The sequence below is a fragment of the Papio anubis genome, chromosome 7 (assembly GCF_008728515.1).
Source record: "Papio anubis isolate 15944 chromosome 7, Panubis1.0, whole genome shotgun sequence".
In the NCBI taxonomy this organism is placed as follows: Eukaryota; Metazoa; Chordata; class Mammalia; order Primates; family Cercopithecidae; genus Papio; species Papio anubis.
In genome coordinates this window covers 36,603,086-36,891,443 of record NC_044982.1, presented here as the reverse complement: position 1 = coordinate 36,891,443, position 288,358 = coordinate 36,603,086, and the positions used below count along the sequence as shown (strand labels likewise).

The window sequence follows — 288,358 nt, the reverse complement described above, 5'->3', positions numbered from 1 at the left end:
ATGGCCCAGTGTGGTGGCTCACCCCTATAATCCCAGCACTTTGGGAGGCTGAGGTGAACAGATCACTTGAAGTCAGGAGTTTGAGACCAGCCTGGCCAACATGGTGAAACCCTATCTCTACAAAAAAATACAAAAATTAGCCGGGCATGGTGGTCCACATCTGTAATCCCACTACTCAGGAGACTGATGCATGAGAATTGCTTGAACCTGGAAGGCGGAGTTTGCAGTGAGCCGAGATTGCGCTATTGCACTCCAGCCTGGGCGACAGAGTAAGACTTGTCTCAAAACAAACAAACAAACAAACAAACAAACAAAACAAAAAACAACCAGATGCCATTTACTGAGTCTTTTCTATGTACAAGGCACATGTTTAAAGGTTTTATGTTTGAGACATGTAGCAGGGCCAGAGTCAGGACCCTGATACTCCTTTGTTGAGGCCAGTACTCCCAGAGAAGCAGTACATTGAGCTCCTGCATCTGTCACTGCTTCCCAAGTATGAAAGAATTTGACCAACAGGTTTCTTTTCTTTTCTTTTTTTTGAGATGGAGTCTTGCTCTGTTGCCCAGCCTAGAGTGCAGTGGCGCCATCTCGGCTCACTACAACCTCGGCCTCCTGGGTTCAAGCGATTCTCCTGCCTCAGCCTCCCGAGTAGCTGGGATTACAGGCACCACCATCATGCCTGGCTAATTTTTTTTTTTTTTTTGAGACAGAGTCTCAATCTGTTGCCCAGGCTAGAGTGCGCGATCTTGGCTCACTACAACCTCCGCCTCCCAGGTTCAAGCAATTCTCCTGCCTCAGCCTCCCGAGTAGCTGGGACTACAAGCATGTGCCACCACGCCCGGCTAATTTTTGTATTTTTAGTAGAGACAGAGTTTCACTACGTTGGCCAGGTTGGTCTCGAACTCCTGACCTTGTGATCCATCCGCCTTAGCCTCCCAAAGTGCTGGGATTACAGGCGTGAGCCACCATGCCCAGCCTTTCATGCCTGGCTAATTTTTATATTTTTTTGTACAGATAGGGTTTCACCACATTGGCCTGGCTGGTCTTGAACTCCTGACCTCAGGTGATCCACCCGCCTCGGCCTCCTGAAGTGCTGGGATTACAGGTGTGAGCCACCGTGCCCGGCCCAAACAGGTTTCTATAGAGACATCTGGGGAAGAATTGGCCACCAGGTTTTTATTTTTTTATTTTTTTATTTTTTTTTTTGAGACGGAGTCTCGCTGTGTCTCCCAGGCTGGAGTGCAGTGACGTGATCTCCTCACTGCAAGCTCTGCCTCCCGGGTTCACGCCATTCTCCCGCCTCAGCCTCCCAAGTAGCTGAGACTACAGGCGCCCGCCACCTCGCCCGGCTAGTTTTTTGTATTTTTAGTAGAGACGGGGTTTCACCATGTTAGCCAGGATAGTCTCGATCTCCTGACCTCGTGATCCACCCGCCTCGGCCTCCCAAAGTGCTGGGATTACAGGCTTGAGCCACCGCGCCCGGCCAGCTTTTTATTTTATTTTATTTTTTGAAACAGAATCTTGCTTTGTCGCCCAGGGTGGAGTGCAGTGGCACTATCATGGCTCAGTGCAACCTCTCTCTCCCAAGCTCAGGCAATCCAATTATCACAGCCTCCCAAGAAGCTGGGACTACAGGCATACGCCACTCCACTTGCCTAAATAATTTTTTTTTTTTTTTTTTTTTTTTTAGAAATGGGGTCTCCCCATGTTTCCCAGCTGGTCTTGAACTCCTAGGCTCAAATGATCCACCGACCTTGGCCTCCCAAAGTACTGGGATTACAGGTGTGAGCTACCATGCACAGCTGGCCACCAACTTGGATGTAAATGTGACATGGACTAGTTAGAAGAGTGATCCAAAAATTGAAATGTGCACAAGAATCACCTGGGGCAGCTGTTAAAAGTCAGATTTCTAAGGACCCACCCCTCTCCCAGCCAGCCCCGCAACTTTTCAGACACACTGATTACAAATACATGTCAAAGCTTTGTTTCAAACTTGCTGCAAGGCAGGAGGCTTTCTAAAAGGAGAAGAAACGAACTCAAAGATTTCTCTCTTGGCAGAGACTTTTTTTTTTGAGAGAGAGAGTCTATTTCTGTCACCCAGGCTGGAGTACAAGGGTACAATCAAGGCTCACTGCAGCCTCGACCTCCTGGGTTCAAGTGGTCCTCCCACCTCAGCCTCCCAAGTCGCTGGGACTATAGGCCTGTACCACCATGCCCAGCTGATTTTTTATTTATTGAGGAGATGAGGTCTCGCTATGTTGCCCAGGCTGGTCTCAAACTCGTGGGTTCAAGTAATTCTCCCCACTCGACCTCTCAAACTGCTGGGATTACAGGTATGAGCCACCTTGCCTGGTGTGGGCAGAGACATTTTAAAAGGAAAAAATAAGAATGTTTAAATATTTGCTGGCCAATATGGAACCACAAGCCAGATGTGGCTCTTGAGCACTTGAAGTGTGGCTAGTCTGAATTGAGATGTGCTAGAAGTGTAAAATACACACCAGATTTCAAATACTTAATTGGTAAAAATGTAAAGTATCACATTCGTTACTTCGATATTTATTGTATGTTGAAATAATAATATTTTAGATATATCAAATTCAGTAAAATATATTATTCAAAATTAATTTCACTAGTTTTATTTTACCTTTTAAAAGATATGGCTGGCTGGGTGCAGTGGCTCACGCCTGTAATCCCAGCACTATGGCAGGCCAAGGCAGGCAGATTGCTCGAGCCCAGGAGTTTGAGATCAGCCTTGGCAATGTAGCAAAACCTCATCTCTACAAAAAATACAAAAATTAGCCGGGCATGGTGGCAGATGCCTGTAGTCCCAGCTACTTGGGAGGCTGAAGGGGGAGGATCTCTTGAGCCTGGGAGGCAGAGGCTGCAGTGAGTCCAGATTGTGCCACTGCACTCCAGCCTGGGTAATAGAGTGAGACCTTGTCTCCAAAAAAAAAAACAAACAAACAAACAAAAAAAGATACGGCCATTAAAAAATTTAAAATTATATATGTGGCTTGCCTCTGTGGTTTGCATTATGTTGCCATTGGACAGTTGTAGTTTAGACAATCATTGCTAGACTAGAGACCAGGGAGAAAAAAAAAAGAATGTCTGGTTAAAGATTATCAGAGGCCTTCTAGAATTGGTGAAAGGTCCTTAGGCCCCTCCCAAGGCCACAAGGAGCTGGGTGAGGCTCCTAGAAAGGGATCTTAAACTCATTAAAGTCTGTTAGAAATTTGCTCAGTTTTGTTGGGAATGCAAAGTTCTTCCAGGAAGCAACAGCTATTTACACCAACCACAGCGCTCTACTCCAGCTTCTGTTTGGGACAGTTTCTTTCAAAGACTTCAGAGAATCTGATTCCATGGGTTTAAGGAAGACCTGGAAATCGCATTGTTAAGCAGACCTTCCAATGGGTCCTGTCATGTGCGTCCGTGCGAAGAGACCACCAAATAGGCTTTGCGTGAGCAATAAAGCTTTTTAATCACCTGGGTGCAGGTGGGCTGAGTCTGAAAAGAGAGTCAGCGAAGGGAGATAAGGATGGGGCCGTTTTATAGGATCTGGGTAGGTAAAGGAAAATTACAGTCAAAGGGGGGTTGTTCTCTGGCAGGCAGGAGTGGGGGTCACAAGGTGCTCAGTAGGGGAGCTGTTTGAGCCAGGATGAGCCAGGAAAAGGAATTTCACAAAGTAATGTCATCGCTTAAGGCAAGGACCGGCCATTTTCACTTCTTTTGTGGTGGAATGTCATCAGTTAAGGCGGGGCAGGGCATTTGCACTTCTTTTGTGATTCTTCAGTTACTTCAGGCCACCTGGGCGTATACGTGCAAGTCACAGGGGATGCGATGGCTTGGCTTGGGCTCAGAGGCCTGACAGGTCCAACTCTGGTGGTTCTCTGAGTTTGAGAATCAGTGACTTTGAAAGTGCTTCTCCGGCCGGGCGCGGTGGCTCAAGCCTGTAATCCCAGCACTTTGGGAGGCCGAGACGGGCGGATCACGAGGTCAGGAGATCAAGACCATCCTGGCTAACACGGTGAAACCCCCTCTCTACTAAAAAAATACAAAAAACTAGCTGGGCGAGGTGGCGGGTGCCTGTAGTCCCAGCTACTCGGGAGGCTGAGGCAGGAGAATGGCGTAAACCCGGGAGGCGGAGCTTGCAGTGAGTGGAGATTCGACCACTGCACTCCAGCCTGGGCGACACAGCGAGACTCCATCTCAAAAAAAAAAAAAAAAAAAAAGAAAGTGCTTCTATAGGCTTAGTGACCCACTGCAAAGAAGGAGAGAGGTGCCCAAGAGAGGGCATGAAATGGCCCTTTAAGAAAAGCCATATGCTTCACAGAATGTCATCTGATGAGGGAAGTCAGGGACAGGATTTAATGTGAGGCCAAGTGTCTACACTCTCCCTGGGCCAGGGTAACTCCCATAACACTCACCCTTTTAAGCCCACTTCCCTGTGTTAATGTGTTGAGTTCCTTAGCTCAGGCCTGTGCTCTTCCAATCTTACTGTTCACCTACCTTTTAAGTGTCCGAGAGATAATATAGTCACGGGTTCTTAGTTTCTGTTTCTGGTTGGGCCAGTAAAGCCCCTTCCTCATCCCTCTTTTCTGCTTATCACTAGAGACAGAAACTAAAAACCTGGGCTTCAGGCTACTAAAAGGCTAAAACAAAACAAAACAGTATTGACATTTCAGAATAAGGCCATTATATCACTCTTTTAGATAAATCCCTTAAAACCTGCATACCATCACCATTTTTTCCTTTTTCTTAAGAGATGGTCTTGCTATGTTGCCCAGACTAGGCTCCAACTCCCGGCCTCAAATGATCCTCCTGCCTTAGCCTCCCCAAATGCTGGGATTATAGGCATAAGCCACCATGCCTGGCCTCTATCACAATTTGATACTGATGATGATCCATTTTATTATTTTTTCAGAGACGAGTCTCGTACTATCACCTGGGCTAGAGTGCAATGGTGTGATCTTGGCTCACTGCAACCTCTGCCTTCCAGATTCAAGTAATCCTCCTGCTTCAGCCTCCCGAGTAGCTGGGATTACAGGTGCCTGCTACCATGCCCGGCTAATTTTTTGTATTTTTAGTAGAGACCGGTTTTCACTATGTTAGCCAGGCTGGTCTCAAACTCCTGACATCGTGATCCGTCCACCTCAGCCTCCCAAAGTGCTGGGATTACAGGTGGAGCCACTATGCCCGGCAGATTCATTTTAACACATAGAAACCAGCCTCTCTAATATGACAGAAATTATATCATTCCTTTTCCATTTGAACTCACTGTCATTCTACTTCACTCGCAGACTTTTATCACAATATAATGTTTTTATCTCTGAAAGTGTTTTAAAACACCCTTTCATATTCTATGCATTAAAATTATATATGTAAATGTATATAGTGAATTTTAATTGCCTATGAGCAAAACAACATAAACATAATAAAAATTTTGAGAATTATTTCATTTCCAAAGTACTTTTACTAGAAATACATGTCTTGATGAGGTAGATAGAGCTTTTAAAATATAACTGTGGATAAATAATATTCATCGGGAGAAAGATATTTATACATGTAAGTGCTAAGGAACATTTATATTAATATAAACAAGGATGTGGGGATGGATGGAGTTTTGTTAAAGCAAAGTCACTCGATTTTTAAAATTCCTTGAATGATACAAAATTATACTTGATACAGTAGCCAGCAACTTGGTTATGTATGTTTGTCTTTTTTTTTTTGAGCTGGGCATGGTGGCATGCACCTGTAGTCCCAGCTACTCAGGCGGCTGAAGGGGGAGGATCGCTTGAGCCCTGGAGGTTGAGGCTGCAGTGAGCCATGATTGTGCCATTGCACTCCAGCCTGGCTTTTTTTGTCTCCAAAAAAAGAAAAAAGATTGAAAAAAGATTGAAAAAAAGATTTTTTGTCTCCAAAAAAAGAAAAAAGATTGAAAACCATTTGATTTCTGAAAGGATTTGTTATCTCATCATGAGACTCATTGGCTTTCTCAATGCCACCCAATGTGTCCCTTTGTTTGGGGCCTCCGAGGTGCTGCTTTCTCACCTGACAAAAAGAAAGGTAACCTCTCAGTCATCTTGAATCTTTGTCTAGAGGGGAAAGGGCTGTTAAAAAGGAGATACCTGGGTCAGGCGCAGTGGCTCACGCCTGTAATCCCAGCACTTTGGGAGGCCAAGACAGGCAGATCACCTGGGACTAGGAGTTCGAGATCACCCTGGCCTTGAATATGATGAAACCCCATCTCTACTAAAAATACAAAAGTTAACTGGGCATGGTAGTGTGCGCCTGTAATCCCAGCTACTCAGGAAGCTGAGGCAAGAGAATCACTTGAACCTGGGAGGCGGAGATTGCACCACTGCACTTCAGCCTGGGTGACAGAGTGAGACTCTGTCTCAAAAAAAAAGACACCTGGACCACGGGAGAGTTCACCATCAAATCAAATTAGGAAAGCATTCTTTCGAAGTGGAGGATCTAGAATGGTAGGTGGGTCTCTTAAAATGGAATTCCAAGTACCCCTTGGAAAGTCGTGCTGTGTTCCCCAGGGGTTCACATCCCCCCCGCATTCACACAGAGGCACGCTGAGCAGAGCAGGTGCCATGGTTAAGAGCTTGATGTAAAGATAACCTTGACCTCCTGGAGGAGGTGGAAGCTGCTCTTCATAACCCAGAGCTGCCTTGCCATTCTGCTGGTTCCCTTTAGAGAGAATGTCTCCTTGGCCTTATTTCCTCTTGTGTAACAAATTCCTTTCTTAAACTTCTCTGGATATGTTCTTAAGTTTTTCTTCAGCGTACCTCTATTGTTTTTTGTTGTTGTTGTTGTTGTTGTTTGTTTGTTTTGAGACGGGGTCTCACTCCGTTACCCAGGCTGGAATGTAGTGGCATGATCACAGCTCACTGCAGCCTCGACCTCGTGAGCTCAAGTGATCCTCCCATCTCAGCCTCCTGAGTAGCTGAGACCACAGGTGCAGACCACCACGTCTGGTTAATTTTTGAATTTTTTGTAGAGATGAGGTCTCATTATGTTGCCTGGGCTGGTCTTAAACTCCTGGGTTCAAGTGATCCTCCCACCTTGGCCTCCCAAAGTGCTGGGATTACAGGCATGAGCCGCTGTGCTCAGCCCTACATCCAATATTTATTTGTTTGAAATACGGTAAAAGTTTGAGGCTCTTTGGGATAAACTGCTTGGGTTCAAATGCATACTTGCTGTTGAAATTTGGAAAGTTCCTCCCTCCCACCCCCCCCCCCCCTCCCTCTCTCTTTCTTTCTTTCTCTTTTTTTTGACGGAATCTCACTTTGTCACCCAGGCTGGAGTGCAGTGGTGCAGTCTCAGCTTACTGCAGCCTCAACCTCCTGGGTCGAAGCAATCCTCCTATCCCAGCTCCCCTGTAGCTGGGACTACAGGCACGTGCCACCACGCCCGACTAATTTTTTGTAGAGACGGGGTTTCACCATGTTGCCCAGGCTGGTCTCAAACTCCTGAGCTCAAGCAATCTGCCTGCCTCGGCCTCCCAAAGTGCTGGGATTACAGATGTGAGCCACCACACCCTGCCTGGAAGTTATTTTCTAAGCCTCAGTCTCCTCTTATGAAAGCTTGTTGTGTTTTGGGGAAGTAGGTGGTTTAATGCACACAAAGTTCTGAGCATGTGTCAGGAACAGTAAGCACGTGATAAATGTGAGTTATTATTATTGGTATGTCGTCTAAATTTGGTCTATCTTTTAAATCTCCCCAGGACAGGCAATGCTTATAAAATGCTTTGAGACTCAAAAGATAAGTCACTGTATCATCATGCTACTCTGCTCCTTATTAGCCCTATTTTACTGGGGAAGGTTGAGTAAGAGAGGCATATGCTGAGTTAGGGCTGTGGGGAGTGTCAGAGCCTCAGAAACTAAGCAGGGCATCCACAGTGTCCGAGCCCCTCAGCCTAAACTCGGTATCCATTTTAGCCTCTGCTTCCCTGGCCAAGGCACTCAACTCCACTCTGTTCACTCCTCTGTTCCATCCCAGAGTTGACCTTGGCCCACTGGAAGAGCTCTTGGGCTTGAATCCTACACTGTCACTAATAGTTATTGAGCTTGGGAAACCAACTTCTCAGAATGTATTTCCTCTACCATTAAATAGGATTAGCAGTACCTCTCTTAGGGCTGTTGAGGGGGTCAAATGAAAGAAGCCTATGGAACTCCTTGAACAGTACCTGGGCATATAGCAGGCCTCCGATTATTCCTGAATGTTACAATTACAGTAGGTAACCATTAGGATATCTTCTTGCGCCTAGTTATGCGAGGAAGACAGGCATGACCCAGGCAGATAAGATGGCTTCACATGTCTTTGCCAAAGCAGAGCCTAGTGCTGGAAGATAAGCTGGTTTGGCCTGCTTTGGGGAAAGGTTGGTGGGTGCTTGGGAATTTAATCTAGGGCAGTCAGGGCCATTTTGAAGTGGAGCTGCTTGTTTATTCAACATTTGAGGTTTCACCTTTGTTGACAATAATCCTCAGAAACATCATCCTTATCTATGAGGTGAGCTCTTTGGCAGCCATGTTTGTACCATGTGACCTCATCTTTGATTGGACCAGAATAGACACCTCACCCAAACGTAGCCAATCAGATTTTCCTTTCCAGGGAACTTGGAATTGAGACTCACAGGTTCCATGCTCATTCTGGGATCTACTTTTTTGTTTTGTTTTGTTTTGTTTTGTTTTGAGACAGAGTCTCGCTCTTTCACCCAGGCTGGAGTGCAGTGGTGTGATCTCAGCTCACTGCAACCTTTGCCCCCGAGGTTCAAGTAATTCTCCCGCCTCAGCCTCTCGAGTAGCTGGGATTACAGGCGCCCGCCACCATGCCTAGCTAATTTTTGTATTTTTAGTAGAGACGGGGTTTCATCATGCTGGCCAGGCTGGTCTTGAACTCCTGACCTCAGGTGATCCGCCTGCCTTGACCTCCCAAAGTGCTGGGATTACAGGCATGAGCCACTGCACCCAGCCGGGATCTACTTTTGAATGGAAGTGATATGAAAACTGGGTGATAGGGTGTGGTCACCTTCTCCCATATAGATTGAGAGGCGAGGAAAGCCAAACTGCAGGAGGTGAGCAAATGACATAAAAAAACAGAAGAGGGAGATGGAAATTGTACATATCTGAGTTCTTGACAGTTCCCACTTCCTGTTTCAGACTCCTCCTCAGGCCTGAGCACATTCTGACCTTTGGATTTCATGAGACACTTCTGAATCCTTAATGATAAATCCATTTTTGATTGCTTACACTGGATCATGTTGTATGTTAAGCTGTTTTGCTCTCAAGTTACAGAAGCCAACATGAGCCATCTTATGCAGAGAGAGGAAATTAGTGGAAGGTGCTGGGGGCATCTCGTGAGATCTGGGAGGCTTAAACAACCCAGTTTTAGGAGGTGCTGGTACAAGGGCAGCCCTGGGTACTTCAGCCACAGATGGGAAAGTCACCTTCCTTCTGACCTGCTGTCATTAAGATGCTTCACCTTTGGGCTTCTCAGTTAAAAACTGCAAATTATTAGGGTAGAGAGAATCTCATTGTTCCATGATGAGACAATTAGTAATGGGTAGGGGTAGCTTCAGACAGCAGAGATATAGCTGCTTAAGAGAGTTTAACCATGAGAACAGGATATGCCATTACCCAAGGACAGCGAGTGGCACTGGTCAGCCAGTCCAAGTGACATCCTGTACAATCTTGTTTGTGCACTTGTTTACAACTTATGAGCAGGAAACTGTGCTTCTTACTGAGAGGGGTGCAAAGATCTGTGAAACAGGGTCTCTAACACCAAAGAATTTATAATCTGTCTACAAATAATCACATTCCAAGAAAGTCTGTGATAACTGCTAGAGGAAATGTACAAGCATAAAGTGCTACAGGAATTTAGAGAAAGGGGAGATACGTTTGAGCAGTGGTGACTATGGCCCAGATGTCAGACCAGGTCATGGTTGGCAAATGGCTTCCGGAATAAAACACTAAATATGCACTTACCATACCTTGTAATAACAACCAAAAGGAGCATTTATTTAAAATTAAATGTAAAATGCAATAAAGCAGGAATGTGTTTTTGATGGACTAATCCATAGCATGTGAGCCACACTGACATATACGAATGTACCAGGTCAAGAGTGGACACAAACCAATTGTGCCAAGGTTCTGTCTGAATTCTAAGGCAAGTTAATCATATTCCTTTGATCCTTAGTCCCAGCCCTAATTATAAGCCTTTGGTCAGCTTGTCTTCCTTGAATTCTCACCCCCCATAGTATTTATGCTTGTGCTCTTCTGGGCTCATGGCCCTTTGTGCACTGGTCATTGGAAAGCTCCTTCCAAGGCAAACACATTCTTAATCTGTGCACAGAATACTCCCTCCACATCTTGAATTTTTAAAAAAATTTATTTTTAATTTTTTTAATTTTAAAATGTTTTTAGAGACTGGGTCTCACCATGTTGCCCAGGCTAGTCTTGAAGTCCTGGACTCAAGTGATCCTCCTGCCTCAGCCCCCCAAGTAGCTAGGATTATAGGTATGAGCCATTGTGCCCAGCTCTCCCTTCAAATCTTTGCCTCAACGAAAACCTGGGTGACTATCTGTTTTCATGGTATCAACTGTCACATATATGGGGATTTTTCTCAATTTTTAAAAAAATGGCTCATATTTGTCTCCTATGCTTCAAACGTATGCATCCTACTGCCTGATGGAATCTCCTCCTAGTATGGCCCAGGAACTTCCAAATCGGTAAGCCTGAGGGAACTCATGGGCATTACCCATTCATTCTCTATTCTCTGACCCCTCTATTGCACCCATGCTACATACCCATACTCCAGCCTGGAAGTGAAATTTTATTCTTTTTTTAAATACAAACAAATTTTTTGAGATGGGGTCTCACTCTTTTACCCAGGCTGGAGTGCAGTGGCGCAATCTTGGTTCACTGCAACCTCCACATCCTGGGCTCAAGTGATCCTCCCACCTCAACCTCCCCAGTAGCTAGGACTACAGGTGTGCCACCATGCCAGGCTAATTTTTCTGTAGTTTTTATAAAGATGGGGTTTCACCATGTTGCCCAGGCTGGTCTTGAACTCCTGGGCTCAAGCAGTCTGCCGGCCTTGGCCTCCCAAAGTGCTGGGATTACAGGCATGAGCTACTGTGCCTAGCTTGAAATTTTATTCTTATCTCTTCTTTATCTATTATGTCAAGTTGATCACCAAGTTGTTGTAATTGGTCTTCTCAATATTTCTCCAATTTGTCTCCACCCTTTGCTGCTGCCCCATCAATCCCATGATTGACTTAATGCGCAACTATTTTTGCCTCACCGTCTGTGTTAGTTACTTACTGCTATGTGACAAATTACCCCCCAGTTTAACCAGCAATCATATTATCTCACATGGTTTCTGGGGGTTAGGAATCTGGGAGCAGCTTAGTGGGATGGTTCTGCATCAGGGTTGCTTGTGAGGTTACAGTCAAGCTGTCAGCCGGGGCCACCGTCATCTCAAGGCTCAACTGGGGTTGGAGACTGCTTCCAAGCTCACTCCCATGGTGTGGGCAGGACCTCTTCCTTGCTGGCTGTTGGCTGGAGGCTTCAGTCAGCCTCTGTGTAGGTTGCCTGAGTGTTATGACATGGCAGTTGGCTTCTCCCCACGTGAGTAATGTATATATTTGTGTGTGTGTGTGCGCGCGCGAGAGAGAGACAGGAAAGCCATAGTTTTTTAAAACCTAATTGCCAGCGTTTTCACTTCAGTCATATTCTATTGGCTACATAGAGTAAACTTAGTGCATGTGGGAGGGTGTGTGTGAAGACCAGCATGTGAGGATCCTTAGGGTCACTTTGGGGTTTGGCTACCACAATGTCAATTCACTTTTTTGGTAAAACAATCACTGATTTTCCTTTGGGAAACAACCCCTCCCACATTGCCACTTGAGCTCTCTCTCAAGCCAAGCCCACAGTGTGCCTGTGTATAAAATGTTTAGTTATACTAACCAATAAATACAACTTTTTTTTTTTCTTTTGAGATGGAGTCTTACTCTGTCACCCAGGCTGGAGTGCAATGGTGCAATCTCAGCTCACTATAACCTCCGCCTCCCGGGTTCAAGCGATTCTCCCGCTTCAGCCTCCCAAGTAGCTGGGATTACAGGCACCCGCCATCATGCCCGGTTAGCTTTTATATTTTTGTAGAGACAGAGTTTCACCATGTTGGCCAGGCTGGTATTGAACGCCTGACCTCAGGTGATCTGCCTGCCTTGGTCTCCCAAAGTGCTGGGATTACAGGCATGAGGCACCATGTCCAGCCAACACTTTTCTTAAGGTGGTTATACTGGGATTCTGTTCCTTGTTATATAAAGAGTCCTAACTGGTTTTGGCCACTGTCCCCGGCACAGCCTTTCCTGCCTACAACGTAAATCTGATCATGTTATCTCTTGTGAAAAATCTTGTGGCATCTACTCGGTGCCCACTGGGTAGAGTCCAAGCTCATTACTATGGTAGTCGAGATCTACTACCATCCTCCTAACGTCCACCTTCGGCCTCTTTTTTCCTTGCTTCTATTTTGAGCAACATTCAGCTATTTATACCATATACCCTGATATTAGAAACAGAGCCTTTGGCTGGGAGCTCATGAGGCTTAATCAGGAATTAGCACAGTAGAAGCCGTAAGAGTGGACTACACCCAGCCTGATCAAGGTAGCTATATGCCCCAGACCTAGACCCAGAAGCTGTCTTAGTTTTATGTGCTAATGATGGAGACGCTGGGCCTTTCCGGGTCACTGGTACCTATGGTCTGAAGTATCTCCCAAAATTAATGTGTTAGAAACGCAATTCCCAATTCAACAATGTTGAGAGGTGGGGCCTTTTGGGAGGGTTTAGGTCATAAGAGCTCCACCTTCATGAATGAATTAATGATGTTATAAAGGAGGTTGTTGGAGGGAACTTACTCCTCTTGCCTTTTTGTCTTCTGCCATGTGGGGTCACAGCTTTCCTCTCCTCTAGAAGGTGCAGCATTCAAGGTGCCATCTTGGAAACAGAGAGTAGCCCTCATCAGATGCTGGCACCTTGGTTTTGGACTCCCTGCCTCCAGAACTGTGAGAAATACGTCTCTGCTCTTTATAAATTATTCAGTCTGTGGTATTCTGTGATGGCAGGACTAAGATACTGGCTTTTAGTCAGGCTCCAAGTTTCTGTAGCCCTGTATTCCTAAGGGTATTTTGCTGTGAATTCAACCAATTCTCTACAGAGCTCAATAGGATAGTCTACTTGCTTCAGCAGTGGGATATCTTAGTTCAGTTCTCCTTAACCCAAGCCATGGCCCATTTGGATGAGTACTCAATGTCCAAGCTCTTTTTTTTTTTTTTTTTTTTGAGATGGAGTCTCGCTCTGTCGCCCAGGCTGGGGTGCAGTGGCTGGATCTCAGCTCACTGCAAGCTCCGCCTCCCGGGTTCACGCCATTCTCCTGCCTCAGCCTCCCGAGTAGCTGGGACTACAGGCGCCCGCCACCTCGCCCGGCTAGTTTTTTGTATTTTTTAGTAGAGACGGGGTTTCACCGTGTTAGCCAGGATGGTCTCGATCTGCTGACCTCGTGATCCGCCCGTCTCGGCCTCCCAAAGTGCTGGGATTACAGGCCTTGAGCCACTGTGCCCAGCCCTAATATCCAAGCTCTTAAAAGAGGAGACTGTTTGTTTTAGGTACAGTAGCCAGGAAGAAAAATATGGTACAGCTTCCCATTCCCTTCCACACTTTTTGTGCAAGAGTAAGCCATTTTTTTCTGGACTAAACATGGCCCACTTGTGGGTGGTCTGATTTATAGAACAGATAAGATATCAAATGTTCTTCACTGGATTAATTCTGTGTACCTTGCCCCTAATAATTATATCAGGGAAGGAATAATTTCCAGGATTGGGGCTGATTTGGCAGGGTCACTACAATGGCACTGTTACGAATTGCTTTAGGGAATTCATGCTTTTGAGGCCTCCTTCTTGATATCAAAAAAGGAAATAGCCCAGTAATTAGTCAGTTTCCAGGTCCTGAGAGTTTGTGGGGGTGGAGGGGGTTTAGAGGGTAGGCATTAGGGGGTAGTTCTTGGGTGGATATGGCCCTTGTCCGGTTATTTCCCTTTTTCATAAATGCCTTGAATGCTACAGTTTGAATGTGTTCCCTAAAGTTTGTGTATTGGAAACTTAATCCCCAACGGAACAGTGTTGAGAGGTAGGACCTTTACCAGGGGATTAGGTCATGAAGGCTCTGCCCTCATGAATGAATTAATGCCATTATAATGGGAATGGGTTTGTTATTGAGAGAGTGGGTTTCTCAGGAAAGTGAGTTCAGCCTTCTCCTGCCCTGTTACACACTCTCTTGCTGTGGGATGCCTTCTGATCTAGGCACTCAAATTAGTAAGTTCAGAGGTATTTTAAATATTGTACACTAAGTTAAACAGCAGCAAAAATCAGAATGTAACAACCTAAGGAAGTCAGATAGGTATATAAAGGTGAACCTGAGTAAAAAACTGGACATTAAAAAACCTCATATATTTCTAAGAGAAATTACTTAAGTATAGTTAATTCTTTAGAAAAATCTTTAGAATTATAAGGTGGAGGCAAGGAAGTAACACTTTTTCTTCGTGTTGGAATTTTTTTGGATAGCAATTTTTTTTTTTTTTTTTTTTTTTGAGGCGGAGTCTCGCTCTGTCGCCCAGGCTGGAGTGCAGTGGCCAGATCTCAGCTCACTGCAAGCTCCGCCTCCTGGGTTTACGCCATTCTCCTGCCTGAGCCTCCCGAGTAGCTGGGACTACAGGCGCCCGCCACCTCGCCCGGCTAGTTTTTTGTATTTTTAGTAGAGACGGGGTTTCACCGTGTTAGCCAGGATGGTCTTGATCTCCTGACCTCGTGATCCACCCGTCTCGGCCTCCCAAAGTGCTGGGATTACAGGCTTGAGCCACCGCGCCCGGCCCTGGATAGCAATTTTTAAGCATCTGGTGATATTTAGGACATTTTCGAAAAACAGAAAAGTTGGTCAGAATGAATATTTTCCCCAAGCACGTAGTTGTGTAATGTTAAGTGAAAATAATGGTAAAAATTTGAATATACACTCATGATCATAAAATATTAAGACAAAGAAACATGGAAAATGTACATGATTAAGTTTTAGGAATTAAGAAGCCCTCATAAAATCAAGTATATATGATGATGATTCATATTTTGAAAATACAATTGTTCTTATAGAAAAACACGAAAGGGAAAGTTCAATAATGCTAAGTAGTTTTCCCTTAAGGGCTGGGAATAGGGATGACTTTTAAAAATCTCATATCTGTGTTTTAAAAAATGAGGAGGCACTACTTTTGTATTGAAAAACATTAAACAGAAAAAAAAAAAAAAGGCCCACTAGAAGGAAATACAGTAAACTACAATCAGAGGTTGAGTTGCTGAGACGGGGTTGTGTTTTCCTCTTTCAGTATTTTTGACCGGGCATGGTGGCTCACGCCCATAATCACAGACCTTTGGGAGGCCGAGGTGGGTGGATCACGAGGTCAGGAGTTCGAGACCAGCCTGGCCAATACGGGAAAACCCCATCTCTACTGAAAAATACAAAAAATTAGCTGGGCGTGGTAGTGGGCGCCTGTAGTCCCAGCTACTGGGGAGACTGAGGCAGGAGAATTGCTTGAACCGGGGATGTGGAGGTTGCAGTGAGCCAAGATCGTGCCACTGCACTCCAGCTGGGTGACAGAGCGACAATCTGTCTTTAAAAAAAAAAAAAAAGATGAGGTACTACTTTTGTACTGAAAAACATTAAACAGAAAAAAAAAAAAAAAGCCCACAGGAGGGAAATACAGCAAACTACAATCAGAGGTTGAGTTGGTGAGACAGGATTGTGTTTTCCTCTTTCAATATCTTCCTGTTGAACATTTTTCCTATAGTAAGCATATATGTGTACTTCTTTTTCATAACAGGAATCAAACTTTAAAAATAAAGATCAAATCATGTTTGTTTTCAGTTTTTCTTTGTTTACAGTTTTATTATCTGACAAAGGGGGTTGGGTGGAGCATTCATAGAGCAGTTGAAAATCTAGGAATCAGTTCAAGGGTCAGAAAATGATTTTTAAAAATAATTTAAAATTTTTCTATTGATACATATTATTTATACATAGGGGGCATATGAAATATTTTATTACATGCATAGGATGTGTAATGATCAAATCAGAGTAGGATATTCATTACTTTGTGTATTTATTACTTCTATGTGTTGGGAACATTTTAAGTCCTCTCTTCTAGCTGTTCTAAAATATAAAATACATTGTTGTTAACTATATAGTCACCCTACTCTGTGATTGAACATTAGATCTTACTCCTCCTATCTAACTGTATGCTTGTACCTATTAATCTCTTATTTCCCCCACCCCATCAGCAAATGTTTTCTGTAAAGGACCAGACAGTAAATATTTTAGGCTTTCAGGCCATATGGACTCTACCATAGCTACTCAGCCCTGCCTCTGTAGCACAACAGATATAGGCAATAAGTAAATGAACAGGAATGGCTATGTTCCAAAAATGTATTTATTTATGGATACTGACCTTTAAATTACATATAATTTTCATGTGCTCAGATATTCTTCTTCTTCTGTTCCCCCACAACCATTTAAAAATGTAAAACTGGCCGGGCGCGGTGGCTCAAGCCTGTAATCCCAGCACTTTGGGAGGCCGAGATGGGCGGATCACGAGGTCAGGAGATCGAGACCATCCTGGCTAACACAGTGAAACCTCGTCTCTACTAAAAATACAAAAACTTAGCCGGGCGAGGTCGCAGGCGCCTGTAGTCCCAGCTACTCGGGAGGCTGAGGCAGGAGAATGGCGTGAACCCGGGAGGCGGAGCTTGCAGTGAGCTGAGATCCGGCCACTGCACTCCAGCCTGGGTGACAGAGCGAGACTCCGTCTCAAAAAAAAAAAAAAAAAAAAAAAAAAAAAATGTAAAATTACTCATTGGCTATATAAAAACAGATAAGAGGCTGGATTAGGCCCATAGGCCATAATTTGCTCATTTCCGAATTAGATGAAATCAGGATGGCAGTGAATGAAACATACCACAGCTACACTGAAAGTCTCCAAGAGAGATGCCAGTAAATTTTGTGTTTATTTCAATCTGTGATTTCTTTGCATCTTTTTTCCTTTAAAGATTTGCTTCTAGGCTGGGCGCAGTGGCTCACGCCTGTAATCCTAGCACTTCGGGAGGCTGAGGCGGGTGGATCATGAGGTCAGGAGATCAAGACAGCAGCCTGGACAACACGGTGAAACCCTGTCTCCACTAACATACAAAAAATTAGCCAGGCATGGTGGCATGTGCCTGTAGTCCCAGCTACTCGGGGGGCTGAGACGGGAGGCGGAGGTTGCAGAGAGCCAAGATCACACCACTGCACTCCAGCCTGGGCGACAGAGAGAGACTCCATCTCAAAAAAAAAAAAAAAAAAAAAAGATTGCTTCTAATTTGGATGTCTTAGGAAAAGGATGCCAAGCCATTTTGTTGAAACATTCATATAGGAATAGGACGACCTGAAAAAAATGCTCATGCAAATCCAGGTCTATAAATATTGAGTCTTTTTGGTGCTATGCATTTCTAGAAAACATGAATAACATACATGAATCAGTGATGACTGTATAACAGGGGTATAAACAGAGTATTGTAGGCTGGGCATGGTGGCTTACGTCTGTAATCCCAGCACTCTGGGAGGCTGAGGCAGGCGGATCACAAGGTCAGGAGATTGAGACCATCCTGGCTAACATCGTGAAACCCCATCTCTACTAAAAACACAAAAATTAGTCGGGTGTGGCGGCCTGCGCCTGTAGTCCCAGCTGCTGGGGAGGTTGAGGCAGGAGAATGGCAAGAACCCAGGAGGCGGAGCTTGCAGTGAGCAGAGATCGTGCGACTACACTCTAGCCTGGGTGACAGAGCGAGACTCTGTCTCAAAAAACAAAAAAAACAAAACAAAAAAATCCAGAATATTGTAAGATCACATAGGGGAAGAGTAATTCTGATCATGGAAGATGACTTTGTATTTATTAGAGAAATTGGTAAGAAACAGTCCAATAGTGATATGGTTTGGCTCTGTGTCTCCACCCAAATCTCATGTTGAGTTGTAATACCCAGTGTTCGGGGAGGAACTTGGTGGGAAGGGATTGGCTCATGGGGCAGATTTCCCCCATTCGGTTCTTGTGATAGTGAGTTCTCACAAGATCTGATGGTTTTTGAAAGTGTGAGGCACGGCTGGGTGCAGTGACTCACGCCTGTAATCCCAGCACTTTGGGAAGCTGAGACGGGCGGATCATGAGGTCAGGAGATCGAGACCATCTTGGCTAACATGGTGAAACCCCGTCTCCACTAAAAATACAAAAAATTAGCCAGGCGTGGTGGTGGGCGCCTGTGGTCCCAGCTACTGGGGAGGCTGAGGCAGGAGAATGATGTGAACCCGGGAGGCGGAGCTTGCAGTGAGCCAAGATCGCGCCATGCACTCCGGCCTGGACAACAGAGCAAGACTTCGTCTCAAAAAAAAAAAAAAAAAAAAGTGTGTGAGTGAGGCCCTCTTCACCCCCTTGCTTTCTCTCTCTCTCCTGCCATCACGTGCATGAAGAGGGTGCTTGCTTCCCATTTGCCTTCTGCCATGATTGTTCAGTTTCCTCAGGCCTCCCAGTGATGCTTACTGTATAGCCTATGGAACTGTGAGTCAATTAAACCTCCTTTCTTCATAAATTACCGAGTTTCAGATAGTTTTTTTATAGCAGTGTGGGAACGGACTAATACAAATAGGGAGACTTGAGATTAGATGGTTGTCATGGCAAAAGCCAACACTGCAGAAGACAAATGTTTTAAAATATTGTCTCTAGGCACTACTAAAGAAAAATTACTTTTGTGGAACTCATAAACTTTTAAATAATAAATAAATCAGAGAAAAGTGTTCATTAAAAAATTGGTCCTGAAGAAAATCAACATGAGCTGAAAGTAGCAACTTCTTCATGGTGTACAGCACCATCTTTTTTACTTTTCACCCCCAGAAAACCTTTTCCAGATTACTTTTTCTTATTGCAGCCAAAATAAAATGTAGTTGTTAGTTCCTTCTCCAGTCCCACTGCTTTACTAGCCTTAAAAACAAAACAAAAAAAGTGGTAGTGAGTGAAATAAAAAGAGTTGCTTTCATAGTAAACATAAAATGTAGAAAGTAATCGGGAAGACTTGTTTATTATGCAGAAACCAAACAAATGTAATTAAATACAAACTGGTCTGGGACAATTTGTGCATTATAAAATGCCAATGTTCATCAGGCCAACAACTAGATAACATTTTTTTCTTTTAATTGAACAAATACATTAAATACATATTGTGTTATAAACCTATCCTTAACTCCCACATCATAGGTAACTAACTTTACAATTTTGTCATGTACCCACTGAGACTCTTTTTATTTGCACATATAACTATGAATGGACAAACTTACCGATACAAACTATCCAAGTTTCAGTTCTGAGTGCCTAAGGGCCCCTGAGGTCAGAGTTAAGTGTCAGTTGTCTCCTTCTTCCTGAACTACTTTTTCTGTTTAACTCTAGTTGCAAGCATGCAACTCCACATTCCAGGCACTTCTCAAAAATGGGGTGCACTGGGTTCTACATAAAAGCATTAAAGCAAAGTTAACCAATCTCTTTATGCCTAAGTTTCTAGGTCTACCAACCTTATCGGGACCTCGGGGGAGTTAATATGGAGGGCTGTGTTTCACACTCACTTTGAAAGCAGGGCATTCTCTGTTTCTAAAGAATTGCAAACTTTCGGCCGGGCGCCGTGGCTCAAGCCTGTAATCCCAGCACTTTGGGAGGCCGAGACAGGCGGATCACGAGGTCAGGAGATCGAGACCATCCTGGCTAACAGGGTGAAACCCCGTCTCCACTAAAAAATACAAAAAACTAGCTGGGCGAGGTGGCGGGCGCCTGTAGTCCCAGCTACTCGGGAGGCTGAGGCAGGAGAATGGCGGGAACCCGGGAGGCGGAGCTTGCAGTGAGCTGAGATCCGGCCACCGCACTCCAGCCTGGGCGACAGAGCGAGACTCCATCTCAAAAAAACAAAACAAAAATAAAGTGAAAGAATTGCAAACTTTCATGTGTTACATTACAGAAATCTCAACGGGGAGGATTAACCACATACCATTTCGACTTAAAAGCAGCTTGAGGCCGGGCGCGGTGGCTCACGCCTGTAATCCCAGCACTTTGGGAGGCCGAGGCGGGCGGATCGCGAGGTCAGGAGATCGAGACCATCCTGGCTAACACGGTGAAACCTCATCTCTACTAAAAATACAAAAAAAATTAGCCGGCGTAGTCCCAGCTACTCGGGAAGCTGAGGTAGAAGAATGGTGTGAACCTGGAGTCGGAGCTTGCAGTGAGCCGAGATGGCACCACTGCACTCCAGCCTGGGCGACTGAGCGAGACTCTGTCTCAAAAAAAAAAAAAAAAGCAGCTTGAAACCTCTTCCAACCACTCTCCCAGAGTGATGGAAATGCAGAAATCTGTATTCCAGCCTCAATTCAAGACAGCCTTCTAGTTGCAGTACCATTTTCAACATTTCATCAGTCAAAACCCTTTCATTTAAAAAAATACTTCAGTTCCTTAGTCTTCTCACTACAACAAAACCATACAGCTGTGGCATGGCTGAAAAAAGAACTCGAACATCTAGGAGCTCTCTGCTTTGAGGGCGAGAGATAAGGAAAGGCCAGGTATTTCTGCAAAGCTAAGTTTCTTCTAATTAGTAATCTTGTGTGTGTCTAAGAAAAACTTTAGATACAAGAAGGGTTGATACTTGTCTCAGGAGACTCTTCTGGGAGAGATGATGATTAACCGAACGCCAAAGACTTAGAAGGGGCGAACAACTTCAACCGATGTCCCTCCAGACTCCGGCACCTGCCGGCAATGCCCAAGCGAGTTCCCGCCCCCGGCCCCACCCACCGCGGGCGGAGGGTCGGTCACTCACAGTGTCAAGGTAAGGAGACCCACGTTCCCCGAAATTTCCGGCCCTCCCAAAACTTCCGTCTTCCCTGGGTCCAACAGGGTGGACCCAAGGCCCAGGGGCGTCCCCGGAAGTGACGCAGAGATGCGGCCTCCATTTTGTGGAGTGCCAGAGCTGCTAAGTGCGTCAGTTGTGGAGAGGCGTAGACGAGTTAAGTCCTGGTCTGCGTGGAGGCCGACGACTCCGTCGCAGACTACGGACCTGTCTGGGTCTCAGCCGCTAAAGACCCCGTCCGGTAGGTGAGTGGCTCACTTTGAGGGCAAGCCTTCTCGGATCGAGGCTTCTTCATGGCCGCTCAATTCGTGAGCGGCTGGGGCTGCTCTCTTTGCGGAGGACGGCGTCTAATGAGCGCAGTTGATTCGAGGTGGGCGCTGGGGCACGTCTCCCTTTTGGCATACTGTTTGAGGGGGACTGAGGTGGAAGGGCGGTCACTGTTAGGGTCGTTTTTACACAGCGGTTGTGCGCCCCTCCCTGCCGGTCTTAACGTCTTCATCTCCCGCACCCGTAGAGTAGTGGGCCGGGATCTCCCTGACTTTGCTGGCGATGCGGCTGGGCCTTTTGGAGGGCGGCCGCAGTGACCCCAAGAACGGTGGAGTTGGGAGGAGGAGGGAAAAGGGAATTTGGCACGCGTGGCTCTGCTGCTGTTGATTCCACCGCCGCCATTTTGTGGCCGCAGAGCGCCCGCCCCGTTGGCGCAGGCGCGGTCGTGGCGTCGCGAGAATCCGGCTTCCACCCGCTGTGACGCGCCCGCGAGGCCGCCATTGGGCTGGCTTTGCGGAGGGCGGGGGCGGCTCCGCCCGCACTTCTCGGCCTTTCCTAACTGCGGCAGATGGGAGGGGGCCGGAGAGCCGTGGAGAGTGTGCGGCTGCGCAGTTGGAGAGGTGGCAGTGGGCGTTGCGGTTGCTGCGGTCTGGGCCCAGTAACGGACCGTGTTGGGAGGGAGCTGGGTTTTAATTTTGTCTGCAAGTTAACCTGGCTTCATTAGAGGCACTCTTGGCAATCCCGTTTATAACATCACTGGGTAAACATTTTACGCTGTTTATGTTTTTGATTCTTTGATCAGGTGTTTCTCTGTGACAGTCATTGCTGTTATCTCGATTGAATTACTTTCTAATAGGAAGTACTAGCCGGACATCATGAGTGGCTGTCGAGTATTCATCGGGAGACTAAATCCAGCGGCCAGGGAGAAGGACGTGGAAAGATTCTTCAAGGGATATGGACGGATAAGAGATATTGATCTGAAAAGAGGCTTTGGTTTTGTGGTAAGTATTTAGAACTGGGTGAATTATCTGCTAAGTAGGTAGAGTTTTGATAAGCAGTTTTCGATCTTGAGTCCAGGTAGAATATTTGCGTTCAGAAAATGTTACCCAGCCTTGTGTGTGAGTTTTATTGAGGCTGAAAACAACTTTAACTTGCCGGCTCACTGGAACCCACTCCTAGTGGCTCCTTGATTAGGTTTGACTATGTGGCAGTGTTGTCAAGATACCTCTTTTCCTATTCTGTCTCCTGATTTCAATGCTCATTATGTTGTAGAATACTCTTCTAAAGCCCATGTTTATACTTACATTTTAGGAATTTGAGGATCCGAGGGATGCAGATGATGCTGTGTATGAGCTTGATGGAAAAGAACTCTGTAGTGAAAGGTGAGACTCCTGTGTAACTAGTTAGCCTTGGGACATAGAGCAGACTGGGTCTGCTGGCATATTTTTCTAAGTAGATCTATATAACTTAAGTGTGTAACGGACATTTTTCTTCCTTTTTGTAGGGTTACTATTGAACATGCTAGGGCTCGGTCACGAGGTGGAAGAGGTAGAGGACGATACTCTGACCGTTTTAGTAGTCGCAGACCTCGAAATGATAGACGGTATGTGAAGGGGGGACGGCTGCATTGAACAATTATTGTAGGGGTAGCATTTAAGGTTCAGGAGACATTAGCAGTGATGATTCGGGGTCCTGCCATATAATGTGTTTTTCTATTCCCACGTAAGCCCATTGTTCTTGATGAATCTATACGAGTCGTAGAACACAGAATCTGTTGACGGAAGTCATTAGGATGGTTTGTCACATCTGATGGCTTGAACTTGCCCACAGTTGAACACAAGTGCTGTCATTGCATTTCTTCCATTGTGAATACGAATTTTCTTCCTCAGAAATGCTCCACCTGTAAGAACAGAAAATCGGCTTATAGTTGAGAATTTATCCTCAAGAGTCAGCTGGCAGGTTTGTTGAAATACAGTTTTGAGCTATTTTAATGTGGTTTTTTAAAAAAGGTTAATGGGTAGCTAATGTTTTATTTTATTAAAAGTAGTTTTATCTTAAATTAATGGATTTAATGGAATTGTAATTTTAAACATTTAATTAAATGTAATTTGGGGGATATTTTGAACTTTAATATTAGTGATCAAATGTAAATGTTTTGAGGATATTTTTCTTGTTTTTTAAAATCAATTTTTAACCAAATATTAAACCCTTTATTTGCCAGCCTGTCTGTGTCGTTGGCCTTATGACGAGGAGTGCCTGTGGGTTATCCTAATCGTTGTCTTGGTCACTCTTGGTTGGGCCTGGTTGACTTTGCCAGTCAGCTCCTACAGTGATCAGTTGGCCACCTCTAGATCTGTGTTTGCCGGTCTAGACGTTATCGGTGCACTTCCTTGAAGTGCCAGGTTGCAGCGATCCCAGAGCGTTGATAACGTGATCTGATCCCTAAGTTGAGACCTGTCTTCCTGTAACGCTTCCGAATAAGAGGTCCGGTCGAAAAGAGTTGAAAGATACGAAATTAGGTGGTCGTTGGAATCCTGATCGCAGTAAAGTGGTCCTTGGTAACTGCTCGAGTAGAACATGTCTGCATCCGCCAATAGTCTGCTAATAGGGAGGGCTGTGCGATTAAAGGCTTCCATCGATTGGGTAGTGTCCTTCAAGTGGGTGGCGAAGAGCCAGTCGGGCATATGTCATGAAGGTTTCTCCGACCGATTAATGGTTTGCTGCTTGACTAGCCTAGGGAAATAATAATAAAGGTAAAGTAAACTTTTTTAATGACATATGGGGCACAAAATAACTGGTGTCTTGTAAATGTTCTGTTTTTTTTTTTTTTTTTTTTTTTTAAATAAAACTTCTCTACTTTAGTCTTTAAAAATATGTACTGTTTCCTTTTTTGGTTTTTTTTGTTTGTTTTTTTTTCTTTTGTACTGAGCTCAGCATAGACTAATACTACCTTAATGTTAAAATCTGAATTTCCTGTAGCATTTTGCTTAAAAGCAATATGCTATTTCCTTATTCCGTGCCCTGACATAGATAATTTTTGAATTCTGATAGAATACAAGTGTGGTAAATGCCATGTTTGTACTTTATCTAACATCTTCTCTTTCAGTAGTCTTGTTTTTTTTATATCATGTGATTGTTTGTGTGTCCCCTTTCCTCTTCTTTGCTTAACACAATTATCTTGTGTTAAGGATCTCAAAGATTTCATGAGACAAGCTGGGGAAGTAACGTTTGCGGATGCACACCGACCTAAATTAAATGAAGGGTATGTACTGGAAATTGTGAAAGTCTTTAAAAATATCCTGAAAATTTTACTGTGAACTTAGCGTTGAGGACTTAAAATTTGAATATGTTATAATGTAGAGATTCTCCAGGGACAATTTTGCCGCCTCCCCTCTCCCCCCCGACACCTTTGGCAGTGTCTGGAGACATGTTTGATTGTCACAACTGGTTGAGGGAGGATGCTGTTGGCATCTAGTCGCTAGGGGCTAGGCATCCCGCTAAGCATCCCACAATGCATAGGGAACCCTCCCCAACAATTAATTGGCTCAAAGTATAACAGTGCCAAAACTTTGCTCTTTTAATACTGCATTATGCAGAAGTGAGACTCAGTAGTGATAGCAAAAGTGAACATAGAAGCGACTTAACCTAGACTGCTATGTGCAATGTGTGCAACTACAGGATGTGTATACTTTAAAAGTGGCTTTTTTCCATTTTAGGGTGGTTGAGTTTGCCTCTTATGGTGACTTAAAGAATGCTATTGAAAAACTTTCTGGAAAGGAAATAAATGGGAGAAAAATAAAATTAATTGAAGGCAGCAAAAGGCACAGGTATTTCTAATTTTTAAGTCAAAAGTTGTATTTAATGGGTTTGCTGTAGAGTCTTACCTAGGCTGATGTCTTCTCATTTTTCATAGTAGGTCAAGAAGCAGGTCTCGATCCCGGACCAGAAGTTCCTCTAGGTCTCGTAGCCGATCCCGTTCCCGTAGTCGCAAATCTTACAGCCGGTCAAGAAGCAGGAGCAGGAGCCGGAGCCGGAGCAAGTCCCGTTCTGTTAGTAGGTCTCCCATGCCTGAGAAGAGCCAGAAACGTGGTTCTTCAAGTAGATCTAAGTCTCCAGCATCTGTGGATCGTCAGAGGTCCCGGTCCCGATCAAGGTCCAGATCAGTTGACAGTGGCAATTAAACTGTAAATAACTTGCCCTGGGGGCCTTTTTTTAAAAAACAAAAACTACAAAAATTCCCAAACCATACTTGCTAAAAATTCTGGTAAGTATGTGCTTTTCTGTGGGGGTGGGATTTGGAAGGGGGGTTGGGTTGGGCTGGATATCTTTGTAGATGTGGACCACCAAGGGGTTGTTGAAAACTAATTGTATTAAATGTCTTTTGATAAGCCTTCTGCTCACATTTTTGTGAATGTCTGAAGTATATAGTTTGTGTATATTGACAGAGCTCTTTTATAACTAAAGCAAATTTAATTTTTTTGTACTAGAAAAAAATTTGAACATTTTAGTTCCTGGTTATTAAAATATGTTAATTCAGAATTAGTTTAATGCCTCAATTAAACTAATTAATAGCTTTGGACACTTAAAAGAGCTCTAAATTTGCTTGTACATAAAGGCTTAATTTGTTTTCCTTGTTAGGGTCAAGGGTGTCCTTCACTCTTTAACAGCTGCGGGACAGACACATTAAAGCAGCTGTTTGTTATTGATAATAAAATACTATAAAACTCCTTTTGTCTGTTTGTCTGAAGACGTCCTATGCTGTTTACTTCTCATCCTTATCATCATACAGTACATTTAAAACACCAAACACATCCAGAATCCTGGAGTCCTTATGGTCTCTTTTTAAAAAGTGTTTTTGATGTCTCCAGGCTATTCAAAATACAAAGATGTAAGCGAATGCTAAAATCACAATTGAGTTTTCTTTGTGTCCATGGCCCCCCCCAACCCCCCCATATGTTTCCTTTATCTCCTGACTTTATTGGCATCAGGTTACTTAGAGTCAAGAGGAGGATAGTGTGGGAAGCAGTGCTGCTTGACTACCTTAAAGGTTATGACGGGTTTTTTTGTTTTTGAGATGGAGTTTTGCTCTTGCTGCCCAGCTTGGAGTGCAATGGCGCGATCTCAGCTCACTGCAACCTCTGCCTCCCAGGTTCAAGTGATTCTCCTGCTTCAGGCTCCCAGGTAGCAGAAATTACAGACATGTGCCACAATGCGCAGCTAATTTTGTGTTTTTAGTAGAGATGGGGGTTTCACCCTGTTGACCAGGCTGGTTTTGAACTCCTTACCTCAGGTGATCCACCTGCCTGGCCTCCCAAAGTGCTGGAATTACAGCCATGATCCACTGTGCCCAGCCTTGTTTTTGTTTTTTTGAGGCAGGATCTTGTTCTGTTGTCTAGGCAGGAAGGTAGGGATGTGATCAGTGGTGACTGCAGCCTTGACGTCCTGGGCTCAGGCAATTGTCCTGCCTTTGCATCCTGAGTAAGGGCTACAGGTGTGCACCACTGCATGTGGCTAATGTCTAGAGACAGGGTCTTGCTATGTTGCTCTGGCTGGTCTTGAACTGGACTCAAGTGATCTTATAACTTGGCCTCCCAAAGTGCTGGGATTATAGGTGTGAACTGCTGTGTCCAGTTGTGATGCAGTTTTGGTGGTCGGGTAACATGAATGCTTAAGGGACTTTGACATGGTACTTTTTGTCTTGAGATATGTATGGGATAGTACATATTTAAGGGAAAACAATAGTGTAAAATGCCTAAGGTCCTATATCCGTATTAACCTTAGACTTCTGTATTTGAGCTTTCAAGCCCTGCCTTAGATGTATAGAAAAGGAGCTATATTAATACAGGAGTCTCAAGACACTTAGATATATTCTTAGTTCTGTGGAGGCTAGACTACATAAATACTGGGAAACAGTGAATAACACCTATGTAGCTTGGTAATAGCCAGGCACTGTTTTAAGTGCCGTATCTCTGTATGGACTGAATCTAATACCGTTTTACTGGTGGGAATTCAGGAATTCTTCAAAGAAGGGATGGATTGGTATTAAAATCCAGGAAGTCTGATTCCAAGACCCCCACACTACACTCAATGTTGACAAAGATTTTTGCCTCTAGCCTTCCAGGGATTTGGAAAACGGCAGAATTAGAAGCACTAGAAAAACGTAGCTTTTAGCTTCCCGAAAGCGTGGGGATTGGGAAGTGGGAATCTCCATTTGGGAGAATTGAAAGGTTTTTGATATCCTTAATTTTTAAAAGGTCACTGCCTGGCTGTTTCTAAGACTAGAACAGGCTATGGACGTTTAAAGCTGCTAATTGTAATAAGAGGCTGAGTTTAGGAGTTGGTATATACCTGTTGAATTAGTTGAGGGAACCAGGTTTATTTTAATAAACGGTGGATTCTAGATTTTCTCAGTGTCTCTGAAGGCAGTACTTGGTCAGCCTGAAGTTGCTATCAAAAGCAACTTTTCCCCCTTGGGCTTTTAGAACGTGCTTCTCAGGGCAGTGTGGTATGTTGATGTTTTTCCTGTCTACCTCTAAATAATCAGACAAACTTTTTTTTTTTTTGAGATGGAGTCTTACTCTGTTGCCCAGTTTGGGCGGTCTTGGCTCACTGTAGCCTCTGCCTCCTGGGTTCAAGCGATTCCCTTGCCTCAGCCTCCCGGGTAGCTGGGATTACAGGCACCCACCCCCATGCCCAGCTATTTTTTTTTTTTGTATTTTTAGTAGAGACTGGGTTTTATCCTGTTGGCCAGGCTGATCTCAAACTCCTGACCTCAAGTGATAAACCCATCTCAGCCTCCCAAAGTGCTAGGTTTACAGGCATGAGCCACTCTGCCAGTCTTTATTTTTTTAATTTTTTTTTTCTTGAGACGGGGTCTTGCTTGGTCACCCAGGCTAGAGTGCAGTGGTGACTCACTGCAACCTGCACTTCCCAGTCTCAAGTGATTCTCATGTCTCAGCCTCCCAGTAGCTGGAATTACAGGCGCCCACCACCACGTCTGGCTGATTTTTGTATTTTTAGTAGAGACGAGGTTTGACCATGTTGGCCAAGCTGGTCTCGAACTCCTGACTTCAAATGATCTATCTGCCTACCTTGGCCTCCCAAGTGTTGGGATTACAGGAGTGAGCCACTATGCCCAGCCAAGACTTAAGCTACTTTTAATCTTGTGTTAGGGAATACAATAAATTCCTTCTTTTGAAAAAATGGCAGGGAGATAACGATTAAGTCTCAAAAAGGGACTCGCAAAACCAGGCTTGAGATATGAGGAGTGTGGATGTAATCCTAAGGAAAGGTTTAGGACCTGCGTTTGTAGGGCACGGTTTAACCTTTGTTTTCTATGTTTCTTTCATCTTTATTCCTTACTTTTTTTTTTTTTTTTTTTTTTTTTTTTTGAGACGGAGTCTCGCGCTGTGTCACCCAGGCTGGAGTGCAGTGGCGCGATCTCGGCTCACTGCAAGCTCCGCCTCCCAGGTTCAGGCCATTCTCCTGCCTCAGCCTCCGAGTAGCTGGGACTACAGGCGCCCGCCACCACGCCCGGCTAGTTTTTTGTATTTTTAGTAGAGACGGGATTTCACCATGTTAGCCAGGATGGTCTCGATCTCCTGACCTCGTGATCCGCCCGCCTCGGCCTCCCAAAGTGCTGGGATTACAGGCTTGAGCCACCGCGCCCGGCCTTTTTTTTTTTTTTGAGACGGGATCTTGCTCTGTTGCTAGGCTGGATGGAGCGCAGTGGCGCTCTGTCGGCTCACTGCAACCTCTGTCTCTGGGGTTCAAGCGATTCTTCTGCCTCAGCCTCCTGAGTAGCTGGGATTACAGGCGTGTGTCACCATGCCTGGCTAATTTTTGTGTTTTTAGTAGAGATGGGGTTTCACCGTGTTGGCCAGGATGGTCTCCATCTCTTGACCTCAGGATCTGCCCACCTCGGCCTCCCAGAATGCTGGGATTACAGGTGTGAACTACTGTGTCTGGCCATGTGTATTCCTTTCTAAGGGCAGTTTGAGGCCAACCCTATCTTCAGAAGCTAAACAAATGTGTTCTTATAAAACTTGTATGTAACCAAGTCTCCTAGCAGATGATGTTGGTTAGATAATAGAGAAAACAATTTGAACAGTTAGGTATATATGGATATAATTAGTAAAAATGATAGCAGCCTTTTCAAAAACTGCTTTTTTAAGAGGATGTTAGTGACCCAAATCTGTGATTCTCGTTTTGGTGTTGGGAGTATTTGTTAGTCCTGCACATTTGCCAAACTGACACCTGAAAACTATATTGTCTTGGTTTCATTTGTACCTGACCATACAAAATGATAAAAATCCCAAGTAACTAAGCATGATTGACTTTTTGTAAGTGTTAATATTCGTTGTTAATCATTTACTTGATCTTTATTTGCATATGATAGCAAAATGTTTAAATTTTATTAGAGACAATTTGAAATTTGTGAATTCTAGGTATTTGAACATTTTTCTTTGAATTGGGAAACCACTCCTTTAGTTTGCTGTACCCAGTTTTGGGGGTGCTTTGTGTTAAAACCCAATATCTACTGAACTTAAAAAAGAGATTCTTAGGTGACATTGTGTTACTGTATGTATTTGTTTCCTGGTTTTTCCTTGTCAAAGGTTTTTCTCCTCTACTAACGTGATGCATTTGCCCAGTTTTTTCATTTCATTAGCTATTTTTGAGTTGTTTTGCCTAATTGCATCTTACTGTGTTCACTTTTGCATACTTGATGTCAAATTTGACTTTTCGGGAGCGTCATCCCAATCATGTCAAAAGGGAAGGAATGGGATCTGAATTTTTTAGATTAGAACTTCTGAAGTCTAATTCTACAGCATTCTTGAGCATTTATTTCTCTTTTGGGTCACAAAACTTGGAATGGGATTTGGGTATTTGAGTAATGGGTTAAACATATATATTGATTAGTTCAGGAATTGAGTGACTTAAGATGATTATCAGGCACTGTTTCAGAGATCCTGGCAAGAGGCAGATTTGGTTTCTGGTTTCATAGAATTTCCAGTCACTGAACAAGTCTTTGAAATAAGTAGCAAATTCTAAGTTGGGGATAGTTGAGGCTTCTTGGGCAGACACCCTGTCTGTGTTCCCGGCCAAGGCTTGATGAGTCTGATAGATGTACTGGAAATGCTGGAGAGAGACTCAGGCAAGACTGGTGTTTTTGCTGCTCTCTGTAGTTGACCAGACTGGCTTTCAGAATTGCTTTGGGACCAGAATCCAGGCCACCAGGGGAAGGGCTAGGCTGTGCAAGGGGAGCAGTCCTCCCCTTTGTAGGTGCCATTTCCCAGAGCTCCTGGAATTGTTTCTTCAGTTGTGGCAGCAGTGTAGATCATTTTTGTTTTATCTGTAAAGTTAAGGGTCATAGATGTAGAGACAGAACAAGAGGAGTGAACAATGAACCTTGTTTAATCTGGAAAGTACAAGCATACCAACTCAGTCCTAGGGTGTGCTATGTATATATTTTCCATCTCTGTCATCTCTCTGGTGGTTTACTCTTTAAACTCACTTTCCCCTCAATATCCCTAATGGTAGTAGTAGTAATAAAAGTCTTAATGAATTAGACTGTTGAGTCTTCATCATCACTTCACCTCTAACTTCTCTGTACATAACAGTAAAACAACAGGGGAGATGAGTTTATGTATGCAAGGACTGTGTCGCATTCAGGGAATGACGAGGCAGGGAGGAAAGATCTTTGAGAAAGTCTAACCAAGAGAGTTTCCAGTTCTTCCCGCCAACACCCAATTGTTCTGCCTCTTTTCTTGCCCATTGTGTAGGTGGTGATGCAAATTTGAAAATAGCTTTGATTCCTGCACCTTTCTATACAGATGAGAGAGTTCTCTATACAGAGTGCTTCCATCTGTATAGAAAGGTACAGGAATCAAAAGTATAAACACTTGACAGATTCTTTCTCCTGAGAATAGCTTCTTGGGGCCATTAGGTCCAAAGAAATAAGTTGCTTTGATTTAGTGTTTCAACTGGGGTCTTCTGAGATATATTGTGAGGAAAGTTCTTTATAAGTCTTGAGAGCTAAAGATCCATAGAGTATTGTCCTTTGAGGTCACTCCAGGCCTTTCTGGCACTAAAACCTCAAATCTGGGAACTTGGTTGGTCTAGAAACTTCTGTGCACTTTTTGTAAGAGGGCAGCAAATCTCTTGCATTCCTTTCAGGTAAGCATGAGACTAGATTCTTTCTCACAACTCCACTGTAGCTTTGAACCAAAGCTTCAAAAATGGTTCTAGAGTATGGTCAGCCTGTACTTGTTTCCTGTTGGCTGCTTGGCAACCTAATTACATCTTAGCTAACTGCAAAGGGAAAGAGAATTGGTGTTTGCTAGTATAATGTAACAAATTCCAACAGGGAAAGTTGTGTATTTCTCCTAGGGTGTAAATCACAGTCCCTAGGGTCTAGACAAGGTTTTGAAGGGGACTTCAATTCATGGATTTGAAGGGACAGTTGAAGGATTTGGAAAGTACTTAGGAAGAATATACTCATGTTTAGAGTTAGTTATAATGAAGTGTGTTATAAAGTAGGTTTGGATGTTTGAATGTCCTGCATTTTTTTTTTTTTTTAAATTGGTGTTAAAGTACACTTTGAGGAAGACACTCTGGTCTCTGGTCTGTCTTGAGGTTCAATTTTATTTTGAAAGGTAATGCTCTGAGCATTTTAGAGAAGAGATGCTATGTTAACCCCATAGTGATCAGAGTAAAGTATAAATCATATTAATCAAGTTTATTATGGAGGTAGTCACTGTTTTAACAATCTTATGCTTAAGTTTCCTTTACTGTGTAACTGGAGTTGAGGAATCTTTTTTTTTTTTTTTTTCTTTATTCTGGGTTATATTAGGCTGCAATGCTTTCATATGTTTTACCTCATATAGGGGTGCCAGTGGTGCTGTGGCTCTGACCTGGTTCCAGGAAATGAGAACCTAGTCCTGAGAAATGGAAACTTCCCCAACTCTTGTGAGTAGAGGTCTTTCACACAACTAATAATCTCAGTTGTTCAAGGCAGTTCTGTCCTATGATGTCTCCCTACTGAGACAAAGCAGCCCAAATTCCTTCAGTTTTATGAGGTAAACTGCATCCACAATTTCATTCTCCCAGCTAGAAGGAAGAAATGGAGTGCAGTTGATGGAAGTAGCCTTGGATCTTTAAAGCTTCTTGGATGCTTCTTGGGGCTACCTGGTTCTTAGTGGCTTGATAAAAGCTAAAGCCCTATCCAAAAAGTCCCTACTAGAAACTTGCTTGTTGGCAGGCTCAGGTCCAATACTGGAGCAGAACTTGAAGTGGGGATCATTCAGTACTCACCCTTGGGAGTCTTGAATTTCTCATAGCACCGAAACATGACAATGAGGAGAAGCCCTTCTCCAAGCTGGAAAATCATGTAGAGGAGGGGAAAGAAGAAAAGTGGTCCAATGACTTCAGGGGGAAAGGCCACATTGAGGATGGTGGAACACAGTTGGACATTTTGGCATCCGGTCTCCATGCTGACAGTGCGTCGGCACCTGTGTTGGTGAAGAAAACGCCACATACACTCAGAAGGAACTGGAGGGAGCAACTTTGTCCCAGTGCCGCTACCAAGGAGTTTGTCAGCAGTTGGAATCTAGACCCTGGACAGGGGTACTTTGCTATTGCTATTGGTGTTTGGATACCTTTGGTGTCTGGCTTTTTAATCTGTTCAATACCTTTCCTCAATTTTTTTGAAGTCTCTTGTCCAGTTAGTCAAGTCTCTTGTCCAGTTAGTGCATCTGAACATATTGCCAGGAAAATGCCTTGCCCAGATTTCAGGTTCCTAGCTTGTTATTCTTTTCCTGAAAGACTAGGACAAGAATGAAGCCCATGGGACAGTGGGACCTAAAATAATACTATCTCCAGGTGTGTGGAAGCTCACGCCTGTAATCCTAGCACTTTGGAAGGCTGAGGCAGTTGGATTACTTGAGCTCATTAGTTCAAAACTAGCCTGGGCAACATGGTAAAACCCCATCGCTAGAAAAGATAAATCAGCTGGGCATGGTGGCTTGTGCCTGTAGTCCCAGTTACTTGGGGGACTGAGGCAGGAGGATCACTTAAGCCCAGGAGGTTGAGGCTACAGCGAACCGAGAATGTGCTACTGCCCTCCAGCCTGGGAAACAGTGAGACCCTTTCTTAAAAAAAAATAATACCTACCGTCCATTGAGGCAGAAGAGAGCAGAGAGAACATAACCGAGCAGAAAGCCAATAAAAGGCATCAGGGAGGAGGTGGCAATCAAGAGTGGTGTCATGGCAAACATGATGCTCTTGCCCACATTGATGGCAGAGAGAACTGTGACGGCCACACTGCACAAGAGAATGATGATCATCCCTCCCTGGGAATGAAGACAAGAAGAAAAGGCAATTAGAAGAGTTGGGGATAGAAAGGAACAGAGAGGAGGGAAGCACAGGTAGAAATTGGAGGTGGGAAACATTGCAATAAAACACGAAGTGGAAGGGAATATGAAAGACCTTTATCTTCTTTTTGGATTTCTTTTCTTTTTTTAAATTATTAATATTAGAGACAGGGTCTCACTGTGTTGCCCAGGCTCGTATTAAACTCCCGGACTCTGGTGGTCCTCCTGCCTTGGCCTCCGAAAGTGCCGGGATTACAGGTGTGAGCCACTGCACCCAACCCATCTTTTTAGTTTTCTTATCAGTAGCTAGGAAACCTGGGGACAGCTGATTAACACTTTGATTATTACAAACTCAACCAAGCACAGTTTCTGCTTTTGACACATCTATAGATAGCAAACTGAGTGAAGTGTTATATGAGGCTATTCAGGCCTCCTGCAAAATGCATATATGAAAAGTTTCGAAGTATTTTTGGAACTTATATACACAGTCCTACAATACTGTCATTGCTCCACATACTTTGAAACTCATTAGAACTTGTCATACATATTTGTCTCAAATACCTTTATTACAGATAGGGATTTTATCCATTTTAGGATCAATTTGACTTCTGGAAATTGCCAAGAGTCATTTGAAACAAAGCTGGTCAAGGTAGATGATCAAGCCCGTAAATACAGTTTTAAACCCAAAATGATGTCTAATAATAAGGGGATAAACCTACTTTCTTGAGTGATCTGCAAATTGAATATGAAGGAAGTTCCCAAAATAACTTTCAGAAATGTCTTGGGTGATAACAACAACATTTATGAAGGAAGTTCCCAAAATAACTTTCAGAAATGTCTTGGGTGATAACATCATTGGAAACTACGTGGGTCTACTCTGAATGAAATTATAGGATTTTTCATTGTGCAACATAGGATGCAACCTTTCAAAGTGCACCTCCGTGCACTTTGTACTTTCCAGTGTGCATTTTAGAGAATTGCATGCTCCAAAATGATAAACAGGTATGTGTAAATTTAAGACTGTCCCTTTTATCTCCTTTGCAAATGTTTCTCAAACATACCATGTTATTTTGTAATAGTTATATGTGTTGGTTCACTTTTTGGTTCATTCACATGTGTTGCATTTTATATTTCCTAGTAACATTTAAAAAAATGTGGTAAAATATGCATAGCAAAGTTTGCTGTTTTAATCACTTTTGAGTGCACGGTTCAGTGGCATTAAGTACATTCATAATGTCCTAATGACATTTTAACATTTGCGTTGCTCACATTTCAGCTGCACAGCTTTGTGTTTCTGTTTTTAATGCTTGTTGCAACTGATACGATCATATAAAACATCACCTATACCAATTAGTGGTCCTATCCCAGCACAGGAAGGACTTTCACACATCTCTTCAATAACCATGTGCTTCAAGTTTTATTAAAAGTCTTATTAGCTAATGAGCTTCTCAGTTTACCTTTGCATTTTTAGTTGATTTCCCCTTTTGGATTTCTGTCTTTTGAATTTGCCCTCCACCCAACAGTCAAATAGTTCTTATCTCCATCAAGAGTGTAGTGGATAATTTAGGAGGCACTGGGCTACAGGAATTGTCCATGAATCCTGAAGCCCTATTCCTCTGTATAGGCATTCACTCTTACTCTCTCACTCATGTTCTCTGACTCTTGGGGGCTGCACAGTTGTGGTTATGAGCACAGACTTTGATATGATCCAGGTGGGAAAGCTGGCTCTGCTAGTCTTCAGGTGTGTAAGCTTTGGGGAGTCAGTCAACCTGAGTGAGGTTGACAGCATAGGACCTGGCATATAAGAAGGATTCACTAAACTGTAACTCCTATTATTACTCAAAGGGGAGGAATGTAACATTCTAGAGTTTCATCACTCTTACCGCTGCCATCTCTGGAAATTTATCCTGTCTACAACCCCTGCTGAGACAAGTGGCCCTCGGTAGTTGCCTCTCCATAGGCCACCATGTTTGGTACCACCTGACTTCATTGCCCTGCTCACAACTGGGATGAGTGTCCATTAATAAGCAGCCAATCCATTGGCTTACCAGTGACACATGAGATGACATGTCCACATGCTACCCACAAAGGTGGCCTGCACAGGGTGGTGAGTAGTAGAAATAATCAGTTTCTCTCACTTAGGAAGTTTGCAGGATTACAGAGAGGGAAGCAATAGCAGGGACAAGTGTCAAAACACAGAGGCCTGGGAGCAACAGAAGCCACAAGTTGGCAGAAACTATAAGACAAAGGAGAGTTAGGGGTCAGTTCATCAGTAGCAGCAGGTGTGGGAAATGCATGAGTAGAGTGTTGAGCCAATGAAATGGTGGGATCCTTATTAAAGAATAGTGGATGGCTTATGGTGAAAGTGGCTCCTGGACTGTCATTCTCAGATTCATCAGCCTTCTAACCACATAGCCTTAAGTTAATTTCTTGAATTGCCTTTCAAAATGAGCATCCCTGAAATTGTATCTTGGTATATCTAAATGTGACCTTCCACCAGCGAATGCAACTGGTTGAACCCAGTGTGAGCAGATACCTGCTGCCAGAGCTAGTTATTGAAAGTTGGGTTATTTTGATTTGCAAGGTCCTAGGAGGGTTAAGTGTGCAAAGAGGCCAGGACAATCATTTGTTCATTTTCCAGTGTGGCACTCACTCTATTATTTATGGGACAGGGTGACAAAGGATGAACATAGTCCTCAAAGAGCCATAGAAACAAGGGAACCCACATGTTCGTCTCTGCATCCTCACAGGAGTGATTCCAGTTTTGGAAAATAGGAAAATCAGTGTAGCTGTTGACTTTGTGGTTGTTTAACCCTGGAGGTTTAGCCAGGGACAAAATGGGTCCAGGGCATGCCTGGGTTTTTTAGATCACCTTTTATGTAGTCCCTTATTACTAGTCTCTGTCTTTCTAGCCAAGGTATTTCTTAGCCCTTTTAATGTTCTCTGGCTTCATTTTGACTTCATTTCCTCTTTGGCATTGAGTAGTGGATGTGCAACACAACAGGAACAGAGACTGGTTGAGATAATCCTGGCTCTGCCAAGTACCTTTTCCGGGCCTCAGTTACTCTATCTGCAAATTGAGAATAAGGCAGGAGACTGAACTTCATCTTAAAGGCTTCTCCAGTTTTAAAATCTGAGATTCCACTTTTTGCAACCTCAGAGAAACACTTCTAAAGCTACTCTGAGGTAGAAAGGAGACATGCTCTTGCATCAGTTGTCATTAGCACTGTGATTTGGTATTCTGGTCCCCAGTTTCCCACCTATAAAACGGGAGGGTAGAGTAGCATTAAATGATAGTAGTGGTCACTTCACATTTTAATATTTTTTATATTTTATATGCATTTCTTTAAGATCGTTTGTGGGTGTATAGGATTTTTAAAAAAGCAATCTTATGCACCCTACAAACTACCTTAAAGAAATGAAATGATGCACACAAACATGTTTCTCTGTGTATGTTGTTTTTCTGCTGGTGTGTGGAAGAGCAGCAGACAGGACTTGCCCTTCATTCCTTTATTTATTCTCAGGCATTGGCTATGGGGGCACTGTGATAGGTGCTGTGGATTCAGTGTTAATTAAGACATAGCCTTATGGTCTTGCTTCTTGAGAAATAAGTGGGGAATAAACATGAACAGGTATTTTTAATGCAGTATAATAATTTCTACAGGGGTTGGCTGGAGTGTTGGGTGCTGTGGGAATGAATAGGACAAGCATCCTACTCAGGCTTAAGAGGTTTAAGGAAGGCTTCCTGGAGGAGGCGCTATTTGTGTTGAGACTTAAAGGATGAGTGGGAGTGACCCAGTGAAAGATGGTGAGTGGGGTGAGAGTTGGGAAGAAGAGTGTTTCAGGTGAAGGGAAGGGCATGTGCAAAGAGAAAAGAGCTGAGGCTGGTAAGGTCAATTGAGACCAAATCTCAATTTGATTTGGTGCCACATTAAGAAGTTTAAACTCTATCCTAGGGGGAAGGAGCCAATGAGAGGCTTTAAGCAGTGGAGAGACATGATAGAGTTTGTACTTTACATCTTCACCCTCAGGTTAAAACTGGGTGAGGAGGTTGGATGAGAAGGCCATTTGAGTTGTCTAGTGAGAGGTAAGGATGGAGAGGAATGAATGGATTCCAGCAACAGAAGGTGGAATCGACGGTCATTAATTAGATAGATGTGAGTGGTGAGGGAGAAGGGAACGTTGAGAATGACTTCCAGTTTCCGGTTGAGGCAATTGGGCACACACACAGTGCCACTGACTGAGATAACCACACGGGGAGGAGATGACTTATTTAACATATATTGAGTTTTAAATGCCCGAGGTATATTCAGATAGAAAGATCGGTAGATAATAAATGGATTCTGGAGTCAGGAGAGAGTTGAGGTCGGATGATGCTGTTCTGAAAGTCTCAGCTTGCAGATGGTAATTGCAGACCTGAGAGGGATCAGATCCTGGGCTAGGAGAGGTCTGGTGAGAAAGGCAGAAAGCTTGGTCTGAATGCAGAGAAGTGCCTTTGACCAGAGGAACTCATAAGGGAGTCCAAAGGAGGTCACAAGAGGCAGGAGGAAAGCAGCAGAGCTTAGAGTCACTAAAGCGGACAGAGAAGGCTTTTGAGGAGGCAGTGGTCAATTATGTCCAATGCTGCTAGAAGGTCAAGAAAGGATTGAGAAATGTCCATTGGATTTGGCAGAGAAAGTAGAGCAGGTGGTCATCAAGATGCTGGGTGGATGGGAGACCAAGGAGGAGAGAAGAGAGGGATTCAAATAATGGAAACGAATGGCTGAGGGCCTGGTCCCTCGTGAGAAAGCTCTGGCGGTGGCATGGGGGAAATGGAAGATGTCTGAGAGGCAGCGATTGACAGAGAGAGAGAGAGAGAGAGAGAGAGAGAGAGAGGAGTGAGGGTGATTTTTCATGAAGCCTGGCTAGGAAGGGGAGCAAAGGGGGAGGTATTAGGTGGAATGGGAGGTGGATTCCACAAGAAATTCCAGTGAGAGAGAGTTTTTGTTCTGTTTTTTTGAAGATAGGAGATATGTGAGTCTGTGTCCAAGCTGACTGTGAAGAACCAATACAGAGATGTTTTAGAAATGAGAGTGAGAGGCCGGGCGCGGTGGCTCAAGCCTGTAATCCCAGCACTTTGGGAGGCCGAGACGGGCGGATCACGAGGTCAGGAGATCGAGACCATCCTGGCGAACACCGTGAAACCCCGTCTCTACTAAAAAATACAAAAAACTAGCCGGGCGAGGTGGCGGGTGCCTGTAGTCCCAGCTACTCGGGAGGCTGAGGCAGGAGAATGGCGTAAACCTGGGAGGCGGAGCTTGCAGTGAGCTGAGATCCGGCCACTGCACTCCAGCCCGGGCTACAGAGCGAGACTCCGTCTCAAAAAAAAAAAAAAAAAAAAAAAAGAAATGAGAGTGAGAGAGGGGAGGCTGCTGGATCAGGGGCATAATCAGTAAAAGGAGGTCTCTGAGTACAAGGGTGGAGAGAATGATGCTGAGGTGGGGTGACCGGCCAGGGAAAGGAGGAGGGATGATTCCTCCATGTCCTCCAGCAGGCGGGAAGCGGCCATGGCACTGGGACAGGGAAAGGGCAAAACTACTCGAGACAATAGTAGTGTGAAAATAAACCCCCCCTGAAAACTGGACTCTTGGCTTCTTTGTTCCAGGCCCAAAGCTGCTGCCAAACTTTGGGGTTCTCAGCAGCACGCCTTACAGACCAGGCCAGAGGCATTGATGCAAGGGCAGAGACAGTACAGGATGTCAGGAGATCAAGTCCTTCCTGAGGACCAGGATGACCCCCTGGCTCTGTGGGATGAACAGTGAGCCAAGCGGGAGGCTGGCAGAGACTGAACTCCAAGGTTGAAAATGTTGGTGGAGAGACCATAGCTGCACTCTAAGAGTCCGGGATTTTTCTGCACACCAGGCAGTGGCATGATGCCCTGTCTGTGACCACAGTGCTCCTCAAAACCTTTGTGGCCTTAATTCACTCTGCTTCCCACCCCATCCCTCTCCTGAAATGCTGGGAATGGGTATACTACCTCTCTCCTCTAGCTTCTTGCCACATCAGCCAAATTTGCCCTTGGTGCCCTCTCAACTCCTCTATTCAGCCTTCTCCCCAGGTTTACCTAAATGCCTCAAGCCCTTCCTTTTTTTTTTTTTTTTGAGACGGAGTCTCGCTCTGTCACCCAGGCTGGAGTGCAGTGGCCGGACCTCAGCTCACTGCAAGCTCCGCCTCCCGGGTTTACGCCATTCTCCTGCCTCAGCCTCCCGAGTAGCTGGGACTACAGGCGCCCGCCACCTCGCCCGGCTAGTTTTTTGTATTTTTTAGTAGAGACGGGGTTTCACCGTGTTAGCCAGGATGGTCTCGATCTCCTGACCTCGTAATCCACCCGTCTCGGCCTCCCAAAGTGCTGGGATTACAGGCTTGAGCCACCGCGCCCGGCAAGCCCTTCCTTTTTAAGAAGCCTCCTTTACCACTCCAGCGCTCACTGTTCCCATCTCCTTGCCTTCTGCAAATACTTGTGTGTACACTGGAATTGGATCTTCTCTCTCTCTTTTTTTTTTTTTCTTTTTAGAAATGGAGTCTTGCTTTGTGGCCCAGGCTGGAGTGCAGTGGCGCGATCTCAGCTCACTGCAGCCCCCGCCTCCCTGGTTCGAGTGATTCTGCTGCCTCAGCCTCCTGAGTAGCTGGGATTACAGGCACTTGCTACTATGCCTGGCTAATTTTTAAATTTTTTTTTTTTTTTTTGTATTTTTAATAGAGATGGGGTTTTGTCATGTTGGTCGGGCTGGTCTCAAACTTCTGACCTCAAGTGATCCACCCGCCTCAGCTTCCCAAAGTGTTGGGATTACAGGCGTGATCCACTGCACCGGCCTCATGTGTTACTTCACTTTGTGCAAACATCAGACTTTGGTGACAATGAATCCTCAGAGTGCATGGCATAAAACTTAGCATCTAGGAGGAGCATATATGTGTTTATTATTAATATAGTGATTATACCGTGTAGTTGTATATGGTGTTTTTATTCTTTTGCCATAATTTGTCAAGCCCCCAGGTTCTTACCTTGATGACATAGCGCATGTATTGTGGCCGTTTGGATTTGAGGATGATCCCTATGGTGCAAGGAATGAGAACCGGGACCAGTGATAATATGATGCGTCCATAGGGCACCTTGTCCTTCAGGTCCCCATCATAGATCCCCCTGGTGTAGAGGTACAGGAGGAGAGGCATCATGCCAAGGGCACAGAAGGTGGAGCAGGTGGTCATCACAATGCTGGTGGGAGACATGGGAAGAGGGGAGAAAGAGAGCCCATAAATACAGACTATTTTGTTGAGTGCCTGCTAAGTGCCAGTCACTGTGCTAAGTGCTTGACATATGTGACTTCAGTTCCTTTCCCCCATATCATTAGGCAGTAAGCATACTATCTTCTTTTTGCTGACAAGGAAGCTGGGGACTAGAAGAGTTGTGTCCTGCTCGAAATCACACAAGGTAGTACGTGGCCAAGGCAGGATTTGAACTTAGGCTGGTTCAACTGCTTCAATCCCTGTGTGCTTCATTGTGGAAGGAGCCATTCTGATCTCCTTCTCTGTAATAGAACGCTTTTTGCATTGAGCACCTTCCCCATGCCAAGCCCATTTTGTAGAAAGCTAACTGTGTGATCCCATTACTCTGATCATTAGCCCACTGGACCAGGGAATAGCACCTGACCCACAGTTACTAAATGTCTGGTTTAGAGCCTAGGGAATGGCTGGTTGTAGTGGCTTTGTCCAACGGAGACAATAACGATTAGCTATATCAGCACATTTTACCTTGTGGGGAGTCTGAGTGTGAGACACAGTGACAGGGCACTTGGTCTTTGGAGATGGGTGGCATGGGAGTGATGGTCAGGCAGAAGCCAAAAACCCTACTAAGAAAAATCAGTAAACAGATACCATGATTAAAAGGACTGTAAAAGAAATAGTGAAGCAGTAAGAAACAGAATAATTGAAGGGCCATAATGGTGGGGTAGTAGAGAAGGCAGTAATAGATACCCATGTTGAGTAAGTGACAAGATAACTTGGTCAGACTTGCTTTGCATCTTGGATAGTATTCCAGTCCCCAACTCTGGTGTTCTCATGCTCTTTACTTTCTGGTTCCTCCTGATATTATTTAAAATAAATTGAGTGTGATACTCAGAGCCTGAATAATATATCCTTCCAGCTCTAATATGTATCCTACTTGTCCAATTTCCTTTTCCATTTGGAATCTTATATATGTTAGTCCCAGGACCCTGTCTAGGGAGAGGCCCTCCGGAAAGGTCAACTGAGAAGGAAGCTGATAGGGTATCTCCTTGGATTTATGGACATTCACATTAAAAATATATGACTCTGACTTTTATTCCAGTGGGAAGGTGGTTGGGAGGTGAGGGCTTGGCAAGACCCTAGGAAAACCACACTCAGTGTGTCCCTCCTCCTCCCCACAGCCCCACCCTCTATCTACACTTCTTTCATTATTTCCATAAAGATGGAATATGGCTTAAATATGCATCAAGAGCAGCCTATATCAAAGGTTCCAGAGCGTAGCTATCAAGAACAATAGGTAGACATGTCATAAGGATAAGAGCTGTTAGAGGTGAGGAGAGTCTCTCAAAGAAAATTGTGAACTAGATAATAGGAACTCCCCAACCCCCATGAACAAATACACACTTGAGCTTGTAAGAAATTAACATTTATTTTAAGTGTGGCATAGTGGCTTATGCTTATAATCCCAGCATTTTGGGGGGCCGAGGAGGGAGGATTGTTTGAAGCCAGGAGTTTGAGACCAGCCTGGGCAACAAAGTAAGACTCCTGTCTCTACATACGAACAAACGAACAAACAGTTTCACTGTATAGAGGGGTTATCGAGGGGAGTGGAGTGTTAGTCTTGGCACTCTTTCATGCCCGAGGGAGGGACCAGAATTGAGGTCTTAGACCTGGGATGGGAGGAGCATTGAAACTGAGCAACCAGGCCGGGCACGGTGGCTCAAGCCTGTAATCCCAGCACTTTGGGAGGCCGAGACGGGCGGATCACGAGGTCAGCAGATCGAGACCATCCTGGCTAACACGGTGAAACCCCGTCTCTACTAAAAAATACAAAAAAAAAAAATAGCCGGGCGAGGTGGCGGGCGCCTGTAGTCCCAGCTACACGGGAGGCTGAGGCAGGAGAATGGCGTAAACCCGGGAGGCGGAGCTTGCAGTGAGCTGAGATCAGGCCACTGCACTCCAGCCTGGGCGACAGAGCAAGACTCTGTCTCAAAAAAAAAAAAAAAAAAAAAAAAAAAAAGAAACTGAGCAACCAATAATAAAAGGATCATGGGGTGGGGGGAAGGGAACTTTCTAATTATATCATCAATCAAATATGAAATCATGGTGGAAAAAGTATTTAGAACATAAAAATAGTAAAATACATATTTAAAAAACATGGTGAGGGGACTTGGGATTAGGCAATGGTTTCTTATATATGACGTCTAAAGCACAAACAGCCAAAGAAAAAACAGATGAATCAGACTTTATTAATATTAAAAACTTGTGATTCAAAGGACACCATCAAGAAAGTGAAAAGCCAACCAGAGAATGGGAGAAAATATTTGCAAGTCATATATCTGATAAGGGTCTAGTATTCAGAATATATGAAGAACTCTGATAATGCAATAATAAAAAAGTAAAAAATGGGATTTGAATGAGATGTTTTCCCAAAGAAGATATACAAATGGCCAATGAGCACATGAAAAGACGCTCAACATCATTACTTATTAGGAAAATGCAAATCAAAACCACTATGAGATACCACTTAATATCTACTAGCATGGCTATAATTAAAAAGATGGACAATAACAAGTGTTGCAGGGTATGTGGAAAATTTGGAATCCTCATACACTGCTGGTGGGAATGTAAAATGGTGCTTTGGAAAATAGTTTGGCAGTTTCTCAAAAATATAAACAGAGTCACCGTATAACCCAGCAATTCTACTCTTAGGTATATATTCCAAGGGAACAGAAAGCATGTTCACACAAAAACTTGCCTATGAGCTTCCATAGACATTATTCATACTAGGCAACAAGTAGAAACAACCCATATGTCCATCAGCTGAATGAATGGATGAGCAAAATGTATTATATCCATACAATGGGATATTATTCAATTACAAAAACGAAGTATTGTGACATGCTGTCACATGAATGAACCTTGAAAATATTATGCTAAGTGAAAGAAGTATAGATACAAAAGGTCACATACTGAATGCTTCCATTTATGTGAAATCCATAGAGACAGAAAGTAGATTAGTGGTTGTCAAGAGTTAGAAGGGGAGAGAGAAATGGGGACTCCTGCTAAATGGGATGGAGTTCCTTTTTGGGGTATTGAAAATGTTCTGAAATTAGATAATGGTGATAGTTTCACAGCCTTGGAAATATGCTAAAAACCAAGGCATTGTACTTTTTAAAGAATGGATTTTATGGTATGTGAATTATATCTCAATAAAAAGTAATTTAAAAACCATGCCAGGAGTAAATAAAGCAATTATTAAAGGGCAATTTATAGCCTTACATATTTATATCGAAAAAGAAGAAAGACTGAAAATGAATGAGTTGAGCACCTTACTCAAGAGGTTAGAAAGAGAAAAACCCAATACAAAGAAAAGGAAGAAATTTTTTAAGTTTTGTAAATTGTTAGAGAGGATCAGTAAAACCAAAAGTAGGGTTTTTTTGTTTGTTTTTCTTTTTTTTCTTAAAGGCCAGTTAAATAGACACCTCTGGCAAGACAGACCAGGGCAAAGAGAGATGGCACAAATTGATGATGTTAGTGTGAAAAAGGGAACGTAATTACAGAGACAATGAAGATTTTAAAAAGTAATAAAATAAACTACAGACATTTTCATACTTTCATTTTTAACTTAAATGGACAATTTCATGGGAAATATAACCTACAAAACCAAGTCAATATGAAGCCAAAAACCTGATTCAACTTAGAATTATTTAAGACATTTAATAAGCAGTTCAAAACCTATCTTCTAGAACCCCACATGATTTATACTGTCTTACGGTAGTGTTCTACTAAACATGCAAAGTGCAGATTGCTGCAATATTATGCAAATCTATCCAGATAATATAAAAAGTGGAAACATGCCCCCATTTATTGTATAAGGTTGATATGATCTTGGAACTAACGCTGGAGAATGATATGAGAAAAGAAAATTGGGGGCCACTCTTATTTATGAACATAGAAGCAAAAATAATAAAATATTAGCAAATAAATCAAGCAGTGCTTTAAAAAAGTAATACAATTGAACAAGATGAGTAAGAATGACTTAACATTAGATAATCTATTAATACATACTACTGTATTATTAGATTAAAGAAATGGTATAATTTTGTAGATACAGAAAAGTCATTCAACAAAATTTAATGTTCTTACATAATAAAAATTTAGCATGATTTTGAATGAACGGAATGAAAATTCCTAGCAACGGAATGAAAATTCCTTAACTTGAAAGGAAATCTATTAGAAAAGTAAAACACTAAACTTAATGGTAAAAAGTTAGAGGGACTGGCTTGAGACTGAGGTTTCGCTAAAAGCAAGAGCTTCTGCTAGTGAGTTTTCTTTAGCTTCAGCACAGGCTGCTGGAGCTGGAGCGGGTCTGAAGTAGCTCCTCTGGCAGATGTTCAAGACTAGAGTCCCCCCGTTTGCAAGGATGAGCATCAACCAGCCCCTGCATGCTGTGCCTGCAGGAGCGAGCCCTTGCTGATTTCTGCTTATAATGCTTTGGGCAGGGCGTTAGGGGGTGCTGCTGTCTTCCCCTTACCAGGGTGGCTGAGATGGGGCTGGCATATCCTGAGTGGGTGCTGGGAAACGCTGGGATCTCCCTGGTTGTGCCTTTGCATGGAAATGTCACTGCATCTGATGGGGAATGAGGGACTTTAAAGAGAAAACATCTCAGATAACCAGGTAATTGGGAGGACCTTTTGGAAATTCTTGCCTGCTTTGCAGGAATTTGAGGTGCTCATTTGTTTCCAAGTCACCTTGATCTTCCTGGTGATGTTTGGAACGAATCACACCGCCTTTTAAATCTCTGGGCTCAAAGCAGGCAACCTGTCCACTGTTGTAGGTGGATGCAGTTCTCCAGAGGTTCCTTTCGCATAAATCAATGCTCCTTTAAGACAATCCTTGAGACACCTCTGGAAGCAAGGAGATCACCACGAGCTTCCTGGACCAGTATGGTCCCTTTGGTTTGGTGCTTAAACCAGACATACCCCAACTCCTGCCCCCATCCCAGCATAAGCTCTTGGCAATAAATGCCAGCCTCCCCCTGACCTAGCCTCCACCCAGCCTGCATTCACTCCTTCCTGGCTTTAGCCCAGCTCTTCCCCTCAATTGTGACATCTCTAATGTAGCTCCTGTCCCAGGCTGTTCCCTCCTCACCCCCAGGCCTACCTGAGATTCATGTCCCCCTTCATGGCCAGACTGAAGACATTGGACAGGTTCCCTCCAGGTGAGCAGCCACAGACCAGGATGGCCAGCGCCTCAATGTTGTTCAACTGGAAGACCTTGCCCAGCACAAAGGCCGTAAGGGGCATGATGCCATACTGTGCCACCAGGGCGATGGCCAGTCCTTTAGGCTTCCATAAGTGAGCCTTGATCTTGCTGAACTCCATGGTGCAGCCCAGCGAGAGCATAACGAAGAACAACATGAACACCAGGATGATGCTCAGTGCCAGGTCTGTGGGGCGCTTGCCAAAGTTGGGTGGCAGGGTGAAGTTGAAAGGGGCAGATGCGTTGTGGGCCTCCATCCTCCTGTGAGGCAGTGGAAGACCACTCCTTGTTCTCCGGCTGACTCCGTTTCTTGTGCAGTTCTTGCTGGATGCCTTCTTTAATCACCTCTCAGGACAGAGAGTTTCTGGACAAAAGCTCTGGGCAAATAGAAGGGTTATGCAACTAGCTGAGCTATTTCTCTGACTGTTGCCCCAAAGAGGAACAGCCCAGAACCTTATCTGCCTGCCCTAGCTCTCCCAAGCTCGCTGACCTCTGCTGAATTCCTGGATGCTACTCGTAGTCCTCTCTTGTCACTTTGCTGCTTCTGGGCTTATTTCTCCCCTTTGCCCTCCACTGAGTGTGCCTCATAGGCATTCGGTTCCTGGGGACCTGCCCAGGGCCCACCTGAATCCAGGTCCAGTCCATCTCCTTCCCTGCAGCTCCTGTTCCCAGCTCAGCCCTTGATTCCTTAATTTCTTGGTTGGGGAAAGGCGTCCTCCCTGTGTTCAGTGGGTTATCATTTGTCCCCAGAACCCATGAGAGTGAAAGGAGCTGGGTGTTGCCTTTGGTTCCTGGATATAGGTAGCATAGCCCAAGGGGGTGTGGGACAGGCAAATGTCACTGGCCTCCAGGAGGGGATGTGTCCATGACCCTTTTCCTGGGAGCTGAGAGGATGCCAGTGTCCTCCCTGGCATCCTCCCAGGGAAACTTTTGTCTTATCCCCAAACTGGGACTGTATGAGTCCCAGGGAGGAATACTGGTGGTGGCTGCTCCACACTCCCTGGAATGCTTACCGTCAGAGGGAATAACCAGCTGGGATGGTGGGTGGGCTCTCAGGAAGCTTGGAGGCTCTTTCCCCAAAGAGCATCCTGAGGGAACCCTGGCCGTGGAGATTGCTTTGTGCCCGAGGAGGCCCACTGCTTGGGAAACTTGCTGAGAAGGAAGCAGGAATGCAGTCTTTTCTCCCTGACTTCCTGACTGCTTTACTTTTGCACTGGGCCTGTGTGTTTCAGGCTGGGAGACAGGCTTGGGGTGTGCTGCAGCAGCAGCAGAGAGAGGTGGGCATGCCAGGGGCAGGGCCACCTAGTGTGTGAGGTTATCCTAAGCCTTGCTCTTTCCATCTATCCCCACTGCAGAGGTGGGACAAGGGAGGGGTCTCCTTCAGAAACACAATTGCCTCTTGGCTTGGTTGGAACCCAGGAGGCCTGGGTAGGGTCTGAAACAGGTGATTAGGCTTTGTATGTAGGACTCCAGAGGGCAGAATAGGGACTAGGGTGTGAACCACTGTTGGGTGGATGTGGGGACAGATTTTGGCTTGGTGCAAGGAACTACCTGAAAATGAGAGCTCTCCAAGGATGGCCTTGAGGTCTCTGGAATCCTGCTTGGATGGGTTGGATGGCAGGATCCATACATATTGCATCGTATCCAAGAAAAGGCTGCTCCCTGGGCTTGCGCGGTGGACAGCTTGCAGGGCCGTATACTGTGGCCCTGGGTGACATGAACTTGAAGCCCCTTTTCCTTTGAGAGTCTCTGCTAATGATTTTCAGGTGCTTGAGTTGGGCTGGTATCAAAGGGAGGGCAGGCAGAGGACTGGGCACTGGATGTGATGCCTGGACTGAGTGTTCCCACAGGGTAGGGTTGAGTCTCAAAGGAGTCTGCTTCCTCTCTCTGGGGCCAATCAGAAGGGAACAGAGTTGCTAGGGGAGAAATATTGGTCACTAACTGAGTACCAGTCACCATGGGAGGCAAAAAAACAAAAAAAACCCAAAAACCAAAAATGATATAATTCATGTTCCTGTTCTCAGGGACCTGATGGTCTGTATAAGACCACAGGTGGCCAGATGGTACACAATGCAATATGGAAGCTCGTGAGGGTGGAGGCCATGCAGGGCTGCCAAGTACACCTGTTCAGGTTGGGCACTGCACAATGCCAGGGACGCCACTCTACAGATGTCTTGTGCAACCGTACATGAGGCCTTGAAGTCAAAGGAAGAAGTTAGCTTTTTACACATTTGCCTGGTGCCAAAGGGTGACGAGGAATTGACCAATATCTGTTAAAGAGTAGGGTCTGGGCATGTGTCTATTGATCCGATTATGCACATCCAAAGGGAAGAGTTCCCATGAACACATTCATAACCTGGATTCTAAATCATGTAGTCTCTATCAACTCTCCCTCCTCACCTCTTCTCAGAAACCCCAAATCCTTCCACCTCCTACTGTGAGTTTTTCTCTTTGAGAAAACACAGTTTCTTGCCCTGGCTACCCCTCCTCCCACTCCTCCCCATTCGCTCTGTTCCTAGCAATGTGCCTTTGCAGAGAATGGAAAAATCTTTTCTAGGAACCTGACACCCTCCATTCTTTTCCCCATCTCCCCTCTGAATCTACTCTAATTTCATACAATTTTGGGGACAGGAAGATCTTTTGGTATTATGTTAATGATACCTGGGAGTTGCTGGGCACATGCTGTGTGATGGATGCTGTGATTTAAATCACATTTCTTTTTAACTTTTATTTTAGATTTAGGGGTACATGTACAAGTTTGTTGTTACAGGCCAACTTGTGTTATGGGGGTTTGGTGCACGAACCACTTTGTCACCCAGGTACTAAGCATAGTACCTGATAGTTCTGATAGTTATTTTTCCTGATTCTCTCCCTTTTTTCACCCTCCTCCCTCAAGTAGGCCCCAGTGTCTGTTGTTCCCTCTTCGTGCCCATTAGTTCTCATTATTTAGCTCCCACTTATCAGTGGGAACATGCAGTATTTGGTTTTCTGTTCCTGCATTAGCTTGCTAAGAATATTGGCCTCCAGCTCCATCTATGTTCCTGCAGAGAACATGATCTCATTCTTTTTTATGGCTGCATAGATTCCATGGTGTATATGTACCACATTTTCTGTATCCAGCCTACTGTTGATGGGCATTTAGGTTGATTCTATGTCTTTGCTATTGTGAATAGTGCTGCAGTGAACACACGTGTGTATGTGTCTTTATGGCAGAATGACTTACATTCCTTTGGGTATATACCCAGTAATGAGATTGCTGAGTTGAATGGTAGTTCTGTTTTTAGTTCTTTGAGAAATTACCACACTATTTTCCACAATGGTTTAACTAATTTATACTTCCACCAGCAGTGTATAAGTGTCCCCTTTACCTTGAATGTAAATGGGCTAAATGCCCCAAGTAAAAGGCACAGAGTGGCAAGCTGGATAAAGAAGCAAGGCCGAACAGCATGCTGTCTTCAAGAGACCATTTAACATGCAATGGCACCCATAGGCTTAAAATAAAGGGATGGAGAAAAATCTACCAAGCAAATGGAAATCAGAAAAAAGCAGGGGTTGCAGTCCTAATTTTAGACAAAGCAGACTGTAAGCCAACAAAGATGAAAACAGACAAAGAACGGCATGACATCATGGCAAAGAGTTCAGATCAACAAAAAGGCCTAACTATGCTAAATATAGATGCACCAAACACAGGAGTACCCAGATTCATAAAGCAAGTTCTTTTTAAAATTAAATCTTAGAAATTTATTTTTTATAATTCTGGAGGCTGGAAAGTCTAAGATCAAGGTGCTGGCACATTCAGTGACTGATGAGGGCTGCTCTCTGCAAATAATGCCTTGTTGCTGCATCCTCCAGAGGGGATGAATGCATAAAGCAAGTTCTGAGAGACCCATGAAAAGACTTAAGACTCCCACACAATAACAGAGGGAGACTTCAACACCCCACTGACAGTATTAGACAGATCGCCAAAGCAAGACGAATCAAAAGCAAAGATACTCAGGACCTGAACTCAACACTTGACTGAATGGACCTAGTAGACATCTATAGAACTCTCCACCCACCAAAAAAAAAAAATTATGCCAATCACACTCTTAGAGAACAATGCAACAAAAATAGAATTGAATACAAAGAAAATTGCTCAAAACCATACATTTACATGGAAATTGAACAACCTCCTCCTGAATGACTTTTGGGCAAATAATTAAATTAAGGGAGAAATCAAGAAGTTATTTGAAACTAATGAGAACAAAGATACAACGTACCAGAATCTCTGGGACACAGCGAAGGCAGTGTTAAGAGGGAAATTTATAGCACTAAATGCCCACATTTCTTATTTAGTCTTCATAATAGCCTTATGAGATATGATGCTATTTCTATCCTTATTTTATAGGTTAGGAAAAGGCTTAGAGTGGTTAAATAATCTGCCCAATTCACGTGGCTAGTGAGTGGTACGATTGGTATTCACACCCAGCCTGATTCCGCGCCCCAGCTGCTCTTCTGACCTGCTCCTTCTTTTGCCTCATCCTGTCTCCCGAGTTAACCTGCTTTTGGAGACCTGAAAGCTTTGACTGGAAAAGCTCCTGTGATTGCATATTTTTTCCAAACTGGCCTAGGCTCGTTCTTTCACAGGCTGTACCAAGCAACACAACAAACATAACATCCAAACAATCATGGGGGTAGTGGTGGCTGAGTAAATTTACTTAAGGGACATTTTTATGTCACTTCTGGCAAAAGTGAGCTGTTTTCCCAGATTCTGAAGTGGCATAAAAAGCCTTCAATCAGCCATTGCTCTTGACACCAGAATTCTACTTGTAGAAAATTATCCTATAGAAATAATTGCTTGAGGATCTATGTAAAGAGATTTTCACTGCAGCATTGCTTTGTAATAGTGAACTATTGGAAATAACCTAAGTATCTATTAATAGGTGATTGGTTATGGCCCATTTAAAAGAATGTAGCCATTAAAAAAATATGGTCATGACTTATGGTATAAATGCGGCTGTAGAGGCTGGACATGGTGGCTCATGCCTGTAATCCCAGCACTTTGGGAGGCTGAGGCAGGAGGATTGCTTGAGTCCAGGAGTTCCAGACCAGCCTGGGCAACATAATAAGGCCTAGTCTCTACACAGAATAAAAAATTAGCCAGGTGTGGTGGCATGCACCTATATCCCCAGCTACTTAAAAGGCTGAGGCAAGAGGATCGCTTGAGCCCAGGAGTTTGAGAGGTCAGGGCTGCAGTGAGCTATGATTGCGCCACTGCACTCTAGGCTGGGTGACAGAGTGAAACTTGATGCTAAAAAGAAAAAAAGGACTGGATGGCTGGGCTCAGGCGCTCATGCCTGTAATTCCAGCACTTTGAGAGGCTGAGGTGGGAGGATCACGCAAGCTCAGGAATTTGAAACCAGCCTGGTCAACATAGTGAGGGCTTGTCCCTACAAAAAATAATTTTAAAAATTAGCTGTGTGTGGTGGTGCATGCTTGTAGTCCTAGCTACTTGGCAGGCTGAGGTGGGAGGATTGCTTGAGCCCAGGAGGTGGAGGCTGCAGTGAACTGTGATTGTACCACTGCATCCAGCCTGGGTAACGGAGTAAGACCCTGTCTAAAACAAACAAATCAGAAAGAAAGAAAGAGGCTATTTCTCCCTTCCTTTTCTGGAAACCATTCAAACGCAACAAGGAAAATGGGGAAAACTTCACAGACAATAATTTTTTGGTGAAACTAGGGGACGCATATCATTTGTAGACTCCAGAATATGTGAGAAGGCTGCCAGTGTCACCATTAACCAGCACTCACTAGGGAGAAAGAGAGGATGCAGAGGGGGTGGATGTCGGGAAGCTCTAGGAATATGCACACCTCCTGCAGGTGGAGGATGCAACCTCAAATCCAAAAGAGATCTCCTTCCTTTGTAACAACAGCTATGGGAACTGGGTGAGCAAGGCTGACAGCAGAAGCCAGCTCACACCCCGCTCAGGTTCACACGGCCCGTAGAAGTGGATGTTTTAGCTATCCATTGCTGTATAACAAACCACCTCCAAACTCGGTGATTTTAAACATCTATTTGTTATTCTCTTTCACAGTTCTGGGATATGACAGGTTCAGCGGATGGCTTTTGCTTGGGGTCCTCATATGGTTGCTGAGGATTAGTCATCTGCATCGTGATCTCAGAGTAGTCAGACTTCTTATCTGGTAGCTGATGACCCCAGAGCAATTGTTCCACGAGGCTTGAGTCAAAGCTGCAAGGCATCTTATGACCTAGTATGGAAGCCCTACAATGTCACTTTCAGCACATTATATTTTGTCAAGCAATTTACTAAGAGTGTCCCAGATTTGAGGGATGGGAGAAATAGACTCCACCTCTAAATGGGAAGAGTAGCAAATAATTTACGACCATCATTAACTGTCCACATGGGGCTACACAAAAAGTCAAATGGATGAGCAGTAGTTGTATGAAGCAGTCTGTGTCTATGGCTGATGGTGGTGGAAGGAAGCCAGCTATCCTAAAAGGATACCTTGCCCTGCCCCCCAATGGAGCTTCATGCAAATCACTTGTCCACTCAATAATGAGTGACACATGGCATCAAATTAAATCCACTATAAGGTGAAGGAGGAAAAGAGTGGCAAACATTTCCAACAACTGAAGAATACTTACCAGAAAAACATTGACATACAGCAGCTAAAACTGTTCGAACATTAGGCAATTCAATTTTAAAAAGTGAATGCAGTAATTGCTTTTATGAAGAAAGACCACAAAACAGAAATACATTAACAGATTTTTTTAAATTACCATTTTGCAATCCCTAATATAGCAATTGGTTTAGGTAGGGATCATCAATAGATGTGAAAACCCTTGAGTAAAAGGCAATTAGGGAATAGCATATTCATGGTGATAAAGTATCACCACATGGAGTAATTATAGAGGGAAGATATGTACCTTTACATTGGAGAAACCTGGCAGTTACCCATTTTAACCAAGTGGTCAAACTTGGAATTACTGATATCAAGACAGCCTAAACTCATATGCCTCCTGATGGAATGCAATATGAAATTCACAACGTCATTATAGGCAATGTTTAATCTGAATCTTATCAAGTCTTTGGACCTAGCTGGCAATTTATCAGAAATACAAGTGCTAGATAAACAAATGAAATATAAAGAAACAACCTGACAAATCTAGTCTATGGGATATTGTATAAAACAACTGGCATGCATTCTCTGTCTCTTTTTTTTTTTTTCCACATGTAGGGAGGACACAAGTTTTGTGCCCCTTGTCACAATGACCCCAGATTCCTGTTTGATGTATTGTAAACAGAGGAGCCACTCTTCAACCGCCCTGCTCTAAGCAAACCCTGGCATGTACTCTTAAAGAAGTAAATGTCATAACAAAAGTTGGAGATCTAGTTTAGATTAAAAGAGAATAAAGGCTGGGCGTGGTGGCTCATGCCTGTAATCCCAGCACTTTGGGAGGCCGAGGCTGATGGATCATGAGGTCAAGAAATCGAGACCATCCTGGCCAACATAGTGAAACTCCGTCTCTACTAAAAATACAAAAATTAGCTGGGTGTTATGGTGTGCGTCTGTAGTCCCAGCTACTTGGGAGGCTGAGGCAGGAGAATTGCTTGAACCTGGGAAGTGGAGGTAGAAGTAAGCTGAGATCTCACCACTGCACTCCAGCCTGGCGACATAGCAAGACTGCATCTCAAAAAGAAAAAAAAAGAGAGAATAAAGAGACATAACAAGCAAATGCAATGTATAATTGGATACTGGGTTGGAATAGTATTTAAAAACATTTTTGGAGGTAATTGGGGAAATTTGAGTATAGATTATATATTAGATGATACTATAAAATTATTGTTAAATTAGTGTTATGGTTGCTTTGGTCTGACTGCTTGTGTCCCCCTGAGATTCATATGTTGAAACCTAATCACCAATGTGATGGGAGGTGGGGGTGTTGGGAGGTGATGAGGTCATGGGGGCAGAACTCTCATGAATGGGTTTTGTGGCCTTATAAAAAAGGACCCATAGAGCTGCCTTGCCCCTCCACCATCTAAGGGCACAGCAAGAAGGTACCATCTGTGAACCAGAAAGTAGGCCTTCACCAGACACTGAATCTGTGGGTGTCTTGATTTTGGAATTCTCAGCCTCTGGAACTGTGAGAAATAATTTTCTGTTGTTTACAAGCTACACTGTCTATGGCAATTTATTCTAGCAAACCAAATGGTCTAAGATAGGGGTTATATAGTGGAGTGTTTTTATTTTAGGAGATGCAGACTAAAGTTTTTTTTTTGTTTTTTTTTTGAGACGGAGTCTCGCTCTGTCTCCCAGGCTGGACTGCAGTGGCCGGATCGCAGCTCACTGCAAGCTCCGCCTTCCGGGTTTTTACGCCATTCTCCTGCCTCAGCCTCCCGTGTAGCTGGTACTACAGGCGCCCGCCACCTCACCCGGCTAGTTTTTTTTTGTATTTTTTTTTTTTTTTTTTTAGTTGAGACGGGGTTTCACCGTGTTAGCCAGGATGGTCTCGATCTGCTGACCTCGTGATCCGCCCGTCTCGGCCTCCCAAAGTGCTGGGATTACAGGCTTGAGCCACCGCGCCCAGCCCAGACTAAAGTTTTTATAGTTGAAATGTTCTGATGTCTACAATCTATTTAAAAATGATTTGGAAAAATGCATATATGTATTGTGAGTATAGAGACAGTGAAAGCACATATAGCAAAATAATAATAATTGGTGAATCTATGTGAAGTATATGGTATATGACTACTCATTGCATTATTCTTTCAACATGTCTGTAGCTCTGCAATTTTTCAAAATGAAAGATTGAAGGGAAAAAGAACACAGGGATGAGATTGTGAGATAACAGAATGAGATGAAACATGAGCGGGCAGAACTCAGATCAAAGTATCAGAGAAATAAAGATGAAATGGAAAGGGTACAAAGAATAGGCAATTAACAAAACCACAGCAAGGGACAAAAACATAATTTTTGAAATAGAGACATTAATTTATATCATGTATCAGAGAAAATTAATGCAGGAGAGCCAACCTGGAGATGTGTCCTAGTAAAGTTATTAAACTTCAAAGATAACTAAGCAAAATGATCAAGTCACTGAGGGGCGGGGGAAGCAGGATTATTTCAGAGTTCTGTGCAGCAATATTCAATGTCAGAAGATGGTCATGCAATACTTAAAAAATATGTCCAAGGGAACAAAAAGTGTTACACATGGAATTCAAATCCAGCCAAATTATCCTTCATCCATAAAGACTACAGATTGCCTTGATCACAAAGTAATTCAGGGGATGTTGATTCTTTGAATCTTTCTTGAAGAAACAATCAGAGGATAGATGCCAGCCAACTAAGAGATAACTGAGGACATTATAGAAAAAAGACTGGAAGCAAACTTTGAATATATGTAATGTAGACTAAAGCAAAAATAATTCCACACTTTAGAGTGATTGAAAAGAATATAAAAATGACATGTCCTGACAGTATATAAATAAATGCACTGAACAAATACTGGTGGAGGAAGGGGGAAAGTAGGCGAGAGGAAGATTAAGGTTACTGATTGCTACATCTGTAGTGAGTGGGAGTCAAAAAATATTACTCAAGACTGAAAAACCAAGTAATAGAAGCATACGCATTTTTAATAATACAAAATTAAACTCAGAAAAAGATGTTCTCTTTGGTAGGAGAGAGGAGGAAGAGAGGAAGAGGAAGTGTGCTTATTTTTTCATTGTTCCTAGGCACTAATCGACATTTATTGAATAATAGAAAACTAGAGGTATTTTAAAACGTTTTATTATAAAAGTAACAGAGCAAAAATGAAAACCTATTGACATTTGAAAAGAATTATTCACAGCAACAAAGACAACAGACTACATAGTGACTGTTTTTAAAAAACTATAAAAACAAAAATAGAACATAATGTTACTATGTTAGAACTAATGCTAATCTATTTGACATATGAATAGATGTTGAAATAGGCTTAACTCACCTATTAAAAGAAATAATATTTCAGAGTATTCTTAGGCAACATTCACCTTCATGCTGAGCTCAAGCAAGTGACCACCCACAATAAATGTTTTCAGAAAGGTTGAAAATAGGCCAGGTGTGGTGGCTCACACCTGTAATCCCAGCACTTTGGGAGGCCGAGGTGAGTGGATCACTTGAGGTCAGGAGTTTGAGACCAGCCTGGCCAATATGGTGAAACCCCATCTCTACTAAAAATATAAAAATTATCCAGGCATGATGACACATGCTTGTAATCCCAGCTACTCAGGAGGCTGAAGCAGAATAATCACTTGAATCCGGGAGGCAGAGGTTGCAGTGAGCTGGGATTGCCATTGCACTTCAGCCTGGGTGACAGAGCAAGACTTCATCTTAAAAAAAAAAAAAAAAGAAACGTTGAAAATAAAAGTACATACAAAGATAGGTGAGGCAAATGCAAGACAAAAGACAAAGAAAAAAAATGAAAGCCCAGGTCATAATTTTAACGTGACACTAGATGGAGATGAAGAAAGTCACTTGAAGGTGGGGTGCTGTGGCTCATGCTTGTAATCCCAGTGCTTTGGAAGGCTGATGTGGGAGGATCACTCCAGCCCAGAGTTCGAGACCAGCCTAGGCAACATAGAGAGACCCTGTTTCTACAAAACATTAAAAAAAAAAAAAAAAAAGCCAGGTGTGGTGTTACTTGACTGTAGTTCTAGCCATTCGGGAGGCTGAGCTGGGAGGATCACCTGCACCTGGGAGACTGAGGCTGCAGTGAGCCGTGATAGAGCTACTACACTCTAGCCTAGGTGATAGAGTCAGACTCTGTCTCAAAAAAAAAAAAAAAAAAGTCACTTTATGATACTTAAGGATGGACTCCACAATGAATAGAACAGTTCTGAATATCTATGTACCAAATAACAAAGCACAATATTCATAAAGCTAAAATTATAAGAGATACAGGGGGTAAGAACAGACAAACAGATGGTAGGAGACTTTAATTCACCCATCACAGGCAATGATAGATCAACTGAAAAAAAAAATTAGGATATAGAAAACCTAAATATCATATTTAGAAAAGCAGATACAGGTTTACAATATCTTTTCCAAAACTCTATAGTTTTTCAAAATTTGGAAAGCTGATGTAGTACATATACTGAATATTATGTCATATCTTAATTGGGGTTCATAATGAAACACATTGATATTTCTGCAGTGAACCATATGATGTGGGAAGCAAAAACCATAACTAGTCTCACATCAGTTTAGAACAGAATTTGCTGTTAAAGGAGTTACAAAAAAAAGTTTAGAAATCAGAACATTTTGGATTTAGGATATTTCAGAGTTGGGAAGGTGACTTTTTGTTGGGCTCCACATAAGGAAAAATTTCAACCTAGAACTGTCTAAAAAGGGAATGAAGCCCCTTGGAAGTACCTGCTACTGGGGCTCAGGTGGGTGGGAGACGTTCAAGAAGAGATGACCATTTTTTCAGGCGATTCAAGTACCAAGAAGAGAGCCGGACAAGGAGACTACCAAGTTATTTTCTAACCTGGGATTCCAGGATTAGACTAGCTGGGGGGTGGTGGGTTAGAGAAGGGGGATGAAGAGAATGGGTTCATACAATCCTATGCATTGTCTCTTAGGTATCTGTCGAAATTAAAGCAAAATGGTACTGATCCAAGGTTCTAACAAGTGGTTGGGAAATGTGTATACAAGCTACTAACTCAGTGAAGATAGCATACAAGTTGCTTTTTACAAGCTCTTAGAGGACAAATCCCATTCCAAAGTAGGCATAAAACATGCTGAAAAGTGGTTGGGTGAGGTGGCTCATGCCTGTAATCTCAGCACTTTGGGAGGCTGAGGTGGGTGGATCACCTGAGGTCAGGAGTTCGAGATGAGCCTGGCCAACATGGTGAAACCCTGTCTCTACTAAAAATACAAAAATTAGCTGGGTGTGGTGGTGCATGCCTGTAATCCCAACTACTTGGGAGGCTGAGGCAGGAGAATCGCTTGAACCTGGGAGGTGGAGGTTGCAGTGAGCTGAGATTATGCTATTGCACTTCAGCCTGGGCAACAAGAGCAAAATCCATCTCAAAAAAAAAAAAAAAAAAAAATGCTGAAAGGTGGGGTAGCAAGTGGGGCTTTGAAGGGACAGCTAGTTTGTCCCCTTGCTTTCTATGGCTGGAGCAGCAACACCACTCAGAGAGTACTTCTGAACTCTTTCTATGCCACCAACCACATTTGTAAATTTCGGAATTTGGTGCTGCACAGGTGGGGGCCACAGCAGGTTCAGGTGCTCAGTGAGTACTGACAATAGAGAGCTTGGCCCATTTCTGAGAGCTGATAGATCAGGTGGATGCTGGTGAGAAAAGGCAGTGGCAAGTGGAGGGCATTAGGCCTTTGTTGGGCCATAATTGGCTGATTTGATGATGATGAGCAAGGACTGGGGAATGGGGAAGGGCGCTCATTGCTACTGGTTGCTGCTACCTGCTAGTGAAGTTTTCTGGGTGCTTGGGTTTCCTGACCCCTGTTGGGTTGCTTTACTGCTTTTTAAAACTTCCAAAGGACTCACTCTGCCTTGTTGGGAACAACTATCAGTGTTTGATTACTTTTGCTGAGGGAGTTCTTTCAATTATCTTCCTAGAATCACTCCAGTTGTGATTACTGCCACACTCTCTATGGTTCCACCACTCAGCCTGGAAAATGGTGAGGCTGGTGGAGCGGAGGTCAGCTACCCTCTGAAGCACTTCTTTCCCCCTTGTAACTTTAAGCAAACATTCCATGGCCAGAAGGGAGCAAAGTCTGTGGGAGGGCAGAGAGCAGCAGGACTCACCAGGTCAGAAGTCCTTTAAAACATTGATTTCTCTTCAGCTTGAACAAAACCACATGAGTTGCATTATGGAGGAGGCAGAAAACGAAGATAAGCACAAAAAAGAAAACAAAAATCTCACCACCCAGAGATAAGTGCTATTCATGGTTTAGTCTGATGGTTTCCAACTGGGTTCCTAGATGTCCCAGGGTTCTATGGAGGTGCTTCTAAGACGCCTTAAATGCTTAGAATTTAACCAAAGAATGGCCGGGTACAGTGGCTCATGCCTGTAATCAGCACTTTGGGAGGCCGAGGCTGGTGGATCACCTGAGGCCAGAAGTTCGAGATCAGCCTAGCCAACATGGTGAAACCATGTCTTTACTATAAATACAAAAAAAAAAAAAAAAAAAAAAAGTGCAAGGCACGGTGGCTCATGCCTGTAATCCCAGCACTTTGGGATGCTGAGGTGGGCAGATCACGAGATCAGGAGATCGAGACCATCCTGGCTAATGTGGTGAAACCCCGTCTCTACCAAAAAAAAAAAAAATTAGCCGCGTGTGGTGGTGGGCGCCTATAGTCCCAGCCACTCAGGAGGCTGAGACAGGAGAATGGCATGAACCCAGGAGGTGGAGGTTGCAGTGAGCCGAGATCGCGCCACTGCACTCCAGCCTGGGTGATAGAGCGAGACTCTATTAAAAAAAAAAATTTCATCAAAGAAGTAGAAAATATTTTGACCACATAAAAATGACAATAAACAAAAAAATAATGGCAAGCTTGGGGCAAACAGCAGTCTCGTGGAGACCATCAGCAGGCGATCGTGTGTGTCTCTGCAAGCCTCAGCCCAGCTCCTCCTGCTGTCCCTGGGTGGTTATTTGCACTTGTCACGAATGTGCCTTGGTTGGAAGGCTGGAGCCCTGCAGACCCACAGGCCTATCAGAGGGCTCAGGGCCTTAACTTCTGTATGTTCAACTCATGAGGAAATTGTGGGGTGTGTAAGAAGTGAATTTGTAACACATTGTGGTGTGATTCCATTGTATTATGGATCACTGTAGCACCTATCTTTTATTTTTATTATTGAGGTATGGCAAGTACCTCTTAATAGAAATACCTTTCAATAAGTGGCAGGATATAGAATGCTGAATACTAACCTTCCCCACTCCAAGCCCACAATATCCTGTAACCTGTGGCCTCTCAGCTACCTGGTTGGGAAGTTCCCTCATTTCTTTAGGGGAGGATTTTAGAAAAGCATGAGGATACTCAGCTTTTTCATTGAAACTGAAAACAGAGGGAAGTACTGATAACTTTCAAGACCAGAATCTAGGCCGGGTGTGGTGGCTCATGCCTGCAATCCCAGCACTTTGGGAGGCTGAGGTGGGAGGACTGCTTGAGCTCAGGAGTTTGAGATCAGCCTGGGCAACATAAGGAGACCCCGTCTTTACAAAACAATGAAAAATTAGCTAGGCTTGGTGGCATGTGCCTATTGTTCCAGCTACTTGGGAGGCTGAGGCAGGAGAATCCCTTGAGCCCAAGAGGTAGGGGCTGCAGTGAGCCACGATGGCACCACTACACTCCATCCTTGGCAACAGAGTGAAAGTCTGTCTCAAAACAGCAACAACAACAAAATAACAAAGACCAGAATCTAAACAGTTGTCTAAATAGCAAAAGAAGATCTGGGTGGGGGAAGGGAAGAGAATCAGAGGGAAAGCCAGAGAGAAACAAAGTTCCTGCATCCTGACCCGCTATCCCAGCCGGGTCACAATCCCAGGTTGGAGAGAGTCACCAGAATAAATGCGGGGACGCTGAGGCCAGGGAGGACCTGCACTCCTTCCCAAGCACGGCCTGGGGAAATTGACTGAGATCCTAGAGTGCTCTGTCTGGTCAGCTGCCATTGTGTCTGACGACCGCTGGATGGCGCATTGGGGCAGAGAGGCTGCGAGTCGGCAAAGTCCTCCTCCTTGAGTCTCCCGTGGCTCAACGGGTGCAGGGAGCCGAAGGCCCGTGGGACGTGACCAACTCAACATTCCACTGAGGCTGTATGATCAAAAGCAAACTGTTTATTATGAATACAGAATATGGGCAAACTCATGACTGTGCCTTCCCCAGGAGGTTTGCTGAGGGCAGTCGCTTCCTGATGCCAAGCTCCTTGAGGTTATCTACTGGGACATCTAGAGAATGCAGTCTTGCAAGCCTGCTCTGGACCGAGCAGCTGACTCCTTCTTCCACTCACCTTCTCACTATCTCTTTTACCTAATAAATACGGAGGGCTGTGTAAAGGTCAGCACCCTTGTCCACTAGAGGCAAGGTGCCCCCTGACTCCTTCTTCCAAATATATGCTATTGTTTTTGTCTTTTATTCACTGTTTGTGGGGCCTGAGTTCAGGCCCCCATCTCATTTCCCAACGGGGGGTGCCATTCTGATGAAATTTTGAGTGGCACTGATTAGCCCAATGATTTCCTTTGTTACAGCGAGGACAAAGTCCTGGCATTTCTTTGTTCAATTCTCCTAGGTCCATGCGGGTTACATAGTGGCGCCCCAGAACAGGGACTTCGAGGAGGTGAAGGAAGAAGGTCTGCTGGAGCAGAGGAACTGAAATTGACAGGGCGAACGGGGACCCCGGGACTAGTCTGCCGGCAGCGGATATAAGGTCAGAGCCCTAAAAAGGTACTGGGAGCAGTGCTTTAAAGAAGTACTGAGAATGGAAAGTTTTCTGAATCAGGGTAACACGGGGCAGAATTTGTCTGTTGGAGAAAAACATCATGTGCAGTTGCTTAAAGTTTTGTTGAAGCAAACTGGTGCTCAGGTTAGTTCTCAGACATTAGGATGCTGCAGGAGGATATTACGCATAACCCAGAGTTTCCACAGCAGGCACTCTTGATGTGGAAAATTGGGATAGAGCAGGAGAAGGGTTAAAACAGGCTCATCCAAAAGGCTTTAAAGTTGATTCTTCAGTTTTTTCACTTGGAGTTCAGTTTGTACTGTACTTCTGCCATTATCTCCTTGTTTTTCTGCAGGGCAGCAGGCTGAATCTAAAAATCTGAAAGAATCTGTTGTCCCACCCACAGATCCAATTGAAAATAAAAAACAAGAGAGGGAGGATAAAAATTGGCCTATACCACGTCGTCCAGTTGCAGAAACGTGTACCGCCTCCTTTGGTGGCAAAAATGGAGACCCCAATACAGAGAATTTTATGCTGTGCTGTCATAGCTGGAGAGCCCTTAGGATCTTGCGCTTTTCCTATTTCCGTAAGGTCTGATCCAAAGAATCCGTGGCAGGTTATTCATGAACACATTCCACTAGAGTTTAAGTTGTTAAAGGAATTAAAAGTAAATAATGGGGTACAGAGCCCATTCACTTTAGGATTGCTACAGTCTGTGTTTGGTGCCATGCATCTTTTACCCTTTGATGTGTAAGCTAACTTGCTTGTCTGCGAGTGCATATCCGACATGGAATTTAAATTGGCAAGAAATGTGTGCAGACCAGGCTAGACAGAACTGTGTGCTGGACACAGAGACATTACAGAAGATATGCTTTTGGGTAATGGCCCTCATTTAGACCTGGAACGTCAAATGGCACTCCCAGACGCTGCTTATCAGCAGTGTGCACAGGCCACTAAATGTGCCTGGGCCACAATTCCTGAAGAGCGAGTCCCAGTACAATCCTCTTTACATATCATGCAAGGGTCATAGGAACCCCATGCACAATTTCTTGTGAGATTACAAGAGGAAATGAAGCGTCAGATTCCTCATACCACAGCTGCTGAAATGCTAACCTTAACTCTAGCTTTTGAGAATGCAAATATGGATTGTAAAAGTGCACTGGCTCCTGTGAGATGTACAAAAATCTTGGGAAATTTTCTCATCTTTGTCAAGATGCAGGAACTGAGCTTCATCGCTCTTCAATGTTAGCTGAAGCAATGGCTAATTTAGTGGATGACAAATCTAAAAGGAGCCAAGGGTCAAACCCTAAAATGGGAAAATGTTATAATTGTGGAAAAACTGGGCATTTTAAAAAGGAATGCTGCTAGATCTCAGGACAGAAAGTTCCCCCACCAGCAGGAAAAATGCCAGGACTTTGTCCTCGCTGTAACAAAGGAAATCATTGGGCTAATCAGTGCCACTCAAAATTTCATCAGAATGGCACCCCCCGTTGGGAAATAAGATGGGGGCCTGAACTCAGGCCCCACAAACAGTGAGGGCATTCCCAGTCCAGACCTCACTCAGTTTCAGGCATAGGTTCCCAGAGGCATATTGATTCCCTCCCCCCAGGAACACCAGGAAGTATAGGATTAGATCTACCTGCCAGAGAAAGAATTACATTAGCCGGGGGAGACAAACCCATCAAAGTTCCCACTGGTATTTGGGAACTTTTACCAGCAGGATATATGGGACTAATTTTAGGCAAAAGTCACCTTAACTTGCAAGGCATCACTGTAGCCCCAGGAGTTGTTGACTGATTATGAAGGAGAAATTCAAGTAGTTTTAATGTCACAAGATCTTTGGGTTTTTGAACCGGGAGAATATATTGCTCAATTATTGCTTATTCCCTGCAAATTACACCCTTCTCCACGAAAGGAGAAACAAGGAAATAAAGGGTTTGGGAGCACAACTACACGGGAAATCTATCTGTCCCAAACCATAGCTGCTAATAGAGCCACCTGTGTAGTACAAATAAAAGGAAAGAAATTCTATGGGCTTATGGATATGGGAGCTGAGGTATCAGTAATATCTAAAGACCATTAGCCCCCATCCTGGCCCTTGCAATTAACTTCTATGTCCCTAGTGGAAGTAGGAACAGCTCAAAGTGTTCAATGGAGTGCTGAGATTTTACCTTGTCTTGGTCTGGATGGACAGTCAGGTACTTTTCAGCCTTATGTTGCAAATATAGCTATCAGTTCATGGGGTTGAGACTCACAGCAAGGAATATGAGACTTACAAATGAAAGCTTTGATAACCCAGGATTTAAAATGTTGAAGGACATGGGATATCAGAGTGAAAAAAAAGGTTTAGGGAAATTCCTACAAGAAAATCCTAACCCGATATCAGTAACTGGAAAAACAGACAGAAAAAGGCTAGGACACCAGGATTTCTGACAGGGGTCATTGATATTTCTCCTCCGCCCACTGCCTTACCACTAGAATGGCTTAGTGACAAACCTGTGTGGGTGGATCAATGGCCCCTAACACAGGAGAGGCTAGATACCTCTGGTGCTTCAGCTCAATGCTCAGAGCTAATTGCAGTCATTCAGGTTTTACAGCTCACAGCTTCAGATCCTATCAACATTCTCTGTGATTCAGCTTATGTTGTGAATGTAGCCAGTCACATGGAAACTGTTACAGTTAAAAGTACACTAGACCCAGAACTGCTTAATTTGTTTTACTTATTCTCATATGCTGCATGCTACGTGCCAAACAGGTGAGACAACTGGTCATGTACGGTGACATTGTCTGTCATCATTTGCTCATATGGGGATACTTAAACAATTGAAAACTGACAACGGACCCACTTATACTAGTCATGCTTTTCAAAATTTCTTACAGCTTTGGGCTATAACCCATGAAACAGGAATTCCTTATAATCCTAAAGGACAAGGCATTATAGAGCAGGCACATCAAACATTACAACGCATGTTGAAAAGACAAAAAGGGGATATAGGAGGCCAACTACCACCTCCATCAAAACTACATTTAGCCTTATTTACTTTAAATTTTTTGACTCCTGGTACAGATGGTAAGACTCCAGCAGAAAGACATTGGCAAGTGTTAGAGGAAAAGAGGAAAGTCTATCTGAAAGTATTATGGAAATCCCTGGAAGAAGGACAATGGAAAGGTCTGATGAATTTACTGACATGGGGAAGAGGGTGTGCTTGTATTTTTACAGGAGATGGACAAGCCATGTCACTGCCCTCAAGGTGCGTGTGGCCATGGAATGGGAGACTGGAGGAACACAGGGTGGCCAACCATGGGCCCGGTCCCTCTGGTGTGAGCCATAAGCCAGCTGAGCCTGAGTGCAAAGACGGAGAGAAGGCCGACCATAGTCATGACATTAACCTGGGGACAACTCAAGAAAACCATGCAGGAAGCTGAGAAACTACTGGAGTGCCAGGGACAGTCTGTAAAATTGAATGGACCGCCAATTGGAAAATGAGAGCTGCCCAGCCTGGCCTTACACTCCTTCAATTAATACATGAACAGAAAGGAGGATATGCAGGGAGTCAAAGGCCCGTGGGACGTGACCAACTCAACATTCCACTGAGGCTATATGATCAAACAACAAACTGTTTATCATGAATACAGAATATGGGCAAACTCATGACTGTGGCTGCCCCAGAAGGTTTGCTGAGGGCAATCACTTCCTGACCAAGCTCCTTGAGGTTATCTACTGGGACATCTAGAGAATGCAGTCTTTTTTTTTTTTTTTTTTTTTGAGACGGAGTCTCGCGCTGTGTCACCCAGGCTGGAGTGCAGTGGCGCGATCTCGGCTCACTGCAAGCTCCGCCTCCCAGGTTCAGGCCATTCTCCTGCCTCAGCCTCCGAGTAGCTGGGACTACAGGCGCCCGCCACCACGCCCGGCTAGTTTTTTGTATTTTTAGTAGAGACGGGGTTTCACTATGTTAGCCAGGATGGTCTCGATCTCCTGACCTCGTGATCCACCCGCCTCGGCCTCCCAAAGTGCTGGGATTACAGGCTTGAGCCACCGCGCCCGGCCGAGAATGCAGTCTTGCAAGCCTACTCGGGACCAAGCAGCTGACCCCCTCTTCCACTTCCCTTCACAGGATCTCTTTTGCCTAATAAATACGGAGGATTGTGTAAAGGTCAGGGCCCTTGTCCACTAGAGGCAAGGTGCTTCCTGACCCCTTCTTCCAAATATACTCTTTTGTCTTTGTCTTTTATTCCCACGTTTGCCTCCTTTGTTCAGTCCTCCTAGGTCCATGCGGGTTACAAATGGGCATGCAACTGGCTGGTTTGGAAGGGACTTCAGGACTGGGATAAGAAGAAGCATAGTGCAGGACTCAGGACTGGGATTAGGGAAGGAGTGTTCTAGGCGGAGGGAACAAGTGGAGTGGGTCTGGTTTGGGGCTCTTTTGGCTGAAGGGGCAGAGGAAAAGGCAAGGAGAAAGGGGCATGCTGGTCGATGTAGGGTGTGGAGGGGGCTGCTAATTGTGATTGTATTCTCAGAGTGGTGGGGTCCATTGAACATTTTAAAGAGGGCACCAACGTGATCCGATGGCTTCATTCTGGCTGCTTTGTGGGAAATGCCTTCCAGGGATTAAGAGTGGAAGCAGGAAGACAACAATAATCCAGACCAGAGATGGAGGTGGCTTGAAGGTGGCTTGGCCTCGGCTGTGCTATCTCACGTGGAGGCCACTGGCCACATTAGCTATGAGCACTTGGAATGTGGCTGGTCTGAATGGAGATGTGCTGTAAGTGTAAAATACTGAATTTTAAAGGCTTAGTACAGAAATAAGAACATCAAATATCACACAGATAATTTTTTAAGCTATTGATTACACATGGAAATCACACTGTATTTTGACCACACTGTATGGGGTTAAAATATTTTATTAAAATTCATCTTGCTTGCTTCATTTTACTTTAAAATCTGTCATCTAGAAAATCTAAAGTTAGATATGTGGCTTGCGTTTGTGGCTTGTGTGATATTTCCAGTGGACAGCACTGGACTAGCGCACTAGCAGTGCGTGGCAAGAGACGCTTGGATCTGTGTTGATCCTGAAACAGAGCTGAGGAGAGTATGAGGGGTAAAGGAGGGAGAGCTGAGCCATGGGTTTATCGGTTTTCCAGGAATGAGGGATCCTGGGAAAGAAACACGTCTGGGGAGAGGTCATTCAGTAATAAAATGTGGAAATGTTAAGTGGTGCCTTCATCATCCAGCTGGATATGTGGAGTATGGGGCTGGACTTTAGAGGCCGTCAGGATGCACACTGGAAGTCATCAGAATTTGGGTGGCATTTGTAGTGCTGGGACTATAGGAGATGACCCGGAAGTGAACATGAAGACAGACAAGAAGGGGACTGAAGTTAGAACCCTGAGGCGCTTCCGCATTTAGAGCTGGGGAAAAGGAAGAAGATGCAAAGAAGACTGGTAAAGAATGACTAGTGAGGCCACAGAAACCCAGAAGGGTGTGGTGTCAAAACGCCCTGAAAAACCACCTGGAGGACTGGACCTAAGTGACTGCTGCCCCCTGGAAGCAGGTACCCCGCGGGTAGGGGGCAGGGAAGGGCTGCACTGCAATGCTCAGTTCCTTATTCCGAGCTCATCCTTCCCATCAGTCACTGCGCAGCAGCGGAGAGGAGGGGCCTGGGCCTGGAGAGTTCCACCGAAGCCAGGAGCACAGAGATGGCCCCCACATACCTGCCTTCGCCTTTCTTTTCCGAGAATCAAAAGAGTGGCTGAATAGGTTCAACCCTCATAACCGATAATTCTCCTGCACTTGAGTCTTACTCTCTCCGGTCTGTTCTACTACACAGAATGGTGCATGGAATCTCTCAAAGTCCAGCTCTGCCCTTCTCTGTCTCTCTGCCTCCTTGTCTCTCTCTCTCTTACACACACACACACACACACACACACACACGCGCGCGCGCACACACACACACCACACCCCATTTAGCAGCCATCAATGTGAAATGGGATTAAAATCCAAATTCTTTTTTTTTTTGAGACGGAATCTCCCTCTGTCCCCCAGGCTGGAGTGCAGTGGCGTGATCTTGGCTCACTGCAACCTCCACCTCCCGGGTTCACGCCATTCTCCTGCCTCAGCCTCCTGAGTAGCTGGGATTACAGACTCCCGCCAACGCCATATGTGTTAGCAAGGATGGTCTCGATCTCCTAACCTCGTGATGCTCCCGTCTCTGCCTCCCAAAGTGCTGGGATTACAGGCATGAGCCAGTGCGCCCGGCCTAAAATCCAACTTCTTTAGCAAGATGTCCAAGGGTTTCCCTGATCTGACCCCGATCAGAATCCTTCCTGTCCTGGGGAACCCACCTCTCCTTGGAGGGGAGTGTTCTCTTCCTTCTTGAAGGTTTGCCACATTTGTGTGTGCTCCGTGAAGGCGCTTGATAAACATCTGGAAACCTCTCAGGACACGTTCCATAGGCTCTTATGTTCCTTGTTTCCCTGCCATGGCTTTCCCACCAGAGGATAAGCTTCTGGAAGACAGGAGCAGAGATGTGGGTGGGTGGATTGGTCGAGCAGCTCTCTGGGCACCCAGTTGCAGTGACAACTTTCAGGTTTTGGACTAGTTTGGGCAGTGTTATCAATAAGGGCCGATTTATTATCCACATTCAAAATTCTTAAATTTGCCTCTCAAAAAATCGCCCAATTTAAAAGATTGCAAAAGAAAACAGAAGAGAGAAGAAAAAATACAAGAAAGTTAGAAACATTTTGCTGACAAAGAAAAAAATTTGAGAACTTTTGGACATGGCTTTATATCTACATGCTTGTAAATGAGCTTTTTTGGTTAAGTGTGAATGATTAAAACTTTGCATGGGTACATGTCGGAAATTCCTTATTTAAGCATAAGGGATTACATGATTTTTGTTTTGTTAGAGAATCCCTTCTCCAGCCAAACAAATGTTAAACAGATTTGAAGGGGTCCCAAGTTATCATCCGCTGCCCAGAAGCCCTCATGTCTCCATCTGATTCTATAAAGGAGTGTGGGTTGGTCAGTCTTGACATTTCCTGTAACTCCTAGAACGCTGTTAAATAAGTGATGCTTTACACGTGGTAAGGCACTTTCTGTGTTCACCTGAATCAAACTAACTGACAAAGTCTCAGCTGCACTTAGCAAATCTACCACCAGGAGGCAGTAAGTCACCACTGATGAGATTGCCCTGCAGTTCCCTCAGGTGCAGGGCAATCCCATCAGCGGTACTTGGGGGCTGGCGGGCGCGGGGTGCGGAGTGCAGATGCAGGAGAAGGAAGGCATAGGGAAGATGTTTTCATATGGATAATCCTTTGTGGAAGAGGGAAAAACCTGCCAGAGGGATAACGCAGCTTGACATGATCCACAGCTTCTTAAAGCACTGTGTATAAACACAACTTTCGTATTGATTTATCTATACATCCACATTTCTCCTTGATCTTTCAAACCCAGTAGTTCTGAAATAATAGACACTTCTCTTGCTTATGTGGCTCAAATCTTCTCTTTCCATCTCCAAGACTTCTAATTGGTTCCTAAAGCAACATTTAAGAGTACAAAGTCCACTTCCTTCCCCATTTAATAAAGGAACACCTATAAAACTTACTGAAGCCCTGCTATGTGCCAGGCACTTTACATATCAAGTCCTTTTTATTCATCAAAACAACCCTGTGAAACAGTTAACCATTAACCCCATTTTACAAATGGGAAAACAGAGGCACAGAGAGATAAAATCACTGGTCCCAGAACAAGCCAGTGGCAGAGTGAGGATGTGAACCCAAATCCACTGGCCTGCCCACTCATGCATGTATCCCAGTTTTTCTCGACCTCAGCCCTATTGCCTCTTTGGGCTGGATAGTTCTTTTTTGGGGGCAAGGACTGTGGGCAGTGTATTGCAGGACGTTTAGCAGCATTATCAGCTTCTACCCACTCGACACCAGTAGTGCTCTTTCCCCTAGTTGCAACAACCAAAAATGTCTCTAGACATTGCCACATGACCCCTGGGTAGCAAACCATCATCAGGGAGAACTGCTGATGTAGAAAAGCCTTGGCTGGGCTTCCAGATGCCGCAGACCAGTGTTGCCTTACAGCAGGAAGCCAGGGCTCTGTCCAGGGACTGGCCTTCCAAGTGTCCTGCTCTGGCCATCTTCCAGCTGCTGCCCTCTTAGAGTGAGGCATCCACAGTACCTACCTGCTGCACTTCCACTTTTCTGCACCATATTCTATCTTTCAGAGCCTCCCTGGGCTTTTTGCTGGTTCTCCTGGCTACTGGAGTGTGCACTTCTACCGTTGGAGGGTGCCCAGGGTGTCTAGTCAGCGGGGAGGGCGGTGGACAGAGCTGGACGTGGGAGCTAGGTGATTTGGATACAGAAGTACGTGCAAGGCCCTTCTGCTGGAGGATGCTGTCAGAGGTGGGAAGAGAAGGGTGATGGGCTGTGGGCCAGGGCCTCTATCTGTATCTTGACCAGTTCAGGGTGGGCCTGCTCCAGACCTCTGCAGCTGGAGTAGTTGGGGGAGATGTGCTTGTAGGTGATATATTTGTGACACCCCAGTTTGAAGACCTCAGAATCACTGTGTTTGCCAATACAGAAAGGCTGTTAGGGCTGCAGGCTGTCTCCTGAATTACGTTTCTTTAGGGAAGTTTTCACCATGTTTACTGTTCACTTGGTGGTCATTTCCTACCTACAAAAGTTACTCTTTTTCTCTTGGAAAAGCAGACAAGAGTCAAAGCAACAAAGGCAAACCCTCCCGCTGGGGGACCCTCACTCATGACAGCCTTCCAGTGGAGAAGCAGTCGAAATCATGGCTTGTAGTCCCCCAAATGGAAATAGTTTTACTATTTTTATTAGAGGAAATCATTGAAATGACTTACAGGCATACTTGATTACAAGTAATAGAGGTGTGGAAATGTTTTAACTCATTTACAATTACTTGAAATACAAAATCTACCCATAATTCTCATTAATGGGTATTTATAATGTTGCTTTCAATATTTTAAACACAATAAATAATACATATCTTTCAACAGAGGACTGGTTATAAATTTATAGCCCATCCGCATGCTGGAACCCAAGGCAACCATTACAAACAGTAGCAAACTTAAAAAGATGAGGCAAGCCGGATGTGGTGATGCACACCTCTGTCTCAGGTACTAGAGAGGCTGAGATGGAGGATCCGTGAGCCCAGGAGTTCAAGTCCAGTCTGGGCAATATAGCAAGACCCTGACTCAAAAAAAAAAAGATGAGCCAACAGTAATTTATTCATATGACAAATATATTCTGAACATACGGTATGTGTTGGTGCCAGGTAAAGCCCTGGATAATAAAAACATGCTTTGACTTGCAAAGATGTCCATCATAGAATATTAACTTTAAAAAACAAGATCACAGCATACACAATACAATCACATATATGCTATCATATATTTATACAGAGGTAATAGTAATCACTTTCTGAATGCTAAGATTCACTGTGCACCAAATATTAGGCTAAGCATGCATGCATGATAATTTTATTTAATCTTCACATGTACGAGGTAGGTTTTTTTTTTTTTTTTTCTCTGAGATGGAGTCTTGCTCTGTTGCCCAGGCTGGAGTGCAGGGGCCCCATCTTGGCTCACTGCAACCTCTGCCTCCTGGGTTCAATTAATTCTCCTGCCTCAGCCTCCCTAGTTGCTGGGATTACAGGCACGCACCACCAAACCTGGCTGATTTTTGTATTTGTAGTAGAGGTAGGGTTTCACCATGTCGGGCAGGCTGGTCTTGAACTCTTGACCTCAAGTGATCTGCCCATCTCGACCTCCCAAAGTGCTGGGATTACAGGTGTAAGCCACTGTGCCCAGCACAGTTTTAAATACTTTTAAGTGCATATATCTCACTTATGTCTTGCTAAATTTAATTTTTGGTGTTTCATAGCTTTAGCTTTGTTTGCTGCTTCAAAGTGGAACCTCTCCCCCAGTTTTCTTTTCTAACTGAATTTTCCTTTCTATGTCACAGTATTTGTATTAGTCAGGGTTTTCTAGAGGGATGGAACTAATAGAATATATATATGTGTGTGTGTGTGTGTGTGTGTATATATATATATGAGTTTATTAAGTATTAACTTACATGATCACAAGGTTCCACAATAGACTGTCTGCAAGTTGAGGGGCAAGGAGAGCCAGTCTGAGTCTCAAAACTGAAGAACCTGGAGTCCGATGTTCAAAGGCAGGAAGCATCCAGCATAGGAGAAAGTTGTAGGCTGGGAGGCTAGGCCAGTCTCACTTTTTCACGTGTTTCTGCCTGCTTTACATTCACAGGCAGCTGATTAGATAGTGCCCACCAGATTAAGGGTGGGCCTGCCTTCCCCAGCCCACTGACTCAAATGTTAATCTCCTCTGGCAACACCTTCACAGATACACCCAGGATTACTACTTTGCATCCTTCAATCCAATCAAGTTGACTCTCAGTATTAACATCACAAGTTCACTGCTTGTCAACATGAACACATACACATCTCCTGAGATCATGCATAATCTTCAAATAAAGACAATATTAAGGTCATAATTATGCCTAACATAATACAACTATCCTTCATACAACTGAAAACGCACCGATCCCCAACCCAAATACTGTTACATAAACTTAACAATACTGGCCAGGCACGGTGGCTTAAGCCTGTAATCCCAGCACTTTGGGAGGCCGAGACGGGCGGATCACGAGGTCAGGAGATCAAGACCATCCTGGCTAACATGGTGAAACCCCGTCTCTACTAAAAAATACAAAAAACTAGCCGGGCGAGGTGGTGGGCGCCTGTAGTCCCAGCTACTTGGGAGGCTGAGGCAGGAGAATGGCGTAAACCTGGGAGGCGGAGCTTGCAGTGATCTGAGATCCGGCCACTGCACTCCGGCCTGGGCCACAGAGCGAGACTCCGTCTCAAAAAAAAAAAAAGTTGACAATACTTAAACACTGATATGAAGTCAATAAATCTTATGTCACATGATAAAGGAAAAAAGAAACAAAATGAAGATATTTTCTTAGTACAAGTGTATACATGCCCAAACATGTTTTTAACAAAAGAAAGAGGAAATACTCATGACAATTACAGTCCTCATTCCTATAGCTGATCACATGGTCATAACTGGTATTGATGACTACCTTCTTCTACTACCCATTCTGTATTCCCTTTGCCTTCAGCAAGCACCTCAGCAGATCATGGTTTTTTCCCTGGTGGAGTGACCCAAACCTTCATTCCTGAAGGGTCTGGACCATTTGTAGTCCTGCCTGGATTGGGCTGTTGTAGTTTCCCATTGACCTTAATCACAGGGCATGGTAATACTAACAGACTCGCTAATGGATCGTCTGTATTCCATGCGTACCCTTCCTTGCCTCCATTATGGAGCAGTAGACTAATTTCATCTTGATATTCCAGGTCAATATACCCAGCCATCCGGTGAGGACAAACCTCTGCCCTATCCATGATGGAAGAGGTCCAATATAATTAACCTGCCACCAGGTAGCTGGCTGATCACCCCGAGGAATGGTGCCATATTGAGGGCTCAGTGTTGGTCTCTGCTGCTGGCAAATTGGGCACTCAGCAGTGGCCATAGCCAGGACAGCCTTGGTGAGTGGAAGTCCATGTTGTTGAGCCCATGTGTAATATCCATCCCTGCCACCATGGCCATTTTGTGCATGGGACCACTGGGCGATGACAGGGTTGGCTGGGGAAAGAGGCTGAGTTGTGTCCACAGAACAGGTCATCCTATTCACTTGATTATTAAAATTCTCTCTCTGTTGAGTTTACCCATTGGTGAGCACTCACATGGGATACAAATATCTTCAGTTTTTGACCACACAGAGAGGTCCATCCACATATCTCTTTCCCACATTTCTTTGTCACTAATTTTCCAATCATGCTTCTTCCAAGTCCCTGACCATCAAGCAAAACCATTGGCTAAAGCCCATGAATCAGTATATAATTATACATCTGGCCATTTCTCCTTCCATGCAAAGTGCACAACCAGGTGTACTGCTCGAAGTTCTGCCCACTGGGACGATTCTCCTTCACTGCTGTCCTTCAGGGATGTCCTAGAAAGGGGCTGTAGTGCTGCAGCTGTACATTTTTGGGTGGTGCCTGTATATTGTACTGAACCATCTGCGAACCAGGCCCTCCTAGTCTTCTGTTTCTCTGTCAACTGATCATAGGGAACTCTCTAGGGTGGCAGGAGTGGAGACCATGAACTTTTGAGCCACTTTCTCATGTGACTTACTTGTGCCTTCAGGACCTGTTTGAGCCTGATCAAGTGTATGCCACTTCCATTTGATGACAGGATGCTGCTGTGCATAACCCACTTTATGTCTAGATGGGACAGAAAGCACCCAGTTCATGATAGGCAGTTCAGGTTGTGTGGTGACTTGACCCATAGTCAAATGTTCAGTTTCCACCAAAGCCCAGTAACAGACCAAGAGCTCTATCTCAAAAGGAGAGTAGTTATTTGCAGAAGATGGCAGGGCCTTGCTCCAAAACCCTAGAGGGCTCCACTGTGATTCACCTATGGGGGCCTGCTAAAGGCTCCAAACAGCATCCACCTCAAGCACTATTGGATCTGCTGGGTCATATAGTCCAAGTGGCAGAGCAGCTTGCACGGCAGCCTGGACCAGTTGCAGAGCCTTCTCCTGTTCCGGACCCCAATCAAAACTGGCAGCCTTTTGGGTCACTTGATAAATGGGCCAGAGTAACACACGCAAATGAGAATGACTTGCTTCCAAAATCCAAATAGTCCCACAAGAGGCATTGTGCCTCTTCTTGGTTGTAGGAGGAGCCAAATGCAGCAACTTATCCTTCACCTTAGAAGGAATATCTTGACAGGCTCCACACCACTGGACCCCTAGAAATTTTACTGAGGTAGAAGGTCTCTGAATTTTAGTCAGATTTATTTCCCATCCTCTGGCACATAAATGTCTCACCAATAAGCCCAGTGTGTTTGCTACTTCTTGTTCACTGGATCCAGTCAGCATAATGTCATTAATATAATGGACCACTGTGATATCTTGCAGAAGCAAAAAGTAATCAAGGTCTCTCCGAATAAGATTATGACACAAAGCCAGAGAGTTGATATACCCCCGAGGTAGGACAGTAAAGGTATATTGCTGGCCTTGCCAACTGAAGACAAATTGCTTCTGGTGGGCCTTATGGACAGGAATGGAGAAAAAGGCATTTGCCAAGTCCATGGCTGCACACCAGGTACCAGGAGATGGGTTAATTTGCTCAAGCAATGAAACCACATCTGGTTCAGCAGCTGCAATTGGAGTCACCACTTGGCTTAGCTTATGACAATCCACTGTCATTCTCCAAGATCCATCTGTCTTCTGCGTAGGCCAAATGGGAGAGTTGAATGGGGATGTGGTGGGAATCACCACCCCTGCATCTTTCAAGTCCTTGATGGTGGCACTAATCTCTGCAGTCCCTCCAGGCATGTGATATTATTTTTGATTTACTATTTTTCTAGGTAGACGCAGCTCTAATGGCTTCCATTTGGCCCTTCCCACCATAATAGCTCTCACCCTACCAGTTAGGGAGCCAATGTGGGGGTTCTACCAGCTCCTAAGTATGTCTATGCCAATTATGCATCCTGGCACTGGGGAAATGACCATAGGATGAGTCTGGGGACCCACTGGACCCACTGTAAGTTGGACCTGAGCTAAAACTCCATTAATTATCTGACCTCCATAAGCCCCTAGCTTAATTGGAGGACCACAATGATGCTTTGGGTCTCCTGGAATCAATGTCAGCACAGAGCCAGTGTCCAGTACTCCCTGAAATGTCTGATCATTTCCCTTTCTCCAATGCACAGTTACCCTGGTAAAAGGCTGGATTCAGAGGCCTCCTTGGGGAAGGATGGGAGAAAGATTCACTGCATAAATTGTTGGTAATAGTGGGGGTCCTTCCTCAAGGGGACCCTTCATTCAAGGGGTTCTGGGTCTGTAAACTGGCTCAGGTCTGGAAATTGATTTAGGGGCTGTGATTCTGTGTTTCTAAAACTCGAATTGGTCTTTTGTCCATTCAACCTAGAAGTTTTCTCCTTATATAAATTAGGTAGGAATTCAGTAGGCTTCCTATCAATTTCACTTCTAGGAACACTGTGATTAATTAGCCAATGCCAGAGCTCTACGCAAGTCAGACTATTCTGATTGCTGCTTTGTCTCTGCTTTGTCTCTGTAATCTTTGTCCATTACAGTAGCTATGCCCACCTTGCCTTTGATGGTTGAGTGCTGCCACTTGGCCCCTGCCACCTCGGGATCCAATTATGTCCATTGTATTTAAATTTCATAGTTGAGTGACTGCAGTTCCCACTGTTACATCTGACATACAGAGAAGAGCAATTACAGGGCTCTTCCAAGATGCAGGTGCTGCCCTCACAAATCTATTTCACAATGCATTGGTCTAGGGTATATCTTCTGGACCTTCCCAGCTGGGATGAGTGGGTCTAAAGGGACTAATCCACTCCATCATCCCAATCTCCCTAAGCCTTTGGATCCCTTCCTCTACATCAAACGAAGAGAGATTAGGTATTTCCAGCTCATTCACAGTGGGCCATCTTTTAATCCATGTTTCAGCTAACCAAGCAAATAAACCATTAGAACCTTTTTTTTTTTTTTTTTTTAACTCCCTGAGCTGCAACATTAAAAGTGAGTCCCTACTTAGTGGGCCCAAATCAATAAATTCAGCCTGATCCAACTCTATGTTCCTTCCACCATTATCCTATGCCCTTAATATCCATTCCCATGCCTGTTCTCCAGATTTCTGTTTATATAAATTAGAAAACTCAACTTTTCAAGTGTAGCGCACCCTCTCATGGGTCACACTCTCAACCTCACCTCTAGGGGCCCACCAGGACTTTAGTTATAGGTCTAGAAGCAAACAGGGGTGTTGGGGGTGGCTCCTGAGGAGAATCAACGTTATTTTTCCTGGCAACTGCCTCAGGGGAGGCCACAACTGTTGCCTCCGGCAGCGCAGGGTTTATCTCCTCAGACAAAGGTGGAAAGGCTGATGGCAGCATGGGTCCCGGGTGAGGATGTTGCCACTACTGGGGATGGGGAAGCTGTTGCTTCTGGCAAAAAAGTTTCCTCAGAGTTCACAAACTCAGTGTCCCCAGCTTCATCAGGGTCCTCCCACACGTCCCTATTCTGAGTTGCAGGGTCCCATTCTTTTCTAATCAATGCCCTCACTTTAACAGTAGACACCTGGCGAGGCTGTGTATGCACCTTTCATTGCAGGTCAGCCATTTGCATAAGAGCTTGTCTCTGTTTTTCCACAATTTCAGTTCTACAGCAAATAAGACTCTCATTCTGGGCAATCTTAGCAGATTTGAGACTTGGTATCTGCTTGTGAAGCCAGGAGACAGAATCCCTGAGTTCATCATTTTCTTTAATCACTTTGTCCACTGAACTTAGGAGCAACCAACTAGCTTCATTATGTTCCTTTGTTCTCCATATATGGTCAAAGGTATTATGTATAGAGTCACTAAACTCCTTACCTCTCATGAGCGGTGAATCAGGAGAGTCAAATGCATTTATTTGGCAAAACTCTTTAAATGGTTTACACCAAGGACTATCAGTGTTCTCTATACTATTAGAAATAGAGTCCTTAGCATTGTTGGGTCTAATCATATTAAGCAGCCAACTCCAGAAACCACAAAACCAGTGAAAGAACTCCATCCTTAATATTCTGTTCCTCTAGAACCACTCCTGGTACCAAAATCTGTATTAGTCAATGTTCTCTAGAGGGACAGACCTAATAGAATATATATATGTGTGTGTGTGTATATATATATATGTATATATATGTGTGTGTGTATACATATGTGTGTGTGTATATATATATGTGTGTGTGTATATGTATGTATATAGGAGTTTATTACATGATCACAAGGTTCCATAATAGGCTGTCTGCAAGCTGAGGGGCAAGGAGAGCCTGTCCGAGTCCAAAAACTGAAGAACTTGGAGTCTGATGTTTGAGGGCAGGAAGTATCCAGCATGGGAGAAAGATGTAGGCTGGGAGGCTAGACCAGTCTCACCTTTTCACATTCTTCTGCCTGCTGTATATTCGATGGAAGCTGATTAGATAGTGCCCACCAGATGAAGGGTGGGTCTGCCTTCCCCAGCCCATGACTCTAATGTTAATCTCCTTTGGCAACACCCTCACAGACACACCCAGGATTAATACTTTGCATCCTTCAGTTCAATCAAGTTGACACTCAGTATTAACCATCACATATGGGGTTTCACCATGTGGACCTGGCTGATCTTGAACTCACCTCATCCTCACAAAATGTTGGGATTACAGGTGTGAGCCACCATGCCCAGCCCAGTTTTAAATACTTTTAAGTGCATACATCTCACCTATTTCTTGTTAAATGTAATCTTTGGTATTTCATAGCTTTAGCTTTGTTTACTGCTTCCAAGTGGAACCCCTCCCCTCAGTTTTCTTTTCTAACTGGATTTTCCTTTTTATGTCATGATATTTGATTCTCGGGTGCAAATTTTCTACTCAGCCACTGTATCGAACCACCTTATTATTTTATTTTGGTGAAATTCATATGACAGGAATTTAACCTTTTTAAAGTGAAAAATTCAGTATGAATTTAGTACATTCACAGTGTTGTGCACCCACCATCTCTGTGTAGTTCCAAAATATTTAATCACCCCAAAATAGAATCCTGTGCCCATTAAGCTGTTCTGCCCCATGAACCATCTTACTTCTCTGAACTGATTTTTTGGAAACAAGGTCTGTGGACTCCATGGGTACCATTGAGCCATGTAGCATTGCCAGGTAGGGAAATGAAACAGTTGTATGTTTTCCCCAAATCTTAGACATATCTCTACCCCCATACTCAGTCTGCTAGGAAATAAATAGTTCAAGAAATTCACAGTGAAATGACCCTAGACCTCCTCTGGCTGGTCACAAGCCTGGGCCTTGCTGCCAAGGATAACTGGTGCTTCTGCATGGCTGGAGCCGAGCTATGTGCTGCCAGGGCTGGCCAATAAGTCCTGGGTGCTTGGAATTGGTGGAGGAGTGGGAGTGTGGGCAAACAAGCCTGGAAAGCCAGTCTGGTTTGTCATGGTCAACACCCAGGGACCTACATTTGCATAAGATCTGCATATTATTTGTATAAACTGAAACTTATCCTTAAATTTCTGACATTCTTTAAAAAATTTTATGTTTAAAATAGTACATGACCCCACCCACCTTTTTTTGTTTTTTTACCGTTATCAGAACTCTGCCTTTTAATCTCATTTTCTGTTTGTCTATTGCTAGGGTTGCTGTGTGTGTGTGTATGTGTGTGTGTGTATGTGTGTGTGTGTGTGTATGTATATGTGTGTGTGTATGTGTGTGTAGGTATGTGTATGTATGTGTGTATGTGTATGTATGTGTGTGTATGTGTGTGTATGTATGTGTGTGTGTGTGTGTGTGTATGTACATGTGTGTATATTTAGATCTGGGCGCCATGTCCTGTGCTAGGCACTGAAGACATAAATACAGTAATAATCTAGGCCTGGCCTTCAGTGAGCTCCAATCAACTTTCTTGACTCTAAGCCATGGCTCTCCACCTCTACACCATGTGGCTTCTTGCTTCTCTTTCTTCACATGCAGGCAGAGCTGAGGTTGTGGATTAGTTGTATCTAGCAGAGACCAGGTATGGAGTGAAGTAGGCTCACAGAGTCAGCTCTCAGTGGGTCACTGTGCCAGGACACTTGTGACTCCTGGTGGGTGGTAACCCTGAACCCTCTGAGCCCCTGCCTTGGGCTTTTGTACTCAGGTCCCCTGAGTATCTAATGTTGGTGTCCCAAGTGTACCATGCATTTGGATCTGGGCCCCGCTCGGGTAGGGTGGGAGGCTGATCCTGGACGACACTGGAGATGATGCCTGCACCAGTTGATTTGGGTTTCCCCTTTGTTGCACTCCCAGAGCAACCGCATAATCCACATTAAGGACTCCTCCAGCCTGCTGGCCTCACAGTTCCTACCTTACTTCTCCGGTCCTCTTACCTACTCTCCTTTTCAATTGTTTATTTTCTTTATTGACATTTACATAGACATTTCTGAAAGCATTAATGTGTTAATTAAACTAAGATTCAACAGTTTGACATAGTTTGTGCTGTATTGTGGAAGTAAACATGAACAGCAAAACGTCTGGTTATAGAAAATAGAGTCAAATCAAAATTTAAAGCTGAATCAAGCAACAGTAAGCTGCCATACAGGCAAAATGATCCACAGAAGTGAAGAATGGAACCCAGGGCCCAGGTGATGAGATCTCAGTTACCCCCCTATGCCTCATTTCCCTATGTTCTATCTGGAGCTTTACCTATGTGTAAGCCAACAGAGAAATTCTGGGAGCACCTTTGACTGATTTTAACTGGAATAGATGAATAATTACCTCATTTCATAGAAGTGTGATTGTCAGAGATCTCAGCAGATCACAATCTCCCCCTATCCCACTCTTTCTTTCGTTTTACATTTTTTGCTTTAAACACACACAAAAGTAAAACAATTTTTCATTAAACTTGCTGTATTAGTCTGCTCTCCAGCTGCTAATAAAGACATACACAAGACTGGGTAATTTATAAAGGAAAGAGGTTTAATTGACTCACAGTTCCCCATGGCTGGGGAGGCCTCACAATCATGGCAGAACGCGAATGAGGAGCAAAGTCACATCTTGTACGGTGGCAGGGAAGATAGTGTGTGCAGCGGAACTCCCCTTCATAAAACCGTCAGATCTCGTGAGACCTATTCACTACCACGAGAATAGTATGGGGGAAACCGCCCCCATGATTCAATTATTTCCACCTGGCCCCACCCTTGATACATGGGGATTATTACAATTCAAGGTGAGATTTGGATGGGGACACAGCCAACCCATATCACTTGCTGTACCCATTTTGCAACTTCCACAAACATTTTTTCATGTCTACCTCATTCACTCTCCCTTACCACCTTATTTTCAAGCAAATCCAAGTTCTCTAATATATATATAAAATATATAATATATATTTATTATATATAATATATATAAAATATATAATATATATTTATTATATATAAAATATATAATATATATTTATTATATATAATATATATAAAGATATAATTTATATATATATAAATTTTATATATATATATTTTTAGTAGAGATGTGGTTTTGCCATGTTGGCTAGGCTGGTCTGGAACTCCTAACCTCAGATGATACACCCACCTTTGCCTCCCAAAGTGCTGAGATTATAGCAAATACAAGTTCTTGTATTATATTATCCGTAAACATTTGGTTATGTATCACTAAAATTTAAAGACTCTTAAAAAAAACATAATCCAATACCATTTTTATATCTAAAGAAATTAACAACCCTTTAATTATCCTCAATTATTGTGGGGAAAAGAAAGAGAGATCAGACTGTTACTGTGTCTATATAGAAAGAAGTAGACATAAGAGACTCCATCTTGTTCTGTATTTGAGGTGCTGTTAATCTGTAACCCTACCCTCAACCTTGTCCTTGCAAGAGACATGTGCTGTGGTGACTCAAGTTTTAAAGGATTTTGGGCTGTGCAGGGTGTGCTTTGTTAAACAAGTGCCTGAAGGCAGTATGCTTGTGAAAAGTCATCACCATTTTCTTAATCTCAAGTACCCAGGGACACGTACACTGCCAAAGTTCGCAGGGACCTCTGCCTAGGAAAGCTAGGTATTGTCCAAGGTTTCTCCCCATGTGATAGTCTGAAATATGGCCTCGTGGGACGAGAAAGACCTAATCGTCCCCCAGCCTGACACCCGTGAAGGGTCTGTGCTGAAGAGGACTAGTATTAGAGGAAAGAAGGCCTCTTGGCAGTTGAGATAGAGAAAAGCATCTGTCTCCTGCCGGTGCCTGGGCAATGGAACATCTCGGTGTAAAACCCGATTGTATGTTCTGTTTACTGAGAAAGGAGAAAACCGCCTTAGGGCGAAAAGTGGGACATGCTAAAGGCAATGCTGCTCTTTATGCACTAAAAAGGTTTATGGAGATGTTTGCATATGCATATCAAGGCACAGCATTTTTCCTTAAACTTATGTCACAGAGATCTTTATTCATATGTCTTACTGCTGACCTTCTCCCCACGATGATCCTATTATCCTGCCACTTCCCTTTTTCTAAGATGGTGAAGATAATGAGGGAACTCAGAGACAGTGCTGGCGTGGGTCCTCTGTATGCTGAGCGCCGGTACCCTGGGCCCACTTTTTCTTTCTCTGTACTTTGCCTTTGTGTCTCATTTCTTTTCTCAAGTCTCTCATTCCACCTAACGAGAAACGCCCACAGGTGTGGAGGGGCAGGCCACCCCTTCAAATTATCAGTGTACATAGTTCCCTAACTGTCTTACAGTTTTTCCAAGTTTGTTCAGGTCAGGATTCAGAAAGGCCCATACATTGCAGTTGGTTGGTATGGCTCTTATGTCTCTTTTAATCTGCAGATGCCTCTGCCGTTATTTTTCTAGTAATTTTGTTGTTGTTGTTGGAGAAACTAGTTCTTTGCCCTGTAAGTTTCCTACTTTTTGCCGATTTTTAACTGTGGTGTTGTTTAACACGTTCCTCTGTCACCTATGTTTCTCCTATGTTGGATCTTGGAAATTAGATTTGAAGTTAGGTCCATTTCAAAGATGTTTTGTTTCTCTTTTGTTTTTTGGTTTTGTAAGACTATCTCATAGGTGGTGTTGTGTACCTCCATTGGGAGGTAATGTCTCTGCTTGTTTTTGTTTTGAAAATCATATTGCTGGCCGGGCATGGTGGCTCACGCCTATAATCCCAGCACTTTGGGAGGCGGAGGCTGGTGGATCACCTGAGGTAGGGAGTTTGAGACCAGACTGACCAACATGGAGAAACCCCTTCTCTACTAAAAAAAAATACAAAATTAGCCGGGCATGGTGGCCCATGCCTGTAATCCCAGCTACTTGGGGAGGCTGAGGCAGGAGAATCACTTGAATCTGGGAGTCAGAGGTTGTGGTGAGCTGAGATCATGCCATTGCACTCCAGCCTGAACAACAAGAGTGAAACTTTGTCTCAAACATAAATAAATAAATAAATGAATAAGTAAAATCATATTGCCAGTCATTGATGATCATTGCTTAATAGATTGACTCATTATGGGTTGGAAAAATCATTATATTCTGCCAACATTTCTTTGTTGTTTAGCTAGAGTAATCTTATAAAGAGAATTGGTCTTAATCAACTAACACTAACTAGTTTATTAATTATAACAAATATTGTAGAAAAAGTAGGATGAAACCTTTATTCTTTTTTTTTACTTATTTACCAGTTTTGAAGGTAGTAAGTTGGTTCTCTAGCATCTTCCAAAGGTCACCAATGATTTCTTTTAGTATTGATATGAGCTAATGAATTAGATATACTTGATGTGTTTCAATCCTACAATTATTATCTTTATCAATGGTAAAATTGTCCCATTTTCAGCCAGTGAGGATTTACTTGGTTTGACTCCTGAGTCTTTTTGACACAATCTTAGTAGTCTTTGGCAGTTTCCTTGCTATCTGATACCATAAGATATTTCAGATTTATCTTGTACGTTTCCTGCCTCAGAGTTATCCATTTGTCAAGACTTCCAACTCCTTTTAATGGGAATGATATTTAGAGACCATAATCTATGTGCTTGAGTGCTCATTACTATTTAGTTCGTTAGTATAGCTGGGCCTTTTGTATGGACAGAACTAGAAAAGATGAGTGTACACATGTAGATATTTAGGATAAAATTAATCATGAGTTCATATTTCTAGTTCAAATTCAAGATTGTAGTTTTCTTTCAAAAGATGGAGTCTCATCTGTCACCCAGGCTGGAGCACAGTGGCACAATCTTGGCTCACTGCAACCTCTGCCTCCTGGGTTCAAGTTATTCTGCTGCCCCAGCCTCCCAAGTAGCTGGGACTACAGCCACCTGCCACCACACCTGGCTAACTTTTGTATTTTTAGTAGTGATGGGGTTTCACTATGTTGGCCAGGCTGGTCTCAAACTCCTGACCTCAGGTGATCCACCCACCTCAGCTGCCCAAAGTGCTAGAATTACAGGCATGAACCACTGTGCCTGGCCAAGATTGTATATTAAAAAAGAAAAACACAACCTCATTAATTTTACATTAATAGCACCTTTGACCACACCTCATATTTTGGTTTTCAGTGTCACTGTCAAATTGATTATTTGATTTATTTCACACGTCACACACAGCAATTTTAGAATATGAATGCCAATTCACATACCAGCATTAGGAATACTGAAAACCACTCGAGAGGTTGTGGTTTTTGTAGGGTTTTTGGTCCTAGGGTACATCTCATTAGGGATGTACACATTTTTGTACTGTTATTTGGGATGGTTAATGCTACAAATTGAACATATAGTTGGAGTCACCTGTTACATTTTACTTTTGATTTCTAGGTATTACTCTGTAAGTATATTTTTGTTGTATAATTTATAAATAAATTGTATAATTCCACAGTCAAATATTTTAAATGAAGTTGTATTCAAAGGAGTTTGTCTTAAATCCCTGTATTCTCAACCCCATTTCCCTCAGAGGTAATTATTTTAAAAAGTGTTATGGGTGATCCTTCCATAAAAATACCAATATATATATTCATAGTCTACTCTTCTTTGAAAACATGGTAGCATACTCTGTGTGTGTGTGTCTATGTGTGTATATAATTTTGTTATTATTTTTAAGAGAGAGGATCTCACTATGTTGTTTAGTCTGAAGTACAGGTGCAATCACAGTGCACTAAAGTCTCAAATTCTTGGACTCAAGCTGTCTTCCTGCCTCAGCCCTCTAAGTAGCTGAGGCTACGGGAATGAGCCACCATGCCTGTCCTCTAGCTCATTTTTCTATAGAGCTTTTGGCATTTTCTTCTCTATTTTTAGAAGATTTTTACATTTTAGGCATTTTAACCCTTTTGTGGTATAAATTTCAAATCTTTTTTTCAGTTTATTATTTGTCATTTTATTTTGTGTATAGTTCTTTTTACCATGCAGTACATTTTATGTTTTATGTAATCATGTTAAATTTCCTCTTGTTCTGATTTTGAGTCATAGGAAAGTTTTTCCTACTCCAAGATCTCAGAAGAATTTATCCATATTTTCTTCTAGTATTTTGTAGTGTCTTCTTTTAAACATTGAAATCTCTGATATTTTTGGAATTCTTCCTGATTTATGATGTAAGCATTAGTTCCATTTTTTCTCCCTTATGACTATGCAGTATATCTCTTTCTCTGTATAATTACATCAAGAAAGTATCCATTGGCTTCTATTCTACTGAGTGTTTTTAAAATGAATGGACATTGACTATTAGAAAAAAATTTATATTTTTTGTAAATATGGAGGTGATCATAAGATTTTTCCTTTAGCTTTATTAACAGAATGGATTTTACTAGTGGATGTCACTCAAGCTGGAGAGCAGTGGCACCATCTTGGCTCACTGCATCCTCCACCTCCTGGGTTCAAGTGATTCTCCTGCCTCAGCCTCCTGAGTAGCTGGGATTACAGGCATCCACCACCATGCCTGGCTAATTTTTGTATTTTTAGTGAAGGCAGGGTTTCACCATGTTGGCTGGGCTGATCTTGAACTCCTCACCTCAGGTAATCCACCTGCCTTGGCCTCCCAAAGTGCTGGGATTACAGACATGAGCCACTGTCCAGTGCTGGGATTACAGACATGAGCCAATTGTCCAGCCTATTAGTGGATTTCTTAATATTGTGTTACCTTTGTATTTATGGGCCAAACTCCATTTGGTCATAATGTATTATTTTATGTGTTCTGATGGATTCTGTTTTTTATTTATTTATTTATTTATTTATTTTTAGGTGGAGTCTTACTTTGTTGCCCAGGCTGGAATGCAGTGGCATAATCTCTGCTCACTGCAACCTCTTCCTCCTGGGTTCAAGCAATTCTCCTGCCTCAGCCTCCCGAGTAGTGGGATTACAGGCACCCACCACCACGCCTGGTTAATCTGTGTATTTTTAGTAGAGACAGGGTTTCACCATGTTGGTCAGGCTGGTCTCAAACTCCTGACCTCAAGTGATCCACCTGCCTCAGCCTCCCAAAGTGCTGGGATTACAAGCATGGGCCACTGCGCCCAGCCTATTAATGGATTTCCTAATATTAAGTTGCCCTTGTATTTATGGACCAATCTCCATTTGGTCATAATGTATTATTTTATGTGAGTTCTGTTGGATTCTGTTTGTTATTTTGTTAAAGATTTTTGTAACAGTATAATTATAACAATATAATTTTGTTATTATTTTTAAGAGAGAGGATATCTTAAGCATTCATAAGCAAGACTGATTTTTTGTGTGTAATCTTTGCCAAATTTGGTATCAGTATTACACTCACTTCATAAAACAAAATTAGAAGTTTTCCTTCTTTTTCTATACTCTGTAATAGTTTAAATTGCATAAGGATTATCTGATCTTTAAAAGTTTGGTAAGATTCCTCTGTAAAACCATGTGGGCCTGGTCCTTTTTTTGGTTTATGGAGGAGGTCTCTAAGTATTTTCTCTATTTCTTCTATGACAATTGATCTGCTTAAATTTTCTTGGAAAAACTTCTATTACTGTCTATTTTGGCAAATTATATTTTTCTTAAAAATATCCATTTATATAGGTTTGAAAGTTATTTGCCTATTGTCATGCAAGGTAATCTCATTTTTGGGAAACATTTTTTGTTTTCTTAGCTATTTTTCTTCATTTCTAATTTTGAACATTTGTATTTCCTCCCATTCTCATTTTTTTTTTATTACATTACCTAGATTTTGTGTTTATTTTGTTTTTGATTTTTTTAAAAAAAGAACCAACTTTTAAAATGTATTTATTGTTTTTTGTTTTCTAACTCATTAATTTGTTTTAATCTTTATTTGTTTATTTTCTGATTATTTTTTGTTTACCTTGTTGATTTTTTTTTCTAGCTTTTTGAGTTGGTGCTTATTCCTTTATTTTGATTCACATAGATATAGATATTTAATACAATAAATTTCCCACTAACTGCTTTTGTTGTATTTGTTGTATACCACAGATTATGATATGTCATGTTTTCCTCATGACTACTTTCACGAAATTCTGTAACTTCTTCTGGTATTTCTTCATTTGATTCAAGGATTGTTTAATAATGTGATTTTTAGTTCCTAGGTAGAAAAACCTTTAGGTTTTAAAATCTTACTATTAATTTCTAGTTTTGTAGAATTATATAGAGAGAATGTTTTTGTTTTTATTTGTGTTCTTTGGGACTTAAGTGAGTTTTTTTTTTGTGTGCGACCAAAGATATGGTCAATCTGGTGACTGTTTCAAGTGCACTTAAAAAGAAGCTGTAGTTTCAATTAGGAGGAATACATTTTTGAGATTTGTTGCACAGAATGGTGACTATAGTTAATAATGATATAATGTACACTTCAAAATTTAAATGTCTGCATGACATACACACACAAAGGTAAGCGAAAGATGAGGGGTACGTTAATTAGCTTGATTTAATCATTCAGTAATGTACAGTACACATATATCAAAACATCACATTGTACCCCATAAATATATGTAATTATTATTTGTTAATTTAAAGTAAAGTTTTAAAGGAAGATGAAAAAAAAAAGCTGTATTCTGTTATTAGGGATCAGAATTGGATACATACTAATAAGACCTACCTCACTTTGTAAGGTCTTAATGTTTTGTCTTGTATTTATGGACCAAATTCCATTTGGTCATAATGTATTATTTTATATGTGTTCTGTTGGATCTCTGCCTCCCGGGTTCAAGAGAAATATGTTAAAGTCTCCTATTATTTTTATTTTTCCTTGCAAATACTGTCGTTTCTCCTTTATGAAAGTGATTGCTATATGTTAATAACTTTATGTCTTCATGGTGAATGATAGGTTTTATCATTACAAAACGCCTTTGTCTCTTTTACTATTTTGTTTTTTTGAATGTAAGTTCTGTCTTATCAGATAGCAAAATTGTGACTCCTATTGTTGGTGTTTTTTTAGATTTACATATAGTTGGTATATCTTTGTCCATGTAAACATTGTTAACTACCTTAATCTCTTTGTTTTAGGTATGTCTCTTGTGTATAGCATAGATTTTCATTTTGCTTTGTTGGCAACCTAAAAATCTTTTCCTTTTAATGAGCGAGTTAACCATATTTACACTATTGATATGATCAATGTGTTTGGCTCAGTTCTGTCGTATTATGATATACATCATACGTCTCTTTTATCATACAGTATCTTATATGTCTTTCACTTTGTAGATTTTTTTCATTCTCTCTCTCTCTTGATATATCTTTTGGTATTCAGGAAGGTTTTAATTTTTTCTAATGGTTATCTTTCTTTTTTTTTGTTTGAGATGGAGTCTCGCTCTGTCACCAGGCTGGAGTGCATTGGTGTGATCTCGGCTCACTGCAACCTCTGCCTTCCGGGTTCAAGTGATTCTCCTGCTTCAGCCTCCTGAGTACAGGTGTGCACCACCACGCCCAGCTAATTTTTGTATTTTTAGTGAAGATGGGGGTTTCACCATGTTGGCCAGGATGGTCTCGATCTCATGACCTTGTGATCTGCCCACCTCAGCCTCCCAAAGTGCTGGCATTTTATAATTTCACTAGTGTTTTGTCTCATTTTTATGGAGGTGGACTATTGTCTTTGGTGCCATAATATGAACAATATCAAATTGTCATAGTAACCTCTTCTCCCTGGCCCTTGCTTTCCCACCAATATTTGAAGTAATATTTTCTTTCTCCTAGATGTTACACAGAAGGCAATCGGTAAGCTCCTTCTGGTTTTCATACACACTCTCCATTCTTCCCCATTTTGTGAGAGTTGTGTTTACACTATTAGAGGACATAATCATCACATGGTATCCTGTCTCACTTTTAATCCCTGTTTGGTCTTATTTGTATAGGCAAGTGCATTCTTAATGTCTACCATCAGTACTTACATAGGTATCCTTGCAGTCATTTTTTGTTTCCTGAAACTAATTTTCTAGTAGATTACTCAGGAAGGGATTATGGCAAGCATATTCCTGAGTTCTTGCATGTTATTGAAAGTTTGCCTGTGGGCCAGGTGTGGTGGTTCGTGACTGTAATCCCAGCACTTTGGGAGACTGAGCCTGGGCAACAGGCGAAACCCCCTACCCCCAACCCCCGTCTCTACTAAAAAATAAAAAGTTTGCCTGTGGCCTTTGTGCTTAAAGATCACTTTGGCTTAATATAAAATCCACAGCTCATTTTTTTTTTCCTTGAATATCTTTAATATGTTATTCCATGTGTTTTGGCATAAAGCATTGCTGTAGAAAAGTCTGATGAGAATCTCGTTTTTTCCTCTTATAAGTGATTTGGTCTTTGATCTTGGATATTCAAGTGATCCTTTTCTGTTACTAATTTTTTAAAGTGAATTGAGTATTTTTGGAGAAGAGGGTTGAGTCAGGAGAGCTTTTCTAGCTTCTTGGTTCTAAAGCCTCCTCTTCTGTTTTTGCAAGGTGATAAAAACATGGTTTGGTGTTTTCTGAGATCTGTTTCATCTGTTCCACTCTTTTATTTCACATTTCCTTTTTTTGAGATGGAGTCTCACTCACTCTGTCGCCCAGACTGGAGTGCAGTGCTGCAATCTCGGCTCACCGAAACCTCTGCCTCCCAGGTTCAAGCAATTCTCCCGCCTCAGCCTCCCGAGTAGCTGGGACTATAGGTACACACTAGCACCACCACACCTACCTAATTTTTGTATTTTTAGTAGAGACAGCGTTTTGGCATGTTGGCCAGGCTGGTCTCGAACTCCTGACCTCAGGTGATCTGCCTGCCTTGGCCTCCCAAAGTGTTGGGATTACAGGCACGAGCACCTGGCCTTATTTTACATTTTTTATCCTTTACTCCTATTGCCTAATCCAGCTCCATGTGGGTACTATTTGCAGTACTTTCTCTTCAATGTGGGGCTGTTTTTTTTTTTTTTTAAATGAGCTTATGCTTGTCAGTTCTGAGAGTTTATAGGGCTCAGGCTATGCCAGCACCATGAGTTGTTACTGCATGGTGGTCCTCTTGCCCTGACCCACAGATTGGATCTCACAGAAGCGCCATTCTACTTCAGCTATTCTTCTTAGGTTGACTCACCATATTTTCTGGTGAATTTGGGGTTTTTCTGTTCTCAGAATCTTTCTTCTGCTCCTGCTCAAACAGCAGATTCCAATACCATGTAAGTCTCATGCTTTTGAAGGCTTGTTCCCATGTACATGAACTTAGTGGTTTGTAGGGAGACTTTGCCACTTAATAATGTTGTCGATGTTGTCTGTGGGTCTTTATTTTGCTATCTTGGTTGCTCTCTCTGTATTTGGGGGATATTAAAAAACTATGCTGTTGCCATCATCTTTACAGAATCCACTTGCTTACCTCCACTTTTTAATAAACTTTATCATTTATTTATTTACTTATTTGTATTTATTTTTTGAGACAGGGTCTCACTCTGTCACCCAGGCTGGAGAGCAGTGGTGCAATCACGGCTCACTGTAGCCTCAACCTCCTGGGCCCAAGTGATCCTCCCACCTTTTCCTCCTGAGTAGCTGGGACTACAGGCACGCACCACCACTCCTGGCCAATTTTTAAAATTTTTTGTAGAGACGAGGTCTCACTGTGTTGCCCAAGATGGTCTCAAACTCCTGGGCTCAAGTGATCCTCTTGTCTTGGTCTCCCAAATTGCTGGAATTACAGGCCTGAGCCACTGTACCTGGCCAACCAATTTTATTTTTAAAGACAGTTTTAAACTTACAGAAAAATTGCAAGGATAGTATAGAGTTCCTATACACTCTGCACCTAGGTTTCTCTATTATTAAAATTTTACATTAGCATGCTACATTCAGTATAATTAACAAATGATATTGATACACTATTACGAACTAAAGTTCATATTTTCTTAGTTTCATATTTCCTTAGTTTCTACCTAATGTCCTTTTTCTGTTCTAAGATCTCATTGAGGATACTATATTTATTTATTTATTTCTGAGACAGAGTCTCACTCTGTCACTGAGACTGGAGTGCAGTCACGTGATCTCAGCTCACTGCAGCCTCAACCTCCTGGGCTCAAGTGATCCTCCCCCCTCAGCCTCCTGAGTAGATGGGACTACAGGCACATGCCACCAGTGCCCAGCTAATTTTTGTATTTTTTGTAGAGATGGGGTTTCACCATGTTGCCCAGGCTAGTCTCAAACTCCTAGGCTCAAGCGATCCACCCACTTTGGCCTCCCAAAGTTATAGGATTACAGGTGTGAGGCACCGGGCCTGACCTACGTTATATTTAGTCATTATGTTTCCTTAGCTTCCTCTTGGCTGCGACAGTGTCTCAGACTTTCCTTGTTTCTGGTGACTTTGACAGTTTGATTAGTACTGGTCAGGTATTTCACTTAAGATCCCTTAATTGAAATTTGATGTTTTTCTCATGATGAGACTGGAACTGTGGGAGTTGGGGAGGAAGACCACAGAGGTAAAGTGCCACTCTCATCTCCCTATATCAAGGGTGCATCGTGTCAGCATGACTTATCCCAGTTGCTGTTGACCTTAATCATCTGGCTGAAGGAGTGCCTGTCAGGTTTCTCCACTGTGAAGTTACTCTTTCTTCCCTTTCCATTCTGTCCACCTAGGAGGGAAGTCACTGTGTATAGCCTGCACTTGGAGAGTGAGGGGTTAGTTATGCTCCACCTCCTGGAGGGTAGAGTGGCTAAGTACATTATGAAAATTCTGCATGGGAGATGTGTCTCCTCTATCCCATTTATTTCATCATTTATTAATGTCAGAATGGAACCTGAATATTTATTATACTTGGGGTTTTAATCCAATACTGCTTTATTTATTTTCTTGCTTAAACTGTTTCAGCTTAGGGCATTGGAGCTCTTTCAGCTGGTTCCTGTGTCCCTTTGATATACCCCATTATTGTGTCTATGTGTGTGTCTATGTGTCTGTGTGTCTCTCTCTGTGTGTATATATGTGTCTGTGTGTGTGTCTATCTGTCTCTGTGTATATGTGTATGTGTCTGTGTGTACATGTGTCTCTGTGTGTACATGTATGTGTATGTGTTTCTCTCTGTATGTGTCTGTGTCTGTGTGTGTGTCTGTGTATGTGTCTCTGTGTGTATGTTCATGTGTTCTGTGTGTGTGCATGTGTCTTTTTGTGTTTATGTCTGTGTGTGTATCTCTGTGTGTGCGCATGCAGGTCTGTGTCCTGTGTGCCCGTGTATGTGCTGGCCCTCCAGGTGTCTGTGTATGTGCCGCCCCTGTGCGGTCTGTGTATGTGTCCGCGTGTGCGGTCTGCAGGTGCAGGTTCCGTGTGTATGTGTATGTGTCTGTATGTGCGTTTGTGTGTCTCTGTGTGTGTATATGTGTCTGTATGTGCGTTTCTGTGTGTATCTGTGTGTGTGTCTCTGTGTGTGTATATGTGTCTGTATGTGCGTTTGTGTGTGTGTGTGTGTGTGAGCACTTCCTTACTTTCTGGCACTACAAGATGCTCCAGGCTCATCATTTCCCAAGTCCTGAACCAACCATTTTTTCCAAGGAGCCCCGGTTCCTTTGACTGGAGAATGGTATTAGAAATTAAAAGCTGGGTGCTAGGGATGCTTTCCCTCTCTTTTTACCCATACTGGTGCCCTCTATTTCTGGGCCTTCCCGTTCCCTCAGGGCCCCGTCTTTCCTGCTTCGCTGCCTGTCTGGATTCTACGGCTGAGCTGCCCTCGATCCTACCATTCCTTGTCCATGTAGTGTACGTGCCCTCCAATTCACAATCTTGGACCTTGACTTTGGTCTTGCCTGAGGTTGTCAGGTGCTGGGAGGTCTGCGGAGCTCTCTGTCGCGGCAAACTTAGCACTCTCTAAGACAGCTGTTCCCCACCCCTGCCCTGTGCTCCGTCCTACCTACTGCATGGGTAGCAAAGGCAACAGCCTCCTACTTCACCACGAAAATGGGGACCACCTAGCCGGGCGCGGTGGCTCAAGCCTGTAATCCCAGCACTGGGGAGGCCAGGCAGGCGGATCCACGAGGTCAGGAGATCGAGACCATCCTAGCCTATTTCACGGTGAAACCCGTCTCTACTAAAAAAATACAAAAAACCTTGAGGCTGAGGTGGCCCGGGCGTCCTGTGTTCAACTACTCGGGGAGGCTGAGGCAGGGGAGAATAGCGTAAACCAGGCAGAGCTTGCAGTGAGCTGAGATGTAGCCCTCGCTCCAGCCAGGCGACAGAGCCAGACTCCTTCTCAAAAAAAAAAAAAAAAAAGAAAATGGGGACCAATGGGGACCAATAAGGGTTTGAGACCCTAAATTTCCCTCCCTACAATTCCAAACTTAGCTGACTCTTATACCCACTTGCTCACATTTTGGTTTTCCCTTCCTTTCTGTCTTCCTTCTGTCATCTCAGAGAATGTGTGTTTTTCCTGCCTTCCTTCCAGGCCAGTCTTTCCATTAGCTCAGAACACCAGGAGGAGGTTTCTCTTTCCTCTAATCTTCTCTAGAATTTGGTTCCATCAGTAATCTAATTTTGTGTGTCTTGAAATGCCCCTTCAACACTGCTTTTTTCTCTCTGCCTATGAACATGTGTAAATGCCCCTCATCCTAAATACAGGCACCCCGCTTTTTACAGACCGCCCCCTTCACTGTTTCACCACTTCTCTTCTCTTTCTCCATTGCTCTTTTGGAGAAAGACAACTCTGATAACTGTATTGGTGGCTGCTCTTCCTCCTTCGTGCCCACAAACTTGTTTCTGCCTTATCTGCCACTTTCCCGCAACTCTTCTCTGAAAGAATCACCATATCCAGTGGTCTCTTCTTCTTCACTGTCCTATTTGACCTGTCTTAGGAGAGCATTTCCCCTTTGGTTCTCTCCTTCCCTCTTGGCCTTTCCTGCTCCTCTGGCTTCAGGGAGGGATGCTCTTCTATCCTGGCTCTCCATCTTCCTCCCTCCCCGCTCCGTCTTGCCTCCTTTCACTGGCTCCTCTTTCTCCCTGCCCTTCACCCTCCACTTCCTACCTGGGGGATACTGTCAACCTTCAAGATATAGCACCTGCCCTTTGTGGTTCTCTTCCACAGCTGTGCATCAGAATCACCTGAGGGGCTTCCAAAAAGTATTGACTTCCAGGCCCCTCCCTTAACTCATTAAATCAGATTCCCTAAATATGCAATCTGGGTGTCTCTGTTGATCAAAGCTCCACAGAGGCTCTGGTGAGCAGTCAGGATGGAGACCTTTAATTTCCGTGTTAATGATTCCCCAGGGAATCTCTCCTCTTGTATCTCGCCACTGAGCTCCACGTGCATATTTCCATCTGTTTACTGGAAGCCACACACGAAACTCTGGATCAACAGGGCCAAAGTAGAACTCAGGTTTCCCCCATCCCTCTGCTTTGCTGCAAGCCTCATCCTTCTCTCTTCCCCTCTCTAAGGCTATTTCCATCTGCCCACTCAGGCTAAATAGAAGGCTCATGTTTGGCTTTTCCCCCACTCATATTCATTGGTGACTGTGCCCTGCTGACGCTGAGATGTTGCTCTTCCTTCCCAATCTCCCTGCCACTGCTTTAGTTCAGGTCCTTGCCATCTGGCATCTGAACTGTAGCATTAGATTCCTAATTGTTCTGTTTGTCTCTGGCTTCTCCCACTCCCTAATTCAACCATCCCTAATTTTCTTTCTAGAAGGCAAATCTAATAATCTTCCACTGTGAAAATCCTAGAATGGCCTTTCACTGGCTACGCTTCTCCACGTGGCTTCTTTAGCCCTGTGCATCAGAATCACCTGTGATGCTTGTTAAACTGCAGATTCCAGGGGTAACCCAAGACCTATGAAATTAGAAAACAGAAAATGGGAGTCTGTATTTTTGAATGTGCTCCTCAGTAGGTCCTGATGTATAGTGATGTTTGCAAACTATGGCTCCAAGCCCTGTAGCTGGCACCTAAATCCTTTCTACCCCTACCTCTACCCTGTCTCCAGATAACATGACCATGGATCTCCATGGTCACCATTTTATCAAACCCAAGTATCACCTGGGAAAGATTAATGTCTAGCCCTTCTGGTCGTCCTTCGTCTAAAAATGCCTCCCTTTGCTGCCTCTGTTTCGTTGCTTGTTCTGATCCCTCTGACCGGCTCAGAGAAACCAAGACTCAGGGTGGTTATTCCTGAGTAAGATCCCACAGTCCGAAAGTGCCAGAGCCAGGAATCAAACGTAGGTCTGGCCTTACCTCAGAGCCTGTACCCTTAACCACTCTGCCATGCTGGTTCTACCAGCTGATTAATGAATTTAGCACAGGCCCCACACCACCCTCTTTGTTCTAGTTCCAGCACTGTCCCCTCCCTCCAGAGCCCCTCTCACCAAGGGGTCACGTATCCTCTTTCATCCTTGTTTTAAATGGAAGACAGCTACTCTTCCTCCGTATCCAGAGGCCAGGCCATTTCCCCCTTGCCCACCTCCCCCCATCAAGCTGCCAAGAGGCCCAGTGATGAATGGGAGGGGAAAGCGGAAGGTGGGGAGAAGGAGGAGGAGAAGGAAGTGGAGGAGGTGGCGGTGGCGGCAGAAGCAAGGCAGAGTGGGATGGAGTGTAAGTGGAGTGCCAGAGCCACAAACCTTAATTTAATCACAGGGCCCCATGCTCAATTTAACAGACACAAGGGCTCAGAATGGGGTCCCTGTGCGGCGGTGGGGCAATCAGCCTGCTGCAGTTCCTGGGAAAGCCTTAATTGCGGATGACAATGTGTAAACAGTGGGGATGAATGGAGTGTGCAGGTGTGAGCGCTGGGGCCAGCTCGGGCTGTTTTCACACGAGCTGTGGCTCCTCCACTGCTGAATGACCTGCTCCCCAGAACAGGATTAGTGGAAACAGTTGGGAAACCGTTGAGGGTGTTGGAGCTTGGCATAGAGCAAGTGGCTGAGAGCAGAGTGGAAGAGGGGAAGGGACTGGAAGGGCAGAAGCCTGGGAGATGAACTGTGGGGTGCGTGTGGGTGTTGTGGACTATCTGCATCCGGCCAAGCCACTGACTCTGTGGAAAGAAAGGCTGGATTTTTAATAACAATGAAGGGGGTCAGACCTGTGCAGCTTGGGACTGCGCTTCAGCTTGACATCCACCTGAGCAAAGCCAGGTCATAGGGAAACTGAGAGACGCTCCAGAGCCCTTGTTTTCTCTCTCCCAACAGAGCCCCAAGATGTGCCTGGGGAAGGCCAGGCATTGTTGAACTAGCCCGGGGGCCCCAGCCTGATCTGAGTGGGAGAGGTGTCAGGGTAGGGTGATGGGGGCGGTGAGGAACTGGAGGGGTGCTGAGACAAGTCCAGAAAAGCCTAGATATCTGAACATCTTTCATATGAGGATCTCAAAGCTGCTTTCCAAAGTTGTTTCCTATATTTCTCGTCTTTTCAGTCCTGTTGTGACTCTCTGAGGATAACGGTAATGCCCTCCTTTTCTCTTCTCTTTCCCAGGATCCCTAAAATGAACTGGGCCCTCAGGAATCCCAGGAGTTCAGACTTTATCCTGCAGGCAATGGGAGCCCACGGACTGTTTTAGGTAGGTGATCATCACAGGGTTTCAGAAGGATAATCCCGGCCACAGGGTGACAGCTGAGGTATGGAGCAAGGCCTGGGAGGTAGAAGGGTTTGAAGGAGTTGCAACAAACCAGGTGAGGAGAGTCTGACCTGTGACCGGCAGTGAAGCTGGGGAAGAGAAGGCACATTTGAGAGCCATCAAGGAGATGAATTTGCAGGACTTCAGGACTGGTTGGCTCTGGGTATGCAGGCACAAGGTTCTGGTCTGAGCAACCTACTTGATGGTGGCAGCAGTGTCTGTGTGTCCCGTGGGGAACACAGATGGAGGAGCAGTTTCACAGTAGAGGATAATGAGTTGGATTTGGAATGACTTTCTTTCTGATGATTACTGTGAACTCAAGACTGTAATGCTGAAGAAGTGAGAGCCAAAAAAAAAAAAAAGTCCTATGGAGATTTTCTGAAAGAGGGTCAGGATGCTGGGTCCCCACATCTACTGTCGGCCAAGAGCCCTGGGCCAGGCTGTGTGCCCCTGCAGGGAGTGCTTCCACCTGGCAGTGTCAAGCTCATCCTGAACACCCGTGGTGGCTCAGCCCTGGTAGCAGGCAGTGTGAACTGGCCATGCAAACAGGTGACAGGCTGAGAAGAGGAAAAAGTCAAGTTGGCACTAAAAAAATCTCATGCATAAGCCAACAAAAAATAACATACAGATGCAAATTGAACCCACTACCTCGAATCTGTGTTTTCTTCAGCTACCAGTTCAGTCTCTCCTGTTGGCTTGTTTTTATTTTCTGTTTAGAGAGAGAGATTATTTCTTTTTTTCCTGCAGAGTTTAGGCACTTGAAGTGAAGTTAAAAGCTTAAATGACTTTCCCATCAAAGGAAGGTTAATGGTAACCTGGATTTAAAAAGTGGGGTGAGACCAGGCCCAGTGGCTCACTCCTGTAATCTCAGCACATTGGGAGGCTGAGGCGGGCAGATTACTTGAGGCCAGGAGTTTTGAGACCAGCCTGGCCAACATGGTGAAACTTTGTCTCTACTAAAAATACAAAAAAATTAGCCAGATTTTTTTTAACAAAACAAAACAACAACAAAAAGCTGGGGTGAGAAACTGGGTATTAAGTACTATCTGTATTTTGGGGTCATTTTCCTATTTTAGTTCTTAATAATGGTTTCTAGTATAGTTCTGGATCCAGAGCCTGGAATCAGATCCCAGCTCAATCATTTGCCAGCTGTGTGACTTCAAGAAAATTTACTTAAGCCCTCTCTGCCTCAGTCTCCACCTGTGAAATGGGGAAAATAATACCTAGAACATGACACTACGGTGGGGATCAGATGGGTTCACGCATGCACTTGCCTTGGAGAGTATCTGGCTCACAGCCAGCATGACCATATATTATTATGACAACAGGGGTTTCCCTAACCCTTCCTGCTTCAGTTGTGGGGCTCTTTAGGGGAGCCCTCTGGATTTTCTGCTCTATTGGTCCTTGTCTAGGCTGTCAGATCAGTTTCTTGGGCGCTCACGATGAAGCCCTAAACAGAGGTCAGGATGGTTTTGCGATTCACTGTTCTGGCTCTTTCACCTGCCATGCTTTAGCTCCAGAGCCAGACTTGAACAGTGTGGTTCCTCTGTCCTGCCATTTCTTGCATTAGATTTAAAAATTGATGAATATAGAGTAGCTAACTATTTTGGCAAGTAAGGATATGAAAGACTCATCATCAGCATTTCATATATGGACATACCAGTACTACAAGCGTTGAAGCGGATATTGGACGTCAATTATTTTTTGCCACCCGACATCCATTCATCTGCTTCAGGTGACAGCCCCCAATTTTTTGGTGCATCCATTGCTTCCTCACAATCAGGCCCCAACTTAGAGCTGAAGCAGGTGGCAGGTGGAAGCCAGTCAGGGCTTCTCATTCCTCTGGCTCCAGTAATTGAGTAGGTGGCTCAGCCAGAAGCAGTGAAGCACACAGAGTCTGGCAGAAGTTCTGGGAAAGACGTGGCGGCTCCTTCCTGCTGAACTCTAACCAGAGAGGATGTAGTGGTAGAGGTGCTCCTGCCGGGCTGCTGTCACATGGAGCCTGAGGCCAGCATGGAAGAAGGCAGAGTCAAACAATGAGGTCATCTGAACTCAAAGTCCAACCACCCTTGAAACCCCTGGCCTTTTTTTTTTTTTTTTTTTTTTTTAAATAAACTCTGCTTTATAATAGTTTTATACTTATAAAAAATTGTGAAAATATTAGAGTTCCCAGACTCCATACCCACTTTCTCCTATTATATATATATATGTGTGTGTGTATATATATATATATATATATATTTTTTTTTTTTTTTTTGAGACAGAGTCTCACTCTGTCACCCAGGATGGAGTACAGTAGTGTGATCTCAGCTCACTGCAACCTCCGCCTCCTGGGTTCAAGCGATCCTCCCACCTCAGCTTCCTGGGTAACTGGGACTAAAGATATGTGCCACCATACCTGGCTAAATTTTATATGTTTTGTAGAGACAGGGTTTCGCTATGTTGCCCAGGCTGGTCTCGAACCCCTGAGCCTGCCTCAGCCTCCCAAAGTGCTGGGATTACACGCATAAGCCACTGTGTCAGCCCTATTATTAATATCTTATATCAGCATGGCACATTCATCACAATTAATGATCTGATATTGGTACATTATTGTGAAATGAAGTCCATATTTCATTCAGGCTTTCTTAGTTTTCCCCTAATGCCCTTTTCTGACTCAGGATCCCATCCAGGACACCACATGACATTTCATCCTCATGTCTCCATAGGCTCCTCTTGGCTGTGATGGTTTCTCAGACTTTTTTTGTTTTTGGTGACCTTGACAGTTTTGAAGCGTCCTGGTCAGGTATTTTGTAGAATGCTCTTCAATTGGAATTTATCTGATGTTTTTCTCACAATTAGACTGGGTTATATGTTTTTGGAGGAAGGTCACAAAGTGCCACTCTCATGACATATTGAAGGTCCCTCTTGTCCGCATGACTTATCACTGTCGATGTTGCCCTTGATCACCTGGCGAAGGCAGGGCGTATCAGGTTTCACCACCATGAACTTGTTCTTTCTATGGCTCTTTTCATCCTTTCCATGCTGTACTTTTTTTTTTTTTTGTATTTTTAGTAGAGAGGGGTTTCATTGTGTTGGCCAGGCTGGTCTCAAACTCCTGACCCCAAGTGATCCGCCTGCCTCAGCATCCCAAAGTGCTGAGATTACAGGCATGAGCCACTACACCCAGCCTCCATGTTGTACTTTCTGGAAGGAAGTCACTATGTGGAGCCCATGCTTAAGGAATGGGAGTTGTGTTCCCTCCCCTTGAGGGCACAGTATCTACATAAATTGTTTGGAATTCTTCTGCATGGAAGACTTGTCTCTTCCTCTCACATTTATTTATTCAATTGTTTATTTGTCTAAGTGTGGACTCCTGGCTATGTATTTTATACTTTGGGTTATTATCCAATACTACCTTATTTTGTTGCTCAATTTGTTCCATCTTTGAGCATTGAGAGATCCTTCAGTTGGCTCCTGTGTCCCTTTGACAAACCCCCATCAATGTGGTCATCTGGATGTTTCGGTTGACACGAGCTATTGATTTCTTTCTAGTCTAAGTTAGTTTAGTTCAAAGGTTTTGTCATGTGTAACCAAAAGATTATCAACAAATCTTGAGAGTCTTTAGGTTGCATTATCTGTTGAAACTTTCAGATGTTGTCCACATTTTTCTTGTGTCAATGCAGTTGAATGAGAATTTTACCCTGGAAAGCACAGATCCTCTCTGGGGCTGCGGTGGTCACTTTGCTGGGCACTTATCAGGAGACTTGGGAGCAGAGCATGGGCCTGGGTGTGATTCAAGGGCCAATCTTGTGATCTTAGACAAGTCTTAACCTCTGAGCTATAAAAGGGGTGCAGAGATGGGAGGGATGACATCACATCATTGTGATGTGACCCAGAGGCCAAGACTGTACCTCTGATCTGTTGAACCAGTTGCTGGGGAGTGTAATGAAGCCTCAAAATTAGGATTGCCAGATAAAATATAGGACACTCAGTTAACTTTGAATTTCAGATAACTAATGAAAAATTTTGTTATAAGTATGTCTCAAATATTACATGGGGATATACTTATACTAAAAAATTGTTGTTTATCTGGAATTCAAAGTTAATTGGGTGTCCTGTATTTTTATTTACTAAACCTGGGAATGTTACCCCAAATGCCCTCTCATTTTTAGGTTTCTCAGGGCGTACACTCCAGGAAAGGTGACTCTGCACCTTCAATTTCAGTGATAAAGGAACCTGAGCCATGTAGTGTCCTGGGAAGCACAGGACGTTGTGGTTAGAGTCTCGGGAGGTCAGATCTCTGCTCCACAGCTTTGGGAAAGTTGTTTGATCATTCTGAGGTCAGTCTCCATCCTCTGTTGTACAATAGGTTGATAATGCACAGACACAATCATAACACTTTGCAGGGTCTGACATCTGGGACTCAGTCAATGATGGCCAAAGCTCTTGATGTTACTCTTATTTGGACAAATGAACAGAAAGTCCTGAGAGAGGAGACTGAAAGCCATGACAAAGCAGCCCCCTCACTCCCACCCCGTCCCCTTCTCTGAGCCAGGGAGACTGCTAATGCCAAAAGCAGAGGCTGGAGGTGTAGAGGGGGTTTGGGGTGCTCTGTGAGGATCTCTTTGGGGCCTGGGCTTTTTGCTTCAGCTCAGTATCTCATCTGGGATCCTGTTTTCTGAGGGCTTAGGATTCCTCAAGTGGAGCTGGGCCTGAGGTTGGAAGGAGAACTGTACTGATAGGGTTTGGAATGGGCTAGTTGTGGGAGATTAAAGAGAAAACTAGTTGGGGTTGGGGAGCTGACCTTACTCTTCACAAGCAGGGCAGGCAGGTGAACAATAATGATAGCTAAATTTACTGAGTTCTTAGTACGTGCCAAGCATAGTTTTTTGTACTTTTAATGTATTACGTCATTTAATCCTCACAACTCCCCACTTTATAGGTGAGGAAATTGAGGCACAGAGGGACTAGGAAACTTGCCCAAGGTCGCACAGTGAGTAAGTGGGACAGCCTGGCAGCTGTGTCCTAGTCACACGCTCAGCACATTGTGTATCTTGTTTCATTTAGTTCTCACAAGAGCCTTCTGAGGTCAGCGTGATTGTATCTTCATTGTGTAGCTGAGGGCACTGAGGGTTATACAATTTGCCCAAGGCCATAATTTACAGGGGCCATGATTCAAAAGTGAATTTCCAACTTGCAGGTGCCTGGAGGTGTCAGGCAGGGGAGGAGGAGGCCAGTGATGACCTTTCCCCTCATGCTAGCCCTCAGAAGAGGTGGAAGTGCATGCTGTATGCCTTTGATTTATACTGGGGCAGGGGTTTAGATCCAGCTGTCAACTTGGGAAGCCACGCGAGGATTCTATTTTTTAAAATGGCCTTGTAATTATAATAGTGGGGTAAAAACCACCACTACCACCCAAGCAAACAGGAAAACAACCTGAATGTCCAACAGCGGGGGAACCAGTTAAATGAATTATGGTACAAGCCCATGATGGCATATTTGGCAGTTGTTTAAGAATCTCACATTTTCAGAGACTCTTAGCATAGGATAATGCCTCCAGATATAACCAAAAGCAGGAGATAGATAAAACTGCATCCCAATTGAACAGTAATTTGTATATGACTTCTTATACAGAGAAAACGACCAGAAGAAAATAGAAAGTCGATGGCGGTTATCTCCAGCAAAATTAAAAGCAATTAAAAATTTCTGAATTATCCTATTACGTACTTGCCACACGCTTTACAAATCAGTTCGTTGACTCACAGACCATTAATCAGGTGGCATGCAATCATAGCGTTTTGAAGATGGGGAAACTGAGGCCCAGGCCAGGGAACGCCGTTCAACCTGGCCATGAAGCCACGTGTGTTTGCCCAGCGGGCCCTGGGCTCAGACGTGTGGCCCTGCCAGGTGTAGGGGGGACACCCATGCCTCCAACACGCGTAAGGGGGTGACTGTGCGAGGGGCGTGGGGCACCCTCCCCCAAGGGGCATAGCTAGAGCAAAGCAGAGAAAGGAGGGGGTGAAGGTGGGGTGGGGGCTGGGTGGAAGAGAAGGGTTGGGGAACCTTTCAAAAATGGAAACCAGATGAGCCGTTCAAAGAGGAGAAAATTCTCCACGGCGCGCTCCTTTGTTGCGAGCGTGTGAGGCGGCGGCAGCTGCCTGCCTCGCCTCCAGCCCACGGCCCGATGAGGCGGACACGGATAACTGCATTAGATGCACTCAGCTCTTTTCAATAAAACGCCCTTGTTGGAGGCACAATAGGGGGAACAGGGCAGCAACCCCAGGCCGGGCCGAGGGCGCCCTGCCCTCCTCCCGGAGAGCGCAGAGCGCACTCATTTTTCAGGGCTCGGCTAATTGACGTTTGGCTGCTGCGTGGTTCAAAAGAAACGGCCGAACTCAAGTCCACTTCCACCGGAAACCAGGCGGCCCCTCCCCTGACGCCCTGCCATGGCTGGGTGTCTGGGGGTGCAGCCAGGGACCACAGTGCAGCCGGCCGCAGGCGGCGCGGAGGCTGCTGTGACTCAGAATAGAAGGTGTCCTGAAGGCTTCTCCCAAAAAGGCTCCGTGCCAGGCTTCTAGTTTCTGTGTGAGAAGGAGACAGGTGACAGCAGCAAGAGCAAAAGACAATTTCAGGGCTGGAAGACTTCATTAGTGATTACCCAAATGCCACATTCTTTTAGTGATTCTAGTAAAGATAGCCCAGAACATTCTTTTAAGTTAAAAAAAAAAAAGGAAAGATTACTATTTCTTGAACCCCTCCAGTGAGCTGCTTTAACTGTGAGCTAGGTGTTTACCATCCCTGGTTTACAGATGTGGAAACCAGGACTTAGAGAGATTCCTGGCCCTCTAAAATCGCACAGCTAGGAAGTGGTAGAGCTGGAATTTGAGCCCAGGTTTGTTTAACTTTAAAGCAGGGGTTTTCAGCCTTGGCCCTATTGAAATTTTAGCCTGGAGAATTCTTTGTTGTGGGGTCTGTCCTGTGCCTTGTGGGATGTTTGCAGCATCCCTGGCACTATGCTCCAGATAGGATCACCAAAAACGTGGCCAGACATTGCCAAATGTCCCCTGGGGAGCAAATTTGCCCCTGTTGGAGCCACTGTTTTAAAGCATCCCTGTCATGCTACATGTGCTGGCATGCCTATCTTTGCTGGGCTCAGGAATTTCATCTTTCGGGAAAACCAATTGACTGGCCATGTGGGATTCTTAAAGTTCGGCCCCACGTGGTTCATGTGGGTGCCGCAGGAGAAGAGCTGGCTGCATCAGGCAAGGTCAGCCTCTCTGTACCAGCACCTGAGGGTCTGTGGAGTGCTTGAGGCATTTTAAACTGGGTGTCTGTTTGTCTACATTTCTTGGGCCTCATTGGGTTGGGAGTGATTCTAGTTCCTTCAACTATGCTTCTCATTTCTCTCTACCAAGACTGTCCCACAGAGGGTGAGCCAACCCCTGTTCCCCCGCCCCGCATTCATTATGCCAGATAGCAAGAGTAGCCTTGGCCACTGGAATTGCTAAAACATCAGGGAAAACAGCTGGTGAAGGAAGGGGATGTCACCTATGCAAAAAAGGAGCAGGAGCCTCATCTTGAAATGAGTAGGGAGAGGACTTTGTTGCAGGCAGCTGGTCCCACCACTGGCCCACAGTGCTGGGGAGGTGGCTTCACCTGATTTTCATTTTTGGCTGCAACTTGTGCGTGATCCTGCCTCTGCCTCTGCAGGGTACTGTGGCCTTTTGCTGCTTTGGCTTATGAAATGGTTCCACTCCCCAGTCCCCAAAGTTCAGAGGCCACCCAAATCCAGCCCCAGGCTCTGGGGCCACACTGAACGGAGGCTTGTTTCAGTTCAACTGCCTCCTTCTCACATAGACAGAGTTGATTTATAACTGGGCTCCATCATATTTGTTTCTTCAATTCTGGCCTTCTTACTCCCCAGATTGACTTTTACTGGAAATGACTTTTACACTTGGAAGAGTGTCAGGTCCATAGGGAAGTTAGAGGCATCAGGGCCTACTGGACTTCAGGCACCATCCTGGGCTGCACTTTACTGAACGTGCTCGTGGATGGGGGGCTCAGAGACTTGCGGATGGGGCTTATCTTTTTTAATTGAGCTCTCTCAAGAGAACATAGAGGATAAGGGCTTGAGGAGCTCAAAGAGAGGAACAGACATCTGGAAAGAAAGGAAATAGGAAACTGGGACAGTAAAAAGCAATGAGCATCTAAGAGGATGAGGGATTAGGACTTTTGTCTCATCTCTCTTTTCCTTTAGTATGCTCATAAGCTTTTGAGGGGTTAGCACAGAAACATACATGTGCATGCACACATCCTCAGTTTAGTTCAGTATAGCATACATATCTTTCCTGCTTTCCATCTTAGCCAATGATACATATTTGGTGGCCACAACTTCCTTCTAAAAGGACCATTTAAGAAAAGGAAGATTGGCCGGGCGCGGTGGCTCACGCCTGTAATCCCAGCACTTTGGGAGGCCGAGGTGGGTGGATCACAAGGTCAGGAGATCGAGACCATGGTGAAACCCCGTCTCTACTAAAAATAGAAAAAATTAGCCGGGCGCAGTGGCGGGCGCCCGTAGTCCCAGCTACTCGGGAGGCTGAGGCAGGAGAATGGCGTGAACCCGGGAGGCGGAGCTTGCAGTGAGCCGAGATTGCGCCACTGCACTCCAGCCTGGGCGACAGAGCAAGACTCCGTCTCAAAAAAAAAAAAAAAAAAAGAAAAGGAAGACATGAAACTAAGCGTGTGTGTGAATGTGTTTGTGCCTCCACCATATGTAACTGCTTTCTTTTCATTTCTTTCCTTTGAGTGTCTCCCCCTCCCCTGGGTGGTTTACATTTGCCCTCCTTTCGCTGAGATAATTTGCACTCTCCAACTTCATTAGTTGCAACCCCCTCCTGCCCTGGGACAAAAAATAGGGCCAAACTGTTCAAAAGAACACATGGAGACCCCATTAATGCTGGCCCTAATTGTGCCAATTCAAACCCCTCAATAACTCTAATTAAAACCTGTCTTGTGCGAGGCGCTGAGTGGCAACACAGCTGTCATCCCAGACAATCACATAACAGCTATGAGAAAAAGGGTCTCTCTGCAATTTTTGGTGGTGGTTGTTATGGAAAGGGTCAATGCAGGAGGATTAAGACAGGTGTGCAGTCAAAGTGGGGAACCTTGAAAAAATCTTCGATGTCAGATCACAGTTTGAAATCGGAAGACCTTTAGCTTTTTTCCTCTAGCTGCCCCCCTTTTTTTTCTCCCTGCCCCAGGCAGGAACACCTGCAAACTGCCTGGAAGGGGCCATGACCATCAGACACATGGATACCACAAGTTGACTGAAACATCTGAAAGAAAAGGCGCCCCTCCCCTCCCCCTCAAGAACCCAACCAGCAAAACCACACACCAAAAGCTGAGACAGAGTTTTTCCCCTGCTTCCAACTTTGTCTTTTAGGATCCAGCTGCACTTTGCTGGGCACCATAAATAACTCTGCAATTACATTAATTGGTTGCATATTTGTTGACACTGAAAGGGAAGCCTTTAAGGTTGGGGGAGGTGGTTTCAGCTGCAATTTTCCACTCATTCCCTTTGCCATCTCTCCATGTCTGACTTCCAACCACCTTGCTTAGTTTCCTGGAATGGAGGAAGTGGTAGGCTGATAGGCTGGTTTCAGAATAAGCTTTGACGGCTTTCAATCAGACTTATGTCTCATCTCTTGGCTGTCCCTGGATCTGTTACTCCACTGGGTTTAGAAGTTATGTCCCACTGTGGGAGAACTTGAGATGGGTTCCTGGCAACACTCGATGAAGTTTGATTTCCTCTGGAGGCAGGGTGTGGGGTGGACTTCTTTTCAGGCTTATTGTTTGGATCAAAGGAGAACTAGCTAGACTTTTGCCTGAATCCCCAAACCCATCTTGGATTCTTCCAAAAGCCTGGCCCACCTTGGAGAGTGTCTTGAATTCCATTCCTTGGGAAGCAACGGGATCTTAGTTACTTCATTCACTCTGCCTCAGTCAGTGGGCAAGACCTGGAGCATTCAGCTTGAAAACCAGCCCATTGAAAACCAGTGGGCAAGACCTGGAGCATTCAGCTTGAAAACCAGCCCATTGGCTGGAGGACTTTGCGGAGTGGAAGGTGACAGGGGGCGGGTAGCAGACTCTGAGCCCCAGCTGACAGCTCGAAGTGGGGTGAAGACCCAGGACTCAGGATTCATTTTCCCTCAGAGCTGAGTCTGGAGGAATTCCTCTGGGTCCTGGCCTAGGGCTGGGGGGGGAATGACAGCGCATGGCACTTGCCTTGGAAGCTGCCCCACCGCTGGCCCTGCTGAGTGGGCAGAGCCATCCTTGGGAGGAGGAGCTATGCCTGCTTTGCTATCACTGTTCCTTCACAGTACCCAACATGAGCCTGGCACATGGGAGGCTCCCAGCTAATGTCTGATGCGGAGGATGGCTGAGGACCTCAGGTTCTGGTGTCCAGGTGCTCTGAACTCTTAAAAAAGGAAGGAATTACCTCAATATGAAATCAGATGGTTCCCTTCCATGTGGTGTGGTGGAAAAAGCATAGACTTTGAGGCCCACAGACCGTAACTTTAACATGCCGACTTTTCAGAGCATCGTAAGGATAAATGCACTCATATAAGTAAACACAAGAAAAGTGACTTCCTTTTCCTTTCTCTGTGAAACCAGTGAGGAGAATAACTTTCAGAATGTAAGTTTCTGATTTCCTCATGGCAAAATAAGGACAGTACAGTTCTGCAAATTAGCAAAGGGAGAAGCGGGCTTGAGAACCTAAAAGCCTGAACAAGACTGGGTTCCAGGCTGGCTCTCACGCTTACCGCCTTGTATTTGCTGTTCCCTCTGTCTGGAACGTTCTTCTCCCACATTGTTGCATGTCCCTCACTCCGTTAGGCCTCTGCTCAGATATCGCCTCATCAAAGTGGGCTTCCTTGAGCACCCTATCCAAAGTAGCAACTTCCTCTCCCCATCTCTATCTCACCTGTTTTATTTTTCCTTATGGCACATGTCACCCCCCCAACATATTATATATGAGTTGATTTGTTGGTTATCTATCTTCCTTATTACATTCTGAGTTTATGAGAACAGGAACTTGTTTTGTTCGTTGTTGTATCCACAGCACTTAGAACAGTGCCTGACACATAGTAGATGCTCAATTAGTATTTCTTGAATGAATGGGTTTGGGGATGGCAACACCTTCTCATCACCTAACAGGTCAAGTTACTCCATAATAAACACGTTGTAAAAGACTGGCCCTTCTCTCATTTCCAACCTGCGGTTCCTAGAGAAGGAGTTAAGGTCATGGCCTTTGGAACCAGGTATCCTTGGCTGTACCCTCCCACAGCAAGGGGAACTGGGGATAATTACTGAGCACCTCTGAACTGCAGTTTCCTCATCTGAAGGTAACAATGATTGTTACCTCATAGGACTCCTGAGTGAATTGAGATAATGTTTGAAAAGTGTTTATGGGGATTTTTGGCACAAAGTATGTGTACATCAAAAAGTGGATGCCATTGCTGTTGTGGTCATCGTCATCCTTGTGATCTTGAGGCTGAGATCACCCCCCACCCTTAACTGAGAGTGGGGCTGGTCTAAGGACTGGCAATGCCATGAGGCAAGCGTAGACTTTTATTTTGAAATAACCTCCCCCAAGTAATCATACTTAGGGAGGGGAGAGCTAAGCGAAGCCCTGTTTTACTGCTTTTATTCCTCTGCTCTCTTGCTTTTGAAACTTGCACTTGGTTGCCCATCACACAGTCTTGTAGATACAGAAGGACCACAAATTCCTCACTGAGTTTATTTTCTCAAGCTTGGACAGCTGGTGCAGAAGGTCCCCAAATGGTATTTGGGTCATTATCACCTTGACAAGGAATCTGATTTCTTTTCAAACCAGAATAGGTTTCTGTCTAAGACCAGAGTAAATATCATCCCTTCAAAGAGACCAAACACATGAGTCACAAGCAGACAAATCCGAGTCTTTTTTTCCGTGTTGCTAGGATGTTGTGAGTGGGCACACCCTCATTCTCTTTCCAGTCACTGAGAATCGGTGTTAGGTGTTGGCAGAGCGACTGCCCGCTCCAGGGGCTCTCAACTTGTCTGCCCGTGTTTGGATCTAGGACTTTTCTGGGGCCGTCAGCCTTACCCTATTGCAGTCGTTTATCTACTCGAGTGCCCTGTATTCAACGATATTGTATGACTGCATATGTGTATGTTTATGTGCACATATGCGAACACATGATACACATACAAACCATACTTATTCCCTGTCTTTGGAAAGTTGGAAACAGTATGAGATTTGGAATCATCTAGACCTCAGCTTTAAATTATGGCTTTGTCCTGTAGTTGCTTTGTGACTAGGTCCAGTGTGGTCCCCGCTATGTGAACACCCCTATGCACACCAATAGAAGCCTTTCTTCTTCTTTCTCCAGGCAGGAGAATAAGGGTTGGCTGGGCAAAGACTGGGTTCCTGGTAGGGAAAAGGAAGGGGACACACGCTTTGGAGAAGGGAGGGACCAATTAAGGATGGAGAGTGGTTGTGCAGTGAGAGAACAGTGGAGAAAGAGATCTCCATGAGCTCTGGCCCACTGTGTGAGGCTGGAGTCTGAGGCCCATCTATGTCCAAGGGCACTAAGTGCTGCTCACCCTAGATGCACAACCCTTCACAGTTCGTAGACCTCAGTGCAAGGCGTTGCTTATGTTGACTTTGCTTAGTTCACGAGTCGGGAGTGCTGACCAGTAGCAGGTGAAATGAAGAGCCTGGAAAGATTCCAGCTATAGAGACACTGGAGAATCAAAGAACGACTGATGGGGGATCCTAGAGCGGTAGTCACTAAAGGGCGGCCCCTGGGGCAATCCTCTGGATGGTGGCAAAAGAATGTTAGAATCCATTTCTATTTGTAATCTACTAAAAACAAGAAACAAAAGTGCTTATTAATGTCTACTCACAGAGTGGCTCTTATTCCCCAACTCAGTCCATTCATCACACAGCATGAACCACAGCGGACGTAGGAGTGGGATCCCTGGATCACGGGTCGGGGGGCGCCCTCATTTTGTCCTGTGCTTTCAGCGTGTTGTGATATATTACAACAGTATTTGCGCCTGTTAGTATATTGTTTAGTTGAATGCCTAGCCTCTCAAAATAGACAGCCTGAAAAGTTCCTTTTAAAAGCAAAAAAATTGTTTTGTAGAGAGTATTAAAACTGCAAAATATTAAAACAACAATGATGGCTGAGTTGCCACCTCCAATTTCTTATATGAACTTTTCCCCACATTGTGAGGAACAACAATGGTCTGGCAAGAAATCAGCGACTAAAGCAAATTGAAGTGATTTTGAAGTCTACTAGACATACGGATTTATTTATTTATTTATTTTTTGAGGTGGAGTCTTACTCTGTTGCCCAGGCTGGAGTGCAGTGGTACGATCTCGACTCACTGCAACCTCCACCTCCTGGATTCAAGTGATTCTCCTGTCTCAGTCTAAGTAGCTGGGACTATAAGGCATGCACCACCATACCTGGCTACTTTTTGTAGTTTTAGTAGAGACGGGGTTTCACCATGTTGGCCAGGCTGGTCTCAAACTCCTGACCTCAAGTGATCTGCCCGCCTTGACCTCCCAAGGTGCTGGGATTACAGGCGTGAGCCACTGCGCCTGGTCCGACATGTGGATTTACAGCAACAATCATTAATTATGTCTTGCTTTATATCAATATTTTGCCTTGAAATATCAGTGAGTGATAAATTCAAACTGCCATGAATAACATAAAATATCATTTATTTCATGTTTATTTTATTTTTATTTATTTTTTATTTTTTGAGATGGGCTCTGGCTCTGTCACCCAGGCTGGAGTGCAGGGGTATGATCACGGCTCACTGCAGCCTCACCTGCCAGGGCTCAAGCAATTTTCTCACCTCAGCCTCCTGAGTGGTTGGGACTACAGGCAAGCACCACTGCATCTGGCTAATTTTAAAAATTATTTGTTGAGATGGGATCTTGCTATGTTGCCCAGGCTGGTCTTGAACCCCTAGGCTCTAATGATCCTTCCACCTTGGCCTCCCAAAGTACTAGGATTACAGGTATGAGCCATTGCACCCAACCAATGTTTATTTTAGCCTTTAAATTTTCTAGACATTGTGTATATTATATGCACCCAGGTAGCACACTATAACTAGTTATACATACAGTAGGGATGAATACTCAAAACCTTTTGCTGTTAGAGGCATACAATAAAAACGTTGGAGCCCACCAATTAAGAGTAACCTTCTAATTGTATAGATGAAGTAAGTGAGGGTAGAGAAATAAGCCATGTGTCCAGGGTCTCAATGTGAATTAGCCTTGGGGCACAGAGCAGGCACCAGGACTCAGGTGACCGCCTGTCCAGAGCTTTTAGTGATATGGGATTTTGTTGTTGTTATTAAGGATACAGCATCTCCCTGCTCCAAAGCATTGACTTTGGATCATGGGAACAGCTCTGAGGGTGTGTATTTTAGCTATATCTGTAAAAAAAATGGAGCTAGAGTGTCAAAGCCTGGATTATGTCTGAGAAATGTTAGTCACCTCAAGAATGAAGGCCTTTAATGGTAACACTTCCACACTAATAACCAATATATAAATTACACTTGATTTCTACCTTTTAAAGACTTTCAATGCTGTTATCCATTACCTCTCTTAGTAGGTAGTATGTATTTCCAGAGCCTAAGAAAATAGAATTGCTTTTTTTTTTTTTTTTTTTTGAGATAGAGTCTCATTCTGTCACCAGGCTGGAATGCAGTGGCATGATCTTGGCTCACTGCAACTTCCGCCTCCCCGGTTCAAGTGATTCTCCTGCCTCAGCCTCCTGAGTAGCTGGGACTACAGGTGTGCGCAACCACACCCAGGTAATTTTTGTATTTTTAATAGAGATGGAGTTTCACTATGTTGGCTAGGTTGGTCACAAACTCCTGATCTCAAGTGATCCGCCTGCCTTGTTCTCCCAAAGTGCTGGAATTATAGTCATGAGCCACCGCACCCAGCCGAAAATAGAATTTCTTTAGAACTATTCCATTCATCAGGATTTTCAGTAATTAGCCTGCTCTTCCTTCAGTTAGGGAAGACAGAGAATTTTACTAGTGCTCAGAAAGTGCCTGGAACAGAGAGGAGGCTGCTGGCAGGAGGGCGAGAGGGGAGAGATGGACTGGAGAATAGCAGGGAGAAAGGAGAGGAAAGGCTGAGTGAGGGAGGTGAAGGGGGCAGGCGGGAGGAGGGGCATCCCAGGAAGAAGGGCTGTGGTGCTCTCCGCTCCCTGCTTCTATTAATCCAATTAAAGTGTTGAAAATCAGATCTCATGTAAAGCTTTGAACATGAACTTTTCATTACAGCATCGGGGTGGAGGTGGGGTTTGGGGTGGAGGAGGAAAAGAGGAGCAAGGAGGCAAGGGGAGTCATGAGGTGGGGGTGGAAAAGCCTCCCATTCTTCCCTAGGACAGAGGTGCAGATGTGACGATGCTGGCCCCAGGCCTGCTCTTCTGGGGCCGAGAAGACTAGAAGCTCGGGCTTCCTCCTCATGCACCTTCTGACTTATTTTTATTATCTTTACCTCCTGACAACCCCATTCTTTGGTGCTTGGCAGGTGAGGTGAGAAAGAGGGTACCTTGAAGGCCCCCTTCTGTGGCCTCAGAAAAGACACCGCCACAGTCCCCAGGCTCCCCTCAGCATGAGGACAGTGGATCCAAAGGCAAAGGAGAAGAGTAAGAAGCCGGGGCCCAGTGCCATGAAATTAACCCCCAAGTTTGCTCCAAATCTGGTGTGAGAAAAAAACTGAGGAACCCCAAGCACTAAAATGTATCCCCTTCGGACCCCGAGAAGATGGGTCACCAGGGATGGAAAAAGTGTGCTGCGGTGGGAAGGACAGCCTCATTCCCGGCAGAGCTTCCTCCCTGCCTCCCTCCTGCTCATCGTCCACGCTCAACTCATTCATCGAAACAGTATTCAGGGCTCCCTGAGCGGATGCCTGGCTCTGTGCTAGCTGCTGGGTATCTGGTGCTAGCTGCTGGGTATCCAGTCTGACATTCTGGCATTCTGGTGTGGGTGAAACAGACAATGAACAAGTCAGCAAATAAACATGCTCCCTGCAGATTGTTCTAAGTAGGACAAGGGAAAGAACCCAATCACACATCGTCTCTGCGTTTTCCCATCTTGGCCTGTGGCCTCTCTGATTGGAAAGCAAGGCAGATGGCCCAGCTGAGGCTCAGCAAAATCAGCTAAGCTCACCGGTTTAGCTGGTAGGCCTGGGAGGAAAACCCAAAATATGCCTCCTTTCTGACACCCCCACTCCCCTTCAGACTTCCCCTGCAAATTAAATTTGTTATGTGGCCAATACGTTTGTTTAGATTTTAAAAAAGTAGAAGGGGAAGGCACATTTCACTGCATTCAAGATTGTGTGCTGCTTCCCCCCTGCAGCCTGGTCTTTGACCTGCTTGCTAGGCTGACTGTAGGATGGACAAGACGCTGGGCTCTGGGTGGATGGGGATCAGGGGCTCAGGGCGGCTCTCTCCTTGAATTCTCCTCTCCGTGCTCAGCTCCTCTTCTGCACCGGGGTTTCCCTGGGCCGCCCATTCCCAAGGAGGGGGCTCTCCCCTGCTGCCTGGGGTTTAATCTCCGCCAGGCCTGTGCACCGCTGGGCTGCTGGTGTGTGGTCCTTCTCACTCATGAGCCTCAGCAGCTGGAAATAGTGAGGCGGGAAGGGGGACCTCGAGCATAAAACCCTGGCACTTCTCAAAACAAAACGAACAACTCCAGCTTTTAATCAGTGTAGGGCAGGGACAGGAGAATTGTGTTTGGTTTGACATAGACAAAGCCCTTTTTAGATCTCTGCTTTCCGAGGAATCTGTGACTGCCCTTTCTGCAAATGGCTGCAGAGCCCCCGGGCTGGAGACGCTGGGCCGTTCAGCAGCGCATGGGGAAGAGACTGGACCCTCTTGGCGCAGGGTGGGGATTTGGTTTTTATTAGCCAGACCCCTCTGAGGTGGAAATGGTATTTATTACCCTCCTCTTCTGCTCTTGGAAGCTGGAAGAACCATAGCTTTTGGGAATGTGATCTCTCCTGCCTTGAGCTTTGAGAGGTGGGCTCCTTCAAAGGTGAGACTGCAAATTTGAGTTTAAAAAATGAATTTCTAAGTTATGATTAGGGGAACTTGCTATGTATAGGACCCCAACTGTGAAAGAATACATTTGCAAAGTGAAGAATCCTATCCTATTCCTGCTCCCAGCCACTGCCCTGACCAGATTTTTAAATGCCAGGCTATTCTAGAGTCTGCGTCATCCTAAAGTGACTTAGTATAAGGTCCTGAAGGATGAGCCACGCCTCTGGCCTAGGATCACCAGATTTAGCAAATAAACATACAGGATGCCTAGCTGAATTTGAGTTTCAGATAAACAATAAATACACTCATGCAATAAAGCAGAGTTATACAATATTTGGAGTGTACTTGCACTAAACATTTTGTTGTTTATCTGACATTCAGATTTAACAAGGCATCCTGTATTTTACCCGGCAGGCCTGCTCTGGACCTTTTTCATGCAGATCGTGTTCTCTCTTCATCTCTGTTAGACCCTCCTCTTTTCTTCCTGGGTGCTTTCTGGACTTAAAATGCCCTGGGGCCCTGTACTCCATCTTTCTGTCTTGTTATAATCCCCTCACTTCTCAGTCTGGGATAGCTCTCCTCATCTGCTCTCCCTTTTCTCCTGGTCCAGTCTTACTTGTCGGCCCTGGGTTGGTCAAGATTCAGCCACTGTGTCTGAGGACTAAGAATAGTGGTGGTGACACCTTGTCCACAGTTTTGTCACTCCCTGGCTTCCCATGTGCCAGGCACTATTAGTTGCTTTACTAGTGTTAATCATTTAACACTTACAACAAAACTATAAGGAAGAATTTTTTTTTGTTTTGTTTTTTTGTTTTTTTTGTTTTTTTTACTGTGGTGAAATATACATAACATACAATTTACCACTTCAACCATTTTTAGGTGTATAGTTCGGGGGCGTTTAGTATATTCACATTGTTGTACTACCATCACCATAATCCATCTCCAGAACTTTTTCTTCTTCCCAAACTGAAACTCTGTACCCATTAAACCCATTCTCCTCTCCCTCCAGGCCCTGGCAACCATTATTCTATTTTCTGTGTCTATGAATTTGACTACCTAGATGCCTCATATAAGTGGAATCATACAATATTTTTCCTTTGAAATCTGGCTTATTTCACCTAGCATGATGTCTTCAAGGTTCATTCACGTAGTAGCATGTGTCAGAGTCTTCTTCCTTTTAAAGGCTGAATCATATTCTTTGTATGTAGACACCATGTTTGGTTTATCCATTCATCCATCAATGAACCCTTGGATTGCTTCCATCTTCTGGCTATTGTGAATAAGGCTGCTATGAAGATTTAGTGTACAAATATCTGCTTGAATCCCTGCTTTCAGTTCCTTTGAGTATATACCCAGAAGTGGAATTGCTGGGTCATATGGTAATTCTATGTTTAATATTTTGAGGAACTACCATACTGTTTTCCATAGCAGCTGTATCATTTTACATTCCAACCAACTACAAACAGGGTTCCAATGTCTCCACATCCTTGCCAGCACTTAAAAAAATGTAATAGCCATCCTAATGGGTGTAAACAAGGAAGGCACGTTTAATTATAATTACTATTTCACAAATGAGAAAACTGAAAACCGAGGCTCAGAGAGGTAGAGAGACTTGTCCATGGTCAGCCAGCAAGTCACAGAGGTGGAATTTGAATCAAGGTCTAACTCCCAATCTAGGACTCTTAACTATTATATTTCCTGCCTCTGATACAAGCATCCAAATGCAAACTTTTCTGTCTTTGGACACATGTCTAATTGTGCAAGACATCTGGTAAAGGCCCAAACGTAAGAACAAAATATGTTGAAGGAGTTTTTACCTGTTCTTACTGAAACTATACCTCTCACATGGGAAAAGAGCAATAACAATTTCCTCTTAATTTGCATTTCATCCTAGTTATTTAAAAATAATGTATTCAATTTGGCCTCCCTGTAATCTTTCACCCTGATATCATCTGGCCATTTTAATGGCCTAGCAAGTGGGATTGGGTATGGCCTTTGACCTTGTTGGAGAGTGGAAGGGTAGAGAAGCTGGATGATAGAAGATAAGGACTTTAATCTCAACATGTTTGAGGTTTAAGTGGCCAGAGAGATGTGGCCATCTAAGAGGCATTATCCAGCCACAGCTGCATGGACCACAGGAAACACTGGGTTGCTAGAAGGATGAGCAGAGGGGCTGAGGCCAAGGGGCAGAGAGCAGCAATTGCAGTGCATTTGTGGCCAGTGGAGCGTTCCCCTGGCTGAGGGCAATGCTGCCTCTTTGGCTGGGTGCAAGGCCTGGCATGACTCCATGAAGTGCAATCTAGAGAAGGAGGCTGCAGATGGTATTGCCCTACCTCTTAGACTCCAGCTTCTTTCTGAGTGCCACTTTGCCCAAGGCCAGAGCCCTCAGATTGAGCCATTGACTTTGAACTATGATCCCATGGAAATGGCCTGGCTCTGGCCTCTGGTGCCAGCTGAGCCTTTACATTGATTCTTAGGATAAGCTCCAAAATCTGGTTGTCCAGTTGTTCTAACACAGGGTGGCAGCAAAGAATGTGGACTTGGTGTCAGACATGTTCAGTTTGGAAAACAACTCTGCCACTGGGGCTTGTGTGACCATAGGAAAATTTCTTAGCCTCTCTGAGCTTCAGTTTCCTCATTTGAAGTGTGGCAATAATATAGGAGATAATATGGTTGTCATGAGGATCGAAGGAGACATTTATAAAGTGCTTAGCATGTAGTAAGTGCTCAATAAGTGGTAGTTACTAAAATCTCATTTTCCTATGAGTTTTTTCAAACTACTACTAAAAAGCCAGTCTCTCTCTTTAGTAGTAGCTTAAAAAAACTCTTAGGAAAACCTACTAGATTTGTATTTATTTCTCCTCTTTGTGGAGCAGTTTGTCAATTTGGCTATATCATCATGCTTAACCTCTGCGAAAGGTCAGTTTCCTTGTTGAGCAGGAGAGAAGACGACCTAGGAAGGATGGATGCTGAATTCTGCGAGGTGTGTGCTTTGCTCAGAGCAGGTGCTCAATCATATTGTTGGATGAATCAATATGTCAGTTGGAATGGGGGATTCCTGATGGGGAGCCATGAGAATGAGGAGTATGGAATTTAAAGGCTCAGTGTGCAGTGGGAAGGCAGAGGAGACTGGATTTGATCATTCCTTCCTATATTTTAAATGACACTTCTCAACTTATCACAAATATAGTGTATGGACGTTGTAGAAAAAATAAAAATTATAGATAATTAGAGATCTTTGAACGGGAAAATGATACAATGGAGAGAATGTTTGATGATTTTTTTTTCCCCCAGGAAACCATTGAACCTTGGGAAAACCACGTGACAGAGCAGGGACCACAAACATGGTAACAGCAAATATGAGAAAAGTGGTAGGATTTGGAAGAGGTGAGGTGGGAGCGCTTCTGAGCCTGGAAGAGCAGGTGTCTGGAGGCACTGTGGGTGGCGGTCCAGACATGGGGGTGAGGTGAGACTCTGAGGGGGTGAAGAAATCCTGCACTCTCTGCATGTGCAAGCTGAAACCAAAGAGGGCCATAAAAAGAATAGGATTGAAGAGTGGGGGAGGTGCATGGGCTTCAGGCATTAGTTTGAGCATCACCAAAGCAAAAGAAGTCACTGAGGCTGTGACAGCAATAGAGCCTCTAGCTAAAGGGACTGCATGTTGGGGGAGATGAGCAAGGCCAGGAGCTAGTGACAGTCCAGTGAAAGGAGAAAGAGCAAGAGGGAGTCAGAAAGGAAGAGGTGTGAGGGAAGGTAGCAGGCTTAATAACACCCCTACTAAAGATGTCCACATCTTAATCTCTGAAATCTGTGAATGTGCTACCTTATATGGCAAAAGGGACTTTTTGTGTGTGATTAGATTAGTAATCTTGTGATGGGAGATTATCCTGGGTTATCTGGTGTGCCATTGTAATCATAAGGGGCCTTGTAAGAGACAGGCAAGAGGATCAGAGTCACAGAGAGATTGGACGATGCTATGTTGCTGGCTTTGAAAATGGAGGATGAGGCTCCAAGCCAAGGAATGCAGGAGATCTCCAGACAAAAGGCAAGAAAATAGACTCTTTCCTAGAACCTATGGAAGTAATGCAGCCCTGCCGATAGCTTGATTTTAGCCTACTTAGACAGATTTAGAACTTCTGACTTCCATAAATCTCATATAATAAATGTGTGTTGTTTTAAGCCACTAGGTTTGGGGTAATTTGTTATAGCAGCAATAGGAAACTAACACATGGATGGAACTGACCAGACATAGTGACCAGGCACAGTGTGGGGGATTCACCAGGTTACTGAGATGTGTTAGTACAGTTTGGGGTATAGAGACTGTATCAGTCAGGGTTCTCCAGAGCTGGAGACCCAGGAGAGCCACTGGTATAGTTTCAGTCATCTTCAGGCCAGCAGGTTTGAGACCCAGGCAAAGCCAATGTTTCATTTCATATCCAAAAGCTGAGGTCCCAGTTCTAAGGCCCTGAGGCAGAAAGGAGTCTCTTTATTCTGAGGAGGGTCAGTTTTTATGTTCTATTCAGGTCTTCAACAGATTGGATGAAACCCACTCACATCAGGGAGGGCAAGCCGCTTTACTCAGTCTACCAATTTAATTGTTAATTGCATCCAAAAACACCTTCATAGAAACACTCAGAACAACCTTTGACCAAATATTGGGGCATGCCATGGCTTAATCCAGTTAACACATAAAATTAACTCTTCCATGCTTGAGGCTGTGATGCACAAGCCCTCGCCTGCTAGACATAGATGTAAGACTCCAGATCAGGCCTCCCTCTTCTTTCCCACTGTGCACCCAGGGATCCCTTGGTGCTTGTGACCTTCCCTTGGGGAGGAGTCACATTTGCCTCTCATGCTCCTCCATGGCTGACAGTGATCAACTGGCCAGGGTGACCAGGACCAACGCTGGTAAGAGGGTAGCCCTAGTGCTCTCATGGGTCAAGTCCCCAAATGCTGCCCTGGGAGCAGGAAGGTCAGGTGCTGTTGGCGATGGATGGCAAGGCACCAGAGTGCTGTTTGTGGGTGAAGTAGGCGGCTGCTGGACAAGGCGGTGGCTTCCTCTCTGTGGCAGCCAGAGGGAAGGGATATACCAGCTAAGCTGGTGAAGGAGGCCTCTAAGGTGGAAGGCAGGGTCTGGGTGCTGGCGAGTCTTATCTGTGTATGGAAACACCTCCATGGAGGGTGCCTACTTCCCCAGCCATGCACAGTGTGGTGGGGCTGACCCTTAGAACAGAGTTCCGGTATTCCAGCTCTCCAAGCTCTGGTTCCATCATGCAGCCAATCCCAGGGTGCAAGCAGCTCCAGGAGGACTGCAAGTCAGAATGTCTGCAGCTTGGCCACTGCGCAGGCTCAGAACCAGGGTCCTTCTTCCTCTCCAGGGATCAAATCCTTCTAAAGGAGGCAGACAGTTTTAAAAAGCTGCTTACTATACAAAAAAGTTGTTATACCCTTCTCCCAGGACACTAAGGCCTGCTTACTGACCCTTCATTTACAAACTGATGGATTCTTCCAAAACAAAGAAGACCTGCTTTGAGCGTTTTTCTTCTGTCTATACCCTAAGGTAGCTGGAAAATTATCTTGCTGAAGATTAAAAACACAAGTTTAAACTTGGATAGGGCATTCTACTGTAACCCATGATTGATTTCATTTAGTACTCTCTGTAACTTTGGGAAGTCTTTATTATCTCCCTTTGGTAGAAGTGGCAATTGACTTCAGAGGCCTGGATTGGAATTCAAGTCTTCCATCTGCAAGCCCAGGGTTATTTCAGTGCCTTGGACTGTTTCTTTAATAAGATAAAACTGTCCGTCTCCCCATCACCAAGTCCATTCCAACTTTTGTTTTCAAATGGGTAAAGGATTTCTGATGGTTTTTGACAGCTCCTCATTCTAATGACCTCTAAAAGCATGAAAAGTATTCTTTTTTCTAAGTTGCCATCTACCCTATTTGCTGTTTGGCTTGCTTGCATCTGCCTACTTTGCTCTGCTCTGAGTTGATGGTGTCTATGGTGAGGTCTCCAGATAAACAATCCTACCAATGATGTTTGAAGCTGTTGCTGCTTTTTCATCATGTGGGCTTTCACTGTGTGTCTTGGTTTAGGTTCTTCCAATAGCAAATTCTGAGACAAGCAATTTTAGTGCAGGTAGTTTATTTGGAGGTGACCTAAGGAAATAGAGTGAGGAGTGGGGAAGTGTAATAGGGAAGGGAGAAAAACCGATGAGTGGTTCATTAATGAGAAGGCTACATCTGTGGGCAACTGGGGCTCAATCCTGATGGGAACCCACTGAGAGACTGTGTGAGATACACCTCAAAAGTGCTTTGCAGTGGAGTGAGGAAGCTCGGGAATTTATCTGTGAATTCTAGTTCTCCAGTGGTTGAGGTTGTTTCTGAGGTTATCACCTTTGAGGCACTTCTGGCCTGCCCATGCTTATGGTCAGCATGCGCCAGTGGCCAGATGAAACTGTCAGGCAGAAGGAGGGAGGTATGTGAGGTTAGAAGCCACTGGAGAACTTTGGTCTGAGGGATCTGAGTCTCCTTCAGGTCATGTGAGTGCTATCATTTCTCCCAAATCTTTAGACTAATTGTGTTAATACCATTACGATCCCTCGGACCCAATTTTAGTTAATTTTTAAAAGCATTTCTCACAATATTTTTTGACTTTTTTGTTTCTTAGATATCTTTCAAAAAGTATGACTGTAAAATTTACTTATTTTTTTAAAAGACAGAATAAAACTCATTCAAACTTGTAATTATGATATTGGACCCTTGAATAAATGTAAGATACATTATGAGATTTTAGTGATCTTATTTTTTTCCTGTATCTTGAAACATTTAACTGAAAGAAACCACCTTTGAAAAATTATGACAGTAAGAGAAATCAGACATGGTGGACTCTATCTTGCTTCTTTCATCCAAGCTGTCCTTGGTCATCCCTGGGCATAGGTCAAGCTAACTTTGGGAGGAATTTAGTTTATAGTTTAAAATTAAAGCAAGGATGATGATGGTCCTTCCCAAAACTAAACCACCTTTGGAAAACTAATGAAAGGCCACAAGGTTAGGATTATGAGAGGCGCCTGAATTCTGCTAAAATGTAAGCATAGTTAAATGATAACCAGCCATTGTGCTGAAGGTCAGAAGATTTGTAACTTCCCCAATTGATCCTATAGATAACACCACTATTGTAGAACCTAAGATCAGCTTTTTGATGTTTTTGCAGGGTTTTGCATTCTGGCAACTGATGGACCTCATTGGGAGTCATGACTCATGACTCAACTGGTCCTATGGACTCCCATCAAGAGGCAGATTCAGCAAATGAGGACCATTTTCCACACCCATATGATGGCATCCCCAACCAATCAGCAGCACCCATTCCCTAGTCCCCTGCCCACCAAACTATCTTTGAAAACTCTAGCCTCCAAGTCTTTGGGGAGACTGATTTGGGTAATAACTCCACCTCTTGCATGGCTGGCCTCATGTCAATTATACTGTTTCTTTACTACAATACCGTGGTCTCAGTGAACTGGTTTTGTTTGTGGAGTGGGCAGGAAGAACCCATGGGTGATTATGTAGTTATTTTGTCATCTTAGGAATCATTTCATCATTACTTATCAATTAATTCCAAAGTACTGAAAAGAGTAAAATAAGAACACTGAAGAAGGATAGAATCATCAAGAAGGATGATGCAATATAGTGTAATAAATCATCAGAATTTCATCATCCTTCAGTTTTCTTGCTTCATTGCTTGAAATGTTATATTATCTTTAAAAACATATACGACTGGGAATACTATCTTTGTCATCTGCTTTTAGCTTTTATTAAGAAGTTCAGAAGTACAGATTTTTCACTTTCTGCCTATTACAACAGAGAGGAAAGGTGATAAGGGAAGAGGTTACATAATTACTAGATAAACAGAAGATGAATTCAAAGAGACAGTAGAGTCCAGACAAATGCTGGCAAAATTGATTATGTGAGACATAACCTAGCCTATGAGTCTTCAGATGACAATAGCCTAGAAGATTTTTCTCAAACTTGAGAGTTAATGAATTTAAAAAATATATACTTTTTTCAAAAGTTTCAGGGGGTACATGTGAATGTTTATTACAAAGGTGTATTGCATGATGCTGAGATTTGGAGTACAATTGAACCTGTCACCCAGGTAGTGAGCATAGTTCCCAATTGGTTGTTTTTCAACCCTGGGCTCCCTCCCAACCTCCCCACTTTTGCATTTCCCAGTGTCAGTTGTTCCCGTCTTTATGTCCATGTGTACCCAAGGTTTAGCTCCCACTTATAAATAAGTGAGAACACGCAGTATTTGCTTTTCTGTTTCTGCATTAGTTTGCTTAGGATAATGGCCTCCAACTGCATCTATGTTACTGCAAAGGACATGATTTCATTCACTTTTATGTCTGAATAGTATTCCATGGTGTATATGTGCCATATTTTCTTTAGCCAATCCACCACTGATGGGCATCTGAGTTGATTCTGTTTTTGCTATTGTGAATAGTGCTGTGATGAACATATGGGTACATGTGTCTTTTTGGTAGAAGGATTTATTTTCCTTTGAGTATATACCCTGTAGTGGGATTGCCAGGTTGAATGGTAGTTCTATTTTGTAGTTCTTTGAGGAATCTCTAAACTGCCTTCCACAGTGGCTGAATGAATTTACCTTCTCACCAACAGTGTATAAGCATTCCTTTTTCTCCACAGCCCTGCTAATATCTGTTATTTTTTGACTTTTTAATAAAAGTCAAGGAACATATTTTAAAAGGAAATATGGTATTTTCATATAGTTAGTCACTCAACATGATGAACATAATTATACAATATTTTAGGAAAAATCCTGGGTCTTCCAATTTTGCTAAAAAGATGTATGGTAATACTTTTTAATTTTTTAGGTTTTTGTGGAAAATTTACTTGAAATGGACAAATGCTGTAGGCAGGCATGTACATAAAGAGGAAATAGTATAGAAAGGAAAATATTAATTGAAGATTTAAAATTGTGTTTGTAGACCTAAGAAAGAAAAAAATGAAAATGTTTTGCAGTCATGAGGGAAAGAAGATGAGCATTCTCTCCTCAACAAAGTTACCAGCCACTAAAGCTTTCAAAAGTATTGTGTCTTGATGATTCAAGTACAAACAGAAGAACCATAAGGAATAAGTTAGAACCAATTAACGATACATTTGAAATCTGGAATCAGTATTTATAAGATGAATATGTTCCAGGTTCATGATACTGGATGAATGAATGATTTTAGTCAAAGTTTGCTTTCTATTTCAGGTATGCTATATTCTTTATTATTATTATTATTATTATTATTATTATTTTATTTTTTGTGGAGATGGGGGTCTCACTATGTTGCCCAGGCTAATCTTGAACTCCTGGCCTCCTGTCTTAGCCTCCCAAAGTGCTGGGATTACAGGTGTGAGCCGCCACCATGCTCAGCCTCAGGTGTACTATCTTCAAAAACAGGAAAATGAATAAAATTTGGGTTTATTATATTTAAATTCTTATTAACAGTTCTAACAAAGCTGGCTTTCATTGTCTGTGGTAGTCAGCCTCCAAGATGGCCCTAAATGATCCTAGCCTGCTGCTATTCACATCTTGTGCAGTCCCCTTCTACATTGTACCAGGGTTGGTCAGTGTGACCAACAGAATATGGCAGAAGTAATGTGCCATGGTTTGAATGTTTGCCTCCTTCAAGAGTCATGTCAAAATTTAACCACCATGGAAATAGTATGAAGAGTTGGGACCTTTAAGAAGTGATTAGGCTATTAGGATTCCCCCTTCATGCGTGGGATTGGTGTAGTTATGAAAGAGTGAGTTTGTCTCCCTCTAACCTTGCCCGTCCTACTTCCACTATGGGATGACATATCCAGCAGGCTCCCACTAGTTGCTGGCCCATTGATCTTGGACTTCACAGCCTCTAGAGCTGTAAGCCAATAAGTTTCTGCTCATTATACATGACCCAATCTCAGGTATTCTGTCACAGCAGCAAGAACAGGCTAAGACATGAAGGTACATCACTCTTGAGATTAGGTTATAAAAGACAGGTGGACTCTCTCTTTCACCACTACCCCTGGATAGGAAGTGAGCTATCCTGTTGTGAGACTCATGTGAGAGGAATGGAGGTAGCCATCCAACGGCTGGTGAGGAACCAAGGCCTGCTAATGACCATGTGAGTGAGCTTGGAAGAGGATCCTCCAGCCCTAGATGACTGTAATCCTGACTGACAGCTTGAGTGCAACCAGGACTGGCAACATAATTTTAGACTGTGATCCAGGGCAAAATGAAAATGGGGTCTCTTCTTTCAAAAATTACTAAAAAAAAACCAAGACAGCAATGCAGAGTATTAAGCCAAGTATGGGGTCTTTTGTGATTGTACAGTTTGCCTGCCCATGAAGCTGGCCCTGACTGCAACCTCATGAGAGACCTCAAGCCAAAACCACCAAACTAAGCCACTCCAAGATTCCTGCCACAGATACCATGAGATGAGAAATGTTTGCTGTTTTAAGATGCTAAGTTTTGGGAGTAATTTGCTATGTAGTAATAGGTAACTAATATATGATCCCTTTATTACTACTTCTATAAATTATTTGTAAAAGTATTTTAAAATACCCGTATGGTGAGATGAATTTTAAAACTGTTCTCAATAAGAAACTTTCTACTCACACAGATCACCAGGGGCACATGTGATTTATCTAAAAGAAAAAAAATGCCAAGAAAGATGGAACTTTACTTCCCATTTTCTCCTGGGTCCTATTTAATAAATGGATTTTCAGTTTGTTCTTGGATATTGTGACTGTAGACAGAAACTCCTTTCAAAGTGGTGAATTCAATTTACCTCCTAATCTTTTACAATGCCCTAATTCTTCTCTTTATATACAGTAACCATGAAAATGAAAAGAGAACAGCTATATAAAGAAAATCATTTTGAAGAGAAAGAGACTATGAAACCTCAAAGCACCCTCTCTTTGTATTGTGAAAGTTGTCAGAATCAAAATGGAATCACTAATGTTAAGAAAACCCTGACAAATAGAGCCAAGGAAGGCCACGAGGAGTGGGTTTTTATATTTGTGTGTCTGATCATAAAAGCTATAATAAAAGACCATAAAAAGCATGACCTTGTACAAAGGCCATATTTTTGTGAGGACTTCTGTCCCGTAACTGTCTGTTTAACTTTGAACTGGTGTTATCTTTGTTACTGATCTCTATAGTCAAAGATAATTATTTCAGAACAATTATGTAATAAAAATTTAAAAAATACTCAGATGGTAAATGGTGATAACTATTTTTCCTGGGCTACTAAGGGTTAAATGGATAAGAGTGATTTAGTTAGTCACAAATGTAGATGCATATTCTTGCCTACCTCAATGCCTTTGCATATGCTGTTTGCTATGCCTACTATACTCTTCCCCTCATGCTTTATCCAGCTTAAATCAGACAGCCTTCAGGTCTTGACTTAAACATCACTTTGGCAGGGCACAGTGCTCATGCCTGTAATCCCAGCACTTTGGGAGGGGAAGGCGGGAGGATTGCTTGAGCCCAGGAGTTCGAGACCAGCTTGGGCAACATAGGGAGATACTGTCTCTACAAAATAAAAAGTTAGCCAAGAGTGGTTGTGTGCACCTGTGGTCCCAACTACTTGGTGAGCTGAGGTGGGAAGCTTGCCTGAGCCCAGGAAGTTGAGGCTTCAGTGAGCCATGATTGCACCACTGCAATCCAGCCTGGGCAACAGAATGAGATCCCTATTTCAAAAAACACCACCCAAAACATCACTTCCTGAGGAAAATTATTACTGACTCTCCAGACTGGGTTACATACCTTTTAAAACAAAGTCCCCAAACACTGTGCCTCCTTGCAGTACTGTGGATACTTGTAACTTGTGAATTAATTGTTAATAATTAGTTGCTTAATATCTGTCTTCCTACTAGACTGTAAGTTCCTTGATGTCATTTGCCTTTTGTCTTTGTTCACACTGCATACCTAGCCCCTGGTGCAGTGCTTGGCACACAGTAGGGATGCAGTAAAATTTGTTAGATTGACTGGTTTGCCTCTATGCCAATGGATTAGGACCAAATTATGATGATTTATGATGGAGTATTAAACCACAGGCTGAATGAGGTCGTTGAGGTAATGCTTTCTCTGGAACATCTAAACATGGTGGTTCTGGTCCTGAATACAAGGGAAATGCCCCTTCCCAACTGGACTCTTGTACAAACAATACAGACCATTAAAGCAGGTGAATGGGGAAAATTCATACCCATGGATATTGAAGTTAGCCTTCAGCAATGAACAAAATAGCATGCACAAAAACAGCATGTGCTTCTGACTCTTAGGGGTGAGAGATTTAACCCATTTATGCTGGAGGTTGCAATTTTTTGAATTGCAAAATCAGACCTTGGCAATGACCTTGAGAAGTAGGATATAAATAACCCCCACATGCTCAGCATTCCAATAATGGAACACTAGGCATAAGTGGGTTAAGAGGATGCCAAATTTTTGGATGTGAATGCAAAATTTAAGAACTGCCCTTGGTAAGTTTGACCTCTGTGGTTAAGCCTCAGTTCCTCATCTATCCAATGGGACCAATAATAAGGGCCTCATAAGTTGGGTCTGAGGATATGAGATAAAATAGGGAAAGTGCTTAGCAAAAGGTTAGCTTTTAGTACTTTCCACCCTCATGACAAGGTGGATTGGGTTTTGGTTCTTATTCTGCTCTTTGTTTCTGGCTATGTAAATTATTTAACCTCCCACAGTCTCAGTGTCTTCATTAGTGAAATGGAGAAAATAAAGCTTCCTACCTCGTAAATGCAAGAGTGTATACTAAGGTCTTCATTTTTGGCATTAGTTAAGCCCTCATAGTTACTACCACTATTATTATTAATTTTGAAACTAGGTTACAGAAAAACAACCCGGTGAAGAGAAAGATCCCTTTATAGGTGGAAGAGGGAGGGGAAATAAATAGAAACAGAAGAATATAGACAATTGCCAAAAATATTTTCACAAGATGTGCATTATTCCAAGTGACCATAACTGACCACTGGTCTCTTTAGGGGCTTATTTCTTGCCAGCCTGGCACCACATGGCTTGAGCTTCATTCCAGTATGTTCTCAGTTCCTCCTACTTGAACGTGCCTAAAGGAAATACCAGAAGGAAATTTTTGTGGCCATGAAGAGTCTGGGTGTCTGGCACTAAAGGCCAATGTCTTAGTTCGGGCTGCCTTAACATAGACTGGGTGGCTTACAAACAATAGAAATGTACTTATCACAGTTCTGGAGGCTGGAAGTCCAAGATCAGGGTGCTGGCATGGTTGGGTTCTAGTAAGGCCAGATGGCCAACTTTTCTTTGTATCTTCGCATGGCAGAGAGCAGAGAGGGAAAGCAAACTTTCTTGTGACTTTTACAAGGGCGCTAATCTCATTCATGAGGGTTTCACCCTCATGACCTCACCTAATCCTTTTTTTTTTGACTGTATATCATCATCATCTAATCATAATCATCTCCCAAAGGACTCACCTCCTAAGGCCATCACATGGAGCTGGTAGACTTTCAACATATGAATTTCAGGGAGACATATTCAGTCCATAAGAGCCATTAATATTTTTGAGTACCTGGGAGCTGGGTCTGCAGATCTAGAGGTAAACCACAGCTTAAATGCTGTGGCCTCCTTTTGTTTGGCAACTCAAGGACGACTTATGAGGATGGCCTGTACTTCTAATTGTGTCCCAGAATTGTATCCTTTCTTAGTAACACAAACTTTGAATTTTAGCTATACCCGTGTGGTCACCTCCAATTAGGATTACATTTTTTAAAGCCCTTTTTTGCTGAATGTGGTTATATGACCAAGTTCTAGCCAATGAGCCAAAATGAAACGTGACTTCTGGGAGGTGTCCTTAAAAAGAGGGGCATGCTCTTCTTTCCTCTTTTTCCTTCCTGCTGGCAGGAAAATAGATATGATGGCTGGGGCTTAAGCAATCTTCTTGTACCACCAGGTAGAGCTGCTTATTATGACAGAGAAATAATAGAAGGAGCCTGGGTTGGAGGAAGCTGCCTGAAGCTTTGAATGGAGTTTGTGTACCAAAGAGAGAACTAAATTTCTAAACTGTTTGTCACTCGAATTATTTTTGTCATGTGTATTTAAAGCTTAAGGAGTGACTTTGGTAAGGTTAAATGTCTGCGGGTAAACTTCATTTGCACAGTGGGACTAATAATACTTACCTTAGCCTAATGCTAAGGTTACAGCAAGTTAGTCATAAATCTAAAAGCAGAACCCAGGAATCTTAATGTCTCAAGCTTCTAAGTTCACTATTGTTTTTGACAAAAGTCTTGGACCTTAGATACAGTGTACCTCTTTCTGTTGGTAGCTGTTGTAACAAATGAAGAAATAGAAATCAGGATATATTTGTATTATAGAAGCGCTCTGCTCCAGAGCCTCATTCAGGATCTACCTCCATCATGAGACCTTCCTGCCCATTAGGCCTACAGACGGTCATCTCATTCTGAGTTCCTACAACACACCGCAGGCTTTACTCTTTTTTTTTTTTTTTTTGAGATGGAGTGTCGCTCTGTCACCTAGGCTGGAGTGCAATAGCTCAATCTTGGCTCACTGCAAGCTCTGCGTCCTGGGTTCACACCATTCTCCTGCCTCAGCCTCCCAAAGTGCTAGTCCGGGCATGGGACTACAGGCACCAGCCACCATGCCCGGCTAATTTTTTGTATTTTTAGTAGAGATGGGATTTCACTGTGTTAGCCAGGATGGTCTCGATCTCCTGACCTCGTGATCCGCCCACCTCGGCCTCCCAAAGTGCTAGGATTACAGGCATGATCCACCACGCCCAGCTGGCTTTACTCTTAAATATGGTCCCCAGGTATCTCTCTGGTCTGTGTCTTAAATTAGATGGCAACCTCTCAGAGGGCTGGGTGTGCATCCAAAGATCCCTCATAATAATGAACATTGTGCAAGGCATAGAAAGAGATGCATCAAAGTGCTTATTAAAAATGAATGAAAAGGTTCTATTCTGAATATGAGATGAGGAAAGAATCCTCTGGATTGTAGAGAAACACAGATAAATATATTTTCTTTTTTTCTAGATGGAGACTCGCTCTGTTGCCCAGGCTGGAGGGTAGTGGTATGATCTTGACTCATTGCAACCTCCATCTCCCAAGTAATTATCCTGCCTCAGCCTCCCAAGTAGCTGGGATTACAGGCGCACACCACTACACCCAGCTAATTTTTCTATTTTTAAAAGAGATGAGGTTCTGCCATGTTGGCCAGTCTGGTCTCAAACTCCTGGCCTCAAGTGATCTTCCCACGTCGGACTCTCAAAGTGTGGGGATTACAGGCGTGAGCCACCACACCTGGCCAGAAACACAGATATATTTGAAACTGGCATTTCTAGTTAGTACTAAATATTTGAGGCCTTCAGACCTCAATCTGTGACATAAAGTATTACTTTTCATCTACTGAAATATCCCATTGCAAATAGAAGTCCCGTAAGACAAGGAGTATGACTGAAACTGGACAAACCAGATGCCAAGATAGTTAGATTTATTTTTGGACCATGAGTCTGGGCTCTAGGGAAAGAAGAAACTTGTCAATTTCACTTTTTTGCTTGGATCAGAAGATTAAGCCTGGCAGAGAGATACTGTTTGGGACTAGTGGTTCTCTGGAATTCCTAACCTTCTCTGGTCTTGGGAGGAGTTGGGAGAAGAAAATGCATCATCTGAATGATGGCCATGGTTACAACAGGCCTCGTATGCCAACCAGAGGGAAAGAAAATACTTGCTGAGCAAAGTAACTGGAAAGCAGTTACTCATAGTTTGAACTAAGCTACATGATTGAAATCCAGAATAATGTAGATTTTTGGACCAGTGAACACTTGGAAATAAGCTTTCTGGCTGGAAAGCAGCATTTGGTGTTAGGGATGGAAAGGGCTATTGCAATGCTTTTTCCCTGGGCGCTTTGTGCTGCCAGATACTCAGGGCCATCTGAAGCATATTTACTTACTCCAGCAGATTTCTCAATAGTTCCAGCAACAGGAAGGAGTTGACCAGCTTGATAGGTGCATGCAGCCAGGTGGTAGAGTCAGGAAAAGCCTGCCACGCTGCTGAGCCCGATGGTAACAGTTCCAACCTGTTGAGTCCCTGGAGGGTGAATACTTAGGTGGACACATGGATATTGATATCAATACTGCACAGGGCACAGTACTGGAAAAGTGTCACAAGTTCAGCTGGGCAAACTCCAGGATGCCAGATCACAAGGGCTGTTTCCAGGAAAGGCTGACCCCTGCTGTTTACATCCTCTTCCCCTGAAGCTCAGTGGAGCTCACCAGCCTCAGTTACCTTGTAGACCACTGAAGAAATTCCCAATTAGCACACAGGAACGTCCAACCCTATGGGATTTGAGACTGAAGATTGCAGCCATCACATGACGGAAGCAGAATCATACTCCAAAAACCTTGCCTCGAGTCTCTGCTTTGTCCTTTGCCAACCAAATGAGGCCAGGCAAGTCACAATCTCATGGATTATTCACTTATCTACCTGTAAAGTAGAGATGTCTGACCTATTTCAGAGGATTGTTCTGAGGATAAAATGAGATGAGGCATTTGTCCTGTCCTCTTCAAATGCCATATTGTGATACTTTTCCCTTAATTATTTTAAAGGCTTTAAAGACTCCATCTCCTTTAATCTTGACAACATCTCACGGCAGGGGGATACTATTTTTATCCCCATTTTACAGAGAGAAAACCGGGACCCTGGATGAGTCAAGTGACTTGTTCAAGGCTATGCCACTAGGTGGCAGACCGGGGATTTGAACCCTGCTGTCCAGCTCCAGAGTCTGACCAAGGCGCTCATTCCCAGTGGAGGAAAAGATAGACCATTCTTTTAGAAGTGCTCTTCATTTTTGTTTGGAGAACCACAAGTACTTTGTTATTGTTCCAGCATCCAGTCTGGGCTTTCTCGTCTGAGGGCACTGGGGAGAGGGGAAGTCGTTTAAGCAGGGAATGAATGGTGAGTTCCGGTTTGCTGCTTAAAAGGATCACTGGCTTCTAAATAGCAAATAGACACACTGGCTGCTGTGTGGAGGCTGGATGGGGCCAGTGTGAGGAGAGGGCAAAACTGAATTCAGGTGTCAGGTGGGAAGCTGGTTCATGGAATCCAGGAGAGAAACTCTGAGGGAGCAGAGCTAATCTTAGGACCTCTCAGACCAGATAGGGAGGAGGAGTGTGGCACTGATGCTTACAATCGAATTATAGAAAATAATCCCTTCCTGCGAAGTAGCCCACACTGATGGAAGTAAGCGCTGAAGGTTGTTCTCCACATAAGGAGATCGCTCTGGGTTTCATTTTGCCCCCCTCATCCCTGTGATTTCCTGGAGATGTCAGTCTCATTGAAGGCAGCTGAGCACCTTGCTCTGTTGAGGAGCCCGTGTGATGCAGCTGTGACCATTCCCAAGCTGGCCCTCCGCGGATGGCCCTGGGCAGAGCCCCCCAACATCTGACTGAAGCTCCGCTGAGCTGTCCTCTCCAAGTGGGTCGGGCACCCGGGAGAGATCTCCTCTCCTTTTTCTACCCCATCTCTGGGATCTCTGCATCCTCAGACTACCTCCTCCTCATCTATGCTTTTCCTCCTTCTCTCCCATCAGGGGACCAGGGCCTCTCTGCCCGCCTCTCCCAGAGCTGCTGCGCTATAGAGAGGCTACCCCTTGCCCTCCAGTTCAGAGTGAGAAGCTAGGATGCCTGAGTTCCAATCCTGGATCACACGGACCGTAGGGCTGGGAGGTTGTGTGTGGCCCTCCCCAGCGGCCAGTGCCCAGCACACGCTTCCCCTTGTCCCCTGCGACTTCTCCTGGGACAGCCGCTGTGAGACTCAGGATGTCACCCCCCAGGGAGAGTCTTTGAAAGAAGTGAATGCTCCCATTCTCCACTCCAACGCCACAGCCCACCCTGGGCGGGTCATCCGGCGACTTCCCAGTTGTTCTTCCCAAATGCAGCAGGGAGGCAGATCTCTTGGCGCCTTTGTGTCACAGCATTCTCATCTGATAAATGGGGCTAGGAGTATTTTCCCTGCCTACTTCACCGGACTGTTGGGACAGTCACGAACTTGAGCTAAGAAATATACATGCTCAAGGCATTATTATTAGCCAGATGAACATTCTGGTGGGTGTTGGCTCCTGGGGCTCTCTCAGGCTTCCTCTGGCAGAAGTGCCACGAGAAAGTTACTCTTTATCCCAGTCTCTCCCGGGGCCCACTCCGGCAGAGCTCCTCGGCTGGGGGTTGACCACTAGCGGCTCCTCTTGCCCCTCTCCCATTGGCTTTCACCTGCCAGAGGGTCGGCTGCAACAGGCCTCTTGGCCCGTCAATCAGGCCCGCCGTGCTCCGCCCCGCCCCTCCCGGGGGTTTATAACGGGAATTCCCATGGCCCGGGCTTAGGCGTCCAACCTGCTGCTGCCTGGGCCCCGCCGAGCGGAGCTAGCGACGCGCGCGGAGCACACGCTCGCGCTCCAGCTCCCCTCCGGCGCGGTTAATGACTGTGTCCTCTGCCCGCAGCCTCTGCGAGCCCCCGCCGCAGGACCGCTGCCCGCTCCCCGCCGCCGCGAGGGCCCCGAGCGAAGGAAGGAAGGAAGCCAGACGCGCTGTGCGCCCCGCGGAGCCCGCGAACCCCGCTCGCTGCCGGCTGCCCAGCCTGGCTGGCACCATGCTGCCCGCTCGCTGCGCCCGCCTGCTCACGCCCCACTTGCTGCTGGTGCTGGTGCAGCTGTCCCCGGCTCGCGGCCACCGCACCACAGGCCCCAGGGTAAGTGCGCCCCCAGCTTTGCGCCCACCTGCGGAGGGAGGCGAGGTCGCTTCGCCACTCATCCCTGGGGGCAGGCGGGGGAAGAGAGATGTCAGAGACCTGTTGTCCTCTGTCTACTACCAGGTCCCCTGCGGGCTTCGTTGGTGAAGTTGCTGAAATTTTTTTTTTTCTCCCATTGGAGCCACCACCCCTCCCTTTCTTGCAGCACCATCCCTCCCCTGCCCCCGAACTGTCACTGGTGGATTTTCTTTCCCAATCTCTTCTCCCCTGCATTTTGCTCAAGACCCTCAGAGGTGCCTCCTGCGTCGGAGAGAAGCTCGCTCTCCGCTCATGTAGGGCTTCCTTGTGGTCCCGCGCTGCGCCAGGTCCAGCGCGCTGGCGTTGTTGGCAGGCGGCGGGGGTTGGGGGGGGTGGGTGCAGCTCTGCCTGGAGAGTTTTAGGTTACCCGGGAGCCACACAAGGACCTTGTGTTGTTGTTTTAAAAAGCGATCACTGCTCGTAAAACCCACAGCAGATAATTTTAATGTCCCCTCCTGCCGGGCAGGCACTGGAAGAGGGTCAGAGGTGGGGTACTGTAAAGAGGTGGGAGGGGAGAGTTGCGCAATGTTCAGGGGTCTCTTCCCCTGGGTTCAGTGCTGGGAGGTTGAATTACTTGTTGAACCTTGGTCTGATTGGAGTTTCTGAACGACATGAAACCTGCCAATTCTGTGCACAGGACAGATTGTCCAGAGCATTGTAAAATCTCCTGGAACCGACAGCATTGTGTTCATTTCTGGTCTAGATTAGCCCCCCAACACTCCCTACCAATTGGTCTAATAAAGAATTTCACTGCCTTAAAACATGTACTATTAAACCACCTAGTGGTTCTTTCGACTAAACTTAATCCAGGCAATCTTTGGCCAAGCATCAGTTTATGTCAGGGCAATTGCTTCTTAACTGGCAGCCTAAGAGTCCATGTGAAAATAGCTAGGATCTTTGCGAAAACAAGGTTGGCTCAACCAACTCGTGCTTCCTTTCCTGAACATCCTTGGGCCTAGCCCTTTACCACCTGTTCAGATTGCAGGTTGTTTATTCATAGCTTTTGCTATATGAGAATCATCTTTATAGCTGTCGTGTGGAGGAAAAGTCTTGTAATGCTTGACAAGTCTTAAAGACTGCCCAGATGCTGGGTTGATTACATCCAAGCCCAGCTATCACTGTGAGATCAGATTTGCAGCCACTTAGGAAAGAAAAGTGTTTGTCCCCGTGTTGGGCCAGCCCTTGCTTTTATGACCAGATGTGCAACAGCAGCAGTTAAAGTGTGGCAGATTAGATCCAGGGCGTGTCATAAATCCTCGACAGCAGGCATTCCCAAAGCTGGGGCAAGTAAGGGCTCCGGGAGTGACTTTTATGGATGCAGATGAGGATGCCTTTTAAATGAAGCTGCTTGGTTTGATATTAGGACTCGGAGCTCTTAAACTCTGAGGTCAGGCGAGCCATGCGTTCCCTCCAATAATTAGGAACAGTCAAGACAGAGATGCAGACCAGAGCACCCCGACTGAAATCTGGATGGCCGCCCACAGGAGGGTCGAAAGGAGAGAGGCCCTGAGACAAATGGTGGGGGGCTCATTTGTTTGCTGCTGGGATTGTCTAGAGTCTCAAGCCATATGGCTCTCCTTCCTGGCCTCCTGGAATTAGAGGAAGCAACCTTTAGGGGAAAGCTAGGGACTTGAGGGGAAATCAGGCACCATGGTTAGGTTCCTTCCAGCTCCTCTAGTTTATTAATCTGATAGAAGTGATGGAACGTAAGCAGGAATTGTAAATAGGCTGGTGTATGTCCAAGCTGCTTCTCTCTCTCTCTCTCTCCTCCTCTTTCTTTTTTTTCCTCTTTCTCTCTCTCACTCAAATACACGCACAAACATACATACACATGCGCACACGCATCTTGGTGTGTTTAGAAAGTACCAAGGAGAAGGTGCTGTCTCGAGCATGTGGTTACCTGGTTGTGTTTATAGATAACAAGAGCTACCACTTATGAACATCTGGGCTGGACACTTTACATGATCTCTTATTCCAACGAGAACAAGTGGGTGGGTCTTTTAAAAGCCATTTTGAAGATGACAAAGTGGGACTCAGGGTGGCCAATCGACTTGCCTGAGCTTCCAGTTTATATGGATTGAAAGATTGTATGCTTTTCCCACCGCCATGCAGCTGTAGCGAGTGTTCATCTGAGTGCTGCCATTTCTGTTAAAGAAAGAGATGGCTTGATGAGAAATACAGAACCTGGATACATCAGGGGAGTTTGCAGAGAAATTATTAACATTTTTTTTTTTTGGTATCTGTATCACTTAAGGGAAATGACTGAATTTCAACCTATCCCCAAAGACTCCAGTTCTTTTCTATGGCTTATTGGTGGCCTCAAAAGTGTAGCTCTGGTTGTTGAGAGCGGCGTCATCCAAGGAGCAGAAACATCTGGCTTGTTGCATTATTCCCTGTGGGCACTCCTAAGTCTCTTCTGTTAATCTTTTGAGTGACAGAGGCTTAAGGATTGGCATCTTTTCCAGCTGGCTTTCTAGGAAACCAAGAGCATGCCCTTTCAGTTTAACTTTATCTGGCTCACTAATTGAGCTCCCCCGAGGCCTAGACCCCAGTCCTTGCCCTCTTATTTGCTTCCTGCCTTCCTTCATAAAATTCCTGACATTTGTTTGACTCTGGAAACCAGCGGCTATCAAGTATCAGATTGGAGGCTATTATGTAGGAAGCACCTGATTTTGGAGTGTCTCAACTCTGAGTGGCCGCTTGGCTACCTGGGACGTTGGTCAGGATTCTTTTAATTACCGAGGAGGCAGAGCTGTTTCTTTAATCCTGCACAATTTGCTGAAAATGTTTCAGGGGATGATGGGATGGGGGAGGGGCTCTCCCTGGCTGATGGCGTCTGGCTGATGGTCAAGCCAACTGCCTGTCTTTGTTAAATTCTGTGTCTGCCTTGAAGATGGAAAGCTGGGTGAAGGCAGGAACTGTTTCTGTGTTGTCCAGGGATTTATCTCTGGAGCTCAGCAAGGGCCAGGCATCTGTCAAGATTTACTTTGTTGGTGTTGGTGGAATGAACAAATAAATGCAGATAATGTGTGTTAAAGAGTGATCACAGATTCTACTTTGTCTGGAGGCAGGAACTAGATTTAAGAAGTGTGAGAAATAGGAGATGATGCGAAGATCAAGAGGTCTGAGTCAGAAATGGAGTTTTATTTTTTAAATTTGACAGATAGCATTGTATTGTATGTATCATGCACAACATGATGTTTTGAAGTGTATATACATTGTGAAATAGTCAAATCTAGCTAATTAATGATGGTATTACCTCACATAATTATCATTTTTGTGGCGAGAGCACTTAACATCCACTCTTTGCATTTTTCAAGGATACAATAACCTGTCACTAACTATAGTCACTTTGCTACACAATAGATCTCTTGGATTTATTACTCCTCTCTAACTATAGTTATGTACCCTTTGACCAATCTCCCTCCTTCCCCTCTCCCCTCTTCATTCCCCAGCCTCTGGTAACCACTGTTCTATTTTCTGCTTCTATGTGACCAATTTTTTTAGATTCCACGTATGAGTGAGATGATGTGGTATCTGTCCTTCTGTGGTGGTTTACTTTACTTAATGTCCTCCAGGTTTATCCATGTTGTTGCAAATGATAGGACTTCATTCTTTTATACGGCTGAAGAGTATTCCTTGTGTATATATACCATATTTTCTCTATCCATTCATCCACTGATGGACAGTTAGGTTGATTTCATATCTTGGCTATTGTGAACAATGTTGCAATAAACGTGGGAGAACAGGTATTTCTTCAACATACTGATTTCATTTCCTTTGGATAAATGTCCAGCAGTGAGATTGCTGGGTCATGTGCTCGTTCTGTTTTTAATTTTTTAAGGAATGTTTTTACTGTTTCTCATAATGGCTAATTTACATTCCCACCAACAGTGTGTAAGGACCCCCTTTTCTCCATATCCTTGCCAGCACTTGTTGTTTTTTTTGTCTTTTTGATAATAGCCATTCTAACTGGAGTGAGGTGGTATCTCATTGTGGTTTAACTGCATTTCCCTGATGATTAGTGATGTTGAGCATTTTTAAATATACCTATTGGCCATTTCTATGTCTTCTTTTGAGAAATGCCTATTCAGATCTTTTGCCCCTTTTTTCATTGCATTGTTTTTTGTTTTTTTGCTATTGAGTGATTTGAGTTCTCTGTGTACTTTGCATATTAACTCCTTATCAGATATATAGTTTGTGAATATGTTCTCCCATTCTCTAGGTTATCTCTTTAGTTGGTTAACTGTTTTCCTTCCTGTGCAGAAGCTTTTTCGTCTGGTATAATTTCATTTGTCTATTTTTGCTTTCGTTGCTTGTGCTTTTGAGGTCCCCAAACCAATGTCATGGAGCTTTCCCCATATGTTTTCTTTTAATAGTGTCACAGTTTTGGATCTTACATTTAAGTCTTTAATTCATTTGAGTTGATTTTTGTATATAGTGAGAGATGAGGGTCTAATTTCATTCTTCTGCATGTGGATATCCAGTTTTCCTAACACCATTTATTGAAGATTTTTCTTTCCCCATTGTGTGTTCTTGGTACCTTTGTTGAAATCAGTTGGCTGTAATGTGTGGATTCATTTTTGGGCTCTGTATTCTGTTCCATTGGTCTACGTGTCTGTTTTTATGCCAGTACCATGCTGTCTTGGTTCTATAGCTTTGTAGTTTATTTTGAAGTCATATAGTGTGATGCCTCCAGCTTTGTTCTTGTTACTTTTTACTTTGCTTTGGCTATTCAGGGTCTTTTGTGGTTCTACAAAATTTTAGGGTTTTTTTTTCTATTTCTATGAAGAACATCTTAGTATTTTTATAGGGATTGCACTGAATCTGTAGATTGCTTTGGGAAGTATAAACATTTTCACAACATTTGCTATTCCAGTTCATGAACGTGATGTCTCTTTCCATTCATTTGTGCATTCTTCAACCTGAAACTGATTTCTTAAATGTTTTAGGTATTTGTTATTGCTTTTCTCGCCTCTTGGTCACTTGATTCATTCTTCAAAACCCAGATCCAACATTACTCTCTAGGAACTTTTCTACAGAGCATTCTTTTTGCTTAGGAATGATTACTCTCTCCTTTGAACAACTTCTGTATCTGGTCCACTTGCATTCTAACTTGTATTAATCCTCTTGCAGTAAGCATCTTAGTATCAGGCCAGCATCTTCCTCTTCTTAGCACTAAGTGACCCCTTTAGCACTTCATGCATGATCTGTTTTGGTAAATGGACAAATCTGCAAGCCCCTTGAGGGCAGAATAGAGACCTCATTCATCAGGGTGCTTGTCACATTGTAAAGCATTCTGTAAATATATATTGAAATGAAGTGGACTGCATAATGATGTCCAACCTGGACCCTGCTGTTGTTTAAACCTGAAATTGGTTATTTACAAACTGGCTTTTCCATTTTTGGGTTTTTGTTCTTTGTTTAAAAATAAGTGTGCTTGGTAGTTACAGGAAGGTAGGGGACGAGAGACTGAATATGCAAATTTGAATAGGGAAACTGGCTTTATAGCTCCTCCCCGGTCCTTTTTTGTATCTTGCATTTGCCAAGAGTGAAACAGCTTCTAAACTGTTTCCTTCCATTTGACTAGCCCACCCCAGCATCTGGTCCAGGGTAGGTCCTTGTGTCTGCTTAGATGCTTTTCCTATTATCTGTGCCCCTGACAAGAATCCTTCTTTTCCATATGGGGGGATTTAGCTGAAGTGCGACTCAAGTGTTAGGCCAAGGACCAGATTTAAACATTTTGGTGGAGCTGACATGTGAAATTTATAGAAACAAAATTGAGGAGGACAGGAAGAGGAAACAATCATTTTAGAATCTCTAGGAAATGCAATCAAAATAGAAAGGAATTGATATGATCTAATTATCTTCTGAAGTTGAGTATTCACATTTCTATGGCCCAGCAATTCCACTTCGGCTATATGTGCCCAGGAGAAACTCATGTCCTGTGCAAGTATGTTTACAAAGTCACATACCTGGAAAGAGCCCAGATGCTCATCAGTGGGAGGGCAGATGAGTAAACTGTGATGAATTTACAGTGTAAAATTATACTCAGCCAAAACAAGTGAGCAACAGTGACATGCAAAAATATGGATAAGTCTTGGCAATATGATATTAAGTGAAAGGAAATTACCAAAAGATACAGCATGACATTTAAAAAATAAACTTATAAATAAGTAAAGTTAAAAAAAAATTTTTTAGGAATACGTGCAGCTACAAGAAAATGCTATGAAAAGCAAAGTAAAGTAATGATGGATACAGATTCAGGGTGAAGTTAGGGTGAGGCAGGGGGATAGAATGGATAAAACCATATGGTTGGTGTGGGTTGGTGTTGATACTCTACCTTTTTGGGGAGAGGGAGGATGGGCCTAAAGGCATTTGTCCATTATTCAAGATCTAATAGCTGATAAAAAAGTGAGCCCTGCATAAACCAATGTTGAGTGTGTCATGAGCCAAAGATTATAATTAATTCAATTCTTTGCATGTGAGATCAAACAAACAAAAATTCCCAGAGTAAGGGACTCCTTTCTTGCCACCTTCTGCTTCCTTCTCCCCCTTTCAAGATGTGCATGTGTCTCTATCTAAAATAACCCCACTGGGGAGTGATTTTGGCTTCTAGACCCCGAGCAGACCCAGGCCCTGGCATAAACGTCTGCATCAGGTGGCTTAAGGGCTCATTTGTAAAGCTAAGCTGGCAGTAGGCAATCTTCCCTTTTCCTTGCTCAGGGTGATTCACCCTGCAGAGTGGAAGTGTTCATGAGCTGATGCTTGGGTTAGAAACTTTATTTGCCAGTGGGGCCAGTGGGGCCTGTGGGTGGAGGTAGTGTCTGGGTTAGGGGAAGGCCTGTTTCTAGTTTGATGCCTGTCTTCATGCCAACCTCCCCTCACCACCTTTTTCAGGAGCTGGGGGTGGGATGCATGATCCTGCTTAGCAGGTACAGGGCACCCTTTCTCTCTGGGCCACATAGAGATTTATTGTTTAGGCCGCCAAGTTCTGGTATTGCTGCTAGTGGTGGAGGATGTCAGTGTGGAGGGCCCCCTCCTTCCATGTTTGGGGAGGACAAAGGTTGAGTTGCAGATGAGAAATCAATTGGAGCTGCTTGTGAGGCCACCAAACAGGGTTAGATTTGTACAGTACATGCTCTGCGTGAGCCATGAGTCACCGAGAGGTCCAGAGATTGGATTGCCATGGATCACTTCCAACTGTCCCCATGAAGACCCCAAAGCAACATAGGTGACTATAGGGTTTTCTTTTGCATCCAACATCATTCAGAATTCAGTTGCTAGATCACAAAATAATCTTACCTTTGGCCACATCTAAGCTCGTTAGGTATGGAGCTCTGCATCCTTCCTGGACATCACCTTGGTTGATTTCAGCATCCTTTTTTTGAGTCAGAATGGGGCAGCCTTTCTAAGACAGGGAAGGCAGCTCTTATCTCAGCAGAGCCTTTCCCACCACCAGAGAGCACTGGGACTGAGCAAAGTTCCATGAGGTCAGGCATAATGTGTTTTGAAACCTGACAAATTATCTAGAGATCTGAACAACTATGCCTTGCCTCCTTAAAAACTATTTTACACTATAGTGTTCGTTGGATTCTATAAGATAAGGACTGAAAGCCTTTTTTTTTTTAAAAAAAGTATTGACAGTGGAGAAAAATTGGACCTACTTCCCAGAGTGGCTTATTTTTAGAACTAGATATGCATTCTAAGGCAGTGCTGGGAGTTTTAAATAATTTTTATGGATGTTCATTGTGCATTTATTCTTGAAACTTCTGCTAAGCCCCTGGGGAGAGGACACATTGTAGGTAACAAATAAAAGAATGAGATAGGGAGTGTTATAAAAGGACATGCGTTACTCCTTCACTTCCTCCTTCCAAAGTGCCAGTGACCTGCTTAAAAACGATGATGCCAGTGACTTCCCTTCATCCATAGAACTTTCCACAAGGATGGACATGGTTTATAACTGCACTGTCCAATATTAGCCACATGTGGCTATTGAACATTTGAAACGTGGTTAGTACACTGAGGACCTGAATTTTAAATTAAATTAAATTAATGTAAATATGAATGTTAATAGCCACATGTGGTTGGTGGCTATCATATTGGACAGTGCTGGACTCTGACCAGCGTGTCCAACCTTACCTCCTGCTGGATACCCCTATGTGCCCTAGACCTCAGCAGGGCTGAACCACTGTACTTCTTGATCTCTCCTTCCTTCCTCATTTCTGTCTGTCAGAATCCTGCCCATCATTCAAAAGGTTCAGATGCTACCTCCATGCAGTCCTTCTAGATTGGTCCCAGGATGAATTCTCTCAGTTTCCTTTAAGCAAAGAATCATTTGCTTACCCCTATGATGGCATGTGTCACCATCTTCCCTGTATCCCAGCCAACCAGGAGCAGCCTCAGCATAGGCTCAGAGGCAGACAGACTCAAGTGTGAGTCTGGCTCTGCTGTTGAGCATCTGGGCTAGTAATTTGGCCTCTTAGGTCCTCTGTTCCCTGATTTGTCCATTGGAGGTCACAGCACCTCTTTTCTAGGGTGGTGGGGAAAATGGATGATGTGCCTTGTATTAGCTTCCTATTGCTGCTATGACAAATGAACACAAACTTAGTGGCTTAAACAACACAAATTTCTAGAGATCAGAAGTCTGACACGGCTCTTAATGGGCTAAAAAAATCAGCAGGACTGAGTTCCTTTCTGGAGCTGTAGGAGAGACTCTGTTTTCTTGCCTTTTCCAGCCTCTGGAATCTGCCTGCATTCCTTGGTTTGTGGTCCCTTCCACCTTCAAAGTTAGCAATGGTTGGCCAAATCTTTCCTCATGCTGCCAGGGTCTCTCTGGTTCTGAATTTTCTGTGTCCCTCTTTGCCATTTAAGGACTCTTGTGATTACACTGAGCTCACCCAGATAATTCAGAGTAATCTCCTTATTTTAAGTTTAGCTGATTAGAACAAACCTCCTTGCCCTGTAACATAGCATTATTAGGATTAGCACATGGACATCTTTGTGGGGGGCATTATCCTGCCTACCACGTTTATTAAGGGCCTGGTACAGTGCGTGGCTCATAGAAAGTGCTTTACAGTTGAGGCCATCATTATGACCAGCATCTGTTAGTTTCTTTCCTTTAGGGTAGGAGCCTCTTAATGATGAAGTCGCTTAATTTTCTTTATAGACTCCATCCTGCCCGAAAGCAGGTGCTTAATAAATATTTATTGAATAATAGAATTTTCAATAAAGGTAGATGATTTCTTTCCTTGTAAAGCTATATTGGATAGTAAAAAGAAATAATATGCAAAAAAGGGAATAGATGATCCCTTTTAGGTAAAAAAGTAGGTTTATATATTAAAAAATTATGTAGATTATTTGTCATGCTGTTAGTGGTGGTGATCATGGGGATGTTCAATTTCCAAGAGATGCATTTTGGTGACTATTAACACAATTTTGTTTACAATGAGCATTTTTTAATTCTAGAGCAAAATAATAAAGATTAAAACATGCATGATTGAAAAATGCCCCCTAAACCTATCTCAGTCCAGCCTGATTCCTGAGTCACCCTGGGATTCAATCTACATCTGACACAATTGGCCTGTATTCATGTTGGGCTAACTTTTAGGGCTAGTAACTATTAGTACCAGGACTGCTCATTTTCAACATGCTTTGAGCTCAGGCTGCTTTAAAGGAGAGTTTTCAATTAACCTCAGCAGGACATAACTGTAAAAAATATATTTATTGCTACTGGTGGGAATATAAATTAGTATAACTTTGTAGAATTACAGTTGAAGTTGTACACACCCTTTGACCTTGTAATTCTGCTCTGGTACATACCCTGGAGAAACTCTAATGTATATGGAGAGATACGTTCAAGGCTGTTCATAGCAGCATTTTCTGGTGGTAGGAAAACATTGGAAATTAGCTAAATGACCACCAACAGAAGAATAGAAAAATAAATTAAAGTATATGCAAATAATGGACTCTTACACAACACTGGTAATGACTAATCTAAAGCTATAGTAATTATTGAAGATTAATTTCACCAATGTTGCATGAAAAAGGCAAATTGCAGAATAATACCTAATGCTATTATTTACATAAAGGTTGAAAGCATGCAAAAGCTATATTGTTTAGATGTAAAAAATGTAAGATAAAATTAAGGGCAGTGATGAACGCTGTGTGGAACTCAGGTTAATGGTTAAGTAGGGCAAACTGGAATATGTCATGAGGGGACACATAGAAGGCTTGGATTGAATGGTAATATTGTCTGTCTTAAAATTGGGCGGTGAATACCTAGATTCTTAAATTCCTTTTTGCATATTTTAAGTAATACATTATACATTTTTCATAAGATATTAAAATGCATTTAGATAGATCACAAACAGTGTTTAAGAACAAATATTAAAAGTGATGCTTCTGGAAGGCGTTCTCAGCTGTATGAAGCTGAGCATGCCTTTCCTTTCCTCTGAAGGACAGGCTCAGGGGTGTTTAACCAAAGTTGCAATTCCTCTTCCCTCCCTACTCCCCGGACTGCATCTGCTGGCCTCTCCCTCCTACCCTCCTCAGGGCCAGGAGGGGCTGCTGCTCCCTTCTCCTGGCCTGTGCTTGCCAGCGTTAGTGCTCCTCTCTGCCCTCCCCAGGCCTCTGCTTGCCTGTCATCCTTGCCCTCCCTGGATGATCATGAATGAGGTTCTTCTTCATCCTCTCCAAGTTAGTCGTTGTCGGTTTAAGATTTCCAAAGTTGGAAAGTAAAAATACAGAATGTCCAGGTAAGTTGGAATTTCAGATAAACAACAGATTATGTTTTAGTGTAAGTATGACCCACATAAAAATTATTCATTGTTTATCTGAAATTGAAATTGAATGGAGTATCTTGTATTGTATCTGCCAATCCTAAATTAGTTCCTTTCTTTTGTAAATTACCTGCCCAGGGCTTCTGCTAATTTAAAAAATAGGGATGGTAGGGTTTTTTTTAAAACAATACTAAAGGTATTAATCTGTTTTTCTGTCAAGTCTGGCAAATGCCTTTCTCAGTATGTTATATGAAAGGACGAGGGTTTCAATCCACTGAACTTTTACATGTTTATGTGGCTAATCTGTTGTTATGGTTTCTGTCTTTGGTGTCAGGCTGAGAAAGGCCTTCTACTAAGATTGTAGAAATTAGGGTGAATAAATTTCTAAAGACTTGGGTTGCACAAGCAGCAACAAATGCATGACACACAGGTCACCGATTAATGTTTGCTGTGAGTTTCTGTAGTATGTTCTGAATGGAACTTCTTAATGTAATCCTTTGGAGAGCATACTTGTTCCATGCTTCAGAAATTCCAGTAACATTTGGAAAGAAGATATGCCAAATGGAAGATTCTGTGAAGGTAATTGGGGAAATTTATGTAAAATGTGTTGGTAAGCAAGCTGTATTGGAAAGACACTAGAACTTTGGCAAAGGACTTAGACTCTCCTTCATCTTTGGGTCCTATCTAGTCATTATATTTTTTTTGTTGTTGTGAAAACTTCCAAATACACACAAAAGGAGAGAATAGTATAATGGATTGCCATGGATCCCTTACCCACATTCGACCATGAACCACTCATGGCCAATCTTGTTCCTTCTACCAGTCTCCCTATTGCCCTGCTCAGATTATTTTAAAGCAAACGTCTCCCTATTCTCCTGCTCAGATTATTTTGAAGCAAATCTGACATTGTGTCATATCATCTGTACATTTTCTTTTTTTTTGTTGTTGAGACAGAGTCTCGCTTTGTCGCCCAGACTGGAGTACAGTGGCCGGATCTCAGCTCACTGCAAGCTCCGCCTCCCGGGTTCACGCCATTCTCCTGCCTCAGCCTCCCGAGTAGCTGGGACTACAGACGCCCGCCACCTTGCCCAGCTAGGTTTTTGTATTTTTTAGTAGAGACGGGGTTTCACCGTGTTAGCCAGGATGGTCTCGATCTCCTGACTTTGTGATCCGCCCGTCTCGGCCTCCCAAAGTGCTGGGATTACAGGCTTGATCCACCGTGCCCGGCCACATTTTCATATATATCTCTAAAAGTTTAGGATTCATTAAAAAACCTAACCATGATACCAAACCACAACCAAAATGTATTAGCAATAATTCTGTCATATAATACAATCAAATAATCAACATTCAAATTTCCTTGATGATCCCTTAAATATGCTATTCTGTTTCTTCAAATCAAGGCCCAAATAAGGTCCACATATTGCAATTGGTTGATTTGTCTCCTAAGTCTGTTTTAATCTATGAGTTTCTCCTCTACCTCTTTTTCACTTTGTAATTTATTTGTTGAGTAAACAGGTCTTCTGGGGTTTCCACACTAGATTTTGCTGCCTGCATTTCTGTTGCATTTTGTGACATGTCCCTCTCTCCTTTATGTTTCTTGTAAAATGGTAGTTAAATCTATAGGTTTGATCAGGTATAGGTTTGATAGATATATTTTTGCAAGTATATTTCATGGGAGTTGGTGTGTACTTCCTTCAGGAGACATACAACATCTGTGATGTGAGCACCCATTGATGATCATTGCTGGACCTGCTAATTCACTGATTTTTAAACAAGTAAAAGGCTGTACTGAAAAGAGATTCTAACTTTTGGGAGGTATTGCCATTATTTTCCTTGTCTCTGATGTTGCCATGGAGGGATAGAGAAGGGGGTTTTGTGCTAAAGTTCCCTTCTGAAGCCTCTCTCAGTGGGAAGGCTGCATGCGACTGCAAAGCTCTGAGGGGGAAACTATGCCCTGAGTTTTTGGTTGGTGGCCTTGGGAGGGGAACCACCTTGATGGTTTCTGGTTGAAGTGGTAAGAGCATAAGGGAGCTGGTTTTACTTTTTAGTGTTAATTGGGAGGTTTTTCCGATGTAACTATAGATTTGCTTTTTGTGTGATCTTTGGTATGTTTATATCAGTTGGGTATTTATATTACAAGAAACAGATAATGCATTTTGAACTGGCTTATACAGTGAAGGAGATTCATTGGCTCAAGTAGCAGAAGGTACAGAGGTAAGACAGGTACCATGGGCTGAATTCTGTCTCCTCCAAATTCATATGAAGTCTTAACCCCTAGTACCCCAGAATGTGATTGTATTTGGAGATATAGCGTTGATGAAGCAATTAAATTAAAATGAGTCTGTTAGGGTGGGCCCTAATCCAGTCTGACTGGTGCCCGTGTAAGAAGAGGAGATTAGAACACACAGAGAAAAACTAGGGACATGATTGCCCTGTGACGAGGCAGTGAGAAGGTAGCCATCTGCAAGCTAAGGAGAGAGGCCTCAGAAGAGACCAACCCTGCCAGCACCTTGTTCTTGAACTTCCAGCCTCCAGAATTGTGAGAAAATATATTTCTGTGGATTAAGCTACTCAGTCTGTGGTATTTTGTTATGGCAGCCCTAGCAAACTAATACAGTGATTTTTAGAAGTGGTTTGATTCAGTGACTGAGTAGCATCATCAAATATACAGTGCCTTTATGTAGTTCCCCTCTGCCTCGTGTGGCGTATGTTTTATCCCAAGTCCAGCTTTTGTCATGGGGGCAAATGGCTGCAGTGGTTCCATCCTTCCTATCTAAACATCATCCTTTCTAGATGAGGGAAAAGAGAATTGACTTTCAATAGCTCTCTCAGAAGGTGCAGAGTCTTCATTCCTAGATGGTATCAGGAAACTTAACCATTCTTTTAACCAATCCCTTTGGCCAGGAGAATGCCATGCTTGACTTGGGCCCAGGTTTCTTAGACCAATCACTGTGGCAGGGGTAGGAGATAGGATTACCCATTTCTGGGACAAGGGGTCAGGTTAATGGTGTTAGCTTCTCCTGACCACATGGCTACTGGACAAGGTAGGAGAGTGGAAGGAATGCTGGAGCAACAACCACAGGATTTGTGTTGGGATCTGTGACATTTGGAGACAAGTGGAATGGTGGGGTGGGCTGTGTGTTGAGAAGGGTGCTGGACGTGGATGGTCAGAGCCCAGAGCGGGGCCTCCCTCTTACTGGGTGATCAGTTGCTTCATTGGTTAAGGGAATTAAATGATTTTCCAGGGTCCTCAGTGCAGATGTTCCAAGAGTTGGAGCTGACAGGAAAAAGGGAACATAGAAAGAGTTTGAAAAATTTCAGAATAGAATACATAGGCCATGTGAAAATGATTCCAGAGAGCCCAAAATGAGGATAATAGGCCCACAGTTGAAAGATTCCCATAGATGCCTTTGTTTTACAGATGTTTAAGGACTGTGCCCAGTGCACTTGGCCAGCTAGTGGCAGAGCCAGGGCCAGATTCTAGATATGTCCCTTTATTGCTCTGTGCATGCCTTTTCCTTTCAAAGATGCCCTGGAACATTTGGAAAAGTGGCACAATTCCAGCTGTGGGGGGCAAAAGCTTGAATTTTTGTAGAGGATTGTGTTTCTAAGTTGGCTTTGGCCAATTCACCAATTTTCAGAGGTTGGGAAAGGTGACTAAAACCTCAGGACATTTGGAATCTTCCCCGTCCTTGCCACCTGACTGTGCATGCATTTCATAGCATTCTCATTTCCTGAAAAGGGGTGAGTTTCTGGTTTCCACCAGTGTTGAAGGTTTCAGTTAGGAAATGTGAAGTAGAGCTGATAGAACAAGTAGCCAGTGATTCTGTTTGAAGAAGTAAAGGTAGTTTGCGGTGTAGGACTGTTGATGCTGGTTAATAGCAAGGAGATCAATGTAAACATCCACCCAACTGAATGGCAAGTGATCTGGAGCAGTGAGAGCATGTTTGATGGTTGGCATGATAGTTTCCTAGGTGGGTTTTAAAATCAATACCCTTCTTGAGAGTAGAAGTAGAAACCCTTTGTTTTTGTTGAGGAGGGTCTGAAAGTAGCCAGGGCCCTCCTTCTTTCTCTCTGCCTCTCTGCCAGTGACTTCAGACAGCCTTAGGGAAGATTGACAACCTGAACGAACAGAGGTCAAGATGCATCATTCCATCCTTCTAGTCTTTTTCCTACCTTTGAGGACTATGTAACTTTTCTTGGTGGTATGGCATTGTACTTTCTTTCCCCCCATCAAGGTAGAGCCTTTGGAAAAGACTGGGCTCACAACCTTGGTCCCAATATTGCTGATTCCCAGTTTGTACCCTTTTTTCCTTCCTTCCTTCCTTCCTTCCTTCCTTCCTTCCTTCCTTCCTTCTTTTCTTTTCTTTTCTTTTTTTCTTTTTTTTTTTTTTCTGAGACAGGTCTTGTTCTGTCACCTAGGCTAGAGTGCAGTGGTACAATTGAACTCTTGGGGCTCAGATGATCCTAATGCCTTAGCCTCCTGAGTAGCTTGAACTAAGGTGTGCCTCCATACCTGGCTAGTTTTTAAATTTTTGAAGAGACACAGTCTTGCTATATTGTCTAGGCTGGTCTCGAACTCTTGGGCTCAAGCAATCTTCCTACTTCACCCTCCCAAAGGGCTGGAATTATAGATGTGAGCCAGGGCACTTGGCCCCCAGTGTGCACCTTTCTTTTCCTAAAGCTGCATCTACTTTGAGAATGAAGTTCACCTCCCATCTCAATGCTGGATGATAGACATCTGAGCTGATACCATTTGACTAGCTGCCTGCTTTCTTGCCTACCTAGATGGCAGTGTAGCATAGTGGTTTGGGGTCAAAGAGACCTGAGATTAGGTCTCTTTCTCAGAAAAGCCACTTTCTAGCTGTGTGTCCTCAGGCAAATGAACTAAGCTCCATGCTTCAGCTTCCTCTTCAAGAAAAGAAAGATATTATTTAACTCGTTGGGTAATTGAGAAGCTTAAATGAAGTGACGGCAGGAAGCTAGGAAGCTCAGTAAATGTTGACTATTCACAAAAATAATAGCTGTAACAAGAAAATATGAGAGATCCATGTAAGAACCCAAAATTAGATTTCCCCCTTGGAATTAAAGCTAAAAGAGTCCCATCAATACAGTGAAGATTTATAATCCATGGTTTTATTCCCTTTTGTTTAAAAATAAAGTTCATTTTATGTGCAATATATCAAATTCCTTCACTTTCCCAATCTGATATAGGTCAGGAGGATCCTCTTAAACGTAAGTCAGTGGAGGGAGGATGCTTCTTGGCATGGTCTTCCTCCATGTGCCATGTGGCTATGGCTTCTCTTCCAGGCAACTGGACGCTCTGTCTTTCTTGAAGTCTTGTTTCGTTTTTCCCTTTTCCTGGCACGGTAGGTTGTTTTCCTGACTATAGCATCTAAAGGAAGCTCGAGTAGTCCTGATCACCTTCTCTATATTTCTCTAAGACTGTGAGAAATCATAGGAAGTCTGTAAGACTGTGAGAAACAGTTTTGCCATTAGGAGGTAAGTGGAAGGTCCTGCTGATTGATGTGCCCTCCTCACAATTTTTGGGGTTGGGGGTCAGGCTAGTGACTGTCCGATGTGTTCCCAGATGTGATCCAGGAACATTCCATGGAACTGGAGGGGCAGTGCCTGGCTTTTCTGGCCCCCTCCTCTTCTAAACTCATATGAGCCTTCCCCTTGTCTGGGTGTTAGAAGGCCAATAAGGGCAGAGCCCATTGTGTCCCTACACACCATCGCTCCAGGTCTTTTTCAGAACTGCAGTTCAGAAACAATAACTCCTTGCTGTTAGCATGACTTCCTGGAGGGATATTTCCAGATAACGTGGCTTGGGCCAGCCACACCTACTTTTTTTTTCTTCTAAGTACTTTTAATTTGTATATTTGGACCATTTATATTTAAAGTGATAATCGATGTAGTTGAATTAATATCTACTATATTTGCTACTGTTTTCTACTTATTGCTCTTGTTCTTTGTGCCTATTTTTGTCTTCAACTCATTTTTCTGCCAGTTGTGTTTTTAATTGAGCATTTTTAATGATTTCATTTTCTCTTTTCTTAGTGTAGCAATTATACTTAAAAAAAACTTTTCAAAATGGTTGCCCCAGAGTTTGCAATAAACATTTAAAGCTAATCCAAGTCCTCTTTCAAGTAACACTATGCTACTTCATGGGTAGTGCAAATACCTTATAATAAAGTATTTCTAATTCCTCTCTCCTGTCCCTTGTATCATGCTGTCATTTATTTAACTTATATGTAAGCTGTACTCATGGACTACATTGTTGCTAATATTATTATTTTGAAAAAACTATTATCTGTTAAATTAATTGATAATATAATAAATACAAGTTTTAATTTTGCCTCCACTTATTCTTTCTCTAATGCTCTTTCTTTATGTAGATCTGAGTTTCTGAGCTATGTTTTTTCCTTCTCTCTGAATAACTTCTTTTAACGTTTCTTACAAGGCAGGTCTACTGGCAACAAGTTCCCTCAGTTTTTATTTGCCTCAGAGTCTGTTTCTCTATCACTTTTAATGGATAATTTTGCAAAATGCAGAATTCTAGGAGGGTAACTTTTTCTCTCAACATTTAAAGTATTTCATCACACTCTATTCTTCCTTACATGGTTTCTGAGGATAAGTTGGATATAATTCTTATCTTTGCTCCTCTATACATACGGTGTATTTTCCTTTGGCTTCTTTCAAGATTTTTTTCTTTATCTCTGATTTTTTTTTTTTTTTCAGTTTGAATATGATATGACTAGGGCTTTTTTTTTTTTTTTTTTTTTTTTTTTTTTTTTTTTTTTTTTTTTTTTCCAGTTTCCTGGCTTGGTGTTCTCTCTCAGGTTTCTGGATCTGTGGTCTGGTGTCTGGCATGAATTTTGGGGAAATTCTCAGTTACTATTGCTCCAAATAATTCTTCTGTTTCTTTCTTTCTTCTCCTTTTACTATTTCTATTATACATGTTATACCTTTCGTGCTTGTCCCAAAGTTCTTGTATATTCAATTCTGTTTTTTTTTTTTTTTTCCCATCTTTTTTCTCTTTGCTTTTCAGTTTTGGAAGTTTCTATTGCCATATCCTCAAGCTCAGAGATTCTTTCCTCTGCCATGTCCAGTCTACTAATGAGACCATCAAAGGAATTCTTCATTTCTGTTATAGTGTTTTTGATCTCTTGCATTTCTTTTTGATTATTTCTCAGAATTTCCATTTCACTGTTTATATTACCCATATGTTCTTGTATGTTGTTTACTTTTCCCATTAGAGCCCTTAGCATATTAATCATAGTTTAAAAAAAATTCCTGATCTAATAATTCCAACATCACCACCATATTTGTCTGGTACTGATGCTTGCTCTATCTCTTCAAACTGTGTTTGTTTGTTTGTTTGTTTGTTTTTGTCTTCTAGTATGCCTTGTAATTTTTTGTTGAAAGCCAGCCATGATGTATTGGGCAAAATGACTTGTGGTAAATAGGCCTTTAGTGATGTGGTGGTAAGGTGTAGGGGGAGGAGAAGCATTCTGTAGTCCCGTGATTAGGTCTTAGTTTTCTGGTGAGCCTGTGCCCCTGGACAGTGAACTTCATAAGTGCTTCTTAGTGTTTCCCCCTACCTTCGGTGGAACATGATGGCTAGGGTGGGCTAGAGTTTATTTCCCTTCTCCCAGGTAGTTTAGGCTCTGATAAAATCCCAACAGGTTAGGCTCTGGTAAAATAGTTTCTCCTGATGGCAAAGGCCTTGTTAAGGGGAACAGAATGCTCTGCTGTATTTCAAAATGGCTGCCTCCCCCCCCGTCTTCTGCTGGAAGGGTTGGGATCTGTGTCTCTACCCAAGTTTCATGTTCAATTGTAATCCCCAGTGTTGGAGGTGGGGCCTGGTGGGAGGTGATTGGATCATGGGGTTGGATCCTTCATGAATGATTTAGCATCATCCCTTTGGTACTATTCTTGTGACAGAGTTCCCATGAGATCTGGTTGTTTAAAAGTGTGTGGCACCTCCCCTCTCTGGCTCTCTTCCTTCTGTTCCAACTTTGTAAGACGTGCCTGCTTTGCCTTTTGCTTTCCGTCATGATTGTAAGTTTCCTGAGGCCTCCCAAGAAGTAAATGCCACTGTGCTTCCTGTAGAACTATGAGCCAACTAAACATTTTTCTTCATGAATTGTCCAATCCCCAGGCATTTCTTTATAGCAATGTGAGAACAGACTAATACAAAGGGCAAGGAGATTTTTCTCTGATATTCACTGTGAGAACCAGGTAGGGCTCCTGGAGGTAAAACTCACTAAAATGTGGAGGTCCCCCTAAGTCTAGGTGCCCTTGCAGTTTTTGACTCTCAGACTTGTTCCTACTGAGCCTCTGGCAGGTTGTCAGTTACAGTTTAGGCTTTCCTACCGAATCTTTTGAGGTTTAGATACTGGTTTAGGTTTTCTTACCACACTGGTTCCTGTGGAGGTTTCTGCCCTGGTAAGCTGTGATTCTCTGTATCTGCCGGTCTCTCCAATTTTGGGGGCAGTGATTTGCCCTGTGAAATGAGAGTTTTTGATTTTCAGTTTGTTCAGCTTTTTACTTGTTGTTAGGATGGAGTGGAGGCTACCAAGCTTCTAACATACTCGCCATACTCATTTCTATTCACTCCAGACACACACAGAGTGTGCTCAGTGGTGGATTATGGATACTTCTTCACAGTTCCCTGCTCAGGTGGCTGTGCTTTTTGAAAGCTGTCAATGCGGAGGGAGGCCTAGGAAGAGAGGAGGAAGGCCCAACTGTGCCTCCTAGAGCTAGCCATGTGGGAAGCAGCCACCCAGCTACCTAGTCCTTATGGGATGTGGCTGAGGGTAGGGAGTGTGTGTGCCATTTATTTATTTTTTCACGTTGAAGCTCCTAGCAAAGAGCCTGGCACAGAGCTAGTGTTTTCTGCTATTCAAATCAACACATTTTACAAATATTTATTGAGCTACTACTATGTGCCAGCTACTGTTCTAGGTGCTGGGAAACGAAATACAACAGGGAACAAGATAGTCCCTCGTGTATGGAGCAGTACATAATGGACAACACTTGTAACACTTATCTGGCTCTTCTTATGTGCCAGGTACTTTTCTAAGCCCTTTGCACATACTAATCCATCTTATTCTGATGACAAATATATTATTATCATCCCATTTTACAGATGAGGAAACTGAGACACACAGAGGTTCATTGACCTGAGATGCTTACTTCAGGCAACAGGGTGTTTACTCATAGCTTAATAACGTGCTGGAAGGTGTCAAGAAAACAAACATGTTCTTGCCTGTCCCCAACACCCAAAGGCTCTCCTCTTGTGTTAATTATGAAAAACCTGATAACCAGGTATTCCCTATTGCTAAAACAAGGTGAATTGCACTTCTCCATCTTTGTTCTTGCCACAGCTGATTAAACTCATGACCACATGCCACAATGGCCTGGTCTAGCATGACCGTTAGTCATGCTAGCCTATAACTGGCCATTATTAGCAAAATCTTATCCTCTTCTTTGAGGATAGATTTTTTCTTACCCTCTTCTTGTTTTTGGGTTGGAGCTGCTCCTCTACTGACATGAAATTGGGAATCTCAACTAGGCAGCTGCAGTTCTAGAAAGATGATGTCCAATTCCATGGAAGACCAAGTCTTAAGGGTCACTTGCGACTGCTATACCATGTGATGAAATGTAAAATGAGAGATACATTTTCTCAGCTCCTTTTCCCATACTCAGGAGATGTCCAGGAAGATGAAGAGACGTGCTACAACATAAGTTAGTAATAGTCCAAGAGAGTCCAAAGAGAAGGGCTGCTTGGATTGCTAAGGTACTTTTGCCCTCTGACCATCTTTGCTCAGGGCCTGAAGCACAGCTCTAACCAGGAGGTGCATTTTGACTCATTTCCTCACTCCTTTGTTCAGTCTTTGACTCATTCATTCATTCACTTGTTGTGGATATCCTAATTTCTGCAGTTTATACTGTAAATATTCTTAGGGATGGAACTATCTGAGGTGGTCTGGGAATGACTAATTTACTGATGACACACATCTTCACATTGTCCCTCAGCCTTCATGTCGTGCTGGCCCAGTTGCTTCCAAGATTTTATGAGTTGGCCTATGATAGGGCTGTGGAAAGCAAGGGGGAAGTTGTGTTTGCATCTGTTCCAGAAAAAACTCTGAGTTAAAATATTCTGATTCCTATTAGGGCAGGACATCTTTGGGAGGAATTTGACAAATGTCTGAGAAAGAATATCTTTTGCCAGATTGAAGAACTGTGCAAGTGCATATTGCAAAAGGCTTTGTCCTATGTCTTTGTTTTTCAAATGCACAAGAAGCTGTTCAGTGGTGCACACACCACCCCGCTGGGAAATGGGGACTTGTCAGCTGGCAAAATTCCATGATGCATTGGGAGAGGGAAATTCAGTGCATTCTGTGGTGGCTCTTTGCCTTGTCACCATCTTGAGATGCCTATTGTAGGATACATCTGTTGTTTTGGTCTGCCCAGCTTGTACTCTGTCTTTTCTGGCAATAGAATCTCTACTTTCCTTTGGGGAACACCCGTCCCTCACTCTTACTCTTCATAACTCGAGTGGACTGATCCCACCTCCCAGTTCTAGGGTGAATGCATGACTCAGGCCTGATCAGTGTATGCCCTCCTCTGGTTTAAGAATGGTCATGTGACTTATGCTGGACTAGTGGATTCAATTTGGAGACTTTTTATTGAAACTCTGGAGAAAGAGAGGCCCTGGGGTTGGTATGCTCTAAAGATGTAGGCCTGTAGTGGTTGGTAGTTATTTGGTCACTATGAAGGAAAAGCTTGCTTCAAAATAAATCCAACACAGAGCAAAAGAAAGCTGAGAGAAGAAAGAGACAGGTTTCTTATAATATATTGCAAACACCTGGATCCCACTCTGCTAAAAGTTTCCTTGAATCTCTTGTTTATGTGAGCCAGTAGCTTCCTACGGTAGATTAAATATGGCCACAATTTCTTTATGGCTGCTTTCATTAAGAGATGGGGTCTATTTCCACACCTTTTGAATTGGGCTGGCCTTGTGACTTGCTTGGACTCTTGAAGGTGGTGGGAGTGACGCTGTGTGAATTGTGGAGACTAGCGTTGGGGACCTTGCAGCTTCTGCCTTCACCCTCTGGGACCTCTGTCCTGAGACCACCCTTTAAGAAAGCCATCTAACCTACTGGAGGAGGAGAGGTCATGTGGAGCAGAATTGAAGTCCCCTAGCCGCCCCACATGTCAGTAAGGTCATCTCAGATCTCAGCCTTGCTGATCTTCCAGCTGAATGCAGCTGCACTAGGGGCCCCAGGTGAAACCAGCAGGTGGGTGGGCCCATCAACCCACAGAATCAGAGTTGTTATTTTAAACCACAAGGTCTTGGGAGTGGCTTGTTATACATCAATAAATTAGCTGATAATTTTTTTTTTTTTATTTGCTTGAGTCAGTTTGATTTTATTTTCTGTCATTCACAGTAGAGAGTTAGGACTGATACACTTCTGTAATGAACTAAACCTTATCAGAAATGCACCTCTGTGGAACTTCTCCCCACCTATGAGTGAAATCAGCTGCCTCGATCTGGAGCTTCACTTGCCAAGCATGCGTGTGCGAATTCTCTTGCTGGTAGGATCTAGTTCTTGCTCATGTTTGTGTAACTTATCTGAACAATGGTGCCACTGTCTCTGAAGTGGTGGATTTCTCCAGCACATGCCCCTAAGGGAAGACCTTTCAACAGCTCCTTCTCTACTGGTCACTTATGGGGTTTAACACTTGCATTTCTCAGCCTTGTTGGTGGCTCTCTTTTCATACGCTCTCACACATGTGACTTCTGGGGTTACTGATCTGTCCTGAAAATGCCCAGGACAGGTGAAGCATCAGCTACTTGAGAATAAGGAAAGTAGTAGAGGGAGTGAAATAGCATGGGCCATGGAGTCAGACCTTTGTGGGCTAAAAGGCTGGCTCTGCCACCTGCTGCTGAGGGCCTTGTGCCTATAATGGTGCCTGTCTGAAACTCGGTCTCATAGGTGAAATGGGAGGTAATCATACTTCCTTCATGGGGTTGTGACCAAAACATGAGGAGATGCCTCCCATGCAGTGTTGGTAGCCCAGATTTAGCAGCGATCCTTCAACATTGTTCCTCTTGAAGGCGGCAGGATATCATAGAGCACCACCCCGCCACTGCCCACCATGTTTATATCATTCTTAACACTAGACAGAATCATGTCTTGTTCGATTTGTTATCAAGTTTGTAATGGGTTGCCTGTAATGAAGAGGGTCTTTACTGATAGCATTCCTTTCTTTTTTTTTCTTTTTTTTTAGTCTGAGACGGAGTCTCGCTCTGTCACCCAGGCTGGAGTGCAGTGGCCGGATCTCAGCTCACTGCAAGCTCCGCCTCCCGGGTTCACGCCATTCTCCTGCCTCAGCCTCCCGAGTAGCTGGGACTACAGGCGCCTGCCACCTCGCCCGGCTAAGTTTTTGTATTTTTAGTAGAGACGGGGTTTCACCGTGTTAGCCAGGATGGTCTCGATCTCCTGACCTCGTGATCCGCCCGTCTCGGCCTCCCAAAGTGCTGGGATTACAGGCTTGAGCCACCGCGCCCGGCCAGCATTCCTTTCAAATACAGACTTATATGGTCATGGTGGTCAGAATGATGATGATAATACAAACAAATGATAACATCATGTGAAAATGTTATGTGTAAGAACAATATGATGATGTTGGAAAGAAATGCTAAGCAACACATAGGACATAGGGGCTGACAGTCTTCTGAAGGCAGAGTCAAAGCAGTCCCACCTGATGTAGGTATTTGACGCTGAGTAGGAATTTCTAAGGCAGGAGTTGGAGAGGAACTTCCAAGCAGAGGGAATGCATATGCAAAGGCATAGAAGTATGAGAAAGTATGTTCTAGAGACTGCAAGAAGTTCAGGATGCTGTGATGTAGGTTGATTGTGAGGGAATAGAAGGAGGGTAGCTGGAAAGGGAGGTGGTGACCCATCATGAAGGACAAGGCATCTACACCCAAAGGAATGTTGACTTGGGTGCTGTAGGCAGTTGGCATCATTACAGAATTTTAAGCAGGGGAGTAACATGAATAATGTTTTAGAAAGATCAAGCAGTGAGTAGTTTGGAGGGGTTGCAAGACTCCAGGCTGGGAGATCAGTTATGAATTAATTACAAAAACCCACCTAGAGATGATGAGCATCTGAGTTAAGGTCAATGAGATGATAGTGGGGTTGAAGAAAAGAAGGACTGAAAATATCAAGCAGGCAGTATTGTTAAAAGATGGCAACCAGTTGGATGTGGAAGGGTGAAGGTGAAAGGGAGAAACACAGATGCCTACTTGTTTTCTTACTTAGATGACTTCAGAAATTAGGTGGTGTCATGAATCACATGGGTAGTACAGAAAGAGAAGCAGACTTGTTGAGGGGCCAAGAAGGATTGTTTTGGATGTGTTGAATTTGAGCCACCTTAAGAAATCTAGGTGAAGATATTTGTGCATATTCTAGATCAGATGTAGACCAAGCAGTCACCAGTGTGTAGATGAGAGCTGGTGTGGATAAAATTGACCAGGAAAAAGTGTTATATCAGTAAGTGATCAAACTCCAGATGATGCTACCATTAAGTTGGGCATAGGAAGAAAAATCATGGAAGAGGATTGTAGAAGATTGCATTTTCCAAAGATGGCTGCAGCAATCTCCTCTGTCCCACATGCCCTTCCTACTGTGGGATTTTGACACTCCTCCCAGAGAGACAAGGCCTATGTTCCTTTCCCATGATCTGGGAAAGCTTGACTCCAGTGGAGGTGCTGCTGGGAGACTTCCAAGGCTAGGTAATAAAAGAAGATACAGCTTTTGCTGGTTTTCCTAGGACATTCACCTTTGGAGCCCTGAGCCACTATGTAAGAATCAGAGGCTGCCATGATTTGAAGGACTCAGGTTACAGGGAGAAGCCATGTGTAGGTCTTCTGGCCAACAGCCTCAGCTGATGTCCTACTGACAGCCAGGATCAACTGCCAGGTGTGAGTGACAATACCAGCACATGATTCCTGCCTCCAGTCATAAATTCAACCCCAACCTTTGAGTCCTCTGTAGATCAGAGACAAACTATGCCCTCTGTGTGCTTTCCGAATTCCTGACCTGTAGAATCTATGGGCAGTATAAAATCGTTACTTTAAGTTGCTAAGTTTTGGGAAAATTTGCTATACAAATAGATAACCAGAACAAGGACAAAAAGGCAGAGTCAAGAGAAGTTGGAAGCCAACTGAGGGAGAGGGAAGGCTTGAGGTGGTCAGGACAGTGAACACCTAAGAGGCATCCACTAAATTTACCCACTAGGAAGCCATTAGTGACTTCAATAGGAACATCTTCAATGAATCATGAAGGCCAAAGATTGCCATGAAAAGAGGAATGAAAATGGAGTGTGGGCCACTTTTTCAATAAGCTTGGCCATGAAACAAGGGACAGAAACAGTGGAAATTAGGTGGAGATGCAAGGTCAAAATTTTTCTTTAAAAAATGTTAGATTTGAGAAGAGAAAGAGGTTGGAGATGCAGAAAGAAAAAATTACTGGAGGAATGTTTTGAGGGAAATAGGAGGAGTTAGATGGAAACAGTCATATTTCTGAGAAAATGTTCTTGAACAACCTCTGGTATAGAGGCAAGGAGGTTTAATGGGTGGTGGAGGAGACAATTTCTGAGACTGGGGGCCATGACTATTTTAAATTCTGAGCTGCCACGTGGAACAGGCATTGCCTTAGAGTCTAGGGATTAACAACCACAGGAAACAGCACTATGGCATTTAATGTCTTATCATGGAGGAATTATTATTTTGATAGCAAAAATTAGTCCACTCTCTATTTATAAAAGGTAAAACCTACCATATGGAATCTTAGATATCATATTTTTGCCTCTACTCTGAGAAATTCTTTCTGTAACATGCTTACTGATTATCTATTTTCTTGCTTAAATATATAGTGATTTCTTTATCTATTAAATATAATTTACCTTTCTGAGTCTTCTACCATTGATTCTCCCTTTGGAGTTACCCAAAAGAGAAGAATTTCAGATCCCACTTTATCTTGTAATGAACCAAGGGTAGAGAGAGCAAAGGCGTGGGCCCAGAATTTAAGGTAACTTCTATTTTAGCTCTAAGGGTAATGTGCCTCTCATTCGCCAACATTCAGTAAGACAGAAAACAAAAGAGAAGTATTAAGAATGAACCCAAGTAGAGTAGGTGTCTTAGTCCATTTCAGCGGCTCCATAGATTGGGTAAACTTATAAACAGTAGAAATTTATTTCTCACAGTTTTGGAGGCCGGAAGTCCAAGATCCAGGTGCCAACAAGTCTGGTGAGGTTCCTTATCTATAAGGTTCCGTATAGAGAGCTTCTTTATAGATAACCATCTTCTCACTCTAATGTTACATGACAAAAGGGGTGAGGGGTCTCTTTCTGGCCTCCTTGATAAAGGCACTAATGCCATTCGTGAGGGCTCTTCCCCTATTAACTAATCACCTCCCAAAGGCCCTGCCTCCTAATACTATTGGGGTTGGGGATTTCGACATATGAGTTTTGGAGGGACATACACTTTCAGACCACAGCAATAGGTGAATCAATTGTGACACAGATCTATGGCACAGAAATCTATAAAAATGGTGATGTGTTTTTGACATGGATAAGTTCACAATGGATTCAGTGTGGGGAAAAAAGTAGGTTGTAAAACATCATACTGTAGACACCCATTTTGTAAATGACCAATATGCACAGAAAAAAGAGTACATACCACAACATTGATTTGGGTGTTTTCTCTGGGTGGCAGTATTATGGAGATTTTCGTTTCCCTTCTGTAAAAGGAACATGTATTTCTTGTGTGTATAAATAGAATTAGTAAAACCAAAGCAACCACTGAATCTGCGTGTGTGTTCATTTCAAATGTGAAAGCTGACTATAATATTGCACAGCTACCTGTATGCAGGTAAGTGAGCCTGTTAGTGTCCCTTTCCTGATGTTTCACACCCTTGGATGAGGTCTTGCATCTTCTTGGTGGCTGCTGCTCTAGAGGGTAGTGGGAACACAGGCAGACTCTGCCCGCAGGACAGGCCGTGTTTAGACGAAGAAAAGGACACTCCGGTTTATTGTGGTAACCTCCTTAGGTACAGTTAGGACTTGGGGCAGGCTGGGCTCAAAACATGGCAGGGGAGTTGTTTTTCAGTTTTGTTTATCTTTCTTTGCCTCTTTTCTTTTAATCTTAGCTATTGGTGTGTGTGTGTGTGTGTGTGTGAGAGAGAGAGAGAGAGAGAGAGACAAATTTATTTGGAAGAATTGTATTCTCCCAATTGTTTCTTTGAAATGTCCCTCTCTTCTTCTTCTCTGCCTCCCATCACTTTATATTCACCTCTCCTAAAGCCCTCTATGGTGATGGATTGGCTTGTTCACTGTAGATTTATCTCGTTGCTCCACTAGACTATGGATGGACTCCTTCAGGGCAGGGACTCCATATTTCCAACCATACCGAAAGAACTCAGAAGACCCATCTTAAATCTCCATACTGCCAGGGCTCAGCACTGTATCAAGTACTGAAAAATTATCTATTGGTGATGGCATCAAACAGCATATCATCATAAATATGTGAGTTTTTGGTGTCCCTGAATCATGGTGCATATTCACTCTATATGCTTTGTTATTTTACTTTAGCATGTGAAATATTGCCGTATGATCTGAACATGTAATACACTGTGTCTGATAGCAGGAATTGGCTGAACTCTTCCTCAAATACATTTCCTCTGATGGACTTCACTTTGAGTTTACAGGCAGGTACATCCAATGCTGACCTCCAAAGTTCCCACTGCAGTGTCTAGGTGGTGGAAAGTTTGGCATGGGAGGGAGACAGCTTTAAGCTCAGAGGGTAGCATTGGGAAAGGATGATTTCTGGCAAGGATTTATGTAAAAGCTTTTCAAAATTGTGACTGTATCTTAAATGAATATTCAGTTTCTTATTTTTGTAGAGAGCTATTTTCCAATGGAGAACAACCTTAGATTTTAAGTTGTGCTGTGTAAAAACTTTCCAGAAAATGTCAGGGTATTTTCCAAAGGTACCCTAGGAGGTAGAAGCAGTGAAAACACTTTAAAAATCTGTATTCTTAGCTTGGAGGAAAGAAGGCTAGAATTCTCTTGCTAAGTGAAAATATCCACAGGAAACACAGAGCTGTGGCTAATTCCCACCTGCTCTCAGAAAGTACAAAGGGCAAGTACGAGTTAGGAATATGACATTCCTGTTCATGGTCATGTTTTCTGATGACTGTGATTATTTAGATTTGCTAGCCAGATTAACCATTCAAGGAGTATTATAGGGAACACATGGGTTGTGACACGACAGACGTTGGTGTGAATCATTGATTTCTGAAATGGGAATAAGAATACCTCACAGCAATGTTATGTAGAAATCATGTATGTAAAGTTCTTAGCACAGAATAGATGCTTGGGAAATGCTAAGCCCTCCTTCGCCATATCTGATCCCCATACCCCGACACCCCCAGTTCTGTCTATGTAGTGTAGATCATGTAAATGGAGAGATGAGCATGACTTCTATTTGTTACACATTTTCCATAGAAAACATGTTTTAAAAAGTGACTCTGTATAGTGTATGAGGATTAGTTTGCTGGCTTCATTATTTCCTAGGTAACTTGGGCAATCAATGGCTCCACCATTTACTAGCTCACTTAAGCAAGTTTTTAACCTCTCAGTGACTCAGTTTCCTCATTTGAACAATGAAGATGATAAAGAACTACCTCAATGAGTTGTGAGGATTAAATAAAATAACCCATGTAAGACACTTGTCACAGTACCTGATACGTATTAAAGGTTGATTCATTACTACTGTTACTATGAGATATTCAATTTTATAATATGTACAGATAGGCAAACCTGAATAAGCCATACTATGTGTCTTATTTCTGTAATTAATGATAACAAATGTATGAATAACAGACAACAGTTATTTTGTGTTTGTTCTATGCCACAAAACATACTAAATGCTTTACAATGTATAGCTATTAACTCTGTGTACCAGAGGAAGAACTGAGCCTCTGAAGAATTAAATAACTTTACCCAAAAAAAATAAAAAAATAAAAAAATAAAAAAAAATCTGTATTCTATTGGGTATTTGGCCATTTAATTTGTTTATCATTGATTCTTGGGCCAAAAATAATTCTAACTGGGTGAGAATGAGGATCGGGGAGTGAGAGAGCAGAGGTTTTTGGGTCTAGCACTCCCCAGAACAGGACTCCATTGATTACTAGTCAAGAGGACATGATTGGAGACCAAATTTCTTTTTCTTTGCTCACATGTCATTCACTCCTTTGAACCATGTTTCCTAGCCTGGAGCAGATGGTTTCCTCCTGGTGACAGATCATCTACCTCTGCTTTCTGTGTTAGCTTATGTTTTCAGGTTTATAAGGAACAATTTTAGATAGAGGAAATTACTTAGGGGAAAAAAGATTTAATATGATGAACATGTTTTATGGATCAAGTCCCATGTTAGGTGTTTTACATAGACTCTCATTTATTTCTGTCAACTGGTTCTGCAAAAGGAACCGATTTTCATTCTCACGTATGATTGAGCAAACCGAGGTGCAGAGAAGTCAAGAAAAGTACTTAGGCCCCTGGGAAGAGTCTGGATTTGAATCTGAGTCTGTCTAGTTGCAAAGTCTTGTGCCTTCCAATGTACCATGCTGCCTTAATAGCACAGTACAGCAAGATTCAGGTTACCCCACAGGTGGGTGGAAAGAAACAGTTGGGAAGAAAGCTTTCTGTGTAGGTTTTTATTATATTTTGAACATCTAGGGTGGAGTATACGATGGCCAGGCAGGAGGCATGAAGCTGGCAAAGCCACTCTGGCACCTTCTGCCTACAAGACAGCCTCTGTTTATTTCATGCCAGCGAATGTGGAAGGTGGCGTAAATGATTTATGTTTGGAGTTTTTTTTTTTTTTTTTGGTTGACAAAAATGCCCCTATTGCAATGAGCCTTGGATACTCAATTTTTAATAAACTGGGCTCAGCAGCTGCATAAGGTCAAGAGAGACAGACTGTGTTTATGCTGAGGAGGTGTCAAGTCAAATGCACCCCTGGTCAGGATCCCTCCTGAGCAGACGGATTTTCCATGGCCTGACTTGTAGGGATTAACCCTGGATATTCAGGACTTGAGGGTACGCTGTCCTCTGGGAGGTCATCAAGGATAGCTGTTTGGAAGCCTGAGACTGGGGACTTCGGTGGGAGCAGGTCTGTTGCCTGTGTTATTACCAGGGAGTTTCCAAGGACTGAGACTGTTATAAGCTATAGATTTAAGACTGACACATTGAACTGTATCCAGACTCCATGTTACCCTGGGCAGATCCTCAAGTCCTGGGAGTTGGGCAGCTGCAAAGGCCAGTAGCAGGGAGTCACCATGGAACTTGTTGCTAATGTTTATGCAGTGGCCTGTATGGCGCAGCATACAATATAGCTATTGTTCTGTGTTTCAGGAGTGCCAGTTAGTGGCTGGTGTTAAAATGTGTCCAGGATTTGGATGGAGAATCCTCTCTGTCTACCGCTGTATTAGATTTTGGAGGGATATCCAGACTGTGCCTGGGGGTAAAGGCTGGAGATGGAATAGATTAGGGCAGATACTGAGACTGGGCCCAAGGTAGAAGGCCCAGGAGAGCCATGTGGCCCAGGGATTACACATTTAAACTTTTAAAGTTTATTTCAAAATTCATATATAGTAATTGCAACACAGTTTTTGGTGAACAGTTCCATGAATTTTGACAATGCATACAGTTGTGTAACCACCACAATCAAGACACAGAGCAGTTCCATCCCTGCTCCCCACCCCAATTCTCTCGTTTGCTCCTTTTCATTGACTCCCTCTACCTTAACCCCTGACAACCAGTGGTCTGTTTTCTTTCTCTATAGTTTCACCTTTTCTAGAAGGATGTTACATAAGTGGAATTATGTAGTACTTTGAGTCTGGCTGCTTTCATGTACTATAATGCATTTGCCATTCATCCATGTTATTGCATATATTGGTAGTTCCTTTTTATTGGCTGAGTAGTATTCCATGATGTGAATGTATCATGGTTTGTTCATGCATTCACCCGTTGAAGGACATTTGGGTTGTTTCCAGCTTTTGGCAATTATGAATAAAGCTGTTAGAAACATTAATGTATAGGTTTTTGTATGAACATAAGTGTTCACTTCTGTTGAGTAGACACTGAGTGGAATTGCTGGGTCATATGGTAAGTGTATGGCTAACTTTATGAGAATCTGCCACACTGTTTTCTGGAGTGACTGTACCATTTTGCATCCCCACCATCAACGTATGAGGGGTCTGGTTGCTCTGCATCCTTGCCAGCGCTTGATATTGTCAATATTTTTAATGTGTTTATATTTATTTTTAGCATTCTAATAGTATGTGGTGTCTCATTATGGTTTTAATTTGCATTTCTGTTTAAATGTTTTGGACGTTGTTTCCAAATGAGGTCATGTGTATAGTTACTATTGTCAGGATTGAAAGAAGTAAATAGCACAAGTATATTGAATTGTATTTTTGACTGCTGTTAACAGATGCTCAACCATAGTTGAGGCGCAATTTCCTTTTTTTTTTTTTTTAAATTTTAGGCATGGTCTTGCTCTATCACTCAGGCTGGAGTGTAGTTGCATGATCATAGCTCACTGCAACCTTGAACTCCTGGCTTCAAGCAATCTTCCTGTCTCAGCCTCCTGAGTAGCTGGGACTACAGGCATGCACCACTACACCCAGCTAATTAAAAAATTTTTTTTTGTAGAGCTGGTGTTATGCTCTGTTGCCCGGGCTGGTCTCTAACTACTGGCCTCATGCAGTCCTCCCGTTTCAGCCTCCTAAAGTGCTGGGATTACAGATATGAGTCACTGTACCCAGCCACGGCATAATTATACGTGATTCACATAAAGGAATTCCAGCTGTAGACTATTCAGAGGTGATAGGTGGTCACAGGGACCCAGGTTCTGACTGTCTGTGTCATCATCCTTTGGTTGTGGCTTGCTTTCTCAAGGTCACAAGGTGATTGCTGGAGCTCCAGCCATAACACTTGCTTTCCAGGCAGGAAAGAGGGAAAAGGAAAAGGCCCTCTCAGTTTTTTTCCCCTCATGGTAGAAGAGCCTTGCATTCTTTCACCCTCCTGGTCGCGTCCCTCCTCAGGCTGCAGTTTGTCTTTAACCTTCAGTTTGTGTGGCTACTTTCTGCTTAGGAGAAATTGTCAGGCTTTCTCTTATTTCACTAGGAAATATCCAGGCCTGTTTATTTTCACTTTAAGCACAATTTGAATAAGCCTATTACTTTAAGTTCCTTTGAAAATTGGAAGCATCAAATTAGAAAGTGGGAGGAATGATGGCTAATGGCTGACATGTGGAGATACAGATCATGCACAGTTTGATATTGAAGAAGGGTGGAAAAAACCCAGATGATAGCTTAAGGCCAGCGAGTGTGGGGCAAACAGCTCTGCATGGCTTCAGAGTCTTTGGCACCTTGATTTTGTGATTCTATCTGTAGGGTTGTCTTGCTGGGTAACAAAATCTTTCCTCTATCTCTGTCCGCTCTGCTAGACTGTATGTCCTCTCCTGTGGGTGGGAACATGGTACATTTTCCACCGATATCCAGTGTTCTATGTACTCTTATAAATGTGAATTGTATACTCCTTACCAGCTTCCTAGGAAGACAAAATAAGCAAAATATGATTGGATGTTTCGGGGAGCCTTAGCATTAGGGCTGTCAGATAAAATACAGGGCACCTAGTTAAATCTGAATTTCAGATAAACAATGAATTGGCATGTGTGTGTGTGTTCCGAAGAGTACATGGGATATACTTATACTAAACAATATATTCCTTGCTTTTCTGAAATTCAGAGTAACTAGTCATTGTACATTTTTATTTGCTAAATATGACCAACCTATTTGGAATACATGAGTGTCAGGAGAAGTCACTGAGGTTGGTGGGGATAACTGATTTAAATGAAATAGCCTTGGCACAATGGTGGAAGTATTTGTTGATCCGATTTTGCTCTTGAGTGTGGGACTTCTGATGCTCTTCCGAAGCAAGAGGAAATAAGTTTCTTTTCATGGCTGCTAACAAGCTAGTTCAATACAGCAGCCCTGAGAGAAACCCTGGCTAGGGTTTTAAGAGTCCTAGGAATGACATGAGCTTTGTGTTCCCTTATCTCCTTGGCTCATTCCTTGCCTGTTCAGAGAAGCTTTTTAGAGTGTGTGTCTTCTGTCTGTTTATACATTGGAACCTAGAGTTAGAGTGGAAAAGCTCAAGTTCACTACAGAGTCATGAATAAGATCCTGATCATGTGGGTATAATGGGCTTTCCTAAACCAGTGGTTCTCAAAGTATGGCCGCTAGACCAGCAGCAACAGTATCACAAAGGAATTTTGAAGATGTGCAAATTTGGGCCCTAGCAAAGACCTCTTGAATCAGAAAGTCTAGGTGTGGGGCTCAGCAGTCTGTCATTAACAAGCCCTCAGTGTGATTCTGATGCTCCTAAAGTTTGAGAACCACTGCTGTAAATTAGGGATCTGTAAACTTTTTCTGTAAAGGACCAGATGGTAAATATTTTAGGCTTTGTGGGCTATAGGGTCGCTGTTGCAAATACTAAACTCTGCCACTATAGTGCAAAAGCAGCTACAGATAATATGTAAAAGAATGGGCATAGCTAAGTTATAAAGTAAATAAAGCCTTATATTTACAAAAATGGGGAACTGGGCCAGATTTGTGCACCCCTTTCCCCATAGTAGTTTGCAGACCCCTGAAAAAACTAAAAGGCATCTTCAGAGTAGTCAGACTTGCTTGTTACTTGCCTCTTCTATTCAGTGATACATTCAAAATGCTCTTTAACACCCACACGATCAAAAGTGGGAAACACCAGCAGGAAGGCAAAATACAAACCCAAAGCTGCCTAGGTCTGGTGAAATAGCCATTATCGTACGAGAAGATGCCCAGTGACCGGAAGTGTCTGTCCCTCTCTAAGTCTTACCCAGTTTCCAACTGTAATGCTTATTAATGAGACCATTCTGACTGTTCTCACTAGAAATTTGTTCTTATCCCAATTACTGCCTGACAGTTCTGTTCTCCTTCTCTAGTCCATTCATGCTTCTGGTGTGCTGGAAGACTAGTTTACGTATTCTTTTTTCTAATTTAATTAATTAATTCATTCATTCATTCATTCTGTCACCCAGGCTGGATGCAACTGCGTGATCTTGGCTCGCTGCAACCTCTGCCTCCTGAGTTCAAGTGAGTCTCCTGCCTAAGCCTCCCAAGTAGCTGGGATTACAGGAGTCCACCACCACGCCTGGCTAATTTTTTGTATTTTTAGTAAAGATGGGTTTTCACTATGTTGGCCAGGCTGGTCTCAAATTCCTGACCTCAGGTGATCCACCCACCTTGGCCTCCCAAAGTGCTGGGATTGCAGGTGTGAGCCACTGTGCCCAGCCAGTTTACACATTCTGTCCTCAAATTTCCAACACATTGGTCTTCCTTCTTCAATCTCAGCCTTGCTTCCTCTTTCACTGAGAAAATTCAGGCAATGGAAGATAGTTTCTTCAGGTTACCATTACTGTATCTCTGAACCTACCTATGTCTGTGCCCAAACCTCCTGTCACTGTGGATGAACTGCTGTTGCATCTGTACGGGGCAAACCCCTCCACTTTGGTGCTAGGTCATATCTCGTACTTATTCAAGGACATTACTGTAGCCACTGTCTCCTGTCTTCTGTGTCACTATCCACCACTTCCCACTAGATCATTTCCTTATTGTCAAACCTATTATAATTTCTACCTTGTCACCTTTTTGTTAGCATCCCATTTCTCTGCTGTCCTTGGCAGCAAAACTCTTTGTAATGGTCTATACATGCTTTCCCTGATCCCTCGCTTCTGTCTTCTCTTGAACTTAACACCTGTCAGGCATGAGTCTCCACTACATCCCTGAAACAACTTGTCAGTATCACCAATGACCTCCAAGCTGGCTAATGTTCAGATACAGGCAATGTTCAGACCTCATTGTACTGTACTGTAACTCTTGACACAGCTAATCACCTCCGTCATGGGACACTTTCCTCAGTTTCTGGGACATTGCCCAGTTATCTTCCTACTTGCCTAGATGCTCCCAGTTAGTCTCATCTCCTGGCTCCTCCTCATCTCTCTCACCTGTAAATGGTATAGTTCCTCAGGGCTCAGCCCTAGGAACACTCTCTATTCTCATTCCTTTGCTGATCTTGTGTAATTTTATGGTTTAAATAGCATCTCTATGCAGACATATCTCAAATCTATGTCTCTAGTCTGGATATAGCCGTACCAACATATCTGCCTTCTTGCTCAACATCTCTATGTGGACATCTAATAGGCATCTGAAACCAACATGAAACCAAAAAGCCCAGATTTTCCCCACCAACCCTACCAAACCCATTTACCCATTCCCCAACTCAATAAATGACAACTCTATCTTTAGAGGTGCGACGAAACCTTCAAAGTCATCGTTGACCCTCCTTTTTCTGTCACATCCCAAATCATATCCATCAGCACATCCAAGTGATTCTACTCTAAAAATGTATCCAGAATCTACCCGCTTCTTGCCACTTCTGCTGCTATAGCCTGGTCCAAGCCATTAGGCTCTCTCGTCAGGATTACTGCAGTAGCTGCCACACTGGTCTCCTCTCTTCAGCTTTTGGGCCCTACCCTTTATGAGCAGCATGGCAGCAGAGTGAGCTTTCTCAAATGTAGATCAGATCACTCACTCCTCTGCTGCCCATTGTACAGTGGCTTCCAGGCCCCATGTAATTTGCTCCTTGGCTGCCTCTCTGATCTGACCTCCTGAAGCTGCCCTCTTTGCCCCAGTTGCTCCACCTCTTTGCTGTTCCCTGAGCACTTGGGTACATTTCCTCCTTAGGGCCTTTGCCCTTGCTGTTCCCTCTGTGTGGAATGTTCTCTCCCTAGAAAACCACATGGCTCGCTTGTTTACTTCCTTAAGCTTTTGGCCAAATGTCACCTTCTCAGAGACTCTTTGCTGGCCAACCTATGGGTAAGAACTGCTATCTCCACCCTCCTTACGCCCTTTACATTCCCTTTGTCTTGTCTTATTTTTCTCAGCAGGGCCCATCACCACCTGCTAGATTATCACGTACTTGTCAATTGGTTCTGTCCTCCTGCTGGAATGAAAACTTCATGAGAGCCAGAAGCCCAGTGCCTAGAACAGTGCCTGAGATTTAGAACATGCTGGAAGCATGTTGAGTGAATGAATTCTCACTTCTCATACCGACCATGCATTATAATACGGTGGTGGTTTTCATACTTTTAAACAGCAGGACAACTCTTTTTCTAAACAAATTCAGAAGGAGCCTCAATTTTAGGACAGATAATGATATTTGATCAGCTTGAATGTACCTAATTCCATCTTGTTTTTGTTGTATTTTCACAAAGTGTGAGAAAGTCGTGATTTACACTGCAAATGGTAATAGTTCACTTTGCAATAGCAGAATGTTCTTCAGTTAAACAGGGCCGGAACTTTGAAGGAAGGGTAGTAAGATAATTTTATTTCAAAGTGGAACATTCATGGGTTCTTAGACAGTTGGCCCAAACACCTCACTGGCAATGCTCACGGAGCACGTATGCCTGAGCCCTGCCCCGCGTTTACCTATAGTGCACATGGGCCGTTGTGGTGAACTTTACTTGCTTCTAGAATTTCACATGAACAGATATGTGTAGCTTGCATTAAAAACAAAACACGTAGAGCTACAGCTTCTTAATCAATGAATGACACATTTAGAAAACATTTAAATAAACATACAATGTGAGGGCCTGGGAGAAGCTTTGTTACTGAGTGTTGTGTAAATACCTTGAGAACACAAGAGTGTGTGTGCTGGCGGTCTTCAGCGGGTTACACTGGATAATAACACATCGGTTGTTCATTTAAAACTGGTTTTGAAAATAGTCATGCTGTTCTTTTTCTTTTTCTTCACCTTTTCAAAAATGACAAACATTGTTTTTCACGTTTCTATATGAACAAAATCTGTTGAGGGGCTTGCAGCAGGCCAGTGATCTTTGCTGTCTTTCCAAAGGGCCTTTAGGGATGATTCCAAAGACAGTTTCTAGTCACATAGTGGACCCACCATTAATGAACGTTGGATGCTGAATGAACACAGCAGCAGGCAGAATGGGAGGCAACACACAGTTTCCTCTTTAAAAAAAAATACAACATGCTTCACCTCCCTTCCTGCCTCTAGTAATGTGGTCCCCAGTTCTCCATCCCTGGCCTTATTAAGGTCTAATTAACAAAAATGTATATATGCAGTGATCTATGTACACATCGTGAAATGCTTAAATCAAGCTAATTAACGTATCTGTCATCTCACATGCTATCATCTTTTTGTGGTGAGAATACTTAGGATCTACTCTCTTAGTAACTTTCAAGTATGGAAGACATTATAATGAACTAGAGTCGCCACACTATACAATAGGTCCCCAGAACTTATCCTATATATATATATATTTTTTGAGACAGGGTCTCACTCTGTTGCCCAGGCTGGAGTACAGTGGTGCAATCATGGCTCACTGTACCCTTGACCTCCTGGGCTCAGGTGATCCTCCTGCCTCCACCTCCTGAGCTGCTGGGACTATAGGTGTACACCACCATGCTTAGCTAATTTTTCTATTTTTTTGTAGAGACAGGGTTTCACCGTGTTGCCCAGGCTCGTCTTGAACTCCTGGATTCAAGCAATCCGCCCACCTTGGCCTCCCTAAGTGCTGGGATTACAGGTGTGAGCCACCATGCTTGACTGATCCTTTCTATTTTGACCATGAACCCAAGGGTCAAATTGACTGGAATCAATTCCTGGCTCCATCACTTATCAGCTGGTGACCATGGCCAAGTAACAGAACTTCTGTGTGCCTTGGTTTCTTCATCTTTGAAATCTGTAGAAGGTACTTATTTCACATGACTGTTTTAAGGTTTAAATGAATTAACATGTTAGACACCTATAACCTGGCAAAAAACTTGCCATTATTATTATTGTTATTATTCTGAGAGGTAACACTTTTCATAGCTGCCCAGCTGCCAGAGAATATTGAGCCAAGAACAAAGCTTCTCCGTCCCTTCTGACTTGTAGTGTCCTGAAGTGCTTCAGGTAGCTCTCATAAGATCACATACAACTCAGGCAAATGGTGCAGGCAGAAGGAAATAGCCTCTTTCTATTTATGTGGATAATGGAGGAGTGGTGATCGTGGGTTTTTTTTTTTGTTGTTGTTGTTGTTTGTTTTGATTCCTTCTTCTCCGGAGTTTTAGCTGTGTGTTTTCTTTGCTGCTGTCTCTGAGAATGCATATACTTGCGGTGGGTTTGTTGAGAAGTTCTGACTTAGGGTTACTTTTTGCAGAAGAGGGTAGAGTCTTCTTTCCCATGCGGCTGGTGTTTCACATTGGGAATTCCTGTTGCTGCCTTAGATAGCCAGGTCAAGCCCATAAAAGAGCTGCACCAAGCAACCCTCTCATATTCTGGGACAGAGAGCATGCTCAGAAACTCAGGTATTCCCCAGGGAGATGAAAAATAAAGCCCTGGGCTGCTCTCATAGCCCCTTTCCCTCAATTTAGACTCTACCTCTCCAGCCCTGTGTCTTGTTCAGCCTGTGTTACAGCCAAGGGAGAAGTTACTCTGTTTCCCACATATACCCTGAACCTTTTCACTTCTGTACTTAAAAAATAATTGTTATTATTTTAACTCCTTCAATTATCACTACTAGGATTTACCAAGACCTAGAACGTAGCAGGCACATGTAATATCGTAACACATCTGTGATGATTTTACAAGTTATGGACCTGCAGAAGAAACGGGGGTATTAAACTTGACAAAACCCATAATTGCTAGCCTTGTGAATGTGAAGCTGGGCCTCAAGCTTGGCCCAGTGGGACTCAGATCTCATGCTCTCAACCCACAGTCATCAAAGCTGCAATGGGATTTGGGTGGGCCTAAGATCTACAGGGAATCCTGCCTCACTCACTCTCCTGGCTGTGATGAAATCAGTGGAAACCTTCCAGAGGTAGACTTTTCAAAAAATGTATTTTAACTATACAATTATTCAACATAATTTTGGATAACTTACACTGGGTAAGGATTATCCAATATGAAATTAATGCAACCATCTGGACTAAATCATCCTATGAACACAAATACCCCCCACCCCTTTTTCTCCCCTGGAGTAGGGATAAAAGGCACATACATTGCGTCTTAACATGGAGGTGGGTGCCTGCCATCATCCATTAGTCTCCCGGGAGGCATGGATGCGTGCTCTCTCTCCTTGGCAGTTGCCTAGGCTGTTGCTATGGACTGGATTTAGTTTAAGAGATGTCTTCAGAGCGAGGCCCAGAGCCCCTATCGGGAACTGGATCTGCAGACAGAAGGACAGCATGTGCCTGCCCCTGCACTGGGGACAAAAGCCAGTGAAGCCCAAAAGCCTAGAGCCCCTTCTATTTGGCAGTAGAAAACTCCTTCTCTGATCTCTAGGTCTTTGCTATGGCTGACCTTATAAGAATGAGCGAACCCCAAAATGTTGATCCTAGATATGATTAGTGCCAGTGCTGGCTGTGTTACTGCTACTTATCTCTGTAGGTTTTTTGGATATGTAACTTAGGCAGTGCAGATGAGATATGGGGCTCTCTCTGGCAGCAGACAACCCTCATATTATTATTTAGGGGCTATTGCCAGAACTAGGACTTAGAATCATATTTTATGTGCTCATACATCTCAACAGCTTCCTGTCATATTCAGATGGCTGTGTCCTCCCGAGTTGTCATGGCTCTGTCCTCCCACCCCAATGCAAACATTCCTTCAGCACACTTATTTTAAGCTTCTGTTCTGTGCCAGACACAGCGCCAGGTGAGGATACAATGACAACCGCAAAAACAGTTGCTGCCATCATGGAGTTTACAGTCTAGTTGGGGGAGGCAATAAAAGGATCATGCAAATAAAATAAGACTTCACCTGGGATGAGAGCTACAAAGGAGATCTGCTTTGCCTGGGGCTTTGTCTGGAAGGTCAGAGAGGGCTGGCTTGAGGGTTCCATGCCTGAGGTATGGTCTGGAGGAAGAGGACTTGCCCAGTGAAGACGGAGGGAGGCGTTCTAGGCAGAGGGCACAGCACAGTGAGAGGCCTGATGGCTGGAGGTGAAATTCTTCTCACTGTTTAAGCTAGTTCACAGTCACCATTAGATGGGGAACTCTGCTCTGTGCTCCTTAGTCCTGCATTTCTTAGGGTGCAAAAACTCCCTGGTCCCTCACTCCATTCCTTGGGGGTGAGGACCCCTAGTTGGTCGCCCAAAGCCCATAGTCCTCCTGGGTGTCCTGAGAGCTTTTCAGAGCACTTGGGCTGTGAGCTTTCTCTCACACAGACTTCCCGCTGCAGGGCTGGCCAGATGCCTTCTGAGCATCACCTTGGCTATGACTCACAGCCCAGGGAGGCCATGGCGGGAGTTAGCTTGACTCCATAGCCCCCAGCGCCGCAGACTTCCGCCTTGGTCATTACATCATGGGCAAGATCTTGCAGGCTGATGGAGAGAGAGAGTGCCTGGGGAAGGCCTGACCAACCCCTCGTGTCTCACGCAGTAGGCCTGGACCTTCTCAGGGGAGGCTGTTGGGACATGAGGCTCACAGACTGCACTGGTTTTCATTTCCACTGACTCACTATGAAATTGAGTGTTGAGTTCTTCCCTATTCTGGGTCAAGTTTTTCAGTAGGGCAGAAGGGGACATCAATTCATTCAACAGACAGTTGTCGCACATTCCTGATGTGTCACATGCTAAGTCCCTCGGCTGTGGGTCCTGGGGCCTCACAGGTGAGTGGACTAGTCTGCAAGAGGGGTGAAAGAAATCCCTGGTCTGTGCAGGGCTTTGTATTCTGGGGAGGGTGAGGGCTGACATAAACCCTAGGAGAATCTTATTAGTCTTCCATTTTTAACATAAGAGAATTCCCAAGGCTTGGGCTGGGCCCTAACTTGGGTGGTCTCACTGCATCGTTCAGCTAGAGAACAAACCGATGCTTCTTATGTGTTTCTTTCCTTCTATAAAATGGCTCAGAGGGTCTGGAAGTAACTGGTGCTTTGCAATGGGAACCAGAAATAGCAGGTTAGGAATCAAGTTGGAGAAAGGTACCCGAGGGAAGGAGCCCTCTTTCCATCCCTGGACCCCTGAAGTGCTCTGGATGAATTTGGCTGGCTGTGATTTTGGGGTGCCTCACCTGGGTGGACTGCTCCTGCCTGCCCAACCTCCTCCTTCTCCGGGATCCAGCCATCTGTTGAGAATCAGGCAGTGCCCCAGGTCAGAGTGAGTGGGCTTCAGACTCCATTAGCTCACTGAAGAGGCAGCTCAGTGGTCATGATACAGAGCTTGGGCTTCAAAGTAGGACTGCCTGGGTTTTGGCTGTGCCCTCCTGGGCTGGTAATGTAACCTCTGGAGCTTTCTCATTGGTAAAATAAAAGTGCAAATACTGCAGGCTGGGAGGATAGACTGAAAAATGCACTTAATGTTCTTAGCACGGTGCCTGGCATAAAGTCAGCGAGCCCAATAAACAGTGGTGATGTTGTTATCTGCTTTTTTTGTCTCTCTTCATCATGCTTCAGGCATAAAGGTCTTGTGCATTATTAAATGCTTGGGCACAGTACGTGCTGCTGCTTGATGTGTTGGAGTGTGGCCAACGGCTAGCTGAACTCTTTCTGCTACAAGAACTGGCTTTCCTGGGGGAAGTCGTGGATCGGGTTGACCTTGACTATTGCTGTCTAGTGTAATGTGTCCTCTTTGCCCTGGGTGCTCAAAGTGTGGGCCACTGCCCAGCATTGTTGGCATCACATAGAAATGCAGCCTCCAGCATCCTTCCTAGACATGCAGCATCCTGGGCCCCCTCCAGACTAGTGAATGATAACCTGTATGCTGCCAAGATGTCTAAGTGATCATATGCACCCAAACTTTGAGAAGTGCCTCGACATTATATCAGCTTATGGAGATAGAGCCCTTATATTGGGTGTGTATGGTGTGTGTGTGGTGTGTGTGTAGGAAAAAGGAGGGGAAGGATGAACAGATGAGATAACTGAAAACCAACAGAAGTTAACCTGTGACTTTGTGCATCCCATCAGTTGTCACATCGACTCTTATCACCTGTTGACTTCTCTTCTCCCAGGGGCACTCCTAGGGCAAGGTCTCAGCCTTCTTCACTGTACACCCTCCACACCAGCTCCCTCCCTGGCTCACAAGACCGAATACATGTTTGAGTAAATGCAGCAAAATTATTTAAATTATTTAATTATTTCTACGTAAATGTGGGTTCCCTCTCATTGATTCTGAAACCCAGGCACATGTAGGAGTTGGGGTGGTGGGAGCACAAAGGGTAACAGCATGGGCCAGAAGGAGAGAGAGACCTGTTTGGTTCCCTTTATCTCGCTGGGTTTTCCTTCTCAATCTCCTCTCCTGCCTCGTCCTGCTCCATTCTCTCCCAGTGCGGGACAACCCCATGCCTTCGTCCTGGATCCTCTGATGCCAGCTGTGCTCTTTCCCCAGATAATTTCATTGAGTCCCTTGGCTTTAGATCCATACCCTGGTGACTCTCACCATATCTCTAGCCCTTACTCTAGACTCCTATGACCTGCTGTCGATTTGACGTCTTCATTTAGCTGTGGTCTCAGTTTGGTTTTCTAGCTGCAGACGGTACCCAAGGCAGGGACATACTTATCCTGCCCTTTCTCCTGAGAGCATGCCCTCAATCAATCCCATGCAGGAGGGAGGCAGAATAGGGCAGGAGAAGAGGCTAAGTAAAGATGTGGTGCCTGGCAGTGTCCTGCCTTGGCCTGAGCCACTGGTGGGGTGGGCAGTTGGCAGTGTAACCTCCCCGGGGTCCCCTGGTCGGGCTGCCTTCAGCAAGGCAGTTCTATAGAGAAAAGATTCACGGTCCTTTCAGCAACTGAACTGCTCTAACCAGAAAAAGGGGATCTCGGTGGGGTGTCAACAGCATCTGCTACAGATATCCAAGAAGCCTCCAGAATTTAATATGCCTCTGCTTGCTCTTCCCTCACAAACTGAGTCCTCCCACAGACTTCCTTTCTCAGAGAATGGCAACTGCCCCTCACCCATGCACTCAGGCCCCAGCCTAGAGATCACTCTTGGTCCTTCCTTCCCTCAGCCCCTGCATCTGGTCCATCGGCAGACCCTGTTGAGCTCACCTCCCAAATGCACTGGCTGCATGCACACTGTCTGCACGCTGCCTCTCCAGCAAGCTAATGAACATACGCATGACCTCACATACTTGTCATTTTTTGTGGTGAGAACATTTACAATCTACTCAGCCCTGGAAATCACTGGTCTACACTTCCCATTCCTTTTGTGATCCTTCTTCACACAGCAGCTGGGGTGAACCTCTTTATGAAGTGGATATCGAATCCCACGTTCCCTAATGGGAAGCCCTCCAGTGTCCTCTCATGGCACCCGGAAATGAAATTCAGACTCCTCACCATGGCCTGGGTCGAATCCTACATGATATGACCTCTGCCCCTCTCCCCTCCCCCGCATTGTCCTGCCTGCCTTGTACAGGGGAGGTAGAGGAGCTAGGAAGGTAGGGGAGGTAGGGGAGCTAGGGGAGGAGGGAAGTCAGGGGAGGAGAGGAGGCAGGGGAGGTAGGGGAGGAGGGGGAGGTAGGGGAGCTAGGGGAGGTAGAATGTGACTCTTACATGTGTGTCCATCTTTTCTCCTTTAGTACACTGGGGGCTCTTGAGGGGAGGAACCATGATTGTCCCTAGATTTTGTATGGGCAGCACCCAAGGTTGACATTCAAGTGTGTGCTCAAATATCACCTCCTCCCCTAGAGTCTCTTTGCAACCATAGGATCCAGTCCCTTGCTGTGCTGTCACCCCATTTTATTTTCTTCAGAGCACAGATTACCACCTGACATTGTTTTGTCCATTTATGTGTGTGCTTGTCCTGACCCCCTTAAATGTAAAGCCCATGGGGCCGGGGCTTGTGTGTCTTACTCCCTGTGTCTCTGTCTCTGGCACTAAGAACAGCGCTGGGCACATAGTAGGTTCAAATATTTGTTGGCTGAAAGACTGAACACTGGAGGAAGTGAACAGAGAGATGTGAATCAGGGCTGCTGGCTCTCTGGAACCTGGAGGGGTTCACTGTAGACCAGGTAGTCTCCGTCCACAAAGTTCATTGTAGGTTAGAGGTTGTTCTTTTTCCAATTTTCTTATCAGAATGAGCAGAGCAGGAAATCAAACTCTGTTTCCTGCTTATACCTCAGACCACTACGACAGACAGACACATTTGGAAAAGGCTGCGCACACCCTGGAGAGGAGTCTTAGCTCTTCCTGACCCCCCCAGAGACTTACTCAGCTCCCCCCAGGAACTCTCTGTCACCGAGGCCCAAGGAGCTGGTTAGTATCAGAAGCCTTTATTTTTTTTTTTTCCAGTCTCCTGAACTGGCTCCTGACTTGGTATTACCAAAATCCTGACAAAGTCTGGGAGTTGCATGTCCAGGGAACAGACACAAATTATGTTCTCTCCTGGACGATGACTTTGTTTGAAGAACAAGAAGCAGGATTTTCCTGATTGGAGATTCTGAGGGCAGTGATGAAGTGAAGCCACTCAGATCTCTGAATTGTGTTCCGATTTTGGCAAATTTTGCAAGGAGAAGGCTCAATACCAGGGCCAATCAATCAGCTGCCGCCAGCTAGATTGGATTTTTGCATTTAATTTGGTACCAAGGGACCAGGGAGGAGTAAGCCATCCTCTCTGCTTCAAGCTTTGGGTTAGGCCATGGGGCAGGACAGCCAGCCAGTCCTGTAAACTTTCAGAGCTGGGGAAGGGAAAGTGGAAAAATTAGGGCTTAAGAGGCCAGGCCGAAGATGCGGGAGAGGTTTGTATTCCTTCTCCTGCTAAAGCGCTTCTCTCTTGTGGCCTCAGGTCCTTGGGGCTCTGCAGAGGATCAAGTGGTCTTTTGTTCAGTGGCAGCAGAACCCCACTTTCTGTCCTGTGGCCAGCTCCTCTGACCAATCCTGTCAAATTGCTGAGAAACCATGTTCCTCTCGCTCTCTACTCCTCACTGGGGCCCCATCGGGGATGAAGCTTGCCTGGCTCCCTGTTGTAGCCAAATGGCACATAGGCTCCAAAGAGCCATAATTGGGTGTGGAATGGTGGAAAGTACGTTGGAGTCAGCAGACCTCCTTGAAAGCCGTGTTTTAGCACTTCTTTACATGGTGACCTTGAGGAAGTCACTTGACCTCTCTGAACCTCAGTTAATTTGCCCAGGATTGCTTATAAGTTGCTGTGAAGACCTGAACGTGGTGATGATGATGATGGTGACGACGACAATGATTCACATTAACTGAGTACTCAACCTGTGCCAGGCCCAATTCTAAATTCTTCATGTGTCTTCACTTGCACTTCACTTTGCTTAGAATGTCCTCATGTGGTGGTTCCATTATCATGCCATTTTACAGATATGGGAACTGAGGCACAGATAAGCTAAACAACATGCCCAAGGGCAAAAACTAGAGCTAAGGATTTATTGAGGTAACATATGTGGAACATGCTTCATGTCGTGCTGACTGACTTCCAGTAGTTCCAGCATGCAAGGAGGCTTCAAAAGGTCCGGGCTTTAGGTTTGGTTTTGCAGGTCATCAACTTCTGAGCATTGGCTGTGTGTCTGTGCTGGGGCCTACGAGTGCTGGACAGGAAAGGCTTTACAATTGCTTGAGAATGTGAGGGGATGGAGGATAGGGAGTAGGGCTAAATAATATGGTAGGAGAAGCGGGGCGTGGTGGCTCCCACCTGTAATCCCAGCACTTTGAGGGGCCGAGGTGGGTGGATTGCTTGAGCTCAGGAGTTTGAGACCAGCCTGGGCACGTGGTGAAAACCTGTCTCTGGTTAACACAAAAAATTAGCTGGGTGTGGTGGTGAGTGCCTGTGGTCCCTGCTACTTGGGAGGCTGAGGTGGGAAGATTTCTTGAGCCCCAGAGGCAGAGGTTGTGGTGAGCCAAGATTGCACCACTGCACTCCAGCTTGGATGACAGAGTCAGGTTCCACCTCAACCACAACAACAAAAAGATGGTAGGAGGGAAACCTCTGAGGAGGGGCCGGATTGCTTGGGGGTGGAGACACTTCTCTAGCCATTGCTCTGGTTTTCTGAAGGGAGGCTAGCAGGGCCAGATGCTGGTACTTGACTGCTCACTTCTGAACCAAGTACTTGGCAGGACTGAGCATCCCACAGGGACTTTCAGGTCACCTCCTCCAGGGGTAATGGATCCGAGTTCCTTTGTGTTCTGTAACGTGAAGCTAAGAGGGACCCCTTGAGGAAATTAGAAGGGGAATAAATAGAGGGGTGAAGGGGTCAGTGCAGGGAAGAGAAGGCAGTGGGGAACTGGGCAAGCAGGGAAAGGAGGGATGCTTGTCTCGATGCAGTGCGATTCCTGCCAAAGAGAAAAGGTGCCTTGAATGAAGTCCAGGAAGTTTCAGATCTGAGGCCCAGCAAGGAGAAGGGACTTGCCCAAGGCCAGGCCTGGAGGACGATCTGTGTATCTGAATGTTTCAGGCTGGCACCCAGATGGCTGGTGCTGGTCACTGGCTTGCCAGGCTGGGAAGCAGGAGGTTGGGCTTCCCTTGAGTCAGCCCTCCTCCTCCAGGAAGCATGCAGGCTTCCTTGGCTGTGCTGGGCCTATATGCAGCTCTGATTTATTTTGAGATTTTCCTTGTCTGAATCAGAGATGGTTTTTCTTGGCAAATTGCAACTTTTTCAGGAGGCAAAAATGCAGTCTCCTCGTAGTCTGGGTCAGCGTAATCCCCTGTTTGTTTATCCAGGCTCAGTGTGTTTGAGGCTGGAGCCAGAGCCAGCCAGGGGTGAGGGTCCGGCCCAGCCCAGACAGCTTTATAGCTGGATTTGCAAGCTCCAGCGAGGTTCCAGCTCTGGATCTTCCTGATCCTTGGTGTGGTGTGGCTGGATGCCTTGGGGTTTCTATGTGCACTACTTTAGAGGTGCTCTTTGGAGGGGCCCTTTTCTGCTTCCCAGGACTTTATTTCAGAGTGCAAGTGAAACAAGAGCCTGCTTCACATATTAATTTGGGAGGAAAGTCTAGATTAATGGAGAATTCTTTGAACTTCATTTTGCCTAATTAATGTCCCCATCTGAGTAGAGTTATTAATATTATATATCTTCAAAGCCTGAATAGTTAAAACATGCATGTATTAAATATAATGCTTCCTCTGCTTATGCGTGTTCTTATTTTCTACATTTGTCATAAATTTAACAGTTGGGGTCAAGCCCCCAACTGTTAGGTGGTGTTGATGCTGGGGTATTGGACAGGGAAAGATACCTTTCTGGAGAAGGAATGGCCATCTGGAAGTCTCTGTACACTGGAGTGAAACTCTTTGGAGGGCCCTGATCTCTCAGGAAGGTCTCTTCCAGGAGCTGGGAGCCTCCCCAGGGGTGGCAAGCTTGCAAGTTGCATAGGAAGAGACCTTCCTGAGGTGGCATCTCGTGTCTTTATAGTGACTGTCCAGTGTCTGCCACATCAGAGATCCCTGGAGGCTCTATGCTCACCCGTTATGGAAGGAAGAGGAAGGAGGCTTCCTTCCTCCTTCTTGCTAAAGCCTTTCCCTTCCATTCCCTACTCCATCTGCCTCTCCCAAACAATTTCAGTCTGAGGGCTGTAGAATAGTCCTAATAAACATAGCTACCATTTATGGAGGATTTACAGTGTGCCAGGCTACGAGCTTTATATGCACCATCTCACTATTCCTCATGACCAATCCATGGAATGAGCATTCTTATTTTACAGATGAAGAAGCTGAGGCACAGAGAGGTTAAGTGACTTGCTTAAGGTCACACAGCAAGTGAGTGGTAGAGCTGGGATTTGAAATCCTGGTCTGTCTGATTCTAAAGGCCATACTCTTAACTACTGTGCTACGTTGGCCACAGAGATGCCTGAGAAACCAAGTGTTTTCTAAGACATCGGGGTGTTTTAGAGACACGTCCTGGAAGCTATGTGAGAGGGAAGCCTGGGGCTCGGGGAAGCCAAAGTATTGAATCTTGGAGGCTTCTTTGGGAATCCAAGCCCCCGGAGAAGAAGGGAGGGATATGATCTCCCGGGGAAAAGTACAACTCAATAAAGAGCTTCTTGGCTCTGGATTAAACACAGGTGGAACTGCTTCTTAGTGGTAATTGGGAGTTTGGCCAGATTGTGGGGCTTGTTTCTTGGTCGGACATGGAAGGAGGCAGTCCCGGAGGCGTCAGGCTGACGAAGGAAAAGAGAAGCCTTCTTACTCAGAAACCTCTTCCTGGTGTCTGGGCCAAGCTGGGATCAGTCTCTTTTCTGGAGATGCAAGTAGGGTCTGGTATAGGACTTGAGAGTTCGGCCCCACATCTTTGGTGACCCTCCCCTACGGAGGCAGAGACGTGGCTGGGGGAGCAGCCCCAACCCCCATATCCACTTCAGAGATGGGCTGTGGAATCCACACATGCTTCTGCTGCTTGGCTTCTGGATCTTTCCTGATTCTGTTCCCACCTCTGCTCTCACTCTTCTCGTTCCTGCTGACTGTAACCCTGACAGAACCCTTCCCCCCACCTGACAGCACCCTTCCCCCCCCGCTGACAGCACCCTTCCCACCTCTGCACCTCTCCGGCCAGTTACTGAGGGACCTCGCTGTCTGTCCCACCACACCGCCCGTCCCAGCAGCCCACGAGCTGCTGGGTCACTTCACTTGAGAGGTCCGTAGAGGCACTTGCATTGTGCCAAAAACATTGCTCAGGATAGATGGATGTGCTCTTGGCATGAGGGTGAGAGGAAACTGAGTCCTCTTTTGTGCAACATTATGTTTAAATTGTTTGAACCAAACTGTGGCTTTGGGGCAGGCCTGTTTTTCCCCTTAGCAGCTGACTGGGTGCAGAGGAACAACACTATCAGTTCCAGCCACTTTTTCTGGGTAAGTGACAGCAGCCAGGTTGCTGGTCTGGGGTTTCGGCAGTAGGAGGTCTGAGGAAGGGCCCCGGGTATGCAAGAGAAAGGGTCAGGAAATGGGAGTTCCTAGGCCTCAGGGCTTAGGCCTCAGAAAAGCTCTGTCAAGGGAGGACCTTGAGAGCCTGGTCAGCTAGTGGCTTCTGAAGCCAGCTCCCCAGGCAAGGACACTTGCCTCCCAGTGCCTGACGCTGCTCTTGGCCTGGAGGTGGGAATGCAGGGGGTGACCTAATTCCATTGCATTTACTGAAGTAGGCTGGAACCAGAGACGGCGACAGCTGCTTCCAGAATCTTCCTCTAAACCATCTCCTGTATTGATTCTTCTTTTCCATACCCACTGCCACAGCATAGCCCAGGCTGCTGTCAACACCTCATGCTTGCATTTGTGCCAGTGCCTCTTAACTGTCCATTTTGCATTTATTCTCTTTCCCCTTCATTCTGTTCTGCCCTCTGTGGCCAGACCAAGCAGCTGAAAACATCAGTTTTATGGAGTGACTTTCTTACCCAAGCTTCCATGGGTTCTTTCTGGGCCACAGAACTGAGGCCCGGCTGTCTTGAGGGAGCCATCCCACCTTCACACCGACATCTGGCAGCAGCCAAATGGGCGTTTTCTCTGTCCCCTGCGCATGCATGGCCATTTTATTCAGGTTGGGGTGGTCTCCCCTGCCTGACATGTCTTTCCTTGTCTCAGCCATGAGGCCAAATGTTATTTATCCTTCAAGGGGCAGCCTGAGTCCCGCTCCCTCTGTGCAGTCTTCCCAGCTGCCCCAACTCCTCCTTCTCCAAGACCTTCAGCTCCACTCACTGTCAGTCCTCTAGACAATTCCATGGCAGGCGGGTAGTGTAGAGCTCTTCCTTGTTTGCTGGTCTTTCCTCTTCACCCAGAGCATTGGCTTTTGGAGGAAGGAGCCAGATCATGTTCTTTGGGAGTCCTGGGTCAAACCTCTAATGAGCACTCAAGAAATAATTGTTGGATTGATCAACAGGAAATAAGCTTAGACTGCAGCATAAAGGATTTAGGTTAGATTTAAGAAAGGATTTCTAGAGAGCCATTATGTGTTTAGAAAGGATGGCTGAGGGAGACTGTGGCAGTACCAGGTCTTAACACAATTATGAAAAATAAGAGAAGCTTCTCCTGAAAATCAGGGGATGTGGTGGTGGCAGCAGTCAAGGTTTACATGGAGAAAGGTGGGGAAGGAGAAATGGCCACGCTTTAGTGTCTGGTTAAAGGACTACAGATTTGTGGCTGGAATCTGCCTTTCTACTTCTGATTCTTGTCATTGGCTGAGGGCTTTCTTCACTTTTCCCTCCTGTGACGCAGCTTGAACCAAGCTATACCTCAAAGCATGGGATGAGAAGTGGAGCAGGCGTAGCGCAGAGAGCAGGGCACCGACCTCACCAGGGCCCAAGCCACGGAGCCTCCACCTGTTTTGGAAGTCCAAGGAGTGGCTTTGCCGTTCTGTTCCTCGGAACCCGAGCTGTTCCTCAACCCTCCGCCAGGTGCGCGGTGGGTTGTATGGTGAAGGCGTGCTCAAGGGAACGGAAACACCCTTCTTCACCACTACCCTCTGTGTTTCGCAAAACATGAGTCCACCAGCGGGGTGCTTTGGTTTGCCTGCAGATGTGTGAAGCCACAGGCACGGCCCCTGAACAGGAACAGCTTCCTGAAGGGCTCAGGAGGGGGACAGTGGCTTTATGGTAAACTTGCCATTTTGCTGTAGAATGCATGAGTATGGCTAAGTTACAGGTGATGAGCTTCCTCTGCTGCGCTGGGCCTTCTGGGACTTTACTACCACGCCGCCCTCAGCCTCACATACCTCCTCCTGTCCCTGGGGCTGGGGGTGTGCTGAGTGAAAGGAGTGGTGGAAGTGAGGAACAAAGCCGCCACAAAGGCACCAGGAGGAATGGGGGCAGTGGGAGCTGGAGGAACCTTTCAGTGCCTTTTGGGCTTCAGATGCAGCATTGTTCATACAGGTGCAGCCCTCTCCTCCCACTCTCAAAGGCCGGATTAGGCACATTCAGTCTTTGTTCTGATATCACAGCCGGCCTCTGCTCTATTCATTCAAAGGCGGCTTTGTGGTCCTGGGGACCGACCCTTGTGCTTTGGGAGCCCCTGTGCCGGAAGATGGAGAGACGCTGGCAGGGCAGTGTGGCTTTTCCCTGGTGACCACTTACAGGAGCTGTGATGGGGCGGGTGGGGGGTGCAGAGCAAAGGCAGCTCTGGCAGGGCTGAAAGTATTTTGGGGATGGTGGCAGCAGTTCTTCTGTCACCTTCTGTAAGCCCATGAGACATTCTGAGCAATTCTGACGTAAGCTGTGCAAGACTACACCAGCCTAGGGCAGCAGTTTTAAAATTTCTGGAAGACGTGGAACTCTTCTTACATCAAATCAGACTGTGTCCTCGGAAGCCAGACCATTGAGAGAGTTTTAACGATGAGTATACATAGGGTGACATACATTATGGGGTGCAGAGCAAAAGTTTAAACTGATCGGTTCTCTGAGTTTTATCTATAGCAAGCGCAGGCGAAAAAGGGTAAAGTTTTCTTACAAAATACATCTTTACAATACAGTTTTTATCTTACTCTTTTACTTCAACACAGTGACCCTTCTGGGAAAGGTCTAAATAAAAAGTAGATGTTTAGCGTACTAGTATTTTACTTATTTTCAGAAACAGGATGACAGTTGTAGACTTGTAATAACATTGTTCTCCCATTTAAAATGTTCATTATTTTAAAAAATTCATTATGCCTGTTTCTGAAAAACGAAAGACATTTTTCTCACTACAGTTAGTAACACATACACTGTTTCTGAATTTAAAACTTGAAATATCTTCCACCTCTTTTTGTCATGGTTCTTTACAAAGCTATGTGTTGAAAATCACTGTAATATAAAATTAGAAAGAAATGAGCTCACACAAATGTAAAAGACATTTTTTGTGTGTTTGTTTTTGTTTTTTAGACAGAGTCCTGCTCTGTTGCCCAGGCTGGGGTGCAGTGGCGTGATCTTGGCTCACTGCGACCTCTGCCTCCCAGGTTCAAGCGATTCTCATGTCTCAGCCTCCCGAGTGGCTGGGACTACAGGTGCGCACCACCACGCCTGGCTTAGTTTTGTGTTTTTAGTAGAGACAGGGTGTCACTGTGTTGGCCAGGCTGGTCTTGAACTCCTGACCTCAAGTGATCTGCCTGCCTCAGCCTCCCATAGTGCTGGAATTACAGGCATGAGCCACCACGCCTGGCCAGAAAATTGGCTATTTCACAAAATATACAAACTTTGACTTTGTTTGCAAACCAGTATCTAGAATCCTTGCCAACTTCAGTGAAAATATGTTGAAACCATGGAATGCAGTTTAAAAACCTGATTTAGTCAATAATGGAAGTATTAATGTAGTAACATCTAAGATTTATCAAATGGTTTTTGTGTGCCAACCCACTCTTTTATCCTCTGAACATCTTTGATACTGTAACTGCCATATTTCCCTGCCTTAACAGATAAGGAAACTGAGGTTCATAGAGGTAAGTATCTTGATCAAGGTCCAAGGACCAAGGACTGGATCCCAGGTGTGTCTCACTGAAAGTCCATGTTTTTACCACCTGCCTTGCATTTTCTGCCCAGTACGGAGGACCTTCCCAAGCAGCACCCCCTTCTTTGCTGTGTCCTGTTGAAGGCTCACATCTCGTTTCTGTTAGAAGCATCACACCTGATCGATGACTGGGGTATTGTCATTGGCCCAGGGCTTTGACATTGAGTTAGTCTGGCATCCATCTCCACCTACCGAGGCATACGTGAGGACAGCCCATTCCCCCATGGCAGAAATAGAACGGCACTGATTCTGAATTTTGTCCCTCATATTTTGGTCCTGCTGTGTTACAGAGCAGCTCCCCAGGAGAGAGACAGAGCAATCTCCAATCTAGCCAGGTGGGGCAGGAAGGATGGGGTGGGGTTGAGCCACAGGGGAGAAGTGTTGGGTCCCGGAAAAATTGCTGCTGAGGTCCAGGTGTTATGGCCTTTGAAGTACTCAGCATCTTTGTTTAGTCCTACTCCTCTCCTTTTTAAGGGAATAGATGGGAGGAGGTAAGAATGTGGTGGTAGGATCTTAGAAATCTACATCTTCTTTACTAAATTATGCAAAAACATCACAACATTGGACTTAATTTTTTAAGTTGCTGAGCCTTTACGTAGTTCAGTTGGGGGTTTAGCTCCTTCAGGTCTTCACACAGTTCCTTGGTCCTTGTTGGCTGTCATATAATGGAGCCATAGGTCTGAGTTCGAATTCTGACTGTATGGCCTTGATCAATTGCTCAACTTTTCTGAGTCTCAGTTTTTCCATCTGCACAGTGGGATGCAGAAGATTATCTCTTGGGTGGTTGTCAGGATCAATGAAAATAATTTATTTAAAATTCTTAGCCCTGTGCCTGGCACATAGAAGGCATGCAATACATGAGAATCCCCTGGAAACTGATTTCTATTCTACTATGACTTCTTCCTCTTTAATTCCCTCTTAGAATGCTGTAAAATTTCAGCAGTGCAATTGGGTGTTTTATTGTCTAGGTTTTACATAAATGTAGTCTTCTTTCTTGGAACTTCTGCATTAAAATAAAAATTTTAAGGCAGTTTTCTGGTGGAGACAGGGACCCCAAATAGATTTAGATCTGGCATGGGGAATCTGTTTAAAGTAAAGCAACCTCTACTTTAAGTGTCCCCTTCAGAGATGCTTTTAAATGCACCAAAAGTTGGGGAGATATGCTCTATCGAGGTAAAAAGGAAAAATTCAAAATTGTCTTTTTCTGCTTTCCCTAGAAGAAATAGTTTCTTATACAAGACCAAACACTCTAGCACAAGTCACCCTTAGCCCTGTCTTTTCGAAGGCTGCTCAGGAGGCAGTCAGCCCTGTGTCTAAACCTAGTCTAATTACTCTGATTAGCTTGAGCAACTTCTGAAGTTGCCCTGCGGCCTCCCGAGCCCCTCCTACAGCTAGTTTGCTGGGGTCTCTTTAGAGTTGATATGTTTTTCTGGATTAGGTCAGGAATGGAATTGCCTTTTCGAGAGGCATCTGTGTTGTGAGCCAGACCAAGAAGAACCTCCTCCAAGGAGCTTGCTACATGTGGGTGGCAACACAGGGGTGGTTGGGCTTTGGTGTATCCCCACTCTGAAGTCTGTGCCTGGGACCTGACTGTAGCTCAAGGGTACCAAGACCCTAGAAGGATGTGAAATAGGAACAGTAAGGATTGCGTTCACAAGACCATGAGGGGCAGGAACTATGGCAGTGTGCCCCTCCCTGCAGATCCTGTGCCTAGTATAGTGGCTGACCTTAGAGGGGGGTTAGTAAATATTTATGGAACGAATGAATGTGGCAAGTTGTGGAGCTAGCGTATGAAACTACCTTCAGGTTTTGAATTGTTTTCCAAGGAAATGAATGCCAGGAGAGTTTTGTTCTAAGGGCATCTTTCAGCAATGATGGGAGAGCCAATATCCTTCCACATCCCTCTTCTACCTGAAGCTACAGGTGCATGTCTTGTGAGGTCTTATTTTTGGCCCTGTGATTTTCATTTCTCCCCCATTCTCCCAGTTGATGACATATCGCCACCCTTTGTCACCTTCTAGTCTGAGGGCCCGTACAGGTTACATGTGTGCCCTAGAGAGGCTGCTGAGTGTGGCTGGCAGGCCCTATCTCAGCACCATTTTGGCTTGGGACATTAGAGTTCATCCCAACTGGTGAGATTCAAAGCAGCATCACAGGGAAGGCTGAAGACTGCCTGTCCATGTCATCTGAGCTGAAGAGGGAGACTATGTGGTAAGGACGCTGTTACCTGGGTAGACGCTGCCCGAGAGGGCATCTGGGCCTGCAATGCTAATGATACTGTTGAGAAAGGACACTGAGTTGTTCTGTGCTGAGCTTCTGAGAACTGTAGGTGTGATGCAGAGGAACAGACTTCCAGAGATCAAGAAGCTGAGAAGGCATCCTTTCCCCTTCCCCTCCCACTGCAAGTCTGGGCAAGCTTCGCTCAGTCCCTGGCCTTGTGTGGGCCATTGCTGGCCAGTGTTGGATGCATTTGAGGTGACAGCAGAATTTGGGGTAGAACTTTGGGTGCAACTTGGCTAAAGGCAGGTCAGGGTCAGTCTGTTTGGATTCTGTATGTGCCTCACTCTCATCCCTTTAAAACGTGTATTGTAGGAAACTTGGAAAAGTGCCAAGAAAAAAAGCAAACCCATCTATAACCCATGTGTATTCCTACCATTCAGAGACAGCTACTATTAACATTTTGGTATATTTCCTATTTTCTGTCTTTCTCTTTTTCTCTCTGGAGTGGCAGAAAGATTACTTACATATATACACACATAAGTATATTATATATATTTATATATATATGTTTGATATTCTGCTTTAGTTTTAGTTAATTTTATATTGTGAGCATTTCCCTGGCCAATAAAAAGTCTTGAGAACTGCTTTGAAGGCTGGGTGAAAAGTCTTTAGTCCTGAGTCTTTTGGGTGCTATCCTTCGCATCAGAAAGCCTGTGGAGTTCCTGTTGTTTAAGAGTGTGCAGGCTTTGCTTGGTGTGCCCTGCATGCTCTCTGGGAGTAGATCCACCCACCCCTTGCTATCTTGTTTCTACAGGTCTGCTTAACAGATGGGATCGGCTAAGTGCAAAGGCAAGGGTCCTCTCAATCAGTTTGGCTAATCCCGTGTTTGAGGGAAATCTGACCTTAAGGGTTTTAAATGTCTGGACGAACAGAAAAAGATCCTCGTAGTCAAATACAGATTTTTATCCTTAAAAGAAAGATCTTCGCTCTGCCCTGGAACTAAAAGGGTTAGTACGTGGAAGAACCATTCTTTCTCTTCCTCAGGAGTGGGTTTGCTTTGGTTTTCCACTGATCTCCCGTTCCTGCCTGTAGAATTTGACATGGTTTTATTTACTTTTCCTTGGCCCAGTTTGGGTCAACATGATTTCTCTCCTGCTCAGAACAGCCTCACAGTTGTGCGAAGTCAGACACAAGCCTGGGGCCCGGGCAGTAGTCATCAATCCTTGTCCGAGTGATGCAGTGGGGATTTTCAGCTCGAGATGGTCTGACAGCGCCAGTCCCACATGGGCCAAGCTATTTCTTCTCTTCTTTTGCCTGTGACTTTGAAAGCATTTTGTGTGTGTATTTGGGGGTGTGCACACATGCATGCTCACACGTGTGCATGTATGTGCTTGTGTGTTTGGTGATCTGAAGCCAGGCATCAATCAGTACAGCAGGATCTCAAATGACAGTGGAAGTAGCAATGAAAGGAAGCACACGAGTTAAACACACACAGCCCCAACAGAATTCGATGATATAGCAAGACTGGGATTTCCTCTTCTGTTTGTTTTAGTCTGCACTTGCTCAGCTTCATTCCCAGGGCTTAGTGCTGTAAGGGAGTGGATTTCCTCAAGTGCTGTGGATAAAGCATTTCTTCCTCTGTTATCTCCCTTGTCAGTGTAAATCTCTCCACTGTGTAAGTGGAAATGAAGATGAGCCTGTGTGTATGCTATAGGATTTCATCCAAATTAAACAGGCACTTAAATGACATTTTCCTTCATGATAATCCTATGACACTGAAATATACCAGTTCTCCATTTAGTTATTACAGAGCTATGACATACTCCCCAGGGGCTGGGAGAGTATAATACTCTGCCTCTTCCTCCTGCTATGTTTAGAATTTGTGGAAGTCTTTTATCGTGGGTGGGCTATGGTGAGGCTTTTTGGGCCCTTTTATATTGCTAAGGGGAACAGTAGGTGGTAAAAGCACAATATGTGAGTGGATAAATGTTTTCTAAGGTTAGAAAACGAACAGCAGCAACACCAAGAATCCCATGTAGTGGCGTCATGAGGGCTAACGGCAGCTCTGCAGCAGGATGAGAAGGGAGACCCAGACAAAAGGAGAGTCTGTCTTGCAGGTTCAGTGGCTCAGGCCCAGAGGGTGGCTTTTGGGCTTCTTACGCCTTAAGATGCTGTTGGGCTGTTGCTGTATTGGGGATGGAGCAGGAAGCACACTGGGTGGGGCTCACCTGGCCCATTTGGCCCATTGAAGGAGGGACAAGGAGTGTCCATGACTTCTGTTGGTGGCATGAGGGTCTCTTATAGGACACTGATAGGGTCTCCATTCATCTCCTTTGGGGAACATATTGTGATATTGGAGGGCTTATGTCTGGTGGTGCAGAGCAGATCCAGAGGGGAGGAAAACAAAGACTTCCAGTGCTGTTGTTTTTGCAAGTAACTTAGCTGGCAGCTTTCTTCTTCCACATTCTTGGTCCTAGACTCTTGAACAAGAGCTCGTGATTGTGCCCTCCAAACGATGACTTCTTATGGGCTTTTCTGAGTGTGACGGTGTGTGCACGCATGTCCCTGTGTCCATCTGATGGACGCATACATGCCTCAGCTCATGAACAGGTTCAGCTGATCAGCCCTTTTATTTAAAGCACTATCCAATTCCCACCTCTTTCAAACTCTCCACCGGACTCTGGGCCAGGTTAGCTTCGTTTCAGCCACATTGTGAGTTTCTGAGGGTGTTAGTCTGTTCTCACGCTGCTAATAAAGACATACCCAAGACTGGGTCATTTACAAAGGAAAGAGGTTTAATAGACTCACAGTTCAGTAGGGCTGGGAGGCCTCATAATCATGGTGGAAGGCAAAGGAAGAACAAAGGCGTATCTTACATGGCAGCAGGCAAGACAGTATGTGCAGGGGAACTGCCTTTTATAAAACCATCAGATCTCGTGAGATTTATTCACTATCATGAGAAAAGCTAGGGAAAAAACCCACCCCCGTGATTCAATTACTTCCCATTGGGTCCCTCCTACCACATGTGGGGATTATGGGAGCTACAATTCAAGATGAGATTTGGGTGGGGAAATAGCCAAACCATATCACTAAGGCATTTTGTCTCACAGCCAGTTCCAGTGTCATCTTTATGGAAAATCAATCTCTAGATCCCCCCACTGGCCTTTGCAAGTTCTTCCTGAGTTTGGGGCTGCCTGTTGGAATCCCACAGTCTGCTAAAGGGACCCAGTCTCCCCTTAGCTTCTGTTCTTATAACTGGTATTTCCAGGTCTCTTCTGTCTGTGATTACACAATGGTGCCACATTCATATTTACTCCTAAATTACAAAGACTCTAAGACCCTCATCTGCTCAAACAGTAAGTCCCCTTAGTCCCCACTTTGTGGTGCCTTGGATACTTCCACAAATAAGTTATAATTTCCCCTTTGCCCAAAGGATGCTTATTGCTGGCTGTGGCCATGGTGAGAGCCAGGTCCAGGTGAGTGGGACTATCTCCCACTGCTGCCAAAGCTGTCGATTCAGGTGCCAGAGCAGGGATGGGCTTCATGCAGAGGTGGGGAGAAGGACCTGCCTAATTTCTGTTTCTCTTTGTCATTTAGCTTTGTGAGTACCCAGAATCTCTCAAGGGGAACTTGAATCTTTCGGATGGCACTTTCAGCTTCTGCATCTCCCACTTTGCCCAGAATCTCCACAAGTCTCTTGCGAAAACAATTCTGTCTGTTTTGGGATCTGGTTTTTCCAGCCAGAGGGGTTCAGTTGCTGCCCAGCACCCAGTTGTATTGAGATCAACCCCAGCCATCTTCCCCACTCCCCACCGAACTTCTCCCTCAGTCCCCCAGTGGTAAAACACATCTCACATATCACTGGGTGCAAAATGCTACCAGTGATGATGAGCCGAGGATGGTGGCCCAGGGTCAGGTGGCACAGGAGTATCCGGGGCTCGCTGCCGCAAGCCAGCAGGCTCAGTGACATGCTAGATATTTGTGTTCTTAGTAATGCTCAATGAAAACTTAGAGCATATTGCTGGTCAGAGCTCATAGGAGTGTTCAGGATAGCTTTGTAAGGAGTTACTAGCCTTGGCTGAATAAATTGCTCCTGCTAGGGGGAGAGATGGTACTAATTTAACAAACCCTTCCTATCAGATGTGTGTGTCATTGGGAGGAAGGGCAGTATGCTTCGAACCAAACGGGCATGAAGAAACTCCTTCTTTGTCCTCTTTGCCTTTGCACCCCCACAAGCCTCAGTCCTCCCTTATAATCCATGATCTCTTGGATGCACCTCAAGTATAAGACCATTTTGTGGCTCCTTGTTAATACCATCAGCTTAATCTCTATTTTTTTTCCCTCAATGCTAGTGGGCTGAGAGGATTAAAAAAATCTGGATCCTGGGTCCTGGAGAGCTCTCTGTTTATTTGATTTGGAGCGAGAGGAGTTTTTATTTGTGCTGGTGGCAGACTTTGAGGGATAAGGAGAGGGAACGGGCATGTGACTTTCTCCAGCCTCTGCTTCCCTAGTATTTAGTGACAGGAGAGGGGTGTGTGTGCACAAGCAGAAAATAAAAATAAATGCCTTCACCTCTGAGTAAAAGATTTGATGTCCTGTCGGTGACCAAGGAGGACTAAAACCTAAAGGGCTTTTAAGTTGTAGGTCGCCACTCATGCAAAGAGGTATTTTGATCTCAACTTGTCCTCCTTTCTCCTTCTTTCTCACCAGGATGCATGCTTATGGCATCCTGCCCTGCCCTTCCTAGCCTCGTGGAAGTCCTGTAGGGCAGTTATGAAGCCCACTGATCTTCTCCATGGACAGCAACCCTCTTCCGTAAGACAGTGATAGGATCTGGTTCTTGGTGCTCTTATTTTATCCAGTTGGTCCATATTCCACCTGGTGCATTTGCTTTTCAGCCTGGGATAACCACCTCCCAGGGGAGGCAGTGTGCATGTGGATGCCTAGTGTTAGACTCAGAAACTCACATTTGCCTGTAACTAGGCTGTAGTTCTTGGGGGCCGCTGATGGGTTTGCTAAGCTCATCATCTACAGTGTGGCCACACTTATTACTCAGGACACCCAACGACTTCATTGGCCCAAATATGCCCCTTCTTTTCCATCCCACTGCTGCCTTATTCAAGCATAGTAACCTCCTAAGTGTCTTCTCTCTTGTCTGCATGCCCTTGCCAAAGATTTCCAAAACTCGGGTCTGATTTTGTGTTTTACTTCCTTCATTGGCTTTCGGTTTTTTTAAAAAAAACAAAAGAAACACCAAAGACAGCTGGGAACTTTTAGGATCCTCTATGATCTCTCCCCAACCTGGCCCTAGGGGCTGATTTCTTCTATGAATGGTCATTTCTAAACTCTGTCTTGAAATTACTTTGCTTGTCTACTTAGGTGTACCTGTTGTGATTCTCTTAGAGTGTCCTTTCGACATCCCTTCCTACTTGTGAAAATCTTTTAAGATCCAGTTTATGGCCCCTTCCCTGAGAAATTCTCCTGGATCCTTTCAGTCTGAACTTACCTCTCCTTCTAGCCCCACAGAACACAGGTTCAGCTGCTCTGTCCAGCACTCAGCGGAGCCCTGGAGCATAATAGGTTCTCAGTGAGTCTTTGCCAAATGGATGCTTCTTTTTCCTTCCTCCCTGCCTTTCCTCTCCTCTCTTTTCCTTTCTATGAGTTTGCTGTGACCATCTCACATCTTGGATTTTCTGGCATCCCATTTTCCCATATCCTATCTGTTTGTGACTTAGGCTTTGCTTCCTGGTTTCAAAAATGCAGCCCCAGTGGAGATATGTCCAGATGTCAGTCTTTGCAACTAGATCAGCTTGTAGGGGCAGGGCCTGTGTTCTTGTTTATTTTCATAATTCTCAATGCACTAGCATGGTGGCTTGTATTAAAGGGGGTGGGCGGAGAAATCACCAGAAACTTCTCTGAGTGCCTATGGGGGTCTGATGTGCCCTTCAAAGCAAACATTCTTTGGATTTTTTTTTTTTTTTAGTTTTATGTTTGTTGTTTTTATCTTGTTTGTTTACTGAGTTATAATTTACATGGGGTACAATTGACCCCTTTTAGGTGTATACTTTTATGAATTTTAACAAATATATATAGTTGTATAACCACTACCATAATCAAGATCTGGAATATTTCCATCACCCAAAAACATTTTCTCCTGCTTCTTTCCTTATCTGCAGTCCCTGGTAATCATTAATCCAATTTCTGTCACTTTGGTTTGGCCTTTTCTAGGATGTCACATAAGGGAATTATATAGTATGTAACTTTTTGAGTCTGGCTTCTTTCACTTAGAATAAAGCTTTATTTTTATTTTTTTTGAAATTTGATGACTTGGACCCTAACCCTCACTTTATGTTCACCTGCCTTTCTAAAAGATTGACAGGAAGCATGGGTTTGGGGCTGCAGACAGAGTCTGAGTGGTTTGGGAGCATGTAAGTTAACTCGGCCCTCTTTGCATTTTTGTTAGGGTCTCTTTAGATCCAGGGTCTCAGCTGCTTTGTCAAACCCACGGGTCCTCCTCTCTCCTGCCCTCCCACACAGTGGCACCTGGTGTAAGACAGCCTTCTCCCCTGGGCCCTGGCCCATCATCCCTGTGGCTGCTGGGGGTGGGGGACACAGTGGAGGAGGGAAGTCGGGTGGGTAGGGTGAAGTGACCGCTAAATTCCTCCCTTGGGGAGGGGGTGGTGGTGGGGTGACGAAGGTCAGGCCTCTCCTGGCTAAAACAACAGAAGTGGCTCCAGCTGCCCAACAGCTGGAGGGGGTGTCTGCTTTCCCTCAGCAGCGTGAAAAGCCCTTTAATCGGGCATGCTGCTGTCAGGCTCTGTCGCGGAGGTGTGCGGAGGAAGAGCAGATGCTGCCGTTGCTGGCAGGCCTCTCATTCCCTTTGACCTCCCTTATCTTCCCTCCTCCATCTTCACCGAGCCCCACTCTGAAGGCAGCAGGTCGAGGCCCTTCTTTGCACCTGTGTAAATGCAGTGGTCATGGGGTCAGGGAAGGGTGAGAGTGAGCTGGCAGATATAGGGATGTGGATTTTTAATGCAGATGACGAATTTGATAGTGGGTGGGTGACTGATGTTTTAATGGGAAACCACTTTCCATTCCCAAAGATGCAGGCCCCAGAGAAAAAAGCCACAGTCCAGTTTTGCAGATGGTGAAGGATGTGGTGAGAGGCGCACAGTCCTTGGTTGGAGAGCAAGCGGCTGAGCCGCAGCTAGACGTCTGGAATGTGATTCTCCGCTTTTTGTTCCAGGCGTTGGCTCCAAGAGTGACTTTTCCCCCCTTTCAATTGCAGGTTTACCTCCCAGAAATGCTTTTTGGTACTTGAGTTCTAAAAACTTGAGCTGGACTGTGATTTACAAACAAGACAGAAAAGTATCCCCTCTCTTGGGAGAGCTCTTTTTGCTTCTGGTGCCCTTCTCCTCTTCTGTTCTCCTGTGGGTCACTACTATAAACCCAAACCACTGTTGCCAGAGCTGACAGCAAAGCCCTTTCTGCCCCTCAGTGACATCTGGGGCATGGTGTCTGATATCCCTACATAGAGGAAGGCAGTGTGGTGTGGGAGAAAGAATCTGGGCTGTGAGGATCAGACTTACAGGAGTGCTCTACCACTTACTGACAACCTTGCTCAGCCTCGGTTTTCTCCTCATTCATTCAAGTCATACATGTTTATTAAATGCCTCCTTTGGGCACTGGGGATGCAGCAGTGTCACACTCAGATCTTGGTTTCTGCCCTCAGGGAGCTTACAGCCCGGAGGAGGGGCATGGGCAAGCAATGTAAAATTAAATGATGGGCCATTTTAATCACAATTATGGCACAGGCCACAGTGGACCATAGTGGGTGTTCTGGGGCTCATCACAGGGATCCCAACCTGTTTTGGAAGTCAGATACCCCAAGGCAGCAGCATTTACCCCTGACCTGGAGTTCATCAGGTGGAAGAACATTCCAGGGAAAGGGGCCAGTGTGTGCACAGTCCAGAGGCAGGATGGAGCTGCAGAACTGGGCTGTGGTTTCTGCCCTGCCTGTTACCACCTAGCAGGTGTACATGTAGGGATTGTTCTCCTTCTCTTTCCTTCCAAATAGGCATTTGGAGATTGGACATTTGCAGGTGGAGAAAATTCACCATTATTTACAATGTTGAGCCTGTAGAAAAATGAATTTACGGTGTCAAAAAGTTGACTTATAAATGACTTTTTTTTTCCCATCTGACTATTGTTCTTACTCAAGTGCATGCATATGGTAGCTGCTCGAAAAACTAGAGTGCTAATCACATTGGCCGTTAAATTGTCAGAGTTTCCTACCTTGACTTATAATTCATTTCAGGCTCATCAGTCTAGGGTCTCAGATACTGCCTGAGTTATGTGAGATGACATCTCTGGGGTGGTGGAAAGGCTTCCTGGGGGCTAAGGCCAGGTTCATTGGGAATGAATTCCATGATGATTTAATGATATATGGGTACTATCTCAGCCATACTGGTACATTCTCTTAAATTAGAGATTTTTTTCCTTTCCATTAATCCAAGGAAAATTTACCAAGTTTAATATGTGGCTTTTATTATCTAAGAGATAGATGTTCCTTTAAAGAAAAGAAAGGAACAAATACCTTTAATTACTATACATTTGAGAGCTTTAAGCTGTTGTTGGTTGTTGGACGAAGAATATTTCTTTTCACAGTAAGTGACAGAAAAAGGAGGTACTTCTTCATGGTATATTTTAGGTAAGGTTTGATATTCATTCATTCATTCCTCAAATATGTGCTGAACAAACTTTTGAGTAGGGTGCTGTGTTAAGCCTTATGTATATAAAGAGGAATAAGACACAATCTTTTATAGACATGTAAATAGATAAATGATAATGCAGTATATTGAGGATTTTGATGGGAGTATAAACACGGTGCAGCAGGAGTGCCAAGGAAGCTAATGGTGGTGTTTAACATATGAAAGTATTTGTTTTTTAGGATGATAACCTCAGTGGCAATGTGGAATTTGAACTTGAATTAGGGGTAGGGATGGGGGAGGAAGTTGGTGCCAAAGAGTCAAACACCCAGGCAAGAGATAAAGGACTAAATGAAGTCATCATGGATAAGACAGGAAAGCCTGTTGGAGACAGAGCCCCAGCCAAGCTCTCAACTAAATGAAGTCAAATCTGTTACCTCAGGTGATACCATGTGGAGCAGAAGAACCTCCTAGCTGAGCCCAGTCAACCCACAGAATTATGAGAAATGATAAATTGTTGTTTGAAGCTGCTAGGTTTAGGGGTGGTTTGTTTTGCTCCCATAGGTAAGTGAAGCAAAAAGGTTGAAAGTGAGTACTTGAAGCTGTGTTACATATGAATTTATTAAAGAAAAACCTAAAATTAATTTGAGTTTGGCCTGTGAGTTTTGAGTATGATAGCTCAGAGAAATGTCACTTGCTGCTCCAAATTGTAGACTTCACTCTCCCAAATCCAGTGGATAGACCACCGACCTGGTTGTTTAGTATGGCTATTGTCTCCTCCTCTACACCCAGGAAAAATATAGGGGTATGCATATTACCAGAAAAATACCTGTTTAGATTTTAGATATTGGTTAAGTCAGCATGATACTAACAGGTTGAAGTTAAGAGTGTGAGAACAGCTCTATATTATAAAGAATTAAACATCTCCTCCCAGATGGAACCTTAGGCTGGCTCTTTTATTCTCTATATTGTCATGGAAACTTGGCAGTTAGTCAAACCTAACACAGCTTGTGTTATTGGGGTGGTCTCCTTGAGCAAAAGCTGTGGCAGGGCTTGCATTCTACTCTGCTGGAGACTGAAGGGAAAGAACCAGCATGTGTGCATTTCAGATGGAGGGGATGATTAGTCCAAAATTGATTTCATCTACCCTGATCTCTTCCATGGCAAAGGCAGCCCCCAGTCAGTAGCTTACTTTTCCAATAGGAAAAATGACTTGTTTATGTGTATATCAAGTATCTGTCCTATTTTACAAATGTGAACAAAACACAGAATGTTCGAAGTCATCCACCCCGCAAGGAGAATGGGTGGGAGAGACAACTGCAGATATACAATTATCCCGGCTCCTTTTGTTTGGTTTCTGTATTATGCAATCATAATTAACATTATTATTTTGTTTTTACTGTCTTTTGATTAGGAAGAAGGAAAGGAATATATGTGAATATTTCTGTAAAACTGCTATTCTCCTCTAGAAGGAAATGGCTCAGTGTTTGACTTCTTGGAGAGATGGCTTGACCCTGTCCAAGTCCCCAAATTTTCACCAACCATGATTGCTCCTGAGCAACTCCAAACTCCTGGAATATCCTAGTTTTGACCCATAAATAGTGAACTGATTTTCTATCTGACATAGTTTGGAAATTTGTCCCCAACCAAATCTCATGTTGAAATGTAATCCCCAATGTTGGAGGTGGGGCCTGGTGGGAGGTGCTTTGGTCATTGGGGTGCATGCCTCATGGCTTGGTGCTGTCCTTGCCATAGTGAGTACTTGTGAGATCTGGTTAAGTGTGTGACCTGCCCCCCTATCCCTCTTGCTTCTGCTTTTGCCATGTGACATGCAAGCTCCTGCTTCACCTTCTGCCCTGAGTAAAAGTTCCCTGAGGCCTCCCCAGAAGCAGAGCAAATGCCAGTGTTATGCTTCCTGTGTAGCCTACAGAACCGTGAGCAATTAAATCTCTTTTCTTTATAAATTACCCAGTCTCAGGCTGGCCGGTCTGCCTTCCTTCCTTCCTTCCTTCCTTCCTTCCTTCCTTCCTTCCTTCCTTCCTTCCTTCCTTCCTTCCTTCCTTCCTTCCTTCCTTTCCCTTCCTTTCCCTTCCTTCCCTCCCTCTTTTCTTTTCTTTTCTTTTCTTTTATTCTTATTCTGTCACCCAGACTGGAGTACGGTGGTACCATCATGGCTCAGTGCAGCCTTCACCTCCCAGCTCAAGTGATCCTCCCATCTTAGCCTCCCAAGTAACTAGGGCCATGGACATGCATTACTATGCCTGGCTAATTTTTAAATTTTTTGTAGAGACAGGGTCTCTCTATGTTGCCCAGGTTGGTCTTGAACTCCTGGACTGAAGCAATCCTCCCTCCTTGACCTCCCAAAGTGCTGGGATTACAGGTTAGAGCCACCATGCCCGGCCTCAGGTATTTCTTCATAGCAATGCAAGAATAGCCTAATATACTATCTAATTTCAAAATGCAGAAATTATTCTCCAGATCAGCTTCTTTTTTCTTTTTCTTTTTTCTCTTTTTCTCTCAATCAGTCTTCACCTGGCTCAACTGAGAAAAATTCAGTTGGAGACTATGCTCTCTCCTCTCTCATCTCCTCTTGGTTTGTTTACTTTATAACTGGGCTGTTGCATACGGTAGCCACTAGCCACATGTGGTCATTTAAACTTAAATTAACTAAAATTAAACGTAACTAAATATTTGATTTCCCAGTTGCATTAGCTACATTGCAGTGCTTAATAGCCACATGTGGTTTGTGGCTGCTGTATTGGATGGCACAGATATAGAACATGTCCATCACAGTGAGAAGTTCTGTTGGACTGTGTGGCTTTGGAGTATTCCAGAGTCTCTAGGATTAAGCCTTCTCTTATTGCCTCTATCTTAATAGCTCCATGGTGTCCTGTTAACATGCTCCTTGCCTCCACCCTAGATGGTAAGCTCACTGAGGGTGGGTACCATGTTGGTTACGTATTGCTTCCTATGCTGGTACAGTGTTGGGCTCACTGTTGGTGATCACTTATTGAGTAAAGAGCAGATGAACAGATGAAGGAACGAACCGGAGTGTTACCTCATCCTCAGTGTTTGTGGACACAGAATAATCCCTTTGGGGCCCCGGAGGTTTGGGTGATCTTATTAGGGCTTAGTCATCTGGTTAAAGCTCCATTTTATAGAACTCATTTTTTTCGTGTGTGTGAAAACAATCACAAATATACACAGTTCCTAAAACAGATGAAAATGTGACACCATAGTTGACTGAAGATTGTCAATGACCCCATGCTGTCTCCGAACTTTTTATTTGGGCTTAGGAACCAGTAATTTCTAGACAGGAATATTTTGGGTGCTCTTCTGAAGCTGAGAATGATCTCTGTGTGTTGGCATGGGTGGGGCCTCTGAAGTTCTTTAACCTGTCTGTTTGCAGACAGAGTATTCCCCTTGTTAGGGAGCTGGTCTCCGGCACAGCTGCTGTGGCCTCTCTCTTGGCATAGAGCAATCCATTTTCAAACTGATTTTTTGGCCTGCAGTTCAACTTCACGGGGACGCTGGCAGCTCTCCTGTCCCATGAGCTACAGCACAGGCAACTAGGCAGCCTCAGTGGGTTTGAAAAGAAGCTTTGTCTTCCTCTCCCTCTTTTTCTGTGTGTTCTCTTAAACCATGCCCCGCTTCTCTTAAATTCCAAAGAAAGAAGATGAACAAGAACTTATACGTGACTTAGGATATGTTAATAATTGAATCTTCGCACCACCCTATGAGGCAAGGCTTGTTACTACTCTCATTTTATGGATGAGAAAACTAAAAGCCCAGAGAAGCAAGGCAACGTTCCCGAGGTTAAACAGCATGTGGGTGCTGGTGCTGGTACTGACACCGACTGCTGGGCTCCAGAGCCGAGCTTCTAATCACTAGGTCCCACTGCCTTTCATTATAACAAACAGAAACACTGGCCCACTTGCAAAAAGGATTTCACAAAGTCAAAAACTGTTGACCAAGCGCCTACTCTGTGTGCCAGACACCAGATGCTGAACATCCAGGTGAGACAGCCCTGCCCTCCAGGCAGGGCAGGCCCAGCACGAGATGCTCCTGATGAGAGTTCTTGTTCTGAGGTGGAGTAAAGGTGGCAGGCTCTGGGCCACTTCTGCCCACGTGCAATGCAGAAGTCTGATGGGAGAACATGGCTGAGGATGGCAAGGTTCAAAGCACTGGAGCATGAGGAGTGGCCCTGGTGATCCCCAGGGGAGGCAGGAGCCCAGAAAGCCAGGCCCGTGACGTCCCATTGGCAGTGGTATTGAAGGAATGGCATGTGGGAGATGCTGCTACAGGGCTGCACTCCTCCCACACATGATGGAGGGCCCCAGGATTGTGCTAGATGCTTGGGGGAGGTGTTCACAGGCAAAGCGGACATCGTTCTCATCTTCATGGAGCTCAGAGTTGGGGATTCCACTGGTAACCAAATCACACAAATGAATTCTTCATTACAAATTGTGTGAAGAGCCATGAAAGAAAAATGAAGTATGAGGGAGTATTACAGGATATCATCCTCACCTGGGAGAGTCAGGCAGGGCCTCCCGGAAGAGACCGCCTGAGTCAAAATCCAAAGCAGGGTGGGAGGGAATGGAGAAGGAACAGTGTGCCTGAAGGCCTGGAGGTAGCAGCAGAGGTAGCTCATCTGAGAAATGGGAAGGCCTGTGTGCCCCACCAGCAGGGAGCAAGGGAGAGCAAGGAAGAGAGAGCAGAGGGCTAGAGAGGGGCCCTTGGGTCCGATTCTCACCAGGCCCAGGAGACGATGTAAGGGTCCCCGAGCAGTGGGACACGGCTCGCAGGTTTAAAGCAGGGGCAACTCGAAGGGAGTTGAGGCTGGGGGTCATGTGCAGGGCTTGACTGAACAATGATGTACTCTCCCACTTCCCCCTGTCAGCTTACCCCTCTTCTGTGGGGCAGCCTTGGAGGCTGTGGGCTTCCTCTGGAGACGATGATCTGAGTTATTTATTTTTTACCCCTGAACACCGGACTCTATCAAATGCTGTGCTCACAAGACACTATCTGGATATTTCCCTTTGGGCCCTGGGCAAGATTCAGGTGTGACCTTGCCAAAGGCGTCTGAAGAGAAAGCGCAATTTCACTGTCCATTTGGACAAGTCCTGTGCAGTGGTTTCAGCCCTTAGCTGCTCTGTCCCTGTGCTAGGCAGCCAGCACCCAGGCATGAGGTCCAGTCCCAAGGAGGGACTGGTTTTATAGCTGGGATGTAGTCTGTGTGTTTATGGACAGGTTCAGGTCCTCTTTGATTTTGGCCAGTGTGGGATGTGTGTTTCCGGTACTCCCTTGAAGGGTGTGGTACTACCTCTGAAACTTTCTCTGCTGTTCTGGAAAAGGGTCAACAAGTTCTCATCTGTTTGCTTCACACAAAGGGCCCACAAATACGTCTGAGACAGGGCTTATATTCACGCCTTCCCAAAACCTCTACGAGCTTGATTTGATTACATAGTCATCTCTACCATTACCAATAGCCTGATGTGTGCTCATGACATTGCCATTCATTATTGTGGGACATTCATTCCCTCAACCCAGTCTGATGAAGAGCCTCATTCTGTGTGCCCAGGACTCTGCTATATGGGAGTAGATAAGAGTGGACCCAGGTCTCAAGGCCCATACAGTCTAACCGTGAGTCATTGAACAGAAGCTCATGGATTGTAATAGCCCAATTATTGTTTTCCAACTGTATTCTGTTGTTGTTAACAGAGGGTTCCCTGATATAGGGGTTCATGGTTAAGTAACTTTGGAAGATCCTTCATTGTATATGCCCCTTGATCTGGTTGATTGTTGTGTAACAAACTACCACAAAACATAAAGGCTTAAAACAATTTATTATCATACTCTCTCTCAGTTCTGTGGGTTAACTGGGCTCAGCTGGGTGGTTCTGAAGTTGGGGTCTCTCATGCAATTGTTTATTTTCATCTCTGTGAGTTGCAATTAGATGACAGCTGGGATTAGACTCACCTGAAGGCTTCTTCACTCAACATGTCTCTGTGCCTGGGCTGGTTGGGCGTTTCTCTCTCTGCATAGTTTTGACATATGTAAACTTGGGCTTCCTCATAGTATGATGGTCTCAGGGTTGTTAGGCTTCTTACACGGCAGCTGGTTTCCTCAAGAGTGAGTATTACAAGAGGCCCAGGTAGGAGCTGCAAGGCTTCGTGTAACCTAACTTTGAAGTCCCCAGACACCACTCCCATAGCATTTTCTTGGTCAAGCAAGTTCCTGAGGCCAGTCCAGGTTCAAGGGAGAGGAAATTAGACTCCATAGCTCAATGGGAGGAGTAGCAAATAATTTGTAGCTATCTTTAATTTACTATGTGTCTTGGAGGTTCACAATGCATAAGAATGTATTAGAGTCACCTGAGAAGCCCTTCACCAAGAAAATCTGCTTAACTCAATATTTTCCAAGCTGATTATTGTTATTTTAAAAATCAGGAAATCTGTTTCTCACAGAAAATTATTTAACTTGTATTCTGCCAGAGAGAGGTGGGCAAAAATTGGAGGGAGGATAGATTTGGAGCTCAATACCATCTAATAAATGAAACTTTCCCGAGATGGAATTTGGAGATTGAGAGTGTGTTCCTGATTTGAGGATGCACCCAAATAGAGGCTGCATGGCTGTCTGCATGGATGGAGAGGCTGGACATCCTAGAGGGTAAAGCTTTGACTTTACTTCTGACAGATTTAGATTCTAATTCAGCCTCCACTTCTTATAGCTATGTGACACTGGGCAAGTTATGTCTCTGGGCTTCGGTTTCCTTGTCTACAGAACAGAGTTCCTATTTCATAGGGTTGTTGTGAGGACTGAGGTCCTGGATGCGAATTACCTGGCACAGTGCCTGTTAATGGTCAGTAATTGTTAGACATTATAGTTCGTATGAGGCATAGATGATGCCTTCCTTGGTTAGACTTTGTGGCTGCTCCGTTCCCTTGACTTTCAGGGTTTTATTTGGGTTTATTCGGGACTTACTTTCTAAAGGCAAACAAGTACTGTAAGTCATGGACTCGCCCCTACTTTTCTTGCAAAAGTAACCTCTGTACCCTTTCACTTTTTTCCAACCTAGTTTCTAATAAGTGACCGTGACCCTCAGTGCAACCTCCACTGCTCCAGGACTCAACCCAAACCCATCTGTGCCTCTGATGGCAGGTCCTATGAGTCCATGTGTGAGTACCAGCGAGCCAAGTGCCGAGACCAGACCCTGGGCGTGGTGCATCGAGGTAGATGCAAAGGTGAGTGTGTGCACCCCCTGCCCAGCCAAGGAGAGTTTCCTGGGCACCCCAGCTCCCTCACTGTGCATTTGCAGCAGGGGAGCTTGGAATAAATCTGTCTACTCACTTTGCTTTCCTGTCTCTCCACCCCTTCCACCAGGGTGGAAGGAAGAAGGCCTGGTCTACCTGAAGGAATGAGCATTTTTCTGTCTTTCACACACTGCCCCCAAGCTAGGGCTTAAAGAGATGTGCTGCTATCTGGCGAGTGCTTTCCTTTTTCTTTTTATGGAGATGCTTAAAACGGCAAGACATTATTGCTGGCTCCCAAATAGTGATTCCAAATTGTTGGCCAACAGATATGTTTCGTTTGGTCTCCTTGCCTGTTTAAAAACAGCAAAAAACATTTGGGATAACATTTAAAAATTGGGAGATTCAGTGAAAAAAAATCTTGCTTTTTGTCCTTCTGTTCCAAAATTGGGAAGTCTGGTAACATTAGATCTGTGTTCCTACAAAGCAGCACATGACTAGACCTGCATAACAGCTACCCCTTTAAAGGGGAGCCTGTTCTCCAGTTTGCCACAGTCTTACGGCACTCCCTGTAGCCTCTCAGAACTGAGTGTCATTCTTCTCATATCCAGCTGGTTTCTCTAATTTGTATCTTTTTCCTGAATCCTGAACATATTTGAATTTGTAGTCCCGAACTGCTTAGAGCCATCCCAGGAATTGTAGGTGGCTAAGCAGGCTGCGCTAGAGCCTCTGATTTTCTAAAGAAAATACTTGCAATTCTTGAACCATAAGACATAGTTGAACCCCCGTTGGGCTTACTACTTTTAGAATAAACCCAGTGAAAAATCATGGAAGTAACACATTTTTTATTTTCTATGGGGCGAGGGTAGAGGTACTTGGGAGAAAAGACAGGCAGAACTTGGGAAAAACATGACTCCTCCACTTTTCTGTGACTGACATGCGGGGAAGGGGGGCTGTGCAGCAGCCCCTAGCCACAGCCCTTTCAGGCTTGGAGAAGCCAGTTGGTTGTGTGTGGGCTCCCGCACAGGTGGAGTGGTTTTCTCAGCCATTTTGTCCCTCGGCCCCAGTGTCGAATCCAAGTGAAATATGAAATCCGCTCCTCTCCCCTTTCAGATGCTGGCCAGAGCAAGTGTCGCTTGGAGCGGGCTCAAGCCCTGGAGCAAGCCAAGAAGCCTCAGGAAGCTGTGTTTGTCCCAGAGTGTGGCGAGGACGGCTCCTTTACCCAGGTGAGGCCTTGGACAATCCTCTTGGGCTCTTTCCTGGACGGAAGCAGAGGGGAGGTGTCCTGAGAGCGCGAGGGCTGCTTGGCGCCTTCACTTTTCTGGAAAACAGTCGAGTGAGTGGCTCTTCAACTCTCCTCCGTGCTGCCTTCCCCCTCCCCGACCCCTCCACGGCCCCCCACGCCACCTCTTGCCAACTGGCAGTAGGTCCTGAAAAGATGCATGGTAGCCTGAGCCAGGAAACTGGCATTGCTTGGTCCCCATCCTCCCTGCTGGCTGTCTCCTTTGAGGGCCAGAGCTGTGCTTTTCTCTTCTGTCAAATGTGGGCTGATTATTTTTCTTATTCCTGCCAGTTTCCATGGGCAACCCCAGTATTCCCTTCCCTGTTTATTGCTACCCCTTGCCCTCCCTGCTTTCTATACCCAGTCCTTGAACGAAGCAGAGTCCTTTTTGAGCACAAAGTGTACTATAGTTCTTGGAGTGTGTGAGTGTGTGTGTGTATATACACATACAGGTATGCATATACTAAGATTTTAAAACCTAAGTCAGGCAGTCCTACCTTTCATCTTGGATGGTCTTCTGGTTAGTGTATTGTCAAAGTAATGCTGACTGTGTTGATCTTGGCACAGACTATTTCTTTTTTCTTTTCTTTTTTTCAAGACAGGGTCTCACTCTGTTGCAGATAGGGTCTCACTCCAGGCTGGAGTGCAGTGGCACAATCATAGCTCATTGCAGCCTTGAATTCCTGGGATCAAGCTATCCTTCCACCCAGGTCTCCTGAATAGCTGGGACTATAGGCACACGCCACCACACCCAGCTTATTTTAAAAATATTTTTTAGAGACAGGGATCTTGCTGCATTGCCCAGATTGGTCTCGAGGTCCTGCCCTCAAGTGATCCTCCTGCTTCAGCCTCCAAAAGTGCTAGGATTATAGTGTGAGCCATCACACCTGGCCTTGGCACAGACTATTTCTAAAACACAGGCAACGGTGGGACAGAAAGGTGCTTCTCAGGAAAGCTTCTGGGCTGCTTCCTCCTATGCAGGGGCTTGTGGCTGAGGTGGGAGGTGGGAAGCTTCTGTGAGAGTCAGATATGGTGCCAGCTGGGTGAAGGTGCTGTCCTGATGAATGTGGGGAAGGTCACTGGACAAGGGTGAGCTTAGCCAAGTTGTTGGGAATGGTCCTGGCACCTGCAACTTCCTTTGTCCAATCAAACAACATTTGGGGGGATTCCTGCTGTCTTAGAGCCAGGGGCAGAGGCTTCAGGGATTTAAAAGCTTGCCTGTAATTCTCGATCAATGTGGCAAAGGGTGTATAGGCTGGTCTTTGGTCTGAGGGGCTTCAGGTTTCATATCCAGGTGGGACACAGTGGATTACTGATTTGAGACTAACTTTCTGTTGAGGTAGAAATGTAGAGGGATAAGGAGGTTGGGGATTGGATATCAGCATTTAAAAAGTTTTCTGGTTGATTCAAATGGGTAGCCAGGCTTGATAGTCACCTGGTTAAACCGACTTTCGTTGCTGACCCTGGGAGAGGTGCTTTTGATTCATTTTGTCATTTAAACCTTACCACAAGCCTGTGAGGTAGGTGTCATTATCCCCATTTATAGAGGATGCAACAGGTGTGGGATGTGGAGTGGCAGAGCTGGAGTTCAGACTCACGAATTCCTAAGTCCAGAGCCCTCGGAAGCCCTCTATACTCTGCTGGCTTTCTGAGCTGGCAGCTTTAAAGGAGGCTCTGAGGTGTGCTCTGGAAGGAGGCAGTCTGGTGTTCTGGTTAGCGTGCCGTTCCTGGAGCTGGACACCTGGCACGAAGCTCAGCCCCCACCCTTCAGGTAAGTCCCCAAGCTTCTCTGGGTGTCTTATCTGAAAAGTGGAGATTGATTATTATGATTGCTTTTCTGTTGTTCATTATTATTATATGTCATAATAATTGTTACATATTACATATTCCTATAATTACTATTGTTAATGATCATTATTATAACTTCCTTCATTAGGTTGTGATGAAGATAAAATCAGTTAACACACATGAAACACTTGGAACACATAAATAATATATAAAGTTTTGTCATTATCATCATCATTATTCCCATCTCTACTGTAGTTCTACTACTCATATCTTTCTATCGTGTCGATACCACTATGCCACTTAAGAAAAAAAACCCAGCCGGGCGTGGTGGCTCACGCCTGTAATCCCAGCACTTTGGGAGGTCAAGGTGGGTGGATCATGAGGTCAGGAGATTGAGACCATCCTGGCTAACACGGTAAAACCCCGTCTCTACTAAAAAATACAAAAAAATTAGCCAGGCGTGGTGGCGGGTGCCCGTAGTCCCAGCTACTCGGGAGGCTGAGGCAGAAGAATGGCATGAACCCGGGAGGCAGAGCAAAAAAAGAGAAAAAAGAAAAAAACCCACCAAAGCTTCTGTTGAAAATCCCCAAGTTGGAAAATGGATGAACTCTTCCATCAATTTTTAAAAAACTGTTTATTCTGGTAAAAAGAATGTGGGTGATCTTTGCATAGATTTAAAACTGCATTGCTAAGAATTCATGTCTGTGTGGAGGAATCAGACTTCTCTCAGATCAGTTTGGGGCTGAGACAGGGTGAAGGTAAAGGAGGAGAGTGGAGTTCGTTGCCATTGGCTTTTTCTTTCTCCAGGCTTGTGTAATCCTGGGTGTGTTGCTTATAGGAACGGTTGACCCCTGCCCTCCTGATTCTGAAGTGATGGCTACCTCATGACAGACAGCCCACTGGCCAGCTTTTGTTTTGATGAGGCCAGGCCAGACCAGGTGGTGTTTACTGGGGGAAAGGAACTTCCAGATTAGTCCAGGCTAAATTGGTAAACGAGAGAGTCCCTGACGTTCAGCAAGAGTTGTGTAGATAGTCAAGAACCCCCTCATTTGTTTGACATGCTAAGCACTGCCATGTGTCTATAGGCTGAAGGCTAGCTCACCCTGGTGGGCAGCCAGACAGCCAGGCAGCAGATCCATCCCAGCTACAGTGATTGAAATGGATGTGCTTTTCCCGCTGATCAAAGACACTGCAGTAACGTCACAAAATAAGGCTGCCTCTTTGAGTGTGCTTCAGTCACATTGACAGGCTGCCAAAATGCCGGGGAGATGGATGTTTTCTCCTTTCTCCAACCTCCATCACTTAGCTGGGCGTTTTTTTTTCCCCCAAGACCAAAACCCAGAGATAAACTACATTGCTTTAATATTCTTTAGAATATTGATATGCACGCATCCCGGTATTAGTCACATATTTTAGCCCTGTGAATGATTACACAATAACCCTCTCTTGAAGCTTATGTGGGGAGTGATGGAACTCTAATGGGATTGGATTTGTCTGGCATGGGACACAGCTTGAGACCACATGACTGACTTGGCTTTAATGGGCTTCATGTGGGACTCGCTGGCCTCTGTTCTTTCCCTTTATTTTCCCTTGTCCTCTTCCCTCCCTACCTCCAACCCCAACTCACACACAGGAGTGGCTCAGCTTTCTTTTACAGCAGCGACACTAAAGCTGTACATTAGATCATGTTAGACTTTTAAAGGTCTTGAAACCTAGGCCATATCCCAGACCATTAAATCAAAATCTGGGAGTGGGACACAGACATTGTGGTTTTTCGAGCTCCCCAGGTGATGCCAATGTTTGATCAAAGTTTCAAACCACTTTCGTAAGGACTTCATCACTCTTGTTTCTCGATTGCCTCCTTGAGATGTGGAATTTAGCCTCTTTGGGGACCTGTTGAGTAAGGTCAGGAGCTATAGGCTTTGTCCTTTGCTATGGTCTTATCTGTTTTCTGTTCTGGGTATCCGGAACACAACTCCTGACATCTGTTCTATCAAGTCCTCTGCCAAGCAGTTGTCTGGTGCCCAAGCTGATTAACTGAAATCTCAGCTGCAGTGGAAGGGTGTTGGGCTGTCACCATCAGGCTGTGTTGGCTGGAGCTTGACAAGTGTGTGTATCACTGAATGACAATGATGCCCGCTTTTTATTGAGTGTTATCAGGTGCTAGGCCCTGTGTTTTACACCCATTAATCTTTACTACAACCTTTTGAGATAGTTATTAATGCCCTTATTTATAAAGAAAAATGGAGTTTCAGTGGCGTCGAATAGCTGACTTGAGGTCCCTAAGCTTAAGACAATTTGTACTCAAGCCTGCCTAATATCGAGGGCCTAAGACAAGTTGTACTCAAGCCTGCCTAAAATCGAGGGCCTAAGACAGTTTGTACTCAAGCCTGCCTAATATCGAGGGCCTAAGACAATTTGTACTCAAGCCTGCCTAATACCGAAGGCTGCGCTCTTAACTGTTTTGGGCTACAGAAGTGGCCTTGATACATATGTATTCCATTTCTATCACCATTGTTGTTGCAGAAATTCTCTTTCTTTTTTTTTTTTTTTTTTTGAGACAGAGTCTCGCTCTGTTGCCCAGGCTAGGGTGTAGTGGCCGGATCTCAGTTCACTGCAAGCTCTGCCTCCCGGGTTTACACCATTCTCCTGTCTCAGCCTCCCGAGTAGCTGGGACTACAGGCGCCCGCCACCTCGCCCAGCTAGTTTTATGTATTTTTTAGTAGAGACGGGGTTTCACCGTGTTAGCCAGGATGGTCTCGATCCCCTGACCTCGTGATCCGCCTGTCTCAGCCTCCCAAAGTGCTGGGATTACAGGCTTGAGCCACCGCGCCTGGCCAGAAATTCTCTTTCTAATGCTATTGACCAATCAATGAAACAAACATTTTAAAAAACACAATCTTTTGATTATGGAAATTTAAAAAATACAAAAAGGTAGAAATAATAATATAATGAACATATACCCATCACCCACCTTCAGCAATGATTAACAAATGGCCAATTCTGTTTCATTTTTACCTCATTTCCATCTCCTGCCCCCAAACTGGATTGCTTCAAAGCAAATCCCCAGGCACAATATCTTTTCATCCCAGACGTTTTTGAGCTCTGCTATACTGTGGGCTGTGTGCTGGTTGCTAGAGAGGATTCAAAAAAATGTCATGACCTCTGCCTTCAAGGAGTTTACATGCAGAAAAGAGATTAACACATATGATAAAGTAACTATATAAAAGACAACATTCAAACAATAATATTTCAAAAGCTCATTTATAAGTCAGTTATTTGGAATTCTGAATGTTTTTTATTGTTAGGAAAATATATACAAATTTTAAGTTTTTGGACACAAACACCTTAAACCAAACTAAAAGCAGAATTGAGCATGGTGGCACAAGCCTGTAGTCCCAGCTACTTGGGAAGCTGAGGCAGGAGGACTGCTTGAGCCCAGGAGTTCAAGGCTGTATTGCTCTATGATTGCATCTGTGAATAGCCACTCCACTCCAGCCTGGACAACATAGAAAGACCCCATTTCTAATTAGCCTTAACAACAAAGAGCTAATCTTATGTAAATAATTCTTGCATTTCAGAAAGAAAAAGATTCTAGTAGAAATGTGGGCAAGAGATAGCAATAAACCGATCATACAATAATAATAAATAGTCAATAAGTGAATCCGAATGATGTTACCTTCTTTTGTCATTTTAGAAATACAAATAAAAATGATGATGAATGCTTTTGCTTACTAAATTAGCAAAAACTGGGAAAAGATGATGATATTCAGGGTCAGATAAAGGGAAAAGGGTACCCTTCCATTGCAGTTTGGAAAGTAAATTGGCACTGACTTTTTAATGGGATAATTTTGCAATATGGGTCAAAAGTCCTCAGTCGTGTCCATATTTTGGGCCTGCAATTCCAATTCTAGGAATTTATTCTAAGGAAGTAACTAAAAATATGTGAAACTATTTAGCCACAAGGATTACAATCCAAGTTCTGTTTATAGTGGCAAAAATTTGGAAACAACCTAAATATCCAATACTAGAAAATTGCTTAAACAAATGACATAGCCACACTATGCACCCTCTAAAGGCATGTGTTGTAGAGGCTTATTTAATGTATTTGTGTATGTCTGTGTATTAGGGATTTAATTAACCAGATAATTAAGACAAATATTTTCATTTTCTTCTAAATAGAAAAGCTACACACATTCTGTTAAAAAAATTCTGACAATAAGTATATAAGGTAGAAAGATTAAGCCAGTGATTTCATCCCCCTGAAATAGCAACAGTTAAGTCTAACCCTCTAGATTTTTTTTCCTTGTGTGTACTTATTGTCATTATTTCGGACAAGAATGATGTGATGTCATGTATTGTTTTATAATATTTTCTTAGCTAATTATATTATGGGCTTATTTCCCAGTAAGTTACATACAGCACTATCTCATTTAAAAAGTGTCTGCATTGTATTTCATTGTATAAATGTATCATGAATCCTGAAAATTTGGGGATTAACTTCCCAGCAACTGTCTATTGTGTCAAAAGGCCTTTTTTTTTTTTTTTTTTTTTTAAGGCATTTGATGCATACTACCACGTCGCTTTCCATAAATGTTGAGCAACCATGTGGTTGATTATTGGTTTGTTATCAGACTCATTCCCAAGACATTTAAATTTTTTGTGTAGATGGATTATAGTTCTAATAATATAGAATATAAAACTCTATTCATTATGTTATATCTGTGTGGAAAAAAAAGTGTTATGTTTCCTGTCTTTGAGCTCCATGGTCCAGGAACAATCTTTCTTGATATAGCTGTATGGGCACTACCACTTTTCCCATTTTCTTATTCTAACCACTACTTCCCTCCAACAGTGCACACACGTACCTGATTTTTTAATTTCTTGAGGTCATTGCAAATAGGGTTCTATGTCCATGGATCCCTTGCATATAGGGATCTGGGGAGATGTAATTTCTTCTTGATGATGCTTTGTTCTGAAGTTGGAAGCTTAAAAAATGTTCTATGACTTTTTGACAAAGGCAGTGGGCTCTATTGTCATTTCTGTAATTCTTACTATTGTATTTCCTAAAACCTAGGGAAATACACACTTGTTTCCTAAGTGCCTGGAGTTGAGCTATGAAGCAGATCTTATTGTTCCGTTTTAGCTCCCCAACTCCACAGTATAGAACCGCATCTTCCTGACGTTGCCCCTGTAGACTCGAGTCGTGTGACTAGCTTGCCCTGGGAACATCTTGGTTTACTGTCTGGTCTTTCTTCTTTCACATTCCCAGCAAGTACTGAAGGTTTGGATGCTTGACATGAACTGTGAACCTTTGTTGGCCTGGACTGATGAAACGCTGGCAGGCTGAACATCCTCATGGTGTGGAAGGGGTTTGTCCTATCTTTGATGAGCCTGGAGGTCTAACAGGAGTCAGGGGCCATGCGCCTTTGTGTCTTCATGTGGGAAGATCTTGCCTAGAGCAACAGTGTGGCTCTCTCAGGCAGTATAGAGGACTCTCTAGCTGAAGTACTGAGACCTGGGGTGCATCTGTGAGCTGGAATGTTTCTGAGCTTCTTCAGCCACAGTTGGCCCCTTTGGATGCTGCAGAAAAAGTGTGTTCTGTGTGTGTTTAGTGGGTGGTGCCCTGCTTTATAAAGACCTTCTGCCTTTTGGTCTGTGGACAATGCTAGCTTTTTTTTTTCAAAGCAGTCAAAAGCAGTTAAAGCTAAAAATTCAAGCCCATCCTTTATGTACAGATGGCATAAATGGTAAATGGACCCCACTGTTGGGCACTTATTGCTTTTCTTTTTCCTTTTTTGTTACATGCTCAAAAAACATATTATTGTTACAGTGTGAACATCTACTGTGTCCTGAGCATCTTACTACTTGTTTTACATGTGTTTTTCAGTGAATTGCTTTTGTTCCAGACAACCAGTTAATGTACAATGAAAATTTATACAAAATGTCTTCTATTTAGCACATAGTTGTTGCTTAGCAGATGTTAGTTTTCTTCCTCTTTAGGTTCTTGGTTTGCTCAACTGTAAACTGGAAGAATTGAACTTGTTCAGAGGTTGGCAAACTGTGGTCTGTGGGCTGGCCACCTGTTTTTATTTGTTCTTTAAAAAAAATAACTGTATTGACATATAATTTGTGCACCATAAAAATTACCATTTAAAAATATGCAATGGAGTGGTTCTTAGTAAATTCACAGAGTTGTGCAACTGTCATCATTATCTAATGCCAGAACATTTTTATCACCCAAGAAGAAATCCTGTACCCATTACCTCTCTCCTCAGTCCCTGGCAACTACTAGTCTACTTTCTATTTCTATGATTTGCTTATTCTGGACATTTCATACAATTGGAATAATAATATTTGGTCCTTCTGCCTGGCTTATTTTAATCAGCATAATGTTTTCAAGGCTCAGCCTTGTTGTAGCATGAATCAGTACTTCATTCCTTTTTATTGTCAAACAATATTCCATTGTGTAGATATATCCCATTTTATTTATTCATTCATCAGCTGATGGACATTTGTGTTGTTTCTATTTTTATTTTTTATTATTTTTTTGAGATGGGGTCTCACTCTATTGCCCAGGCTGGAGTGTAGTGGCATGATCTGGACTCACTACAAGCTCCACCTCCCGGGCTCAATCGATCCTCCTACCTCAGCCTCCTGAGTAGCTGGGACCACAGGTGTGCAACATCGCACCTGGCTAAATTTTTGTACTTTTGGTAGAGATGGGGTTTTGCCATGTTGCCCAAGCTGTTCTTGAACTCCTGAGCTAAGTAATATGCCCACCTGAGCCTCCCAAAGGATTACAGGTGTGAGCCACCATGCCTGGCGTGTTTCCATTTTTTTGGCTGTTATAAATAGTACTATTGTGAACATTTACATACATTTTTTTTTGTGGGTATCTATTTTCAATTCTCTTGGCGTATACCTAGGAGTAGAATTGCTAGGTTATATGGTAACTATATGTTTATGCTTTTGAGGAACTGACAGACTGTTTTCCAAGGTAGCTGAACCATTTTACATTCCCACCAGCAATGTATGAAGGTTCCAATTTCTCCACATCCTTGTCAACACTTGTTATTTTCCATCTTTCTTATTAGTATCTTTTCTAGTGGATGTGAAGTGGTATCTCATTGTGGTTTTGATTTGCATTTCTCTAATGACTAATGATGTCAAGTATCTTTTCATGTGCTTTTTGGCCATTTCTGTATCTTTGGAGAAATGTCTATTCAGATCCTTTTCCCATTTCTTAATTCAGTTACTCACATTTTCATTATTGAGTTACAAGAGCTCTTTATGTATGCTAGATATAAGACTCTTTCTTTTTTTTTTTTTTTTTATTTGAGACAGAGTCTCACTCACTCTGTCACCCAGGCTGGAGTGCAGTGGCACCATCTTGGCTCACTGCAACCTCTGCCTCCTGGGTTAAAGTGATTCTTCTGCCTCAGCCTCTGGAATTGCTGGGATTATAAGCGCGTGCCACCAAGGCCAGCTAATTTTTGTATTTTTATAGTAGAGATGGGGTTTCACCATGTTGGCCAGGCTGGTCTGAAACTCCTGACCTCAGTAATCTGCCTGCCTTAGCCTCCCACAGTGCTGGGATTACAGGCGTGAGCCACTGGGCATTAGATACAAGACTCATCAGATATATGATTCACAAATATTTTCTCCCATCCTATGGGTTGTCTTTTTACTTTCTCGATAATTTCCTTTGAAGCACAAAAGCTTCGTTTTTTTTTTTTTCTTTTTTCTTTCTTTTTTTTTTGAGAGAGAGTCTCACTCTGTCACCTAGGCTGGAGTGTGGTAGCACCATCTTGGCTCACTGCAACCTCAGCCTCTTGGGCTCAAGTGATCCTCCCACCCCAGCCTCTTGAGTAGCTGGGACTACAGGTGCATGCCACTGTGCGGGGCTAATTTTTGTGTTTTTTGTAGAGACGATATTTTGCCATGTTGCCCAGGCTGGTCTTGAACTCCTGAGCTCAAGCAATCTGCCTGTCTTGGCCTCCCAAAGTGCTGGGATTACAGGCGTGAGCCGCTGCGCCTGGCCAAAAAGCTTTAGTTTTGAAGTTCAATTTATCTTTTTTTTCTCTTTTATTTGTTATAACTTCATTCCTTTTCATGTGTATATTCGGTTATCTCAGGACTACTTGTTGAGAAGACTATTTTTCCATCTTGAATCGTCTTGGTCCTCTCGTCAGAAATCAGCTTATTTCTGGATTCTCAATTCGATTCCATTAATCTATATGTCTAGTCCTATGCCAGTGCCACACTTTCCTGATCACTGTAACCTTGTAGTAAGTTGAATACTTATTTTTTCTTTTTAATTGGACAGTGAGATGAGTGTTGTTATGCACTCATGTATGGGGTTGGTGCTGGCTCTACTCACCAAGGCAGAGTATCTAGTAGGGGGAATGCACAGGAACCTGTACCCTGTGCTGTGGTCCTAGGTTTTGGGACAATGTCAGTACCCTTGGCATGATATTTGTAAGAAAAGGGAAAGGTTGGGAGAGAACAGTACCAAGTGGGGGTGGGAAACTTTTTAGAACCATCAAATGAGCCTTGTATATCTCTAAGAGCTCTCAGTCTCTGACAGGCTAATACTTCTTTGAATCTACAAGCAGGAAAGGGAATTCCTTTTCAATTAGAAACTCTGGGTTGCAGGGAGCCTTGAAGTTGTAGAGGAGAAATGCTGCTGCCTGTCTGAGTAAAGCGATGGGCTTGTGCTGGTCCGCCCCGCCCCTCCCCCACTGGCGTATCCTCTGTGGGCATTAAAGTTCTCAGCACATCAAGATCTGGGAGGGTAGAAGCTGGAGCCCCAGTGAGCAGCAGCCAGCAGCCAGCTTCCCAAGGGGACCTTACTTTTGCCTTCCCGTGGGAGGTCCAGGTAGCATATAATTTGCAGTGAGTAAACAATCTCAGTTATGCAGTTATGAAATTTAATGTTTAATTTTGTCAATGATGGCAAGAGCAGGGTCTGACCCATTCATGTGCAGGAAGGACTTGTCTAGGAAGTGACTGGTCTAATCTCTTGCATGTGTTGGAAGCCTCTACTATCATCTTTTCAATGGGAGAACTGGTCCCCATGCCCCCATCACCCATCAGGTGCAAGGATGTGTGATAAGATGAGGGTGGATGGAGCACACTTTGTGCTCAGAACACTGTCTCCATTGTGTTCTCTGGGGACTCGCCTATCCCACTCTCTGCTCTGTCCTGCTCTTCAATGGCTGTTTTCTAGCTGAATGGCCACTGTGAGTCCTCTCTCAGATTGGCTGGCATCATTTGCTTTGGAATAAGTATGCAAGGTTTGGGTGCTCCCAGCTGGGCATCTGAGCTCCCCATAGCCCTTGGTGATTCTGTCCCTACAATTTGTCTATTGTGGAAATGAAAGGAGTGAGCTCTGGGCGGTATCTACAGCTGCTCTTCTGTAATGCAGTGTACTTGGGAGGGAGGGAAAGATGGAAGCCTCGTGCTCTGGCTTTCCTGCTGTCTGTGGGAGAGGAGAGGCTCAGTAATGGGAGGCTTCAGTCACTCTCTCTGCTATTCTTTTTTTTTTTTTTTTTTTTTTTTTTTTTGTGACAGAGTCTCACTCTGTTGTCCAGGCTGGAGTGCAGTGGTGCAATCTCGGCTCACTGCAAGCTCCACCTCCTGGGTTCACACCATTCTCCTGTCTCAGCCTCCTGAGTAGCTGGGACTACAGGTACCCACCACCACGCCTGGCTGATTTTTTGTATTTTTAGTAGAGACGGGTTTCACTGTGTTAGCCAGAATGGTCTCGATCTGCTGACCTTGAGATCCGCCCGCCTCAGCCTCCCAAAGTGCTGGAATTACAGGCTCTGCTATTCTTTTTTAGATAATAATCATTGTCATCAACAATACCACTTTCTTAACCTATACACAAGGTTCCAGGCTGTTTTATATTTGCCTGACACATGTTAAGTTATTCAGTCCTCACTATAAGCACTATTGCATTCCCATTTTGTTGATGCGGAAATTGAACCACAGAGAAGCTGCGTAGCTTGCCCAGGGTCTCACAGTGTGCAAGTGGCAGAGTCAAACCCAAGTACCCAGGATTCAAACCCAAGTACCCTGGCTCCAGAATTCCTGATTCTAATCATGATTCCACACTGCCCCTCTAAGAGACATTGCCATCTCTTAAAGTGATGTTGCCAAACTAGGGCATCTCCAGGAGGGTGACTCAGGTGAGTAAAGTTGGGAAATGATGTGAGGAATATCCAATGGAGCTGGAGATAACAACCAAAGGATGGATAAAAAGATGACCAGGCTGGGCACAGTAGCTCACGCCTGTAATCCCAGTAGTCTGAGAGGCCAAGGTGGGTGAATCACCTGAAGTCAGGAGATCAAGAGCAGCCTGGCCAAAATGGCAAAACCCCATCTCTACTAAAAACACACAAAAAATTAGCCAGGTGTGGTGGCGCGTGCCTGTAGTCCCAGCTACTTGGGAGGCTGAGGCAGGAGAATCGCTTGAACCCAGGAGGTGGAGGTTGCAGTGAGCCGAGATGGTGCCAGTGCACTCCAGCCTGGGTGACAGAGCAAGACTCCATCTCAAAAATAATAATAATGATAATAATAGTAAAAAGATGACCAAAGGGATACCTGAGAGCCAGATCCAAACCTTTGTCTGTGAATGATAATAGTGTTTTATGTGTGGTCCCACAGCGCTGACCTGGCATCACCAAGTACAGTATATAAAAGTAGGATTCTGACTCGAAATAGGGAAGAACTTTTGACAATTAGCATAGCTCACAGACAGAATGTCTGACTCAAAGAGGACTTAACTTCCCATCCCGGAAAGTGGGCAAGCAGAGACCAAGTGGACATCCATCAACCGTGCCATGGGGGTGGGAGGGAGTGTTCCTACATTGGGAAGGGGGCTCAATTGATTTCTGAGGAGGAAAATGCCACTTTTTAGGATTTTATGAGACAAGAGCTAATGTCCAATCAGGTGGCTGGGCACACAGTAGGCCCACAACAGACATTTACTCAGGAAACTTCCAGGCAGAGCCATTAAGACACACATTTAGGGCTTTTGCCACTGCGCTGTGAGTGCATGTAACATGCTGGGAGGTGACCCAGCAGATCAGTCAACTAAACTCTTCTGCAAAAGGGATCAAAATTTTTTTCCATGTCAAAATAGGGAAGAATAATAGGAACTCAGGTGGGAGGTGTGAAGACAGGAAAGTTTTATTAAAAGTGAAGTCAGATAGGAGATGCAAGGAAAGGCTCCACTCCTGCAGGCCACCTTTGTGCTCCCCACCAGCCAGCTTTCTCACAGTTCTCATCGGAGTAAAAGCTCCTATTTATGAGGGACTTGCTTATTAGGTATTTTCTTAAACATAAAAATATATTTGATACTTACCCCCCAAGATAGAAATAAAATTAAGGGAACAAGAGGTATCATATTTGCTGTTTACAAAACCCGGATCATTCTAGGCACCACACAGAGGAACAGGAGTGAAGACAGTGAAGTTCCTTGGGTCCCTGGAGCCCTAACACTCGGGTGTTCCAAATGTCTTTATATGTCCATTTTGGGGGATGTTGTTCAAACTTTTTGGAAAATACAAAAAATATTCTTCATATAATTGGAATGGTGGTCTTAACACTGACAATTAGGTACTAGTTTATAAATCACCCTACTCTTCAGGAGCAAAAGTTCATCTTACAGAAGGGTTGTAGAATTACGGACCTTCTGGATTAAAGGGGACCTCAGAGACATCTGGTTTATCTTCTCCCTCCTCTCCCTACCCCACTGCAATCCAGGGCTCAGGTTCCACTTACAGTCTCTCCCCAAGTAGTTGTCCACTTTCTGCTTGATTGCTCTCAGAGACAGGAAGCTTATTTCCATGATGACAAAATCCATAATGCATTTTGGGACTATTTTGTTGGAAAGTCCTCTTTACCTTGACTTGAGAGCTGTCTTCCTATAACTTCCAACAGATGACTTCAGTTCTAGCTATGGGAATTACAGAATCCACAGAAAGATGGATTGAAGATGGACACCATTATATCCTTGTGAAATCTTCTCTTTCAGCCAACAATTTATTTCCCTTGGCAGAAATCCTTAGTTCTAGCACTCATTCCCATATCATAGGGATTTATATATCTTTCCTCTTGGCCTCCTTCTTCTGAGTCTAATTTGCCAAGGCCCTTCTTATAGGGCCTTCCTTATAGCATCCTTTCTCACACTGGACACAAGATTTCAGATGTGGTCATGAGCAGGCTGGGGAAGAACAAGGCCGTCTCTTGTTCTAAACACACCACTCCTAACTCATGCCATGCTGGCAGCTGTGTCACGCCATCAACTCATAAAAAATGCAGTTGACAAAGACTCCCATATTTAGGAGCATTTGAAATTGAAGGATTAGCTTCCTTTCCTGCATCTCCTCTTAAATTCTGGCAGATGAGGTAAATATTCTTAAAGGAAAAATTATTCATTCCCCAATAGGCAATCCTCCCTAGACGTGGCATAGAGTGGGAGACAATGTCTACAGCCAACAAGAATAGAAGTGCTTTCAGGCTATGGCCTAGACTAAGCTTGTCCATCTCATGGCCCACAGGCCACATGCAGCCCAGGATGGCTTTGAATGAGGCCCAACACAAATTCATAAACCTTCTTAAAACATTATGAGATTTTTTTTAAAGCTCATCAGCTATTGTTAGTGTTAGTGTATTTTATATGTAGCCCAAGACAGTTCTTCTTCCTCCATTGTGGCCCAGGGAAGCCAAAAGATTGGACACCCCTGGTCTAGATCATCTGCAAAAGGGCAGGGGAAAAGGATACAATCAGCATGTGCTGAGTGCATATCCTATATCTACACTGTTTTAGATGCTTGGTATATCTCGTTTTGTCTTCTTAATAATCTTCAAAGTGGTACCATGAACCCTATTTCGTAGATAGGCTCAGAGAAGTTAAGTGACTTTGCTGAAGTCACACAGCTAGCAGTGGAGATGGTATTTACACTCAGGTCTTTTTGTCTCCAAAACCATGTTTTCCCTTCTATTCCTGTTGCTTCTCAGTCAAACCTGACTAAAGATGAGGAGAAGATTTGTGCGATAATGTGTTCCAAACTGAGGAAAGGACAGCTCATGCTAGACAGACCAAAAGAATTACACCATCCCTTCCTTCTTTCCCCCTTACCCACTTCTCACTGCAGTCAAACTCTTGTCCATGTGTGAAATCACCCAGAAGATTTAATACTGCAATCACTAGATTCATGCATTAAAATACCATGTCATTAAAACATTGGGAATATAAAGGCTTTGGAAAGAAATAGGGTCACAAGGCCCCTTGTTCCCAAATTCTCACCTAGAAAAGTACTTGTTTCTTGGGTATTTCATGATAAATGCCAGAAAGTGGGTGGGATGCTCCTTTGACACAGTGGCTCTTGAAGTGTGGTCCCTGGGCCCAGCAGCAAGAGCATCACCAGAGAACCTGTTAGAAATGCAAAAGCTCCAGATGACTCCAGACCCAATGAATGCAGAAGCTCTGTGGGTGAGGCCCAGCAACGTTTTCATGAGCTCTCCAGGTGACTCTCATCCATGCCCAACAAACAATCTTCTCCAGCAGCTTCTGATAGAGAGAGATGTTCTTGGGGATGGGGACATAAGTGGCCATCTCAGGTGATCAGTCTTCCAGCCAAAGCCCATGGCACCCATGGAAAACCACAACTGCTCAGACATCCTGTAGGGAATGCAGCCAAAAGGAAAACAGAGCAGCTGAAAATACTGCTCTGACATGAAGCCATCAGTAGGACCAACAGCAAGATGTTTAAATTTCACTGTGGATTAGCTTAATCCAAAAACCCTGCTAACCGATTTGGAGTAATGGGCAGATTAAAAAGAAAAAACAGTCTCATATTCTCACTGCCAAAAGAGAGTTAGAAAAGTACTCACATTCCTTTTACTTGTAGTTGAATCTTTTCCCACTAGGAAATGTTCATATACATGAGAGCGGTCCTTTCATGACATGTTTTGTAGTTGCTACCAGGCATGCTGAATCAAGCCTGTCCCATTGCATATGGTTCGTGATTTCTATTTTGTGAAAGAAGCACAAAGAGATAGATAGGGAGAAATGAAGCCACAGGGTGAGAAGGCGCCATGCCTTCCATGGGATCCCAGTTGTCCTTGAAGTTCCGAGGCAATTCAGGATGGATTCCTTAGCAAATACATAGCTTGACAAAGCATTACAAAAAGAGAGGAGGGGTTGTCACCAGAAGGAAATTATTTCAAGCATAGCAAACTGAGAGCCTGATACCTAGACTGCAGAAAAGTAGGATGGGGCAAAGTGAAAAAATACAACAAGGCCTTGTAGTTCATTATACTGCTTTTTCCCCCGACCTCAAGCATGTTTCAGTGAACAGTAGTTCTGTCCAATGCTCCTTGTGTAAAAGTTAGGGGAGAGTCCCTGCATTTGTCCATTCTTGCAAAGAAATACCGGAGACTGGGTAATTTATAAAGAAAAGAGGTTTAATTGGCTCATGGTTCTGCAGGCTGTACAGGAAGCATGATGCTGGCATCTGCTCCGCTTCTGGAAAGGCCTCAGGAAACTTACAATCATGGCGTAAGGGGAAGGGGAAGCAGGCAAATCACATGGCCAGAGCAGGAGCAGGAGAGAGGGAGGGGAGGTGCCACACACTTTTAAACGACCAGATCTCACGAGAACTCACTATCATGAAAACCAAGGGGGTGGTGCTAAACATTCATGGGAAACCCAGCCCTATGATCCAGTCACCTCCCCCCAAGCCCCAGTTCCAACATTGGGGATAACATTTCATCATGAGATTTGGGAACATGCATCCAAACTATATCAGTCCCTAGTTTAATAAGTTTAGGAATTGCTGCAAATGGTATCTTTCTCTTAGGGATAAATCATTAATTGATGTAAAACTAGAAGAAGTTCTGCAGTAAAGAAATCTTTTAACTTTGTTTAACCCAATATTTCGAAAGTTATTTGGCCAGAGGATACTTTTATCCCTCATTATGTCTATTCACACCTCACAGAACACAAGCTGCATTCATTCATCAGTGTATCAAAGTGGAGAGAACAGCAGCCTCACGTTTCTGGAGAAAAGAGAAGAAAGTGGGCACCTGCAGAGAGACTGGTTTCCTCTCTGGTTTCCTAGAAAAGCAGGGGTGATTGGTAGGGGAGTGAAAGAACAAGCAACAAAGAAGCAACTCTGGGAGGTGTGGCCTCACACCTGCCATAGAAACCCCCAGAGAACATCCCAGGGGAAGCAGGGCAGCCCACAGCAGGTGGAGGCCCAAATGCTACTCCAGAAAAGGCCTCTCATTGAAATGGGAGCAAAAGACTCTCTTCCAGCTGCCTCCCTGGTGGGCATATTTACATGACCCCAAAGAGTTCTATTTTCCAGAAAATTACAAGGCCCAAAGATACTCAGTCAGTTCCCTCAGACATCAGCGCTTGCGGCCACTTCCTGTCTCTTCCTCCTTCCTCAAGGTCTGAGAACTTTCCATCTGCTGGGACAAGGTACTGGGAGCCAACTACTACTCTGTCTCTGGGCCTCAGTTTCCTCATTTCTGAAGTGTTTGGGTTAGATTGGTGACTTCTAAGGCTTTTTCTAGTCCATCAGTTCTGAAATTTTATGATTGCTTGGATATTGGGATTCCAGTGTCCTGTGCTGTTATTAACTAGCTGTGACCTTTGAACAAATAACTTCTGCTCTCTGTACCTCTCTTATAAAAGATTTGCACAAAGGGTGGCTTTGAGGCCCAAGTGAGATAATGCATAGACCTTCGATGGTGACTGAGAAGCCATCACGAAAGTGGAAGGTGATATTTTTTGCGTTGGACACGGCACCTGCAGGTGATAGTTGTCTATACGCGTTGTTCATCTGTCGGCCCCATTTCTGTCTGTGCTTTCTTCCCCTTTGCTCCCTGACTTTGCTTTACCCCCAGGAGCTGACGTTTCTCTGCTCATCGGTTGCTCCCCTGCCTTGTTGGGAGTGTCAGCCTGCCGCATCCTTCCAGCTGTTCAGAATTTGGGCTAATGTTGAAGATTAGCAGGATTAAAATAATTCAGGCCTGTCTTTATTTGGATGGAGGTTGGCCTGAAATATACCACTAGGCTGTTTATGTAAAGGGCTTCTTGCCAAAAATATTAAAGTGTATGAGTCAGAGATGAAACTTACTTATCTAGGAACACACTGCCTTAAAGGACCTTTGGGACCCCTAGTTACATTCTTTTTTTTGAGATGGAATCTCACTTTATTGCCCAGGCTTGAGTGCAGTGGTGTGATCTCGGCTCACTGGAAGCTCCACCTCCTGGTTTCAAACAATTCTCCTGCCTTAGCCTCCCAAGTAGCTGGGATTACAGGCATCTGCCACCATGCCTGCTAATTTTTGTATTTTTAGTAGAGACGAGGTTTCACTATGTTGGCCAGGCTGGTCTTGAACTACTGACCTCCAGTGATCTGCCTGCCTCGGCCTCCCAAAGTGCTGGGATTACAGGCATGAGTCACCGCACCCAGCCCCCCTACGGCACCCCCCGCCCCCCGTTATATTCTACGATATAGTTACAATATAAGCAGAAGGTAACCTCACTTAGGTTGATGAGTAAACACGTTTTGTCCCTTAAGGAAGAGCCATCTGTTGACACTTCAGCTTTCCTAGGATGCTTCAGAGTGGGACAGGAGCAGATTTCACTATCTATATCTGTACCTTTTGGGCAAGAACAACCCTGAGTTTTGCGAACTGCACAGGGAGATATTTGAAATGGCCAGTTGCCTCATGGATCCTCTTGGCCTGGGCTTTTCTCAGAGATTAAGTCTGAAAGTTGACCAACTTGAGGCTCTTAGGGAAAAAGGAAGGGTATTACTTATTAATTTAAAAGGATAAATCTACAAGGGAGGAAGCTAAGCCAGGCAGAGTTTACATCTTGATCATTTATATAGAAACCATCAATTCAAAGAATTTACACCCTGATTGCTTTTCTGCAAGAAACGTTTCTCTCCTCTGCTGGCAATAGAACTATTTCTATGTGAAAACAAACATCTTCTTCCACCCAGACCTTTTCAAACGTTTTGCTGACTTCAGACTGCCCCTTCCCCTCAGGCTGCTCAGAATAGGATGTTCTTTTGTCCTCATCAGATAATCTGGCTCTGGCATTTTTGAGTGTACAGATAGTTTGCTAAAATATAACACAATGATAATAAAAATAAATAGCTGAAAATTAACTGGGCACTTACCCTGTGAGCTAAGTGCTTTATTTACATTATCAAATTTAATTCTCTTAACAACTAAGATAGGTATTATTGTCATGATTATCTTCCCTTTTTAGAAAGATAGACAGGCCGAGGCTTAGTGTGATTAAAAAGCTTTTCAAGGCTGCAGAAGGAGTTAAGTGGTGGAGCTGGGAAGTGCTGGAAGGCTGGCTGCAGACTGTCTCCATGTAACTTCTTTTTCTGCAAGAAGTCACCTTGAAAACTCCCTAGACAACTTAGAAACAACCTCTCATTGTGGAATCATGGGCTGATTCACTCGAGGCTCCTTCAGCTAAGAGCTTGTGCTCGGCCACTTCCCTCAGCTCCTGGATCTGAGACCTTGCTGGGGTCTTCTGTGCCGCCTTTTGCCCATGGCTGTCCCCACCCCTGTGGCACACCTGGGGCAGGCGTGCCCATTATTGTATACCCCAGCCCTCACAAGCACGTGGCAACAATTCCTCATTCGATTTCAGTTTTATAGGACTTGGAAGGAGCTCCCAGACTGGGATTTTGTAATCTGGGCTCTCTTCTTTGGAGCCTGGACTGAGAAAAATGCTGAGGGCTCTGCAGAGAAAGGAGCTGTGTTTGGGCCTCTGGGCCAGCTGGGGGCTGGGAGACAGTGTTCATGTGCCCACTGGGATACAATGGGCACACTCAGTGAGAATGTGGCCCTTGGGACCCTCTGAGCCCAGAGGTCAGATTATATCCCCAGAAACAAAGCTTTGGGCTTAGCCTCTTACTCATGAATTTGTTTCTGTCCCCAGTAGCCTTGGCTGGGACTCTGTGCATGCTTGAGAGGAGGTGGCTTTCGAACCAGCCCGTTCTCTGCAGTCTACTTGACTGCAGTGCCCAGCTCCCGCAGCGCAGCACCGGGCCAGAGACAAAGCCTTGGGCGATGGACTTGAGGGCACAGTCCTCATGGAGACAGAGGCCTGCCTTGGCCATGGGAGTCAAGGTCCCGGGGAGTGAGTCAGCATAGCCATTCAGCTCCTGGGACAGGTTTCCCCAGAGGTGATTACAGGCCAAGGAGGAGAAAGCAGCCTGCCAGGCTCCATTAAATTGCTGCCACTGGCGAGGAACTATCTCTAGGAAATATCCCCTGTAGGGTGGATGGAGTCTGAAGGGATCAACTCCACATTTCCAGCAGCATTTCCCACCCAAGTCTGTGGAGGTTACTAGAGGAGATCTGGCCTTTGAAAAGGCCGGCTTGCCAGGCATTTCTGGCACAGCTGAGAACAATCCTTACCACTGCCACTCCATATCCGGCCTTCACTGGGTGCCAAACAATGGACTTCCTTACCTTCAGGTTTGACATTGTTATCCCCATTTTATAGATGGGGCTCAAAGAGCTGAGTGATGTGTCCAGTTCATAACTGGCTGGACCAGGATTCAAATTCAGGTCTGTCTGGATTTGTTTCCTTTCCACCATTAAGGCTCCTCAGAAAGTAGCGTTGACCTGACCCGAAGATATTGCTGTTGGATGAACATTTGGGGTAGCAACCATGACCATGAAAAGAAGTGGGCGTGGGACATACTACTGGAGTAAAGGCATTGATCAGAAGACCCGAGCAGCGTCTCAGATGCAGGAGCTGCGGGAAGTGCCTCATTTATACAACATGCACCTTCGTGGTAGGAACAAGGGTCCCCCTATCTTGTCTTATCCTTGATTTCTGTTGATAGGTCCATGGTGAAACAACTTGTCTTGGGGGAAATGACAGTGTTTGGTGCCCACACAAGAGCAGAAGCCTTTCTATAGCTTTTCTGCCTTTGTGATAACTTTTGGATTTCACCCAGGCTGTCAGATCTCTTGTCTCACTGCTCCCTTCCATCCCTTACCACTCAATTTGTATGCTATTACTGTCTAGCCTTGATTCCAACATGTCCTTGATTTCAAGAGGCACATTTTCTTCACACTTTAATATCTTTGCAATTGGCACACATCTTATAATTGAGATCTACATTTAATGTAGTGGGGCTGTTTAAATTGACATTGCAATTTTATAATTGATGGAGACCAAGAATTGAGGAAATGTGATAATGGATGCCTTTATTCAACCCATCAATCACCTACAATGAATGTCAGGCATTATGTTAGATTCTGGGAATGTAGAAATAACTAGCATGCAGTCCCTGGGGTCACAATCTTGAGAGGGGGAGTGGACTGGATAAATCAACAGCTAGAGCTCACAGTGATAAGGGCTCTGATTTGGGGGGCCCCAGGGTGTGTGGGAGGATCAGAGGAAGGAGGCAGGGGAGGCTGGGACTGCTTTGAGGAGGTGTATCACAAAGAAGGAGGGGAATACGAGGGATTAGGAGTAGGTGGGAGATGGGTTGGGGAAGGGCATTCCGGACAAATGGAATAGTTGGAGCAAACAAAGACTCAGAATCAGGAGAAACTAGAACGTGTTTAGGAGCATCAAAGGGTTCTGTGGCCAGCGTGGAGGGTGTGTGCCATGACATGGGCATGAAATGAGGCTGCGGGAATAGATGGAGGCAGATCATGGAGGACCTTGAGTGCATGCCAATGAGTTTCGTCTCTATACTAGATCCCAACATGAATCACTGAAGGATTCTAAGCAGGGAAGTACGCCTCACTGTGTGTTTAGAAACTCCAGATTGAAAGCACGATAGTGGGGTGGGGCGGGAGGTGGTGGGTAGGGCGACAGCTACTGGAAGAGAAAGAAGAGCTACGCTGAAGGATGCAAAAAGCCTTATTCCTTTTTGCTATTCCCAGGCAGGCAGACCTGACCTTGGAGGCTTGAGGAAGATCACACAGTGGTGCAGTGGGGCACCTAGAAATAAACCTGCAGGTTTTACCCCCTTGCCTTAACCTCATCATGTGTGCCCTCATCTCAAGAGAGCCACAAGATCAATAGGCAAGCTGAATTATGAATGGATGCTGGGAAAATCTAGACAAAGAAGAAAAGCTTACCACTGGTCTTTGCTTGTTAAAGAAATGTCATATCAATCTGCAATGGCAACATTCCAACTTTTACTTGCCAAATTAGTTCAAGGGTTAGAATTTTTGACTGGGTACAGTGGCTCATGCCTGTAATCCCAGCACTTTGGGAGGCCGAGGCACGTGAATCACTTGAGGTGAGGAGTTCAAGACTACCCTGGCTAACATGGCGAAACCCATTTCTACTAAAAATACAAAAATTAGCCAGGTGTGGTGGTACATGCTTGTAATCCAGCTACTTGGGAGGCTGAGGCAGGAGAATCGCTTAAACCCAGGAGGCAGAGGTTGTAGTGAGCCGAGATCATGCCACTGCACTCCAGCCTGGGTGACAGAGTGAAACTGTGTCTCAAAAATAGGGTGGGTAAGAATTTTTTATAATTGGATAGGAGCGTATGACAGTGCTAGAGAAAACAAATGTACAGGTATTGGTGAGAATCATCTCAGGAAAAACACAGTATGATGCAGCTATAAAGTGTGAAGAGGAGTAAGAAAGAAGTGGGTGAATTGCTGTGGTTTGCATGAGCGTCCCACAGCAAACATGTACCCAGTGCTGTTCACTGACTGGACCACCCATGAGAGACACTCTGGAGACAGATGTGGGGATGAGAGGTGGAAGGTGCTCTTTCACCATATGGGTGATGCTTTGAAAGGGGTTGGAGATGAGTCTTGATATTGTGACAGAGACTTACGGTTTTCTTCTATTTTCACTTCCCTGAACAGGTGCAGTGCCATACTTACACTGGGTACTGCTGGTGTGTCACTCCAGATGGGAAGCCCATCAGTGGCTCTTCTGTGCAGAATAAAACTCCTGTATGTTCAGGTACCGTAGGGAGGGGCGGGAAGAATGAAAAGGGTTGGAGAGAGACCCATTGGTTGGTCTCCTGCAGCTTGTGGGAGAACCTTTAGAAGGCTGGTGGTGGTGATGAACCTTTTTCTAGGTCAGGGAGGATTCTACTCTAACATGCTTGCTCAGAAGTCAGCAAATGATAAGGTATGGCAGTGTATGCCGTGTGTGTGTATTTACGGATTTTGAGTTTAGATTTTTGGTTCAATGCTAAGCACTGGCTGTAACCTCATAGAGCTGTGGTGGTGTGTAAGTTGCTAGCTTGTGTGCTGATTCTGATTGCTAGTGGCTCTTGAAGTGCTTTATTGAGATGGATTTTGAGACCACTTGGGAGCTCAGCATCAAAGGCTGTGGTTATCCATTAGTGATAACCTGTCATGGGAGCAGGAGAGGAGAATGGTGGCTTCTGTGTCATATACTCACCACCCCTGAAGAATGTAATGTAGAGAAATGGAAAATCTTCATAACAGTGGCCCTTAAATCTGACTGATCACCAGCAGTATCTGGGAAATTAAAGAGAACCCAGATATTGAGGCTTCCCCTTGTACATTCTGATCCAGGAGGCCTGGAGGGAGACCTGAGATCCTTGTTTTTATGAAGTCTCTCAGGTGATTCTGATGATTAAACAGGTTAGCTATTGCTTTATAGTGATCCATTGGGTTAGTCCATAGCAAAAATTAAGTTCTTTCTATTCCCAACTTAATAAGCAGAGAAATTGTGCTTTTAGGTCCATTTCATGTGATTGTGGATTAGGGATTTTTACAAGCCCCACAGTGTCCACCTCCGTTCAGATGGTAAAAGACTCTGAGTCACTCCCTTAATTCACTGTGTGGCTCAGCTCTCTCAAAAAAGCCTGTCCCACCCATCAGCTGATTCATATTTCTTCATATCTGTGTGCATAGGGTTTTATTGATTTTCTTATTTTTCATTTTAAGTGCAAACAAAGTATAAAACATTATGCTAAAACCTATGGGAAATTCCAAAGGCTGACAGTCTTGCTATCATGGCTTTTTCTACTTGCTCTGTTACATGAAGGAAAAAGAAAGTGGAAAGGGCTGTTAGAATCTACATCAGGAAACCCAAATTTACAGGTCGAAAAGGGAAGTTTACTTTATTTGTGGTTTACATGGAAACTAGAAACCTTAATTGGGGTTGGGGTAGGGAGGTACAGGAATTAGCCCTCCTTTCAAATGACCTGGAAAGTTTCATTTAAAGCAAACAAACGACTAGAAACAAGCCATGCAGGATAATATGTTTGAGTTCTCACAAAACTGGTACGTGGAGAAGAAGTATGACATGGATTAGGGAAATAGAGATTCTTTTCTTTTGGCGGGACTCCACAGATGCCCTTCTGTGGGTGCACCGGTTGTACCCTGCCTGTGTGAGGCTGGACCTCAGCAGAAGACAGGTGCCACAGGGTCAGGACTGGAGGAGGGGGTGCACAGAGCACCCTAGTATATGCAGGGCAAATGCTTGGGCAAACATACCTGCTACCCGCTCCTGGAGGAACAGGCTGTGTCTAGAAAATTGTTTCCATGCCTTAGACTGTTTTGGCCCATTCAGTACAATTGGGCCAACAATTTTCTACTTAATGCAGATGGAAAATCGCTGATTTCCTGTCCTAACCAGCAAGGGATGTCAATCATTGCCTTTGCAGTAAAAGGGAGTTTCTTTTCAGTTGGCCTTGCTGACTGAATATGGCTCTGAACATGGAACTGGTGAGAAGCTGGGGAGATGGGGGTGTAAATGTGAGGGGCAGATATTGGAATGTTCAATGGAGGAGTTATATGAGTGTGGACTTTTGTAAAAATGTGGTCAAGACTGTTACCAGGAAACCTAGAAATCATAGTTCATCTTAACAGTGCTGGGTTATCAGTGACATTGATGTTAAACAAACCCCACTCAACATGTGTATATGTACTGACATTGTATATAATATTCTTAGATGTGTATACAATACATATATACATGACCATATACTCATAATATCAGGTTTTGCCAACTCTTTGAAAGAAACCAACCGCAATGCATTCTGAGTGGCTATGTTTTTGTTTCCCTTCTCACCCAAGGTTCAGTCACCGACAAGCCCTTGAGCCAGGGTAACTCAGGAAGGAAAGGTGAGTGGAGTTTTATGCTTTATCTAAATGTTTGCTTCCAAAGATGGTCCAAGCAGGATTTCTTAGATGAGATAGAAGGAGCCTGGGGTGAAAGCCTAATGTGTCCTGCAGAACATCTTCTCCATTCTTATTCCATGTTTCTTCTCTGAAGCACCTAAGGTAAGTAAGGCTCATACAGTGATGGACACCAAGCTCCCAGAATTCCTGAGGGAGGTGAGTGAGTATAGAGCCCAAAGCTGAGAAGGACCTTTAGAATGTGAGCCCTGGGAGTCTTGGTTCCGTGGGGAGCTCAGTCAATCAACTACCAGTGTAGCCAGCGTTAAACCAGAGAGGATGAGGAAGGTAGGGTGCCCAAGTCTGCCCTTGACTCTCTTGTTGTGTAAGCACATTTGGACATTTTCCCCCCTTCACTGATCCGCCTTCATAATTGTCCCAGCACATCCAGATTCTCTTCACTAGGGTGAGGCTGGCTTTGTGGGTGTGCGACCTGTGCAGTTGTTATCCTGAAATTCTGAATAATTCTGTCCTTGAGTTCCATGGGACAGTGAAGAGGCAAGTGAGTGGAGGAGAGACACATCACATGAGTGTCTGCTGAACCTTGTCACCCCATTAGCACAAAGCTTTTGTGAGGTGTACTATGTGTCTTCCACAGCATGCTTAAAATTTTAATTTTTCTTTATCTAGGACAATACTAAGTAGCAAATTAAAATAACACCATGACAAGGTAAGAGAGAGAGACTATGGAATAAAGGACAAAGCTTTGTATTTTAGTGCCTTGAATGGCACTTTTCCCTGCTTTTTGAACGAGAGGCCCTGCATTTTTACTTTACACTGGGCCCCACAAGTTACGTAGCTGGCATCTGTCTGAGGGCTGTTTATTGGACCAGCCAATATGAGCAATAGGTCCCTGGAATATGCTGATCATAGTTTTTAGGATGGAAGACAGTTGGAGGCTTAAGATTCACTGCCACTGACCTCCAGGACAGCATACGTGCAGAGCTGGTAGTTGAATGGAAAGCAGGTGTGCATTTCATCTTGTGTGCCGCCTCTCCAGGACTCCCATCTCAGGCCGAGTTTGAGCCTTCCCACCTGCATCTAGGCCTTGGAAACTACATGCTCATCAGGGTCCATGTGGAGCCTTGGCCTTGCTGAGGGTCATTGTGAAGTTCACAGGCTTGTCCTGTGCACACACAATTGCAGGGAGACCAAGGTAAAGCCCTGGGCCCTGCCTCCAGTGCTTATGCCATGGGACAGGAAGAAGAGGCGAAGTCACCCACTCTGAATGCAGGAGATAAGGATCTGGAGAACCTGCTGCCCCCAAATGCAGGTGCTCCAAGAAGATGTGGAAGTGGAACAGGTGATACCACCTCCTACCAGAAAACAGGGACCAATGGGCCTCTGGGCAGAAATGAGAAAGTGGTTGGAAAAGGGGAGAAGTGCTTCTTCAAGTCCTTCCCAGGGCAGGAGGAAACTGCCATAAGTGTCGGTGGTTCCCTCCTAGGTGGGGAAGTGGGGAGAGAATCTACAAAGACCTGAAATCACCAGCGCTGTGAGTAGCGTGTGTTTACTGGGACTGGAAAAGGAAGATGCCTTCAGGTTTTCTATTGCGTGTGTGTGTGTGTGTGTGTGTGTGTGTGTGTGTGTGTGTGTTTCTAGCATAGCATTTTTAATTTTTATGTTTTAAAGACAAGATCTCACTATGTTGCCTAGGCTTGCCTCAAACTCCTGGGCTCAAGCAATCCTCCCACCTCAGCCTCCCAGGTCGCTGGGACTACAGGCATGCACTGCTTTTAGTTTTGCTTGTTGTAATGGGAATCTTCAGGAACATCACCTTTATTCCTGGGCATGAGGTCCTGGTGGTAGGAAAGAAAAATTGGCAATCATGCCAAACTGACCACCCAGATTCCCCTCCTCCTAAAGGATCTGAGTATATGATGCTGAATAAAGTGCACACACACTAAACAACTGCCAGCCATGGGATTCTGGTTCTTAAACTGGACAGAGAAGTGCTTTCCAGGGGGATGTGGCTTTGCACCCTGTGGACAGCAATGAGAGACAGACCCGTGGTCATCCCAGGCTCTCACTGGTCCAGTTAGAAGAGGTGGCGGGGAGGGTGGGGGCTGGGGATGTCAGTTTACAGTCAACAGTGAGCACCCTTTGTTCCCTTTTACAGTTGAGCAGTGAGCACCCTTTGTTCCTTTTTAGCTCTAGGGTCAGCTTCCAGAGCCAAAAGAGGGTAGAGGAGCCTGATTCCTCCAGGGGTGATGCAGGAAATGGGGGATAGAATCTGAAGCCTTTATCTCAGAGGGATAAGCCGTTCTCAGTTCCCAGCTCTTTACTCCATTGCCCTGGATGGGTCCCTTCCTCCAAGGTGGCTCTGCAGAGGCTTCCTCTTTTGTGCAAAGGTCAGGACAAGGCCCTGGTGGGGAATGCTAGGACTCATTCTCCCCTGGAGTCTTAAATTCTATTTAGTGGCCTCTCTTTCCCTGTACTTTGAAGGATCCGATTAGGTGTTGGATCCTCTTCTCTTTGTCTCCTGTGGGCAGTGCAGTGAAGAGCAGGTTCGGGCCACCTGTAGGACGCCACACCTGAAGCCACACCTGTCCAGGAAGCTGGGGTTTGAATGGGGACAGGGTGCGAGAGGGCATTAGTAATATCCTGTGTGGACCAGCCAAGGTTCCTCTTTCAGCTGCCACTTAAGAATGGAATGTGCTCTGGAAGGCAGCAGGTGGGAAGACACAAAGGCCCCTTGTCTGAACTTGTGCCCACACACGGGTTTTCCTAGGAGGCATCTATTTCCCTGAGGCCTGCTGCAAAGAGGTGCTAGGTCTGCACCCTTGTGCAGGGTGAGGGGTATGGCCAGAAAAGAGGTAGGGCAGAGGTCTGGAGGTGTGAGTGGTAGGGGATGGCAGGGCAAGGACGGGACCCAGCCTTCTCTTTCCCTAGCTTCTTGCCTTTTTAAATATCCTCCCCTGACCGGGCTGGGAGGGATTGGCTGTCCCTCCCAGACTGGAAGGAATGAAAAGATGTATTGTGTGACCACGGAGAGTCTGGTCGCCAGCCAGGAATTAGTTCTCTGAAGGAGAGGAGGAGAAAGGCAGAGCAGAAGGAGGCTGGGGGAGGAGGCCCAGAGAGACAGCAGAAGGAAGGGAGGAGGGAGAGAGGCTGGGTTGTAACAGGTCACAGCCATTTGGTCCGAGACAGGAGGCCTGGGTGGCTGTGGCTCCTGGATCCACAGGTGTGGGGCCCCAGGGAAGAGGTGGGGGAAGGAGGGGGAGGCACTGTTATCTTACCCAGATGCACGTGCTCCAGGAGGGGAGGAGGGTCAAAACTTCAGACTATTTACTTAATCCCTTGGAATGTCCTTTCCTCACTCTGTTCTTTGGGCCTCTTGTGTTTAAGGGACTCCTTTATGGGCACATGTGTGGTAATTAACACGTGCAGTGTAGGTCCTGGACCATGTGTTTGAGTTTCAAATATCCATTGATCTGGGGCAATCCCATCCTGGCTGCCCCCTCCCCTTCTTATCCTTTGGTCCTGGCCCTTAAAGAGACGTGTGTGTGTGTGTGTGTGTGTGTGAGAGAGTGTGTGAGAGAGGGGGACGGTGTACACGTGCATTCACATGTGTTTTATGGATGCTACAGAGGAATATCAGAAGAGACGAAGAGGGCCCCAAACAGCCCCTTTAGCTCTGAAAATGCGCTGCTAAAAGAGTTGAAGGCTGAAGAAGTAGAGATAGAGGTAAAGTTTTGGTTTTCATTGGAGTCATCCAAAGGAAAGTAGATGGGAAGCAGAATGGTTTTAGAGATCAAAAACGTATTCTGCAGCAGCTTTACCTGGCTGTACCAAGGCCTGTGGATTTTTCTGATGGGACTCTTTTTGGGATCTCAATGCTAATTACCCTAGGTGATTTGAGGAGCTTCCAGGATAACTGAACACAGGTTCAGGGGCTGGCCCTGCTCTTCATTGCTTGTGAAGTGCAAGGAGGGAAGGAAGTTCTTAGCCTCTGGTGGGATGAAGGGGGGCAGTGATGAAGAGTGATTAAATGAAAGGATATGGAAAAGCACTTGTGAAATGATTTCTGGCAGTTCTCTGCGAGCTTTTGACTTCTCAGTGCCCAGAACATCAGAGGCCATGGGGTGATGCTGTGATAAATGGCAAGTGAAAATTTAGGGTCACCAGGAATTTTCTGCAGTTTGCATTTTTCCCCTAAGAAGTCTGGGAGTTAGTTGTTTAAGGAAAGTAAGAGAAAAATAAAAATACTAATAAACTCTGCTAAACTTTTCTGCATGGGCTTCTGTATTTGTCAAGCTAGTCTTGGAGAGGGGCAGAACTTCAAAAATCCAACCCGCCTTTAATTTGCAGAGCTTACAAAGAAAATCTCCCACTGGCTGTTCCATAGTATATGCTCCAAGTAAAGAGTGAGTCATATTTATTTCTCCAAGGTCCCTGTCTGTGTCTCTATTTTTGGAGCTGGGTCTACAGGTTGTTGCCAACTTGGAGAACTTGTCACTCAAGCAATGGATGGAGCAGCTCTGAGCGGCAGGTTTAGGACAGGGACAATGGCTGGCAAACATCTCAGACGCAGGGCACTGGGTGGCTCCCAGCCTCAGCCCTCATGAGGTGTTAGCACACCTGAAGGAGGGGAACTTCATTGCCCTGAGCCTGGCAGAGCCGTGTTGGGCTGGCTGTCGAGGGACATTCCACATGTGAAACATCACTCCTGCTCACGTGACTTAAATCTCTTCCCTACTACCTCTTTTTTCTCTTCCCCTAGCACCCCCAGGGGTGTGGGAGGCTGAATCTGTAGCTGATCTCTTAGCATTGCCATCAGATGGGCTGGGCTGGGTTTGGATGGAGATGGGCAGCTGACGACCTCCATGCTGTTGGCTTCTGCTCACATGGCTTTTCCTGGAGAAGGATTCACTCTGATTCTTTGCCTACTGAAACAGAACTGCGCCTGAGCAGCTCCAAGCCCGAGAGAGGCAGCTCTTTTGCTTTCTGGTTCTCCGAGCTGCCTCCACCAAGCCTGGAATGTTCATATACCAGCTTCGCAGAGGTCAGTTTCAGAAGGGGTGTGCTTGTGTGCTCACACATGTACCATGTCTCCCTCCTTCCCACAGCTAACTGCTCCGCCAGCTTGGCTCCAGCTACTCAACCCCCTCCATTTTGGCCCATATTCCAGGGTCTCTGAAGAAAAGTTTATGCATGAACAGCACTAGACTGAGAGTTTGATTTCTTGCCATATCCTCATCTCCAAGGATTGAGAGAAAATAAGATTTAGGGATCTGGAAAAAGCCTCTTAGACATAGATTCATTTGAATCCCTGGTGGTATTAGTAGCCATTGATATTTTATGCTTGGTGCTCTTACTCAGCAAATATTTATGGAGAACTTACTAAATGTCAGGCTTGTTATTGTCACTAAGGACCCAGGGATGAGTATAACAGTACAAGTCCAGGCCTCACCTCCTGGAGCTCTCATTCTAATGGTTCTTAGCCTTTTATGTTGGAGGTTATTCATCTTCAGGTGTAGGAAAATCCTCCCAGGGGAGCAACAGGCTTCTGTAAGCTCGGGGAAGTTGCCACCTCTGCAGGGGAGGGAAGGCAGGTGGCCCCTCCAAACAGCCCTGTGTGGTAGCTCCTGTAGCCAGAGCCTCTAAGGAAAGCCCCTTGGAGGGGGTGGCCTGAGCTGAGCAAAGCCCTCTGCCGGGTTCCTGAGCCCTCTGACTAGTGCCTTTGTGGGGCCTCTGAAGTCCAGGTGAGAGAGCTCAGAGCTTGTCAGGCCAATGAGAATATGTTCATTTGTTCCCTGCTCCCTGCCTAAGTTCCAGTGTGGCACAGCAGCTTGCAGAGAGGCAGGGATGTGGGCACACAGGTGGACAGGCCTTGGGCCTGCTTCTGACCCCTGGTCTCCAGCTCGGAGGGCCACAGAGTGCGTGTGGTAAAGGCCGAGGAACTGTCTGTCACTCTCAGGTTCCATTGCAGCGATCCTGTGCTTACAGAAAGAAACATGTGAGATTCAAGGGCTGTTTATTCTCAAGTTTCTTTGGAAAGGCAATGGAACTAGTAATAGCTGAAACAATTTTTAAAAAGAAAAATAAAGTGGGAGGAATCATTTTACCTGATTTTAAGATGAATAAAGCTAGAGTTTTAAAGATAGTGTTCCTCCACAAATAGGAACAGATGCATAAATCAATGAAACAGAATAGAGGACCCGGAAATAGACGCACAAGCAAACGGCGCTGTAGCAGTTGGACATCCAGCAAACAAACAAAATCAACAAATCAGCCCCAAAGCCTCAACCTAAACCTCAGGCCTGATACGAAAATTAATTCAAAATGGATCACAGATTTAAATGTAAAATGTGAAGCTATTAAAACTTTTAGAAAAAAACAAGAGAAAATCTTCACCACCAAAACATGATAAAATAGTGTATATAAATTGAACTTTAAAAATTCACTCTGCAAAAAGTGCTGTTAGATAATTAACAAGAGCGACAACAACAAAAAACTACAGCCTGGGAAAAAATATTTACAAACTGTTTATCTAACATAGGACTCATATCTAGAATATATAAACAACTCTTAAAGCTCAGCAGTTAAAAAACAGTTTAATTAGAAAATGGTGGCCTGGCATGGTGGCTCACACCTGTAATCCCAGCACTTTGGGAGGCTAAGGTGGACGAGTCACTTGAGGCCAGGAGTTCAAGACCAGCCTACTCAACATGGTGAAACCCTATCTCTACTAAAAAAAACAAAAAAACAAAAAAACCACACAAAAATTAGCCAGGCACGGTGGCACGCACCTGTAATCCCAGCTACACAGGAGGCCAAGGCAGGAGAATCACTTGAACCCAGGGGGTGGAGGTTGCAGTGAGCCAAGATTGCTCCATGGCACTCCAGCCTGGATGACAGAGTGAGACTCCGTCTCAAACAAACAAACAAACAAACAAACAAAACAAAAAATTAGCCAGGCATGGTGGCATGCGCCTGTGATCCCAGCTACTCAGGAGGCTGAGGCAGAAGAATCACTGGAACCCGGGAGGTGGAGGTTGCAGCGAGTGAGATCATCCCTCCAGCACTGGCGACAGAGTGAGACCCTGTCTCAAAAAGAAAAAGTAAAAATTGGCCAAATGCACAAATAGACATTTCACCAAGGCAGACAAACAGAGGGCAAATACACACACAAGAAGAGGCTCAGCATCATTAGCCACAGGAAATGCAAAATAAGTCCATGGCAGGATGTCACTACATATCTATTAGGAGAGCTGAAAGAAAAAGTAGTGCCAACACCAAATGATAGTGAGGCTGCCGAGAAACTGGACCTCTCATACATCATCACTGGCAAGAATGTAACATGGTATAGCCACACTGCAAAAATACTTTGGAAGTTTCTGAAAAACAACTAAACATACATTTACCATATAATCCAGCAGTTGCACTCCTGAGCATTTATTCCAGAGAAATGAAAATGTATGACCACACAAGAAAACCTATACACGAACAAGAAGCAGCTTTATCTGTAATAGCCGAATGTAGAAAAAAAAACAAACCCAAATGTCCTTCAGTGGGTGAAACAAACTGTGGCACAGTAGTACTGCCCTACCCACGGTCAACCATGGGCTGAAAATATTCAATGGAAAATTTCAGAAATAAACAATTTGTAAGTTTTAAGTTGTGAGCTGTTCTGAATAGTGTGATGCAATCTTGCACTGTCCTGCTCCCTCCCACCTGGGATATGAATCATGACTTTGTCCAACATACCCATGCTGTGTACCATCCCTGTCACTTGGGGCTGGCTCTGTTACCAAGTGGATAGATTGCAAAATGAAGAAGGATGAGTACAATACAATCAGATATCCTGAGTGAGAGACAGTATTCATATAACTTATAAAAGTATGTTGTTATAATTGTTCTGTTTTATTATGTTATTATTGTTTATACTGTGCCTAATTTACAAATAAACCTTTATCATAAGTATGTACGGGAAAAAACAGAATGTGTAGGGTTCGGAACTATCCACAGTTGAAGGCATCCACTGGGGGTCTTGAAAGGTAACTGCTGTGAGTAAGGTGGGATCCCCTATCCATCTATACCATGGAAAAATACTCATCAATAAAAAGGAATGAATTGTTGATATATGCAACCACAACTTGAATGAATCTCAAGGGCATTATGCACATGAAAAAAGCCTGTTTCAAAAGGTCATATATTGCATGATTCCATTTATATAACAGTCTAGAAATGGCAGCATTATAGAGATGGAGAGCAGATTAGTGGTTGCCAGGTGTGAGGAATGGGGTGGAGGAGGGAAAGTGTAACAGTAAAGGTGGCACAAAGGAGATCTTTGTGCTGATGGAATAGTTCTAGGCTGATGGTGGTGGTGGTTACCCGAGTCTACACATGGATAAAATTGCAGAGAACAATACACAAAAATGAGTGCGTTTAAAACTGGTAGAATCTGAGTGAGGTCCATGGATTATACAAATATCAGTGTCCTGATTTTGATTTTGTGCTAATTATACCACCTAGATAATTAAAGGGCTTACCCATATCATCATGTTAACTGTAAAGCTGTTACCATTGGGGAAAACTGGGCGAGGGGTACACAGGACCTCTCTGTATTATCTTTCCTACTTCCTGTGCATCTATAATCATTTAAAAATAAAAAGTTAAAAAAACATTAGCCGAGTCTTCTGTGTGAACCCAGCCCTGATCAGACTCCTCTGCTGCCGGTGCTTCCTCTTCTTCTTCCATCCCTGGTTTGCCTTTTCCCCAGCCTTCTGTTTTTGCTCTTATTCAGGGGACTGTAGAGCTCGAGGATGTGGGAACTGCCTGCAAAAAGGCAGCTTTCAGCTTGTTTTCACTTCTTTTGGGAGGGAACATGCAGGTAGGTACATGGAATATAAAACACTGACCTCCAGCTTTGGAAAGAACCTGACATGCCCGACCACTTCTGCTCTTACAGATCAGAATCAGGAAAGTTCACCATCCATTTCTGAGCCTCGCTGGTCATGGTGCATGCATCTCAGAAAATGTTGAGGTGGCCTAGCATTCCATCCTCCTCCAGGTCTGATTCAGGGCAGGCTCTTGAGGGACTTTTGCAAACAGACACGGTTGCCTCCTTACGATGCCCAGAATGAGTCGTCTCCACTTCCACACTGAGCCTCAGAGTCACATGTGGAGAGGGATGATGGCTCTGGCATAAATGTGGTCCCTTCAAAGCAAGAACCTTCCAGCACTTCTACCAGGCTGAAGTTTATCTCCATGTATTTTTCAAAGATGGACAATGGCAACCTGAAAGAATATGAGGGAGGGTCACCAGTGATGGACATGGTTTGGGGAGAGCCCAAGAATTGAAGGGGACTTGGGATTGTTGAGAGACCTTCCACATCTCAGGATGGGGGAAGTGGTTTCTTTTTTCCTTATTCTCCAAGGCTTCTCAGTCTCAGAGACCCCAAGAGATGCCGTTAATACAGATTCCTCCTCTGGCCTCTTTGAGACATTTGCTTTTGAAGGACCTGGAAGAGAAAGCTCTTTGTATGTGGCCAGAATAAACTCATTGTACACTCAAACAATTAACTCCTCAATGGACTTGCCAGCCCCTTGAAAGGCCTGGCCCTGCGTCCCTGGACCTCTTGGGCTCTATTCAGTCCCTTAAGCACACCAATGTTTTTGGGTTTTTGTTTTGTTTTGTTTGTTATTCTGAAAAGTCTTTCCCTGAGAATAGTCCGAGCGGATCAACATTGTCCTCAGCCCGGCATTTATCTCTCCTCGCCAGCGAATGTCAATCAGGAATCAAAAAGCCAAACAGAGGAGGCTTTGAACGGTGTCATCGGGGGTCGAAGTGACTTCCAGCTGTCTGTGCGTGGGCCAGGCCTTCTCGCAGGGCAAGGAATTGTGCTGTCACACAAACCCACTGTCTGTATAGGCTCACAGAGCCCATGCGGGGGCTGCAACTTTCTGGGCCTGCACCTGCAAGGACAAGGCATGACTGGGGGTTGGGGAGTCTCCGGAGGCCAAATGCCAGGGCTCTGGGACCAGGCAGTTTCCAAAGCTGCTTGCTGCCTCTGGGACCTTGATCAAATCACTTACTTGCATTGTTACTCCATTCTCTTTTTATCTGCCTGGCTTCTCCCTCCGCTCTGGCTAGTGGTGAGAATAGATGAGGAAAGCTACCTGCCAGGAACTGAGTGTTGCAAAATGTGGTAATACTATTATTACTGTTGCTCTTGACATCCTCCGTGAGAATGTTTTCAGTTTGCCTTATTTATTTGTTTGTTTTCATGTTTCCAAATTTGCCTTTTTTCTCCCTCCCTGTAAGAAAAAGGATAATCTTTGAATTGGCTTTTTTTTTTTTTTTTTAAGTGTTTATCCTCTTCTAAATCTGAAAGATTATTATAGTATTAAAGAGAAATACTCTCTGAGGTCCAAAAGAATCGCGAAGAATATGCACCAAACATCATCACATACATACACAGATTCAGATATATTTTTCTTTAAAACGGATGGAAGAGTCTTCCCCCAAATTAAGGACCACTCAATCTAGCTGCTGCTGCTGCCTGATGATTTATTTGTGATGACTTGGGCACATCTCCCTTTTTGTTTTAATAGCTTTATTGAAGTATAGTTTACATACCATAAAATTCACTCATTGTAAATGTACAACCCAATGAGTTTAATTCATGGTGTTGTACAACTGTCACCAGAGAACATCTCCTTCACCCCCAAAAGCGACCTTGAACCCATTCACAGGTATTTTCTACTCCTACCTGTAGCTCTAGGCACCCCCGGATCTGTTTTCTGTGTCTATAGATTTAGCCTTACTAGATATTTCATATAAATGGAATCGTGTGGTATTTACATCTGGAGTTTTACACTTAGCATAATGTCTTTGAGATTCTTCATGTATATTGTCACATGTATTAGTTATTCGTTCCTTTTTAATGGCTGAATAGTATTCTACCATATGGATATATCACAATTTATCTATTCACCAGTTGACAGACATTTGGATAGTTTTCATTTTGAAGCTTTAATGAATAATGCTGCAGTGACTATTTCTAGACATGTCTTTGTGTGGACATGTTTTTATTCTCCCAGATGGGTTCTAGGAGTGGAATTTTGGGGTTGAAAAGTTTATGTTTAGCTTTTTAAAGAGACTGTCAAACTCCTTTCCAAAGTAGATACCCAGCTGTACATTTTCACCAGCAATGAACAGGGGTTCCATTTCCTCCACATCCTTACCAACACTTAATATTGTCTATCTTTTTATTTTAGCCATTCTAGTGGCTGTTTAGAAGTATCTTGTTGTGGTTTTAATTTGTACCTTCCTAATGATTAATGATATTGGGTATCTTTTCATGCATTTATTAGCCATCTGTATCTCTTCTTTGGTGAAATGTCTGTTAAAATATATTGTCCATATTTAAATAAGGTTGCTTGTTATTGAGTTGTAAGGTTTACCTTATTTTCAATTTAAAAACTTTGATAGGATTTTAATTTTGTAAACCCAATTTTAAAAGTAAGCAGTTGAATAAGATGGTTTGCACTCATGGAATTATAGATACCCTTTAATAGGCCTTTAAAGTGTTTTATACCTACACAAAAAAGGGTCCCTTTTGTGGGCAAGTATCCTTCAGTTTCAGAAGAGGATATTGCTATCCAGAGAAGTAGAAGGAGGGGCTCAACTTATCCAGAGTGTTAGATGTATTCGATGTAGACTGTTAAATGTAAAGGGGGAATTGGAGTGTGACTCCCCTTGAGACTGGGAGGCAGGAGCACACATAGAAACTTTGCTCTCTCCCCAGGACCCAGTGTGAGGCCTGGTGTTGCTCCAGGGCTTGCCTGGAAACAGAACTGATGTAGACCTTGGATCTAGGCCTTGGACTTGTGTTTGGTAGGAGAGGTGCTCTTATTTGCTGGGTCAGAAGCCAGGAGCCCAGGTGCCCGGAGATGATGGTTAGAGGGTGCTGTTCGCTTTGGCTTGGCTTCCCAGCCTTTGAGAATGCTGGATTTCACAGGTGGTTCCTGGCAGCAGGGCACCTTGTCTTTTCTCACTTCATAAAGATTTCCACTTAGGACCTCCCTGTGGCAGACCAGCTGTATCTCTTCACCCTCAGTGACCCTACCCTGCGGGAAGATTCCTTCCCTGCACGTGGCTTTATGCTTCATGGGCTTCTCTGACTGCATCTGGGAAATCTGTGGAACTGCTTGACCTGCAAAAGGGCAAAGCTTCCCCAGAAAACTTTCTTTGCCCTCCTTGAGTGCAGACCACCTTTGCTGATGGCTGGGCCAGATGGGCAGTCCAAGATTTTCATCTGGATGATGGGAGAAATGAACAGAATGTTTTCAGTTATCTTGCTCCAGAGAAGAGATACAGCTCTTGTGATATGGGAGGATTTTAATACCTACATTGAGCATTAAAATATTACATAAGCCATATGCACTTGAGTTCTCACTATCATCCCTCTTGGAATGTTTGATTTTTCACTTTCCCTTTGTTAGCCTGTAAGACTCCTAAAATGAAGCCACCCTGTGTGGAACGGCTGAGCACACTGTGCTGGACTATTTAGACTATGAACTCTGTATCCGGCAGGCACAACCAAATGTGCATTGCAGCTGCCAAAAGACTCAATTCAGTGGCTCATTGAATTCAATGGAAAGAGGTGTTAATAGAGTCAGGGGAAGTGATGCTATTAAAAAAATGACATTGTGTGGCTCTGCTCTGTGTTTATTCTCCCTCAATGACTTCCAGATCAAACTCACACAGTTTGGCATCAAAAGATGCCTGTTTTGGACTCCAGTTTGAGGCAAATAACATATCCAGCATAGATAATCTTCTCTTCCTGCTACATCTCATTTCTTGGGATGATTGTCAGATGATTCAGGATCACTTTGGCTCCTGCAAGAGTTGGGTCTTAGTGTCAGTATATGAGAATAATAGCAGGGTTAGGTGTCACACGACCGTCAGCTCAGCTGCTGGCCTCAGCCTCTAGCAAGGGTTAGAGTCTCCATAGCTCTTGAATCTTAAGCTCCCAAGGGTGAGATGTTGATGCAAAAAAGAGATCAGGACTCTGTATTCTCTCTCCCTCCCCCAGTAAGATGCAGGAAAGTCGGCCAAAGGTACTGAGAGCTCCAAATGGTAGAGAGTTGTTATTATTGATGATCTGACTGGCGTCACAGAGACTATCTGAGAATGTGCATTCTGCATAAATAGTTAATGCTCCGAGAATATAGTGTTCCATCCTAAAAGACCTCTAAGGGGCCTTGAGAAGAGAAGGATGGTATAACCATCAAACCACCTGAGACAACAGTGCTCCCCTTCCCTCCCCACATGGAGAGAAATCTCTTAAACTATGTATCCTTAAGAGGGACAAAGATACCCTCTCCCAGCCTTCTCTAAGAGGGTAAAATTATTTCTTAGGGGATGAAAAACACTTACTCATTTTACATATGAAGCAAACATACATATACAGTTTATTTGCACTACTAAAATTTCATTAGGGAGATGATTCAGAAAAAATTACCTAAAAATGCTCCTTAGATGAGTGATAATGGAAAAAAGGTTGAGAAACATGGCTCTAAGTTAAGGTTTTCGGGGCCCTAATGAAAGAACTCAGAGTCCTGGAAGGTAAATAAACAAAGTCTGCACTAACTCCTGACCTGCAGAGGTTCTTGCTGTGCAGAGAGGACTGCCAACACTATTAGAATGATAAGCATTAGGACTTTGTTACTGGGAGCTCCCTGCTCCAATCATCTATGTTAGAAATTTCAAAGCAAGTGTAGGGTGATTTCTGCAAAGTCCCATGTCCTCTCCCATTTTGCTTGCCCTCCCTCTTATTGGGAATTGGGGTGTTTGCTATTTCACAGTTAGAAGTATTCTAATGATACCTGATTCTCTTCAATTCAGTGTGCTGGAGAGAGAATGGCTCTTCCTACCTTCTTATCTTTTTTAGGTGAGAGTGGAGAAACAGCGAGGAGATTGGAAGGGAATAGCACATAGGTCTCTTGTTTTCCTTGAACTGTTTAATCAGGGCCACCGAGCTGGTAGCTTTAGGGCAGGAAAGGAGCTGGGGATACCAGAATTTGATGCCATAAGGATTGCCAACCTTATCCTAACATGCTTGGCCATAACTCAGGGCTAACTCAGGAGATACTGCCTCCCAGTTTTCCTGTGGGAACAAGGGCCAGCAGAGTCATACTGGTATCCTCAGATTTGTGAGAAACGGTTCCCCAAAGCCATGAAGCTTTAGCTCCTCTCGTTCATGCCTTGGGGTGGTGAACACAAACCTGGATTTGTTTTGCTCTTTTGTCTGTCTGTGGTTCTCTTTTCCTTCTTGCCCTTTTCTTCTTTTGTTTCTTTATCTTTGGTCTCTTCACTGGGACTTGGCCGGGCCTTGTACAAACCCCAACCATTCAACAGTGCTGGAGAGTAGATAGTATTTACCTCAATAATGGTAGTCTCCTTTCGATTCTTTTTAACCCTCAATTCAGATGACGGATCTAAGCCGACACCCACGATGGAGACCCAGCCGGTGTTCGATGGAGATGGTAAGCTCTTGCATTACTTCGGATGTTCATTCTCCCACTCATTTTCAGGTTTGGGAAAGGTCTTAACGCTGGATGTTTGTTTAAGTTTTATTATTATTATTTTCTTTTTTAATTTCAATTTTTCCCAGTGTAAGCTGGGTTGTTTTAACCTTTTGAAAAAATGCAAATCCTCCCAGGAACTGGTACACTCTCCACTTCTGGAAGGGCCCTCTGTTCTCTCAGGCTTCCTGCCTGTCTCTTGGTGTCCAACAATAACACAGCCTGGACAGACCCTTGGAGCTGCCAAGACCCAGGAATCACGGCTGAGAAAGATAGGCCGGCAGTGTCCCTTCAGTAAATTAATTGGCACTTACAAGTGTCCACTCTGTGCCTGGCACTGTGTGAGCCCCTCTGGGGGATGAAAAGGAGGTTTGGAGATGTAAGCCTTTGCTCTCAAGACAGCTGCAACTCTTAGAGTGCTTTATGTGTTAAATTACGTGGTCTCTGTTCTTATTGTCATAGACATTTACGGAAGAAAGAGATCACCATGGTCTGGGAAAAGCTTTCGTGAAGAGCCAGGACTTGAGCTGGATCTTGAAAGTGGAGGGGAGGAGTCTGGGTGTTCCAGGCAAGGGGCTGGCATGGACAAGAGGGGAATGAGGTAGGGATGGGATACAGTGAGGAAAGTCGCAGGAAGGAGATTGGCCAGTGGGATTGATTTGTGCAGGTTGTAGGGACGTTGAGAGTTGAGGCAGGACATTTTGGAGAAGAGAAATTCTAGGTCAAGAGAAACTGTGGCTGGTGGCAAAAGAGAGGCTGGAAGTCTCTGGAGGCATAGAGAGAGGATAGGAGTGCGGGGTGCAGGAGGTTTAGGTTGGGGTGCTCAGGGCCTGTACTCTTCAGTGTACTGTACTGAGTACTCCATATTCCCCTGATGAGGACCTGGAAGTTTGGCAGAGTAAAGTCTCTAAAATACGACAATAAGGTTGGGATTTTAGTGCAATATGTAGCAAACTGAGCATCTCCTAGCTAAGTGTATCCAGTCCTGGATCATGAGACTGGACAGAGAGACAGAAGAATAAAAAGAAATCATGCCACGGGTTCATGCTGTGGCTATGGATGTCGCTAGCACAAGCTCAGTTCTGAGGAAGATTGAAATATACAATATCCTTTACAATCAGCTCACTTATGGGAAGGTTTGTATGCTCATGTCTGAAAGTTTAGATGTAGATGTCTCTGTGATCCACAGAGGTCCTGGATCATTGACAAGTCTGGGACCCTGGGGGTTCAGGTGAGGGACAGAGACTGTCTCATCTTGGGAGACCTCCCCAATACCCTCATTGAAGGTCACTCAGTATACTCAGGGTCACTTAGGATTCCCGCCTGTCCACTGAGTGACCAAATCCTGGAGAGCCTGGAGGCACCCTGGCACTCTCTGGATGGAGGAATCCAGCCTCTCCGCATGAGAAGCCATTAGAAAGGGGATTGAAGCACACATGAGATGCACTCCTTTCTTTCCCATCTGGAGCAGTCTCGGCTCAGCCGTTTCCTCTAGAATGGTCTCTGTGGTTTGTTTGGCGTTCATTTGTTGATTTATCCCCTTTAAATCTTCTCCCAGGGAAGCAGCTGAGAGGGACTTGGCTTGGCCCATGTTCCTTACCTCCTGGGATAATATTTTTATTCCTGGATGGAGTGCTCAGCACCTCTGCATTCTGACCACTCTGCTTCCCAGCACAGGATGCCCTGATCAGCTCTTATGAGCTGTTGGGGAGAGGAGCTTCCGTTGTGAGGAAGGAAGGGGAACTGGGAGGAGTGGATGTGGGAGAGAACTGAAGCCTCAATGCCTCAGACTTTGAAAAATGGCTACTAAGAAGTCTGAGGTTACACTTCCACTCACATGGTCTCTTTGCCCAGACTTTTTCTCTCTCTTTTTCCCCACCCCTAGAAATCACAGCTCCAACTCTGTGGATTAAACACTTGGTGATCAAGGACTCCAAACTGAACAACACCAACATAAGAAATTCAGGTAACTAACCTTCCTTGGATTATATACGTACCCAATTCATCCTTCTTTGCCCCATGGTTCTGTGACTTCTTATTGTGTGGATTTGGGAAAGTCATTTAATTTGCCTGGTTGTCAATTTCTATAGCTATAAAATAAAGAGATTGAATGTGTTAATCCCTTCCAACTTTAATTTTATTCAGTTATCATCTCAGGGATCATCTTTCTTAGGTCGTTGATCCTCTTAACAATTTTTTTGACTATATATTGTAATATTTTGATTAACTTTCCATATGCCATGCAGAAGAATTTGAAAGAAGAATGACTGGACATAAAGAAGTTGGACTTCAATCCTGGAGGGAGTCGATTCTGTGTGTTTTGAAGGCTCTAAATAGCTGCTTACAGTCATGTCTTCTCTGGTCTGATCTTCTCTGGTCTGATCTTTTAGGGGGTCTTGTGAGTGGTCAAGTTTGAGCACTGGCCAAACCCCTTGTAGAAAGATGATAATTTTCGAAGGGTGATCATATTTGTAGGATTATTTTGTAGACTCTGTTTAATATCAGTAAAGACCAGAGTCAGTAAAGTCCATTTACTATCAATAAAGACTAAATGTTCATCAACAGGAAAATGTGTTCACAAGCCAAATCTGTATCTCTATCAAGGAGGATCATCTTTTCAACCAAAGACTTCATTATGAGAAATACCACTCTGCATAATTTATGCCTGGTTGTTGAATTTAGCCATATCATCTTTTCCTTATAGGTGGCAAGACTATGGATAAAAGATATATGACTTTGAACCAGCAGGCAGAATTTTACATGACCATTAATTAATGAGTGTCCTGTCATTGGTCCCCTTTAAGTTGACCTGTTCACCAACTCTGTCCTAATGGTGGTAATGTGGCATTAGAATGCAAGGAATGATATAGACCAGGAGGTGAATTCAAATGCCATCAGTTGAGTTCCTCTGTGACTTGGGTTTGTCAGTGCCTTTTCATGTGTCTGTTCACTGACAAAAGTTGGAGATATGGGATGGTGGAGTGAAAGGAGACTGTGAACTCCCTTGAGTCAGTCTTTGACAGAAGAGTGCAGTGATTAAAGCACAGGCTTTTAAATTAGTGAAACCTGGGTTCACAGTCTAGCTCCAACATTTAGTGACCCCAGTCAAGTCATATAATTTCTTTGAGCCTCAATTCTCGTTTGTAAAATGGGATCACAATCTCTCCCTCAAAGGACTATGGTTAAACGTTAACTAAGTTAGTGTCTATATGACACTCAATTGATGCCTGGCTAACTGATAAATTGTAAGTACATGTATTTACTATTATCATTATTATTGGTATGAAAAATGGGAATAGTAATGATGGTGCTTATTTTGAAAATTCTTCAATCAGAAAGAATTTATGATTGTCACCTTAAGCAAAGGCATCTTCTTAGGACCCCCTCCATTCCCCTTTCCCTGTTAGGCAAATATAAATCAAATAGAAGTGGCTTTGGTGCCTGTAGTGCCTGATGGTGGAAGTAACATTTGCAACTGGTCTCCTGGTCCCTGAGGCCCTGAAAGGTCTGCAAGGCCCCCATGAGTTAATTCTCATTCTGTGACCAAATGGAAGATATGAAGGTGAGCTCTCTGAGTTGTAATATACAGCACTTTTTTGCCTGAAACACTCACTTGGCATTTAACAGTTGCTTCTTTGAATTTCTTTTTCACTTACCCATGCATTTGATTGCTTTGGGGAATGATGGAGGAGAAAAGATCATCATTATTATCAGTAAAATTAGAATAGCACTGCCATAATAGCTACTTTGTGTCAGGTCCTGTGGAACTTTACATTTGTCATCTCACTTGAGCTTCACCATAACCCTTTGAGATAGCTATTGTTCTTGTCTTCATCTTGCAGATGAAGAGTCAGAGGCTGAGACAGAGGAAGTAACTTGTCCTGAGTCACAGCTAGGGAGTGGTTGGGCTGGAGAAAACTAGTTATCCTTGGAAATAGAATGTCTGTCTTCTTTGGTTGTATTCTCTGCATGTAGTAAAGTGGTGAGGTCGAAGTCAGTTGATAATGTTTGCTTCTGCTGAAGTTCTTCTGCTTTCATTCCTACTCTCCATTTGGATGAGAATAGGGTCATGTTGAGAAAAGGATTCTGGACAGGTCCATCCACCTTCCTTTTGCTGGAGTGGCCTGGCCACCTTTATTTTTCTCTGGCTGACCCCAGTTATATCTGTAAGGTTAGTGTATATGATAGGATAGTTGGGAGAGACCTAACAGTTCCCTGGGAGAAACTGAGATCAGGGATAACTGTTAGAGATGGATGACCTAGGAATCTTCTACTAAACTGGAACTTTTTCCATTGTGATCAACTGGTAATATTAACTGAATGTCTATCAATCTCTTTGATATAATTATATATTAAATATATGGTGCCACAAAGACCTGTAACAGGGGTTGTCAAATGGTCGCTTGCCTGTTTTTGAAAATAAAGTTGGGTTGGATCACAGCCACAGCCATATATTTGTGTAGTGTCTGTGAACATTTTCATCTAAATAGTAGAGTGGAATAGTTGTGACAGACCCTGTATGGCCTGCAAAGCCTAAAATATTTATCATCTGAACCTTTATAGAAAAGCTTTCTGGCTTCTGGCATATATGATTGAAATAGAAGCATTTGGATGGGAGTGTGTGTATGGGGATGTCTGGGGATGTCTTACTTAAGTTTTCTGGCCCATCTCATAGACCAGGCAGGAGGATGCTTCCTAACATGCCCAGGTAAGCCTGCATCAGCACAGGAGCTCTGAGGCAGCTCACAAGGCTCTTCACCATCTCACACAAACCTTTTCCAAGCTTTAATGTCCAGGTCTGGTGCATGCTGCCACAAACGGGTTGCCAAAAAAGCATCTTGAGGTTTGGCTTTCTTAGGCATGGTTTATCTCCACTACACAACTGGTTCCACTGGACAGCTGAAGTTTTGCATGTAGCGGAGATAAACCATGTAATGGCAAAATCATGGACTTTGGTGTCAGACAAACCTATAACCTGGTTTCCAATGCTAGCTTCCCACTGAGAGGCTTAGTGAGCTTGGGAAAGTTAATTAACTTCCCTGAGTCTTGATTTCCTTATATGTAAAACAAAGTTTTAGTGCCTTGCAGGATTTTTTTGTGAGGACTCAAGAGCATCTGTGTAATGCCTGACACATAGTAGGTACACCATAAATGATTTTTTATACCCAACAAAACACTAGTGACTCTTGGTGGAATATCTTTATGTCTTCTGCTAGCCACTTGTCACATGTTATCATATTTGGTTTAATGAGAAGTCAAATATACCTTAATGATAACTTATATCTGGATATTTGGCTCTAGTAGGGACTGGAGCCTCTTGGCCAAACACCTGAGAAAGTTTTTCATTGAGTTTGATGGACCATCCTGGGTTCAGGTGTGCTTCAACCTGCATTCCCCTGGGGAGGTTGCCATGGGACTCCGTGAAGCCCATTGGGTTGAGAGCTCTTCTTCTCAGCTGTCTCTCAGAGGCAAAAAGGCTATCCCAGTTTCTTTTACACCCCACACATCCTTTTTTCACATTCAGACCCTGTGACGCCAGGTTTGTTTTCTGGCCTGGGGACTGTTGACATTGGAAAGGTTCCACTGGGCAGCTGAAGTTTTGCAATAACATGACACATATGCCTGCAGACTCTCCTAGTCTCCTTCTCTGCTCCTGGAAGTTTTGGCTCTTGTTTTTAAGGCTTTGTCATGTGTTCACTATGGTCAGTGTCACCTTTTGAGTACTTGGCAGGTTCAGCATTGACAGATTTGCTTCTTTGCTCTTCTCTTCAGTTCTTGCCTCCATTGAACCTCTCCTCCATTGCATCTCCAGCGCACCAGGAATTCCTTTCGCATTCAGGAAGACAATGTACCTGGCCAGCTAATACCCTAGAACTCGAGAGCCGCATCTTCCCATAAATGAATGTTGATGGAGCCTCTGTTCTGCTTTTATAAGGAAATATGAATGCTTGCTAAGTTTTTTTTTTTTTTTTTTTTTTAAATCAGGGGTTGGTTACCAAGGCATTTCTTAATATACCTAGTGTTTAAAATATTTTTTTTACCATCTACATGTTACAGATGATAAAGATATGAAATAAGTGACAAGAATTAGGTTTCATCTAATTCTTCATCTTATCTTGTCATGTTTCTAATTTGACTATGTGCAGGCACTTTCCTATGGCTCTGATTTACATCTTTGTTTCTATATGAAAAACTTCCACCCTTTCTCCTCTGGGCAAGTATAATCTCTCAGGAAATATGGTCATGCAGCTCTTCTCTGTGCAGCATAGTAATGTTCCCAAGGCCCACCACTCATTTCCTTCTGCCCTGGGGGCTTGACTCTGTAGCCTCAAGTGGAGTGGAGTAGTGTGACTTCCCTCTTTGTTTTGTCATCTCTTTCTTTCCTTTGTCCCTGTTTTTTTCCAGTTAACTTCTTCCATGATCTGATCAAGGACTTCAAGGAGGCCCTAGACCCTGGCCCTGTGAGTTAAATCCAAAAGGGCCATGCCTTTCCTCCCCTGCCTCTTAGACCCACAGCGCTTCCTTTTCTACATCATTGAAGGGAGCAGCTCATGGTGACTCTGCTCCCTGGAGACACAGCCATCAGCACAGACACAAGGTGGAAATGCATTTCTTTTAAGTTTTACCATGAAAGTGACACCCTGGCCTCCTCGTGCATGACTGTGACTGTGTTTGCTCAAGTCACCTGACCTGTCACAGGTAAGCTGTTCACAGTGTCAGAGTGCAGCTCTTCTAGGCCTGCTTCAGGCCCCTTGACCACGTCTTGGATTGCTCCTTCCTCACCCAGGAAGTTCCTGCTGGGATAGCTGCTATGACTGGGACTTGGGGTCACTGAGGCATCTGCACCTCCTGGCTGGATTCCTCCACCCCCCAAGCCAGCACTCTTGGCCCACCTAGAAACCGCTGACTGATGTAATGACTTGAGGCCTGGAAAAATAAACAGCTCACAGGGAAACCAGCGGTAGCCATTGTAAGCAAATACCCCACGGCCACCTGGAATCTCGCACATGACGTGATTGGAAGGAAGAATGAGTAATCCACTAACGTTAGCAGCCGAGGATGGGTCTGGGCTTGTGTGCATTTAAAATATCTATATAAAAACACACACTGGATATTTATTTCCATAACTGGCCTTCTGGATGTCTGCCCATCTCTCTCATGCAGGTGCCTTGGTCAATCATAGCCAGTAGAATTGAGCTGGGGATGGGGGATGGGTGGTCATCCCTATGGCTTTCTCCATGGCAACAAAGGCCTTGTTCTTTCTTAAAATTTCCCTTTGCGGAGAGAAGCAATAAACACACTTGGAGGCCCCAGGGAGCCTAGCCGCACAGTCCATTTTTACCTTGTTTTAAAATTAGCTTTCCTGGTCGCCTTGCTCCTTCGCCCCACGTTGTCTGCTTGGAACACAAAGGTGTGGGAGGGTGAAGGGATGGCTGCAGGACCCAGCACTGGGACGACGTGCTGCACCAGCAAGGGTTCTGTTTCTGTTTCTGGAGGTGAGTGTGTCTGCTTTTTAATGTTTGATAGCAAAACTATGTGCCCTGGTATTTTCTTTTGGCCTCTGCTGCTAAGACACTGAAATTAAAGATCTTGCCCAGGTATTGCCATTGGCTCATTCCAATTTTCTGGAAGTCAACTACAGTCTCTGCTTAGATCTGAGGGTCCTTGTTCTGTGTTTATTTGTAAAGTGGCTTTGGAAGTAGATGGGGTCTACATCTCATAAACACACTCACACATGCAACACTCATGTTTTGCAGAGTAGAGAGTGAAGTTGTGATACTTTATTTTAATAAATTTAAATAGCTCTTTCATCTTCCACCTTTGTCTGTGCCTTCTCCTCCCTTTCTGTCTAAATTTTTATTTGCTAGAACTTGCTCTTGAAAGTACAGAGACTGTCAGGTTAAGGCCAATGAAGTTACTGAGAAAAACTAGAAAAAAGGCAGCTTGCTATCTCTCAGTACTTGTCATTGCAAAAATACTGTGAGGTATTTCATATTCTTTTTGGTGGAAGGGTCATGTCTGCTCACTCAATGCTATGAGTCAATAGAGATGGGAACTTTGCTAACATTTGAGCGGATACGAGTCAGTGATGCCTTGGGGGAAAAGTTAAAAAGAAAAATGCCTGCATGCTATATTGGTACAATCCATCCTGGATGAAATATCCTCTGTAGAATTTCGATCTTGTTCTTCCCTGCCCCGTAGGAACTCAGTCTCTGTGTGGGAAGGAAGCGGTCACCACTTCAGACCATGGTGAGACATGCATGACCATTTTGGGTTACACAGAGAGAAACTATTTAGACAGGCTGGTTGGTTTGTAATTTTCCCTTACACCTCCTCACCCATGACACTTCATCCCAGCAGCACGCCCTACTTACAGTGCCAACTGTAAACATCCCTGTGACGAGGTGCCGTCGGCCAATGTCGGGGATATGGGGTGGATGGTGTTACTTTTGTGCTGAAGATGGGATCTCCAAGACACAGCAGGTTAGGTGTGGCTCACAGGCCACATAGCAGGGTTGTGGAAAGAGGTATGAGGTACAAGGGAGAACCTGAGAGCACCGAGCAGCCTTCCCTTTAACCCAGCCCCTTCCTGGTGCTCGGAGTTCTACTGGGACTTGGGAAGCTAAGTTTGGATCTGGCCCCTGAGTCATGGGGAAGTGCACATGATTTTGTCTAATTGTAAGACTGTGGGCCATTAGAATGAGAAGGGCCTGAGAGTCATCTAGCATTGCCACTTAATTTTAAATGAGAAAACAGGAGCCCAGACTTGCTAAGGGCCTTGTTCAAGGTCATAGATCCATCAAGAACTATCATGTGCTGAGGCCTCTGTTTGACTCTGAGGGGTCAAAGGATGAAATACAAGGAACATTTAAGGCAGGAGCTGACCATTGGGCAGTGGTGCACCAAAGGAATGGGGGGTGATGGTGAGGTCCACCCCAGTGGGGAGGAGTATTTTATCACTGACATTGTTTTGAATTGCTGGCATAGTGATTATAAAAAGCAGATAAACTGTTAGCTATATGTGCATTTTTTTTTTTTTAGTTTACCTGCAGACCTAATACCCCTTTATTGCCTGCCCCTGGAGCATACTGCTCCACTACCTTGCCCTTGGTCAGCTACTGGAGTCCTGTTGAGGAGACTGGTCACTCATAGGGATAAGGCAGGAAGACCATGTTTACCCCACACTACTACCTTAGACCAGCTAATAGGAATAGTAGATACCATTAAGCAACTTACTATGCCACCAGGTTTAATATTTTTCACATATGATTGCATTTAATCTTCACAATGACCCTATGAGACATGTGCAAGAGTTACCTTACTTTTACATGTAAGGAACCTGGAATTTTGAGAACTTTAACTGGCCAAGGTCACAGAGCGAACAAGGGGTAGAGCCTGAATCATTGACCACAAAGCCCATGCTCTTGACTGCCTATTTTACCTCTATTCCAACTGTTTCTGACTTTAGAAACTTCTAACATGCCAGACCCTTGGATAGGAGTGTGCAGGAGGAGTGATAGGCACTTACTGCTGCTTTCAGCCTTGCCAAGGAAGCCCAAGTATTCCCTCACGCCCTATCTCTAGTTCCCTCTGACTGCCCTGAGGTCTCTCTGGCATGTGGGAGCAGTCCTCCAGTTGAGCTTTTAGACTATCCTCACATCTCCATTTGGGCTGGAGCTGCAGACAGTTCTCTTGGCCAGTGAGTTAATCAGAAGGGTGCTCCCTCCAGGGGGTTCTCTCAGGTCCCTTTGTAGGTTACAATTGAGGGATGATGTTATGTTTTTTGCTTTCTTTTCCTGCCTATTCTGTGGGGGAAAGGACTTTTTAGCTTAAAGGAGATGGAAAAACTCATGTAAACAGAAGTGTGACTTTAATTTGTGCAAATTCTGTTTCTATTCTCTCCATACCCACCCACTACCTGATACAAACCTGAGCACAATTTCAGAGGCTGACTGTTCTGTTTGCCAGTGACATTGGCTTTTTCCTTGCCCTGGTAGGGCCTTTCCTTTTCTGGGTCAGTTGTCTGCCCTGTGTTTGGAAAGGAGCCCTGAGCAATGGTTCTGTGGTCTCTCCCTTTCTTCAGGGGCTCCCAGAGCCCCTGCATAACTCTGAGTCACATAAATGTTGAGAAATTGGGAATTGGCAATGGCCAAGTGGCACCGAGTGGTGTGCGTGATGGAAAGCCATGGTAGCAGGGCAGAGTCGGCCCAGCAAATGGTGCTTGGAAAAATGATCCTCTGGGGGCCACTTAGCCCGTCCTGTGAAAAAGTGCAAAGTCCACAAGTAAGAAAAATAACCTGTTCACATAGTTGGCTTGAAACCATAGGTGCTAAAACCCCATGTGGCTAAATAAACAGCAAGGGCCTGCTTAGTGATGTTCCATAAATCACTGAGTCCAGCAACCCTTCCCCGGGGCACCGCATCTCGTCCCTGTGCTAGCCCTTCTGAAACAGCAAAGTCAGTTCCTTACAACCTGGTCCTATCTTTCTCTCTTTTACTCCTGCAGTGCCTTCCTCTGCCAAATTCTCAGCCACCCGACGGTTCTGGAACGCTCCCGACACCACACTCTCACATGCTCACATGCTGACCTAGAGAATCCTGAGACTGGAGCCATGCGGTTTCTTATGCCTCTGGAATTTCATATTGTAATTTAGAAAGGTTGTTTTCAACCCACAGTTTGATATTTTGGGTTATCTTTCAGCATTTCAGTCATTTTTGATAAGAGACTAGGTGGGTGTGAAGTATTTGAAGGGGTTTCAGGGTCACTGTAGGTGACACACTGCTAATTTTTTCTTTAATATTCTTGGCTCAGTGGGACAACTCTTTTGCAATGAAACCTAAGTAAGTGCCTCTCATTTTTCAGTCTGGGTAACATTTTAATTGATTTTTCCCCTAAGAAAATCCAGTGCTTGATGGTCTGGGTTGTGTGTAGCATTTCCCAGGATGTGTCAAAGGGATAGATACTCTTTTTGCAGCCTCTGTGGGCTCATCCCCATGGTTTATTCAACAGTGGGCAGCCCTGTCTCTGAAGTGTCAGACTAGAATTCTGTGGGAGGGGTGACATGATGGGGACTCAAGCAATAGAAGGGTTCTTGGACTAAGTACCCTTTATGAATCTTGTACACCAGAGGTTCTGTGGCTCTCCTATAGCTACCAGAGATGGGTGTGGTGAAGGCTCAGGAAGGATGTGCAGAGTCCTAGTTTCCAGGAACTTGCATCCAGTGAAACAGGGCACTGAGGACAAGGGGCCCATGAGGGCAGATCCTGCACAAGGGCCACACTGCTTCTAGCTTTGTTCTGGGCGGGGCCTCAGGGAAAGCTTCAGGGACGGAGGATGGCCTTGAATGAGGGTAGGCTAAGATCTCATGGTTTATTCTTTCTGCTTGCTATGTCTTAGAGCATTTTTCTGGCCTCTCCAGCACCTGACATGATGCTAGCACCCAGTACATATACAACCAGTAACATCCTGGGTGATAACCTGGGTCTACAAGGTCCCAGTCCTTTTTTGTGTCCTCTTCCTGGGCCCTAATCTTATTTGCTACTCAGGATCCTGCTTTAGGTCCTCCTCTCTCAGGACAATGTCAGTTTACTTTTTCTGTAGTCTAAGGAACTCCCTGTCCGGATGGCCAGAGTAGGTACCTTGGTTACCAGTCGAGCCTCCACTGGGAGAGCCTCTGGTTCTTTCTCTGGGAGGACCGCATCATTCAACAAAGCATCTTCCCAGTCCACATTTTTATGGCTTGTGACTCTTCTTCAGTTCTTCTGCATATGGCTCTCTGTAAGATTAGCCTTTTTTCTTGCACTCATTTTTCAGATGGACTTTACGATGCTTCATGTCATAGGTCAATTTGGCTAGGCCATCCTGCCCGGTTGTTTGGTCAAACACTTACCTAGATATTGGTGTGAAGGTATTTTGTGGATGTGGTCAACATTTACAGTCAATTGACTTCAAATAAAACAGATTCCCATTCATAATGTGGGTGGGTCCCATCCAATCAGTGGAAGGGCTTAAGAGCAAAGACTGAGGTTTCCCCAAAAAGAAGGAATTCTGCCTCCAGACTGTAACATGGAAATCCTGCTTGAGTTTCCAGTCTGCTAACTTGACCTATTGATTTTGGACTCAAGACTGCCCCATCACTCTTACCTGAATTTCTAGCCTACTGGCCTGCCCAACATATTTTAGACTTGCCAGCCTCTATAATTACATAGCCAATTCCTTAAAATATTACTCTCTCTCTCTTTATGATATGTGTGTGTATCTATAATCTATAGATATCAAGCGCTTGTGCCTGTGCTGGCCCTTCCAAAACAAATAGATACATAGATATACACACACATACACACACACACACACACACACACACACCTGTCTCTATTTTCAGTTGGTTCTCTTTCTCTGCAGAACCCTGAGTGACACAGACTTTCTCTGTCTACCATCTTCTCTCTCCACCCGTCTCCCCCTTTGCCCCCGTCTTCCTCCATCACCATGAGGTTCCCATGTTCTTTCTCCAAAATGTTTATAGCATAGCTGGCCAACCAATAACTGCTGACTACATGTGCAGAAGGTGCTTTGGTGTTGGGTTACCCAGGATCTCAGCTTTTCTGTCTGCTCCTTTCTTCAGCAGTTCCTCCTCTGGAAGGCAGTGTCTAGAAAAAAAGGCCAGCCCAAAGAGCCGAAACTCAAATCTTGTAATGTTTATGCTTTTTGGCCATTTTTGGTTTAAACCAAAAAAGAAGAGAAAGGAAAAAGATGATGAAGAAGAAAAGGTTTCTGGGATAAAAGACTAAACTCTGGGCTAACATCAAGATTGGGGATTTAGGTTATCCATGCTTTCCTTTGTTCCCAATCACCACGAGTAATTGAGAGGCACAGAGGCCTGGGCTGGTCCTAGCTGATAGGGCCGATAGAGCTGTGCTCTAGGCTTATCCCATCTTGGTGGGATGTGAAAGAACCCGTGCCCTGGGCCTGGAGACAGGGTTCATGTTTATCTGGTCCAACCTCTTTTTTCCTCTCCTGTCTCCTGCCCTGCGCACTCCTGCTGGACTTCGGTCTTTCTTCGCTATGTGCAATTAGTGGTGGACAGGGTTGTGTGCTTTCTGGTGACAAGGAGTGGACATGGTTTCACTTCTATTTGAGTATTTACCATGTGCCAGACTTGGTACTGGGCAGTTTGCTTGGATGTTTTTCTCTTGTGTTTTTTCTCTTAGGCAGTCAGAGGTTTGTCACTGACGTTTTAGCCACTCATTGCCAAGTGCGGAATGACCTGACTCTCACTTCCCTGCACCATCTGAGGGACAGGATTATAGGCAGGCGTGTGAGTGTGTATGTGTGGTTGTGTGTTTCCATGCCCCACTGGACAGCCCTGATTGTTCCCTTTCCCCTGCTGTTTATGGCTTCCAGATGTTTACAGATGGTCCTGGCCCATTCTCATAGATACCTGGCCAGACCTTCTAATCTTGTCATCTCTCCCTGAATGTTCCTGAGCAGAGATTATTTTAGAACAGTGTGTGTCTACTTCTGGGGAGCTCCCTCTCTGAACCCAGGATCACAAAGAGACCCATAAAATTGGTCCCCTGTCTTGCATTCTGGAAGGGGACTTCTTGGTACCTAAGAAAACTGATAGATGTGAATTTTAACATGCATTTGGGATCCAGGTAACGAGAAGGACAGAGGATGGCAGTGGCCCCATGGGTGGGCTGGCTTTTTGGGTCTGCCACTTCCTAGTTCTGTGATCTTGATCCAGTGACTCTGCCAGTCTGTGTTTCTGCATCTTCCTTTATTCAGTGAGGATAAGAAGAACATATTTTAGAGGCTTGTTTGAGTTTGAAGTGAGTTAATACAAGCAAACTGCCCAGTACCGAGTCTGGCACATGGCAAATACTCAAATAAATGTTAGCTATTGTTATTCATTTTAGAGTTCTGCAAAGGTGGGTGAGTTACAAATTTGGGTCCTCAGATATGGAATAAGTTTATGACCTGTGGTAGTTACTGATTAGCGTCTGCATGACCCCTAACCTCTAGAGAAGCCCTTCAAGAATAATTGATTGGTTGATTGAAGGGCTTACAGGGCTACAAAAATATGTATAAGGTAAGTTGATGAATAGTTGAGGAGGTCTAGATGTTTCAGTTATCTGTTGTTGTGTAACAGACTGCTCCAAAATGTACTGGCTTACCATAAAAATAATTTATTCTTTCTAATGTGTCTGTGGGTTGGCCGGGTACTTGTTTTATCTGAATTTACTCCTGGACTCATCCAGGTGGGGGAGGATCAGCTGGGCTGGAACGTACAAGGTGACCTCCCTCTCACATCTACTCGCTGAGTTGCTTCCCTTTCCTCTCTGTGGCCTCTTGTTCTCCAGTAGGCGAGACCAGCTTCCTCTTGGTGATCTCAGGGCAGCTTCCACAAAAGTGAAAGCCAGAGCTGCAAGTCTTCTTGAGGCCTCAGCCTGACACACAGCATCAGCGTTGCCTCCAACATTCTATTGGCCAAAGCAAACCAGAGTCCATGTGAGGGGTCCACACAGGGGCATGATCACAGGGAGGCACAGTTCAGTGAGGACTGTTTTGTAATGAGATGAACTATACTGAGTAAAAGAAAAATATAGGTTAGAATAAAAATCAGATTATTCTGTGTCAAGATGATCTTGCAGAGAGGTGAAGCACCCAGCCAGTGTTGAAATGTCAGCTCTACCACTTCCTAGTTCTTTGATCTTGATCCAATTTCTCAGCCAGTCTGTGTTTCTGCATCCTTTTCTGTTCAATGAGGATAACAACACTGCCTTTAAAGGTTTGTAATGAATTTGAAGTGAGTTAATACAAATAATGCACCTAATACCAAGTCTGGCCCATGGTAAATACTCAAACCGATGTTAGCTATTGTTATTCATTTTATAGTTCTGCAATGGTGGGTGAGTTAAGTTTGGTATTACGTTTTCTGCTTCTGAGGCAAAGAGAGAAAAATATCAGGTACAAGATCTGTAGTTTGCGTAGGTTGAGAAGATATCATTGTTTAGAAGAGGCTGTGCTGTGTCCAGAACATTTGGTTTTGAATGCAGCAGATTTGGGATAGTCTACAAAGACACTGACATAGAAAAGCCCACTGTAAAAATAAATTTATTTGTTTCCTAGAGCAAATGGTTAGAGGCAACACTGTCTAGAGGTTAGCAAGTCAAGCCTGACTGTCAGGATCCCCGGCCCTTCTCTCTCCTGGCTGAGTGAACTTGGGAAAATCCATTAATCTCTCCAACGTTCAGTTTCCTTGTCTACAAAATGGGCATAATAATAGTGCCTACCTCATATGGGCAAAGGATTAATCAGGTAAAGCCCTTAGTCTATTGCCTGGCACATATCACTCAATGAATGTTTGTTTTTATTGTTATTAGTTGTAAAGATGATTTTAAGGGAGATTTTCTCTTTGCTGTGAGACAAACTCTCTGTGTACTCTTCACAGAGGGTTAGTGCTATTATGATAAATCACTCCCGTCTCTTTCTTAGAGGCACCTGGACTTGCAGATACTGTAATGAAGTAATAAATCAATAATAAAAATAATAAAATAAAGCCTGCATTCAGGCTTTTAAAAAAATTCTTTGCTATACCCCATTTTTCCAAATTAGTGAGCTTTATCATTTTTATTATTTTATTTTATTTTATTGAGACAGGGTTTTACTCTGTGGCCCAGGCTGTAGTGCAGTGGCATGATCATGGCTCACTGCAGCCTCAACCTCCTGGACTCAGGCGACCCTCCCACCTCAGCCTCCTGGGTAGCTGGGACTACAGGCATGTGCCACCACACTGGCTACTTTTTGTGTTTTGTTTTTGTTTTTGTTTTTTTTAGTAGAGCCAGAGTCTTGCTATGTTACCCAGGCTGGTCTCAAACTCCTGGGGTAAGCAGTCTGCCTGCCTCAGCCTTCCCAAATGCTGGGATTATAGGCATGAGCCACTGAGCCTGGCATTTTAATGATTTTATTCTCCATGGAACTTCATAGACACTGACTATAAACAGCTCAGAACAGCCTTCAAGGACTTCCAGAAATCCATCAACAGGGCCTTAATCACGGGTCTGTGCCTATTCTTAGATGGCTCCTGTCCACATTTCCTAGGGTCTTGGGACCCCCAGTGGTGTGAAGTCAGGTTCATTATTCGCTCTGCCCCTGGGGAAGATCCCCCCTTCTCTCTTTGCCTCTTGCTTTCAGTCTGATTTATGGCTTTAGAAGGTTGGCCTGGAGAGTCTTAATTTAAAGCCTCTGTCAGAGGTTGTTACATGAACGTGGTGCCAGTAAAAAGCTGTTTTCCTTTGGTTTTGCTCCTCTGTTGCCTCTTTCATGGCATGAAATACGACGTAGGAAAATAAGGCTACCAAATTGGGGTTGGGGGAGCTATTGAAAAATTCTTGCATAATCCTCTTGAAGTTGCCATGGCACCTTCCCAGCCAGGGGCTGAAGTCAAAATGCTGGATCTTTAAGCCAGGTTTCCCAAGGCCCCTCTCCCTGCTCAGTTTCTGTCTCTTTCCTGCCTCTAGATGCTGTTCTGGTGGTAGTCACAGTTGGAGGCAGAATCCCAAGTCTGATGTCTGTCAGCTGTTTTAAACTCCTCTTCCTCTAGCCAAGGAGATTCTGTTTAGCTTTTCTATATTTGCATTATGAAAACAGTAGTTTTTTTTTTTTTTTCACTTCCCAAATTCAAAATTACATTTTCTATTTTAATAGTGAATATGCTATATGTGCCTGCCTCCTGGCCCTTAGATATTTTTATGCCCCTAAGGAAATATTTTTACCGTGCAACGAGAATCACCAGGCTATTGTTTTCGAGCATTTTCCTAGCAGTGAGACATAGCATTGTTTTTCTATCATCTGACTTATCTGTAAAACTGCATTGAGCTACTTTGTGTCTCTGTGTACTCCCATGGTTTGTTTAAACATGCACGCTTTACCTATATGTGTGTCATTAACAGAGCCATTATTTCAAGGAACTCGGCTTCTTTAAAGTGGAGTTGAGTGTCTGTTATTTTGATTGCTTGTGCTGTTGTTCAGTGCACAGCATGGTTCTCCAGGTTGCTGATACCAAGTTCCTTGCTCTTAAGAAGGGTATTTTTGTAACAATCTGTAAACATTCAGTGGGATGCCCAAGACTACATTCCTGTCAACTTCTTCAAGAGAAGAGTTGTAGAATAGTGGTATGAAAAAAATACAGTGGGCAAATAAACAAGTAAATGAAAAATAAAGTAATAGTACAGGTTTATGATGTGATTCTTTTGTTATCAAAAAAGAAGATGTGTGCACCTGTATTTCCATGTGTGTATGTACATAAAATCTAGGGAAGGTACAGTGTTTAACTTTGGCAGGATTATAGGTTTTTCCAAAGTTTCTTTTTTTAAACTTCTTTATAATAAGAAATCCAACACTATTTATTTTTAATAATTAAAACAAAAACAAAACCAGAAAAAAACAAAAAGGGAAGCCAGGCAGGCTAAGTGGTTGATTGGGAAGAATTTTCAGGTAAGCGGCTGTGCAGATGTGAGACGCCCTGGAGCTGGCCATGCTGGACACAGCGTACCATGCACTGTCTCAGCCGGGGACTGGCTCAGGGAAAACCAGGTTTGACTGTTCAGACATGCTCATGTGTTCCTGAGGCTGCTGAGTGCAGACACCATCCGGCTGGGCCTGTTTTCTCTCCCATTGGATGGAAGCAGCATTGTGTAATTCACTGAAATTCACTCTACCTGCTTTGCTCAGCAGTGTTGGAGGGTGGGGAGGAGCCAAGGCTGGACCTTGTTTCTGCTCCTCCTGGGTGCTGAGCATCACTCCACATGAGGCTGATGGCGACGGCTCCATCCTGCTGTGTCTGGGCTTGGAAGGGTCTACGTGCACAGGCATTCCTGTATCAGCTTGCAGAGTAGCCAGGCTCCTGCACCCACCTCTCCTGCAGCCCTAGACAGCATCCATAGGAGCCACTCTGAAAACAGTGAGATATTCCACCTTCCGGACAAGCTGCCACTCTGAGAAGGGGCATCCCTGGAGTCCCTGGCCGGCTTGTTGCTGCAGTTGAACCTATTTGGTGGGAATGCTAATGAATGCTGGCAGCAGAGATGACCACAGGGAGGTTCTGAACCTCTAGCCCCCTCAGCGTGTGCTGACATGGGAGACAGCTCTCCGTGGTAATTCATCAGTGGGGCAGCTCATCAGTTCCTTGGGTCCAGGCCTGGTCCTTGCTACTTACTTTGGGTGCTGGACACAGAAGCCAGGAATGTTAAATCACAGGAGTGACAGTCACCACAGGCTGTGTCTTCTCTTGCAGAGAAAGTCTACTCGTGTGACCAGGAGAGGCAGAGTGCCCTGGAAGAGGCCCGGCAAAATCCCCGTGAGGGTATTGTCATCCCTGAGTGTGCCCCTGGGGGACTCTATAAGCCAGTGCAGTGCCATCAGTCCACTGGCTACTGCTGGTGTGTGCTGGTGGACACAGGGCGCCCGCTGCCTGGGACCTCCACACGGTAAGCCCCCCAGGCTGAGTCCTGGGAAAAGGGACCTGCTGGCTGTTAGGCATGCTGGCATCTCCCAGCGTTCCTGCCCTGGTTTGGTGGGAGTGCCTGGGAGAGCAATGTTTTCAACGAGTAGAAGACTTTCAGGTAGAAAGACCCTGGGACCTGGATTCTGGTCACAGGCCTGTCTCTTTCTAACTTAAGACCTTGGAACAGTACTTAACCTCTCTGAACGTCAGTTTCCTGATGAGATTATTGCCCTTTCTAAGCCACTCAGTTCCATGGATCAAAAAAGATACTGCGTGCAGCTCAAGTATCATTGTTATTATGCTTGAGTGGTTGAAATGACATGCCTGAACATGTCGCAATGGGAACATTGATGCTAAGATTGCCTTGCAGCTGCCGGACAGCGCAAGGGATATCGTGCTGCCCACCTTCGGTGCTTTAGGCTTGGTGACAACATAGATCATTGCTGGGCAGTAGTGACTGAAGTAGGCTCAGTTGCCTGCCCCTCCCAACCCCCCCATATCTCTCTTTTCTCAGCTACGTGATGCCCAGTTGTGAGAGCGACGCCAGGGCCAAGAGTATAGAGGTGGATGACCCCTTCAAGGACAGGGAGCTACCAGGTGGGAGACGATGCTGGCCCTGCCGGCACCATCACCTCCTTCTGTTCCTCCACCCTCTCATCATGCAGAAGAAGCTGCTTCCTCTTTGTCTGTTTCCCCATATGTAAGATGGAGCCAGGAGCTGTGGGATCTGCATCCCGGTCGGGGATTTATCCCTAATTAGCTCTGTGCTCTTGTGCACGTTGCTTCTCTTCCCTGTGCCTCTTCGTCTTTATAATGCAGTCATCGGGTTAAAATCCTGTCTCTGCAATTCCACAATGCGTTGTCCATCTGAGGTCCATGAGGACAATGTGTTGAGCACTGTGAGTTATTTTTTCCAGGGCTGTGAGGATAAGATAGCTTACAGGGAGGGGCTGTCCTGAGCGATGCGGACAGTGTCTGTTGCCTGCTCTGAAGAGGCAGATGACCTCTGGTGACACAGGACCATCATGGAGTGTGACACAAGACACATAGGCAGGGCCCTGGGACCTCCAGACGGTTGCTTTGTGGGTTTCCCCTTATTTATAGTGATCTCTGCCTACAGGTTACAGTAAAATTACTAAATGTTGGTGGCTTGGAATCTTGTTTTCTTTACACAGCACAAAGTCAGATTAGTTCCTTACACAGCACGAAGTCAGATTAGTGCTGGTGGGAAATGGGCCACCTTTCCATGACATATCAGGACTCCAAGTGAGAACTGAAAGCAGAAAGTTCCAAAAGTCAGGGAGTTTCCACACGAGGTTTGTAGAAATCACCCCATCACAAAAATGGAGTCATGGTGGCCAGGGTATCCCTTTTAGCCAACCCCTCAACAAATGTGAATTGAGATTCTACTATGTGCCAGGCACTGGGTATAATCTAGTGGTCAAAGTTGACATGAGACTTACAGAGTGAAGGAGACAGATAGGATAAGAATAAATGAATATGGGCATTTATAGATAGTCATGGTGGGTACTCTGGAGGAAAAGCAGAATGTGCTGTGAGAATGGCAGGGAGAACTTACTTTAGATTCCACAGCTTCTCTGAGAAGCAAGTGTTGAACCTGAGACCTGGAGGATTTGGGGACAGAAGAGAATGAGCTAGTTGCTCATTTCTGTGTGGAGTTGCTGTGGAGAGGAGCATTGGGAGTAGTGTAGAAGGCCCATCTGGTGCTGGTGATTGTGACTTTATAGAACACCCATTTATCCAATTGTGTGGTGGTGTTTTCCCCAGCTATGTGGTGTAGACATGGAAAAGGTGTATCTATAGAAGGTTCATCTGTGCTTTACTGTGTTTTGCTGGAATAGTACAAGGAGGAAAAGAGGAACAAAGGACTTGAGAGTACTGGCAAGAGAGATGCTGTAGTTATAATCTAAGATGGATGAGGAGGGAAGTGAAAAAAGGAGGACACTCTTGGGTGGATCTGGTGGTAGGTGTACTTAAGTCAACTTTGACCACTGGGGGTTCTCTCCCTGTCTTGTGCTCCCACAGCCCCTAGTTCTTACCCATAACACAGTATTTTTCTCGCTTTAGGATGACTGCTTGGCTATTAGCTTGGGTTCCCCTGTAGATGTGAACTTTACAAGGATAAGGACCTTCTGTATTGTTCACTGCTGTATCTCTAGCATTTAACATGGTGCCTGAGTTGATGTCTAGCAAAAATGTGTGGAATGGAAGAAAATTGAAAGCATTATTTGGTCTGATGGTCCTTTGTGGGGTATGGGTAAAGGAACTATGGAAGTTTATGAGACTCCTCTGATCAGTAAACAAATCCCTAAAGTGGATTTGGCTGGACAAGAAGGGCTTTGAGAAGTTCAGGAAAGGATGGTAGTTGAGAAAGCTATTGACTTGATTATAACCTGGCATCTACCTTCAAATCTCATTTTATCTTTTAGGCTGTCCAGAAGGGAAGAAAATGGAGTTTATCACCAGCCTACTGGATGCTCTCACCACTGACATGGTTCAGGCCATTAACTCAGCAGCACCCACTGGAGGTGGGAGGTGAGAATGTGAGCAGGAATCAGGCCCAGGAGAAAAATGTGGGGCCCCTGACTTTTCAGATGCTGAGGGAGGGTGGGAGAGTGGGCAGGGTTTGCGGAGGGCAAGGGCTAGAAGGTGATCTTTTTCCTGAAACCATGTCCCCATAGCTTTGACCTGCCTTCTACCAAAAATCTTCCTGCCCCTCTACCTTCCCTATTCTTTGGGAGCTGCTTGTCCCTAGCTTTTAGTTACCTGCTTTATAGGAAAGTCCAGGGCTGTCTGGGACTTCCAGCTGTTTAATCTCAGAAGGGGATGGATTGGAGTGAGAGTTCTGAATGGTAAGAAGGATGATGGGCATATCATGGGGACAGGGAGGACAGAGAGGGAGGACAGAGAGGAAGCACAAAGCACTTTGTGATTTTCTTGTCTCCTAGAGGGCAGGAACCAAATGCCTTTTTGGCATCCTGAGAATTCCAAGGAGCTCTTGGCAATGGAATTGGACACTCATATAGCCAAATCCAGCTTAGGTCAGGAATTGAGGTGGTAGCTGAGGCAGTCCTGACCTGAGGCTGAAATGCACATGCTCCCCAGTAACCAGCATTGCTGGCACTCGTGAGTTTGGCCCCTTAGGCCAGTTGGTTGGAGATGCATGTGTGCATTCATCCATCTGCTTACCACCTTTTGAACATGGAAGACACAGCAAACACTGGGCTAAGGACAAGGTATCTGGGGATAGAGGCATGTCCCACCTTCAAAGGATGCAGCGTAGTGGGGATACTACGCCATAGACAGATACTTACAAAATCTGTGGTGAGTGCTAGGACAGAGGTGGAAGAACGGAGAATGGTTGTCTAACTCAGTCTGAAGGAGTCAGAAAAAGCTTCCTGGAGGAGGTGATATCTGAGCTGAGTTTTAAAGGATAGGTAGGACTTAGCCGGTCAAAGAAAAGAGAAAGCCATTCCAGAGAGGATGAAAGGATATTGTGGATCCAAAAAAGTGCATGTCTATGGTTCAGTTAGGTTGGGCTGGGATGGATAGTCAGAGGAGGAGGAAGCGGAAGAGGTAAGAGTGGTAATCGTGAGATGGAAGAGATGGGCAGGACTCAGATCCCAAAAGGCCTGTGAGACATGCTGAGTAAGACTTCTGCTTATGAAACCAGTTGGGGAAGCACAGCAGGGACTGGTGGAGACAAGCAGGGGGGTGTTTAGGCTCCTTACAGCGGCAAGGGAGGTACCCTAGGCTTGGCAGAGATGGGAAGCCTGCCTCTGAACTTATATGGCTCACTGAGGAGGGAGCGCTAGTTCCCCAGCATCTGCCCAGAGGCAGAGCTGTTATCCATAAGGCAAGGAATGCAACCAAGAGAAAAAGCCTAGGCCTCGGAAGGACCCCAGCATGGCTCCCTCAGTGGTGACTGGCAGGACTGTGTGGTATGTGTTTAGGGTAGGAATTTAGGGCTCCAAGCAGAGCTGTTGACAGTTCTGCATCCTGAGGCAGACAAAGGCAGCCATTTTGAAAATCCAATTTTATATCAAATCAAAGTGAGTGCACACAATAGCCAAGATATGGAAACAACCTCAGTGCCCATCAATGGATGAATAAAGAACATGTGGTATATGTATACAGTGGGGTAATATTCACTCTTAAAAGAGAGAGAAATCCTGTTTTATTGGGGACATTTTGCTAAGTGAAATGAGCGAGTCACAAGCACAAAAGCTGCATGATTCCACGTACATGAGGTATCGGAAACAGTCAGATGCGTAGAAGCAGAGAGTAGAATGGCGGTTGCCAGGGGTTTGGGGAGTTGCTAACCAATGGGTGTCAAGTTTCAGCAAAGCAAGATGAATGAGTCCCAGGGATCTGCTAACCAACATTGTCCTTATAGTTAACAGCACGGTGCTATACACTTAGATGTTTGTTAACAGGCTAGATCTCCTGTTTAGTGTTCTTACCACATAAAATCATCAACAACAACAACAAAAAAATGAAAGGAGAAAAAAAAGTGAATGCAGTGGTTGCCCATCTTGGAAACTGCTTGTTGGGGTGCTTGCCCTGAGCACCCCCATGGTCCTCTGAGCTCTGAGGCTGGTTTCTGGCTGTGGCTCTGTTTCTGCCAACCTGTGGGTGGGGGCCCGGCTTCCTCCAGGAGGAGCACAGCACTATGTCTGAGAAAGATGAAGACAGGGTTCAACAGGCCCACAGACGGGAGCTACTGGAGGCGGCCCGTGGCACTCCGCTGCTCAGTCTCCGAGATAGAGAGGATGGCATCCAGATCTCCGAGAAGAGGGAAGAGGTGAATTTTGAAAAGGCACGTTCAGTATTGTTGGCCTTTATGTTATTTGTGTTTAGAATATGAAAAAAAATACCTGTTGTTTCATGCAAAAACAGGCATGAAAGATTCATACGTTCAGTATTGTTGACCTTTATGTTATTTGTGTTTAGAATACGAAAAAAAAAAAAAAAACCTGTTGTTTCATGCAAAAACAGGCATGAAAGATTTATGTTTTGTGTTTATAATTATGTTTAGAAGAGAGGGAAAAAGAAAAAAAAGGAGGTCCATGGGCTTAAAAATTTCTGGTCTGGGGGCTTCCCACTTACACCTTCCTGCAGGCTCCTGGCACTGCCCCCCAGCGCAGGGGTCCCACCTGTAGTTCTGCCTGAGTCCTAAGGAGGCAGGACTTCAAGCTCCCCCTGGCTGCTTTCCCAAGAGCACTGAGTGGTGTCCGCTGTAGGTGGGGGACGCAGATGGGCCCTGCTGCCAGGGGAAGGAAGGTAGGTTTGTGCCTTATCCTCAAATGACAGACAGAAGGGATTTTTACAGGCAATGAAAGCTAAGAAATTTATGATTTTTTAATATCAGTGTGTCCTTAGGGAAGAGGATCTTTTTTCCATTCTATTTTAGGTGTAATTTAGAGTTGGAAGAGATTTTTCAAAAAAATAATTGTTTTCAAAACATGTTTTTCATTTTAAGCTCATATTAGCTTGACTATATTTGGTTTTGATGGGAATGAAAGATTTGAACTGCCTTTGGTAGTTATGTTACCTAGAGGCTGGACTTTAGTCAAAAGACAGACAAGATGCTCCAAGAAATAGTTTAGAAATCAAGGAAGTGGGTGGGGGAAGGGAGAAGAAAGAGAGAAACTGCTATCCCGGAAGGTAGCTACCAGGGTTACCAGCATAGTAACAGGGTTTAAGGCCGTCCCAGATCTTCCCACTATATTCAGCATAAGCCCTAACTCTGACCTGGGCTGGCCCTTCAGGACAACCTAGCTGGCCCCACCTCTCCTCACATATTCCTTTCCTTCCCACCATTGTGTTCCAGGCACTGGTTCTCCTGGTTCTCCTCAGTTCTGGTTCCTCGAACAAGTCAAGCTCTTGCCTGTTCCAGGACCTGTATGTCAGTTGCTCCTAGAATTCAGTTCCCCATCTTCCAATGACTGGCCCCTGCTTATCTATTTAAATGTCGCCTTCTCCAGGACCACTCAATCTGCAAGAGCTGCCTGTTTACCCTGTACCTCAGCACCCCTTTTAACTCTCAGCCTAGCATATATAACGGTCTGATACTTTGCTGGCTTGTTGATATATTATCTGTCTCCCCAAACCCAGTGAGAATTTAAGTTCTATGAGAGAAGAAACATTTTCTGTCTTCTTCCCTCCTGTATTCCCAGAGCTTAGACTAGTGCCTGGAACATAGTAGGTGCCCAATAAAATACGTTAAATGAATAAATAGCTAGAGGGACAGGGATAGATGGATGGATCCCTGTTTTGATAAGACCTCTTTCTGGCACACATCAGAGGGTCTACCCTGACCACCAAAAGACCAAGTATAAGGCTGGAGCCAGCTGTCAAGTTTACTGTGGTGCTATTTTGTAACCAGGGCCTGAGGGCACCCTGGCCGGGACCCAGGGACTTGGAGCGCCGTGCAGACAGACTTTGGCCAGTTGTCCCTCTTGTGTGATGGAGGAGCAGAGGCATGGGGAAGCTGGAGGTCAGGTAGCATGTCTGGAACAGGACTGACGAAGACAATTAGGAAATCCAGGCATCCTGGGTTTTGGCTTTGACTGTGGAGTTCAGGCAGAGTTGGGGCTGCAGGCATGAGGTTAAGGAAGCCACATCTGATCCCTCCTTTATCCTCTCAGACTCTAGTAGTTAAAGCTAGACATCAGCTGAGGCCAGGGAAACAGTCCCACTTGGGGACAGTGGGAAAAAGGGATAGAAGATGTTTGAACAGTACAGAAAAAAGGTGTCTTCCTCCCAGTCTACTTCCTGTCGGGCATGGAGATGTTGGCTTTGCATCAACTCTCACATTTCAACCTGCCCCTGGTATGAGCTCCATGCTAGGTTCTGGGGCATCTGAAGAAAAGGGGATAGTTTCTGGCCTGGAGGGGAGATACAGAACAACCACATGACTGGAGTACAAAGTCAGTAGGATAATAGAGGCTTAGGGATAATAGTGTTGTAGGGACCCTTGGAAGCCAGGGCATGCGAGGAAAGGCTTTCCATGGGAGCGACCGTGGAGCCCCATCTTCACTTATGAATGCGAAAATGCCTGACCTAGATGGACCAGGGGTAAGGGCTTTCCAGCAGAGGGGACCATATGGGTAGTGAGGTGTGAACATTGAACAGGGTAGGGAGTGTGGAGGGAAGTGTAAGAAGTAATATGGTTTACGTTTGGCAGTCGGGTTGGGGAGATGAGGCTGCAGAGATGGGCAGAGCCCAGCTGGTGCCAGGCCCTGGGATTCAAGATGCAGGACAGAAGGGAGCTGCAGGGTTAGGTGGACATTTTTGCAGAGTCATCCTGATGGCACTATGGAAGGGAGATTGGAGGGGAGCAAGGTAGACAGGAAGATGATAGCAAGTGCCAACGTGAAAGGTGATGAGGGCATGGACCGTGGGAAAAGGATGATTTGCTGAAGCTTTTATAAAGAAATCAATAGGATTTCAAGACTTGCTAGATGTGGGGAGTGGAAGAGTGGGAGGCATTTACTCCCTTTTCTGGCCTGATTTAGTAGCAAAAAGCAGTGCCACAAATATCTAAAAATAGAGTAGAATGGGGTGTCTGCGAAAACTCTATGGCAGATGCATGGGAGGGGGTGCCTTGCAAATATCATTGGGTGATAGTCCCTCACGGTGAATGTTTTCTGGGTAAGTGAGTTATCCCTTTGGCCCCTCTGGCCAGGGCTCCAGGAGGCAGTGCTCCCCGTTAGATCAGCCTTCCCACGGCACCCATTAGCATTTATCAGTCCCAAAGGAAGATTTCTGAGATCTCAGCCGGCAGAGTCTGCTAGAGCAGGGGAACCCTCTCCTGGCTCCACCCTCCCCTAGGGAAAGTCAACTTTGAGGAGAGGTGGGAAGGGCTGTGTGAGCCTCTTGGCCCTTCACGTGGTCCTCCGAGGGGAGACCGTACTGTGGCTTCCTCCTTCCTGCCCAGTGTGGTTGCCAGTTGATGGCTTTGCAAGGAAGAGGCTGGAATGTGGCTGACTTGGCATTTCCCAGCCACACCCGCACAGCTGGCGGGGCCTGGACCCAACTCCAGACGGGGCTCAGTTGGTCTGCTTGGCTTGGCTAGTGCCTCCAGGCAGTCCCGCCTTACCTTCTCTAAAACTGCTTAGGACAGCAGAACTGGGCCCAAGATCTTGGCCAAAGCAGGTTTCCTTGTGGTAAGCGGAGCTGGCTCTCCAGCTGTGCATTGCAGCCAAGGCCTGGCGAGGCTGAGGCTGCAGAAGCAAAACTGAAAGTGCTGTGGGAGAAGGGTGGCCTGTGTCACCTCTGAAACTGGGAGAAGGCTCCGTGGGGCCAGTTTGGGGAGGAACTTGGCTGTAGTGGGTTTCCTCATCCTGGAGGCAGAAGTCAACAGGACAGCCACAAAAACAGCCCAGAGGTAAGGCAGACACTAGCATTGTCTGGCTCATGTTGTCTGAACCATAGTCTTCTAAAATCTGGAATTTGGTATCATTTGGGTGTGTCTTTTCATACCATATCCAAGGAAACTTGGATATTTTACCTACCTAGTGAGCCCTTTTAGTAGAAGTAGAACTTTACCCGTGGAGAAGTCTGCAGTGTGGACAAGTGAGTGCTGTTACGCTGATCCTGCGGAGCCCTTGCTCCCTCTCACTCAGGTCCCCAGCCTTTGCCTGATGAGCAGCTTTGAATCCAGCAGTCCTAACCTCCAGGAATATATGTGTGTTCATGTGAGACAGGTTGGGAGCCTGAGGCCAGTGTAAGCCTGGAACTGGGAGGGGAAGGGGCAAGGCTTTGGGCTTTCTTGGGCTATGGCTTTGTGGTTGAGGGGGTCTAACTGTGATGGAAAGTCTCCAGCAAAGACTGCTCGAGAGATTCCTGAAGCTCTGGGGGAGGCCTCCCTGCTCCATGTCTATCCAGCACTCCCCAAGGAAAAATCTCAGATTCTGTTCAGTTAACAGAGGCCTCTTGGGTCTTCTTTTGCACACACTTACTGCTATGCTAGGACTCCTGCTGGATCTCAGTCTTAGCCAAGAGCTTGTACAAAGCATAGTGGGTACCTGCTGTCAACCTCATCTGTGACTTAAGGCTGTTGCCAGGTCAGAAACTTGATTTACAGAGTTTTTAAATCCATTGCCTTCAATAGTTTTGTTGGAAGTAGGGAAACTATCCCCAAACCCCTCCAGCTGCTGTCTTTTGTCTTACTCCATCTTCTTTAAGCATCTTCTTCTTGGGCCATGGCTAGAGCCTCCATTCCTCTAGATCAAGGGTTTTGTTTGTTTGTTTGTTTGTTTTTTGTCTTTTTTTTCTTTTTAACCTGAGTCCATGGACTTTGAATGGGATTTAGGGAGTCCATTAATCTCCTAAAATCTGCAGACTTCTTTGTGTATGTCCATTTCTCTAGAGAGAGAGCTCATATCTTTGTGTAGGCTCTCAGAGGGTTCATAATCCCTCATGGACTCAAAGCTGAAAATTTCTACTATTAATGTACTTGGAGTTTGGCCTGGCCAAAGTGTTGAATTCCAAAGATGACCCTAGGGCTACCCAGCTTACAGGTAGAGGTAGGGCTCTCTTACTTGGGAGTTTGGGGGTTGTTTTGGCAGCCAAAGGAGTTCAGAAGCAGAGAGTATCATGCTAGCTGGGAAGGAGGGAGGAAGGCAGCAGGACCCTTGGGCCTCACAGGGCAGGCTGTGGGTCATGGCAGTGTTAGACGGAGCCCAGAGGCACTCCTTGGAGGGGCTCAGAGGATCTCTCCTGAGGAAGTGAACGCTGCACATCTCCGCCCTGGCTGGGAGCCAGGCGGGGTGGGGGGCAGCAATCAGAAGCTGTGGCTGCCCTGCACTGGGAGGTCTTGGTGGGAGTGAAGAGAGTCAAAATGTTGTTCTTCTGGCAAGGAGATATCAAGAAGGGAAAATCAGAAGAAAGGCAGGGAAAGGGGCAGGAGCCAGATGATGGTCACTCTCAGGCATGTAAGGAAACTCTTGGAGGTTGTAAAGTCAGAAGAAGAACTGCTTCTTGCTGCAAAACAGCGCAAAGGAGGGTGGCAGAGCTCTATCAGTGGAGTTGCTGAAAGCTGGACAGGCGGGAGCCCCAGAAACATGTGTTGGAGGGAGCGCGCCTCCCCTGGCAGGGCCTCTGGGTGGGATGACCTCATCCCTTCCCGTCTCAGTGACTGAGGCTTTATTATTCCAGCCTCTAGGTAGACATTACGCTATACTGAGCCTAAAGGTTAAAGGAAGAGCTGCCTTTGCCTTGGAACCCTCATGGCTCCTGGCGAGGGGCTGAGTGGGAAGGTCCCTGACTGCCTCCCCCATTGCCTGAGAGAACTGAGTTCCTTCCTTAGGGGTCTTCCGTCTCTCCCCCGCAGCCTGTGTCCTCCCTGCTATTTGGGGAAAGGCAGAGACAGGCAGGTCACTCCCCTACCTGCACCAACAGCATTCCAACAGAATTTTCTGCCTTTGCAACTGGTATACACTGCAGGAGACATCTTAAGAGTGAATATTGCAGGTAAAATAGGGAAAGATGGAAAACCTCAGAATACTGTGTATGCTGGTGGAGACAAAATCTGAGTTTTGCAGTGAATAACTTCATGCCTGTTTCAAAGACCTCCTGAGCCTGGTTTCCATGACAGACTAAGCAGATTTCCTAAGAGTTAGAGGCAGCTGGCAGCTCTCCATGGCCCCCTCACACCTTCCGCCAGGTACTCTCTGAGTTAAACCTGTCAGGATGAGGTCCCCTTGGCAGATCCACTAATTGCGTCCTCCTGGGATCAGTCCAGGATGCCCGGAATACCTGCCCAAGACTGAAATTCACCTAATTAGGAATAGGCATCTAACAAGGATGGATGACTGGCTGTTTTTCCCCCCCATAATGGAACTTATTTTTCGCTGAACTTGGAGGTTATTTGGGGGGATGGAAGAGGAGGGAGTTTGCTGGCTTGTTCACAGGGGAGGGGTCAGAGATTATCTCCCTTCTGGAAAACTCAGCAAACCCCAGAGAAGAGAGGGTGGCATGACAAGTGCCTTGAATAGTTTTCCCACCAGGAACAGCTTCAGAATGTGCAGACAGGCCTTGGACCCTGGTCTAGGATCCCTGTGGAACAGTGAGCCCTCTGCCCGTCTTTTGACCTCTGGTAGTCATGCACTCTGTCCCAGTGCCCTGCACACTAAGGATGTGAATGTGTGGGACTCCCAACCTCAACCTTATTCTCCTTCCCCAGGGGAAGCTGCACCTGATCACATAACACTAGATCACATACACTCAGTGTCAAACCCTGGGAACAGGAGCCATGGGGCTCATGGGGTTCCATTCTCCTGGTTAGTGATCCCAGGAAGCCCCTCTATCATAGACCCATTGTTGGCTTTAAAAATTGTAAATAGTAGTTATCACCCTGACTCCTTTTTGGGAGAAAATAGGACACAGTTAAGTAAATAACGTAGATGGGTCGGCCATTGCATGTAGTGACGCATGTAGATGTAGATGTTGGTCTTGTAACCTGATGAGGGGCTGTGTTAGACGCGCTTGTGACTCTGCATCTGGACACCAGGACGTGTTCTTGGTGACTCCAGTCCAGCGTTTCTCAGCAGAATCACCTGGTGATGCTGGTGAATATGTGGTTTCCTGGGTCCGCCCCAGACCCCCTGACTAAAACCTCCGGCTAGAGAGACTCATCCCCAGTAGGTCCAGGCTTTTCCAGTTTTAGAACTTTTGTTTGTGTCTGTCCCAGTTGCTTTCTTCTCTCAGTTCCCACTGCATGGGGTGTCCAGCAGTGATGGACCATGGGAACCTCACACCCCACATTTAGTCGTCATGACTGTTTTCACCTTTTTGGCTCTGTCTACTAGAGACAGTGAGCCACCTGAGGCCAGGGGTGCACCCTCCAGGCCTTGGACTGGCACTGGGTGTACAGTGGGTGCTCACAGCATCTTCCCCACAGTTACATCCACCCCAGGGCACATGTTTACGTGTGATGAGCAGCTGGTCCGCAGTGAGTGCTAGGCAAGGGGAAGGACAGTTTGGATTCCAGCTCTGGTTTATTCAGCAAATTAGATCAAGCCAATTTGTCTTGAGCACCCATTGTGTACAAGAACATTTCTGGTTTTGGTAGAGGGTGAGGCATGTTTGTGTAATAAGGATTACCCACTTGGGGAGCCCTGAGAAGAGTGGTCCAATCTTGGGATCTGAGTCGGAGAGGATGGCTTGATGCCATCACAGACTGAGCCGCTCTGGGTGGACTTTGGCTTGGAGGAGCTGTTTCTACCTGACCTTCTCGGGGGCAGTCATACCAGGGCTGATGCTTCCTGCAAGATCCTGAGTGGTGTTCTCTGGGGTGGGGGTGTTTGTCCATGGCCCAGGTTCTCAGAGCCCGACCCCAGCCACACCCTGGAGGAGCGGGTGGTGCACTGGTATTTCAGCCAGCTGGACAGCAATAGCAGCAATGACATTAACAAGCGGGAGATGAAGCCCTTCAAGCGCTATGTGAAGAAGAAAGCCAAGCCCAAGAAGTGTGCCCGGCGTTTCACTGACTACTGTGACCTGAACAAAGACAAGGTGATTTCACTGCCCGAGCTGAAGGGCTGCCTGGGTGTTAGCAAAGAAGGTGAGTGCTCTCCCCTGTGCTCCTAGCCTTTCAATACTTGCCCCCACCCAGGCATGGGACCAAGGGCTCTCTGATAAATGAGATCCTGGGTACTCATCTGTTCAACAATTATTTGCTGGGAGTGTGCTATGCTTCATGCTAGATGTTTGAGACAGTGGTGGAATTGACTGATAAGGTCCCTATTCTTGCACAGAAAACAGAGCTTAAATAAGCACTCACATGAGCTGTGATTGTGTGATTAAGTGCTGTGAGAGTGTGCTAGGGTGGGCCAGGCTACAGTCACAAGTAGATTCATACATCATTGTTTGACAGAGTGGAAAATTTTTCTTTCCCATGTAATAGTTCAGCATGGTTGCAGGTTGTGTGTGTGTGTGTGTGTGTGTGTGTGTGTGTGTGTGTGTGTGTGTGTAGGGGAAGGAGTAGGGGCAGGGATTGCTCTATGCAGTCACTCTGGGATCCAGGCTGAGAGTGACTCTGCCGTCTTCATCATGTGGTTTCCAAGGTTACTCTGGGGATCATCTCCATCCTCAGTCAGATGGAGTAGACGTGAAGCAGTGCGTGTGAGGGAGTTGTATGGGTCAGCCCTGGAAATGGCACACATTCCTGCTCATAATTCATTGGCTGGAACTCAGTCACTAGGGAAGGGAACCCAGGAAGAGGACAGCGTGAATTCTGGTGAACACTAATAAGCTCTGTCACAGCAGGGCAAGTGCAGAGCATTGTAGCAACATATATAGGGGCACCCAAGACACTAAGGGACAGACAGCCTTGGAAAAATTTGTGAAGGAAGCGATGCCTAAACCAGGGCTCAGCAAACAACGGCCTAAATGCTCAATCTAGTCTGTGGCCTGTTTTTGTACAGCCTGTGGACTAAGAATGATTTTTGCATTTGTAAAGAGCTATACGTTTTTTTGAAAGAAGAATATATAACAGGGACCGTACATGGCCCACAAAGCCTAAAATATTTACTATCTAGTCTCTTGCAGATAAATTTGCCAACCCATGGTCTAACCCATTACTGGAAACATGAGTAGGAGATGGCCAAGCAGAGAAGTCAGGAGTGGGAAGAGTGTTCTAAGCCAAGGCAAATGAGGAGTGAAGCTCTGGAGGCAAGGAAACAGTTTTCAATGAGGTGAAGGATGTTTGTGTGACCGAAATGAATATTTTAACAGTGATAGGAAGAGCAGGGATGGTGACAAGAGGCAAGGTGAAGTTGGAGAGTTTTTAAATTCAGGTGAAAGAGTTTAGACTTTATAAGGGTAGTGGAAAGCTGTTAAAGGGGTTCAATCAGAGAATTGATAGTATCGGTTTTTCTTAAAAAATTATTCTGGTTTCAGGGTGGGACATGGATTGGAAATGAGCAAGACAGGGTCACCCAATAGGAGGCATGGCACAGTCCAGGCTAGAGCAATGGAGGGCCAAGTTATGAAAACGCAGCAGGGTAAGGGGGATGGAGAGAAGTGGGTGATTGGAGATCAAGCTGGTTTATGGGGCAGAGGTAGGTTTGTTCAGCTGCAGGCAGGGCTGCTCACTGAGACGGGCAACATGGAAGGAAGAGCAGGTTAGGTGTAGAGGGATGCAGAGGGAGCCCAAGTGTGGTTTGGACACATTGAGTTGGATGCACATGAAGGATGAGTGACTCTGTAATGCCCGTGAAGGTTTTGAAGATGCAGATTTGGGTGATGCTGACTTATTTGAAATGGAAGCTTTGGAAAAGCTGAGATTTCCTAGGGAAAGAGTTTAGCAGAAGAAAAAAGGCATTTTCCTTGTTCCTCAGTTGTCAGAGTAAACCTAAAGAGTAGCATGGGAAATGGATGGGTTCCTATAGGAACCAGGGCTTGGGACCCACCTGCTCCATGGCCGGTTTCTGGCTTTGGTTCTGAGGCTTACTGGTGTGTGACTTCATCACTCTGGGCATGGCTGTCTGATGCGGATGCTTCTCTGTTCCCATAGTACTCTGAGTCTCCAGGACTCAGCAATGTCATGGTTCAAACCCTGCCTCTGCCCCGGCCTCGCTCTTTCACCACATGCGGCTTGAGTGTCCCTTATCCAAAATGCTTGGGACCAGAAGTGTTTGGAACTTTTTGAGATTTTGTAAAATTTGCATTGCACTTACTGGTTGAGCATCCCAAATCCACAAAATTTGAAATATGATATGCTCCAGTGAGCATTTCCTTTGAGCATCATGTCAGCACTTAAGAGGTTTTGGATTTTGGAGCATTTTGGATTTCAGTTCAGTACAAATTACTGAACCATTCTGCATGTCAGTTTCTTCACCTGCTTAATGGGAATAATGCTAGAGTCTATCTCGTAGGACTGTTGTGCTGATTAAATGGACAGTGAGTGAAAGCATTTCCTATAGTGCCTGAGAAATTGAAGTATAACTCAATAGAAGTTCAATATTACTATTCTTCTCCATAAGATGATTGCCTCTCTCAGTAGCACTTACGACACTGTGTTGCAGTTTACTCTTCCGATTATCCCTTGAAGCCAAAAGGATTCTCTCTCTCAATTCCTAACCTCTAGCACAGTACGTGGCACCTGGTAGTTCATTAAGTCCTTGTTAAATGAATGAATAAGTGAAGGAATGAATGGATGAGGGGGTTACCCTTCCAGTGACATTATGCTCTGACACACTTGGAATTTGGGGTCCTTTCGCAGAGCACAGACAGATGGTCAATGTTGGGAAAAGACCATCCAGTGTTATTGTAGACCCCAGATATACCAGGGGCACTCCTGGGCTGAGTGATGATGCTCTGTACTGACCCTGCCTTCGGCCCCCTTCCTGGGCTGGTAATTCTGGTCTGCACAGCACACAGAAGCCAAGCAATGGCTGAGTGTGGTGAGCTCAGGTTTGCTGAGCTCAGGGACCCCTCCTAACCTTCCTCTGAAGCCTTTCCAGCTGACATACAGGACCTGACAGAAGCATCCAGAGAACACTGTGAAGTAAAATGTAGATTTAGGGATCCCTGATCACCTGGATGTTCCTCCTCAACCCAGACTCAGCTGTGGGCAAGTGTTAGTTTCAGTTATTCTCATAGCTTTGCCCACAGAGGCCCCTGGGGTGCTTTGGAGTGCAACTGTCATTCTTCTTGGTCCAATACACCCTCCTGAACCCCCCACTGCAAAGGTAGGACTGTGGAGACCAGAGAGCTTTGGAATTACTGTTCACCCCTAAACACACTGCCTGATTGAAAGTCTGGCCAGAAAGCCTGTGTCTGTGACATGTCTCTGCATGTATATGCACATGCCTGTTTGTGCATGTCTCCGTGGGTAGGCCTGAGTGTGCACCTGTCTGTGTGCATGTCTGTGTCTGTTTGTACAAGGTCTACACTTATGTCTTTAAGTATGGCTATGTGTGTATGTCTGTACATATGTGTGCATGCATTGTGTATATGTCTGTGTATGTCTGTGCATGTGTCTGCGTATGTGTGTGTATATGTGTGATGGAGTGAGGGAGAGTAGAACATTGAGATAAGAGGAAGAGGGTATGTAGGATTAATCAGTGGGGTGGGGTGAAGTGGAGACTGAGTAGACTTAAAGCCTATGCAGAGACAGAAAGGATTCCTGTGTCCCCACTCTCCATTTCAACACACACCACAGGACACACTGCTGTGGACCCACGCAGCCCAGAGCTAGAAGGCTCTGTGGGTCCTCTAGTCAATTTTTCAGTCTAGGAGTCAAGGTTAGCCCAGAGAGGGGTAGCGATTTGCTCAAGGGTACTTGTGAGGTACCACCACTGCTGGCGCTTAGTCTAGCCTCAGGATTCCTGGGCCAGACTGCTGTCCCCTCCAGGAGAAGGACCCCAGTGTGTTTGAAGATGTTGCCTTGTGTGAGCAGGCCAGTCTTGGTTGCCTGGTGAAGCCAAGGGAGTGGCCAGTGGGGGAATCTGGGGAAGTGGGGGAGCAGACCAGCCTGGGGGCAGTGTGGGCAGGAGTAGAGGTGTTGCAGGGGGTGAGGGTGCCACCAACAACCTGAGCTGGGAAGCCCAGTTTCCAGGCAGGCAGTACCTGTGGGGTGATGGACCACTACTGAGAGGCCCAGGAGCAATGTGGGATACCATGATCAGGCACAAGTTGGGGCTGGAGTAAGAGCAGAGGCCCTGAAGTCAGATGGGCCTGGCTTGATTTTAATCCCAGCTCTGCCACTTACCGGATCTGTAATCCTTGGCAAGTTACCTAAACTCTATAAGTCTCCGTTTCCCCATTTGCAAAGTGGAAATGATAGTACCTACCACAACGATTTGGTGAGAATGTAACCAGATAATGCGTGTGAAGAACTTAGCATGATACCTGGTACATAGTGAAGGCACAAAAGAAATTGGTAGTGATAGAGGAACATGTCCAGGGAGTGAAGGCATGACTTTAAGAACTGCTCCCTCCATCCCTCTGCTCCGTTGGGCGGCAGAAAAGCCCTTGTGGTCGATGGTGTGCAGCGGCTCCGGGAGCAGAGCCAATGCATTGGTCATCCATCCCGTGTTGTGCGGTGCCCTCTGGTGGGCTGTGAGGGGCTTGCACGCTAGGTGAGGGCAGAAGCTGGCTGGGGGAAGGATGCAGAGTTTGGGGACCAGTAGAGTTTTGGGTCCAAGGGACTGAAGTTTTGGAAATTCCACTTGAACACAGATATTTTACCAACCAGACTCCTCCCTGAAGAGCTGAATTCTCTACATAACATGCCTCTTTCTTCACTCTCCCAATTTATAAAGCACCTTCACTGGGATCATTGTCACCGCCCTGTGAGGCAGGTGGGGTGGGGTCTAGTGCCTCCTTTTCTCAGAACTATCAGTTCTACTTTTGCCTTGTCTGAGGATGCCACCTGCCTGGGGCTCAGGCTTCTGCTCCCCTATCCTCCCTGGTGGCTCAGAGCATCATTCTGGAGGCAGCTAGCTAGGTTGGAATTCGCTTTGTCGCGTGGAAGCTGTGCCATCCTGGGTGGGTTACTTGATATCTCCAAGCCTCAGTTTCATCATCCTAAGATGGAGATAATTGTATCACTCTCAAATAAAGTCGCTCTGAGGATTAACTGATAGGACTTAAGTAACAGGATTAGCACATAAGCCTCTATGAAAAAGAGCTGGTTACAGCTAGCTGTCCATTTTGCTTCACGCATCTCAGCCTGGTGGGCAGGAGTGCTGTGCACTTCCTTTTTAGATGTGCTGACCTTTCTACTCAGCAAGGAGAGAAGCGGCTGCTGGAGGGAGTGGAGGAAAGGTGGGATTTGAAGTCAGCAGCCTGGTTCTGCCACTTCCAACCTGCCTGCCTTGGGGCTGTCACCTTCTTTCAGAGTTCGTGTCCTCCTCTGTAAAACTGGATAAACCGCTATCCGCCCCGATATCTACCCCACTCCTGCTCCACCCCATGTCCACTCTCTCTTTCTCCAGTTGTAAGGAATATTGGCGTAACCCAGGGGACGTGGAGCTGTGGCTCACATGACCAATGGGTGGGCTTGGGTTCTGCAGCACTGTTCACTCCTCAAAGCCCTTTCTCCTCCTCCATGCATTCAGTGGATCCTCAAGGCAATTTTGTGAGGGAGGCAGAGCAGAAGCCGTGCAGCTGCGGTTCTAGCTCCCAAGTTATAGACCAATCCAGAGAGGTTTAGGGGCGTACACAGAGTCACATGGCCCTAAGCATCTCAGGGCGGGCCCAGCTCTTGATGTGCTTGCCCCCAGCTCCCTGCTTCTCTACAGGAGACCAGGTCCTGCTGGAGCAGGCATGGAAGTTTCCACAATGGCTCAGCCCCCCATGGGGAGAGGTGGGTGTCAGCAGAATGAGCCTGGGACTTTGTGTAAGTCATTCATCTGCTCCGAGCCACTGCTGGATTCCTTCTACCTCTGACGTTCTGTGACTTGGGGAACCAAGACCTGGGACGGTTCTGCCCAGGTGCATCAGCACCAGAGCCCTTCTTAGTGGATAGCTGAGGGATTGCAAAGAGGTGCCCAGCAGAAGCCAGGCCTTATGGGAAAGGGACTTTGCATGAAGGCGTTGGCCAGTAATAAGTTCAACTGGGCCATAGACACCCACAAAGCAAAAAGCAGGGCCAAACAAACTCTTTGCTCTTTCCCAAGTTTGCTCTTTATTCTGGGGGCCAGAGGGGACAGGGAGCCAGGATACGGGAGAAGGCGCCAGTTCTCTGGGTCAAGGCCACTCAGTGTCACATGTTCCTGGTTTGTTGCAGATGGTAGCCTTGGTACAGTTTCCCCCAGGGAGAACGAGCAGGCATGAACCCGCTCAGTAAGTTGCCCGTTTCTGGGATCGCCAGGGGTGGAGGGATTGGCCAGGTGACTTAGGCTCCCATTTTCAAGTTGTTTGCTGAGGACACGGGAGAAATATTGGGTCAGTGCCCAGGGGATTCTGCCATCCCCACCTGTAAACAAACCCCTGCCGTTTCCACCCCAGCCCCAAGCTGAAAGGCTGGTGTGTGAGAGTAGTGTGATTTGAACAGAGTGCACACCCTGCAACCCACACTTCCTAGACAAAGCCTCGTTCTCTCCAATGCCAGACTTATTTCGGTTGCCGTGGTGGTACCTCAAAGTGGCAAAGGACAGGCTGGTAAAAGATGCTCATCTGCAAGTCCAGGTGACCTGTGCCCCACCTAGCCTCAGAGCTGACAGCAGGTGGAAAAGCTGCACTTGTGGGGAAATTGATGGACATAGTTGGATTTCTCACAATGTTTTTGTTTTTGCTTTTTGCATTCTCCTTCCTCCTCTCAGTAGGACGCCTCGTCTAAGGAGCAGAAAGCCCAAGAGCAGATGGAGAGTCCAGGGAGGCAGGATGGACCACCAGACACCCAACCTTCAGCATTGCCCATGGCCTGGCCACGTCCCATGTAACATAAGTGGTGCCCACCATGTTTGCACTTTTAATAACTCTTATTTGCGTGTTTTGTTTTTGGTTTCATTTTAAAACACCAATATCTAATACCACAGTGGGAAAAGGAAAGGGAAGAAAGACTTTATTCTCTCTCTTATTGTAAGTTTTTGGATCTGCTACTGACAACTTTTAGGGGGTTTTGGGGGGGGTGGGGAGGGTGTTGTTGGGGCTGAGAAGAAAGAGATTTATATGCTGTATATAAATATATATGTAAATTGTATAGTTCTTTTGTACAGGCATTGGCATTGCTGTTTGTTTATTTCTCTTCCTCTCCCTGCTGGGGGTGGTGGGCGCTCTGGACACATAGTCCAGCTTTCTAAAACCCAGGACTCTATCCTGGGCCTACTAAACTTCTGTCTGGAGACTGACCTTTGTGTATAAAGACGGGAGTCCTGCAATCGTACTGCGGACTCCACGAGTTCTCTTCTGGTGGGAGGACTATATTGTCCCATGCCATTAGTTGTCAAAATTGACAAGTCACTTGTCTCTGGGCCTTGTCCAGGGAGGTTGGGCTAAGGAGAGATGGAAACTGCCCTTGGAGAGGAAGGGAGTCCAGATCCCATGGATAGCCTGCACAGGTAGCGGCTCTCACAGAGTCCATACGTTCCTGCTCTCCACATCCCCAGAGGGCCCAGCGTTGGTGCGTACACCAGTATCTTACTGACCCTCTGAGCAAGTTATCCACAAAGGATTGGCATTACGTCACTCAAAACGTTTTCATCCATGCTTAGCGTCTACTCTGTATAAAGCATAAGAGGGGAGGCAAAGAAGAAAAAGACACACAACAGGGCCTTTTAAAAAGTAGGTGTTTGATGTCTAAGCGGGGGAGGGGACAGGACAGAATGCCTACACTGAGGGGTGTGGCACCAACAGGGAAACTCTTCACCTCCCTGCAGACCTACCAGTGAGGCTCCCAGAGACGCAGCTGTCTCAGTGCCAGGGGCAGATTGGGTATGACCTCTCCTCTCCTCCATCTCCTGCTGTTGTCCCAGTGACTGTCACAGGCCTGGGTGGGTGGGTTGGGGGAGGTGCCAGTCACCTTGTTGGTAACACTAAAGTTGTTTTGTTGGTTTTTAAAAATCCCAGTACTGAGGTTCTTCCTGTTCCTTCAAGTTTTCTTAGGGGCTTCCAGGCTTTAAGCTAATTCCAGAAGTAAAACTGATGTTGGGTGTCCTATTCTGCCTCCGTCAGAAGGGCCGGGGTGATAACCCGGCTACGGGGAAATCCCGGCCCAGCTTTCTGCAGGCATCACAGGCATCTTCCCGGGATTCCAGGATGGGCTGCCCAGCCTTCTGGTCCGAGGCGCAGCTCCCTCTGCCCAGGTGCTGTGCCTATTCGAGTGGCCTTCAGGCAGAGCAGCAAGTGACCCTCAGCGCCCCTTCCCATAAGCAGCTGTGGCGGCAGTAAGGGAGGTTGGGTAGCCCTGGTCTGGTGCCCTCCTCAGATCACCCTTGCAAATCTGGCCTCATCTTGTATTTCAACCCAATATCCCTATAAGTATCTCCACCTTGGCAGACTGTGTATCCCGTTACAGGTCTGGAAGGCATGGGCACCACAAGCACTGTCCCTGTGGGAGGAACTTTCTCAGGACAGGATCTGATGGGGTCTTGGGCTAAAGGAGGTCCCTGCTATCCTGGAGACAGTCCTAGAGGTTGTCTTAGGAATGACTGGTGGCCCCGCCCCAACGTGGAAAGGTGGGAAGGAAGTCTTCTCTCGTTAGCCCCAGTAAGAGAACTCCACCTGCTGGAGCTGAATGGGCCTTGCATGAGACCCTGGCCCCACTTTCAGGCCTGGGGGAAGCATGTGCACGTGGAGACGGCGCCTGCCTGTAGATGTTTGGATCTTCGAGATCTCCCCAGGCATCTTGTCTCCCACAGGATCATGTGTGTAGGCAGTGTTGTGTGGTTTTCCTTTGTGAAGGAGAGAGGGAAACTATTTGTAGCTTGTTTTATAAAAAATAAAAATGGATAAACCTTGGTGGCTGTTGCCTCTTTCTTTGGGTGGCTTCCTTTAATGAAAAGGCTTTACTTCCTAGAAAGCTTAGTTCATTTCCCTGGCCTGGGTGCTCTCCATTTCCATCCAAGGACATCTGAGGTGCTGCCAATGATGAACCTAGTAGGGGACCCGGAAGTGGCCACCGGGCGGTACTGCACTTAGAGAGGGGACTCCCTTGCTGACGGTGTTTGTGCACTCTCTGTAATTGTTCCTCTTACCTCCACCCACATATACCTGCCCCACGGGATGCCCCTCCCTGACTGCCATTCCCTTCTCCTCACTGTAATGTAGGGGATGTTGCTGGCAGAGCTTTGGGGGCAGGGCTGGGGGAGGGGCCTATTCCATGGCTTCAGGCTGTTGGAAGTGAGTACATTGCCATCATTCAGAAGACAAGATGCCAGGCTGAGAGGTAGCCTTAGATGGGGAGCAGACCCCCAGTGGAGTTTTTCAGTCTGTGCCCCAGTTTTGTGGGGTATCTATTCTGGCTGAGGCTGCAGGTCTGGTTTGCAGAGCTGGAGAACTGAACAAGGATTGGCAGCAGGGGTGGAGGCTCTAGGTTTTCTCCAGCATGACCAGCCTCTTTGCCTTTTTCCCTCTCTGCACACACAGTTGTCCCTGGAAATGACCTTGAGAACCTTCTCCAGATGCCTTGTGCCACACTCTGCCCCTTTGTCTTTTCAGGTGAACGGAAGATAATTCTCCTTGTAAAACTCCTCCAGCCTTTTCTCTAGTTAAGCTTTCTTGGGACAGGGTCTACACCCTGAATATGGTCATGCAGGCCCCTCCTCGTCCAGGGCTGGTCCTTCGTTGCAGCTCAGAAAAGAGGACAGGTGGTTCACGGCACGCTTACCATGTGCCAGACATTGCCTACTGTATATACAGGCCCTGTCATACGTGTGTAATACCACAACCCAGTGACTCTTGTTCCTATTTCTCAAGTGTGGACCCAGACTCAAGAGTTCAGTGACTTGCTGGGGTCACCCAACTGGAAAGGCGGAGCAGGAATTATCCTTAGATTTTCTGACTCCAGGCCTGGAGCTCTGCCTACTCCTCAGCTACCTTCCTTGAAGGGTTAGAACTGCAACCATCTCCTTCCTGTCCAGCTTGGGCCCTGGTGGGAGTTCCATCCAGCAGTAAGTGCATTTTTTCCCCAGAACAGTTAAGGTCTTATTAAAAGCCACCACTTTGCTGAAGCCTGTACAGGCTTTGGGGATTTGGGGAAGAGAAATAAGGCAGGCACTTGTTCCTGCAGGGAGGTACTTATCCCTCACTGGGAGCTTTGGGGTTGACCTTGCCTCCAGCAGAGATCCCCAGCCTGGCATGGAAAGGGGCAGATCTGAGCTCACACTTGACTGCAGGGCAAGCTGCAAGCCCCTTCTGCCTTCCCCTGCATTCACAAGGACAGTAGGACCAAGAGTCAAGGAAAAGTGCATCTATCCTGTTTCTTCCTCCACCTGGAGATTCGTGAGCTATGCTCAGCCTTTGTGGGGTGGGGAAGACTGGGGACATTTTTAGTCAGAATGCTGAGAAGTAATTGCCGCTGGGGCCAGGCATCTTTTCAGGGGTGCTGTGATGCCAACAAAGAAGGGGCCCCAGGCCCATCCTTACTCCTGGTCCCCAAAAGGATCCGAGTGGGATGGGAAGCTGGTAGCACCAACCCCCTTGTAGATTAACAACAACAACAAAACACCAAAAAATAAAAAAAGCAAAACAACAACAAAATCAAAAACCAAAAACCAAAAACCAAAAAACCAAACAAAAACTAAAAAAAAAAAAAACCCTAGATCGCCAGGCTGTTCATCTGGCCATTTACTCCCAAGTTCCTGAATGACCTGCAAGGCCACAGTTGTGCTCGCCAAGGAGGCTGAAGACTTCCCAGGCACCCTGACCTTCTGGTCTGTGGCATTAGGCCTGTTTCTGCTACACGGGTGGAAATAGGTGAAGCTTGATCTTTTCATGCAGCTCTGCCGAAGCAAGCTCTCAACCCTAGGGTCTGGATCAACATTCCACTTTGTGTGCCTTTCATGAGTTGATAAGGGAAAGGGCCATTACCTTGGTTCCATGCCTGCCTACTCCTGCAAGTGTCTGTGCTACTTATGGGACACAAGTCTCTCTTGTCATTTTTTGTCAAGTCTTGGTGGGGCGCTCTGGCCAATTCCTTCTATTCTTCTACGCCACCTGTAGATGGCTGCTCCCTCTCCCGCTCTGCACTGCCCCTTTTTCCTCTGTCAGGATGCACTCTGTGAAGGCTGTCTTGCCTGTATCCTCCTAGCCAGAGCACTAACTCTAGCTACTGGTCGATGGTCCTGTATGTGGCACCCCAGACCAGACCTGTCTACAAGTTCAGGGCAACCCTGAGAATTCACACACTTGATGGTCACATACACTGCATACTTGGATGTGGTCTCTCCACACGATGATGGACACGTTGCTCGACTGCTCATACGACTCAGTCAGGAGAGACCAGTATAAGCCGCAGTAAATACACCCTTCCCAACCTCTCTGGCTCAAAACAGAAAGGTGTTTTTCTCACTGCTGCAACATAGCAGTGAGATGAGGGTAATGTACTCAGCGCGGTGCCTGGTACAAAGCTGCAGCTCACTATCTGTCAGTCATCCTCCTCCTCCTTCTTTTTATCATCAGTGAGTGTTGGCACTGGGAGGAGCCTAAACAATCGTCTATTCTAATGGTTATACGTGAAAAATCTAAAATCTCAATAGATAGGTGAAGTGGCCATCTCCAGGTCAAACACTTAGCTTGTGATGGAACCAGAATTAGAATTCACTTCTGTCAACTCCTAATTTAGCATTCTTAATAGCGATTATTTTGCTACACATTTAAAGAGGCATATAGCATATATAAATGGAAAATTCCATTAAATTATGGAAAGAAGTGTGTCTACTGAGATGTTGAGTAGCTCACTGTATCAGATTCTAAAAAGTGAGTTGTTTAGGGAAAGGTATAATGAAATATACCTGATAAGACAGTGAAATAAGGTAGAGATAGCCTGATGGGATGCACATGCCATTGCAAAAAGCATTATGATGCGGGCTGCGTGATGGAGCTGTAACTTCTAGAGGAGAGCTAAAAATGGAGGAACAGATTAATAGCAGCAAAATCATACAGTCTGGCAGGAAAGGCAGGGCCAGTGGAGAGAGCACCTACTACAGGAGTCTTCAGCCTGGTTTTGCTATGAACTAGCTGTGTGTCCTTGAGCCATTGGCTTCACCTCTCTGGGTCTCCTCAGTGTTTTTGCCCGGGAGTTCTCACTGTATGTCAGACATTTTGCTAAGCCTGTTACCTCATGAAATCATTGCAACAACTCTATATGGTGTGCAGAAATCTCCTGCCTGCCCCTCTGGAGCCATTCTTTCCCCATTCTTCACCTGCTGTTGCTCTGCCTGGGGGACTAACTTTTATGCATGGCATCAATGGAGTTCTTGTGCTCTCTGGATGACCAGGAGTCCAGTGGGAGATGGGAGAGTGGGAGGGGAGGGAAGACAGGGTGTTATTCCTTGTAAGGTTGCCTTGAGCTGGCTATGTTTTTTGACTGAAAGGTATCACTCCTTTCTAAGAGGCCTATCTACCTGATTCTCTCTCCTTCTCAGTTCCTGAAACCTCTCCTCTCCTGCCACTTGGGCCTAGGAGGAAGCAAACTCATAAAGTGGAACTCTGGGTTTGGGTTGGTCATGAGCAGCTCAAGGATAACTTCCTTGATGAGGGCAAATAGGACCCAGGTAGTTCACGGTAAATGGTGGCATCATGAATACTCAAATTATCACTGAATGGGGTAGAGAATAAAGTGGAGGGCAAGGTGCTGGGAGATCAAGCAGTTCTAACACTTTGTTACTAGGGTAATTGCAGTATTTTCAAAAATTATGGCATCACCTGATTCTTTACATGACCCTAGAGAACATACATGGGGAAAAAGACAAATTAAAAGCTATGAATATGCACAGGGAGAACTGGAAGTCCTCCCAGGAAACTTTAAAGAAGTCCCTCCTCTCCTACAGCTGCAGGGACCATAGGGATATGGACCAAACCCAAGTTGCAGCATTAATTAAATGCCGGACCCCATCAGGACTCTTCAGGTCATGAGTAGGGAAGGAGTAACACCAAATAACATATGACTTAACCTACCCATGTAGAACTGGGTACCTTTCCCAATAAATTATATAATTGAACTTGCTCAGAAATATTCCATTATAAAATGGAAATGGTATGTATATAGGGAAAACAGCACATTCATGTCAAGAAAGCACCAGTAACCCCCACAAACAGGCGTTTTGACTCCTGTGGTAACTCCAGGTAACAGCTTTGCTGCCTTTCCCTCAACCGTATGTTGACCTCATGGGGAATTCCCTGCGACCAGTGAATAAATGAGAAGAAAGCATGAACCTATTTCTGCACAGTATGCCAGCACCAGCCAGAAGCGGACAGCGTCGTATGTAACCTTACTCATAGGAGACCATCAAAGACTGGTGGATAGAAATTTTCCCAGTGGACAGAACTTCAGGCAGTACGTTGAACTGTCCACTTGGGCCTGAATCATGGATCTACACCAATTCATGCAGTAGACAATGGGTGACTGGCTCACTGAGGACTTGAAGCTAATTGGTGGCAAGAAAAATTAGGAATTTAGGAATTCCGTGTATGGAATGGGCCCCGTAGTGTGAAGATACAGTGCCCCATACAAATGCCTATCAGAGAGCAACCATGGTGGTAGACGTTCTCCATACGACTCATGCTGTTATGAGTCATGACTTATGCTTTGATTAATATTAGCTGGCCCATGACTTATGCTTTCATTAATATTAGTTGGCCCCTCTCTCTAGCCACCCTGATGCTG

General features: G+C 44.7%; 3 protein-coding genes, 1 long non-coding RNA gene, 1 other non-coding gene and 1 pseudogene across 18 annotated transcripts; 2 read left to right on the top strand and 4 right to left on the bottom strand.

The window, feature by feature from the left end:
• Positions 1-18,906: 18,906 nt before the first annotated feature.
• Positions 18,907-20,255, bottom strand: LOC103886342. Its single transcript, XR_649876.3, has 2 exons — positions 20,159-20,255; positions 18,907-19,107 (listed from the first exon to the last, which is right to left on the bottom strand). It is a non-coding gene; the product is annotated as an uncharacterized LOC103886342 (long non-coding RNA).
• SRSF5 (serine and arginine rich splicing factor 5) lies at positions 20,134-26,002 on the top strand. 7 transcript variants are annotated; one of them, XM_021941326.2, is made up of 8 exons: positions 20,134-21,252; positions 22,131-22,275; positions 22,586-22,656; positions 22,779-22,877; positions 23,164-23,233; positions 24,463-24,536; positions 24,991-25,101; positions 25,188-26,002. In XM_021941326.2, exons 2-8 carry the CDS (start codon positions 22,150-22,152, stop codon positions 25,453-25,455), a joined length of 819 nt encoding a protein of 272 aa, XP_021797018.1. In that variant the 5' UTR covers positions 20,134-21,252; positions 22,131-22,149; the 3' UTR covers positions 25,456-26,002. The 7 variants fall into 7 exon arrangements, with proteins under 7 accessions (XP_021797018.1, XP_009210098.1, XP_009210093.1 ...); XM_009211834.2 differs by having other exon boundaries at positions 21,087-21,248; positions 25,191-26,002; XM_009211829.2 differs by having other exon boundaries at positions 21,087-21,248.
• LOC116275705 lies at positions 20,449-21,795 on the bottom strand (annotated as a pseudogene). Its single transcript, XR_004184877.1, has one exon. The product of XR_004184877.1 is annotated as an uncharacterized LOC116275705 (transcript).
• A 4,092-nt stretch (positions 26,003-30,094) lies between the features above and the next one.
• Positions 30,095-46,561, bottom strand: SLC10A1 (solute carrier family 10 member 1). The gene is made up of 5 exons (XM_003901980.5): positions 46,072-46,561; positions 40,687-40,897; positions 33,446-33,624; positions 32,588-32,784; positions 30,095-30,626 (listed from the first exon to the last, which is right to left on the bottom strand). The coding sequence occupies exons 1-5, from the start codon at positions 46,425-46,427 to the stop codon at positions 30,520-30,522; spliced, it is 1,050 nt and encodes a 349-aa protein (XP_003902029.1). The 5' UTR covers positions 46,428-46,561; the 3' UTR covers positions 30,095-30,519.
• Positions 46,562-53,386: 6,825 nt separating this feature from the next.
• LOC116276242 lies at positions 53,387-53,515 on the bottom strand. Its single transcript, XR_004185670.1, has one exon. It is a non-coding gene; the product is annotated as a small nucleolar RNA SNORA11 (small nucleolar RNA).
• Positions 53,516-131,706: 78,191 nt separating this feature from the next.
• Positions 131,707-283,491, top strand: SMOC1 (SPARC related modular calcium binding 1). Of its 7 annotated transcripts, none has more exons than XM_017961283.3 (13): positions 131,707-132,095; positions 202,560-202,725; positions 203,845-203,957; positions 226,715-226,814; positions 228,908-228,955; positions 243,452-243,508; positions 245,433-245,513; positions 261,844-262,036; positions 262,568-262,650; positions 264,504-264,609; positions 274,401-274,645; positions 280,820-280,875; positions 281,355-283,491. In XM_017961283.3, the coding sequence occupies exons 1-12, from the start codon at positions 131,826-131,828 to the stop codon at positions 280,864-280,866; spliced, it is 1,509 nt and encodes a 502-aa protein (XP_017816772.1). In that variant the 5' UTR covers positions 131,707-131,825; the 3' UTR covers positions 280,867-280,875; positions 281,355-283,491. The 7 variants fall into 7 exon arrangements, with proteins under 7 accessions (XP_017816772.1, XP_017816770.1, XP_017816769.1 ...); XM_017961281.3 differs by having other exon boundaries at positions 243,419-243,508; positions 281,358-283,491; XM_017961280.3 differs by having other exon boundaries at positions 243,419-243,508.
• Positions 283,492-288,358: the final 4,867 nt, after the last annotated feature.

Excerpts from the sequence above, each read along its gene's own strand:
- SRSF5 (XM_021941326.2), top strand. The coding sequence starts at position 22,150 with ATGAGTGGCTGTCGAGTATTCATCGGGAGACTAAATCCAGCGGCCAGG. Across the intron at positions 23,234-24,462 it reads CCTCAAGAGTCAGCTGGCAG|GATCTCAAAGATTTCATGAG; the intron begins GTTTGTTGAAAT and ends TCTTGTGTTAAG. Across the intron at positions 24,537-24,990 it reads CGACCTAAATTAAATGAAGG|GGTGGTTGAGTTTGCCTCTT; the intron begins GTATGTACTGGA and ends TTTCCATTTTAG.
- SLC10A1 (XM_003901980.5), bottom strand. The coding sequence starts at position 46,427 with ATGGAGGCCCACAACGCATCTGCCCCTTTCAACTTCACCCTGCCACCC. Across the intron at positions 33,625-40,686 it reads ACATGCGCTATGTCATCAAG|GGAGGGATGATCATCATTCT; the intron begins GTAAGAACCTGG and ends CTTCATTCCCAG. Across the intron at positions 30,627-32,587 it reads GAAATTCAAGACTCCCAAGG|ATAAAACAAAAATGATCTAC; the intron begins GTGAGTACTGAA and ends TTAACTTTACAG.
- SMOC1 (XM_017961281.3), top strand. The coding sequence starts at position 131,826 with ATGACTGTGTCCTCTGCCCGCAGCCTCTGCGAGCCCCCGCCGCAGGAC. Across the intron at positions 132,096-202,559 it reads ACCGCACCACAGGCCCCAGG|TTTCTAATAAGTGACCGTGA; the intron begins GTAAGTGCGCCC and ends TTTCCAACCTAG. Across the intron at positions 274,646-280,819 it reads CCTGGGTGTTAGCAAAGAAG|ATGGTAGCCTTGGTACAGTT; the intron begins GTGAGTGCTCTC and ends GGTTTGTTGCAG.